The 261,746-nt window shown below is 42.1% G+C and overlaps 1 protein-coding gene, 5 long non-coding RNA genes and 3 pseudogenes across 8 annotated transcripts, besides 12 other annotated features; 5 read left to right on the top strand and 4 right to left on the bottom strand.

Annotated features, from left to right (window-relative positions):
- Nucleotides 1–7,525: 7,525 nt before the first annotated feature.
- KLRB1 (killer cell lectin like receptor B1) lies at nt 7,526–20,891 on the top strand. Its single transcript, NM_002258.3, has 6 exons — nt 7,526–7,687; nt 13,843–13,941; nt 15,601–15,675; nt 16,789–16,943; nt 17,281–17,396; nt 20,021–20,891. Exons 1-6 carry the CDS (start codon nt 7,603–7,605, stop codon nt 20,166–20,168), a joined length of 678 nt encoding a protein of 225 aa, NP_002249.1. The 5' UTR covers nt 7,526–7,602; the 3' UTR covers nt 20,169–20,891.
- Nucleotides 20,892–39,171: 18,280 nt separating this feature from the next.
- OVOS1P (ovostatin 1, pseudogene) lies at nt 39,172–167,155 on the bottom strand (annotated as a pseudogene). Its single transcript, NR_153413.2, has 46 exons — nt 166,564–167,155; nt 154,008–154,118; nt 134,730–134,886; nt 129,533–129,585; nt 124,569–124,589; nt 123,826–123,994; nt 123,066–123,150; nt 117,616–117,733; nt 114,683–114,741; nt 112,301–112,410; nt 103,600–103,758; nt 102,456–102,686; nt 101,808–101,882; nt 98,323–98,383; nt 97,624–97,769; nt 97,131–97,280; nt 96,244–96,414; nt 95,211–95,307; nt 83,683–83,851; nt 82,784–82,868; nt 79,125–79,242; nt 74,972–75,083; nt 73,599–73,757; nt 72,680–72,907; nt 71,150–71,204; nt 63,819–63,989; nt 62,859–63,003; nt 61,360–61,465; nt 60,693–60,921; nt 60,318–60,447; nt 58,625–58,743; nt 57,862–57,913; nt 56,990–57,073; nt 56,094–56,267; nt 55,251–55,332; nt 54,469–54,625; nt 52,466–52,497; nt 51,117–51,282; nt 50,139–50,350; nt 47,875–47,952; nt 46,240–46,384; nt 44,550–44,676; nt 43,869–43,981; nt 42,349–42,439; nt 41,908–41,976; nt 39,172–40,595 (listed from the first exon to the last, which is right to left on the bottom strand). The product of NR_153413.2 is annotated as an ovostatin 1, pseudogene (transcript).
- Nucleotides 45,760–46,583: an enhancer, noted in NCBI's record as "H3K27ac-H3K4me1 hESC enhancer chr12:9721455-9722278 (GRCh37/hg19 assembly coordinates)". NCBI's record gives its function as "activates a minimal SCP1, AML or CMV promoter by ChIP-STARR-seq in primed H9 embryonic stem cells {active_cell/tissue: H9 hESC(primed)}" and the evidence as "EXISTENCE:reporter gene assay evidence [ECO:0000049][PMID:30033119]".
- LOC100419520 (RAN binding protein 6 pseudogene) lies at nt 106,851–109,387 on the top strand (annotated as a pseudogene).
- Nucleotides 146,136–146,185: a silencer, noted in NCBI's record as "silent region_4228". NCBI's record gives its function as "represses an Ori minimal core promoter by ATAC-STARR-seq in GM12878 lymphoblastoid cells {active_cell/tissue: GM12878}" and the evidence as "EXISTENCE:reporter gene assay evidence [ECO:0000049][PMID:35858748]".
- Nucleotides 167,187–167,407: a silencer, noted in NCBI's record as "fragment chr12:9600631-9600851 (GRCh37/hg19 assembly coordinates)". NCBI's record gives its function as "represses an EF-1alpha promoter that drives an FKBP-Casp9 reporter gene in an ReSE screen in phorbol 12-myristate 13-acetate-treated (for megakaryocytic differentiation) K562 erythroleukemia cells {active_cell/tissue: K562(+PMA)}" and the evidence as "EXISTENCE:reporter gene assay evidence [ECO:0000049][PMID:32094911]".
- On the top strand, nt 167,270–197,751 carry DDX12P (DEAD/H-box helicase 12, pseudogene; annotated as a pseudogene). The gene is made up of 27 exons (NR_033399.1): nt 167,270–167,460; nt 171,760–171,907; nt 177,183–177,431; nt 177,953–178,039; nt 178,338–178,495; nt 181,302–181,347; nt 182,027–182,134; nt 182,386–182,473; nt 182,868–183,076; nt 184,702–184,854; nt 185,836–185,882; nt 186,231–186,310; nt 187,577–187,621; nt 187,742–187,809; nt 189,322–189,360; nt 189,618–189,726; nt 189,840–189,971; nt 190,802–190,914; nt 193,552–193,624; nt 193,951–194,054; nt 194,778–194,927; nt 195,187–195,269; nt 195,361–195,461; nt 195,869–195,953; nt 196,252–196,330; nt 196,513–196,667; nt 196,743–197,751. The product of NR_033399.1 is annotated as a DEAD/H-box helicase 12, pseudogene (transcript).
- Nucleotides 167,513–167,632: a silencer, noted in NCBI's record as "silent region_4227". NCBI's record gives its function as "represses an Ori minimal core promoter by ATAC-STARR-seq in GM12878 lymphoblastoid cells {active_cell/tissue: GM12878}" and the evidence as "EXISTENCE:reporter gene assay evidence [ECO:0000049][PMID:35858748]".
- Nucleotides 177,406–177,905: an enhancer, noted in NCBI's record as "H3K4me1 hESC enhancer chr12:9590133-9590632 (GRCh37/hg19 assembly coordinates)". NCBI's record gives its function as "activates a minimal SCP1, AML or CMV promoter by ChIP-STARR-seq in naive H9 embryonic stem cells {active_cell/tissue: H9 hESC(naive)}" and the evidence as "EXISTENCE:reporter gene assay evidence [ECO:0000049][PMID:30033119]".
- LOC124902873 (uncharacterized) lies at nt 184,109–189,051 on the bottom strand. The gene is made up of 2 exons (XR_007063206.1): nt 188,808–189,051; nt 184,109–187,862 (listed from the first exon to the last, which is right to left on the bottom strand). It is a non-coding gene; the product is annotated as an uncharacterized LOC124902873 (long non-coding RNA).
- Nucleotides 197,752–206,689: 8,938 nt separating the features above from the next.
- Nucleotides 206,690–207,100, bottom strand: LOC105369647 (uncharacterized). Its single transcript, XR_001748996.2, has 2 exons — nt 207,009–207,100; nt 206,690–206,929 (listed from the first exon to the last, which is right to left on the bottom strand). It is a non-coding gene; the product is annotated as an uncharacterized LOC105369647 (long non-coding RNA).
- Nucleotides 207,101–208,027: 927 nt separating this feature from the next.
- LOC728715 (ovostatin homolog 2) lies at nt 208,028–218,385 on the top strand. Its single transcript, NR_144634.1, has 9 exons — nt 208,028–208,134; nt 209,044–209,134; nt 212,889–213,015; nt 213,583–213,695; nt 215,116–215,206; nt 215,579–215,647; nt 217,000–217,060; nt 217,753–217,827; nt 218,228–218,385. It is a non-coding gene; the product is annotated as an ovostatin homolog 2 (long non-coding RNA).
- Nucleotides 211,883–212,524: an enhancer, noted in NCBI's record as "H3K27ac-H3K4me1 hESC enhancer chr12:9555514-9556155 (GRCh37/hg19 assembly coordinates)". NCBI's record gives its function as "activates a minimal SCP1, AML or CMV promoter by ChIP-STARR-seq in naive H9 embryonic stem cells {active_cell/tissue: H9 hESC(naive)}" and the evidence as "EXISTENCE:reporter gene assay evidence [ECO:0000049][PMID:30033119]".
- On the bottom strand, nt 217,825–247,978 carry LINC02367 (long intergenic non-protein coding RNA 2367). The gene is made up of 4 exons (NR_120479.1): nt 245,846–247,978; nt 239,356–239,584; nt 220,785–220,911; nt 217,825–219,723 (listed from the first exon to the last, which is right to left on the bottom strand). It is a non-coding gene; the product is annotated as a long intergenic non-protein coding RNA 2367 (long non-coding RNA).
- LOC101928030 (uncharacterized) lies at nt 234,020–243,660 on the top strand. The gene is made up of 2 exons (NR_120481.1): nt 234,020–234,090; nt 243,410–243,660. It is a non-coding gene; the product is annotated as an uncharacterized LOC101928030 (long non-coding RNA).
- Nucleotides 236,217–236,719: an enhancer, noted in NCBI's record as "H3K27ac-H3K4me1 hESC enhancer chr12:9531319-9531821 (GRCh37/hg19 assembly coordinates)". NCBI's record gives its function as "activates a minimal SCP1, AML or CMV promoter by ChIP-STARR-seq in primed H9 embryonic stem cells {active_cell/tissue: H9 hESC(primed)}" and the evidence as "EXISTENCE:reporter gene assay evidence [ECO:0000049][PMID:30033119]".
- Nucleotides 250,437–250,953: an enhancer, noted in NCBI's record as "NANOG-H3K27ac hESC enhancer chr12:9517085-9517601 (GRCh37/hg19 assembly coordinates)". NCBI's record gives its function as "activates a minimal SCP1, AML or CMV promoter by ChIP-STARR-seq in primed H9 embryonic stem cells {active_cell/tissue: H9 hESC(primed)}" and the evidence as "EXISTENCE:reporter gene assay evidence [ECO:0000049][PMID:30033119]".
- Nucleotides 250,726–250,835: a silencer, noted in NCBI's record as "silent region_4226". NCBI's record gives its function as "represses an Ori minimal core promoter by ATAC-STARR-seq in GM12878 lymphoblastoid cells {active_cell/tissue: GM12878}" and the evidence as "EXISTENCE:reporter gene assay evidence [ECO:0000049][PMID:35858748]".
- Nucleotides 250,966–251,025: a silencer, noted in NCBI's record as "silent region_4225". NCBI's record gives its function as "represses an Ori minimal core promoter by ATAC-STARR-seq in GM12878 lymphoblastoid cells {active_cell/tissue: GM12878}" and the evidence as "EXISTENCE:reporter gene assay evidence [ECO:0000049][PMID:35858748]".
- Nucleotides 252,143–252,252: an enhancer, noted in NCBI's record as "active region_5941". NCBI's record gives its function as "activates an Ori minimal core promoter by ATAC-STARR-seq in GM12878 lymphoblastoid cells {active_cell/tissue: GM12878}" and the evidence as "EXISTENCE:reporter gene assay evidence [ECO:0000049][PMID:35858748]".
- Nucleotides 253,105–253,354: an enhancer, noted in NCBI's record as "active region_5940". NCBI's record gives its function as "activates an Ori minimal core promoter by ATAC-STARR-seq in GM12878 lymphoblastoid cells {active_cell/tissue: GM12878}" and the evidence as "EXISTENCE:reporter gene assay evidence [ECO:0000049][PMID:35858748]".

The following is a 261,746-nucleotide window of genomic DNA, read 5'->3' as shown; positions in this document are numbered from 1 at the left end:
CTCTGAAGCAAATAACATTCTAAAACAAGTGGTCAAGGAGCTTGGATTTTGAATGCCATGAAAAGAAAAAAATTACATGAAATAGGTCTCATCTAGCAATAAATATTTATAATAAAAGCAGACAGAACATGCCTGCAAATACTCTGCACTAACTTCAGATTAGATGTTACCTCTGGTAAAAAGTAAAGGGAAAAATGCCATTAGTTGTGTCTGTAAATTTTATTTGTTCATTTTTTAACCTGATATGAAGAAAAGGTGGGCAAAAGTGATAGTAAAAACCACTTATTCATCCACAGCTTTGTTCTTTTGCCTTAGGACTGTCTTGGCAATGAGGGCTCTTTTTTGGTACCAGTACCATGTTATTTTGGTTACTGGAGTCTTGTAGTACAGTTTGAAGTCGGGTAGCGTGATGCCTCCAGCTTCATTCTTTTGGCTTAGGATTGACTTGGCAATGTGGGCTCTTTTTTGGTTCCATATGAACTTTAAAGTAGTTTTTTCCAATTTTGTGAAGAAAGTCATTGGTAGCTTGATGGGGATGGCACTGAATCTGTAAATTACCTTGGTCAGTATGGCCATTTTCACGATATTGATTATTCCTATCCATGAGCATGGAATGTTCTTCCATTTGTTTGTGTCCTCTTTTATTTCGTTGAGCAGTGGTTTGTAGTTCTCCTTGAAGAGGTCCTTCACATTCCTTGTAGGTTAGATTCCTAGGTATTTTATTCTCTTTGAAGTAATTGTGAATGGGAGTTCACTCATGATTTGGCTCTCTGTTTGTCTGTTATTGGTGTATAGGAATGCTTGTGATTTTTGCACATTGATTTTGTATGCTGAGACTTTGCTGAAGTTGCTTATCAGCTTAAGGAGATTTTGGGCTGAGACAATGGGCTTTTCTAAATATACAATCATGTCATCTGCAAACCAGTACAATTTGACTTCCTCTTTTCCTAATTGAATACCTTTTATTTCTTTCTCCTGCCTGATTGCCCTGGCCAGAACTTCCAACACTATGTTAAATAGGAGTGGTGAGAGAGGGCATCCCTGTCTTGTGCCAGTTTTCAAAGGGAATGCTTCCAGTTTTTGCCCATTCAGTATGATATTGGCTGTGGGTTTGTCATAGATAGCTCTTATTATTTTGAGGTACGTCCCATCAATACCTAGTTTATTGAGAGTTTTTAGCATGAAGGGCTGTTGAATTTTGTCAAAGGCCTTTTCTGCATCTATTGAGATAATCATGTGGTTTTTGTCTTTGGTTCTGTTTCTATGATGGATTACGTTTATCGATTTGTGTATGTTGGACCAGCCTTGCATCCCAGGGATGAGGCCAACTTGATCATGGTGGATAAGCTTTTTGATGTGCTGCTGGATTTGGTGTGCCAGTATTTTATAGAGAATTTTTGCATCGATGTTCATCAGGGATATTGGTCTAAAATTCTCTTTTTTTGTTGTGTCTCTGCCAGGCTTTGGTATCAGGATGATGCTGGCCTCCTGAAATGAGTTAGGGAGGATTCTCTCTTTTTCTATTGATTGGAATAGTTCCAGGAGGAATGGTACCAGCTCCTCTTTGTACCTCTGGTAGAATGTGACTGTGAATCTGTCTGGTCCTGGACTTTTTTCGGTTGGTAGGCTATTAATTATTGCCTCAATTTTAGAGCCTGTTATTGGTCTATTCATGGATTCAACTTCTTTCTGGTTTAGTCTTGGGAGGGTGTATGTGTCCAGGAATTTATCCATTTCTTCTAGATTTTCTAGTTTATTTGCATAGAGGTGTTTATAGTATTCTCTGATGGTAGTTTGTATTTCTGTGGGCTCAGTGGTGATATCCCCTTTATCATTTTTTATTGAGTCTATTTGATTCTTCTCTCTTTTCTTCTTTATTAGTCTTGCTAGCTGTCTATCAATTTTGTTGATCTTTTCAAAAAACCAGCTCCTGGATTCATTGATTTTTTGAAGGGTTTTGTTGTGTCTCTATCTCCTTCAGTTCTGCTCTGATCTTAGTTATTTCTTGCCTTCTGCTAGCTTTTGAATGTGTTTGCTCTTGCTTCTCTAGTTCTTCTAATTGTGATGTTAGGGTGTCGGTTTTAGATCTTTCCTGCTTTCTCTTGTGGGCATTTAGTGCTATAAATTTCCCTCTACACATTGCTTTAAATGTGTCCCAGAGATTCCGGTATGTTGTGTCTTTGTTCTCCTTGGTTTCAAAGAACATCTTTATTTCTGCCTTCATTTCGTTGTGTACCCAGTAGTCATTCAGGAGCAGGTCGTTCAGTTTCCATGTAGTTGAGCGAGTTTCTTAATCCTGAGTTCTAGTTTGCCCTGTGGTCTGAGAGACAGTTTGTTATAATTTCTGTTCTTTTACATTTGCTAAAGAGTGCTTTACTTCCAACTATGTGGTCAATTTTGGAATAAGTGCGATGTGGTGCTGAGAAGAATGTATATTCTGTTTATTTGAGGCGGAGAGTTCTGTAGATGTCTATTAGTTCTGCTTGGTGCAGAGCTGAGTTCAATTCCTGGATATCCTTGTTAACTTTCTGTCTCATTGATCTGTCTAATGTTGACAGTGGGGTGTTAAAGTCTCCCATTATTATTGTGTGGGAGTCTAAGTCTCTTTGTAGGTCTCTAAGGGCTTGCTTTATGAATCTGGGTGCTCCTGTTTTTGGGTGCATATATATTTATGATAGTTAGCTCTTCTTGTTGAATTGATCGCTTTACCATTATGTAATGGCCTTCTTTGTCTCTTTTGATCTTTGTTGGTTTAAAGTCTGTTTTATCAGAGACTAGGATTGCAACCCTTGCTTTTTTCTGTTTTCCATTTGATTGGTAGATCTTCCTCCATCCCTTTATTTTGAGCCTATGTGTGTCTCTGCAGGTAAATGGATCTCCTGAACACAGCACAATGATGGGTCTTGACTCTTTATCCAATTTGCCAGTCTGTGTCTTTTAATTGGAGCATTTAGCCCATTTACATTTAAGGTTAATACTGTTATGTGTGAATTTGATCCTGTCATTATGATGTTAGCTGGTTATTTTGCTCATTAGTTGATGCAGTTTCTTCCTAGCATTAACGGTCTTTACAACTTGGCATGTTTTTGCAGTGGCTGGTCCTGGTTGTTCCTTTCCATGTTTACGGCTTCCTTCAGGAGCTCTTGTAAGGCAGGCCTGGTGGTGACAAAATCTTTCAGCATTTGTTTGTCTGTAAAGGATTTTATTTCTCCTTCACTTATGAAGCTTAGTTTGGCTGGATATGAAATTCAGGGTTGATATGAAATTCTTTTCTTTAAGAATGTTGAATATTGGCCCCCACTCTCTTCTGGCTTGTAGAGTTTCTGCCGAGAGATCCGCTGTTAGTCTGATGGGCTTCCCTTTGTGGGTAACCTGACCTTTCTCTCTGGCTGCCCTTAACATTTTTTCCTTCATTTCAACTTTGATGAATCTGAAAATTATGTGTCTTAGAGTTGCTCTTCTTGACGATTATCTTTGTGGTATTCTCTGTATTTCCTGAATTTGAATGTTGGCCTGCCTTGCTATGTTGGGGAAGTTCTGGATAATATCCTGAAGAGTGTTTTCCAACTTGGTTCCATTCTTCCCATCACTTTCAGGTACACCAGTCAGACATAGATTTGGTCTTTTCACATAGTCCCACATTTCTTGGAGGCTTCATTCATTTCTTTTTACTCTTTTTTCTCTAAACTTCTCTTCTGGCTTCATTTCATTCATTTGATCTTCAATCCCTGACACCCTTTCTTCCACTTGATCAAATTGGCTACTGAATCTTGTGCATGCATCATGTAGTTCTCGTGCCATGGTTTTCAGCTCCATCAGGTCGTTTAAGGTCTTCTCTACACTGTTTATTCTAGTTAGCCATTTGTCTAATCTTTTTTCAAGGTTTTTAGCTTCTTTGCGATGGGTTCGAACTCCTCCTTTAGCTCGGAGAAGTTTGTTATTACCAATCGCCTGAAGCCATCTTCTCTCAACTCATCAAAGTCATTCTCCATGCAGCTTTGTTCTGTTGCTGGTGAGGAGCTGCATTCCTTTTGAGGAGAAGAGGCACTCTGATTTTTAGAATTTTTGGCTTTTCTGCTCTGGTTTCTCCCCATCTTTGTGATTTTATCTACCATTGGTCTTTGATGATGGTGACACACAGATGGTGTTTTGGTTTGGATGTCCTTTCTGTTTGTTCGTTTTCCTTCTTACAGTCAGGACCCTCAGCTGCAGGTCTGCTGGAGGCTGCTGGAGGTGCACTCCAGTCCCTGTTTGCCTGGGTATCACCAGTGGAGACTGCAGAACAGCAAATATTGCAGTACGGCAAATGTTGCTGCCTGATCCTTCCTCTGGAAGCTTCATCTCAGAGGGACACCTGGCTGTATGAGGTGTCAGTCAGCTCCTACTGGGAGGTGTCTCCCAGTTAGGCTACTCGGGCTCAGGGACCCACTAGAGGAGGCAGTCTGTCTGTTCTCAGATCTCAAACTCCATGCTCAGAGAACCACTACTCTCTCCCACGCTGTCAGACAGGGATGTTTAAGTCTGCAGAAGTTTCTTCTGCATTTTGTTCAGCTATGCCCTGCCCTCAGAGGTGGAGTCGACAGAGGCAGGCAGGCCTCCTTGAGCTGCAGTGGGCTCCACCCAGTTTGAGCTTCCTGGCAGCTTTGTTTACCTGCTCAAGCCTCAGCAATGGTGGATGCCCCTCCCGTAGCCTCGCTGCCACCTTGCAGTTTGATCTCAGACTGATGTGCTAGCAGTGAGCAAGGCTCTGTGGGCATGGGACCCTCCGAGCCAGGCATGGGATATAATCTCCTGGTGTGCCATTTGCTAAGACCATTGGAAAAGTGCAGTATTAGGGTGGGAGTGTCCTGATTTTCCAGGTACCGTCTGTCATAGCTTCCCTTGGCTAGGAAAGGGAATTCCCCAATCCCTTGCGCTTCCTTGGTGAGGCAATGCCCCACCCTGCACCATGGGCTGTCCCCACTGTCTGCCAAGCCCCAGTGAGATGAACCCAGTACCTCAGTTGGAAATGCAGAAATCACCAATCTTCTGTGTCGCTCACGCTGGGAGCTATAGACTGGAGCTGTTCCTATTTGGCCATCTTGGAACCCAATCCACCTAAGGTCTTGCTCTAAGGTTCTATGCCTGAAAATCTTTGAAAGAGGTGAAGGACCTCTTCAAGGAGAAATACAAACCACTGCTCAATGAAATAAAAGAGGACACAAATAAATGGAAGATCATTCTATGCTTACGGATAGGAAGAATCAGTATTGTGAATATGGCCATACTGCCCAAGGTAATTTATAGATTCAATGCCATCCCCATCAAGCTACCAATGACTTTCTTCACAGAATTGGAAAAAACTACTTTAAAGTTCATATGGAACCAAAAAAGGTCCCACATTGCCAAGACAAACCTAAGTCAAAAGAACAAAGCTGGAGGCATCACGCTACCTGACTTCAAACTATACTCCAAGGCAACAGCAACCAAAACAACATGGTACTGGTACCAAAACAGAGATATAGACCAATGGAACAGAACAGAGCCCCCGGAAATAATACCACATATCTACAACCATCTGATCTTTGACAAATCTGACAAAAACGAGAAATGGGGAAAGGATTCCCTATTTAATAAATGGTGCTGGGAAAACTGGCTAGCCATATATAGAAAGCTGAAACTGGATCCCTTCCTTACACCTTATAAAAAATTAATTCAAGATGGATTAAAAACTTAAATGTTAGATCTAAAACCATAAAAACCCTAGAAGAAAACCTAGGCAATACCATTCAGGCAACAGGCATGGGAAGGACTTCATGACTAAAACACCAATAACAATGGCAACAAAAGCCAAAATTGACCAATGGGATCTAACTAAATTAAAGAGCTTCTGCACAGCAAAAGAAACTACCATCAGAGTGAACAGACAACCTACAGAATGGGAGAAAATTTTTACAATCTACCCATCTGACAAACGGCTAATATCCAGAATCTACAAAGAACTTACATAAATTTACAAGAAAAAATCAACCAACCCCATCAAAAAATGGGCAAAGGATATGAACAGACACTTCTCAAAAGAAAACATTTATGCAGGCAACAGACACATGAAAAAATGCTCATCATCACTGGCCATCAGAGAAATGCAAATCTAAACCACAATGAGATACCATCTCACACCAGTTAGAATGACAGTCATTAAAAAGTCAGGAAAAAACAGGTGCTGGAGAGGATGTGGAGAAATAGGAACACTTTTACACTGTTGGTGGGACTCTAAACTAGTTCAACCATTGTGGAAGACAGTGTGGCGATTCCTCGAGGGACTAGAACTAGAATTTGACCCAGCCATCTCATTACTGGGTATATACCCAAAGGATTATAAATCACGCTGCTATAAAGACACATGCACACATATGTTTATTGTGGCACTATTCACAATAGCAAAGACTCGTGAACCATCCCAAATGTCTATCAATGATAGACTGGATTAAGAATATATGGCACATATGCACCATGGAATAGTATGCAGCCATAAAAAAGGATGAGTTCATGTCCTTTGTAGGGACATGGATGAAGCTGGAAACCATCATTCTGAGCAAACTATTGCAAGGACAGAAAACCAAACACCGCATGTTCTCACTCATAGGTTGGAATTGAACAATGAGAATATTTGGACACAGGGAGGGGAACACCACACACCGGGGCCTGTCGTGGGGTGGGGGGAGGGGGGAGGGATAGCATTAGGAGATATACCTAATGTAAATGACAAGTTAACGGGTGCAGCACACCAACATGGCACATGTATACATATGTAACAAACCTGTACATTGTGAACTTAAAGTATAATAATAATAAAAAAAGGTAAAAAAAAAAAAGTAGACACATACTATAATCACCTTGAAAAAAAAAGAAAGTCTTTCAAAGAGATAAAAAATTCCATATACTCCACTTCCTACAATTCTGGCAGTTTCCAAATACTTTTACTTATGTGAAAATGCTATCATATCCAAGAGTGCCTTTAGAGCTAAGCTAACAGTAGGCTACTGATCTTTAGCACATTGCTTTTTCTGTTGTGTTATTCAGGGGGCTTTCTCACATTTATGTTTCCATTTTTCACATTTCACAACTTTCTTTGGAGCACAGATATTTCAGGAAGATTTTAGAGCCTTTGAATAGCATTATGGACTTTTTTGCATTAATTTTTACTTTTACAAAATTGTGCTAAATATTATTTCTGTTAATTAGTGAGTTTTGTTGGGGGCCCCTTAAATTGGAACCCCAGGCTATGCCTCATTTGCTTCACTCTGGTCCTGGCCCTGAGAGAGGAACACAAAAGGGATGGTTAGAAAAACAAGAACAAATGAGCCTCCCAGAATTTTCTCAAACAACAGGCCAGTTAATTAAGGAAAGTAGATATTACATAGCTAGGTATAATGAACATGCAGTCAGTGGATTGTCTCAGTAATTTATGGAGATAACCACCAACAAAAAGTGTATGTGGGTGGGGACAAAAGAGAGACAACAAAGTACTGCAGGCAGAAAGCTTCCTTTTGCTGATTTTGCCTCACAGAATTGAGAGTTTGTTCTTACACACAAGTTTAATGCCACCTTCCTCTGTCTGCCATGGACCAACAAGCAATATATGCTGAGTTAAACTTACCCACAGACTCAGGCCCAGAAAGTTCTTCACCTTCATCTCTTCCTCGGGGTAAGTGGCTTTAATTTTCCTTTCGGCATTTGTATGTCTTCCAGAATTAGATCTTCCTGTTACATTTATGGCTTTAAATCATTGCTTTAAAGATGAGCAGTAGTTTTATATTAATGTTTAACGGGTGTTGCATGGCTTGCCTGTAGATAATCACAACTTTGGGAAAAAAAATTTAAACCTCATACATTTATTTTTTTCAATCAAGTTAGCATGAAAAGCAAACATCACTTGTCTTACTGAGCCTTGGTTAAAAGACTCTGAACACTTTAGGCTACCCTGGGCACACTGCCTATTGGTTACCCCTGCTCTACAGGGATGGAAAGAAGGAAGAAAGAAAGAAAGAAAGAAAAGAAAGAAAGAAAGAAAGAAAGAAAGAAAGAAAGAAAGAAAGAAAGAAAGGAAGAAAGAAAGAAAGAAAGGAAAGAAAGAGAAAGAAAAGAAGAAAGAAAGAAAGGAGAGAAAGAAAAAGAAAGAGAGAGAAAGGAAAGGAAAGAAAGAAAAAGAGAAGGAGGAAGGAAGGAAGGATGGAAGGAAGGAAGGAAAAATATTTTACATGTATGAACTAAGGAATATTTAAGACACATTGCAAACTTGCTGTAATAACAACCTACGTTATTCCAAATTCCTCTACAAAATATCAATACTATGATTAAGTCCCAGTGCATTTTCATCCATAATATTCCTTTCAGAATACAACGTGTAGGCCAGTTGCAGTGGCTCATGCCTGTAATCCCAACACTTTGGTAGGCTAAGGTGATTTGCTTGAGTCCAGGAGTTTAAGGCCAGCCTGGGCAATGTGGCAAAACCTCATCTCTACAAACAATACAAAAAAATAGCCAAGTGTGGGGCACGTGCCTGTGGTCCTAGCTACTCGGGAGGCTGAGGTGAGAGGATTGCTTGAGCCCAAGAGATCAAGGCTGCAGTGAGCTGTAATTGTGCCACTGTACTCCAGCCTGGGTGACACAGCAAGACTATCTCAAAAAAAAAAAAAAAATATATATATATATATATATATATATACTTTTTATACATATATTTTATATATTTTATATATATATATATACTTTTTATACATATATTTTATATATTTTATATATATATATATAAAGTGTAGGCTTAATGAGTAACATACTTCACTCTCTCAAGAGAGGGGAACACTTTCTGGAAAAAAAATCATATTCAAGATCAAAGATTTGAATATCATTACTACCTGATAGTTTCTAGTTTGAAAAGTATCACAGCTTAGAAAGAGACAAGCCACAAAAATACTCGAGCATATCAGTAACGAACCTACTTACCATTTGTTGAAACTGGCACTTTCCTGTGTCTCTGAAGAGTTAGCATTCTGAGTGAAAGAAGCGGGGAACACCAATGTGAGGTAACACATGATGGATAGCATGGCCTGTGGATGGATGGGAAGAAACTAGAAACTGAGGCAGAAAATCAGCATGAAATTATTATGACACATTATTATTTTCTGATATCTAACTGAATTTACTATCATTGATAATATTACAATTGTTTACCAATCTGATATTCATTCCATGTCATGCCAAGCATTTGACTTGTGCTGTTTTAAGACTGTTTAAGTTTTAAACTATTGAATTCTCAAAGTTTTAAGTCAAGAAGAAAGTCTTAGAGCCGTCAATTAAGTTTCAGTATAATTTTCACATAAGAGTAGAGGAAATCAGAGGGTTCTAATAACTATAGGGAGGATTTGGTTGAGTAACATTTTTTTTTAAAGAAAAGAGTAAGTCTTTCTTTTCCTCTATTCATATCTAGCAAAAGGTGGAAAGTGGGCTTTTGTCAGAAAATGAATATAGAGGTAGTGAGACTCTTCCCAAATGTTGCTATGATCCCAAACCAATGGATGCAGAAATTTTTTCTACTTGGATTGTAATAATTATCCTATAAAATGTCATTCTGAGAGTAAACCTGAAGAAAAAATAAGAGTAGAATAAAGCCAGAGCAAAATATGTGACTATAGAACACTGGTCTGATATTGAATGACAGTAAAACCACTATTGGTCTCTGGCTAAACTGCTGAGGCTGTGGTCACTCTGTAGCAAGCACGGTGATTGTGTCTAAGGCAGTCAACAAAACCAGAAGGAGAGATGTGAGTGATAACCGATCTTGCTTATGGCCAAATGGCCAAGGGTTTGGTCTGTTAGAAAAGTGGATAAGGTGTTTGCAAAAATGCCCCTAGAGTTTATTCATTCATTAAAAAATAAGCTCCTACTCTGCACCAGGCATGCTGTGAATACAGCAGTGAACAAAATAGAGAAAATTATTTTCCTTCATAGAGTTTATAGTAAAATAGAGGCACACTTGTGGAAGACAGTATGGCGATTCCTTAAGGATCTAGAGCTAGAAATACCATTTGACCCAGTGATCCCACTACTGGGTATATACTCAAAGGATAATAAATCATGCTGCTATAAAGACACATGCACACGTATGTTTATTGCGGCAGCATTCACAATAGCAAAGACTTGGAACCAACCCAAATGTCCATCATTGATAGACTGGATTGAGAAAATGTGGCACATATACACCATGGAATACTGTGCAGCCATAAAAAAGGATGATTTCATGTCCTTTGTAGGGACATGGATGAGGCTGGAAACCATCATTCTGAGCAAACTATCACAAGGACAGAAAGCCAAACACCGCATATTCTCACTCATAGTGGGAATTGAACAATGAGAACACATGGACACAGGGCAGGGAACATCACACACCAGGGCCTGTTGTGGGGTGGGGGTAGGGAGAAGGGATAGCACTAGGAGAAATACCTAATGTAAATGACGAGTTAACGGGTGCAACAAACCAACATGGCACATGTATACATATGTAACAAACCTGCACATTGTGCCCATGTACCCTAGAACTTAAAGTATAATAAAAAATAAAAATTAAAAAAATGGAGGCACACCATCAATAAAATAAACAAATAACTAAGTCAGTATAAAAGATGAGACGGTGTTAATGTTATTGAGAAAGATTTGAATATAGGATTTAACTTTCGGGGAGGGTAGCATATCAAACAGAATAATCAAGGAAGGCCTCCCTGAGAAGATGACATTGAGTCAAAACCTGACAGAAGTGAGGGACAAAGACATAAGCCCCTGAGAGAGAAGCCTTCTAGGAAGGTGACCAACAAGTGCAAACACATCGAAATGAAAACACGCCTGTGGTATTGTAGGAGGCATCTGCGTGGAGAGTGAGCGTATGGAGGCCAGATGGGGTGAGGGCAAAATGTGAAACCACTATTGGACTCTGGCTAAACTGTTGAGGCTATGGTCACTCTGTAGCATGGTGATTGTGTCTAAGGCAGTCAACAAAACCAGAGAGATGTGAGTGATAACATCCAACAGAAGTGGGCGCCAGCTTAAATAGGGACATATGAGCCATTCTACAGACTCAGATTTGCCTGATGAAAAGCCATTGGAAGGTTTAGAATAATGAAATGAGATGATTTCACATACTTTTTAAACTCAAATGGAGAACAGCCATAGGTAGGTATTTCCAGATAGCTAACGTCCGCCGGACCCCTGTAGTGATTCATTGTAACTTCATTAATTCTAATGTCACGTGGTGCCACAGAAACACAGTACAGGAGTACATTCCTCCCAGACACAGTACACTCCACTCAACTCCTTACATTTTAGCATGAATGAATAACGATTTTTAAAAGTCACCAAGTTGCCTTTTACCTATAGTTAAAAAAAAAAAACAACTTTTAGAAAAAAAGAACTGCTGTTCATTGAACAGTTACCATGTGCCAGACACTGTGCCCAGCATTTAGAAGAATTGTTTCATATAATCCTCTCCAAAATATTATGACATAGATAATATTCCACATTTCACAGATGAGGAAATCTGTGGGTTATGAAGGTTGAACGTATTTTCCAAAATAACATGTTCACATTCAGATTTGCTAGATCGGAAAGACTGTTCTTAATCAATGTTAGCCTTTAGTAATGAAAATTACTAAATTCATGTTAGTAATAGAATTAGGCTGGGTGCGGTGGCTCACGTATGTAATCCCAGCACTTTGGGAGGCTGAGGCGGGTGGATCACCTGAGGTTGGGAGTTCGAGACCAGCCTGACCAACATGGAGAAACCCGTCTCTACTAAAAAAAAAAAAAAAAAATACAAAATTAGCCGGGCATGGTGGCGCATGCCTGTAATCCCAGCTACTCGGGAGGTTGAGGCAAGAGAATTGCTTGAACCTGGGAGGCGGAGGTTGCGGTGAGCTGAGATTGCACCATGAGCCTGGGCAACAAGAGTGAAACTCCGTCTCAAAAATAAATAAATAAATAAATAGAATTAAGTTAACACTTAAAATAGTGACTATACAGAGCTTTCTCCACTAGACAAACAAACTTAGAGTTTCAAGGAAGAAAACGGTGGGGAAGAGAAGAGACAGAAAGGTGAAATAACGTACATATATAAAACTGGAAGGAAAGCCATGCCAGTGCTGTCTTGGGCTTATTGACTGCATGTAGACATTCTTGTATCACACCAGCTCTCATTAGAAGTTCTAGGCCAATATTACCAAGCTTGGTTTCCTCACATTCAGATATATCCCTGGGGCCTTGGAGTCTCCTCTAGGTATCTACTCCTCCCTGCCCCCCTCCACTGATACAGCATGTCCTAAATAGTACCAGACGATAATCCATATGTTACAACCCTGACCCCAGTGTATTATGGTTCCTCCCATAATCTTTGATCACATCTAACGCTACTAAATTCTATCTCCTCAGGGCCGTTTTAGAGAGAGCTGATTCACTTATATCAGTGTGAGCATCCTAATGTGAGAGATTATCAGGTCTGCAAACTGGACTGCACAACTTAATCCTCAAGGATACTGTACCATTAAAAGTAGAAATGGCTTCATGGCCGTTCTGAAACATATAAAGAGACTAAAGGATAATATTATAGTATATCTGATGCTAAATTTTTTAACATGTAACTCATAGCAAGTAATCACTTACATGGAATAATATTAGAAAAAATAAAAAGGAATAGACAATACAAATAAATCAATAGCTTCAGATAAATTAGAAAGCCTTTATTCATAAAAGCTCCTAGCTCTAATAATAGAATTTATAAAGTAATTTATAATTATAATATATCTAATATGTTAAAAACCAAATGAGAGCAGAGGGAGACTTACAATTAAATCAGAGATAGGGGAGCTATTTAGGCACAACTTCTAGCAGTGTAACTGAGCAATATACTACCAGAATAATTCCTTATCAGAGTTGATTTAATTTTGGAAGCTATATCCCAGTGTTTCTCCAAAATATTTTTATAAATCTCTCTTTATTTTTTTTCTATTAATTCATGTTTTCAAAGATACAGAGCAAAATACATTGATAAAGTTGCGATTAATTTATAACATTTCATCAATATAATCATAACTTTTGAAGAACATGGGAGATTCATTATATAGTAATTGATGTGATTACAGAGAAAAGCAGAGATATCTGACACTTGGTTTAGACTATGCGATGTTGTAGACATAAGCGCATGTTATGTTATACTAGTGATAATATTGAAAAAGGTATGCAGTCACAAAACCTTATCCCTTGATGGCTTGGGATCCCAAGTTGGCTTAGACCCAACTTGGAGATGATTGTTCTAGACAACAGCAAAGCAGAGGATTCCATGTCCAAGAATAGAATTTCTGTATACCACCAGCACCTAACATGGTACTTGGCACAAAATAGAGAGAGCCTCAAAAAATATCTTGACTAAATGAAGGTCTTCCTTCTTGGACAAAATGCTTTGACTTACTTCATACATTAAGACATGCACTTAATTTTTGTATAGCACTTGGCAATTTTCAAAACATCTTTCTATCTATCTCATTTGGTTCTTACACCAATCCTTTGTATACACACATGCATAAGCGTTCATATTTTATCAATGAGCAAACTCTGTTGGATCTGAGAACCCATCTTGCAGGACTCTACTTTTAGAATGATGGATAGAGGTTGTTCCCTGCCCCCATCCCCCAAGCTGAATCTAATTGTCCCTATGTTATCCCAAGTACATTTTTGTGCCAGATGTACTCCACTGAGTTAACCAAGGTTTTTTGTTTCGTTTGTTTGTTTGTTTTTGTGTTTTTCTTTTTAACTTTTCAGATGTCTGTCAGGGTTCACCTTGGCATCAATTTGCCCTGAAACTTAGCTGTGCTGGGATTATTCTCCTTGTCTTGGTTGTTACTGGGTTGAGTGTTTCAGGTAAGTGGGGCACCATCATCTGTTTCATAATACTTACTCTACTTCCATTACGTATCTTAGAGCATCTCTGTAGGGGTGGGTTGCCCCTACACACCTGTGGGTGTTTCTCGTAAGGTGGGACGAGAGATTTGGAAAAGAAAAAGACACAGAGACAAAGTATAGAGAAAGAAATAAGGGGACCCGGGGAACCAGCGTTCAGCATATGGAGGATCCCGCCAGCCTCTGAGTTCCCTTAGTATTTATTGATCATTTGTGGGTGTTTCTCGAGAGGGGGATGTGTCAGGGTCACAAGACAATTGTGGGGAGAGGGTCAGCAGACAAACACGTGAACAAAGGTCTTTGCATCATAGACAATGTAAAGGATTAAGTGCTGTGCTTTTAGATATGCATACACATAAACATCTCAATGCTTTACAAAGCAGTATTGCTGCCCGCAGGTCCTACCTCCAGCCCTAAGGCAGTTTTTCCCTATCTCAGTAGATGGAGCATACAATCGGGTTTTATACCGAGACATTCCATTGCCCAGGGACAGGCAGGAGACAGATGCCTTCCTCTTGTCTCAACTGAAAGAGGCATTCCTTCCTCTTTTACTAATCCTCCTCAGCACAGAACCTTTACGGGTGTCGGGCTGGGGGACGGTCAGGTCTTTCCCTTCCCACGAGGCCATATTTCAGACTATCACATGGGGAGAAACCTTGGACAATACCTGGCTTTCCTAGGCAGAGGTCCCTGCGGCCTTCCGCAGTTTTTGTGTCCCTGGGTACTTCAGATTAGGGAGTGGTGATGACTCTTAAGGAGCATGCTGCCTTCAAGCATCTGTTTAACAAAGCACATCTTGCACCGCCCTTAATCCATTCAACTCTTGAGTTGACACAGCACATGTTTCAGAGAGCAAGGGGTTGGGGGTAAGGTTATAGATTAACAGAATCTCAAGGCAGAAGAATTTTTCTTAGTACATAACAAAAAGGAGTCTCCTATGTCTACTTCTTTCTACACAGACACAGTAACAATCTGATCTCTCTTGCTTTTCCCCACAATCTCAACATAATTTGGCTACCCCAATCTTAGTGTAAAATCAATGAATAAAAAGTCATGAAACAATGTTTCTAACAGTCAGTCCATATCCACTTTGGATACCAGCCTTTCATATTTGTCTTCCTAACTGCCCTGAGAGTCATCACGGGGTATTATATATGTGGCCCAAGAACTTTTGAAAAAAATCACAATTGATGATAACAAAGAAAAGAAAAATTTCCAGTTATTTATGGTTTATAATGTACTTACTAAAATTCCAGATTGCAGTAGACAATCTCTCCCTTGGAACAGGCACAATTAGACTCATTTTGAAGATGATAAAGTTCAGGTGAGACTGTAGGCAATTTAAGAGCTTAAGTAATCCCCTTAGATTGACTTACCTAGTAGATACAGGCAACCTAATGGCTGTGTGAGTCCACCTGTTTTGTTTTTTCTTATTTGTTTCTGTATGCTTCCTGTAGGTGAGATCTTTTTTTTTTTTTTTTACCACTTCGCTAATACTTTTATTTTCTGTCCATATTCAAGCGTGTTGAGATTATCTAGTTTCCTAAAGTAACAAATATAATATATCCACTCCACCACACATTTCAGCATTTAATACTCTTGTTTTTCCTTATGTACTAGTGACATCCTTAATACAGAAATCATCAATAGAAAAATGCAGTGTGGACATTCAACAGAGCAGGAATAAAACAACAGGTAATTGTGTGGCTTCAATTTCCTAAGAATAACTGTTAATATTTGGTAGATTTCATGTGTTACCTTAGGCACAATTCATAACAATCCATATGTTAAGATATTCTTATCATTCTGCTTTTCTGGATTAGAAAATTGAGACATAAAAAGATTCAACAACTTGCTGAGGGTCACATAAGCACCAAGTGATGAGGCTGGGAATTATATGTAAGTGGTCTGACTTATGAGCCTAAGGTTTTAACCAGCAAGGCATGCTGCCTCATGAGGAGCCTCTGCTAGGATACTCCACTGTTGATAGGAAATATGTGAAATATCTGATTATTTTAGTGAGCTGTTAAGTTTGGTCTGAAGTTAATTGATAGAACTTAAACATAGAATGAATTCTTTACTATTTATTATATTTCCTCACCATGCAGCCACATTAGTCTTGTTCCAGTGTGTGTTAATAAAAAAAGGTGACTACTGTTGAGTGACTATAGTGGAATATGATCTGTGTGCACATTCTCACAGAATGGAAGTTTTAAGAAAACCTGAAAGTCCTTCTGGAAAATTCTATCCAATAGATCACATTAAGTAGGTAAATACATCGTTTAGCAATTGGAAATTTTCTTATAATTTTTTCTCCATGGTATTTCTTATTAATTTAGTGAAAATAATTATTTGCTATGCATTTTGTGCATCATTTAAAGTCAGTACTTTTTACATGAGTTTTATATTGTTGCCTGTGCAGTGAAACAGGCACTGGTGATGAATTTAAGGAAACTGAGAAGTAGTGGGAAATATTTCATCTGACTGGCTGGACTTAAGTTATTCTGTCTCTCACTGTCTTAAAATGTAAGATGTGGCAGTTTAAATTATTCTGATGGTGTTTTCCTATTTTAATATTTTATGATTCCATTTATGCTCAAGATAACTGGTCACTAATTCCCAATTCTTGGTACTAGAATGAACAGTAGGTCTCAAAAATCTCAACTTTATAACAAATTCATTGTTCTCACAGTGATAATCAAAAACTTTGAGCATTTATAATGACCTGTGTGTGTGTGATTGGTTGTGGTGTGTCAGGGATAGGTTAGAAATATAACATTTATTTCTTATTTCTGTTTTTTACTTTAGAGAGACCGGGTCTCTTAAACTGCCCAATATATTGGCAGCAACTCCGAGAGAAATGCTTGTTATTTTCTCACACTGTCAACCCTTGGAATAACAGTCTAGCTGATTGTTCCACCAAAGAATCCAGCCTGCTGCTTATTCGAGATAAGGATGAATTGGTAAATCATTAAATAAAATACCTTAATAAAACTTAACACTTTCTTTAAACCATATTAATGTCTGTGCATTAGCCCAGGGGTTTTATGCAATGGAAGTGATGACTTTGACTTCACAATTTGAATGACTACATGGATATGTAAACAAATAATTAAATATAAGGTGATGAATACAATAATAGAAATAAAAACATAGACAGAAATATCACAAAGAAGGAATAATTAATGCTGACGACGAGTTAGGAAAGACTTCAGAGATGAGGTGATGCTTGAACTAGGTTTTAGGGGATCAAACCAGGAATAGATAAGCAGATTCAATATTTTTCTGTTCCATTTATAGATACACACACAGAACCTGATACGTGACAAAGCAATTCTGTTTTGGATTGGATTAAATTTTTCATTATCAGAAAAGAACTGGAAGTGGATAAACGGCTCTTTTTTAAATTCTAATGAGTGAGTATTAGATGAGCTAACTTTAATATTCAATTTATATCAGGTTTACACTGCAAGGTAGTAACACTGAAGATTGAGTTTTGTAGTTTTAATTTGGTTTAAAAACTCAAGAAGTTCTGAATAGGCTAAGAACATGGATGATTTCAAAGTTGGTTGGAAAGTTCTATATATGAAAAGATATCAGCTCTTTATGAGAAAATATATTTTTATCTGCAATGGAGTTTTAGGGGACAGGAAATAGACTAACTTATTTGAAACGGGCACATTAAATTAAAAATAGTGATTATCTGGAGACCACTGGCACACAGAATGTCTTACGTTGTATTTTTCAAACTGTGGGAAAATATACATTAGTAGGTAAAGAGACCAATTTAGTGGGTCACAGCTGGCATTAAAAGAAAAGAAAAAATAGTAAATATCAGAGTGTGGAACCCAGACACCCACGTTGTGACAAAAATTGCAGTATATTTGAACCACTGGTGTGAAAGACAGAGGTACTTGAGACGATGTGATGAAAACATGTCTAACCCACAAAAGAGCTATTTGCTGTTTTCTCTTCAGTGTGACATGCTTTTGTCTTGTGTAAGATGGTCAAAATTACCATCAACGTACTATGAGGCATTTGCGACACAGGCAAATTTCATGTTTTAGCAGAATTCATGGATAATTTTGCAGAAAAAGGCAGGGTGTTTTCTTCCCTCACAAGCGAAAATGTATAGGCCTTCAACCACATTTCTGTAAAGAACTTTTAATGAGTTTTTCAAAAGAGATAATATAAACAGTTATATTTAATGAGTCTGTAAATGATTTAGTCAAATTGGCAGAATTTACATTTAAAATGTATTTTCCGTCACTCAAAAAACAAGAGGTTAAAATCTAAAACATAGGAGAATGTTTTAAGTTTGTCTACATTATCCTAAGATAATTTATTAAGTATGGAAAGTATTAAACACTGAAAGAAATGTTGGCTCAATCAGCAAAGTTTTGACATTATATGAGCCACATTCTAAAATATTTTATAAAGTGTAAGATTTTAAAATAAAGATGATTTAAAATAAGTGTTCTGGACTAGAATAAATTTATGAAAAGCCAAACATACACATTATGTTTAAAAACATCTCTCTTGATTTTTATATTGCTTTCTGGGGGTTATTTTCAATATTTTATTTACAAATAAATGAAAGTAGGTTTGCTATTAATTTATTTTTATCTTTCCACACATGGTATTGGTGAATTAGCATTTATTAAGTATAGTTTGTGTGTGTGTTTCTTAATGGGGTCATAATGCAAAATGTTTATTTTATTGTGGTTCACAGTAAAAAATAAAATTTGAAAACATTGAAATGTGAACATAAATATGTGTAAAGTGGATGGAGGAAATTCAGTTGAACTTTTCATTTTATTCTGAGGAGAAAGATGATGCTTTAAGATAATAGTGATCAGGTAAACCTGGAAGGTATCACGTTATAGTAGAAAAAGCACCAGTTAGACTCTGCTTTTATTTGCAAGGCAAGGAAAGAAAGGGAAGAATCATAATTTTTTTACAGGATTATTTTGGGGGCTACAGGAGACAATGTTCAAGAGCTAGCCAGATGTCTCATCAAGGAAGGCCTGTAAAACCACTGAGGGCCTTTTGGAAAAGGAATTGTTGACTTGGCCAGATTGGCATTTAAAAAAATTACCCTGATAATTGAAGAAACAATTAAAAGGGTGGAAGAGATAAAATATAGGGAACTTTTGCAATAGCCCAGTTGAAAGAAGTTCTTGGTTTGACTAGAAGGTTGGGCAGTAGGAAGAAATCAGACAAGCAGCCCCAAGAGGCTACATGAGAAAATGGAACAAAGGACTAAAGAAAAGCTGTGATGGAGCCCAGCATGCTGCCACCACCTCATCCGTTTGAGACAAATAGGAGAGTCTTGAACTCACACCGTCCTTGCAACTCAACCCCAATACAGCCTGTCCCTTTGTTTGAATTATATCATCACCTCCTACCTGCAGTGAGCCACAGGACTCATGTCTGTTTGAAACTAATATTATGTTTCTGCAGACACCTGTTCACCTCTGTTTGGAATGAGAATGAAAGGAACCTCTGACTACATAACCATGAACTGAGCCACTTTTTCTCACTGCTTCCAAATTCTATAGACCCTGAATATCCATCATGCCTCTAGATATTTATCATATTTACTCAGCACATATTTTTGAAGTATTGCCACATTTTCATATTTCATCTCCATGCCTCCCCTAAATATTAGGTGGCTATAGCCTAAATATTTAATAAAACTGTGGCTCAGTAAAGTTAGGAAACATTTTTAATGTGACCTGTTAGTAGAACAATAAGAAGACTGAATCCCCAGTTTCCAAAGTTTCTTTCTTTTTTTAATGTAATTGTGAAGTTTCTTGTTAGAGGGATTCTTTTCCAATGAAGATGAACTTGGAAGTTCCAGAGGTTTACATTAGCTCTATCTTAAAAGTTCATACCATTATATTTGTGACCGTGTGCCTTCTTTGTTTAATAGTTTATCATTCTACTGCTTCCTGAGAGTCCTAGGAAATAATGGCTAAGTGAGAATAGCTCTGAGAAAATCATAAATGCTAAGACAGACTTTTCTTTTGCTCCACAGCTTAGAAATTAGAGGTGATGCTAAAGAAAACAGCTGTATTTCCATCTCACAGACATCTGTGTATTCTGAGTACTGTAGTACAGAAATCAGATGGATCTGCCAAAAAGAACTAACACCTGTGAGAAATAAAGTGTATCCTGACTCTTGACTATGAATCCCATCTCAATTTATTTGCTTCCCATTACTGATCTCTGTACTTGTAGCTGCACATACTATTGGTACTACCTAATAGTGCCACATTTAGTGGCACAAAGTGAACAATTCTGAGAATTGACAACTGTTATGAATCTTACAGAAGTTCATGTTTATCATATTCATTCTATTAAATGAGGAAACAGAGACATAGAGAAAAACGTGCATCGTTTTAAAGAAACAGTGATATTCTATGGTGAAGGAGTGAAGGATGTCCCCGAATATGCCAGATTGGTATATGATTGTTTTGTGTTTAAAACAGTGGAGAAATTGTAGATTCAGAAAGGGAGAGCTGACCTGTCTCTTCCCGCACGCGGCAAGCCGTGAAGATTCCTCTGGGAGGGCTATCCGAGTCATACAAGGGCAAGAAAATAGCTCTTATCGCCAGAGACCTGGAATTGGATGCTGCAATGAACCTGAATAAAGATACTTAATAAACACCTATCTTTCACCTATTTTACAGCCCCCCGCAACCAATATATCTCCTAGTGACTCCTCTAGAAAATTTATTGCCCCTAGCCAGCTTTTCTTCATCCTGTCATTTCTTTTCAAATTTATCATTCTTGGTCTAAAAAGCATAAAAGCATCTTGCTTAGGCCACTTCTATGGATTTCACTCTCTTGCGAGTTCCTCATGTACATGCAAAACGAATAAAATGTGTATACTTTTATTTTGTTCATCTGCCCGGTGCCAGTTTAGTTTCTAGATCCAATAGAAGAGCCCACTACGAGCTAACAAGGGGCTTTGGAGGTGATCTGTGGCTCCCCTTCAATGGAAAGAACCCCAGACCTGCTGAAGAGAATTAGATTCTAATCCTGACGTGTATGTGTGGACTTCATTGATCCCTTCCATGTAATGGCTCATCTCCAGGAAAATTTTAGTAAATAATTGCTAAATCCCTGTGCATCCATCATAGTCTATCATTTTTTAAACCAGTACACAATTGAGTTGTGGCAGAACATTGATTAAAGTTCATTCTTTTAACTCTGACACCAGAATCCCATAATTAAAGGAGTTTGGGAAGGGACCTTAACTCTTCTTGCCATTCCATCATTCTTCCCATTTTAATTTTAATATTACATCATTTTCTTCCATATTGTCTTCTACCCACGGCTCACACACACAAGCTATAGAAAATATGTAATTAAATCTTTAGTTATTCTGATGGAAAATAAGTTATACCTTTTAACTGTGAAGTTAAAGTTAAAAAACAGAAGTATTTATTATCATAAATCTCTTGAATGTCCACCTTTCTTAAAAATATGCCAAATTATGCATGGAAATCAAATAAATGAAAATGGTGAATGTACCTGATAAGAAGACTTATCATAATAAAATTCTGAAAAATAGACATCTGCTTACCCTAATAATTCATCACCAAATTGAATTATATAAATTCAAGTGCATATGACATGGCTAAAATAATGGCTCAATTCCTATATCCCATACATGAGGAGTTATAATACTTGTTAAAACAATAACTTTTGAAGAGATCAAAAATCAAAGCAAAATTCATTTTGTGCCAATTACTTAGAAAATAGATTACTTAGGGAAACATTTTAGGCAAATGTGTCATTACAAAATAATACACAACGAAAGTGAGGTTTGGAAGTATTTGATACTTTCGGGGAAGGACACGTAATGACACCAGTAGAGTAGAAATCTGATGAAAATTGTCCCATGATGGAAAACGCACATTCCCACCTTTTTGGAATGATGTCGATAGCAGTCTTCTAAAGTGATTCAGGATAAGGCTATATCCACCCAGTTAGTCCAGAATTCACTCCAAACATTGACCTTTTCCTCCTTCTGTACTTGTTAGATCTGAAATCAAGCAGCCTTAAAGCACACATCCAAAAGAAAATTTTGCAGAAAACTTAACCCCGAGAAGTTAGGTTATCTGTCACCGTAATGTGCTATTGCAAAATCAGATAATTAAATAAATTTACTATGTATTGGATATTATAATTCTGAGGTTATCCCTGAATCTCAAACCATGAAGGCACATTTCCATGAGGAAGGCATGTCTAACATGCAGGTTCATGTTATTTCAGGCAGGTTAAAAAATATTAGGTTTGCGGGGAAATTTTTGGTTATAGTATTTGAGTCAATGTTTATGACATAAACTGCAACTCCAAGGCATGGTGAAAATATGATCCTTAGTAAGGCATTAAAGATCTACTGTCTACCTACTATCAAAAAGAGAAGAGATAGCAAGTGTTGGTGAGGGTGTGGAGAAAAGAAAAATCTTATATGCTGTTGGTGGAGACAAAAATTGGTATGGCCATTATGGAAAAAAATAAGGTTTCTCAAAAACTAAAAATAGAACATCATACAATCCAGCAGTGCCACTTCTGGGTACATATCCAAGGGAAATTAAATCAACACCTCATAGAAATATCTGCACCCCATGTTTATTACAGCACTATTCACAATAGCCAAGATATGGTATCATTCTGGGTGTCCATCAGTAGATGAATGAACAAAGAAAAGGTGGTACGCATTATATATATATATATAAAAATACAGTGTATGTATATAACATAATGAAATAATTTGCAGCTACAAAAAAAGAAGAAAATTCTGGCACTTACAGCAACATGAATAACTTAGAGGGCATTATGCTAAGTGAAATGAGCCAGATGCACAAATACTATATGATTTCACTTATATGTGGAATCTAAAAAAGTCCAACTCATAGAAGCAGAGCGTAGAAGAGGGGCTGCTAGGGGCTGGATGGTTGGGGAAATGGGGCATGTTAGTCAAAAGGTATGAAATTTCGGTCCTAAGATGAATAAATTCTGGAGATCTAATGTACAATGTGTTGAGTGTAGTTAATAATACTGTACTGTGTACTTGAAATTTGGTAAAAGAGCAGATTTTAAGAACATATCTCCTCACACTCACACACACATACACACACAAATGATATGGGTGGTGATGCATGTGTTGATAGTGCTAATCATCACATAATGTATATGTACATTAAATCATCACATTGTACACCTTAAATATATACAATTTTTGTCAATTAAGTCTTTTAAAGTTAAAAAGAAAAAAGATCTGCCATCTATGTTTCTGACGTTGCCTTCCACTACGTGCCTCTGTGAAGCCCTTGCTCCAGGCACACGGACCATTGTCCAAACAACACTGAAGTCCTTCGCTCTTTGCCTAGAAAAATCCTAGCAGTTGTCGAAGGCTCGAATTAAACGTTAATTCCTTTGATGAAATTTACCCCAAATCTTTTTGCTCTTCATAATTTGTCATCTATTTCTTCCCACTTTTCCAAAATCTGATTGAATTCTTTGCTGTGTTACAATTAGTTGCTTTTATGTTTATAAAGCTAGTTCCACTTTTCTCATGGCTGGAGTTGGACAATCACCAAGACAGAATAATTAAAGGGAAAAAAAAGATCATCTCTGACTTCATTTTAATATAGTGGCTTAGAAATTACTCTTGGCAGAGTAATCTGTTTATATTATGGTAGAAAGATCTCAAGGCAGGGCCAATGAGATTCCTTCTGTGTATTTTCTGTGCTACATGCTTGGATTTGAAGTCTATCTCTGCTTTACCTCCCTGCCCCACCCATTCCACAGACTTCTTCAATACACATGGCATGGGTTAAAAAGTAGGCATAGTAGAAAAACATTTCTGGTAGGAAAATTAAAAATTTAAATATTCTTAATGCATCCATCTAGTTTTTTTTGTTTGTTTGTTTAACCAGTCTTTCCAATCCACTTATGTTTAGGCAGCCACCAATCAATTCTTCCCTTCATAATGCAGAAATGGATAAGAAAAAGTAACTTTTGCCTTCTATATCAAGCAGCTTGGAAAAGGGAAAATTCAAAAAAACAAAAATTAAAAAAATTCTAAAAGTAATTTTGGATTTTAAACACCTATATAGTCATGAAGCAACTAACTTATCTTGGTCTGGTGGAGATAGACTTTAATCTACTCCTTGGCGGCAATTCAAGTTTACTTCTACAACTGTTTGTGATGAGCTTCACCTGCTACCTTAGAGGCTTATTGGTTCATTTTGTTTTGTTTTTGTTTTTGCCTTTGATGTGCTCTTGTTTCCTCCCAACTGAGCAAAACAGAACAAATAAAAAACAGTTCTGTACCAATCAGAACAAGTTTATCAACTTTTCCCCTTCAGAACATCTTACTTCTTACACAATAAATAAAACTGAATAAGTATTTATTTATTTTCTTATTTTGTTATTGTTGCTACTAGTACTACTATTATTAGGCCCTCTCCATGGGAATATGAGCCCAGGAGGGCAAGGACCTTCTTAGTATTGTGAATCAACAAACGGTTCTGTTACATAGTAGATGCTCAAAAATATTTCTTATGAACAAATAAATTATTATATAATCAATTTTCTGTAATACCTGGGCTCAGAAGGTGGTTTTTCCAAAAGTACTATTTTTCAAATAATAAAGCAAGCACACAGAATAATTTTTCAACATTTACAAGGTAACCCACTAATAGGGCTGGAACCCAAGTCTGATTTCCCAGGTCTGGGAAGCCAACTGCACTCTGTATCTCAACACAATCTACCAGGGCCCTTTCAAAATAAACATGGGGACACTGTAAAACTAGAGTTTACTTTTGATTTGTCCTTTGCACTTCATGAAAAATTTTCAGTATTCTACTTTAGGAAGCAAGTAACTGCTACACAAGTAAACATTTCCAGGCAAAAATAGTCGAACAGGCATAATCACTAAACGTAATTCCAATTTTGACTGAAATTGAACCCCAGATAGTTTGTTTTGCTCACAGGTTTATGTTCAGATATTTTTATTCATCAGTAGTGATTTTTAGGCTCAAGACACAAACAGTAATGTCCAATTATTACTACTTTATTTCAATTTTTTTTTTTTGGTGTTAAAATGAAGAGTACAGGATGACTTAAATTGTTGGTTAACTTATAGGTTAAGTGATTTTGCCTAAATGGCAATGGAGGACTGGATTCCTGTACAGAATGCAAGCACCTCAATAACAATTATTTTTGCCTGATTCTTCACTGTTGTATCCCAAGGACATAGAGAAATGCCTACCACATGGTAGGCACTCAGTGGCTATTGGATAAATGATGGTGTAAAAAAAAGTATAAATTTTCCAAGACAATTTAAACTCTCTAGGAAACTGTAGCCAGTTAATAGAACCATTTTTCAGGAGACATTATAAGGAGTGAGAATGCCTTTGTTCACGTTGTTCAGATTAAACACCCTTATTTTCTACTTTGCCTGTTGAAAACTATGAATATTTTTAAGACTCAAATTATGTTTGTCTCCTATGAGGTTGCACTGCAGTAAATACTATTTTCTATGAAATCTTATTGCAATTTCAATCTATGTCATACACTTTGTATTACACATATTTTCTTTTTTCTTTTTTGAGACGGAGTCTCTCTGTCACCCAGGATGGAGTACAGTGGCGCCATCTTGGCTCACTGCAATCTCTGCCTCCTGGGTTCAAGCAATTCTCCTGCCTCGGCCTCCCGAGTAGCTGGGGTTATAGGCGTGCATCACCATGCCTGGGTAACTTTTCTGTGTTTCTAGTGGAGATGGGATTTCACCATGTTGGCCAGGCTGGTCTCAACTCCTGACCTCAGGTGATCCGCCTGCCTCGGCCTCCCAAAGTGCTGGGATTACAGGCGTGAGCCACCGAGCCTGGCCTGTGTTACACATATTTTCAATTTTCTGTCTCAATTTTGTTATTATGCTAAGAAAAATGTAGGTCTTTAGGGCCGTTTTGGTTTTTTTTTACATTTATTTGAAAATTTTCACACTACTTAGCACTTGCTTAGCGCATAATTGAGCTGCTTCTGGTTTCTCAATATTCTTTCCTAAATTAGGATTCACTGCAGTTATCAGCTAAACACGGACAAAAACAACCCAAAGGAATACTTTCTAAGAAAAAAAAAATCTTTTAACCAATCAAATCAGAACAAATGAATTACTCGAAATCACTTCAAATATAATTAATGGAATTATATAATGCTAAAATAGGGTTCTAATAGAATAAATACATATAATTGTAGTTTGCTGCCTATGTCAGTTAGGATTTTCTTCATTACAAATTACTCCAAAGTTTAGTGGCTTAAAACAAAAGGCTTTAGTTTTGCTCTGGAGATTACAAGTTAGCTGGAACTTTCTATTGATCTGGTCTTTGCTCATCTGATTTGTTCTGGGCTTACTCATGCGTCTATGGGCAGCTGACTGGCCAGCTGAGGGCTGGCTGGTCTACGATGACCTCAGTTACATCTGGGACAGTTAGTTCACTGTCCACTTGGCTGCTAGATCCATGTGTTTCTAATTCTCCATCAGGTTATCCCAGGCTGTTCACATGGTGGCTGGGCAGAGTTCCAAAAGGTAGAGGGGCCTTCACTTGCAACTAAACACTATCACCCCCCACATCCTATTAGACAAATAAGTCAAAAGGCCAGCTCAGATTCAAGGGGTGGGATAAATAGACTTCTCATCCTGATGAGAGGAGGTGTGAAGTCACATTACACAGGGCGTAGGTGCAAGGGAGGTGTAGAGAAGCAGAACTCATGCTAATTTTTAACTCAAATGACATATAACCTTTAAAATTATTTCTTTTTATACCAGACTTCACAAAGTATCTGTGGAGAAGTTTCTGATATTAATTGGGGTGTTGGTACTAAATAGCCTTGAAGGTATTTTCCAACATTAGGATTCAACAATTCTGTGATTTCACCCACAAAAACTAGAAAGGATGAAGGAGGGAAATTTCAATCAATAAAATACATGGCTTGAAATTCTGTGAATCAGGAGATTTTCCAGAAAATGTTGTTTGAAGTTGGACTAGAGTTAATCCTTCCAGCTGCTTTTGTTACAAGATAAGTTGTTGAATCATGTAATGTGACAATGGCTGTGCAAACAGCAACTAAAATTTTGGATAGGATGTAAACAGCCAACCGCAACACGGACAAACTACCAGCACAATTGTTTTAGTCCTTGGAATAGACCACAAAGCCAGGGACCCAGAACTAAACCCAGACCATTAAAACATCCCAATGTATTGCTGGGTCTGTTTCAAAGAGCTGGATGGCTTTTTCTTTTAGCTTAGTCATGGTTATTTACTTGACTGTATTTATGAGGTGTAGAAAGAACCATTTTGCTATAGCATAAGCACTCGCTCGGGAATTCCTTAAAAGGAAATCAAGGATAATACCAAACTTGGCTGATGGATTTTAAATGGTTTGTTGAGTCTTTAAAGCAGAAGTGATGTTCACATAAGAAACAGTATCCTAGAAGAGCACAGCCCCATTGGTAATATAAGTAGCCTTCATTTTAACAGGAGTGAGTCAATCATTGGTACCTTAAGTTGGTCAGATTTTCTAAGTAGAGCGAAATAATTTCTGCAAAGCAGGCTGGAGTGTTTCTGAAAAAACAGAAGACAGACTACTATAGTAATGATAGTGTTGAAATTAGTACATGTGTCTGATGAGCTATGTCTAGCTGATAAGGATATAATGACCTCAGTGGAAGCATTTCATTGAGTAGGGTTAAGATCCACTTTTTACAAGATTAAAGGTTGGCGTTAATAATGTAAAGGTAATTTAAGTAGCTGATAAGACCTCTAAAAGAGAATTGACTTTCTGAAATATTTAAGTAATGTTTGTCAACTTTTTTCAATATTATTTTCTAAAGAGCCTTTTTAGACATTTTGTTTCTAATTGCCATACCCAAGAAATTTTAATACCATATAGATGCATACCTGTTCATGTACCACGTGTAGAACCATGATTATACATAAAAACGATAAGACATTTTTAATTCATAAGAACAGATTTTTGCCTCCGTGGGGGTGATACCACTCCTGCTGAGAATGCATGTTTTAAAGAGACAGCTGTTAAATCCATGACAGCAGGGTTGGATGGAGGATGACAGAGCCAATAATCAGTTAACTGAAAGTGGTAGAAATGGTCTGAAGAAAATGCACAAGAGAATTTTGTTTCTTTTTGAGCAACTGAAGACCATAGGTGCCAACAGTAGAAAGATGGAGAGGAAGCATGTTGAGAAATTGGTCTCTTGTCAATATGATATGCCACAGTACAGTAGTAGGCAAGGTTAAAGAAGAGCAAACAGAAAGGAATAGGATGAAGAAGAATCACAAAATTGATTTTGTTTGTTCGTGCTGGGTGGCAGTTTTCTACTCCCTAGAGCTTTCTGATTTTAGAATACAGTTAAGTATCCTCAGTTGAAAGTCTCCCAATTCAACGGACACTGAGCAATTAAAAGAAGATGATATGCAGTGGTCAAAAGAAAATGATGTCTGTCTTTTTAAGAAACATGAATCCAAGGATCAACTTCTTGGAATTTTACTGCTATGCTGGTTGTTACTGTACCTGCTAAGTTCCTTTCTGTAGAAGGGTAAGGGTGGATTTTTTTTAATGGGGTTTCTTTCAGAAGACTACACTTCCATGTTCAAGGTCATGAGTAGTTATTTTAGAAATGATTTTTGTACCTGTTTAATGATAAGACTGATGATATCTAGTCATATCCATTTACCATAGGGAAGTATCCTAAATTCATGAAGTGGCCTGGAATTAAGCCCTAAGAAAGAATCTATGTATGTCATCAAGGTTTATGGCAATATCTTAGGCCTTGGAAGTTATAAAGTCTGAGAGCATTGCCAATTTTTGGTTTTGAATTCCATTTGTTATCTCTATTTTTTACTAAAGATTGCAAATAGGAACAATGAAGTTTTTGAGTAGAAAGTAAAGCCTTACCAAGATATTTAATAACATTCTCAGTGAAACATAGTCCTCAAAATAAGCAATGACCAAGCATACTACAACGTGCCTATTATTTGTATAAATGTTGATATTTGTTTCTTTTTACCTGGGAGGCTCAGATGAGGACAATGAACTCAGTTATATGAACTGATACAAATTCCAGTAGAGTTTCATGTTCCAAGATTGAATTTGAATCTGTAATCGTCTAGCCTGTTTGATAATTTCAAGTTTTTGTTTTTAAATGCAAACCATTATAAAACAAAATTAAATCAGAATTACTCAAGGAAATCTACGTTAAGCCTATGTAAAGCCCAGAAAATATTTTCATACAGATTAAATCATTGAGAGGTTTTTTTTTTTCTTTAGTAGAGGAAGGAGTCCTGGAGTCAGCATGTTACAGTGGTGGATACTGATAGGTGAAGACGAGAGAAATAGTATGGGAACTTTAACTGCAAGTTTATTAATTTATTTCATAAGGTATAAGAAGAGTGCCCCGACCGGGCACAGTGGTTCACACCTGTAATCCTAGCACTTTGGGAGGCCAAGGCGGGTGGATCATCTGAGGTCAGGAGTTCAAGACCAGCCTGGCCAACATGGCGAAAACCCCATCTCTACTAAAAATACAAAAAAAAAAAAAAAAAAAAAATTAGCCGGGCATGGTGGCAGATGCCTGTAATCCCAGCTACTGGGGAGGCTGAGGGAGGAGAATCATTTGAACCCGGGAGGCGGAGGTTGCAGTGAGCCGAGATTGCACCATTGCACTCCAGCCTGGGTGACAGGAGTGACTCCGTCTCAAAAAAAAAAAAAAAAAAAAAAAAAAGAATGCCACTAATTGACAAGAGTTTATAAATCTAGGCTCTAAAAAGCAAAATATTTTTGTAAACAATTATACCAGTCTATGCTTAAATATGAGTATGCATCTTTTAATTTGAAAAGTATACAATCATTGAAACACATTTACATTGTATCTTTCAACATTTGTAATCAACCTAAGAAGACAGCACTTTCTTCTAGATTAACCAGTTTTTAAATTTTGACTTATACTTGTTAAACAAAAGTATTCTCACAGTGGCTGTAAAATGATCAAATTTTGAATACAAACAAAGTAGATTATTTTTATTATTCTTTCCTCATTTCTTTGAATAAAACAAAGGAAAAAATATGTTACTTGGGGGCCTTTCCAAGAAACCTGAAAACTTGATTGTACATAAAAAGACTTCACAACCATTCTATTCTTTCTAATTTGGGGCCTAAATTTCAGAAAGGCAAAATTGAGTATGGTCAAAAGAAACAAGATATAAACACAATACTGTGTTTTATAGATATACCACCACAAAGGCAAAGATTATCAGGAACTTTTAACATTCCCAAAGACAAGTTGTTTGTTAAAATACATCAAGAGCAAAGTTATCAGAATAGATTGCTAGAAAAAAATGGGTATCTGTTATCTGAACACAGAAAATTTGCTCATTTTACAGAAAAAAAGGACAAATCTAATTTTACTAATGTGTACTATTTATGTGAACATTTACAGTAAAGAATTTAACATGTTTCTATGCATGCGTTTTCACATATAAAGATATATATATGCAAATAGATGATAAATTTAACTAAAGCCTTAAAAATATAATAATTAACTGATAAGTATGTTAAATAGAGCAATGTCTATATGATATTGAATTTGTCATCCTAGTAAAGTATTAAGATGTCCTTAAATAACAGATACTAATTAGTATCTTGTATACATATTCATGTTTCTCTGTAAATAATGAACCAAAACTGTTCAATCATTTATATTAATTCCCAGGTTCAACCATGCTGATAATTCTTTATATAAATTTTCCTGTTAGATTGCTGGTATGATTTCTGTCTTCTAAATGGATCCTGACCAATACGAACACCAAATTAGTTTCATTACTCATTGAGCATGCCTGCATTTGGCAGTGCCAATATATTTTCTCAGGATTTGAATGGAAAGAATACACTGTATTACCGAGTTTACTCAATATTCAAAAATAATCAAAACCTACAAACCCCAAGCTTGTTTGAACAACAAATTAAATATACATGTCTTCAGGCTAAATTTTTCACTCCCACTTCAAACCAAGTATAAACTGAATTTTAACACAATACATAAGCAGGACATCTTCAACACCGCTTTGTTTAATTCTCCAGGGATTATCTAGATAACTATTATCAAGCTCTACAAAATATAATAATACTTAACCTAACCCCCTACAAACAATCTCCTGAATAGAGTCTAAAAATTTACCTACATAGATATGGTTTCTTACCTTTAAATTCTTGATAACACAAGCAGCAGTTTTCCTGGTGGGCACTGATGTGGGCAGACCTGTAACATCACAAAATAAATAGCCCTCATTCTTGACTCTCTCAAGACAGAGCTGTGGCTGTGATATCTTGGAAGAATCAGAAATCACAGAATGCAAGGTTATTTTTACGTCCTTTCTCACATTAGTATTAAGTGATTTTGGCCAAACAGCAAGTTTTCGTGAACTGATTAGTCCATCTATTTATTATCATCATGTTAATACTAAATATTTACAATCGAGAAGGTGCATTTTGGTCACTCAGTGGGTTGCAAGGTATGACCACAGTTAGGTACAACAATACATAACATAGTTCTTGCCCACTTACAATCTGTAATCTATTTCAATACAAATAGCTTATGAGAAAAAAAAGTTTAAATTACAGTTTTCTTTTCATACCCCAAAGAACCACTTTCTACTTGCAACCTGAGTTCAACCATGGGCATAGACTATTTTTTTCCTTTGCTTTTTTTTTTTAACTTTAATTTTAGGTTCAGGGGTGCATGTGCAGGTTTGTTATATAAGTAAACTCATGTCACAGGGGTTTATTGTACAGATTATTTCATCATCCAGATCTTAAGCCTGGTACTCAATAGCTGTTTTTTCTGTTCTTCTTCCTCCTCCCACACTCTACCCTTAAAGAGGCTCCAGTGTCTGTTGTTCCCTTTGTGTCCATGAGTTCTTATCATTTAGCTCCCACTTACAGGTGAGAACATGCTGTATTTGGTTTTCCGTTCCTGCGTTAGTTTCCTAAGGATAATGGCCTCCTACAAAAGACATGATCATGTTCCTACAAAAGACATGATCTCATTCTTTCTTATGGCTGCATTGTATTCCATGGTGTATATGTACCACATTTTATTTATCCCATCTGTCGTTAATGGAAATTTAGGTTAATTTCATGTCTCTGCTATTGTAAATAGTGCTGCAATGAACATTCGTGTGCATGTGTCTTTATGGTAGAATGATTTATATTCCTCTGGGAATATACCCAGTAATGAAATTGCTGGGTCGAATGGTAGCTCTGTTTTTAGCTACGTCATACTGCTTTCCACAATGGTTGAACTAATTTACATTCCTGCCAACAGTGCATAAGTGTTCCCTTTTCTCTGCAACCTCACCAGCATCTGTTAGTTTTTGACTTTTTAATAATAGACTCTTATGTTCACTAAATTCTAAGAAGCCAGAACTGGTAATGAACTCAGAGACTAATTTAACTTTTGGCAACTAACTCAACTAAGGAAAACAGGCTTGAGAGGTAAAGTAATATATAGAATCACAGAGGCATTGAAAATTTCGGAATTAGAATACAAATATTTGAATATTAGGGCAAGCCACATTACATATACAACCTAAGAAACCAACATTCTTACTGGTTAAGAAGTACAGTCCCTGAAGCCAGCCTGATGAGTTCTCATCCGGAATCTGCCACTTATTAGCTACCTGACCTTGAACAACTTAACTAATCCCTCTATGCTTCAGTTTCCTCATTTGTAAAATGGGTACAATAGCAATCATAATTACCACTTAGGACTGATAGTGAGCTTCAACTGAGGTTCACATGTAAAGCACTTAGAAGTGTCTAGAACATGGTAAGTGTCACTTTAATTATTACAGAATTTTGTTTTAGGAAACATCTTGAAAGACATCTTTCCCAACCTTTTACCACAGTCAGTAATTTTTTTTTTATTATACTTTAAGTTTTAGGGTACATGTGCACATTGTGCAGGTTAGTTACATATGTATATATCTGCCATGCTGGTGCACTGCACCCACTAACTCGTCATCTAGCATTAGGTATATCTCCCAATGCTATCCCTCCCCCCTCCCCCCACCCCACAACAGTCCCCAGAGTGTGATATTCCCCTTCCTGTGTCCATGTGATCTCATTGTTCAATTCCCACCTATGAGTGAGAATATGCGGTGTTTGGTTTTTTGTTCTTGCGATAGTTTACTGAGAATGATGTTTTCCAATTTCATCCATGTCCCTACAAAGGACATGAACTCATCATTTTTTATGGCTGCATAGTATTCCATGGTGTATATGTGCCACATTTTCTTAATCCAGTCTATCATTGTTGGACATTTGGGTTGGTTCCAAGTCTTTGCTATTGTGAATAATGCCGCAATAAACATACGTGTGCATGTGTCTTTATAGCAGCATGATTTATAGTCCTTTGGGCATATACCCAGTAATGGGATGGCTGGGTCAAACGGTATTTCCAGTTCTAGATCCCTGAGGAATTGCCACACTGACTTCCACAATGGTTGAACTAGTTTACAGTCCCAACAACAGTGTAAAAGTGTTCCTATTTCTCCACATCCTCTCCAGCACCTGTTGTTTCCTGACTTTTTAATGATTACCATTCTAACTGGTGTGAGATGGTATCTCATTGTGGTTTTGATTTGCATTTCTCTGATGGCCAGTGATGATGAGCATTTTTTCATGTGTTTTTTGGCTGCATAAATGTCTTCTTTTGAGAAGTGTCTGTTCATGTCCTTCGCCCACTTTTTGATGGGGTTGTTTTTTTCTTGTAAATTTGTTTGAGTTCATTGTAGATTCTGGATATTAGCCCTTTGTCAGATGAGTAGGTTGTGAAAATTTTCTCCCATTTTGTAGGTTGCCTGTTCACTCTGATGGTAGTTTCTTTTGCTGTGCAGAAGCTCTTTAGTTTAATTAGATCCCATTTGTCAATTTTGGCTTTTGTTGCCATTGCTTTTGGTGTTTTATACATGAAGTCCTTGCCCATGCCTATGTCCTGAATGGTAATGCCTAGGTTTTCTTCTAGGGTTTTTATGGTTTTAGGTCTAACGTTTAAGTCTTTAATCCATCTTGAATTGATTTTTGTATAAGGTGTAAGGAAGGGATCCAGTTTCAGCTTTCTACATATGGCTAGCCAGTTTTCCCAGCACCACTTATTAAATAGGGAATCCTTTCCCCATTGCTTGTTTTTCTCAGGTTTGTCAAAGATCAGATAGTTGTAGATATGCGGCGTTATTTCTGAGGGCTCTGTTCCATTGATCTATATGTCTGTTTTGGTAGCAGTACCATGCTGTTTTGGTTACTGTAGCCTTGTAGTATAGTTTGAAGTCAGGTAGTGTGATGCCTCCAGCTTTGTTCTTTTGGCTTAGGATTGACTTGGCGATGTGGGCTCTTTTTTGGTTCCATATGAACTTTAAAGTAGTTTTTTCCAATTCTGTGAAGAAAGTCATTGGTAGCTTGATGGGGATGGCATTGAATCTGTAAATTACCTTGGGCAGTATGGCCATTTTCACGATATTGATTCTTCCTACCCATGAGCATGGAATGTTCTTCCATTTGTTTGTATCCTCTTTTATTTCCTTGAGCAGTGGTTTGTAGTTCTCCTTGAAGAGGTCCTTCACATCCCTTGTAAGTTGGATTCCTAGGTATTTTATTCTCTTTGAAGCAATTGTGAATGGGAGTTCACTCATGATTTGGCTCTCTGTTTGTCTGTTGCTGGTGTATAAGAATGCTTGTGATTTTTGTACATTGATTTTGTATCCTGAGACTTTGTTGAAGTTGCTTATCAGCTTAAGGAGATTTTGGGCTGAGACAATGGGGTTTTCTAGATATACAATCATGTAGTCTGCAAACAGGGACAATTTGACTTCCTCTTTTCCTAATTGAATAACTTTTATTTCCTGCTCCTACCTAATTGCCCTGGCCAGAACTTCCAACACTATGTTGAATAGGAGTGGTGAGAGAGGGCATCCCTGTCTTGTGCCAGTTTTCAAAGGGAATGCTGCCAGTTTTTGCCCATTCAGTATGATATTGGCTGTGGGTTTGTCATAGATAGCTCTTATTATTATGAAATACGTCCCATCAATACCTAATTTATTGAGAGTTTTTAGCATGAAGGGTTGTTGAATTTTGTCAAAGGCTTTTTCTGCATCTATTGAGATAATCATGTGGTTTTTGTCTTTGGCTCTGTTTATATGCTGGATTACATTTATTGATTTGCGTATATTGAACCAGCCTTGCATCCCAGGGATGAAGCCCACTTGATCATGGTGGATAAGCTTTTTGATGTGCTGCTGGATTCGTTTTGCCAGTATTTTATAGAGGATTTTTGCATCAATGTTCATCAAGGATATTGGTCTAAAATTCTCTTTCTTTGTTGTGTCTCTGCCTGGCTTTGGTATCAGAATGATGCTGGCCTCATAAAATGAGTTAGGGAGGATTCCCTCTTTTTCTATTGATTGGAATAGTTTCAGAAGGAATGGTACCAGTTCCTCCTTGTACCTCTGGTAGAATTCAGCTGTGAATCCATCTGGTCCTGGACTCTTTTTGGTTGGTAAGCTATTGATTATTGCCACAATTTCAGATCCTGTTATTGGTCTATTCAGAGATTCAACTTCTTCCTGGTTTAGTCTTGGGAGAGTGTATGTGTCGAGGAATTTATCCATTTCTTCTAGATTTTTCTAGTTTATTTGCGTAGAGGTGTTTGTAGTATTCTATGATGGTAGTTTGTATTTCTCTGGGATCGGTGGTGATATCCCCTTTATCATTTTTTATTGCGCCTATTAGATTCTTCTTTTTTTCTTTATTAGTCTTGCTAGCGGTCTATCAATTTTGTTGATCCTTTCAAAAAACCAGCTCCTGGATTCATTAATTTTTTGAAGGGTTTTTTGTGTCTCTATTTCCTTCAGTTCTGCTCTGGTTTTAGAACTTTAAAATTGTGTAGCATCGCTTTTCTGACATCATTCTTTTTTCTACCTTTTAATCTTTGCATGTCTTTTAAAATCAGATTACCTGATATACAATATATCCTTTGGTGGGATTTCGATGGAGTTGTATTAAAAGTATAGATCAATTTGGGAAGAATTGAAGTCTTTATTAAGTATTTCTACCCATGGATCCATGTATTTCTTCATTGATTTAGGTCTTCTGTGATTTTGTTTACAGCATTTTGTACATTTTCAGAATACAGATCTTATATAGACTCAATCATTTCATTTTTTCAGAGATAGTACAAATGCAATTATTTTAAAATGTTGATTTTCTGTTAGTTATTGTTAGTATATACAAATTAAATTGAGTTTTGTATTTTGAACTTGTGCTACTTTTGGAATGTGTGTGTGTGTGTGTGTGTGTGTGCACGCATTTATGTGGTCCTTGGAATACACCATAACCAAGTGGGTTCTTCCTGGGAATGCAAGACTGCTTCAATACTTGAAGATCAGTCAATGTAATCTGCCACAGTAATAATCTAACAAGAAAATCAACATGATCACATCAATTGATATAGAAAAAAAATTTACAGAATTCAACATATTTTCCTATTACAGATTTTCTGCAAACTAGGAATAGAAGCAAGCTTCTTAACCTGATGTATGGCACCTTCAAAAAGCCTACAGCAAACATCTTACTTAGTGATGAAAAACTGATTGCCTTCCCCATAAGATTGAGAACCAGGCAAGGATGTTTACTCTCATCACTCCTATCCAACATGGTACTGGAAGTCCTAGCCAATACAATAAGGGAAGAAAATGACACAAAATAAAGGTAGTAAGATTAGAAAGAAAGAAATTGTCTCTATTCACAAACAAGGTGATTTCTTTTCCTTTTTCTTTTTTTTTTTTTTTTTAAGAGACAGGGTCCTTCTCTGTCACCCAGGCTTAAGTGCGATCATGGCTCATTGTATCCTCAAACTCCCGGGCACACACAAACAGTCCTCCTGCCTCAGCCTCTCAAGTAGCTAGGACTACCGGTGCATGCTGCCAAGCCCAGATAATTTTTTTTATTTTTTGGAGACACAGGTAGTCTCATTCTGGTTTCAGCTCTGGAAGGGGCAAAGAACAAGTCCCCAGAGCCCATCCTGTCCCTCGTGGATGACATACTGAGGGCTCAGGAAGACGCTCCCTCACAGCCTGCCCCAGTTTCCAGGCTGAGCCACCTGAGCAGCTGCTTCGGAAAGCCTCTTGTGCCATAGCCATGCTTAGGAAAAAGCATATCTTCCATTCAATTCACCAAGAAACACCAAAAAATAACTGGATACAAAGAATAAAAAATACTCTGCCACACTGGCAGGGCAGGAGGGTGAAAATTGTGCCCCCTGCAAAGGTAATGCCTATAAAAGGATAACTAAGGCCAGCGCCAAAGTCCACCTACAGAAGGCGGGTCTGTCTCAACCCCAGCTGTCAGTCACTGTGAACCTTTAGAACTGGGGCTGAAGCTTCTTCCAGTTGCTTGCTCAGATGTCAGTGAGACCGCTCCACAACAGATAAGGGGAGCTGTGTGTCAGGGAAGTCCCAGCCACTAGGACAAGCTGCACTCCAGGCAGCTGTTTCTGTTCTTGTGCAAAGAACAGCGCAATCCATTCAAGTTCACAGGGGCGGGTGGCACTTGAAAATGTCAGGGTCAACTTGCAGGGCAGAAGTTAGCAGGGAAGTCTTCCTGGGGGAGTGGGAGAGCCCAGCAGAGTTTAGGAGGAGGGAGGGGCGACATCGGGGCAATCCTCTGAGTCTCTCTTTCCTCCTCAGGAACTGTCCAGGAAGACCCTGCAGTCTCTCTGCAGGCTCATGGGAGCTCCCAGAACTGAGACAACACACGGATCCAGGCCTGCTTCGAAGTCAGTGGGATGAGGCCCTTGAAAGTCGATGTATTGGGTTCCTAGGGCTCTCGTGAAAACATGCCACACCTGGCTGGTTTTAAACAACAGGAGTTTATTCTGTCAGTTGAGAAGGCTACAAGTGCAAAATCAAGGTATTGATGGGATGAGTTCCAACTAGAGGCTGTGAGGCAGATCAACTCCATGGCTCTCTCCTGGCTTCTGCTGGTTTCTGGCAACCGTTCACTTCCCATGCCTGGTAGACACATCACTCTAACCTCTGCCTCCCGTTTTCACGGGCACATTCGCGTGTGTATGTTTGTGTGTGTGTGTGTGTGTGTGTGGATGTGTGTGTTAAGGACAGCAATCATTAGACTAGATGGGGCCCACTCTAATCCACTGTGAGCTTCTCTTACTTTGGTAACATCTGCAAAGACCCTATTTCCAAACAAGGTCACATTCCATGTTCTGGGACTGTCTTCTGAGAGATGTCTCCTCCAGGATCCTTCCAGGTGGAAGGATGCCCTTTGACTTGCAAAGCCAGGCAGAAAACCAGGATCAGGGCAGGACAAGAGGATGCTAGCCTGTGATGGCTCCCACTCAGGTGGGATGTGAGAAGTGCCTGTGGCCTGGGACACACCAACTTGCTCCCATTACCTCATCTGAGATGGATTGCACAGTGTATGTCCAGGGCCCATCCCGGCACACTGTGCCTTTGCAATGCTGTCTCTGCGCTTTGGAAATTCACTCAGCCCACTGCGTGGGGTGGTCTGAGGCGGGCCACAACCATTTCTCAACCATCCCTGAGTACCTGACCAGTATCCCTCGGGGGTGACGACCGGCTACATCTGGAGCATGAGGAGCGTGTTTACCTGGTGAGTAAGGATGCAAGCATAGGACGTCCTGGCCGATCCTCTGCACAAGCAATGCCTTTGCTCCAACGGGATGGGCAACGTTGGATTAGGCCTGAGGCAGATTTGATCTCGGAAGATACATTCGAGTCTATGTGTTTTGTGCCTTTATTTTTGTTTCCTTGAATTAACATGGAGTCCATTTCAACTTTCACTTAGTCTCCTTCTTTCTCTTCCCCCACTTCTTTCTCTCTCTCTCTTTCTTTGTATGTGGAAGAATTGTAACTCTGTGTTCCACAATGTCTAAATACTCAAATTTAGAGTTGACAGCCATACAGCAAATTATTCAAGTTGCTGTCAAAAAAAAATCCCTGTGTTTTCTAGGATTAAAACTGTGAAAAGAGTACTGGAAGAAAAAAAAGTCATAGACTCAGATGCAAAATGACAACATTTAATGGGATGATAAGGAAATAAGACTTGACAAGAAACCATAGCCCACTGCAAACTGTTCACGATGTCAGATGGTTCATGATTTTTTTCCAGGTTTGATACAGAAGAATCGGTTTGTTACAAGAAATGCTTTTCCACCTGGGATTTAAAACATCGTTTAAACAATAAACACGTTTGTATGTATATATAAATAGATATTTAGATATAAAATCATGCATATATAGGCACATAGACATGTACATACACACACATATGTACAAATATATATGCCTAAATTTTTACTGACCTGTCAACTTACAAAACAAAAATGAGAGATTTATAAAAGGTACATATATAGCTGTGAATTCTTTAAAGCTATTTTTAAAGAAATTAATATAATCTTAATGATTATCAGATTACTCATGCAGTACACAGCTACACAAGTCTAATGAAGTACCAGACACTTTTCTTTCTTCAACTACTGTCCTATCTTATTCAGGTTTTCATTTTCTTACTAGATGTGTTTTCAATGGTTTATGACGTAATAAAATTTCTTCACCTCTTCCAGTAATTGCTTTGTCTCACTGGGAAACTGAACTACTGTCGATGTTGTAAAAAGCTAGGGCATATTCTTCTGAAAAAATAAAGGGAACATGTATTTTTATTAAATAGATGATATAAGCACATTAGATCTAATCCTTCCAATAATTTTGAAATAGAGACAATTACTTTCCCATTTTATACATCCAGAAATATGCTAATAATATTTAAGACACTTGATGAAATATATTCTATTAGTAAATGATTGATAGAGACAGAATTCAAACACTCCACAAACTTCACACAGCATTCAACAAGAAATAAATAGTACCAACCTTCCAGGGAACAGTTGTGTGGTCTCTACAACATCTTTGTATATGTTTTAGAAATTAATCTATCAAATTTTTAAGTTAGCATTTCAGAATATTCCCCACTCCTCTTTTTAAGTCAAAGTCCACAGCAGTAGCTTGGAACAGTCAGTCTTAGCATGAACAACAATGACAATAACAAAAAGACCTGGAAGCTTAGTGTGGCTTGTATTTCAAGTTCAAGTGGAGCCCTGTCAGGTTATATTGCAAGGATTCTGGTGTTGAAAAACTCTGGTAACTGGAAAATGGGTTCAGTCAGAAGACACATCATGGGATAAAGAAACCAGTATACAAAGTAATGCCATCTATTGTTTACTCTGTGAAGACGGAGGTTGATTTTGGAAAGTTTAGTAGCTCAGGGAATGTTATATATAAATAACACATTCAATAACCTTAGGGCATGGCTGTTGCTTGCCTACCTTTTTCGTAATAATCGTAGACCATGGCTGGGGCTGGCTGAATGTTGAACACAAGGTTGCTCTGCTCAACAGAAAAAGGGAAACTGTCTGCTCGACCAAAACCCTATCATGACACAAATTATAATTACATTGTAGCAGGTCTGAGAAAAGATAATCACTGAGAAAATTATCCGCAGAAGTTTATGATCTACATAATTAAATAGATCTAGGGTATGATTAACTTACATATTGGCAAAGTAATGAGTTGTTAACCTTAAATCATATAAAATTTCAAGTTCCTTTGCTTACATTGAGGTGAGAGGAATTTAGCTGGAAGTCTTAGAGGAATGTAGGCATTTATGTGAGTGGTAACAATACACATAGAAAGGATGTCCCTAAAGCGCATGCCACAGTTTGGCGTTTCCTCAGTAAAATAAAAATAGAACTACCCTATGATCCAGCAATCCCATTTCTGGGTATGCATCCAAAGAAAATGAGATGAATATTTTGAAGAGACAGCTGCAGTCCCATGCTAATTCTTTCATTAATCACAATAGCCAACATAAGGAATCAACCTAAGTGTTCGAAACAGATGAATGGATAATGAAACTGAGGCATATCCACATACAAATTATTCGGCCTTCAAAAAAGAAAGAATTTCTGCCATTTGTAACAACACTGAAGAACTTGGAGGACATTATGTGGAATGAAACAAACCAGATACACACAAAAAACACTGCAGGATCTCACCTGTAAGTTAAATCTAAAGTTGAGTTCATAGATGCAGAGAGTAGAATGGCAGTTATCAGGGATGGGAAAATGGGGAGATGCTGGTCAAAGGATAGAAAGCTTCAGCTGTGCAGGATGAATACATTCTACAAATCTCGGGTACAGCGGTGGCCTACAGTTAACAATGCTGTACTGTATATGTAATATTCCCTAAGGGAGTAGATCTTAAGTGCTTTGTCACAAAAAAAGAAGAGGTAACTGTGTGAAGAGAGGGATGTGTTAGTCAGCTAATTCACATATAGTCACGCTAGATGATAACAGTCAGCTCACTATATATATCAAAACGTCACACCACATACCTTCAATACGCAATTGTAATTTCAAAAAATTATGGCAAACTTTGTAAGAGTTTAGTCAAATTATAAAATAATTACATATCTACTCTGTGACCAGACTGTGTTTGATAGGGAGATGATGTTTCTAAAATGGAAAGCTATCTAGTCACATAGCCAGGGCATATATGAAATAGCCTTGGAACTAGCAAGGAGAAGATGATCAGTGGGATAAAACACTGGTAATCCTTAACGTCCCTTATTTTTTCCTTTTACAAATCCTATCATACATATCTATAAGAAATTGAAGCATCCAATTATCCTTGGAAGGAAAAAAGAAAAACTTTAAAGAAAAAAAAATATGGCTAAACTTACATTTTCCAAGTAGAAAAGAACATGGTCATTCTTGACTTCAGTCTTCATCACTTGGCCCTTGTTTTCAAGCTTTGAAGAAATTGTTAGGGAAGGATAGAGAATAGATATTAGAAAAAATGACAGCGCCACTGCAGAACTCAATGTCCACTCTTTTCTACGTCACGTTCTGTTTTATGGAACATTCCTTGGTGCCGTGATGTTTTCATAAACACAGGTAGCAACTAAAGAAAAATATATGATGATCCATGGGAAATACTGACTGCTAATTGGTACAAATTAAGTAAACCAGCTCTCCAGTGTTAGCGCAAAAATACAAAGGTGAATGTTGAAGAAGAATTCTATAGTTTTGTTTTGCTAAACTATGGCTGAACAAGTATTTATTTTATCTTTATACTCTATGTAGCTGTCTTTGTGCTGAAAGATTAGGCTTCTATTATTTACCTCTTCAATGGATGACATGGTTGGAGTAAATCCTGATAGCATTTTTACATCTATAACCACCATACTGGATTTATTGCGAATTCCAGTGTATCTGAAAATTTTAAGAAAACACTTGTTTAGATATCAATTTTAAAAAGTGACTTATCTCATAATGAGGGTGCCAGGTGGATAAATACTAATTGGCTAGAAATCTGGAGGACAGGTAAAAGCTGAAGAGAGAACATCGGAAGAAAGTCATTTTCAAGCATCTGTGAATAGGCACGACCAGAATGATAATGAAAGAGATGATACATAGCAACAGAAATTGGAGTAAATAATGAATTATCTGGACATGAAATCTTCCCCAAACCCTGCTTTTAAGCTTACCTGCAGTCTCAAAGTTTGAACTGATAAACAGAGCTTCTAAATCTTTTACATATACTTAGGTTAGTGTTAGAGTTGCATAACACTTAGAGGACATCTTTGCTTAAAAGGTGGTATATGAGCATAATTATAGAGTAGATAGGTCCCCAGGAGAACTTCTAGCTCAGTTTCCTGCTTCTGGATAAGACTATTGGGGTGTTAAGAGTTCCATAGTTCATCAGGGCATGGTTGCTCACACCTGTAATCCCAGCACTTCTGGAGGCCAAAGTGGGTGGATCACTTGAGGGTCAGAGTTCAAGACCAGCCTGGCCAATATGGCAAAACTCTGACTCTACTAAAAATAGAAAAATTAGCCAGATGTGGTGGTGCACGCCTCTAATCCCAGCTACTCAGGAGGCTGAGCCATAAGAATCCCTTGAACCCAGGAGGTGGAAGTTGCAGTGAGCTGAGATTGTGCCACTGTGCCACTGTACTGCAGCCTGGGTGACAAAGTAAGACTCTGTCTCAAACAAAAAAAAAAAGAAAGAAAAAAAAAAAAGAAAAAGAGTTCCCCAATTCATTGAGTTCTTAGCCCTGGAGCTCAAGCGATTTTTATTTAGAAATTCTAAAAAATATCTCCCAAACTAATTTTACTCAATGTTTTCCACATATTAACTAAGGCTAAAAGCCTTTAGCATCTATAAATCATGCTTGAATTCAAGAGGATCATTTTGTTTTTCTATTCTGAAAAGTAAAAATCTAAAATGTTACTCTTTACAGTTACAAAAGAAACATTTGTGGGCTTGCTACTATATGACCATGCATGCTTGTCTTGAGAAAGAAATATAGAATCTCTGTTTTTCAAAACTAGGAGTACTTCCATACAACAGAATAAAAAGTATCATTGAAACATCAGTGCAGTGAAAGCTTTCAAATCCTGCTCACATAGACTGCATGTTTTCTTGCCTCATTTTAGCTCTGATTTAGCTGAAGATGTACTAAATTGTGGTGTCCGGACAGAGGGCTAAAAAGTGACTGTGCTGTAGAATTGTCACCACCAACATGAGAACTCATCATATTACCATGATTTATATTTTGTTATTTCACTACTGTTTGAACTTTTAAAATATTTTACCATCTTGTTCACATGGGAGTTACTGTCAAAATATGACACTTACTTGAGGGTCACTGTGAGGTCAAAAGCAGTCGAAGAGTAGTTCTTTACTATTTCCAAGGAAAGAGAAAATCCAGATGCCTTCTTAGGTAGGAGAACATTGTACTTAAGGGTGGCCTAGAAAGGATAGCAAATTATAAGAAAACTCATCCTGTATTAAGAATTATACAGTCTGACTAGAGTCAGTAGTAATGTGATTTTACATTTTAAAATAACCAAGAGTATACTTCGATCATTGGTAACACAATGGATAAATGCTTGAGGTGATGCATACCCCACTTGCCCTGATGTGATTCTTACACGTTGCATGCCTGTATCATGCACCCGGTAAATATTTACACCTACTATGTACCCACAAAAATTAAAACATTTTTAAAAAGAAAGAACCCATTGTTTATTTCTATTACTAATGCAGTTTACATCTTTATCATCAGGGAATCAGGTTAAATTCTTTAGTTTTCAGAATAATGTAATTTAATGAAGATAGAATACTTTCTAATAGCAATATTCCTCAAGAAACTTCTCTTAGACAGCTGAGTAGCTTTTCAAAAAGTAACTTGCAATTTTGGCTATTGATTATGTAAATACACAAAACGGTCAAATAACACTTCACGTAGAACTGAACAGACAGTCTGACTCTTTTACTGGCAAACACTCATCACCCTCTTAGGCAGATTTCTGTTACCTGGATAAATGTACAACCGTGTCCTTCCACATCTACTGTGTATTCTCCAGGTGCCTGTGTTACTTCTGAACGTTGGACCAGTAGGCGGTTATGACCGTTAACCTGGAAAATCTCACTGGATCCTTCACTGCTAAAGGTGACAGTGTTTTGATCCTTAGAGAAGAGCCCCTCTTCCCCCCGGGCTCTTAGGATCGCCATCGCAGGGCGGGGAGGCACCCACCGCGAGGCGGAGACTGAGAGCCAGTCCCTCCCACCCCCGGCTCTTAGGACCCCCATAGCAGGGTGGGGAGGCACCTCCCGCGAGGCGGGGACTGAGAGCCAGCCCCACTTCCACCCCTGGCTTTTAGGACCCCCGTCACAGGTGGGGGAGGCACCCCCAGCGAGGCGGGGACTGAGAGCCTGCCCCTCTTCCCCCCTCCAGGCTCTTCGGACCCCCATCGCAGGGTGGGGAGGCACCCCCCGCGAGGCAGGGACTGAAAGCCAGCCCCTCTTGCCCCCCAGGCTCTTGGGACCCCCACCATCGCAGGGGGGGGAAGGGACCCCCATCGCAGGGGGGGGAAGGGACCCTCATCGCAGGGGGGGGAAGGGACCCCCATCGCAGGGGGGGGAAGGGACCCCCATCGCAGGGGGGGGGAAGGCACCCCCATCGCAGGGGGGGGATGGCACCCCCCGCGAGGTGGGGACTGAGAGCCAGCCCCTCTTACTCCCCTGGCTCTTAGGTCCCCCATCGCGGGGGGCGGAAGCACTCCCCACGGGGCGGGGACTGAGAGCCAGCTCCTCCCACCCCCGGCTCTTAGGACTCCCATTGCAGGGAGGGAGGCAAACCCCGCGAGGTGGGGACGGAGGCAAACCCCGCGAGGTGGGGACTCAGCCAGCCCCTCTTCCCCCCCTGGCTCTTGGGACCCCCATCGCAAGGTGGGGAGGCACCCTCCGCGAGGCGGGGACTGACAGCCAGCCCCTCTTCCCCCCCGGCTCTAAGGACCCCCATCGCAGGGGGTGGAGGCACCCCACGCGATGCGGGGACTGAGAGCCAGCCCCTCTCCCCCACGCGGCTCTTCGGACCCGCATCGCAAGGCGGGGAGGGCATCGCAAGGCGGGGAGGCACCCCATGCAAGGCGGGGAGGCACCCCATGCGAGGCGGGGACTGAGCGCCAGCCTCTCTTCCTCCCCTGGCTCTTAGGACCCCCATCGCAGTGGGGGGATGCACCCCCCGCGAGGCAGAGACTGAGAGAAAGCCCCTCTTTCCCCCCTGGCTCTTAGGACCCCCATCGCAGGCGGGGTAGGCACCCCCCGTGAGGCGCGGACTGAGAGCCAGGCCCTCTTCTCCCCCTGGCTCTTGGGACCCCCATCGCAGGGCGGGGAGGCACACCTCACGAGGCGGGGACTGAGAGCCAGCCGCTCTACCCCCCCTGGCTCTTGGGAACCCCATCGAAGAGTGGGGAGGCACCGCCTGCGAGGCGGGGACTGAGAGCCAGCCACTCTTCCCCCTCTGGCTCTTGGGACCCCCATCACAGGGGGGGGCACACCTCGCGAGGCAGGGACTGAGAGCCAGCCCCTCTTCCCCCACTGGCTCTTGGGAACCCCATCGCAGTCGGGGAGGCACCACCCGTGAGGCGGGGACTGAGAGCCAGCCCCTCTTCCAGCCCTGGCTAGGACCCCCAACACGGATCCGAAGATCCTTAGGACCCACCTGGAGGACTGTGGGTATTAGGTGTCCAAGAAGAAAGCTCAGATCTGCCGACGGTAGGTACATTATTTGGAATTCACTATCCGACAGGGGTCCGAATGCAGCCCGGGATCACAAAGAAAGCATGTCCTTTGCAATCTACGGGAGCCTAAGGGCAGAAGGCAGGTGACAGAATTCTTAGGAGCTGTGGGGTTTTGGAGACTGTGGATTCCAAACTTTGCAGTATTAGCCAAGCCTTTGTATGAGGTCACAAAAGGGGCAGGGACCGGGAAGCTTTGGAAAGGGGATGCCAACAACAGCAAGGCTTTCATGAGTTAAAGGAAAAACTTCTGGCAGCCCCAGCCCTGGGGCTACCCGAACTGACAAAGCCTTTCCCATTGTATGTGTCAGAGGGAGAAAAGATGGCAGCTGGACTTTTAACCCAAACTGTGGGGACCTGGCTGAGGCCGGTGGCCTACGTCTCTAAACAACTAGACAGGGTTTCTAAGGGATGGCCCCCCTGTTTGAGGGCCTTGGCAGCATCTACCCTGCTAGTACTAGAAGCAAATAAGCTGACTCTTGGGCAAAACCTGAACATAAAGGCCCCCCATGCTGTGGTGACTGAGAGCCAGCCCCTCTTCCCCCCCTGGCTCTTAGGATCCACGGTGGACTCACAGCCTGTTTACCATATTGTGAGTAATATCATCTCCCCCTCTGGAGACCTCTGGAGATTATGAACTGTTTCACAGACGGGTGTACACCCTCAGTGTACAGAGGGCGTACACCCATCTGTATTGGGAGTAATATCATCCTCTTCCTCCCTGAATATTAAGAACAGTATCACAGGGGTGTTTCTACTCCCTGCGATATCGCGTGTCATATCCTCCTCTCCCACGTTGCAATTAGAAACAATATCAGTGGGGGCGTGTCCACCTTCTGTCATATTGAAAGTAATATCATTTTCTTCCCTCCAGGACCGTGGGAACAATATCTCAGGGGGGTTTCCACTTTCTGCCATATATGTAGTCACATCACCCACTCCGCCCTGGAATATTATTAAGGACCATCTAACACGAGGGTGTATACGTCCTGCGATATTACGAGTAATATCAACTTCTTGGCTTCTGAATATGAGGAAGAATATCACAGGGTGGGTGTACACCTCGTGCTCTATTATGCGGAGTCGTATCTGTCTATTATGGGGAGTAATATCATTCTCTCCCTTTCAGGATATTAATAATTTCACAGGCTGGGTGAACACAGCCGGCGATGCTGAAATTAGTATCATCCTCTCCCCCTCTTCCCCTCCTGGCTCTTAGGACCCCCATCGCAGGGGGATGAGGCACCCCCCCGCGAGGCGGGGACTGAGAGCCAGTCCCTCTTACCCCCCTGGCTCTTAGGACCCCCATCGCAGGGGGGGAGGCATCCCCCACGAGGCAGTGACTGAGAGCCAGCCCCTCTTCCCCCCCTGGCTCTTGGAACCCCCATCGCAGAGGGGGGAGGCACCCCCCGCGAGGCGGGGACTGAGAGCCAGCCCCTCTTCCCCCGCTGGTTATTACCCCCATCGCGGATCCTAAGACCCTTAGGACCCAAGTGGAGGACTGTGGGTTTTAGGTGTCCAAGAAGAAAGCTCAGATCTGCCGATGGCAGGTACCTTACTTGGGATTTACTGTCTGACAGGGGTCCGAATGCAGCCGGGATCACAAAGAAAGCAGGTCGTTTGCAATCTACCGGAGCCTAAGGGCAGAAGGCAGGTGAGAGAATTCTTAGGAGCTGTGGGGTTATGAAGACAGTGGATCCCAAACTTTCCAGTATTAGCCAAGCCTTTGTATGAGGTCACAAAGGGGGCGGGGACCGGGAAGCTTTCCAATGGGGATCCCAACAACAGCAAGGTTTTCATGAGTTAAAGGAAAAACTTCTGGCAGCCCCAGCACTGGGGCTACCCGATCTGACAAAACCTTTTCCATTGTATGAGTCAGAGAGAGAAAAGATGGCAGCTGGACTTTTAACCCAAACTGTGGGGACCTGGCTGAGGCCGGTGGCCTACGTCTCTAAACAACTAGACAGGGTTTCTAAGGGATGGCCCCCCTGTTTGAGGGCCTTGGCAGCATCTACCCTGCTAGTACTAGAAGCAAATAAGCTGACTCTTGGGCAAAACCTGAACATAAAGGCCCCCCATGCTGTGGTGACTGAGAGCCAGCCCCTCTTCCCCCGCTGGCTCTTAGGATCCACGGTGGACTCAGCCTGTTTACCATATTGTGAGTAATATCATCTCCCCCTCTGGAGACCTCTGGAGATTATGAACTGTTTCACAGACGGGTGTACACCCGTCTGTATTGGGAGTAATATCATCCTCTTCCTCCCTGAATATTAAGAACAGTAACACAGGGGTGTTTCTACTCCCTGCGATATCCCGTGTCACATCCTCCTCTCCCACGTTGCAATTAGAAACAATATCAGTGGGGGCGTGTCCACCTTCTGTCATATTGAAAGTAATATCATTTTCTTCCCTCAAGGATCGTGGGAACAATATCCCAGGGGGGTGTACCCTTTCTGCCATATATGTAGTCACATCACCCACTCCGCCTTGGAATATTATTAAGGACCATCTAACACGAGGGTGTATACGTCCTGTGATAGTGGGAGTAATATCAACTTCTCGGCCTCTGAATATGAGGAAGAATATCACAGGGTGGGTGTACACCTTGTGCTCTATTATGCGGAGTCGTATCTGTCTATTATGGGGAGTAATATCATTCTCTCCCTTTCAGGATATTAATAACAATTTCACAGGCTGGGTGAACACAGCCGGCGATGCTGAAATTAGTATCATCCTCTACCCCTCTTCCCCTCCTGGCTCTCAGTCCCCGCCTCACGGGTTATGTAGCGGGTTATGGCAAGAAGACAAACTGCAGTTTCCTGCACAGAACAGCACAAACAATGATCCAAGCTCAGTTACAACACAATATTGGTCATCATTTGACAATGGACTTCATATCAACCCTTAGAAATGTTCCTAAAACAGGTCAGCAAAACACCAAGAAGCAATATCCTGAATGGTAGGAAAATATCCTTGCTTGTGCAAATTGTTTCCACTTAAATTAATTTTTTTCAACAAATGTTAATTATATTTTTACTTTCTAAAAATTTTTAATAAAATATAGCCTCCTTGGTTAAAAATGGTGTCAAACCTTTTCTAAAAGTTAAGGCATTACATAATTCAGTGGCCCCTGTGGCTGCCATGGATAATTCTTTTTTTTCTGTTCATCTTCAAAGAAGGGAATTCAGAATCAGGAAAAGATCTTTGGAAATTCATTAGCATATGGTTTTACTCCGAAACTAAGACCAAACACAAAGAGAAATGAAGATTTTTCTTATGGAGATAAAACTGCTTTTTTGCATTTTCAATTTGTTTCCAAGTAAGGAAAAACATGTCATTGTTTCTCATACCCCCCATTTCTCCTGTTTTCCTTCTTTTCATTTGCTTTTCCCAGTGTATAGCCCACAGAACTAGAGCGAAAGCTTTCTTTTTGGCCCGTATATAATTTGAACAGAGTATCATCAGGTGTCTAATGTACCACCAAGAGTGGTGCTTACGACAAAAATGTCCTCTAGACTTATTCTATGTTTGCTGTGTGAATGAAGATACAAACGGTCATAAATTCCTGGAACAGGAGACCTCATTTCATTCATTTCTATTTAGAGGCTTCCTAGTAGAGTGCCTGATACACAATAACTGGCCAATAAATAATTGTTGAGGAAATAAAATAAGATTAATAAGATAATAAGAATCTTATTACCAAAGATTCTTCTTCTCAGAAAGGGTTTGTTGTGATAGCTTTACTATTAATATCTCACTCGTCACAGAGTTACAGCTTCTGCATTAAACATATTGCTATTAATATCAGGCCTACATTAATCACCTGGTTGGAAGAAAAGCCTCCATGGGAATTCATCCGTTGGGCAAGCCACTGCACAATCTTACTAGCATAGGTGAGGTCAGGAATTTTCCGGGAAATGACAGCCAACAGCACGTAGCAACTCTTCTCAGTCTGAGCAGAAGGTGCCCAGGGAATAAAGGATGGAAATTCTTCTGTCTTGGGTTTCCTTTCTCTTTCCCAGTAGATGACATTATCTGAGAAAAAGGAAGAATTTTCACATAGTCTGTATAAAAGTCATGGGTTACACATAAAGAAGGATGAAAATTCCATTCCCGACCTCTGTTTGTGCTGAATTGTTCCCCTAAAATTATATGTTGAAGCCCTAACACCAAGTACCTCAAAATGTGGCTGTATTTGGAGATAAGACTTTTTAAAGAGGTGATTAAGTTAAAATGAAGCTTATGGGCCACAATCCAATCTGACTGGTGACCTTATGAGAAGAAAAATTTTGGACACACAAAAGGGAGAGCAGGGCTGTGCACACACAAAAGATCTTGTGAAGACAAAGGAAGAATGTGGTCATCTGCAGGTGAAGAAACCACACTTTCAACACCTTGAACTTAGACTTCTAGCCTCCAGAAGCATGAGAAAATAAACTTTTGTTGCTGCAGTCATCCAGTATGTGGTATTTTATGACAGCTATAGCAAACTACTACAGCCTTAAATAGCAACTTTCTAAGTAGCAGGTGATTAAGCTTCCCCAGCAGTTTCGATAGCCTATGGCTTGGTCACCAGGCTTGATTCCCCTGACATCACTCATTTGAGAGGAAGCTAGCATAAAGCAAAAGAGGAAAGTCTAGAATATGTAGCGTTCTTGAAAGGTATAAAGGCCACTGATAAATTCCATAAGAGAAACAGAAACATACTCGTCAAGAGGGAGCTCCTATGTGACTGCTTAGAACGCTTCCTCACTGTGCTCCAAGATCACCTCCATTAGCAACAATGAATAATAACGCTTACTTAGTTTTGGGGCAGATTGATCCAGGGTTTGGAGTAAAGATTCCACTTGCTTCTCTTTTCCAGCTAAGGCAAAAGCATAAGCTAGAATTGCATGATTATAGCCATTAGTGACACCACTGTCCAATGCCGCTTCAAGGCAAAAGAGTGCGTTTCGTAGAGCAGGAAACTGTTGGTCAGGAAGAAGAATCATATATTGTAAACTGATACCCGAACATTCCATGAACTTGTTGAACATTTAAACTAATCATTGTTTATAATATATATAATATATCCTCAAAGTATATTTTACATACAAATCCATTTATATATACACATATATTTTATCCTTCAAAAATATCATTAAAATAAATTTATAATGTCATTATTAGTACCTAAGCAATAATTTTTTTTTGAGATAGGGTCTTGCTCTGTTACCCAGGCTGGAGTGCAGTGGCATGATCTCAGCTCACTGCAACCTCCACCTCCCAGGTTCAAGCGATTCTCCTGCCTCCATCTTCTGAGTAGCTGGGATCACAGGCATGCACCACCAAGCCCAGCTAATTTTTGTATCTTTAGTAGAGATAGGGTTTCACCATGTTGGCCAGGCTGGTCTTGAACTCCTGACCTCAGGTAATCCACCCACCTCAGCCTCCCAAAGTGCTTGGATTATAAACATGAACCACCATGCCAGGCCCAATGAAATTTAGTAAGAAAATGGCAGTTTTTATATTTGATCAGTGATATTTTAGTTATGAATGTCTTCTATGCGGCAAAGCATCCAAATTTATCATAGGCCTAAGAGTTTTTTTTTTTCTAGTGCCTAAAATAGAGGCTTACATTTGTGAAGATAATTTTCAGGGTATACTAATGACCCTGACAATTCCTAGCATCTTAGTTCAGGAATAGATTTTGGAAATCTAATCTATGGATTGGGAGGTGGCTAGGGTGAGCCACACTTAAGTTGAAAATGTTTACTCACTTATTGTTTAGAGAGAAACAGAATACTAGGCCACGGCTTTACTTAGAACAGTGGTTCTTAATCTGAAATTCATGGCTGAACTTCAGGAGAGATGTGAATGCCTGCAATTGTGTGAATAACTCTTTTTTGTGTGCATATGTGTATTCTCCCTAGGGAGAAACCCAATCCTGTTTTTCAAAGCTGTCTATGAATGAAAAACAGTTTGAACAGCATGAATTTAAAGGGTGGTAATAAACTAAATGTTATCTCGGGGTTTCATCCAGTCTTAGAATCTCAAGTGACTCTGACTCTACAGTCTATTGAATGTGCATTCAGCTGCCTGAAATCAGAAATGACGGGAATCCATACAGTGAAATTGAGCCCAGCTTCAAAGAACATCCCAACAACATACGCAGTGAGTGAAATGTCCTCTTCATCTCCACCCTGAAAACAAAGGAACAATGAGTCATTCGGGACAGCAGAGCACAAAATAGCAAGTATTCTTTTGAAGTAAAACTAGGTATGAAAAAAATACTGGAACAAATACCATTATTCATAAAAACACCCGAACATGTGTAGTTTTTAAATTAGATGGTTAATAATCATACTATCTAAGCAAGAATTCATTCAGACTCTATGCAATAATTAAATCATAATTATTAAGTTGTTATAACAATTAATTTCAATCGTATTTATGTGGCCTGGTGTTAAGCATGCATTCTAAGGAATTCACAGGACTCTATTTGTCTCCGCTTGGTATAAATCTGAAAAAAGCCAACAAAGAATTTCTAATGAGGTGAAGCAGAAAGTTGCCGTGAAGATTCCTGGAAATTCCTGGAAAAGCACCCTAGGAGATCACCAGAATCAAGTCTCAGATTCTTACAGTGTAAAATGAGAAACTCATTTATAAATCATGTGGTTTGCAAACTGACTGTGCATAAAAGTCCCCTGGGGTATTTAAATCAACCAGTGTCTACACAGAGATTCTGGTTCAAAAAACTTGGGAATACGACAGCGAAATGCATTTTAATGGGTGCTCTAGTGACTCTGATGCAAATAGCATTCAGAATGGCATCTGGGATCTACTGATCTTGTAGAAGCTTCCCATTTTATCTATTTAAGCAAAGGACAACTCCTGTCTTCTTCAGAAAAGAAATACTTCTGAGAAACCAAGTGTTTAAGATGGAAATAACAGCATATGGTAGACACTAACATGAGGTACGAGGACTGTCAGTACATCTAAATTACAGCAAGTAGGATCACCATTCCTCTGCAGTGTAAGCTTTGATTTTTCCCTTGCATTTTTATTTCTCTCAACTCAAAACACACACAGACACCCACCCACACAGATATTTAATTATAGAGAAAATACTAGGTAAGATCAGACAAACTGTAGCAGTAATCAGCAATGATTCACCAGTAATGAATCCAATAAGAAGAAAGATGTGAAGATGTTTTAGAAGAGAACGTGGGAAAGTTTTTGATTTTTCTATGAAGGAGTAAGAGCTCATCTCCATCAGGGTCCTCCTGTTGTAAGGAATAAGTTTGGAATACATTAAAAATACCACAAAGCAATTTGAATACAATTTGCATGCAAATTAAATATCAGAGTGTGTGGATTAGATATGCATTCTGGGTTTCAAGAACAGGAGTGATGATTATGAGGAAGGATGCTGAAGAAAAGCTCAGGGTATTTCAGGGGCCATCAGAGCATGCTAAAATGCCATGATAGGAGATTTTGAGCAACCACAGGGAAAAAAAGGAGGGGAAAGGAGATAGAAAATGGGCTGGAGATGGACAGGTATCTGCAAAGAAAGGAAGTTGGAAGGGAGGGATTTACGTAAATATGGACAGGAAAAGGGTTGGATTTTGCCAAGGATATACTTCACCTCATTTGTACTTTGGCCCCGGGGCAAGCTTGGCCTTTGAATTTTTCCTTGAGAGGGTCTTAGAAAAACTTGCTTCATTGAAACAATATGAATTACTAGATATTCTCCCCAGAACTTTCTTGCCATTCATGGACAGGAATAAACTTTCCTTCCTCATACACTCACAGCCCCCTCCCTTTATACATTGACTGTCTCCAAATTTATGAAAGTTTCTTTTCTAGGTTCCCTTTCTCTCCCCTCCCTTCTATTTCTAGTTTAATTTCTGAAGAGGACTGACTCGGGAAGGACTAGAGACTGAATAAGGCAGACAAGAGACTCAGAAGAAGTCACATCCAGGCTGTAGTTAAACATGCACAAAGCAGGAATGGTGCTGCTGACCAACCCACCACAGGCCCAGGACTGCAGTGCCTCAGAAGGTTTCATATGCACAGGAAGAATATTCATATTCCAGATCAGGAAAGCCAGAGGCAGGGCAAGGCAGGCAATGCCCAGGAACAAGGAAAGCCTGGTGCTTCTCCTCTCTCACCTCCCAGGCGTGGTTGAAAAGCTGGCCATCATTCTTAAAGCAGCCGCTTGTTTTCTGTTGGCTTGAAAGCCAGATTAAGGTCTGTTTTTGAACATTTTCATCAATGAATACATATTTTTTCATTCTCTCCAATGTCTTAAAAGTAAGAGCACTGAGTCTGTAATACAAATCACCAAAGCAAAATTAGATAAAGAGGAAGTGACAATGTCAGCAATTCCACAGGTTCATCACCACTGTTCCCTTTGAGTAAAGGATGCATTCAACTCATCTACTGTAAACCATCTTTATTGTTAGTGGCCCTTTCCTTTGGGTCAGGAAAATATTATGACTAGCAATAAGTGGAAATTAGAGTAGGTAATTTTCAGCATGTTTGCACCCAAAGGTCCTGTTGTATATAGCCCATTAGATTATCTGCACATGGAGAGAGAAATGATGTAATTAGGTATTTTGGGTCCTTCTAATTTCACTTTCCCGAATCTATATGGGACTCTGAGAAGCACAGAGTAAGACGTGCCCTCTTCGGTGGAGTTAACCAGCGGTGCATGTATAGGGGCTGTCATGAGGGATCAGACTGCTAAGCAAATCGTCATGAGACTGAAGGAACATTGTTGCATTAGAATTGGAATCACTAAATCTTTAGTTTTATCTATTTCTCTTCCGTAAATTGACTTTGAAACCCACTTTGCTTCTAAATCCCCACTGAACTCTATCCTCCTTCACCTCCTTGCAAGCCCTCCTCAGGTAATTCCTATATTATATAAAATAAAATTTTTATGTCTCACCATATGCTTCCTTTCTGACTCTGCTGCCAAAACACACTATAGGAACCATCAGAGTTTTTGAAAGATAATTGCCTTTGATAACCTAAAATAGAACATTGTAGGAAATTATTTTTTAACCTAAGAAAGTTAGAAGAGAAAGAATAGTGCAGTGCAAGCCCTAGGTATTGGTGTTAGACACAAATCACTAGGATGATCATTTCCATTTGAACTTCTGAAACTCAGGTTCTGTATTCATAAGGGAGAAAAAATAACTCTTACTTTATAGGATTTTGATCACAAGATAATACACATGGATATGTCTGGCTCAGTAATTGCCTCGTCATTGGTACCTACTAACTATTCAGTATATTTCCCCTAAGGTCATTTTATTTCAGTGTTATCTTTCTGAGAAGAAAAACCAAAGAAGATTATTTTATGCTCCTGGACTTGTCCTTAACCTCACATTTCACAACATTGGCCCTCTTTCTGTATACAAAGCCAATCACTTCACTGCAACAGACCACAGCTGAGCAAACAAATACAGACGCTGATAGATGAACCACTGACAACAACTCCTAACAAAAACAACAATAATAACAACAATAAACAAGGTAGCTTGCAAAATACCAGACATTAAAAAAAAATTAAGTGCATAGCTTGAAAACTTTGCAGCTGTAAATTATGAAGCTAGCTGACCACACAGATTTTGAAGTCAGACGGAAAACAGCGCTAGGACTGAGAGTTCCTCGGTTCAGGTTCACTTTTCTTTCACCAGACTACTGCATAAAAACAGCTTATGACGTCTTGGTATGAGTAACAATTGCTTTCAACAATTATGGGCAGAAATTACTTAATTCTTCTCACCATTAGATAAGAGAAAGAAAGCCTTAGATTGAACTTCCTCTGTCAGTTGCTCAGTAGATTTCAGATAGTCCAGAACATAAGTATCAGATGCTAGTAGGGCAGCATTCTGCTCTCCACTTCCATAGGGCATTTGGAGAACAACCAGATTCTGCAAGGCAAGTCCTAGAATATCCCCTAAAAACAGGAAAAGCAGAAAGCTGTATTGTTTATAGTTGCCATCTCAGCATTAATAACTATAGACAAAAGAGGCATAGTGGAATAGGTAACATTTAAAATTGAGTCTAAATGGTGGAAACAAAGAAAGTTTTATGAAGCAATTTGAAAGAAGAGACAGCCATGAAGGGTGAAGTTAAACTGCTATGAAAAATATTTCTGAAAATCTCATTACTAGAGAGAGGAGGAAGTTAGGAGAATGCATTTGTTTGCTTGTTTGCTAGTTTTTTTTTTAATCAATCAATCCTATGAATTACAAAGTGTAATCCATCCCTTCCAAGAGATGTTCATGTTAATAACAGACAAAGAAGTTTGCCTTTCGTATCAACAACAAACATTTCTCCTTTTATTGAGAAAACTCCCAACATCATTAACAGGCAACGTTAATTCGATTCTCCAAGAGGTGAATTTCATATTTCAGATTAATGATTATAAAGAACCTCTTGCTTTCTGAACACTAGTTACCATCTACCCAAGCTAAGGTTTCCTGGGAATACAGGTCCGGAAACGGTACTGTAATCCCTTTAGATCCCATCAGGAAACATAGAGGATGATCTGAACAATAATTCCCTCCAATTGATAGCTTAGGAAGATCTCTCCATTCTGTTATTTTAAGGATTTTTAAAGACCACCTCAACCAAGATTTTCAAATCATAGTGAAACACAAAATTTAATCAACTTACCCACAACAGTGAAAAAGCCTCTGGCTGACCCTTCTACTACATCGTTTGGCAAGTCCAAAACTCCCTGCTTGGAGGCTTTGGCACCTAGAATGAAAATACTGATTTAAAAAATGTGATGGCTTCTTTATATCAGCAGATTTGGGGGATAAACATATTGGAAATAAGATTCCATTACTTATTTTTATTTTACAAGTTGTTTATTAGAGGAGATGAATTTGGAGTTTTGACCCAGTTTAGGATAATAGTACATTCAGAAAATGGCATACAAATCTGTGTGTTAGATTGTGGCCCCCGTTCTTCACTGGTTTAGTGCCTGAACTATTTATGTATGAAAAAATGTAAAAACTACACTGACTGTAACACATAAAACAACACACACAAAAGGTAAAGCTTGAAGACTCTGATAAAGGAGTATAATCAGATCACCATCAACCAGGTAAAATAATACCCCTCATGGCCATAAAACCGGAGACTGAGGGGCAGGGGCAGTGAAGTATCTATGGGTTATTTTCTCCTAAGAGTACAAAAGCCAAGATTATATTATGTGCTATTGGGCCTCAATCCTAATATCTCATTGTCCAATATTGTGTGACAACCATATCATAAGAGGAGCTAAGAATACACATGATGGAAAAAAAAATAGATAGGAGCAGACCAGCCTCAGAAAGTGAACTAAAAACCACCTCCTGAATATTCTTTTTGATGGATAAACTTATACCATAAAGATAAAGCATGAAACACAAGAATCCTCCATGAGTTATTTAAAGTGAAATCACAGGGCACATGGACTCATGTGGAAGGAGAGGACATGAACTGATTCTTTTGGTGAATTTTATTTAGGACTAATTTGACTCCCTAAAAGATCCTCTTACCTTCTGTACAGATAAGGAAACTCTGGGTCCTTTCCTTTTCAATACCTTCAGGCTGTCAAAGAATAACACAAACAAGCACAGAAGAATGAGTCTAGATCCTCTGTCCATGAAGGAAAAGTGATTAAGCACCAGCTCACTTAAGCATGGCTGGTGCAAGTTTATCCCTGAGAGAAGATCCAACTCATGGTCCCCTTTTGTTCATATCTGGAAGGCACGGGACATCACTGGCACCCATTTTAGCCTCTGCGTTCTGTAGCTTGGACAGGCATTATCTTGATGTCACTGTGGGACACTCTCAGCTCCTCTGATCCTGTATAGCATCTCCAGTAAACAACTAAAATTGCTTTGTGGAGCAGGGATGTGCCAAGAGGCAAGTCAAGAGTGTTCCTCTGACAAGCGCTGATTCTTGTTGAGGATGACGGGAACTGCACGGGAGTGCAGGACAAGTAGATTTGTCTCTTGAATTTGAGAATCGGAAAAAGAGAAGGAAGAGAAATAGGTGTACAGGAAACATCTTGACTCAGAAACAAACAAAAAATTGTCAAGTCTGTTTCAAATGTTAAGTTTTACTATCCTGGGTGAGGTATTAATTAAAGAAAGGATGAACTTTATGCTGTTTTAATTCATTTAAAATGGCATGTCTTGTGTCAAAAGTAAATGTTGTCAACTAATTAAGTCTCTTCAATGAGAAGATCTTTTAGTACAAAACCTCTTAGATGTCTGTTTCTTTTCAGGAAAAGCTTGACTGTTTGCATATCCATACCTCTACTAAGAAGCTTTGGACCACAGTGTCTTTCCAGTTTAGCTTTTGCTGCTCCATTCCTTCATTTGGGCAAGCACTGCTTTGTTTGGACTCAGCAACTACAGTGATATTCACTTTACCTGGAAGACATTCCCAAATATAAATTAAATTGATCATTGGTCCCTTCTGTAATGAGAAATGACTAGAGTCTGTGAACCATGTCTTGAATTGGATTAACCAAATTCTATCATTAAGTTAATGCTTAGAACAAAATAACTTATTTCTTCTCCTTCCTAGGTATAATGTGGTATCTTCCATTTCACCTGTTCCATGATTTTCATGATTCCTTACATTAAATGATAAATTTACTTAATTAAAACTTAAGAAATTTTAGGAAAAGTAACATTTTACAAAGTTGTCTGAGTCAATTTCTTGATATTGATTGTTTATAAAGGTTACTTATGACAATATAGGCTAATAATGTCAGCGAACTAGGGCTCCTAACTTCCCAAAATCAAGCAAGCATAGTAAAATATGATATAGTAGATAGGCACTGGATTGAAATAATGTCCTAGCAAGGAATCCATTGTTTTTAAACTTCCTGATTTCACATTATGTAATTAGAACTGATCTCCAGTTTCCTTGCTTGTAAAAATTACAGGATTGAAAACAATCATTCTTTAAGGTTATTATTATTTACGTGACTATATACCAATATACATAACCAATATATTGTTCTTTTTGTTGTTGTTGTTGTTGTTGTGTTTTATTGTTTCTCTGTCTCAGGAAGCTTGCTATTTCACTCTTAAAACTGTGTCTTCGACTTAATGTCATAAAACTATACAAGTTGGTACAATATTCTGTCTCAATTGCCAAGGTAGGATTTTGAAGATCTTGTGCAGTAGAAATATTGAGAAACTTCAAATCTAATAGAAAAATAGTCTGAGAACAGCATCACAACTGAGCTAAAATAATCTCATAGATATATTATTTGCTGTTAAAATAATACAATGAATATAGTACATTAAAGAAAATTTGAATGACCATTTTTTAAAAGTAGTGATTAAAAGTGTCACGCACATTGTATCTAGCATTCCTTGTTTACTAGAGTTTTAAACTTTTTCCATTCCATGTATTTTCAATATTTCAATAGGAGACAAGTTTATTTTTCCATCTTGCAGATAGCATAGGCACTAAGACAATATTCTCAGTTTTTGATCTCAATCCAATCATTTAGTGATTTTGGTATCCCCATGGCACATCTAGTAAATTTACAAACCTGACAATTCCCTCATTGGTCATTGTGATGGAGCAGCAATTTTCGTGAAGGTGGCCTGGGTTCATGATGGTAGGTGAAGGACCCAGCGAGAAGTCAAATAATTAAGGTGGCATTAATGATAACATGGCCTTCGTTTGGGATATGGCATATGCCAAACATATAGTCCGTGATAGGTCATGCCAGTTAGCATTTATATTGTATTTTAATTACATTATGCTCTTGTAAAAATGAATGGTGGTTTTGATCTACACAGCATTAACAACCAGAAATTAGATTACTATAGATTAGAATTTCTAATGGAGAATTTACAATAAGAATTTTAAAAATGTGAGGGAGAAAATCACGTTTGTATAGACAATTTAAGGAAAGTAAATGGAGACAATAAATATGGGCTGGTTTTCCATGAGTGACTGGTGTAGACAGATAGCTGCTTACCCAATTTCTTAGGTATAATAGTCCAGACGTTTGTTTTCCTCCCTCCAGCTTGAATAACCTCACTGCCATTGATTTTCAAGGTATGAATATTTGCTTCATAATTCTGAGACTCCTCCACTTGAACAGAAATCTAAGAAAACAATCATGGCAATGAGGATAGCACTGGAACACACATCACTATGAAACACCATGCTCAATACACTGTTTAAACTGTCACTGTGAATGAAAGCAATTGTATTTGTTTGAGGAATACGGACCTAAGTCTTACACCTTTATAGTAGCATTTTGCATTTGAGGATAAAGAGAATATGGAAATATTAAGAAATATTTTAGCTTTGTTAGATTTTTGCCTCCAGATCAAACAGAACAACTCACCTCTACACATGTATTCCGGTAGCTGAAGACATTGACAATCAAATCAAATTGTTCATTTTGAACAACCGAAAAGGGTGAGGCAATCTCAATAAAGAAAGGTTGGGAGACTTCTAGAGTGGTTGTAGAGGAAATGCCAAATCCAACGTCACCATTCACACAAAAGCCACTTGCCTCCCATTGGGTTATCGTATCAGGAATGAGGAACGAAAGATTGGCAGAGCCTGAGGAACTGGAAGAAGAGGTTATCGGTAAAACACATTCTTTGTCTGAACCAAGAACTTAAAATTAAGTGCAGAGCAAGCAGAAAAGTATTGACTGAAGCTCAAAAGTGAGTTATATTGTTTGGATGGGGCGTTAGATAAAAATAGTGAGAGCTGGATTTTTATAAAATTTGAGTATGGAAAGGTCATTTTTCTTTAAACGCCACATTTTTTTTTAATTGGGGCAGGTTAAATCTGTCTGCATAAAATGAATAGAAGAGAAACTCTTGGTGAAGGGAAAACAATGCTAGAGAAAAAAATAAAATAAAATGTATGATAAGTACATGCAAATCAATGATACATATTTTACAAATATGGTACTGTTTTATATACCCAGGAATAAACATGAAGAAAGAAAAAGAAAATAGAAATAAAGACACACAGGAGAGAAAATGGTTAAAACTCACTCGACACTGACGAGGTCCCACATCCATGTCTCTGGGAAGTTTGTTCTTACTGTTTGAATTATAGCCTGTTCTACATAGTCAGCATTCTCCCCTCTGATTCCACTAGCTAAAAAAAAAAAAGGAAGAAGTACCTTATTTAGCCTTTGGACTCTGCAAATTATGGTCTATATATTATCAGGGTGTAAGGTCTCCATAAAACACCTCACTTTCCTGTATCACAGTCACTTACTATGACTGTTTTCCTGTATCACCATACATTGCCTGTTCCTCTACACAGTCAGGTACCACATAATGACATTGTGATCAATGACAGACCACTTAGACTACAGTGGTCCCATAAAGTTATAATGGAGCTGAAAAATTCCTACCACCTATTGACATCAAAGCCATCATAACGTTGTACTGCAATGCATTGGTCATGGGTTTGTGGTGATGCTGCTGTAAACAAACCTACTGCACTGCCAGTCCTATAAAAATATAGCAGACACAATTCTGTACAGTACACAATACTTGATAATGATGACTATGTTACCGGTTTTTGTGCTTACTATACTATACTGTTTACTGTTTAGAGTGTACTGTTCTTACTTATCAAAAAAATTAACTGCAAAACAGCTTCAGGCAGGTCCTTCAGGAGATGTTCCAGAAGAAGGTATTGCTGTCATAGATGATGACAGCTCCATGCGTGCTACTGCCCCTGAAGAACTTTCAGTGGTACAAGATGTGGAGGTAGAAGACAGTGATATTGATGATCCTGACCTTGTATAGGCCTAGACTAATGTGTGTGTTTGCATCTTCATTTTAAACAAAAAAGTATAAAAGTTAAAGAAAATTAAAAAATAGGAAAAAGCTTATAGAATAAGAATGTAAAGAAAGAAAATATATTTGTACCCTGACTCACTCAGAGTAACTTTTAACCTTGCAAGCTCCATTCAGGGAAGTGCCCTATTTAAAAGTATAACTTTTTTTATCTTGTATACCACATTTTCACTGTGCCTTTTCCATGTTTAGCAATGATTAGATACACAAATAGTTACCATTGTGGTACAACTGCCTACAGTATTCAGTATAGTCACATGCTGCGGAGGTTTGTAGCCTAGGAAAAATAGGCTGTACCACATAGCCTAGGTGTGTTGCAGGCTACAGCATCTAGGTTTGCGTAAGTACACTCTATGACGTTCGCACAACAATATCACCTAACAATGCATTTTTCAGAACAAATTCTCCATCACTAAGTGAAGCATGATTGTATTTCTGACATTGTATTTTATCAATAAAAATAAACTACATCTCACATCTGAAGCTAATTTCTTGTTATAGCCAAAAGCACGTCTAGTCTGTCTTATTCTGCTTTATCCAACTATAGGATGTCTAATTGTAGCCAAAAACATGGCATAATTCACACATAAAATTCCAAAATTGTATAGTTTATCCCAAATACACTAAATTCCACAAAGCGGTTTGGTCATCCCCCAACAAAAAAATGTAAGATTACCTACATGCAATTCTAGACGGAACACTACGCATTGGACCATAATTTTCTGTTTCCAGATAAAGCGGCTTAGGGAGTGGCAGCCTTCTCTCCATCACACATACTTCTGGTTTTCGGTAATGGAGATTGGTAAAGACTTTTAGACCCATGTTCTTTAAAGAAACAAACAACAAAAATATTGTTCATTCTTTTCATGCAAGAACTATAAAAGGCCTATTATTTATATTGCAAAGATAAATGGATCATAAGTATCCATATTTTCTGTGTTAACAAAGGTCTGAGAAGTTACAAGTCAACTTACCTCTATTTGACTTATGGAAAATCCCTAATTTAGAGAAAAAATTATAATCACTATGATTTATCTAGCACTTATTATGTGCTAGCATTTTTCTAAGTATTTTCCATTATTCTCCATTTCATCCTAAGTGGAAAATACTTATGAGATCAGCACTATCATTACCCTAATTAACATCAAACACACACACACACACACACACACACACACACACCCGGCACACTCAGTAAATTAAAGAACTGGAACCTGATAAAGTTTGTCTGATTCAATACCCCTTTTCTTACACACTTGTGATGTTAATTATAAAGATTATTTCATGGAAGGCTCAGCATGTCTCATTAATGGCCTAGGGATATCTGGAGTCCACACTCTCTTAGCCTCTTGATTTGACAATCTTTGCATAAGATTTATTGTATTAATTGGAGACTGTCTTATTTTTTTAAGTGAGGTTTTGTAATTATAGCTACATGATTTATTTTCAGCAGAAAATTTTAAAATCAACAAAATTAATATCTCCTTTTTATAAGACAATTTCTATGTACTCTATTGGCAGATTACAGACACGAATCTCAAAGTATAGGAAGAAAACTACATAATTAAGAAAACATTAATATGCATTATGAATACTAAAAATTGCGATGAAATATTTTCCAAAATCCTTAGTGATCTTACCCTGACAATATTATAGATATCTCCATCCCCATAGTTGCTTACAGGTGTGTAATATAAACCATTGTAGAACATATCCCTCTGAGGAATGCAAGGGTCTTCCTTGCCATCATCAAGATTGAGGCCATGGTAGAAATAACCATACGGCTCTATACTTGGAACCATGTTATACACCTATGAGAAAAAACATTTCCCAATAATTTTAAGCACTTCTTTTAAAATTACAAAATTGGCAAATTGTCTACTGTACCATTTATTTTTGTTCTTTTCTTTAAGAGGACGGCCATCATATTTAATCCAGTATTTTCACATAAGCTCTTCCTTTCGAAAGAGCAAACCAGTTTTGTTTTAGGCAACTGATGTCATGTTCACAGAATTTCTCAGCTTGGGCGCAGGATTTAAGAGAGAATGTAAGAAAGCAATGCCTGACTATTGATTAATCCAAGGCCCATTGTACAGACAATCAATTATAATGCTAGAATTTCTAAGTCTGGAGAATAATCTTAGCTGCCTGATTTTAAATCTTCTTACATAATCTTCTGAAGAAAACATAAAATCAACAAAGAGAACAAGTAAGGATACTCATGACTAATATCTCTAACATTACTACAATTCAGAGAATACCATGATCTTCAAATTATTTCTTAGTAGAGAAACAAACACCAAATGCCAAGAGAGCTTCTACTGCTATTGCAGAGGGAAGGCTTAAGAGACTGCAGAGAAAAACAGAGCAGAATGGCATGGAGAAATGAGAAGAAACACACACCAAGTCAACTCCAGGTAAGAGAAAGTCTAGCATTGTTAAAAATACAAATTATAGTTTTCGGACTCAACAGTTCCCAGTACAGCACACAGGGAAAGGGCTTGGAGTGAATGGGCCTGGAAGTGGAAGCTTCCAAAAAACATGGCTAAGGGGAAATAATCAGATCACAAGAAGAGGTATGCAGATCCTTGGATACAGGGAATTTAAAAAAGGAAAGGATGTCATAGGATAAAATAACTCCCTCCACCCTCATTTCCATCACCAACATTTTAAAAATAATGCATTTTACTAAAAAAAAAAAATAGAAAGGGCGCTCTTCACCTATGAACACCCTGCACAAAATATCAAGAACTAGAAAAAATCAACTCCATACAAAGCTGCTGTAAGAGAAAATAGGAAATGCAAGTCAAAACACTTCAGCTAATGAAACCTCTCCACTAAAGTCACTAAGTAAATAAATAAGTAAACAAAGAAAAGCCATGCCAAAATAATTTAACATGAGTGAAATATTCTCAAGCATGTATTTGAGGTATTTAAAAGGCACCATGAGTCAGAAATTCAATTAAGAAAATACAGAAATGGACAAAACCCAAGAAGAAATAAAATGAGGCTTTATTGAACTCAGGAAAACTAGACAAAATTATATCATAAATAAACTCTAAAGTACAAGGACATCAAGAGAAAATTGTTCAGAGAAAACTTTAAAAGCAGCATAGAGGAAAAACAAAAGAACAAAACTGAAAAAGAATGAATTAAAACAGGTCACAAAGTGATTGAATTGGAAAGCAGGCAAGGAAGATCCAACAAATGTACAGAGATTTTTTTAGAACAAAAAAAATGGAAAGACCAATATTTACAATTATAATTCAGGGGAACTATCTGAAAATAAAAGAAGATTTGAGTTTACATATTGCATGACTCCACTGTGTACCTGGCAAAACTTCTACAGAATAACACATTCTTACTGAAACTAAGTATAAAGGGGAAAAAACATTCAAGGCCTTCAGACATAGAGATAAAGTAGCCCATAATGGAAAATGAATTAAACTAATGTCAGCACTATTAAAAGGCATATTCAAAGCAAGTCAATAGTAAGGTAGCATTTCAAAAAATTTTAAAATGTATAAACCAAAGATTTAATATACAAATACCTGTCTTTCATTTATTAAGGCTTTAGAAAAAATAATTCTGAATATGAAAATGTCAGAGAATTCTATACTTATGTGATATCCTGAGGACTCTAGCAGAGAATGCACTTTTTAAAAATTTTTATTTATTTATTCCTGAGACAGGTTCTCATTCTCTTGCCCAGGCTGAAGCTCAGTGGTATGATAATGGCTCACAGCAGCCTCGATCTCCCAGGCTCAAGCAATCTTCCCGTCCCAGCCTCCTGGAGAATGAGCTTTATGTAACCAAAAGATGACTCAGGAAATTAGTAAGACTTGATGAATAGGAGAAACAATACAGAATGTAAACATTATATATTCTGACAAAAAAGGAAAAATGCAACAATAAAATGAGAGAAGAGGGAGAGAAAAGTGGAAACTAGAGATTACTGACTGTTGTGCAGGTAGCAGTTAAGACTCAAAGATTAAAAATAACTGACTAGATTTTTTTTTTTTTTTTTAAATGGAGTCTCGCTCTGTCGCCCAGGCTGGAGTGCAGTGGCGCGATCTCGGCTCACTGCAAGCTCTGCCTCCCAGGTTCACGCCATTCTCCTGCCTCAGTCTCCTGAGTAGCTGGGACTACAAGCACCTACCACCACGCCCGGCTAATTTTTTAATATTTTTAGTAGAGACGCGGTTTCACCGTGTTAGCGAGGATGGTCTCGATCTCCTGACCTCATGATCCACCCGCCTTGGCCTCCCAAAGTCCTGGGATTACAGGCGTGAGCCACCGCGCCCGGCCATAACTGACTAGATATTAAGGTTAAGCAAGAAAAAATGAGATTAGGATATTAGGATATTATAAAATATGTAAATATAAAAATAACCACTAAAATAAAAATTCAAGCTAGCCTGAATACTCAAAGAAGCTTTAAGCAAGATAGCAAAAAACAAACATAAAAGCTAAAGAAATAAAGTAGCTTTAAATACAATACAGAATCATAAGAAAAATAGTATGATAGAGCTGAGGCCTAACACATACATCATATCAATAGAGTGAATAGACTTTATTCTCCTTTAGAAGACAAAGATATGCATAGTTAAAACAAAACACAATGCTGTACTTCATACAAAAAACAAGTGAAGTGCATACTTCAAAAGGTGAAATCCAAAGGAAAAGTAAAGGAAAATAATAAGAATGCAAAGGCTGCAATCCTCCTGTTATCGGAAATCGTAGAAGTAAGGCCAAAAGACATCAAACAAGATAGAGAAGAATACTTACTGCTAAAAGCTGCAATTCATAATAAAGGCACAACAGTTATGATTATCTATGCAGAAACTACAGAAGATGCAAGAAGAAACAGAGCACTATTTGTAGGGTATTTTAACACATCACTCAGCAGAAGAAGGTTAAATAAATTTTACAAAATAAGTAAGAATACAAAGGATCAAAATAATCCAACCTCGTGGATAGAAAACAAACTGATAATAGAGACTATATCTTCTCAACACATGAGATATATTCGCAAAAACTCATTATATATTTGGGCACAAAAATATACTGGTGGAAATATTGCTGACCATGAAGATATAGAACTTGAAATTTAAAAGAAAACTCTAAAATAAATTCCTTTTTATATGAAAATTATAAAGTACTCCAGTAAGTAAATTTTCAGTGAAAGGGTTAATACAAACAGAAATTACAGAATTTCTGAAAAATAAAAATGGTGCAATTGCTATGTATCAGGATCTATGAGATACTTCAAAAGTACAAATCATGGAAAAACTTATAGGCTTAAAAACACCTAGCCCAATAAAATAAATTAATGAAAATGAAGTAAATTTCTAAGTGAAAAAGCTAAAAATAACAACAAAATACAGCACCAGTAAGGAAATAATGAAGATAGAAATAGAAATTAATGTGATGGAGTAGCAAAAAACCTCACATCATATTACATCACATTAATAAATTAAAATTATATGTTTTTGGAAAACTCGGCAAAATAGGTAAACCACTAACTAATCTAACAAGGAAGAAAAAGTAGCTATCTGCTTAGGAACAAAAGAAAAACAACTTCTTCCATGACTCAGTTTTCAGCCTCATTTTTTGTCCTTTTAGCATCGTGAATTGGGGTCCGGAGTTGTTTGTATTTTTCTTTCACAATAGACTGATGTATGTAACCTAGTCTCAAATGATTCAGAAAAAACTGAAATGCCATAAACTCTCTCTCTCTGTGTGTGTGTGTGTGTGTGTGTGTGTATGTATGTGTGTGTGTGTGTAGGGGTGGAGAGAGTGAGAAAGAGAAAACAAGTATGGCGAAATGTTCACAAACTGGTGAATCAGGCCAAGGGTACATGGGAGTTCTCTGTGTAATTCTTGCACTTTTAAAAATTATTTAAAACTAAAAACTAAGCTTACATAAGATAATACAAAAAATAACACAAACTTATAGAATATAAATTGGAATTCACTCATTTATAGAACTTCACTTGATTTATACTATTAATATAGCTATCAATAATAAACAAGGGCAATCTCTTTTGGCTCTGATATATTCTGAGACCCCTGAAAAATGCCTCTAGAATTTTTTTTTTGAGGTCCCTTGATGGTCTTTTCTTGAGGCAGTTTTCCTAAGATATTGCCACCTCCAACTGTAGAAAGAATGAGCAGAAGCTATTTACTCTGAATCCATGAAACTCTCAAGGGAAAAAAAAGGTGTGTGTGTGTGTGTGTGTGTGTATGTATATAAACATATATATGTACACACACACACACACATATATATACATATTCCTTTTTTTTCTTTGAGACAGGGTCTCGCTTTGTCACCCAGGATGGAGTGTAGTGGCACGATCTTGGTTCACTGCAACCTCTGCCCCAGCCAGGGCTCAAGTGATCCTCCCACGTCAATCTCCCAAGTTTCTGAGATCACAGGTGCACATCACTGTGCCCTGCTCATTTTTTATATTTTTGGGAGAGACAGAGTCTCATCATGTTGTGCAGGCTGGTCTCGACCTCGTGAGCACAAACGATCTGCCCGCCTTGGCCTCCCAAAGTGCTGGGATTACAGGCGTGAGCACAGCACATGGCCATATTCCATATTTATAGATAAATTTATCCTTTATTTGTTGATGCCCCCTCAGATTCTGAAAGCTTCTAACTAAAAGTATTTTTGCTCCCTGTAATAGAAAACTTAAATGTATTTATGTTTTGCATTGAGAAAAATATGTTTTATATAATGATCCATAGTTATTCAATATTATTACTGAATTCTATAATTTTATACTTAAAACTGGACTTACTATAGAATGTTGAAAGCAAAATACAAAACTATTTTTTGGTGAGATCTCAAGTTTGTAAAATATATATGCCTTCAGAAAAGAGACTTGAAAAATTACAGCAAAACTATAAAGATGCCTAAGTGTTAGGACTATAAATGACTTTAAAGATTTCCTTCTTTATGTCTTTGTATACTTCGCACATTTTCCAAATTATACAGGTATAATATTAATCAGAAAAAATTAAATTATTAAATTAGATTTAAATATGATCATAAATTTCAATAGTTATTTATATGTAATTGTGTTAGAAATAAACGGAAAATATCCAACAATTGTTAACCGAAATAAATTGGATGTGAACTTCTGGAATTCCAGGTCTGGAAATGTTTAAGAAAATACAATATCCATTTATAGATAACTTTACACTGAATCCAAGCATATCCTTGAACATAGAGATTTCATTTTATTCCAAGTTTCCACATCTGTGATTACACCTATGATTTTTAAAAATCACAGTTGTAAAATTCCTAAACTGTTATAATTATCTATCAAATTCTGTATTGTTATAAGCATGTTCTTAGGATAGCCAAGAAAAATAAGTATATAATCCATGAAGGAACAAAGGAAGAAAACATTCAATATTTTCAACATGTTCAAGACATCATCTGAAGGATAAGACTTCTGGTAGTCCAGAGAAACATGAAAAACGAGGAAGTCAGAGAGCTTACACTTTCAGCTGACAGCTGTTGTTCAGATTTCAGTAGAAGGACATTCCTATCCACAGCCCTGAGGGCACAGAATAAGACAGGCGCCGCTTGAAGACAGAGACTAGCATTGGAACCAGGTAAGCCCTGCTCGTTAGAGAACTTTATGTTAACCTAAAGTAGAGAAAAAAAAGAGATGAGAGTAGAGACCATTTTATGTAAAGATGATCTGAATACATTTAATCTCTCCTGAATAAATCCTTATAGATTTCTATACTGTATTTCCCTTGCCCACTCTCACCCTCAGCTTTCTTTGCAGGAGACCCCCTTCACCACCCTGCTGCCGTCTCAGGATTGGCACTGCTGCCAAGGATCATGCATTGTGTTTGGTGATTCTCACATCCCCTAATAATTCAATTATGCCAGCACTGAGTGTGAGTTTCCCACGTGAAGGTGATAGCAGTCAGGCGAGAAGACAGCAGGGAGCAAACTGTTCCCACTTCTCAGGCCAGAAATAGGAGAAACATCACCTTGTGTTTAAAGCACTTGTCAACCTGGAATCTGACACTGTCAGCCACAATTTCCCCACTGGGGTGAAGGGTATAGACAAACAGGACGGCTGCAGGAGCCAGATCAGCACTGATGCTGATTGGGAACGAGAAGTTTCCATTCCAGGCTGTGTAAATAGGAGACGAAGAGATACGATGCTGAAAGTTTCCTGAATCACTGGTACACTTAGATAAAAGAGAATAGCTCATGGACAGAAAGAGTAAATTGGGCCCTGTTTTCAAGACAAATAAATCAAATAATAGGAAGTACATATACAAATAAAGAAGACTGCATAATTTAGATAATAACAATACTGGGATTTTGTACACCACTTTTCTTTTTTTAATTTATTATTTATTATTATTCTTCTTCTTTAAGTTTTAGGGTACATGTGCACAATGTGCAGGTTAGTTACATATGTATACATGTGCCATGCTGGTACGCTGCACCCACTAACTCATCATCGAGCATTAGGTATATCTCCCAATGCTATCCCTCCCCCATCCCCCCACCCCACAACAGTCCCCAGAGTGTGATGTTCCCCTTCCTGTGTCCATGTGTTCTCACCATTCAATTCCCACCTATGAGTGAGAATATGCGGTTGTACACCTCTTTTCTAATGTACTCAATGATCTGACAATAAAAGAAACAGGTAGAACTCTCCTTCGTCAAGACATTTAGTAGCTTCCCTCAGGCTGTGCTAACTATTACCTTCATCCACAAATTGAAATAAGTGCTCGTTCTAACTTCTTTTCACTATATATATATATACACATACATATATACACACATATATATACACACACATATATGTTTGACTAAATATATTTTCTTAATATATATAATTCCCATATATATAATGTCTATATATCCTTAACAAGAAAAAATGAAGTTAGAGCACATATTTTAAAAAGAATACATTATGTATACCTTTGTTTCTGATTTCCTTTTGTCCACTGAGTAAGATAGCTCCTTTTACCATCATCTGTGTGGAACAAAGAAAACATAACATGCAATATATTATCTGATGTCATCATATTCTCATATTGCGATTAGGTAATTCATTACTTAATGGTAATTCTGTTCCATAAGATAGGGTAGCTTCCACAAGCAAATATTAATAGACTTTGCATAAGTTGGAAAAGAGCAGAGAAAGTGACTAAAACTGATTGAGATTCTATCATGTACTGGAAACTTTGTGAACTATGTGCAATGCACTGTGCAAAGTGGCACATAAAGCTCTGAAATTGTCAAGGCTGTCTGGTTTCAAATACGCCTTCATCTGCTCATTAACTTTGTGACTTAAAACATGATGTTTTACCTGTTTGCCTCTGTTCCATTATCTGTAAAACGGAGATATCTATAAGGCTAATTAAATGAGTTAACACATATACAATCCTTATAACAGTGCCTGACACAGAACACTTACCCTAAGAGGTAAGTCTTATAATCTCCAATTACACTGTACACCTGAGGAAGCCAAGGGTTAAAGAGTTCAAACAATCCGTCCAAGATGCACTAACTTGCATGCTAACTAGGAGAGGGTGGGGGATTCAAGTTAATGTCTTAATTTCCAGGTCTGTGTCTTATCACTCTTCAATAGCCCTTAGAGCAGAAGGCCCCAGTCCCCAGGCTGTGTACCGGCAGGTACCTGTCCATGGCCTGTCAGGTACTAGGCCACACAGCAGGAGGTGAGCAGTGCGGCGAGCAAGCATTACCACCTGAGCTCCTGTCAGATCAGCAGTGGTATTAGATTCTCATAGGAGCACAAGCCCTGCTGTGAACTGCACATGTGAGGGATCTAGGTTGTGCGCTCCTTATGAGAATCTAATGCCTAAAAATCTGTCACTGTCTCCCATCACCACCAGATAGGACCATCTAGCTGCAGGAAAACAAGCACAGGGTTCTTACTGATTCCACATTATGGTGAGTATGTAATAATAATAGAAATAAAGTGAACAATAAATGTAATATGCTTGAATCATCCTGAAGCCATCCCACCATCCCCACCCCATCTGTGGAAAAATTGTCTTCCATGAAGAAAGTCCCTGGTGCCACAAAGGTTGGGGGCTCCTCCTTAGAAAGACAAAATGGACAGAACCAAGAGAATAAAGTCCTTTTACTGCTTATCAAAATAAGCTTTCCACCTTACTTTCTGGCATCTGCCCAATATTTTACTATTACAGAGTGTCATAAATACTTGATATGAGTTACATTTGAATGCTTAAACAAGTGGACTCTGAACAGCAAGTTCTTCAACCTTAGGGAAACTTTAATTGCCTTAGATCGTTCTATGTGTTTGTTTGTTGTTAATGGATCGAACAGTATTCACCAGCAAAGTGAGAAGGCTGCCCTTACTCTGGTCACCGTGGCATGACTGATGCATGCTTTCTAAGCTGTGCTGGGCTAAGCAGACGTGCAATTGAACAGGATTCCAGGAACCCACTGACTGAGACTTACCAAATAGAAGAACTTTACATTGGAATCATCCTCATATGCTTCACTGTTTAGGGAGTAATGCACAGTAACAACCTTCTGTTGATTACATTCAAGCTGCTTTGGTTCTGGAACAATCTTCAGGAAGCTGTTGGTTCGGGAGTAAAAGCGTGAGACTAAGAAGTGAGCATCCAAGTACTGAGGCGTCAACCAGCTGGGAAGATAGCAGCTCTCAGGTCGAACATATGTGGCCTGAGATGACAAAAGAAAGTGAAGGGTCTTAGTATCATGACATCCGAAGACAGTTGTTACTGAGAATGGAGGCTTCTCAACTCTCCAGAGTAGGGAGGAATCTCAGCTTGTGGCTGACGTTTTAATGTTAAGTTATTGGAATCAAAATAATAATAGCACCTGCTCTTTGTATACAAAACGTGACCATGAAAGACTGTGTAAATATTTCATTAGACTGATGGTGAATTGTTATGTTTTTTACACTTTAATTGAAGCCACAGAATTGGGTTTCAGTTCTGTTTCTTTCAGCTACATGTGAACACTGACAAATTATTTAACTGCAAAATTCTGTTTAAGCAGCAGAAAATAAACAGAAAGTATAGGATCTCCCCTATCTATGCATGAAATGATCTGAGGAAGAAAGTCAAATCATCCTCATGAGCTACTTCTTGTTTCCTAAAGGAAAATATTAGTTGTTAGCAAATTTATAACAATCGTGATAGACTTTTAGCTTCCCATCCTCTTGAACAAGTATTCTCATGTATTATTTAGTGAACAAGCAAATTTATAAAATAAGTTACATTTTAAATTTTCTTTAAAATATATTCTGTATACAAGCTATCTTTTGAGATATTCCTAATGTTTAACATTTCTGATATCCAAATCCTCTGTGGGATGTCTAATGGTCTTCTTCTGTTCTTTGATGTCTTACTTTTAGGTTGAACTCTGGATCAAATATGTCTGAAGTGTCAATGGAAAATTGAGCTTCGCCATTCTCATCCGTAGTGTAATTTCCTATAAATTCATCATTGAGCTCCAGTTGCAACAACTTGTTCACCATAGGTACATTATTGGGATCCGAAAATTTAAGCTGTACGAGAAAAGAATAATTAACATGACTTAAAACACAAAATGTTTACATTTTTACAGAGAAATAGTTTTCTACTCATAAATGTGATCCCTAGTCATTTTCCTAAATTCCAACAGACAGAAAGATGCTCTATTAAATACATAGATATATAATATAAAGTATGGAAAAAACAATACTGTTATCTATTGCTTCTTTCAATCTAGGACACTTTCTAGCACCTCAGACATAGTAGTGCTTAAAATGTATTATAAAAGTAGGAAAAAAGTGACCAGAAATTTTCAAAGGGCAATCTATGATCCAAGAAAATGAAATGGAAGCATGTATTCTTTAGTCACACCCACAGTTCCAAAATAAGAAATCCCTCTTCTATAGAATGTATCCATGTTCTCAAAGTTTACAGTTCCAAGCAATTGAGTGATAAAAACTGAGGTCTTCTCGCTGATCTGCATAACTGTAAGGAATGATGAACACAGCAGAGTGAAAATGTCTAAGTTACCATCCACAGCAATATAAATGTGACCAGCTTGCCCAGAGTGAATAGCATCATGATATTGATCAAGTATGCTTATATAGAGCACTTTACAATGGCATCATCACAAACTCCTTTATAAATAACAAGAAATAATTAGTAGTTAAATCTGATTTTCCCACTCCAAATTAAATAATTAATCTCTTTCTCCCTTCTTTCTGGTTTTTTTTTTTTTTTTTTTTTTTGAGACTGAGTCTTGGTGTGTCACCCAGGCTGGAGGCTGGAGTGCAATAGTGCGATCTCAGCTCACTGCAACCTCCGCCTCCTGGGTTCAAGCGATTCTCCTGCCTCAGCCTCCCGAGTAGCTGGGATTACAGGCATTCACCATCATGCCCGGCTAATTTTTTGTATTTTTGTAGAGACAGGGTTTCACCATGCTGGCCAGGCTGATTTTGAACTCCTGACCTCAGGTGATCCACCTGCCTTGGCCTCCCAAAGTGCTGGGATTACAGGCGTGAGCCACCGTGCCCGGCCTCTTCTTTCATTCTTTTAACAAATACTTATTGAACACTCACTTTGTGCAATCTTGTAAATTTTTCAGTAATAATTTTTGCACTTGCAACTATTCCCAGTTGTATTAAATTAGAAATAATCTGAATTTTGTACTTAGTGCTAACTCAACAAGCTTCTCCCAGTAAGTTGCCATACATATATCCCCAGGTCGTCCAAAAAATACAGTAATTACCTGTCCCAGATTCTGTAACAATTACAGCGACATGAAATGTCATGAACAATCCCGAACGGTAGAGTTGGAAGACTTTTGTATTTACAATTTGAGAAACACAACCATTTTCCAACTGAAAAATAAAGAGAAGGTATAATTAAAATGTTAGCGATCCAAGAGGTTTTTTTAAGTGTCTTTTAAAATATGGTTTTTGCACAAATATATTAACATCCCCACCCCGTGCCACGGCTCTACCTCATAAACTTGTTGAAATGGCCAAAGAATTAAAGGAGGAGTAGGAGGAGGCGAATATTTACATCAGCATTTTAAATAAGGGAAGGAGGTAATCTGTATTTTACAGATTTCAAGGAAATTCTCCTGGAAACATTGTAGATGAGAAAAGATTAAAGGATGGAAATGAAGCTGAATGGTATTGTGAAAGGAAAGTAAATCTCAGGAGCCCAACATCCCTAAGCTAAAGGGAAAGGGCAAGCTGGGAACAGCTGGGCAAATCTGTCTCCCATTTTATTCCCAAATAAGGTAGCTACAAAGATAAAAACTACATACCTCCCTCACAATTTGCCCACAAGGAAATTCTTTGTGGGCCTGAAGAACTTTTCCTTAAAACAGTTCTTTGGAAATTCACCCTGGCAATATAAATTCATAGCTTATCTTTACAGGCGTGGGACAAAAGACAGACTCAGTCATCCCTCTGCTTACCTGAGACAAATATGTATCTGATTTATCTGATTGCTTCCTCTGCCTAATAGTTTATGTAAAAATGCAGATTTACTGAGCCACACTAAGGCATAAGTGACTATTCCTCTATCCTCCTCTCACATGTAATTTGTGTATTCAGTGAAAGGCTGATCAAAGACAAAGACTTATTCTTTTTTTTTTTTTTTGAGATAGAGTCTTGCTCTGTCACTCGGGCTGGGGTGAAATAGCCCAATCTTGACTCACTGCAACCTCCGCCTCCCAGGTTCAAGCGATTCTCCTGCAACAGTCTCTCGAGTAGCTGGGATTACAGACACCTGCCACCACGCCCGGCTAATTTTTGTATTTTTAGTAGAGATGGGGTTTCTCCATGTTGGTCAGGCTGGTCTCAATCTCCTGACCTCACGTGATCTGCCCACCTCGGCCTCCCAAAGTGCTGGGATTACAGCTGTGAATCACTGCACCCGGCCTCAAAGACTTCTTCTTTATGCAACTGTTTGTCTCTTATCTACCTATGACCTGGAAACCCCCTTAGTTTGGATTGTCCTGCCTTTCTGGACCGAACCAATGTACATCTTACACATATTTGTTGATGTCTCACATCTCCCTGAAATGTATAAAAGCAAGCTGTACCCCAACCACCTTGGGCACATGTTGGTAGGACCTCTGGAGGCTGTCATAGGTACATCCTTCACCTTGGCAACATAAGCTTTGCAAATTGATTGACATCTGTCTCAGATACTTTTGGTTCACAGTGTTTTAAGAGGAAGAAATTCTAATCATCTAGAAAGGCACTAAAACAGATGGAACAGAAGCGCTCAGCACATGTGTAACAACAAAACAAACACTTTTTAAGGTATATTGCTTATTTAAAATAACAAAAAAAATCTATAGTTAATCTATCATCAGTAATGTCAATAATCAGAGAAATATAAATTTAGTTATATTTTACAACACAGTGTTTATTCCAGATTTAAAATGTTATAAGGATATATCAGTTTATTTGATACTCAAAACTATTACATGAGCTAGGTACTGTTATTATCTTACTATATAGATGAAGAAACTAAAATAGGTCCATCATGTAGCCTGTCCAAGATCTCACAGCTAAGAGACGGTGGTGCTGAGGAGCTGCTCTGGCTGCAGAGTATGTGCTTCTCAATCTTAAATTAACAGCTATTACATCAACAACAAAAGCAATTTTACTTTGTCTAATGATAATATAGTCAAATTAAAATGAAATCATAGAAAGTGATCAGAAGAACCTTAATTATTTCGAAAATAAGAGAAAAGCCTTTTTTCAGGAATCCTTGAAACAAAGAGAATACATAAAGTAAACCAATAAGAATCCAGATATTAGAGTAATGAAAAAATGCTTTGCATCAAAGTCAACGGTTTTCAGCTGTAGTTAAGAAGAAATGTAAAACACTGAATGTGCTTATTACTAAAAGAAACAGCTAATATATTTTTTAAACCCCAACAAAATCAACTACAAATATTAGAAAAAAGAATTAATAAGATGAAAGAGAAAATAAATTATTTAGGAACACAAAATAATATAAGAAAGAAAATAGTAAAAATAAGAACCAATAACATAGACGAAACTTTCGTGGGCATGATTTAGGACAAAGAGTGAGAGAGAACAAAATTGTGAGATAGGTGCTAACACAACACAGCCCACATCTGGAAGAAAAATTCCCATTTTAGAACATCATTGGAAGTGAACTTTTTGTCTATTAGAAAATTGTAAACGATCTTAAGAGCATACTTAGATAGCCACATGTACAACACAGGGGCCAGTGAGATTTTTTTTCTAAGGCTGGAAACCCAGGAACATAAGGAAGGTGGGTATGTCAAAAATATGACAAAGTAAATGAGTTGCCTATTTAAATAATGGGCTTAAAAAAAAAATGCTTGGAGGATGGAAGGCAGTACTTACAATGAAAGTTTCCATTTCACATGAACAGAAAAACATGGGTAATTAAGAGTTCTCAAATCCAAATTGATAACAAAAATATGAAAAGTTGCTCAAACTAAATAGAAATTAGATAGCACAAGTTAAAACAAGCTAAATTTGTGTCTATCAAAATGACAAAAACTTTTAAAACTTCTAAATATATTGCTGAAAGTAATTTGGAAAATATAGTATTCTCATGTACTTCTGACAGGAATTTGAATGCCTAAAAACTTTTAGGAGAGCAATATGCTAATATTTATTAAAATTAAAATTATCTGTCTATGAACATTATCTATATTTCCTTTGACTCAGGAAACTCACTCTAAGAAATTTATTTCAAGTAAATAAAGCCTCTCATATATAAAGATAGTTCCACCGGACAGATTTTTTTTTTTTTTCTTTTTCTGAGGCAGGTCTTGCTCTGTTGCCCAGCCTTGAGTACAGTGGTGCGAACACAATTCACTGCAGCCTTGACCTCCTGGGCTCCAGTGATTCTCTTGCCTCAGCCTCCCTGTAGCTGGAACCACAGATGTGCACCACTGTGCCTGGCTAATTTTTGTAGAGAAGGGGCTCACTATGTTGCCCAGGCTGGTTTCGATCTCCTGGAGTCAAATGATCCTCCCGCCTCGGCCTTCCAACATGCTCAGATTAGAGGTGTGAGCCACTGCTCCTAGCCTCTACCAGATTGTTTATGGGTATTTTTTTCACATGGGGGAAAAAAATAAACCATTTGCTGAGGGAACACCCATCATTGTGTAAAACAGTTGACTGAACTCTATCAGAATGTACTGCTGACATGGAGAAATTCCACCCTAGTTTTCTTTGCCTGCATTTCCTATGTAAAGGTAGGATTCTGCTTGTCTTTGTCAATTATTGATATTTACCTAGAGGATGTTCACTAAATTTGATGAGTAACTTTAGGACAATTGGACTTAAAATATGAACTATGTGGCGTACACAAGCTTCACTTTGGGGAGTCAAAAGACAATTTCAAAGAGATAGGAAGAGTTGTTCACTTAAGGTTAGGATGCTGCAGATAGAGCAAATGATGACTTCACATATGAACTGCAAGTCTAAAGTAATATAGTGGGGGTACTCTGAATTGCAGTTGATTGCAAGTAAGCTGTTTCCACTAAAAAAAAATCCAGGTGGCATGGAGAGTAATATCACAGACTCATTTAAAGGATGATTAACGATTCTCCAAAGAAAAATCAGGAAGGCCACCTAGGCGATATACAAAACAACAAAGCCCACGATACCTTTCATATTCTAAAAATCCCATGAATCTATAGGTGGAGAACAATTTACATGGTCTATGGAATAAAAAACTGCTTTAAGCACTGTATTTTCTTCTCTTTCTTCACTTTATTTAGCTGCAAACTCCATTATCAATAAAATGAAAATAGTATTGTTAAGTTCCCCTTATAAATGAAATCAAAGAAAGAATAAGAATGAAAAATGAGTGAGAACTTTTTTTGGAGTAAAGATCATGGTCTGTACCTGTGCAATAAATTGCTCACATATTTCATTTTCATTTTTCTCACAATTGCTTGAAGAAAAATACTCTCTGCACACCCGGATTTGGGTTTCCCCTTGCACAGGTTGGCCAAAGTTGTACCTAATGGGGGAAGGTGTAGTTATAATTACAGATAAGCAATATCATAGCAATATTTTATGATCTTCTTCAGAAATTATATAGGAAGTCTCTAAACTGTGAGTAACCCAGTCTAAACAAATTGAATTAGGAATTCTCCCTATTGGTGAGGGTTTAGGTTCCCCACAGAATTCAGGTTAAACTGGGCATTTGATGTCAGGAGGATTTGGCTGCCTTTAAAAAATCGAATTCAGGGTAAGGCAGAATCTAAAATAATCTAAAATCTCATTGAATATGATTTAATGCTTAAATTGAGTTTTTTTAAATATATTTTAATCTGATAGAAACATCATAACATCGTAGCACTTTCCCTTTTATCAGAAAAATATATATGTATATAAAACTTGGATGATTCAGGATCTTGAAACATTTCCAGATCAACATTTTAAACACAAGTTTTTATTTACCACTCAATAAATATAAAGGCTATGGGGCTGGCATGAACTGGTTCTGCTTTGACCAAAAATATAATACCTTACAGGGTGGGTTTGAGTATCTCATTTTCTCCTAAAACACAAAACTACAACACAAGATTTGTAAAGGTTCAACCAAAGGCAAATCCAGTCAATTGGAGTTTTTTGTTTTGTTAATAGACAACAAATGTAAAACTAGCATATAATAAAAGTGAATATTATTTTCACAGATTATAATACTTTTTTCTAACTGTTGGACACTGATATATATCATTTATTTTTCCCAGTGACCCTGATTTGTAAAATGAGGTCAAGTAACTTCTCCACATTGTAATTGATGAAACTAAAATTCGAACTCAGATCTGCCTCACTCCATAGCCTGTGCCCTTTTCTTTCCACTCACCTTTTTCTCTTTCTATTTAAAAATTCCTAACACTTTTGAGATTCTGAGTCAATTCATACCAATAAAATCATGTGTCAGGTTTCATGATTATATAAAGGCCAGACTTAGATCTGGCCACACATATTATACCTGAACATTTCTTCTTATTTCTACTTAATGTTTTTTATTTATAAAATAAAAGTCTTATTGTATTATCTGTAAGCTAACATATGCCTATAAGACATGTAGCTTAAATTTTAAAAACAGGACAGAATAATCCCTTCGTGATTTGAAAAGCTTTCAGTGAATGCTAATGCAGTGTATTAAAATCTCTTCGTCTGTAGGTAAATTTTCTTCCCTCTTAAAAGCCTAAGTCATCTCTGACTTTGTTTGCTAAAATAATCCAATTTTTTTCTTGTTTTCTCTAGCCATTCCAAGCTAAATCCCAGAAAAGGCTAAAGAAACACAGACACAGTATCATACAATTTGAGACACAGTATACAACTGACGTGAACCTTCTAGAAACAGTGCTCTCACAATCTGCCCAGAAATAACTTTGTAGCAAGCACAGCTCCAGTCTAGCTGCCTGGCCTCCTGGCAGGATATTATTATTGCTGATACTGATTTACTCCTTAATATAACTCTATCCAAAATACAACATCAAAGAAATTTCAAGAAATCAGGATCATGGATTGTAACCTGACATACTGCTAAGGAACTACCAGTTCCATGTTAGCATGAGGTTTGCAAGTATTTTCCAAAGGCCATGTTTGAGAAACATTTTTGCTCTTCCAATGTGTTGTGGGTTTTTTTTTAGCACACTATTGTGCAGATAAATAAATGAGATGTTAATGCCACTGAAAGCTCTGGCTTTGCGTTTGGCTTTTCTAGTGAAACCTGTTTAGGATTCTGGATTTCTTCCAGCTTAAATTTATCACCTCATCATTTTTAACATCAGTGATCTACAGTCTCTCATCTATTACGTATATTAAATTCTGGTATTTTCAACTACTCTTCATTAAAACTTAGAAAAAAATTTATAATCATTTCCTAAAGTCAAAAGAAGATTTGAAATGCTACTGAAAAAAAAAAAAAAGAAGGCTGAAAACTGGTTTGCAAGATTCTCTGGGGCATCAAAGGCATCTTAAGAACCACCCTTGCACGTTCATTAGACAGCCCTTTAATCAATGTATCTTTAATAGACTGCTGGAAATACTCAAAGGCAAGTAATTTTCATGTCATAAATTAAACAAAGTGCTTAACAAATATGGCAAATATTAATATTGTTAACTGTTTTTATAAAGTATATGACAGTTATTGATTAGGAGAGTAGCTTTGAAGCTGAAAAACCTAGGTCTAAATCCTAGTTCTGCCATCAACAAGCTCCATTACTGTTGATAAGTTATTTTAATTCTCTGTGTCTTATTATCTTTCTTTATAAAATAGAGATGACAATAGCTCCTATCTCATAGCACTGTGGTAATGATATATGCAGAGCTTAACAAACTAGTTGACATTCAAAAAACATTTATTTTATTTTTTATTTTATTATTTTTTTTCTGAGACAGAGTTTCACTCAGTCGCCCAGGCTGGAGTGAGGTGGCATGATCTTGGCTCACTGCAACCTCCACTTCCTGGGTGCAAGCAGTTCTCCTGCCTCAGCCTCCCGAGTAGCTGAGATTACAGCTGCCTGCCACCATGCCCGTCTAATTTTTTGTATTTTTAGTAGAGACGGGGTTTCACTATGTTGGCCAGGCTGGTCTCGATCTCCTGACCTCGGATGATCCCCCCCACCTTGGCCTCCCAAAATGCTGGCATTACAGGTGTGAGCCACCGTGCCTGGCCAATTGTTTATAAATTATTATTAGAAATTTGAGAAAAGGCAGTAAAAAAGAAAAAAAAATTAAAAATAATTTTCCAAAAACAAAATACAAATTCTGAAATCGTGTAGATTTTTTTACATTAAGAGAATTCAAATAATTCAGATTAACTTGATAAGATGCTTTATCTTCACTTTGCCATTTCAATAGCTCATATTCTAATTTTAATGAAAATATGCCATGATAGTAAAGATTCAATGAGAATTTCACACCAGCTGCTAGAATTCTACACTGGCACAACATGTGTAGTGAGGAGTATGGCAATCAGAAGACTAAAAGAATGTTACATATTTTGTCTTGGTAATTCCTTGTCTGGAAATCTTTCTTAAGTAAATAATTTTTCATTCAAAAGCTACCTATTATATGTTATACACAAAGACATATACTGCAAAATTATTAATTACCAGGAAAACAAAATGAAACAGCCGACATATTATATAATAAAATAATTAAATTTGGTATAGTCACATAAAAATATGTGCAGCAGAAAATTGGAATTCATGAAAAGATTGGCATAATATGAAGGCATGTTTTCTTAATTATTATAAATAGAAAAGTATGATTGCAGTCATGGAAAATATTCATTAAAATTAGAGGAAACTTACAATGTTAGTGACATTACAATGTTAATGGCAGTTGGTCAAATTAATAATAGGTAATGTCTTGTGTTTTTCTCTATATTTTTCAAATTTTCTACAATGAGGATTCATTGCTTCTCTAATAACACTAATGTAAGCATATAAATAATTAAAGTTTTATGGTTAATCTCACTTCTCATTCTCTCTGAGCTTTGTGTTTTCTTGTGAAGGTAAATCTGAATAAATACTCACTTAGCACATACATCCACTTGGAATTCATCATCTGAAATAGTTACTGTTTGTGGTGCATTGACTGTAACTTCAAACTTGGGCAGCACTGGAAACGAAGAGAAATATATGTTAGCCTGCACAATCACAGGCAAGCAAACCTTATTGCAGTCGTATAGCTTACTATGATTCCTTGTACCCTCCATCTGTATTAGCTATGTATCATTTGCCCCAAATTGTGTGGCACCATTCTACATGGTGGTGTCTCACTAATGATTAATTCTTCCTCTTTCTTTTCTTTTCCCTATCTTCAGAATTTCACATTTTGTTTCTTTTTGTTTGTTTGTTTGAGACGGAGTTTCACTCTGTTGCCCAGGCTGGAGTGCAGTGGTGCAATCTTGGCTCACTGCAACCTCTGCCTACGGGGTTCAAGCCATTCTCCTGCCTCAGCCTCCCGAGTAGCTGGGATTACAGGCATGCACGACCACGCTGGGCTAATTTTTGTATTTTTAGTAGAGACTGGGTTTCACCATGTTGGTGAGGCTGGTCTCGAACTCCTGACCTCATGATCCACTCGCCTCAGTCTCTCAAAGTGCTGGGATTACAGGCGTGAGCCACCACACCTGGCCTCACATTTTCTTTCTATTGCAATCTCTTAGATCTCTCCTAGAAGACTGTGGGGATTCTAGAAAAAATGTATATTTTCTAGGGGAAAAAGAAGGCAGGAATCAGAATAAGGATACTGGGGAAGGAGAGAGGAGCAGCAAAGTGCTGATGACGAAGCCAACCAGGTCAAGGAAGGGAGACAAAGAAAACCAGTTCTAGCTTCACCTACTCCTGCCTAAGTCTAACATAAATGTTGTGTTGGTCCATCCTTTAAACTCTTCATCTACACAGGACAGCTACAAATAGCAACTGGTTACCATATCTTTTAACAGCAAATTGGTGTGTCACTGTCTCCCTTGAGTTTCTTTTCACAACAATCCAGTAATCTCCAAACATTGGTTCTGAAATCAGTTGGAACGAGAGTTGGGTAATATTTCGGAAAGAAGTCACATTTTGCCTTTGAAAAATCCGATTGTTTTGAGGATCCTAGAAAATAATGAAAAAAATATAAACAATCAGAATTTGTATGAGAGTATTACCCTTTGCTGCCATATTTCGGATAGTTTCGGATAGTTTCACAAGGGTTATTTTAGGCCAATATTTTCTCTTATGAAACAAACAAGTAGCTTTTGGTAGAGCCTGTGAGGGCTTAAGAACCCTAATGTCTATAAATCTTAGAGGATTATACACTATGCTTTGGTCATAAAAACTTGTACTGCCTTTATTCTTTTTTCTTTTTTTAAAGTATTGTAATTGTACATACTTAAAGGATACAATTGGCGGGGCACAGTGGCTCACACCTGTAATCCTAGCACTTTGGGATGCCAAGGTGGGCAGATCACTAGAGCCCAGGAGTTCAAGATCAGCTTGGGTAATATTGTGAAACCCCATCTCTACTAAAAATACAAAAATTAGTTGGGTATGGTGGCGTGTGCCTCTGTAATCCCAGCTACTTGGGAGGCTGAGGCAGGAGAATCGCTTCAACGTGGGAGGTGAAGGTTGCAGTGAACCGAGATCATACCACTGCACTCCAGCCTGGGTGACAGAGTGAGACTTTGTCTCAAAAATAAAAAAAAAAGTGGGGGGGTACAATTTGATGTTTCAATACACACACACACACACACACACACATAATCTATATATGTAGTATAATGATCATATTGGGGCAGTGTTACCAGTACTTCATCCATTTATCTTTTTTTTTTATGGTGAAGACATTCAAAAACCTCTCATCTAGCTATTTTGTAATTTGCTAAATCTTACTGTAAACTATTGTCAGCCTACTGTGCAATAGAACACCAGAACTCATTCCTTCTTCATTCTTTTCAAATTAAATAAAATTTTAAAACACTCGTAGAGTGTCAGATGTGTTCCAAGGACTGATCCAAATGCTCAAGGCACAAAAATGTATATGACATGTTCACAGCCCATATTAGCTTAAAATTTTAAGCCACTGTGCTCCTTGTTATTATAGTCATATAATTTTCTTGCATTATGGCTGCAATTCACATTCTGTAATCAGGGTATAGATGTCTAAGTAAAGTGTTGGCTTAATAATTGTTGTTCTAATCAAATTGAATTACACGTTAACAAAACTTACTTAAATTTTCCTTGTATATTTAATTCTATCTCTTCCCAGGCCAAGTCAAAAAAAATATGAACCTTTGGAACAATTACATCTAGAAGTGACCAGTCCTAGTCTAAATATTTAAATACATAACATGAGGAATTCAGGCCAAAAGTTTATTCTGATAGGTCTATTTTTTGATGTACTAATAAAACTGGCCATCTCTGCTATAGTTTTGCTAACTTGTTGCAGAAGTAATCTCAAGAAGAAAATAGCCCTATTAGATTATGTTTAGGATGGATAGTTCAATATATATTTTGCCAAAATGTTATATTGAGTTTACACAAATAAACACACACAAGCTGTCATAATAAGTTCATTTAGCAACTGTTTTAGGGTAGATTTTTATTCTGGAAGATCCATAATGAATTATATTTTATATGAAGACAGGGCTACCTTTTGCGTCAATATTTTGATAGTGAAGAGTGCTGGTACATCAATAAAGTACTTGTATAGTAAACAAATTAAAGATGTTTTGTGAACTAGCTAGGCCTTGAAGACTCACAGGGTTTGGTGTGTAATACTGTCATTCTTAGAGATAATTAGCTCCAGGTTGTTCTTTCTGCTGGAATTGTGAATTGCAAATCCATTCTTATCAGAGTGAAATCAGAACTTCAACCCTAATCAAAATTGATTGGATGAATTATTGAGTGTTACAAAAGTTATGCAATGAAGGGCCCTCATATTTTTGACATTCATTTTTATTAGATCCTTCTTATTTGGAGATTAGGTATGTGAGAAGCTCGGAGAAATAATCTTAGAAGAGCCAAGCAGAATTTTTATATCTAAATCCATGTTACTTACATAGAATATATTGTTCTTTAAATATAAAAATCTATAAATCTGTACAAGACCAATCGATACAAGCAAAAAAAAAAAAAGTCTGATCCTGCTTGAAATAAATTATCAAAGCCATCTACGTTGAGAGATGAAATGTATTAGGTCTCTCCTGTTAACTTGAGGAGTAAAGGAATATATTAAAAAGTTACTAGGATGTTTTTATTCCTTTTCTTTTTTTTTCTTGCAGTGAAGCCTGTAGATCCTTAAGATTCTTTACCAGTTGTGTGGTCTTAATTTCACAAATTGAGGAATCTGATCCATAGATGGTTCCACTTGAACGTGGTGGGAGAGTAACATTCTCCTTCCATGAAATGTAAAGACTGCATTGTGGGACATGGAGGGGCTCCATGAGATCCATTTAGTTGCATTCATCCTCCTGTCCCCAAAGTATATCAGTAAATGTATTGTTTCTTGACAGTTTGGCTGTGTTATCCCAGACGCCTGGATGTGGGAATCTCCAAATGGCCAGATAATACTCTCAGCTTCCAATTCAGTGAAACTATTCTTAAGCATGTTAATGAAAATATACTTCTTTCCTGGATCCTAAAAGGTCTAAATGAAAACAACTCCTATTCTTAAGGATGGAAAACAAGTATTCTGCAAAAGCCACTACCAATCCGTACCTTGGTTCCCAGACATATCTCTAGAAGAGACAGAAACAAGCCCTTTAATATAATTTCATTCCTCAACTTCCTTGGAATTAGTCCCTTAATGTGTCTTGTTCTAAATCCCTGATCATCTTGCCACACATTTGTTAAGGCTTATAAAAGAGTGTACATCTTTACCTCAGGCCATTTGTAGACTTGTCATATACTTTGGTAATTTCCCAACATATGCGTTTCACTTCCAGTAAAGAAGTTAGAAGACTCCATTCCCAGATTACCTTGAATCCAGGGGGCAGGTAAATGACAGGCTCGACCAGTGAGATGCTCTGTTCTGAGACTGGGAATCAGAAGGGAGTGAAATGGGGAGGCCATGGAAGAGTTTATTTTCAGGGAACTGTGAGTATAATGGCAACTTCTAGTTCATTGAGGATAAGATAGGCAGAACCTTTTCACATCCACTCCAATGTGTTTATTCCACACACAAGGAGCCACAGTGGGAATTCTGATCATTGCTAGACTTGTCAATTATACCTACACATTTGGAAAATGAATAAATAACCAGAAGATGGATCCGGTCTCTGTTAGACCTACAATGAAGACAATTTGGCCCCAAATTCTGGTTATTCCTGATAGTCATAATCTTTGCCTCTCATCTCAGATGTTATTAGTGAGGTAATATTCAGTATTTTATAGAATATTTAGATATTTATCTTTCCAGGAGCTCATGTGCTTTGGTAATGAGGCAGAATATCTTTGAGAAAGATAGAAGTGAGACCTTAGGGATGGGTGTCTGCCTAACTGAAGTGGACTCCAGTGAAAATTATATAAATATCAAGGCATGAAAATTCAGCACTCCCTATCATGCACTGGTGAAAAAGATAATCAAATAATCTCCTGTTCACCATTGACAAAGTGCCTATTGACAGCAAGCATTTGGGGACCACAAATTTCCACTGCTATAGAACGATACCAGGCTGATTACTTCTAAGAGTTCTGAGAAAATTAAAGAAAAGAAAAACAAGCTAGGAACTTTAAATTAGCCCTTATCATCCGGAGTTCTGTAACAGAATTATCTTTAAGTCTCCAATACAGCTACTGAATGTAATGAATTAACATTACATTTATTGATGCATAAATAGTACCATTCTCTCCTATATATCCTGAATGGTACTATTTATGCATCAAATGGTCTCTCGACACATTCTCTGTGGAGTTAAACAATTAAGCAATTTTCTTATATAACAGTTGAGAAAGGTTGCTCTAAATTTTTGGTTGAAGATATACATTGAAAAGTGAGTACTTTCAATTTTTATGTTAAAACTCTCATTTATTGCAGAGCAGTTCTGTAATCAAAATGCCTCATTATTGTATGTGCTTAGATAGAGGCTGATAATTTACCTGTGAGGGATTTTTAAAAAAATTGACTGTGGAGGGGAGGAGCCAAGATGGCCGAATAGGAACAGCTCCGGTCTACAGCTCCCAGCGTGAGCGACGCAGAAGACGGTGATTTCTGCATTTCCATCTGAGGTACCGGGTTCATCTCACTAGGGAGTGCAGGACAGTGGGCGCAGGTCAGTGGGTGCGCGCACCGTGTGCGAGCCGAAGCAGGGCGAGGCATTGCCTCACTTGGGAAGCGCAAGGGGTCAGGGAGTTCCCTTTCCGAGTCAAAGAAAGGGGTGACGGATGGCACCTGGAAAATCGGGTCACTCCCACCCAAATACTGCGCTTTTCCGACGGGCTTAAAAAACGGCGCACCACGAGATTATATCCCGCACCTGGCTTGGAAGGTCCTACCCCACGGAGTCTCGCTGGTTGCTAGCACAGCAGTCTGAGATCAAACTGCAAGGCGGCAGCGAGGCTGGGGGAGGGGCCCCCACCATTGCCCAGGCTTGCTTAGGTAAACAAAGCAGCCGGGAAGCTCGAACTGGGTGGAACCCACCACAGCTCAAGGAGGCCTGCCTGCCTCTGTAGGCTCCACCTCTGGGAGCAGGGCACAGACAAACAAAAAGACAGCAGTAACCTCTGCAGACTTAAATGTCCCTGTCTGACAGCTTTGAAGAGAGCAGTGGTTCTCCCAGCATGCAGCTGGAGATCTGAGAACAGGCAGACTGCCTCCTCAAGTGGGTCCCTGACCCCTGACCCTTGAGCAGCTTAACTGGGAGGCACCCCCCAGCAGGGGCACACTGACACCTCACACGTCCCAGTACTCCAACAGACCTGCAGCTGAGGGTCCTGTCTGTTAGAAGGAAAACTAACAAACAGAAAGGACATCCACACCAAAAACCCATCTGTACATCACCATCATCAAAGACCAAAAGTAGATAAAACCACAAAGATGGGGAAAAAAACAGAACAGAAAAACTGGAAACTCTAAAAAGCAGAGCGCCTCTCCTCCTCCAAAGGAACGCAGTTCCTCACCAGCAACGGAACAAAGCTGGATGGAGAATGACTCTGACGAACTGAGAGAAGAAGGCTTCAGACGATCAAATTACTCTGAGCTACAGGAGGACATTCAAACCAAAGGCAAAGAAGTTGAAAACTTTGAAGAAAATTTAGAAGAATGCATAACTAGAATAACCAATACAGAGAAGTGCTTAAAGGAGCTGATGGAGCTGAAAACCAAGGCTCGAGATCTATGTGAAGAACGCAGAAGCCTCAGGAGCCGATGCGATCAACTGGAAGACAGGGTATCAGAGATGGAAGATGAAATGAATGAAATGAAGCGAGAAGGGAAGTTTAGAGAAAAAAGAATAAAAAGAAATGAGCAAAGCCTCCAAGAAATATGGGACTACGTGAAAAGACCAAATCTACGTCTGATTGGTGTACCTGAAAGTGATGCGGAGAATGGAACCAAGTTGGAAAACACTCTGCAGGATATTATCCAGGAGAACTTCCCCAATCTAGCAAGGCAGGCCAATGTTCAGATTCAGGAAATACAGAGAATGCCACAAAGATACTCCTCAAGAAGAGCAACTCCAAGACACATAATTGTCAGATTCACCAAAGTTGAAATGAAGGAAAAAATGTTAAGGGCAGCCAGAGAGAAAGGTCGGGTTACCCTCAAAGGGAAGCCCAGCAGACTAACAGCGGATCTCTCGGCAGAAACCCTACAAGCCAGAAGAGAGTGGGGGCCAATATTCAACATTCTTAAAGACAAGAATATTCAACCCAGAATTTCATATCCAGCCAAACTAAGCTTCATAAGCAAAGGAGAAATAAAATACTTTACAGACAAGCAAATGCTGAGAGATTTTGTCACCACCAGGCCTGCCCTAAAAGAGCTCCTGAAGGAAGCGCTAAACATGGAAAGGAACAACTGGTACCAGCCGCTGCAAAATCATGCCAAAATGTACAGACCATCAAGACTAGGAAGAAACTGCATCAACTAACGAGTAAAATAACCAGCTAACATCATAATGACAGGATCAAATTCACACATAACAATATTAACTTTAAATGTAAATGGACTAAATGTTCCAATTAAAAGACACAGACTGGCAAATTGGATAAAGAGTCAAGACCCATCAGTGTGCTGTATTCAGGAAACCCATCTCACGTGCAGAGACACACATAGGCTCAAAATAAAAGGATGGAGGAAGATCTACCAAGCAAATGGAAAACAAAAAAAGGCAGGGGTTGCAATCCTAGTCTCTGATAAAACAGACTTTAAACCAACAAAGATCAAAAGAGACAAAGAAGGCCATTACATAATGGTAAAGGGATCAATTCAACAAGAGGAGCTAACTATCCTAAATATATATGCACCCAATACAGGAGCACCCAGATTCATAAAGCAAGTCCTGAGTGACCTACAAAGAGACTTAGACTCCCACACAATAATAATGGGAGACTTTAACACCCCACTGTCAACATTAGACAGATCAACGAGACAGAAAGTCAACAAGGATACCCAGGAATTGAACTCAGCTCTGCACGGACCTAATAGACATCTACAGAACTCTCCACCCCAAATCAACAGAATATACATTTTTTTCAGCACCACACCACACCTATTCCAAAATTGACCACATACTTGGAAGTAAAGCTCTCCTCAGCAAATGTAAAAGAACAGAAATTATAACAAACTATCTCTCAGACCACAGTGCAATCAAACTAGAACTCAGGATTAAGAACCTCACTCAAAACCGCTCAACTACATGGAAACTGAACAACCTGCTCCTGAATGACTACTGGGTACATAACGAAATGAAGGCAGAAATAAAGATGTTCTTTGAAACCAACGAGAACAAAGACACAACATACCAGAATCTCTGGGACACATTCAAAGCAGTGTGTAGAGGGAAATTTAAAGCACTAAATGCCCACAAGAGAAAGCAGGAAAGATCCAAAATTGATACCCTAACATCACAATTAAAAGAACTAGAAAAGCAAGAGCAAACACATTCAAAAGCTAGCAGAAAGCAAGAAATAACTAAAATCAGAGCAGCACTGAAGGAAATAGAGACACAAAAAACCCTTCAAAAAATTAACGAATCCAGGAGCTGGTTTTTTGAAAGGATCAACAAAATTGATAGACCGCTAGCAAGACTAATAAAGAAAAAAAGAGAGAAGAATCAAATAGACGCAATAAAAAATGATAAAGGGGATATCACCACCGATCCCACAGAAATACAAACTACCATCAGAGAATACTACAAACACCTCTACGCAAATAAACTAGAAAATCTAGAAGAAATGGATAAATTCCTTGACATATACACTCTCCCAAGACTAAACCAGGAAGAAGTTGAATCTCTGAATAGACCAATAACAGGAGCTGAAATTGTGGCAATAATCAATAGCTTACCAACGAAACAGAGTCCAGGACCAGATGGATTCACAGCCGAATTCTATCAGAGGTACAAGGAGGAACTGGTACCATTCCTTCTGAAACTATTCCAATCAACAGAAAAAGAGGGAATCCTCCCTAACTCATTTTATGAGGCCAGCATCATCCTGATACCAAAGCCGGGCAGAGACACAACCAAAAAAGAGAATTTTAGACCAACATCCTTGATGAACATTGATGCAAAAATCCTCGATAAAATACTGGCAAACCGAATCCAGCAGCACATCAAAAAGCTTATCCACCATGATCAAGTGGGCTTCATCCCTGGGATGCAAGGCTGGTTCAATATATGCAAATCAATAAATGTAATCCAGCATATAAACAGAACCAAAGACAAAAACCACATGATTATCTCAATAGATGCAGAAAAGGCCTTTGACAAAATTCAACAACCCTTCATGCTAAAAACTCTCAATAAATTAGGTATTGATGGGACGTATCTCAAAATAATAAGAGCTATCTATGACAAACCCACAGCCAATATCATACTGAATGGGCAAAAACTGGAAGCATTCCCTTTGAAAACTGGCACAAGACAGGGATGCCCTCTCTCACCACTCCTATTCAACATAGTGTTGGAAGTTCTGGCCAGGGCAATTAGGCAGGAGAAGGAAATAAAGGGTATTCAATTAGGAAAAGAGGAAGTCAAATTGTCCCTGTTTGCAGACTACATGATTGTATATCTAGAAAACCCCATTGTCTCAGCCCAAAATCTCCTTAAGCTGATAAGCAACTTCAGCAAAGTCTCAGGATACAAAATCAATGTACAAAAATCACAAGCATTCTTATACACCAACAACAGACAAACAGCCAAATCATGAGTGAACTCCCATTCACAATTGCTTCAAAGAGAATAAAATACCTAGGAATCCAACTTAGAAGGGATGTGAAGGACCTCTTCAAGGAGAACTACAAACCACTGCTCAAGGAAATAAAAGAGGATACAAACAAATGGAAGAACATTCCATGCTCATGGGTAGGAAGAATCAATATCGTGAAAATGGCCATACTGCCCAAGGTAATTTACAGATTCAATGACATCCCCATCAAGCTACCAATGCCTTTCTTCACAGAATTGGAAAAAACTACTTTAAAGTTCATATGGATCCAAAAAAGAGCCTGCATCACCAAGTCAATCCTGAGCCAAAAGAACAAAGCTGGAGGCATCACACTACCTGACTTCAAACTATACTACAAGGCTACAGTAACCAAAACAGCATGGTACTGGTACCAAAACAGAGATGTAGATCAATGGAACAGAACAGAGCCCTCAGAGATAACGCCGCATACCTACAACTATCTGATCTTTGACAAACCTGAGAAAAACAAGCAATGAGGAAAGGATTCCCTATTTAATAAATGGTGCTGGGAAAACTGGCTAGCCATATGTAGAAAGCTGAAACTGGATCCCTTCCTTACACCTTATACAAAAATTAATTCAAGATGGATTAAAGACTTAAACGTTAGACCTAAAACCATAAAAACCCTAGAAGAAAACCTAGGCATTACCATTCAGGACATAGGCATGGGCAAGGACTTCATGTCTAAAACACCAAAAGCAATAGCAACAAAAGCCAAAATTGACAAAGGGGACCTAATTAAACTAAAGAGCTTCTGCACAGCAAAAGAAGCTACCATCAGAGTGAACAGGCAACCTACAAAATGGGAGAAAATTATCACAACCTACTCATCTGACAAAGGGCTAATATCCAGAATCTACAATGAACTCAAACAAATTTACAAGAAAAAAACAAACAACCCAATCAAAAAGTGCGCAAAGGACATGAACAGACACTTCTCAAAAGAAGACATTTATGCAGCCAAAAAACACATGAAAAAATGCTCACCATCACTGGCCATCAGAGAAATGCAAATCAAAACCACAATGAGATACCATCTCACACCAGTTAGAATGGCAATCATTAAAAAGTCAGGAAACAACAGGTGCTGGAGAGGATGTGGAGAAATAGGAATACTTTTACACTGCTGGTGGGACTGTAAACTAGTTCAACCATTGTGGAAGTCAGTGTGGCAATTCCTCAGGGATCTAGAAGTAGAAATACCATTTGACCCAGCCATCCCATTACTGGGTATATACCCAAAGGACTATAAATCATGCTGCGATAAAGACACATGCACACGTATGTTTACTGCGGCATTATTCACAATAGCAAAGACTTGGAACCAACCCAAATGTCCAACAATGATAGACTGGATTAAGAAAATGTGGCACATATACACCATGGAATACTATGCAGCCATAAAAAATGATGAGTTTCTGTCCTTTGTAGGGACATGGATGAAATTGGAAATCATCATTCTCAGTAAACTATCGCAAGAACAAAACACCAAACACCGCATATTCTCATTCGTAGGTGGGAATTGAACAATGAGAACACATGGACACAGGAAGGGGAACATCACACTCTGGGGACTGTTGTGGGGTGGGGGGAGGGGGGAGGGATAGCATTGGGAGATATACCTAATGCTAGATGACGAGTTAGTGGGTGCAGTGCACCAGCATGGCACATGTATACATATGTAACTAACCTGCACGTTGTGCACATGTACCCTAAAACTTAAATTATAATAATAATAAAAAATAAATAAATAAAAATAAATAAAATAGCATCCTGATGTTCTGCTCTTTTCCTTTATCTTGTTTTATTTTCCTTACAGTAGTTCTTTGAGAGATAGTAACTCACGATAGAGAAACATGGTCTTTGGGATCAGAACGTCTGGATTATAATCCCATCTCTGTTACTTAGCATCTGTTGCATTGGACAAGTTACTTAACCTGCCTAAGCTTCATTTTTCTCATTGATAAATTGCAGATAATAGCTTCTAATCTATAGACTGTGATGAATAAATGGGTTGACATTTGTAAAATGCTTAGAATGTTGCTTGGTATGTAGCAATAATTCAGGAAAGATTAACTATCAGAGCACTTAATACCATCTGAAATTATGCCATTGATATAGTTTGAATATTTGTCCCCTCATATCTCAGGTTGAACTGTTATCCCCAGTGCTGGAGGTGGGGCTTGGCAGGAAGTGTTTGGGTCATGGGGGCAGACCCTTCATTGCTTGGTGCTGTTCTTGCAATGGTGAGTGACTTCTTGTGAGATCTGATTGTTTAAAAGTGTGTGACGCCTCTCCTCTTCTTGCTCCCATACTGGCCACGTGAGACACTTGCTCCCCCTTGTCTTTCACCATGACTGTAAGTTTTCTGAGGCCTCCCCAGAAACCGAGCAGATGCCAGCACCATGTTTGCTGTACAGCTGGCAAAACCGTGAGGCAATTTAACCTATTTTCTTCCTTTCTTTTTTTTTTTTTTGAAAAGGAGTTTCACTCTTGTTGCCCAAGCTGGAGTGCAATGGCACAATCTTGGCTCACTGCAACCTCTGCCTCCTGGGTTCAAGTGATTCTTCTGCCTCAGCCTCCCGAGTAGCTGGGATTAGAGGCGTGCGCCACCACACCTGGCTATTTTTTTGTATTTTTAGTAGAAACAGGGTTTCAACATGTTACCCGGGCTTGTCTCAAACTCCTGACCTCAGGTGATCTGCCTGCCTCAGCCTCCCAAAGTGCTGGGATTATAGGTGTGAGCCACCGCACTTAGCCCCTATTTTCTTTGTAAATTACCCAGCCTCAAATATTTCTTTACAGCAACACAAGAAATATACAAATGACAATATGCAGCCATTTGTATATTGTCTGCATCCCAAATTCAATGTAAACTTCATGAATATAAAGATTTACCTGCATTATTCTCACTGTATTTCTAGCATCTGACATGACAGGCACATTAAATGAATTAAAAGACAAAGCAAAAGAAAATAATCATCTCCCCTCTTTTCCCAATCAGTTTAAAAGCATTAAGAGATTATAACCTGTCACCTGCCCTTCGCATTATACTGTGACTTACCTAAGGGTATGTAATCAGTAGAGTCAAGATGGTTAGAATCCTTGCACAATACTGGTTTCCGGAGGTGAGAGTTGGTAAAAATCTTTAATCCTGTTGCCTTTCAAGATAAAATCAATTTTAGATCACATAACAACATAAGACTAGCAGTCTGGACTGGTTTTTTGTTCTATGTATATTTTCAATTTCCACTTATTTCTTTCTCCATCTCTGATTGTCATATATTTAGAGATACTTCACTGACGTTTCCTAAATTTCATGTCTTTGAGTTCCTTAGTTTCTCTAATTCTAATGGCTTTTGCTCTATTTTCCTAATTAAGAGCTGTTGATGAAAACCTTTAAATAAGAGAGGACAAAAAAAGACATCTCATATCATACCCCACTATACTTTCACTACTTTGAATTTGGCATTTTTGTTGAACTAGGGATAGTATCTCACTTATAAACACTTTAAATATAGTAGAATACTTTAAAATAGTAGAAATCAAATTCGAGGGTAGACGTAAGAGCAAAATGGGGATTTATATTAGACACCAGTATATAATGTACATAATATTATGTCAGGAAAGCTGATAATTCCCTCACATATTAGTTCTTTTCCTAATATTATAATATTATTAGTTATTTAAAATATTATTATAGTTTTATAATGAAGTTCTAATAACCTTATAACTTAACCTTATTATAACATTATAATAACCTTATAACTTTATAACTTTATAACTTTTAAATAAAATTATATTAATACAACTTTAAAAAATATATTATAACTTTATAATTTATTATAACTATATAGAATAACTATTATAGCTTTATAATATTATAACTATTATATAATTATAACTATAATATAATAAGAACTTTATTAAGTCTTTTTGCTATTACAACATTATTTGAGATATTATTTCTCAGACATTAGTACTAATTGTAAATTTGTACTCTAAGAATTCTGAGATTAAAAACCCACAGCATGAATATTTCTATTTATTTATATATTGTCACATATATTCACCATTTTAAGACTTAGTTGCCTTACCTTCACAAGGTCATAGCCATCTTTTCCAAAGTCAGCCCATGCAGGTGTGTAATAAATTCCATTGTAAAGGATATGTTCATCTTCAAGACACGGCACTTTAAGGCCATCTTCTAAGTTAAGTCCTCTGAAGTAATAGCCATGTAGTTCCCTGGAATATAGCTGACTATACACCTAGATGGTAGAAGAGAGTCAACTGTATTTTTTCATAGAAAACAATTCATTTTTCCCCACAAGCAGTATATAAATAACCTATATAATCCTATGAATATCCTATGTAGAACTGTCATCATACCTATACCAAATAAACACATATTGAGAAAGTATAGGATCTTAGATCTGTAAAAACTTTGAAATACTATTTAATCAGTTAAATAATTGCTGGCTAAATCACATTAAAACTAACAAAAAGTCCATGAGGCTCAACTGGATTTTAATACATTCCAGATAAAGGCACTGCTCAATACTCTTTGAGGACTCATTCAAGGACATTGTTAGAGAATGTTCTCGGTTAATTTACTAAATCTCCCTGAGCCTAAGATTAGACATTAATCAAAATGGGAATACTGCATTAGTTCTATAGGGTTTATTAATATGAGAATAAAATTAAATAATAGATACGGGAATACTCAGTAGAGCAAGTGTCAAATAGTAGACCTTTAGCAATTGTTATTTATTTTTAAAAGTGTTGGTCATTTTTTCCATAAGAGAATCAGTATAATTGGAGTAGAGTCATTTTACATGATTTCTAACCTAAAATATTTTTTATGCCTAGAACTCTGGACAATTTCTTTCTCCTCTAGTTTATTTAAGGTATCCTGTTTTTATCCAAAGGTAAAGACATAAAACTATACTGTTGGTGGTAAACAAAGATGGTTTTAATCACTCACAGTTTGTGCTGACAGCTGACCATAATTCCTTAGTAGCAATACACTCTGGTCTACAGCCCAAAGAGCACAAAGAGAGTTTGAAGCAGCCGAGACTTGAAGATCAATATTGGATCCTGGTAAACTTTTTTCTTTAGAAAAATTTAAGTTGACCTGAAAATGAAAATAAAAGGGCAAAAGGACGGCAAGCCATATGAGAAGAATCATCTTTTAGACTATTCTTAACTTTTTTAAAAACACACATAAGTTAAAAGGGCTTTCTGTGCTTTACCCACCTAATAATATTATTATTAGGAACAACCGGATTTGGAACAACATCCAAAGTGAATGCTATAATCCTGCTACTCTTCAATCATCCAACATATTAACTTCTCCATAGCTTTCTTTTATTTTTCATTTTGCAATTCTATGAAAAATTGGGAGTTTAAACCCAACAGTCTCTTAAGTTCTCCTTAGTTTTCCCCCAAATTAAAAAAGAATCATTTTTGGCACCTACCTGATTTTCGAAGCATTTCTCAATTCGGAATTGGGTGCTATCAGTGACCATTTCTCCTCCAGGATGCAAGCTATAGACAAGCATATCTACTGAGGGCGCTAATTCAGGGTTAATGTCTATAGAAATGGAAAATATGCCCTTCCTCCCTGTGAAAAGAAAATTTCAAACCGAAAAAGTGCTTTGGTGAGATAGCTGACTGTCATCTTGCAGAAACCCTCCACTGAGTTTCTAGCCATCCTACCCACTGCCAAAGAGACTGCCCCAACCCACCAAATTTAATTTATAAGGCATTTCTAGGAGGAGTTCATAACCTATTCCATAAATTATAAAAGAAAGAAATAGTTGAACATTTCTTATTACGTCAAACTTCAGTCTACTTTTGTTTCTTTTTAAAAATCCCTTCTTGTTTGAATGTAAAAATACTTACCTGTCTTTCTTGGAAAAGAAAGGGAAGGACAATGGCCCTTTCCCATTATAGTAGTGTTTGGAATATAATTAATGCACTATTAATTAAGTAATTATTTTTTCATTTGGCATTGTGCCTATTCACATGTCTTTACATGTTCCCCAAGGGTAGTTTAGGGGGCAGTAAACAGTCCTAAAATGGGAGGATTGTGACTTTTAAAGAAAAATGTAAAATATATCCCAATTAAAGCATTCTATTTGTATTAAATTATATGCTAAAATTAGAGGCCTCACCATTTTCGTTGATCTCAATTTTCTGTTGCCCATGAAGAATGATTACACCTTTTGAAATCACCTAGGAAAATGAAAATATAATCATAAAGTTTAGAGGATAGAAACTAAATTTCATTTAATTATAAACGAATGTGATTTACCTCCTTTTCTTGTCTGAGCAATACTATTGACATGTTTACTAGTAAACTCAGGTTACCAGTAAACAAGCATATGACTCTAATAGCTATATTCAAGAGAATTTAGGAGTCACAGATAAACTTGCTATAAAGCAATTTAATGTTCCACATTCCAAAACAGTTTTCTAAGACCAATAAACAACTTTTTATTCATATTTGCAAATGCTAAATTACATCTAAATTTATTTAGTTCAGTGAAACAAAGTTACACAAAGGCATTAAGAGTCTCCCAGTGCTTGTCTGGTTTTCTGAAAGGTGTGTTTGATATGCAAGGTATAAGCAAGGCCTGTTCATCCATCTCCACCCAAAATTTAAAGAAAAGAGAATAAAGTAGCAAGCTGGGGGTGCTCCAGAAAAAAGCTTCTCTCACTTCACCTTTATCAGCAACTGTGTGCAAATTTGCATCAGCAGACTTTTGTTATGATCTCTAAAGTGCAAACAAAGGCTGGAGACTTGAAATCTAGTACAAACTCCTTGAATTTTTAAATTACAGTTTTAGAATATTATTTTAAAAGATGCTGAGACTTGCAGAAAATTTAAAGCTTCCATAAGATCTTGCAGCTTGAAATTGCAGGAGCTGGTACTCCTAGTCCGTTTAATATTTCACTGAATATTAAAATTGCTTTAAATCTCTGAAGTGCCAAGTTTGGGTTATTAGTTCATAAAAAAAGAACTGAGCCTCAACTAGCTGGAAAATATTGTTTTGGGAACTAGAACATTTGCAAAAAGGCATAAAGCTCAAAGTTTAATGAGCCTGAGAGGTCTCAGCACTGTTGGCTATATTAGCTCACTGACTTCTCAAAACAGAAAGCCAGCTCTCGTAACAGATGAGTAAACTGAAGAGACACACAGAGGTACTGATATTTGTCAGGTCACACAATTAAGAAAAAAGCTTAAAAGACTGAGTATCAAATTACTTACTGAAAGCCTGAGAATCAAATTAATTCAGGCTCTATCCATTCATTCTAAAATATGATATTGAGGGTTCTCTCTGTGATGTGTACCCTGCTAGGCAGAATTAAAGTCCACCCAGCCTATTATGAAAGAATATGTAGAAGACTGGAATTGTCTAGGAGATTAGAAAGTTTCATTTAAGCCAAGAGATGAACGCTGAGGAGGAATCAGCTTGGAAAATCAGGTGCAGGCAGGTTGGGAACCGCGGTAGCAAATGGGAACGAAGATTATTATGGGCAGAAGGGAAAACCTGTGGGAGGCTTCGGAGCCAGAAAAGCACATGGCTTGTCCAAGAAAATGAAAGCCCTCTGTGTCTGCAATGAAGAAGGCTGAAGTGTAGAATGATGCAAAATGAAGCGGGCGAGCTTCACAGGTGCAGAGCAGATACAGAGTTGCAGGCAAAAGAAAGGAGTCTGGTATTTGTTTTAATAGAAATAGGCAGTCATTAACTGTATTTCAATTAGGGGACTGAAATAAATAATCCTAATTGCTTTTTAAAAAAATCACTCTAGATTTCCAGAATAAAGAAAGAAAGAAGAAAAGGAGGGAGGAAGGAAGTAGGGAGAGAGGAAGAAAAAGGCTATTAGCAGACTCATTTAAAATGGAAATGAGGTAAAGTAATTGTAAAGGCCTTATCAGATCAGAGGGGGGCAAACCTAAGCTATTTCAAGAGGGAAGCTGATGACAAGTAAATCAATTCACACCACAGACCTGCAAAATGGCTCAGCTCTGGATTGGGAAGTACTGGGTATTAAGTCGAGCAGAGGTGTGGCCAGAAAAGAAGGCAAAAGTCAGGAGCATGTGGGAGTGTCTTTATAAAAACTAGTTAAGAGGTTCAGCTTCCCTGTAATCCCAGTACTTTGGGAGGCCGAGGTGGGCAGATCACGAGGTCAGGAGATCGCGACCATCCTGGCTAACACGGTGAAACCCCGTCTGTACTAAAAAAATACAAAAAAATTAGCCGGGCGTGGTGGCGGGCGCCTGTAGTCCCAGCTACTCGGGAGGCCGAGGCAGGAGAATGCCGTGAACCCAGGACGCAGAGCTTTCAGTGAGCGGAGATCGAGCCCCTGCACTCCAGCCTGGGCGACTGAGCGAGGCTCTGTCTCAAAAAAAAAAAAAAAAAAAGAGGTTCAGCTTCTCACTCAAGGATGCTTGGTATTTCTCACACCCCAGTACGGCAGTATTATTGTTGACATGTTGAAGGATTTCTGTACCGGTTGGCAAAGAGCCACTTCCCTGAGCTCCCCAGAGTCCCCTCCCTGCTGCCCTAGAACCTCTCCTCCACAACCAGCTCCTCCCACTCCCACCACTTTGCCCCCAGTCTAAATGAGCCATGCTTGGCTTAGCTAAGGGCTTCAGTGGAATTATGACTCATACCTTTTCTGATGGTTTGGTGTCCATACCTTGCTGGTTTGAAATATTTTAATGTTTATGGAAATGATGAAGGAAAGAAAAAATGCAAGAGATAATATAATGAAAAAGTGATAGAAATTGGTGACGCAGTAAATAGCATGAAAAAAAGAAGTATCAAAAGACTATTCCAGAATTCTAAGTTTGCAAAATGTGAGAAATCATGTGGTACTACTTTCATTCTTCGCATAGATAGACTCAAACACCTTTAGTTCTCAGAATAATACACTTCAGACATCTTTGACCTCTTATATTATTTCCTAAAATAAGCTTAAATGTGTTTCTCATATCCTCTAATCATCCAGAAAACTCCTATTCATCCCACAAAACCCTATTTAGGCATATTCTCTTTATGTATTTTTTCCTTAAAAATATGTATATACATATAAATGTAAATATATACGCATATATCTTTTTCCTAAACTAGTGGTTGTCAAATTTTAATGTGCTTCGGAGGACAAGATTTCTAACTTATTCCTAGAATTTTTTTTTTTTTTTTTTTGAGACAGAGTCTTGCTCTGTCACCCAGGTTAGAGTGCAGTGGCACCATCTCCGCTCACTGCAAGCTCCGCCTCCTGGATTCATGCCATTCTCCTGCCTCAGCCTCCTGAGTAGCTGGGACTACAGGCGCCCGCCACCATGCCAGGCTGATTTCTTTTTGTATTTTTAGTGGAGACGCGGTTTCACCGTGTTAGCCAGGATGGTCTGGATCTCCTGACCTTGTGACCCGCCCATCTCGGCCCCCCAAAGTGCTGGGATTACAGGCGTGAGCCACTGCACCTGGCCACTTATTCCCAGAATTTCTAAATTATTCCCAGGTGATGCTGATACTGCTACTCTAGGAAATATACTCTGATAATCACTGTCCTAAACTCTAGCTAAAGTTAATCATTCATTTTTCTGTAACACCTCAGTGGCCATACATGTTTCATTTGTAACACTTACGTAATTCTAATATATGTTTTGTCCCCAGTTATACTTTTTCTATTTCTTCTATTGTGACAATTGCTAATACAGCACCTGGAATATGAAAAACATTCAATAAGTGTTGGCTGATTGAATTAATTCATGTTTCATTAATTTTATATCATCTTCATAAATCTCAATGAAGTATCATGCATCTATTTAGACAGTGTAAAATAATCCATAATAGCAATATATTAAAATCAAACTAATACTTAATATCTTCTGTGTGCCAGAAGTTGGGCAAAGGGCTTTATATGTATTATTAAATAATTATCTTGATGATTAGACAATATATTACAAAAAACTAAGATTCTCTAGGGTTTAAGTGGCTTTCAAAAAGTAACACAAAGCTAGTACATATCAGAACTCTGGTTTGATCCCAGCAATGTCCAAATAGAAATGGGTAACTCTGAAGAAAGGGTCTGAGAATGACAGAGTGCATATGGGTTGTGGTGGCATGGCCTTTTCCCTCCTTTCTTAAAAATAGATACCAGTTATATAAGTTTTATCATTTATGTTAACTTTGAGCTTCCTCGTGGCATATAGGTACAGGGATTTCATTAGGTTCAAAGAAGTTTTAAAGAAAAGAAACAATTTTGGTTGTGGAAGAATGTTTTCAGCTCATACCAAATAATTGAAGTCTGCTGTGTAGGTTTTGTCTTCAAAGTCTTCCATATTGAGAATGCAGTGCACTAGCACCCTCTTCTGCTGGTTGCATCTCAGTTCTTCCATCTCTTGGACAATCTTTAGGAAGCTATTCGTCTTGGAGTAAAATCGATATGCAAAGTACTCGGGCTGAGGGTATTGAGGCAACACCCAGCCATGAGCCTGGCAATTTTCATTGGCCTTGTAGGCTGCCTAGACAAAAAATCAAAATTACGGGTATTTTAGGATAAAGAGAAAGGATGAGTGAAAGAATATTTGATAAGATGGTTTATCATCATGCTGCTTTATCTCTGCAAGAAGATTTTATAGCCATTCTACATTAAATCTAACCCAATTCCCCATTTTCTAGTTATACTCTAGAGCGACCACTATGGTTTTTACAATTTAGTCTATTCAAGTCCTACTTCAATAATATTACATTAAATATTTTACTGTATTCTTTACTATAATTATTACTTTTGCTAGCATGTAGATTGCTATATCTCCCTCACTATAATACGAAGAACCCATGAGTGCAAACGTTTACCTTGCTACTGATAACATAATATGAAGTTTTGCTGAAAGATGGGAAAGTTTTTATGAAATACAGCAAGGAGTTTACTCTGACCATAGTAATTTACCATTATCAACACAAAAAGTCTGAGGAGTCCTTTAAAAATATCTAGGAAGGATTGATATTTAATTATTACAGATAGTAGTTCACTTCTCTCTTGAATATATCCAGAGAAATTCTTTACATTATTCCAAGGTAATAGATTACAGGGTTTCTCAAATATTTCCTTCTATAAAAACACAATTCTCTTTCTATTTCCTTAATAAAAGTGAAGCGTTGCTTATTTTCAGCTAATTCTCCTTTATACAATTTAGTATGTATGCTATCCTTCTGTCTTTTCCCGGGACTCTTAAAATAATTTTTAACCTACTTTTCATAGGGCCTATATTCTTAATATTTAACTATTTTTCAGTACTCTAGATTCACACCAAGGTGTAACTTTTCATTTCTGTTCCATAAATATAATTTCGCACAGACCTAAACCTTAGCGAGCCAGTGCAGTTTTTTGTTTGCTTGTTTGTTTTTATTTTACTTGCCTTTCGTTTAACTTACTTTCAAAGTGATATTTGGGTATGTAAACGTATATGTGTCCAAGAAAAACTGAGCGATGCCATTTACATCTGTGGTGTAGTTTCCCACGATTTTGTCCTTCAGATGCAACTGGACAACTTCATTTGGGATTGGAGAGTTGTCTGGATCAAGCAATTTAATCTGTACAAGAGGAAGAAAATACATTTCGGAAGCATGTAGTAAATTTGGGAATCCATTTTGATGGCATTTGCCAAGCTTCTATCATGGGGACCCCCGCTCTCCTTCGTACGTATGCACTTCCTGCGTGGTTTCATCTATTCCTGTTGAGTGTATGACATGTACCATTAATATACTAATGAGCCTAAACTCTGTTTCTCCTGCCCACGAAGATCTCTGAAAACTCAGGCCCATAGAATTAATCATCCTGAGTATTTTTTATAATAAAAATGCTACAGAAACCCTCAAATTGGAATGATTTATTACTGTGCCCAACCTTCCTTTTTTTTCTCTTTCTCTTATTTATCTCAGTGAATACCTCAACCATTCACTTAGTCACTGAAGTCAAATATCTAGAGACATCTTAGACTTTTTATTTTCCTTCTCCTATAATTTTCAATTGTTGATAAAATATTTTCAATTGTATCTTTTTAACATTTTCTGTTTCCAGCTTATCACATTTGTTCCTGTTGCTATTCCTTGTATCAATAGCTTATCTTTTTTCCCTCATACATCTTCTATTTTTTTCTATCCAGTCTCTCTCTCCTGTATTGCTTTTGCTTGTTCTTTCTCTATACTGGCATCAAAGCAAATTTTCTAAAATGCAAAATTTAGCATTATCCTCCCTAAAACATTGTAGTGACTGCTCTGATAGGCCATGGTTATTTGCTAGAAATCTCTTTCTCATTCTCTTACTAGTACAGGCAATGATTGCTTTAAAAAGTCCCTTCTGAAATTGTATGATTTGCAGTAGATACAATGCCTGCATCAGTATCTATGCCAGTTTGAAGCCTTTAAAGGCACCTTCTTAACAACATCTAAGGCCACAACAACCAGAAGAAGACTGTCTGAGACATCCTTTTTTTAGCTCAGTCAGTTTCTGCAAAACAACTTCTGCTTTGAGCCTTTCATCTTATTTCTGCCACTTATCATTTTCCTGCTGGTCCAGGCAAACACAATCCTTTTTTCTTGCTCAGCATCTGTAGACTGATGCCTTATTTGCACCATCTACGCAGATTTTGAACTTAGTTTCATCTCAAGGCTTGATCTTGTAAGAAAAATTCAACTTGTCTCAGCAGTCCACAGGCCACAGACACATGACACCATGCCTTTATGATCACACAGAGGTTTGCTCTAATTTTAGTACACCTAGACTAGAAAGATCCTTTGAGTCCCTTCCAGTCACAGAAAGATGAACAAGCCATGTGATTTCTGGGCACTTTCCTTTCTTTCTTTGTCCCCAAACCCAAATAGTGCCCCAAGTGATGACACCAGGCCCATTATCAACTGCCGGGGCCAGGCATGCAACACTTCATTAGCAGATGTTTCTTGTGGCAAAGGTATTTGTCGTATATCCTACAATTTTAAACAGTATCATTTCAGCCATCCACGGATGCTGCTACTGTCACTTATGAAGAAATACCCTTGTTAGCCCACCGCCTTGCCCAGCTTCCTATGTTCACATATGTTACTCTTGGAGTCATAGCTCTGAGGTCTTGAAATTTGTAGGGGACACTAAAAAAGCAGATAGTATCTTCATTCTGGAAATAAAGCTTACTCTTTAAAAGTGCTCCCTAGCAATACTGAGCCACGTGTTTGATGGCCTTATGACACAACACATGGCCAGATAAACCATTTTTAATTTCCAGTAATGCAGCTACTGTAGTGACTCACTATATCACAGAGAAACCAGTCCCTTTTCCAAAAGTAGAACAGGAATGACTTGTTTCTCCTGGCACATCTCCCGGAAGTGATCAGAGCATTCACCACTGTGAAATGGCCAAAAACCCAAAAGATACCACTTTATACAACCATGTTTTTGAACTAAAGCATTTTATTGTTTGAGACTCACATCTGTTTATAGCTGCCACTGGTCTCCCTAAAATGATCAAGGAAATAAGAGCTCTTATATATGAGTTTTCAGGAACTAATTCTTTCAAATGCTAATGAAGAGGGTGTGTCCAGGCAGGAAACTGTACTGTATTACAATATATTAATAACAGACTACTTTGTCCACGGATGCCTGATTCATGTAGGTACCACCTATCCCCTACCTCCCTGATAAACTATTACCAACCTCAGCTAGTTTTCCCAGCTCTCCTCTATAGGAAAAGGTGTCTTGGAGTTCCTGATTATAGGATAAGATAATACTATACCTTAAAGTGTCAAGAAGCTTTGAGAGGGAATGGGAAGGAGCTGGGCCTTAATGACTAGGCTAGGGCTTAAGTACACACATACACATACACATACACATACACACACACACACACACACACACACAACACACACACACACACCCCTCTCAACCATGTCTTATGCTAGAGAAGACAGAAATAAAACCCCTGAGTTAATCTGGAGCATGATTGACTGGCAGATTTCAGTGGATTATTGCTAATTTTTTAGAGGGGATAATAGGATTTAGGTAATCTTTTTAAAAATATCTCAAATCACCCTTCATTGAGAATCACTATTCTAAGAGTGGCAAAATTCTAATTTATCACTTTTTAACTTATTAGCCAATAAATTTTGCCATTTGGCAATGTCTGCAAACACTTTGGGCTATCACAAATAGGAAGGGGATGGTGCTACATCCCAGGTAGAGACCTGGGATGTTGCTAAACTCTTACCATGCACAGGGTAGCCCCCACAGCAAAGTATCATCTGGCCCAAAATTTCAGTTGTGCCAAGGCTAAGAAAGAATGGTTTAGAGAAACAATGCATCTAAGTAATTATTGTCAATGTCTGCTAACATCTCAGTAAGAGAGGAAGAGTGCTCTCTGTGAAAAGTACATGACACTACCTACATTATATTCTTGCCTACTGCACCCACCAAAAATGAACTTGAATCTGATCAAGCTTCTGAACCTCACTACTGGTTTATAGGAAACACAGTGGACTGAAAGTAGTTGCTTCTGGGGAAGTATTCACGAAATGAACGGATTAGAGGGGAGAGGTGCTCATTGTTCTTCATACTTTAATTTACAGTGTTATTTTTCTTGTTAATATATGTGTTGTCCGCAATTTAAAAATTACTTATTTTCCTTCCCAGTCATGGTAGCTTTGACAGAGCATAATGGCGGTGACCACGTCCACAGGGGTGCTGGCGAACTTGTCAGAAAAGCAAAGAGTTTTATCAGCTTCTGAAGAACCTGATCAATCCAAGCTGTATGGTGCGGAGGCAAGCAGAGGAAATCTGTGAAAATATCCCAGGATCCTCATCTAAGGGTAAGGGCTCCAGCCTGTACTACACTTGGACAGATGGCTACAGATTTTGCACCCAATTTCCAAAAGACATTTCATGAAACAGTGATTCCAGCTCTGTTACGTACCATGCAAAATCAAGGTAATCAGCGTGTGCAATCACATGCAGCTTCTGCTCTTACTGTTTTTATTGAAGACTGCCCCAAATCATTCCTAGTTCTATATTTGGATAGTATGGTGAAAAATCTACATTCTGTCTTGGTGATTAAGCTTGAAGAGTTGATTCGGAATGGAACTAAGTTGGCCCTGGAATAACTTGTGGCAACCATTGCATCGGTTGCAGATACAATAGAAGAAAAATTTGTCCCATATTATGATATATTCATGCCCTCACTAAAGCACATCATTGAGCTTGCTGTTCAGAAGGAACTCAAGCTTCTGAGAGGAAAAATTATTGCGTGCATTAGCCATATTGGTCTTGCTGTTGGGAAGAAAAAATTTATGTAAGATGCATCAAATGTGATGCAGCTCTTGTTGAAGACACAATCAGACTTAAATAATACGGAAGATAATGACCCCCAGACCTCTTACATGGTTTCAGCATGGGCTAGAAAGTGTAAAATTCTTGGAAAAGATTTTCAACAGTAGCTTTCCCTGGTTATCGAGCCTCTTATTAAGACTGCTTCAGCTAAACCTCATGCTGCTCTCTTAGACACACAGGATGTGGAGAATATGAATGATGATGATGGCTGGCAACATGTAAATCTTGGAGACCAACAGCGTTTTGGAATTAAAACTTCAGGACTTGAAGCAAAAGTAACTGCTTGCCAGATGTTGGTTTACTATGCTAAGGAGTTAAGGGAAGGGTTTGTGAACTATACAGAACAAGTTGTGAAGCTGATGGTTCCTTTACTGAAATTTTATTTCCAAGACAATGTTCGAGTGGCAGCAGCAGAGTCCATGCCTTTTCTCCTGGAATGTGCAAGAATTTGTGGCCCAGAGTATCTTGCACAGATGTGGCAATTCATACGTAACCCCTTAATCAAGGCTATTGGTACTGAACCAGATACAGATGTGCTCTCAGAAATAATGAATTCTTTTGCAAAGTTCACTGAAGTTATGGGAGATGATTGCCTTAATGATGAATACTTGGAAGAACTGGGAGGGACACTGAGAGCAAAACTTGAAGGGCACTTTAAAAACGAAGAATTGTGACAGGTTAAAAGTCAGGAAGAAAACTATGATCAAAAGGTTGAGATGTCTCTGCAAGATGAGGATGAATGTGATGTTTATATTCTGACCAAAGTATCAGATATTTTGCACACATTATTTAGTACTTATAAGGAAAAGATTTTACCATGATTTGAACAACTACTTCCATTAATTGTAAATCTAATTTGTTCAAGTAGGCCATGGCTAGGCAGACAGTGGGGACTGTGCATATTTGATGACATCGCAGAGCACTGCAATCCAACTTCATTTAAATATGTAGTCCAACTTCATTTAAATATGTAGACTATTTTTGGTGGCCAATGCTACTAAATGTGTGAGATAACAACCCTGAAGTCAGGCAAGCTGCTGCTTATGGCCTGGGTGTCATGGCACAGCTTAGTGGAGATGATTATCATTCTTTATGTTCAGAAGCTGTCCCACTGTGGTAAAAGTTATTAAGTGTGCAAATTCCAAAACAAAAAAAAAATGTCATTGCTACAGAGAACTGTATCTCAGCACTAGGGAAGATTTTGAAGTTTAAGCCTAACTGTGTAAATGTAGATGAAGTTCTTTCATACTGGCTATCATGGCTTCCACTGCATGAAGATAAAGAGGAAGCTATTCAGACTTTGAGTTTTCTCTGTGACCTAACTGAAAGTAACCACCCAGTTGTAATTGGTCCAAATAATTCCAATTTTCCCAAAATAATCAGAATAATTGCAGAAGAAAAAATTAATGGGACTATTAACTATGAAGATCCCTGTGCCAAACGCCTAGAAGATGTCGTGCCTCAAGTACAGACTCCTGAAGATTTATGGTTGGAATGTGTATCTCAACTTGATGATGAACAGCAGGAAGCCTTACAGGAGTTGCTAAATTTTGCTTGAAGCACTTTAATATAACTTGAATATTATCTACCATAAAAGTAACTACAAATAAGTGTTGTGAATGGATTTTATTAAAAATCAGTGAACTGTTTTCTCTCTGCTAAGCTGTTTATAGTTCTTCCTATGTTTCTCCAGAATTAGTCAATGTTAGTCCTCTGTTTATCTTGTATGTTTTATCTCCCAAACACAAACCTTGGTGATAACCTGTGCTTCAAGCTGTCTTACAATATTTGTCACCTTTCCCCTAGTTGATGTGAAGTATATAAATTGTTGCTATTTGTTTGAACTATTATCAATGCTAGCCAAGCAGTATACTTGATGTGAAGATGTCATGCTATCATGATATGCTAAGAGCTCATGAAAATAAGACAGAATTTCCAGGACAAACATCTTTGGAATTGTGAGTGAAGGATATAGTGGCAGGCTTGTCCCTCCTTGATTAATACTCTTGATATTTGTGGTGATGGGAGGATGCTGGAACTAGGAGAGAGTTTTGAGATACTGCAGAGGATGTGGGATGTATATAAACTTTTTCATGGTGTTCTCCTGGGAACTGGGTGGGACATATCCATATTCTAGTTCCCAAGGTGTCCAGCTGAGAGTTAGAGAACTTTAAATTTCTTTAGCCAGACTGGTCTCTATTTTTTTAAGTTATCCAGGACTCCAAGAACCATAGTTACTGAAAAGGGATTCCTGATTCATCTAACACTGGTAGCATGTAACAGTGTTCGACAAATAGTAAGTCATCAATATTCTTGGGAGTCAGTGTTGTGTGTTTCAGGAGAGTATTATTTTGTATATGTATGCCATTTCCCCCCTGCAAAGCAGTTCAACAAGAAGAGAAGCTCTGATTATAGGGCTTAAATTGATTTATATTTCAAAGAATTTCCTAATAGATTCTATAGTAGCACTGAAGAGTATTCTATTGTAAAACTCGGAGGAAAGCAAATGTAATTTTCTTTGGACATGAAAAAGAAAGCAACTTTGAGAGTAGTCATTTAGCAGTAGATGTGCATTATTATGAGAAAACAGTTCTATAAATTCAGGGTTAATTATATTAATTGGAATGTCGGTCTCTAATGTCTAGCTTATTATAGGGTAGAAAAGAGCTTTCTACTCAGCTAATCATTAATCATTGATCCAAAACTTAAATACATCTATCATTTCCTGGGGCTATTGTGAGTACTGTATATGTATTTAGCAAATATTTAAGACCTAGTAAGTGCTCAATAAATTGTAGCTGTTACTACAAAAGAAAAAATTACTTTTTAAAAAAATATACAACCATAATCACACATACTAGAGAAGAAAACTTAAAACTCTAAGTAATTCTTAGGTAAAAATAAAAATAAAAATAATGAAATCATCAGAAATGATTTTAATTGAACTTAAAAATTGTTAAGATGGTAAATTTGATATGTGCATTTTTTCATAATTTAAAAAATAAAAATAGTATAGAAAAACACCTGTGAGGAGGAAAGTAGTATTCAGGAAAAATTGTATAAATTTGAAAACATGGAAGTTTAACATAAGTATTTATAACAAGATGCTAGAAAAAAAAACCAAAAGAGGTAGAAGAAAAAATATAATAAAAATAAATGATGAAAGGAAAATCATTTAAAATAACATTAAAAATAAACATAATTAACAAATCCAAAAACTAATGGGAAAAAAACACAAACACAACTAGTAATAAAAAGGGGAAATAAATTATGATAGATTTATTTTTTCAAATCATAAGTGAACATATTTTTATGTCCTCTATTTTAAAACCTAAATTTAATAAGAAATATCTAGATACAGAAACTAACATATTATAGAAAATTCTTAGTGAACTAAAAAAGGAAAATTTTTTGACTTCATAAAGTATGTCTCACAAAATGCTACAGTTACTTAGTAGGTTTATGCATTACATTTTTAAAAGCATTCCCCAAAATATGCAAAATACAACCAGGAAGTCCACTATCATCTCTAATATTCAATTTGGAGATATTTGCCAATCGAATAAAACAAACTAATAACAAAAACCTCAGAAGATTAAGTTCAGAAAGGAAGCTAAAATATAACATTTTCACACAAAATGCTCTTTACACAGGAAACACTTTTAAATAGCACAGAAAAGATACAAGAGACAAATGGGAACCCAAGAAATCATCTTGGGTAACAACAACATAAGAGGGAGGAAATGGAGAATTCTCAAGTCTAGATAAAATTATTTTATATTCAGAAAAAATTTTATATTCTTTGAAGATATCTCTCAGTTTTATATATTTAGTAACAGAACATGGAAAGATATAAAGCAAAAATGTACAAAGTGAAGAGAAAGGTTAGAAAAAATTACATTAACATTATTCACCACTATTCAGTAAGTGAAATGAACATATATCAAATTTATCTATCTGCCAAAGCTGTATTTCAATCTAAATTTGTTCATTAAATGACTTTTACTGAAATTTGTTTCAGTAAGTCCTTTAGGTGATGCTGATGCCAGTTTGAGAACCACTGCTCTGTAAGATGTAAGCCAGGCTACCCACTTTTGTATTTCTTTTTTAGTGTTCTTGTGTCAACCTAAATATTACTTCCTCAGGGAAACTTTCCATGATCATTTAGTCCAGATTTTAGCAAACTTCTTTCGTAAAACACCATGGTCTCTCTCTCATATATTTTGTTATTTTTTAAATAATCTTTTAAAAATGTTAAAACCACTCATAGTTCACTGGCTGTATCAAGGCAGGCCTCTGTCTGATTTGCCTATGGGCTGTGGTTTGTCAGCTCCTGATGTAGAGTAGTTAAATGGTCAGTATTTCACTGACATAGCACCTATCACGACTACAATAATTCTTTGTAAAATTATCTGTTTAATGTTTATTATCTCTATTACACTATAAACTCCATAAAAGCAGTGATAAAAGTGCCTCTCTACATCACCATTTTATTCCTAATACTGATGTAGACTATATAATTTATTGTCCAAACTTGGACACTTTTAGAGTGAAGTGGTTGTAACTATTAACAGTTACAACTTGATAAAACATATACACCAGGACAGATCTATGAAAATCAACAGTGTAGGTCACCCTACAGTGCTTAGCACAGAGATTCCTACATAGTAATTTCTTAGGGAATAGCTGTTGGAAGATTAGTAGATAAATGAAAGAACAAATGAATGAATGAATAAGGTATGTAAAAAATGATTGCTTTCTTACCTGGCCAAAATAAGGGAGTCCCTGTTTGTAGGACATATCCATATTCTCAAAACTAATCTTCACCACTGATGAGTCTATGTATATGTACTTGGAGCCTGTAAGCTGCACACCTGCAGTCAATTAAGTATTATTGAGAAAATGTCACTTCCAAAAACAGACAAACAGAGCTTCTGAAAAAAACCACAAAAGCTCACCATTCCTTCTAATAGTTTCCCTTCCCTTTCCTAAGCAGTTTTAATATATAGGTACTTCAGATGTCTTTTATAAAGAAAGTTAATCAAGACGGCACAAAATGCTTGTGCCAACTGGTGTTGCTGCTTTTTATAAAATATCCAATTCACTTACCATTTCTTCATGATGGATTAGTAAACGTTGATTTCTCATTATTCCTAAGTGATTGTTTAACAACATTTCTTTTACTCTCTGCTTGCCTAAAACATATGCTTTAATTTATTAATAGTAAGAATTGTAATATATGTGTATTATTAAAAATGGAAATGCTTAAAAAAGAAAATACAAATTACCAAATATCAGATATCTCCAAGAGAATCAAAATTAGCATTTTAGGCTTTTTCCCACAAGTTCTATTTCTTTTTATATTTATCATTTATATTAATATGTTTGAGATTGTGTGTGTATATGTGTACATGCACACATACACTCAATATGTGCAAATGTGTATGTAGTTTTACATGTTTTTTATCATTATTTTATAAAGTTTTTGTAAAACCTTATAAAAACTTATATTTTTATTGCTACATTATTTCTCATATAAATATGGACATATGTTATCATGTAGCAAGCCCTTCCCTCCTTCCTTCCTTCCTGCCTTCCTTCCTTTCCTTCCTTCCTTTTCTTTCTTCCTTCCTTTCTTTCTCTTTCTCTCTCTTCCTTTCTTTCTCTCTCTTTCTCTCTCTCTTTCTCTTTTTTTTTCCTTGAGATAGGGTCTCATTCTGTTGCCCAGGCTGGAGTGCAGTGGTGCGATCATGGCTCACTGCAGCCCCAATCTCCTGGGCTCAAGTGATCCTCCCACCTTAGCCTCCTGAGTAGCTGGGACTACAGCTGCATGACACAACACCCAGCTAATTTTGTATTGTTTGTAGAGACGGGGTCTCACTATGTTGCCACCGAGGATGGTCTCAAACTCCTAGGCTCAAATAATTCTTCTGCCTCAGCCTCCCCAGGTGCTGGGGTTATAGGTGTGAGCCACTGTGCCTGGCTATTCTTTTATTATTTATTTAGTTCAGTATGACAAATATACCTAATTATCAATTAAATGTTTGTTTAATACTTGAATTTCCTCTGGATGTGACAGATACCTCTAAAACTTTGAAGACTGATATAAGTACATTAGTAATTTAATATTTCACGAACAGAAATTTTGCTGAAATATCAGTTACATATGCATAAGTTTAAAAGCACTATAGTAACACAAAGTGGTCAGCACAGAAAAAAGCATTTCAAGGATTAAGACTTACCATTTTGTGCTTTAGGAAGAAGGGGTATTAGGTCCAGGAGATACAAGAAATTAGTCATTAGAAATATTATTGGCCGGGCGAGGTGGCTCACGACTGTAATCCCCGCACTTTGGGAGGCCGAGGCGGGAGGATCACCTGAGGTTAGGAGTTTGAGACTAGCCTGGACAACATGATGAAACCCCGTCTCTCTACTAAAAATGCAAAAACCTAGTCGGGCCTGATGGCGGGCGCCTGTAATCCCAGCTACTCGGGAGGCTGAGGCGGAAGAATCGCTTGAACCTGGCGGGCGGAGGTCGCAGTGAGCTAAGATTACGCCACCGCACTCTAGCCTGGGCAACAAGAGCGAAACTCCGAAAAAGAAAAAGAAGGAAGGGAGGAAGGCAGGGAGACAGATTTTCCTGGATGAGATAAAGATTTTTCACTGGATTTATTTTCAGAGGCTCAGTAAAATATTCTCCCCAAACTATTTTACTTCCCATGTTCTAATTCTATGCTCACCAAAAAAATTTTATAATCGACAACTACATGTCTCAATTATATCTATCTGTGGAATGATTAAGGAAAAGGAATATGCTTATATCTAAAACCAGATACTCCCATTATAAATCAATAAATTGGCATTCTTACTTCTATTGTAGCCTTATTTGAATGTAATACTTGACCATCCATCAACATGTGTGTGAAAATTTTGGTTGATATATGAAACATTCAGAATTTGAATCAGATGAACCCAATGAAAAGCCCTCAGGGAAAAAATGATTGTATTAACATTGTATAGTTGGCAATCAGGTAACAATTCGAATGAGACAGTGATATCCATTGGGGTCTGGCTTCTTAGAGAGCATTACCTGTTCCGTTCTCTGTAACAAGAGCATGCACTTTGAGGAAACTCCAGTATCCTTACCGATTTAACTCAAAAGCACCTGTGTTAATGAACTTGGAGACACAGCCATCTTTCCCCAACTGAAAAGAACAATAAAAAAAAGTTATATTTTAAAGGAAGACTGTAAGAAATACCTATATAATATAATAGGGAAAATGTGTGACCTCACTGAAGCAACTTTAAGAATATTGTATTACCCAAGTTTTAGTTTTTTAAAATAATCCATTGTGTTTCTATAATTATATTTTCAGTTCATGTATTTACCTATAACTATTTATTTTTTAATAAATATTAACTCTTACAATATTGTGTTTTAAAAAACTCTTCATGGTGACATTATTTTGTTATTGTACAAGATAATAAACACATCCATCACTAGTCACAAGTATTCACACATGATATTTGCAATTTTGGTAATTTCAGCCATATTCTTTTACAGTTTTGAAACTGAGTTTTATACTATTTAGTTACCATGCCTTGGACATTTATGGGACTATTTACACAGCAGTTAGGAACACAGGCTTTACAGTCAAACACCAGAATTTGAACCCTGGCTTTACTACTTATTACTTCATACAAAATGAAATCTTAATAAAGAGCTTGTAGAATTGTATTACATTAGATAATAACTGGAAAGTGTTTATTTAGCACAGGGCCAGCACTTAGTAAACATTCAGTAGGTAGTAGATTTTTTAATTAGATTCCTTTACATTTCTCTCAGTGTCTAGTCAAGTGACAATGTCTCACTAAGTGAAATTTTTAAAGTGTCACAATTAGTAACCAAAATTTAAACAGGATGAATTGTCAAATATTTTTAAAACGTGGGATAAATTGTGCTCATAGGTTCCTGGACTATAATATTGGGGAAAAACTGTGTTCTTATTCTACTCCTTCATCTTATGATGATATGAGGAAATCTAGTCCTCAAGATGTGGTGAGATGTCAAAATCCTGTGCTACTTCAGGGGGTCCTTGAAACTATAAGAAGGTCTAGAACCATTTCCAGAAGCTTAAAGATCTAGAAAAATTTCCACTATACTAAAGGTGAATAATTAGATAAATTATTTAGTCCACACTCCTGCTTTACATGTGCATTTGATTATTTTAACTTTTATTTTAGGTTCAAGGGTACCTGTGCAGGTTTGTTATATAGGTAAATTGTGTGTCATGGGGGTTTGGTGTACAGATTATTTCACTATCCAGGTAATAAGCATAGTATCCAATAGGTAGTTTTTTTGATCCTCACCCCTTCCCACCCTACATGTACATTTTAAGTTTCCAGATCTCTCAAATCTCCTGAAGGGCATCTATATAATATAGCCGCCTTCGATAATGCATTCTGGGATCTACCTACCCTGTGCACTCGGCTTATATTGGTTTAGTCTCTTCTAGAGTGTGCATCTTTAAAGATTATGACTGCTTCATAAAGTGCAAAACCCATGAGGATAGTACCTGATCTGTCTTGCTCAACAATGAAGCTTCTAAATAAAATTATTCTTGCATATTAAAAGACCTCAATATTATCTGTTGAATGAATTTGTGGAGAAAATTTTTGTATCCCTGATATCCCTAAAGATACAGCCCCACTAGTTATTTAAATATTTATATGACTTGGTTGGGGTGCAGTGGCTCACGCCTGTAACCCCAGCACTTTGGGAGACCGAAGCGGGCAGATCACATGAGATGAGGAGTTCAAGACCAGGCTGGCCAACATGGTGAAACCCCGTCTCTACCAAAAATACAAAATTAGCTGGGCGTGGTGGTGCACGCCTGTAGTCCCAGCTTCTTGGGAGGTTGAGGCACGAGAATTGCTTGAACCCGGGAGGCAGAGGTTGCGGTAAGCCAATATCGCGCCACTGCATTCCAGCATGGGCGACACAGTGAGACTGTCTAAAAATATATATGTATTGACATGTATTTATGATCTAGTTTTGCTGCACCCATGACCTTGAGCAATGTATTTAACCTCTTTCTGCTTTAATCCACTCATCAGTAAGGGGGCGATAATAGTACCCCCTCATAGGGTACTATTTGTTTTGAGAATCAAATGCACATAAACTACTTAGCTCAGTGACTGACACACAATAAGCATCCATTAAATGTTAGCAATTATTATTATTATAATTGTTACTATTGTTAGCGTTTATTGTCCACATTTTTTTAATTTAAGAATTAGAAGGTTCTTCATTATTTCCAACCTAAAGTATTCTCTAAACGGGACAGGAATATGTGACACTGTGTGTGTGCACCTGTGTGTGTGTGCACACATGTGTGTGGATAAATGGTATCACACTATAGTATGGGGATTGCAGCTGGCAGTTGTATATTAGACAGTCAGATCTGGCATGATTATAGCTGAAAGCCTTGCTACATCCTAGACCAGCCTGTTTGTGTCCGTTTTCTGAATGTTGGTTCTCAAACCTTCCAAGTAGATCTTTTAGGAAATTCCTCCTTTGTCAGTTTGGAAAAGTTGATTCTTCTCTTTAGTGGTTAAGAACCTGACTGATAGGGTTCCCATCCGGAGCTCCTATATACACTTATTTCCAGTGAGAATAGGTTGAGAGGAAAATAATTATACATCTAATACTCTTGAATATGCAGAAACGTCACATCTCCCTGACTAAATTCACAAAGTATAAAATAAAGAACAGGACATATGTTCCCAGTAAATTGATAGGGTGTAGATTTTGATATGAAACCAAATGTATTTTTAATTAAGAATCGAAATTTACTACTCAGTTTCTGATACTATAATTTGCTTTTTGTCAGTCAATAGAAAATGAAACTTAGCATGACAAAAGAGGAATATAAAATTTACAAATAGGAATAGAAATATAGAATAAAAGTATATATTTTAACTGTAAAGAGGAAAACAAGAAGAAAGGAAGGTAAATGGAAGGTGAGGATAAAAAGTTAACGCAAACCTATTTATAATTTTGCTGATATACCTCTTACCTGAATGGTAAAATTTTTACAGAGTGAACTGATAAGATGAGCACATGAATGATAAGCCGTAGATTCTCTGCACACACTAAGTTGGACCTTCCCGTCCACAGGTTCACCATAGGTATATCTAATAGAAGAATATAACAATAACACAATTACAGAGGTCAAGGTCGTTTTTAATCTGTATAGGGTTTTGAAACCTTTATTTAGTAGCTGAAACCAGCACCGTAACAACATTTAAATAGCTAGTTAGCATAAATTTTATTTTCTGGAGGAAATCTAAAACAATGGTATGGACTAAAATTGAGTTGAATGCTTTAGGCAAAAATATATTTTAATTAAAAAGGTTGAAATAGGCATGTAGAAGTTATATATCTAAGTCACTAAAATACAATGTAAACAAAAAAACAAAAAAAATCAGTCATTATTTCATTAAAAATAATATTTTTTGCATACTGATAGCAATGGAGTATTGAAAAACAAAAAATAAAATAAAATAACATTTTGCTTCTTTTAGTTTTTTTGTTTTTAAACTGCTATTATGAGCATATTTTATGGTTTTTACTTTTAAAATGTAAATTATATTTATTTATTTATTTTTTATAAATGTCATTTTAAGCCATCAGATTTTGGGGTAATTTCTTTTTGTTTGTTTGTTTTGGAAAGAAGTAAAACTGTTCATTTTTTTTTATTATTATATTTTAAGTTCTGGGATATATGTGCAGAAGGTGCAGGTTTGTTACATAGGTATGCGTGTGTTATGGTGGTTTGCTGCACCCATCAACCCATCATCTACATTAAGTATTTCTCTTAATGCTATCCCTCCCCTTGCCCCCAACCCCCGACAGGCCCCGGTGTGTGATGTTCCCCTCCCTGTGCCCATATGTTCTCATTGTTCAACTCCTACTTCTGAGTGAGAACATGTGGTGTTTGGTTTTCTGTTCCTGTGATAGTTTGCAGATAATGATGGTTTCCAGTTTCATCCATGTCCCTGCAAAGGACATGAACTCATTCTTTTTTATGGCTGCATAGTATTCCATGGTGTGTATGTGCCCCATTTTCTTTACCCAGTCTAAAATTGATGGGCATTTGGGTTGGTTCCAAGTCTTTGTTATTGTGAATAGTGCTGCAATAAACGTACGTGTGCAGGTGTCTTTATAGTAGAATGATTTATAATCCTTTGGGTATATACCCAGTAATGCAATTGCTGGGTCAAATGGTATTTCTGGTTCTAGATCTTTGAGGAATGGCCACTGCGTCTTCCACAGTGGTTGAACTAATTTACACTCCCAACAACAGTGTAAAAGCGTTCCTATTTCTCCACATCCTCTCCAGCACCTGTTGTTTACTGACTTTTTAATGATCGCCATTTTAACTGGCATGAGATGGTATCTCACTGTGGTTTTGATTTGGATTTCTCTAATGACCAGTGATGATGAGCTTTTTTTCATATGTTTGTTGGCTGCATAAATGTCTTCTTTTAAGCAGTGTCTGTTCATATCCTTCGCCCTCTTTTTGATGGGGTTGTTTGCTTTTTCTTGTAAATTTATTTAAGTTCCTTATAGATTCTGGATATTAGCCCTTTCTCAGATGGATAGATTGCAAAATTTTTCTCCCATTCTGTATGTTGCCTGTTCACTCTGATTATAGTTTCTTTTGCTATGCAGAAGCTCTTTAGTTTAATTAGATCCCGTTTGTCAATATTGGCTTTTGTTGCAATTGCTTTTGGTGTTTTAGTCATAAAGTATTTGCCCATGCCTATGTCCTGAATGGTATTGCCTAGGTTTTGTTCCAGGGTTTTTATGGTTTTAGGTCTAACATTTAAATCTTTAATCCATCTTGAGTTAATTTTTGTATAAGGTGTAAAGAAGGGGTCCAGTTTCAGTTTTCTGCATTTGGCTAGCCAGTTTTCCCAACACCGTTTATTAAATAGGGAATCCTTTCCCCATTGCTTGTTTTCATCAGGTTTGTCAAAGGTCAAATGGTTGTAGATGTGTGGTGCTATTTCTGAGGCCACTGCTCTGTTCCATTGGTCTATATATCTGTTTTGGTACCAGTACCATGCTGTTTTGGTTACAATAGCCTTGTGGTATAGTTTGAAGTCACGAATCCAACTTCCAAGGGATGTGAAGGACCTCTTCAAGGAGAACTACAAACCACTGCTCAAGGAAATAAGAGAGGACACAAACAAATGGAAAGACAATCCATGCTCATGGATAGGAAGAATCAACATCGTGAAAGTGGCCATGCTGCCCAAAGTAACTTATAGATACAATGCTATTCCCATCAAGCTAACATTGACTTTCTTCACAGAATTGGAAAAAGCTACTTTAAAGTTCATATGGAACCAAAAAAGAGCCTGCATTGCCAAGACAATCCTAAGCCAAAAGAACAAAGCTGGAGGCATCACTCTACCTGATTCAAACTATACTACAAGGCTACAGTAACCAAAACAGCATGGTACTGCTACCAAAACAGACATATAGACCAATGGAACAGAACAGAGCCCTCAGAAATAACACCACACATCTACAACCATCTGATCTTTGACAAACCTGACAAAAACAAGAAATGGGGAAAGGATTCCCTATTTAATAAATGGTGCTGGGAAAACTGGCTAGCCATATGTAGAAAGCTGAAACTGGATCCCTTCCTTACACCTTATACAAAAATTAATTCAAGACAGATTATTAAAGACTTAAATGTTAGACCTAAAACCATAAAAACCCTAGAAGAAAACCTAGGCAATACCATTCAGGACATAGGCATGGGCAAGGACTTCATGTCTAAAACACCAAAAGCAATGGCAACAAAAGCCAAAATTGACAAGTGGGATCTAATTAAACTAAAGAGCTTCTGCACAGCAAAAGAAACTACCATCAGAGTGAACAGGCAACTGACAGAATGGGAGAAAATGTTTACAATCTACCCATCTCACAAAGGGCTAATATCCAGAATCTACAAAGAACTTAAACAAATTTACAAGAAAAAATCAAACAACCCCATCAGAAAGTGGGCGAAGGATATGAACAGACACTTCTCAAAAGAAAACATTTAAGCAGCCAACAGACACATGAAACAATGCTCATCATCATTGGCCATTAGAGAAATGAAAATCAAAACCACAGTGAGATACCATCTCACACCAGTTAGAATGGCAATCATTAAAAAGTCAGGAAACAACAGGTGCTGGAGAGGATGTGGAGAAATAGGAACATTTTTACACTGTTGGTGGGACTGTAAACTAGTTCAACCATTGTGGAAGACAGTGTGGTGACTCCTCAAGGATCTAGAACTAGAAATACCATTTGACCCAGCTATCCCATTACTGGGTATATACCCAAAGGATTATAAATCATGCTGCTATAAAGACACATGCACACTTATGTTTATTGCGGCACTATTCACAACAGCAAAGACTTGGAACCAACCCAAATGTCCATCAATGATAGATGGACATATACACCATGGAATACTATGCAGCCATGAAAATGGATGAGTTCATGTCCTTTGTAGGGACATGGATGAAGCTGGATACCATCATTCTGAGCAAACTATCTCAAGGACAGAAAACCGAACACCACATGTTCTCACTCATAGGTGGGAATTGAACAATGAGAACACTTGGACACCGGGTGGGGAACATCCCACACTGGGGCCTGTCGTGGGGTGGGGGCAGTGGGGAGGGATAGCATTAGGAGATATACCTAATGTAAATGACAAGTTAATGGGTGCAGCACAGCAACATGGCACATGTATACATTTGTAACAAACCTGCACGTTGTGCACATGTACCCTAGAACTTAAAGTATAATTTAAAAAATTTTAAATAGGTAGAAAGAGCAAAGAACAAAATTGCTTGTAAGGAATAACAGTAGATTCCTCTGGGCTACGTTTTAGGACAATTTCTCAATTTCATCTTCCAAATTACTAATTCTCTCTTAAGTATCATCGATCCTTCTAGTCAGCCTTTCTACACATATATTTTTAAATTAATAATATGCCTAATTCCAAGGTCTTTAATTATTTTTAAAGTTACACTATTGACTCATATCTGAGTATACACATTTTACTTATTTCTAAATCTTTTTCTGATTGATGTTCAACAGTTTTCTCAGGTATATATTGCTCTTTTTTTTGTTTATATTATACCTTGATTTCAAGTCATTAGAATCTTCAACCATTTAGTGATTCATGCTTATGTTTTGGGATTCCCAGCTGGCTTGTCCTAGAGTGCTTTATTTTGCTTATGCAATACTTCTCCAGTAAAAATGACACAGGAGCCAACACACAGCCACTGTGACAGGGAAGTACCTAGACATTTGGGCTTTGGGGATTTCTGTTACTCAGGGGATTTTCCAGCAATGCTGGCAATTCCCTGCCTCTATGACCCAACTACAATGAGACTTTTCAGTCTCTGCCTTTTCTGTATTCTTCCACCTCTGGAGGTGAAGCACAAGGTAGTGACATCAAAAAGTTAGCCATGCTTCTTCTTGACTCTTAAAGACTTCCAGCCTAAAGTAGACACAGGAAGGAGGGCAGGCAAAGCTTTCACCTTAAAGTTTGGCATGGAATTTTAGATTACTGTAATGAAGCTCTCCTAATAACTAGAAATTACCAGGTCACTTTTTATTTTTAATTATGCAAAATTAAAAGGAAAAGTAGTACACATGAGTCAGGGAAAAGTAGTACACATCAGGTCTGAGGAGACAAAGTTTTAATGTTTGTACCCTGGCTCTCTTTGCTGGTTATATAAACTCCGTGAATGTTGCTTACCTTAGTGACAAGAAGAGGGGAAAACAACCTGACCTGCTTCACTGCTACTCCTGCCACACGTTAATCCTCACTATTTGCCCCTAAGTCCCTGTCTGCCCTTAGTATCCTCCACACTGTGCCCCGCCATTACCCTAGAGCCACTTGTAACTCTTACAGCAGTTTTCTCTGTGATACATCTTGAGCTTCAGCTTTCTTTTATAATCATGTAATACATAAAGATTGAATTGAGAAATCGTCATAAACAGAAAATATTGTCCAATGGAAATTTCTGGGAGATGGAATGTTCTATGTTTTATGTCTATGCTCTCCAATTCAGTGGCCACTAGTCACATGTGACAGCTTGAAATGTGGCTAACGCAACTGAATATTTAGTTTTAATTAAAACTTAAATAACCACATGTGGTCATGGCTACTGTATTGGCTGGTGCAAAACAATATGTTATCTTATGATGTAAGAAAGACAGTAGTCAGTTGTCTTAAACTGTTACATAAAACCACGTGTCATAACATGCATTAAAAGAATTATAGATGCATGGAAGAATTCATAAAATCAGCAAAACAATTTCACACCTTCTTTTTCCCTTACCTTCTACACATTTATATTTTACTTCTTTTTAGCCATCTATCCCATTCTAGTATCTTTCTATGAATACATTATTCTATTGTGTACAATTTCAACTTACAAGGCACAGACATTCACTTTGAATTCAGAGTCCACAACTAAGATATTTTCTGGTGCATCCACAGTCATTTGAAATTTGGGTAACACTGCCAGTAAAAAAAAAATATATATATTATAATGTGTATATTATATATTATTAACATAAATACATATTAACATAAATACATTCATACAAAACAATTGTTTCTCCTTTACAAACCATCAACCTTTGCTTATGTTTGCCATTAATAAACAGTGTGAGGAGGACGCTGAAGTGCCTAAGACTGGATTTTGGAATTGGATAGAAAAATGCATATTTTGAATTCCAAATTCATCACTTTTCAGGTGTTGAACTTGGGAAAGTGTTTCTCAATATCTTCATCTTTAAAATAGTAATAAAGATACTACAATAGAAATTTTATGAAGATTTTAGGAGAAAATATGAAGGGACTAATGGCTAACATATGACTAATGTTAATTCCATTCTTCTCATAAGAAGTGCTTTACATCCCAGAAACTATCATATAAAATAGAATCCAGATACTACAAAAGGAAGATAGATAGCCTAGGTTAACAGAGAATTGCAGGAAGATTATGGGCTGAACTAGGAGATAAAAATCACAGTAGATGGAGAACCCTAAAATAGTAACAGAGGACAAGGAAAGAGGAAAGGAAGAGATACTCACTTGAAAATTCATTATTTAATAATCTTGCCCTTGCAAAATTGGAAAGATTTTATAATTTTTTTATTGATAGGTAATATTTTCATTGCTATTATTTACCATATTCTTCCACAGAGAAGGAGTGATATGTTTTCTTCTCATTGAGCATCTCCATGGTGATTTCATACCATCCGAGGATGGGCTCTGAGATTAACTGGAAGGAGAGTTGTAGAATCCCTCCCACAGACTCCTCATTCACCCACTGTTGTATTCGACTGCCTTCTGGATCCTGAGAATAAGAAAGCGTATTTTTGTATGCTGGATGTTTTTATTCATTATAAAGTTTCAGCAAGGTGTTTCCTACTTAGGTTTCCAACTTACTTAGGATTCAAAACATGAGTGCGTCCTCACATCACCCAAGGAGAATTGGTTACTCTCCTATCTGGGGTCACATAGATGCATATTACAGCACTTAGTATATTTTAGAGCTAGCTGTGATTTTTTTACATTTATTTTCTGTGTCAATCTCTGATTTCTTAAAGGCGAGCCATATTTTATCCCCAGTGCATAAACATTAAGTGTACATTTATATACATTCAACAACTAAACATTAAATTAAATACAATCATACTTGCCCGTTGTCTATATTATTATTGTCTGTATTAATGGGTGCATGCTAATATGAATCACATGGTGGTGGGGGTGGAAACCTATTTCTGTCCTCTTGGGGCTGTCTGCATGAAATTAATAATTCTGCAACAATTTAAATAGACAATCTTCCCTGTGAGCTGCCTTTTGATTTTGAGGTTTGGAGAGATGTTCAAAAAATGAGAAAACAATTCTTCAACTATTAGTTATCTTACCTGAAGGGTGATCACTGGATACTGAAATAAAAATAAAAATAATGTTAATATATGAACTCAAGGTTTTTTTTCTAGATGAGTGAAGAGGTTAATTATAAATCTATTATGAAGCAAAGAAACATAAACACATTTAGGACAACCCAAACAAATACTGATTTCTGACTGAAAGTTTGAATATCTATTGATTATATTGAAACTCATCTGCCTAGTTTTCAAGAATTTTCATTTACTTCTCTCTCTTTCACAACATACACCCTGCAGTCTCAGTAAGCAATCCTGCCCTTGGGTCTCTCCAACATAATAAAAATGCCCTCTTAGATGAATAATAACTTCCTTATCAACAAATTCGTGGTCAGTCTTCACTCTGACAGTTGCAATGTTTTACACTGCTGGTTGCCTCTTTTTGAAATGCTTCAATTTTGATTTCTGTATCTAGCACTAATTGTTTTTGTCTTAGATTATTGGCCATTCCTATACTCCACCATTTCCTTATCAGACAAGTAAATAAATGTAGACATTTGCCCAAGTTTCCCTTGCAGAGTTTCCTCTCCTTCTTCCTTCTCCTTCCACCTCTCTGTATCTCCTCTCAGTTCTCTCCATGTTTACCACTCTTGCCCCCTCTAAACCTATAGTCAACAGTTTGACTTTCATCTCTTAGTGTTTTCTCTCAGGACCTTAAAACTAACAAGTTGAAATTAAAGACTCCTAGGCCAGAAGCCCTCATGTGAATAGGCTGATGAGAATTTTAAAAATGAGTACATAGGGTCCTTTGCCCACTCCCCAAGTTGCTAAGTGCTCCTTCCCACTAATTGCAGCATTCATTCACTAATAAAACGTAATGTGTCTGGAGATAGGAACAGGATTCATAAACCTTGTCCAGAATTCTTGGAACTGAGAAATATAACAGTTGAATTAAGGGCCTACTTGTTATTCTAAATTCATGGAATTGAATCTTGATGAAATATTGAGATGGTATTGAAGAAAGCTACTGCTGCAACATTAACTCAAGCATTAAGAGAGGTAGAGCTTCTCATGAGATTTCCTCATAGGAAGAAAATGAATATATTACCCAAAGGTGCCATGGGAAGACGTTAACCATTTGGATGAGATTCTAATAATGAGAAATGAACCTAGAGTACTATCCCTTTTTGTTTGCTATTTGTAATACTTCCAATGCAGATGGCTTCAACTGTGTTCAACAAATTTAGTTTTTATTACTTAATTTGTCCTTTTTTTTAGATTTTTTTTTAACTCAGCTTGGTCTATTTCAAAAAACTAGTGAACAAGAACCTAGTAAAATCACATTTTCATTGTTCTAAGCTGCTTGATTTTTCTCTAAAAACAATTATTAAAATGAGGCTGATTCTGCTCTAGTCACTAATGACTGTCTGCACTAAATCTTGTATAAACCAGCCAAGAACCAATACAACAACTCCTTCATGTCCCCTTCTGGTTCATACTATCTCTCCCTGTCCATACACAGGGCCTCTTTTTAGAGGACTAGTAGTTCCAGGTCTTAAGATAAGTTTAAAGAAAGATCTGAAACTTCTTGATGCAAATGAAACTTTCTGGAAAAAGTATGTTTGAATATTCTACAAAACACTGACTTAAAGGAAAAGAAAGGCACCATCAGCAATGAAATTGCAGAAAATGAAAGAAAAGACCGATGTAGGATTTGGGCAGAAGAAACTAGGTATATGCTCCATATCTTGGCTCATTTGATAATGAGCCCAGTTGCATCATTACTATATTTTTATTATGTAGTCAAATTTATTATGAATACCCAAATCTCATAGGCCAGCCATGCATTGAATCTATTTATTTAAATGGAATACTGAACCGGACAATGTCCAGCAATTAGAAACACTGGCTTGCAAAGATAAAACCACATAATCTCTTAGCTGCCATCATTTTTGGAAATGCTACATCAATTTCCATCTCTATACATAAGCACATGCAGTTTGTTGTGCCATGGAAACTCCTTGCCATAAACATTTGGTACAAACGATCTTCTTATCTATGACCCATATTTGAGGGAACAGTCCATTAATCCTGTTCTTATGCAAATGTAGTTATTACTAAAGCAGGGAGTTGGGTAATCATATTTGGCCTAATTGACAATAATAAGTCAACATTCGGGGGGTGAGAACTAATAAGGGAGTTATGATAATGCTGCAGCTGCTTTGATTTTCAAGAAGCCCTTTACTTCCCCATGGTGCTTCCAATCAAGGATGATTGTCAAAGGATTGCAGTAGAAATTCTCACTGCTTTGGTTAAATAGAGGAGTTGCATTCTTAGAAATAGAAGCTTCAACCATGAACCAAGGAGAACAGGAACCACATGCTATCTTACAGAAGTGATTTCGGATTTAGATTACTACAAGGTCTTTGGAGCACTAAAAATTAGATTCCTGCTCTGGAAATTAAAATTAAGCAACAGTCTAGTGAATGTAGCATAACTATAGAAGATGGGGAAAGGAGGTGGATTAAAAGTGACGATGTCTTAAGGATGAAGTACAGTTTGGAGGGAGGAAAAGGCACTAACAGAGAAACCATCTGCACAGCTTCTGTAAGCTTCAGAAGCTTCTTCGTAACTGCGCTCAGTTGATAGATTGATCTGAGAGACCACAAAAGAATGCTTAGTTCTAACAGGTTTCTAAACTACATGAAATGAAATTTGTCAGGTATCCTGTTGTAAAGACTGAAGTCCAGGTCATGATTCGTTGTCTTTTGACAGTTTTCACTGTTGATCGCCTTGGTTCTCAGATTGTCGCTAGCTTGTAGTCTTCTGCTGAAATACTGTCTTAGACTACCATCACCATGTTCCCACCATGTATTTAGTTCCCTAACTGCACATCAGTATCTATGAAATAACTTCTCTGAATTTCCCATTAGGGAAAGTGAGGCAGTGTCGCTTTCCCTAATGGGTAGCAACACTTCCCCCTTTACCATCCCTGTGTAAATAAAGAACAATATCTGGAAAAATTGGAAGGGGTCCTGGAACACATCCCCAGTCAAGTTATTTCTCTGCTCTACACACAAACTGCTCCTCTATGACTAACTGTAATTCAAGTGCCTTCATAATATGGCACCAAGCCTCCTTTCCAAGTCGTTTTTCAACATGCCTTTTTTTTTCTTTTTTGAGATGGAGTCTCGCTCTGTCACCCAGGCTGGATGGAGTGCAATGGCGCAATCTTGGCTCACTGCAAGCTCCACCTCCCGGGTTCACGCCACTCTCCTGCCTCAGCCTCCCGAATAGCTGTGACTACAGGTGCCCGCCACCATGCCTGGCCAATTTTTTGTGTGTTTAGTAGAGATGGGGTTTCACCGTGTTAGCCAGGATGGTCTCGATCTCCTGACCTCGTGATCCATCCGCCTTGGCCTCCCCAAGTGCTGGGATTACAGGCGTGAGCCACTGCGCCCAGCCCTTCAACGTGACTTTCTATATTTGTTATAAGTTTCAGCAAAGCTGGGTTACGACTATTCCCTAAATCCTCTTGATTCTCTACCCACATGCCTTCACTAACATTTTTTCTCTGCCTACAGTATCTTCTAGGCCTAATTTATACATTTGGTCATCTCTGTTCCCTAAGGAATGTCTCGATTTCACCTACCCCGTGACATCTGTATCAGGCATGGCCAATGCTTCCCCCTTAGATCCCTTTTTCTGGTTCTTTCCAACCACCCCCAGCTCCATTGTGTTTTACTTCTAACAGCTTTCACCTGTGAACTTTTTGAGAGGCCTGTTTTGGAGCCTCCTGGCAAGTTCCTAGGGTTTTACTCCTATGTTGGGTGATGCCCAGAGCCAATAACTGCCTGATGCTGGAGTACAAAAGCCCAGCTTTGGTTCCTACTGTGGAACAAACTGTGAAGTGTAATTTATGCTCCGGAGCTTCCTGCCAGTCAGTCTGAAGACTTTGCCCAAAATCAGTTGATTGCACCCATGCTTGGCCTCCTCCCCTCCCCTGTCCTGCTTCTCTCCACTCTCTTATTGGTTTCCCCCGGCAGCACTTCCTTAATAATTCAGTTGTCCGTTTTTCCCTCTCTCAGAATCTGATTCTGGAGAAGTTGATCTAAGATAATACCTCTCCTGGTAACTCCAGATACAAAGCAGCCATAATGCTTTCATTCACTGGTTATGTAATTCACTCATTCAATCATTATAAAGTATTATTGTGGCTTGGCTCACTGGTTCATGCCTGTAATGTCAGCACTTTAGCAGGCCAAGGCAAGAGAATTGCTTGAGGTCAGGAGTTTGAGAAAAGCCTGGGCAACATAGCAAAACCCCATCTCCACAAAAAATAAAAAAATTAGCTGGGCATGATGGTGCTGCCAGTAGTCCAAGCTACTTGGGGGGCTGGGGCAAGAGGATCGCTTGAGCCCAGAAGTTAAGGCTGGTGAGTTATAATCGCACCACAGCACTCCAGTCTGGGCAACAGAGAAAGACTCCATCACTAAAATACATACATAAATAAAATATTCACTCTACATAACATTACTCATTCACTCAATACATAATTTAATAATGGTATAATATTACTAGCCTACTATCTGCCGTATCCTATTCTTCCAGATGTCAGGAATATAGTCATGCATGTTGCTTCATTTGTGTTCTTCTCCAACAACCTCTGCTCTAATGTAATCATTCTGGGGACAGAAAGAGTTTCTTCTGTATCTTTGGGTCTCGGCTTACCTAGCACAGTGCTTTTATAGGTGGTAAGGATTCAGTAAATTACAGACTTTTATTTGTAATTAGGAAATAGGTTTAATTGTGTTGACCAAAGAGAGAGGGAGAGAGAGAGTGAGGAAGAAGAAAAAAAGAAAAAGTTTGATGGTAAGGGAGGAATACATAGGCTAATAAGAATGTAAAACCAATAACTAAGACTGGCCTGCCTCATTTTCATGGATTAATTTTAAGAAGCAAAACCATGCACAAATACCTACCTATTTCTAGCTATAACTTACCATTTCATCAACTGGTTTCAAATGATCGTCCAGAGACACAACTCAAAACATCACTGAAAAAAGAAAGAACAATGATGTAAAGAAAGTATTTAACTTTTGTGTCCTCACAACTTTCCTCCTACATTGATTAACTTAGGTGAATCAAAAAGCACTAGGTTACTACCACCTGTGATGAGGAGTTACATGCACATCTTATGTAAGACATATTGGATCCTGGGGTTACCAGGTTGAGCTTATTAAGTTATACTGCCAAGAAAGGGTTCAGTACAAGAACTTCTTGTCTTCCTTTTGTACTTCCATCCCTTCTTTCTCTTTCTCCTCGTATGCATTCTCACAACATATGCTCAGGCTGCCTAATGACTTCATTAAAGAAACGAAAGACAGAGGAGGCAGGTCACTTAACTGTTAGTACAATTCCTCACAGAGATTGCATGCATGCTTATTCAGCATGTGCCTTTTCTGTGTATCCTTCATCAACCAATACCCTTATTCCCTTAACCCGCAGCGGAAGCACCTGCAATCAGCTATATTCTCCCACTCTCACATTCTTATCCATCTGTGTCCTATCCCCGAGTTGGTTCTCAGCCTGATGGACCTTGTCAAACTTATATTACTGTCCAGTCAGTAAAATTCATTCTCTTTTGAAGATGTTTCTCTCTGCCCCTATTTCTCTCACAAAACACTTGATTTCTTTTTTGCTCTGAGGTTGCCTCTCTCCCTCTAGGTCTCTATAGTGGAGACCTCTCATCTTCCACATGGCTTGAGAAGGGAAATAAGTAACTTCCTAATTCACAAATCCAACAAAACATTTTTTTTCTTGCATTTTAATTCAAAAGAGAGAAATTATTATTTTAGATGCCACTAGTTTCAGAAAATTTATTCCTGTTGATGTCATCTAATGACTTTCTGGTTGCTGTCACAGAATGTCACCTGGCTAATGGTCTTCCTTTCTACTGCTTAGCCTGTCATGGGAAATTTTGACATGCTTTAAGGGAAATGAAGATTCATGCCAAAATTGGTATTGGTCATCATATCAGAGCTATTGTATTTTGGAAAAAATGTCAATTGCTGATGACAAGAGTCTATGTTGTCATCTGTCTATACTTTCTGTCCCTTTGTGTTTTCAGGTTCATTTAGAGTTCAACTTTGTTAATCTCATTCTTCCAGATTATTGACCCTCTCCTGGCTTCAATTCATTTATTCACACATTAATTTTAAAAGCCTTTATTGATAACCTATTTCATAATTCTATTCATATGTATGTGCGAGTATGAGTGTCAAATGCTGAAAATTTTTTTTTAGAAAAAAGACTTGCTGTTTGGCTATCACAGGATTCATAAGATTGGCTGAGAAATGCTGATCCCATCATATCCCATCATGGTTTAAATGTGGTCTCTACATTGATGGTTCCTCAAATTCATATCTTCAGCCCTTTCTTTTTTTCTGTTTTCTTTTCTCTTTTCTTTTTTGAGACAGGGTCTCACTCTCATCACTCAGGTTGAAGTGCAGTGGCACAATCTTGGCTCACTGCAGCCTCAACTTTCCAAGCTCAGGTGATCCTCCCACCTCAGCCTTCCAAGTAGCTAGGACTACTTGCCCCACCACACCTGGCTAACTTTTTTGTATTTTTAGTAGAGATGGGTTTTCGCCATGTTGCCCAGGCTTATCTTGAACTCCTGGGCTCAAGTAATCTGCCTGCCTTGGCTTCCCAAAGTGCTGGGACTACAGGCGTGAGCAACTGCGCCTGGCCCTGCCCTTTCTTCTTACCTAAAGTTTCATAAATATACTGCTTCCTACTTGACATGTCTGCCTGAATATTTGAAAGATATCTCATCCTTAGTGTGCCCAAAAATGTAATCCTGATTTATTTCCTCTTGCCCTACACTTCCTTATTTTAGTAAATGACAATTCTGTCCAAGTGTTTAGGCTAGAAATTTCAGACTCATTCTTATTCCCTCATTCTTGTCATCCCCTCATTGTCGTTCCCTCTTTATATTACACTCTACATCAAAACATACCTTAAAGATATTATCTGCTATTTCTCTTGCCCAGAATGATTTTTCCCACCCATGGTAGACGTCCTCACTTCATTCAGGTCTCCGCTTAATTATCTTAAAACATTTTGCCCTCTAGTTCTAATCTGTTCACCTACTTTGTTAGCTCTGTCATTTAAAAATTGAATTCTGGCTAGGCGCAGTGGCTCATGCCTGTAATCCCAGCACTTTGGGAGGCTGAGGCGGGCAGATCACAAGGTCAGAAGTTCGAGACCAGCCTGGCCAATATGGTGAAACCCCATCTCTACTAACAAAATACAAAAAAATTAGATGGGCGTGGTGGTGCACACCTGTGATTCCAGCTACTCAGGAGGCTGAGGCAGGAGAATTGCTTGAACCCGGGAGGTGGAGGTTGCTGTGAGCCGAGATTGCCCCACTGCACTCCAGCCTGGGCGACAGAGTGAGACTCCGTTTCAAAAAAAAAAAAAAAAGATTTCTCTTTAACTCCAAAACTGTCCCTGTCTTTGTTCAAGATGTAATCATCTTTTATTTGGACTCTCACAACAGTCACTAACTGGATCACTGCCATTTGTGTTGCCATAACCTAGCTAATCTTTCTATGGTTATCAGAGCTACTTTCTGAAGACTAAATCTTATCTTGAATCTTCTCTGATGAAAACCTCACATTGCACAAAAGTCAGTGTCTTCATAACTTAATGTGTAGCAAGTCACACATTACTTTTTGTGAAGTTCTGACCTGGCCTTCTACCACAGCCTCCTTTCCAGCCATTCCCATCAAGCCCCCTAACCTGAAGCTATACAGTATCCCTTACCCGCAGTAATTTCATCATGAGTACTGACTTTACTTCTGTCATGGTTATTTCTATAATAGCCCTTTCTTTCTCACATAGAGGGGCTGCTTTCCCTTCTACTCTGACATTGGAAGCTTGAATAGCCCAATAGCTTGAATAGCTTAATTCTCCCAAACATAACTAGAATCTGTTTTGCTGAAGACTTTGTATATCAGTCAAGTACCTCATCCCTTCTTTCTCTAAATGCATTCATAAATATCATCTTTGATATACTTATTTTTTAATAACTGAAGAATTAGTCACTTTCTATTTTATCTGTTTACTATGCTTTTTCATATTTTGTTCATGCCACTATATAGTAGTTAATATACTGCATTATAAATATGAAGCAACAATAAACTGTGCAATGAGGTTTTAGCAATCATAGTTAATATCACACCATATTTTTATTCAAAAAGAAGCATGATGCTGAGTAGATTATGAATATTTGTAGCATTATAATCTCAGATTGTAATGATCAATTTTTTGAAAACTGAATATCTCTCAATTGCGTAAGACTCCTGGCTCAATTTCTTTGCTATGTTATAACCTTTCCTCTGTGCATTAGACTCTTTACTAGACTGTGGATGGATAAGAAATTTTAAAAAAGCAATTTTAAATTAAGGTTTAATGTTTCTGTGCTCTTTGAAGTAGCAGCCACCTTCCCCACCTCTGCCTTCTATAGCTCTCCTTAGCAAGAATCCTAGAAGCCTTCCTTGGACATCCTCTTGTGTCAAGCACATATACTCTTCCCCCTCATAAGCACCTCCCACGCCAGCATGCATGCTCTCGTAATGTTTGTTCCGCCGTTGTTGGTGCCAGCTCAAACTGTACAGCCATGCCCTGTCTTTCTTGTCTAGTCCTTCAGTCTTTCTCTGGTCCCTAAATACTGACCTGAATGCCCTCTTTTGTGAAGTGAGGGAGGGAGGCAAAGGGTCAGGGGAAGAGGAGTGGAAGGGTGGGGATAGCACAATGCATGCAGTGCATTCCTCCATCTCCAGCACACATCCCTCACCTCCCTCTGCTTGTGTTGTTCTGGGATCACAGTGTGTTGGTGCCTAAGCAGGCTCTGATTACTGTGATTCCCAGTTCATCCACGACTGCCTCCTCAAGCCATGATCCCCACATCTGTAGTGACTCCTCATGGGTGTTACTTAACTACATGAAAATGCCTCTTTAGTTCTATATTCAGGGATTTCCTTTAACTCTTCTCAATGCAGCTTCTTTTCCTTCCTTTTTTTTTCTTTTATTATATCACATTTTATTTTATTTTTAATTATTATACTTTAAGTTCTAGGGTACTTGTGCACAACGTGCAGGTTTGTTACATATGTATACATGTGCTATGTTGCTGTGCTGCACCCATTAACTCGTCATTTACATTAGGTATTTCTCCTAGTGCTATCCCTCCCCCTCTCCCCACTGCATGACAGGCCTTGTTGTGTGATGTTCCCCACCCTGTGTCCAAGTGTTCTCATTGTTCAATTCCCACCTATAAGTGAGAACATGTGGTGTTTGGTTTTCTGTCCTCACGATAGTTTTCTCAGAATGACGGTTTCCAGCTTCATCCATGTCCCTGCAAAGGACATGCACTCATCCTTTTTTATGGCTGCATAGTATTCCATGGTGTATATGTGCCACATTTTCTTCATTCAGTCTATTATTGATGGACATTTGGGTTTCTTTACTCTAAATAAGTCTATCTACTTCTCATTTTACGGCATGGTTTTTAAATTAATTCTACCTCAGTGCTTTTTTATGTACCATTCATCTCATCAGAAATGTCTTTCTTCTGACTGCTGTAATCTGTATTCATCAACTCCTTCTGTACCCAGGAGGAGAGAGGAGGCTTTTCAGCTTAATTCAACATCATGCTGATCATTCTATTACTTGGGCAATTCTCTAGTCACTAGGCGTATCTCATTACATGTTCATGACATACTTTGTTGCTGTTTTATTTCTATTTCAACCATAAGCTTGTAAGTTTGCATAAATTAAATTCAAAATCCCCAAATATGTGATTAGAATGTTATTAGAATAATATGGATATTATTAGAATATTATTAGAATAATATGGATCTTATTAGAATATTATTAGAATAATATGGATATTATTAGAATAGAATAAGGTGCTCTTTAAAAATGCACTTTCTGAGGCTCCCTCCCCCAGACTCATGGAAATGAAATCTCTAACATTTAGGCTATGTAATCTATATTTTTATTTTGTATTTTTAAGCAGGTTCTCTAATAAAATTTAATACAATAAAATTTCTGAGCTTGTATTGTGTACCATCAATTCAAATATCATATAAGTGACATTAGTTGAGGGTAACCTGATTTAGGTACACTCACCTTTCTGTCCAGGCTTGTAGGTGGGTTTATCAGTCTGTACGAAGACCACATTCTCTCTGGATCTGATTGCCACAGATCTCCTCTCTTCCAGGTTGAGAGTGGCTCCTTTAGCAGAAAATGTAATAAATGCCAGTGGGTCAGATCTGGCCTGAGGAACCTAGGGAACAAATAAATACTCCATGAAACTGATTTTTTGTTAAGAAATCTCTATCACTGTGTGTTGGTATCACTACAAGTTTTAATTCATAATTTGTCATATCTATTTCTTCAGTAACCAACCTTGTTTATTTCTCTTGCTTTGTCACTTCCTTATCTCACCATTTAAATGGATTCTTTTGCCTTTCTTAAAACTTCCCTTTTCTGCACAAGAGTCATTCTTTCTCTATGTCTTATTCCCTTCAACAGTTTTCTATCATAAAATCAAATATTTTGGCTCTTGCCCTTGTTACCATTTATGACTGTACTTAACATCATCTCATACTGAGGACTGTATAAAATACAGTTTGTATAAAATAACTTTATACAAACAGTCAAATAGCCTGATCTCTGTCCCTAAAAAGTCAGTTATGTGGGTGGTGTTCACGCACCTGTAATATTCTTTTCTACATTAAGCAGGAAGAAGATCTCTGTTCCATTTTTGGAATTTATTTGGATTTATTCTCTATGTTTCTTAATTTCTCTTTCATATTTCCCATTTCTTTGTCTACTTTGGAAGAATTTCTGGGTTGATTCACTTTTAACGAATTCACCCTTCAGTTGTGGTTATTCTGCTATTCAACCCACCTATTGAATTTTCATTTAACTTTTTGTTTTTCTAATGCAGAAGGTACTCTATATTTTTCTCTTCTGGATGATGTTGTGGTATCTTGATAGTTATTTCATTATTCTGTGGCGATATTGCCTGACCAGTGCCTGTATTGATTTACTTATTGATTTATATATAACTTCAAATTTTGAATTTCTAAGCACTTTAGGAACTGAACTCAATATCTTTTAAGAAAAAATTTCTGGGGATTCAATAGTACTTTCTCTAAAGTTTTGTTCAGATTTTATTATTAACTCCATCCTTGGATGTTGGGTTTTCTTTTGGTTTTGCTTGTTTGAAACAGGGTCTGGATCTGTCACCCAGGCTGGACTGCAGTGGCAGGATCATGACTCACGGTGGCCTTAACCTCCCAGGCTCGTGATCCTCCCACCTCAGCCTCCCAGCTGGTACTACAGGCACATGTCACCATGCCTGGCTAATTTTGCATTTTTTGGTAGAGATGGGGATCACCATGTTGCCCAGTCTGGTCTTGAACTCCTGGGCTCAAGCAATCCTGTGCCTCTGCCTCCAAAAGTGCTGGGATAATAGGTGTGAGCCACTGTGCCCGGCTGGATGCTGGGTGTTTTGTTTCTTGAATGTTTCCTTTCATCTGTAGTGCTGGCTTTCCTAAATGTGTATCGATCCTTGGTAGTGACTTCCGGCATTTTTATACTAGAATTTCTTGGCTGGCCCTCTGTGAAAGCAACACCCGTGACTGCAGATGAATCTTTAGGATTCACAGTCAAATGGGTGAACATCCACCAGATCCATGATGAGGATATGCAGCTGATATGGGATGGTGAGTCTGGGCCTTGCACCTGGGTTCTGGGTGACACTAGTGGGTGGGGTGAGAGAGAATGGGGGATGAAGACATTTCTTAACAACATGGTTCATCATTTTATTTTTACCATTATCAATGTCATATAGAAAAGTAGAAAATGGAGAAAAGTAGTTGGAACGAATAAATTATACATTGTCCCATTAGTGAGATAAAAAGACTGCTAATATTTTGGGGATCTCTCCTTCCAGTCCATGAACATTTATAATGTGCTATAGGTGCTTACAGTGCAATGGTGTTCAAGACAGACACATCCCTGCTCTTCATAAACTTGCAGTTTTTTGTTTTTTATTGCACTGAACTCTTCTAACATTAATTTATATTTACAGAAGAAAATGCACAAATACAGTGTCTTTACAAAAAAGTAGAAATGTGACCAACAAGGGTAAAGTTGCACTCACCCCACTCCACCTCGCTCCTCTGCCCTCCTCCCCTGCCTGTTTGCTGTAGAGTCCTGTGTTCTTTGTCTTTATATACATTCTATAAATACACATACACACATATAATTTTTATTTATTATTAGTATTTCAATAGTTTTGGGGGAACAGGCTGTTTGGTTAGATGGATACATTCTTTAGTGGTGATTTCTGAGATTTTGGTGCACTCATCACCCAAGCAGTGTACACTGCATTGAATGTATAGTCTTTTATCCCTCACCACCCTCCCACCCCTTCCCAAGTCTCCAGAGTTCAGTGTATCTTTCTTATGCCTTTGCATCCTCATAGCTTAGCTCCCACTTATAAGTGAGAACATATGATGTTTGGTTTTCCATTCCTGAGTTACTTCACTTAGAATAATGGTCTCCAACTGCATCCAGGTTGCTGCAAATGCCATTATTTTGTTACTTTTTTATGACTGAGTAGTATTTTATGTTGGCTGTGTGTGTATATATATATACACCACAATTCCTTTACTCACTCGTTGGTTGATGGACATTTAGGCTGGTTCCATATTTTTGCAATTGTGAATTGTGAGGCTACAAACACATGTGTGCAAGTGTCTTTTTCATATAATGACTTCTTTTGGGAAGGCAGATACCCAGTAGTGGGATTGCTGGGTCAAATGGTAATTCTACTTTTAGTTCTTTAAGGAACCTCCATAAGGTTTTCCAGCATGGTTGTACTAGTTTACATTTCCACCGGCAGTGTAAAAGTGTTTCCTTTTCACCACATCCACACCAACATCTATTGTTTTTTGATTTTTAAATTTTGGACATTCTTGCAGAAGTAAGGTGGTATCTGTGGTTTTGATTTGCATTTCCCTGATAGTGATATTGAGCATTTTCTCACATGTTTGATGGCCATTTGTATATCTTCTTTTAAGAATTGTCTATTCATGTCCTTAACCCTCTTTTTGATGGAATTGTTTTTTTCTTGCTGGTTTGAGTTCCTGGTAGATTCTACATATTAGTCCTTTGTTGGATGCGTAGTTTGCAAATATTTTCTTCCACTCTGTGGGTTGTTTACTCTGCTGATTATTTCTTTTTCTGTGCAGAAGCTTTTTTAGTTTAATTAAGTCTCATCTATTTATATTTGTTTTTGTTGTATTTGCTTTTAAGTTTTCGGTGATGAACCCTTTGCCTAGGCCAATGTCTGGAAGAATTTTTCTGTTAGCTTCTAGAATTTTTATGGTTTCAGGTCTTAGATATAAGTCTTTGATCCATCTTGAGTTGATTTTTGTGTAAGGTGAGAGATGAGGATCCAGTTTCATTCTTCTACATGTGGCTTGCCAATTATCTCAGCACCATTTATTGGTTAGGGTGTCCTTTCCCCACTTTATGTTGTTGTTTGCTTTGTTGAAGATCAGTTGGCTGTATTTGGCTTTATTTCTGGGTTTTATTCTGTTCCATTGGTCTATGCACCTGTTTTTATACTAGTATCATGCTTTTTTGGTAACTATAGCCTTATAGTATAGTTTGATGTTGGGTAATGTGATATTTCCAGATTTGTTGTTTTTGTTTAGTCTTGCTTTGACTATGCAGGCTCTTTTTTTGTTCCATGTGAACTTTAGGATTCTTTTCTCTAGTTCTGTGAAGAATGATGCTGGTATTTGGATGGAGAAAATAATTTGGATGGAGCATTGAATTTATAGATTGCTTTTGGAAGTATGGTCATTTTCACAATATTTATTCTACCTATGCATGAGCATGGGATGCGTTTCCATTTGTTTGTGTCATCTATGATTTTTTTCAGGGGTGTTTTGTAGTTTGCATTGCAGAGATCTTTCACCTCTTTGATTAGGTATATTCCTAAGTTGTTTTTTTTTAAGCTGCTGTAAAAGGGGTTGAGTTCTTGATTTGATTCTCAGCTTAGTCACTGTTGGTGTATAGCAGTGCTACTGATTTGTGTACATTGATCTTGTATTCTGAAACTTTACTGAATTCATTTATCAGATATAGGAGCTTTTTGGATGAGTCTTTAGCGTTTTCTAGGTATACGATCATATCATCAGCAAACAGCAACAGTTTGACTTCCTCTTTACCAATTGGGATGCCCTTTATTTCATTCTCTTGTCTCATTGCTCTGGCTAGGACTTCCAGTACTACGCTGAATAGAAGTGGTAAAAGTGGGCATCCTTATGTTGCTCCAGTTCTCAAAGGAAATGCTTTCCACTTTTCCCTGTTCAGTATAATGTTGGCTATGGGTCTGTCATAGATGGTTTCTATTACCTTAAGATTTGTGTCTTCCATGCTAATTTTGCTGAGGGTCTTAATAATAAAGAAATGCTGGATTTTTACCAAATGCTTTTTCTGTGTCTATTGAGATGATCACATGATTTTTGCTTTTACTTCTGTTTATGTGGTGTATCACATTTATTAACTCATATATTTTTCGGGGGTGGGGGACAGAGTCTTGCTCTGTCACCCAGTCTGGAGTATAATGGCATGATCTTGGCTCATTGCAACCTCCACCTCCCGGGTTCAAAGGATATTCATACCTCAGCCTCACAAGTAGCAGGGATTGCAGGTGTGTGTCACCATGCCCAACTAATTTATTTGTATTTTTTAGTAGAGTCAGGGTTTTGCCATGTTGGCCAGGCTGGTCTCAAACTCCTGGCCTTAAGTGATCCAACCGCCATGGCTTCCCAATGTGCTAGATTACAGGTGTGAGCCACTGTGCCCGGCCTGACTTGTGTATGTTAAACCAACCCTGAATCCCTGGTATGGAGCCCACTTGATCATGGTGTATTATCTTTTTGATATGCTGTTGAATTTGGTTAGCTAGTATTTTGTTGAGGATTTTTGCATTGATGTTCATAAGAGATATTTATAAATATGTGTATGAAAAGTTTCAGACACTTGTTTGTTTCCCACTGAAATGTTGGTTCCAACAGATCTACTGCATTCCCAGTAGTGTTCCGTGGTATTGATATTCTAGAGTTTAGAAATCATTTCCCATGTAGATGAACACTGAAGTTGTTCCCAGGATGTTACTATTCAAGCAATACTAGCATGAACTTTTTTTTATTGTTATATTAAATTCTGGGGCGCATGTGCAGGATGTGTAGGTTTGTTAAATAGGTAAATGTGTGCCATGGTGGTTTGCTGCACCTATCAACCCATCATCTAGGTATTAAGCCCAGCATGCATTAGTTATTTTTCCTGATGCTGTTCCTCCCACTGTCCCCAGAACGTTTTTAAATATGCCTCCTTATACACAATTGTGAAGGGTTCTCCGGGCTAGGTACCAAAAAGTAGACTTTTATCATGCATTCTAAACTTAACAGTGTGAAGTAAAACTACATTATAACCTTCTGTCCTGTCTTGACATTCATTCCAATCACTGTCCTTCCCAATTACAGGCTTTTGATGGCCATTATTTTAGTTCTATCTAGCCCAGAAATTACAGACTGTATTAGTTCGTTCTCACACGGCTATGAAGAGACTGGGTAATTTATTCAGGAAAGAGGTTTAATTGACTCACAGTTCTGCATGGCTGGGGAGGCAGGAAACTTACAATCATGATGGAAGGTGAAGAGGAAGCAAGGCGCCTTCTTCGCAAGGCAGCAGGTGGAAGAATTGCTAGCAAGAGCAGGGAAATCTCCCTTATAAAACCATGAGACCTCGTGAGAACTCACTATCATGAGGACGGCATGGAGGAAACCGCCCCCATGATCCAATTACCTCCACCTGATCTCTCCCTTGACACCTGGCATTAGGGGGATTACAATTCAAGATGAGATTTTGGGTGGGGACACAGCCAAACCATTATCAGAGGCTATGACTGCTATCATTTTATACAAACTGTTTAGACTTACATACATTCTTACATTTCTTTTTGCATGTCTGACCTTCCTTTGGGGCCCATCCACTTCTCTTCATTGCAGAGTCAGCTTTTAAAAGTTTCTTTAGTGCTCTTAAGTGAGCTCCCTTAGTTTTTGTTTGAAATGTTATTTACTGTCATTCTTGAAAGACCACTGTACTGGTGACTCAATTCTAGAGTGACAATTGTTTTCCCTTGGCACTTTGAAGATATTATATAGCATAGTTTTCTGGCTTTCTTTGTCGGTGTGAAGAAGCCTGGGGTCATTCTAATTTTTGTTCCTTTGTAGGTGATCTTTTTTCTCTAGGTGGTTTAAGATTTTCCTTTTTTTTCATTTATTTATTCCCTTTTATTTTAAGTTCATTGGTACATGTGCAAGCTTGTTATCTAGGTAAACATGTGTCATGGGGGTTGGTTGTACAGATTATTTCATCACCCAAGTACTAAGCCTATTACTCAATAGTTATTCTTCCTGGTCCTCTTTCTCCTTCCACCCTCCACCACTTGATAGGCCCCAGTGTGTGTTGTTCCCCTCTATGCGTCCATGTGTTCTCATCATTTAGCTCCCACTTATAAGTGAGATCAAGCAGTATTTGGTTTTCTGTTCCTGTGTTAGTTTGCTAAATATAATTGACACTAGCTCCATCCATGTCCCTGAAAAATACATGATCTTGTTTTTTTTTTATGGCTGCAAAGATTTTCAGTTGTGTTTTCAGTGCTCTACAAAAGTATAGAGAATGGTATCACAAACTCCCATGTGCCCATTCCCCAGCCACAGCAACTCATGCCACCCGTGTTTTTCTGTCTCCTTACTTACACTGTCTCCCTGTCAGGATTATTGTGAATCAGATCCCAGACTTCTTGTTGTTTCATCTATAACTATTTTGGTGCATATTTCTAAAATCATATTCTTTTAAAATTGAAACATTTTTAAAAATTGTAGTGGACAAATTATTGAGTAAAGTGCAAGCTAGGCATAAATTTCTAAGATAAAAGAGATCCCAAGATTGTGTAGAATAGAGAGGCCCTGAGCAATTCATCCAGACACCAGAGATTGCCAGCTCACTCTCATTTACCCATCCTGACATCCAACCCTACCCATTTCAGAGGCTAAGCCATTTGTCTGAGGTCACATAGAGAATGACTGGGAGAATCAGTAGAATTCCAACTCAGGGCTCTTCCTACAGCCCATGTTCCCTACATTGTTCTTGAATCTTCCCAAAGTCCTGAGAAAGAAAAGAGGTAGGGAGTGGGAGTTGTGGCTATGGAGAAAGAGGAGTTGATATTTCCAATGTATATCAGAAGCAAACTTGAACTCACCTTTCACAGCCTTCCTTAGCACCAACAGCCAAACACAAATACCTGTGTTTTATATAGAATGCACTTCTGCCAACTCCCACTCTTGCTGTTTACACAAATTTGTTTCTTAATTATTGAAAACCTCCTGTGTGCCAGGTGATTCTCTAAGCCCTGGGGATGCTGCACTGAATTAAGCTGATGTCCCTGGCTTCATGCAACTTACATTCTAGCCAAGGAGAGGAAGCAAGCCCTCAACAAGGGCGTACATGTCAGGGAAGCACCATGGAGAAGATAAAGCAAGGGGAGGGGCTGAGCAGTGTGGGAGGGGCTGAGCAGTGTATGAGGGTGAGGTGACAGAGATGTCCTCTCCAATAAGGAGGCATTTCACCAGAGACCCATGTTAAACTAAAGGATGCAAGGTGGTCAGAATTTACCTTAAACAGAGTTGATTTAAGCACAAACGTTGAGGACAGGCCTGTGTGGGAAGCCCAGATTCCACAGAATGGAAGTCTGTATTCCAAAGTGAAGTTTGGGATCCTTTATACAGAGGAAGCTTGGGAAAGCCTAGCAGAATTTCAACATCTTTCTATGTAAGGTTTAATGCATCATTTAAATGATCTAATTAGTCCAGGTGGTCTTTTTCTTTGTGGAAAGGTAGATTAAACATTCCTCACTGAAGATTTAACAGTCTAGGCATCTCGGGTGTCATCTGGTCTTAGCAAGGTACACGACAATAAAGGAGTCAGTTAAACTATAACAAAGATCTGGGTTCCATAGTGGGCAAGGCCTGGTTTCTGGTCTCTCCTACTCATTCACAGAAGAAGAACAATGGGAAAGAGAGTTCTCCTTTAATCTAAGAAGCAGAATTGGAAACCGGTGGTGCAACTCAGTCTTGGGTCTTAATATCCTTCTGGGTGTAATAAACTTGGAGGGTGCTGAAACAGTATTTTCTTTGACACCTTGAAGGAAGGGAGAAAGGGAGCTCTATGGCTCTCTAAGGGAAGAGTCCTTGGCATGTTCAAGGATCAAGAAGCCAGTATGATGATCATGGAGGGAGCAGAAGGAAGAGCAGAAGATGAGATGAGAGAAGAGTAGTGGGGCCAGAATCCTCTTGGGTCTTCTATGCACAGTCAAGATTGAGGGTTTTACTTTGAGTGGGATGGGAGCTCACTGAAGCACAGTTTTTAACTTCTCTAAGCAGGAAGAGAGGGGTGAACAGTGCTTGTGATAGGGTGTGAGGATAGTCAGTCCATTCTAGGAGCAAGCAGAAATGGGTTATAAATTATTTGTTCCTGTTTTCCATGTAACAATTTCCTTCCTTTGATGTGGAGACAAAACAGAAAGAATGTTTGCTTTGGTAGATCATCTTCAGAGTCCCTCTGTGCTTAAGGAGGTGTATGCACATTGGAATGTCCTGACATGAGTGTCCAGGGTGCTGTTGTTGCCTTTTTTGTTGCAAACTCTTGTCCTTGAGGTGTTTGCCTTCTGATTTGAACCTAATCAGGGTATTGAATACTGTGGCTGCTAAGAGATCATATTTTGCATAAGCTGCTTTTGAGAGAATGGTGAATGATTGACTCCTCAGAGAAAATGCCTAGCAGACCTCTGCAGATGGAGAATTCCTTATTTCCCGTATGTGTCATTCCCAGTTCTTTGTCTAGAGAGTCAAGTATTGAACTAAACGATATTTCAGGGTCTTCTCTCTCCTCCAAGTCAGTGGTGAAATGGAAAAGCAGGGGCTCCAGAACCAGCCTGATCAGTTTCCATACCAGCTCTATGAGTCAGGACCCTGCAGACTTGGGCACGTGACTTCATCTCTAGGCCTTTCTTCATCCGTGTCATGAGGGTAACAGCGCTGATCTTGAACACCATTGTCATTATTGAATAAAAATGCACAAAATGTGCTGAGCTTTGCTGGGCACATAGATGTCCCACAAGACAATTTCATTGCCTTGATTCGGGTGTCTAGGTGCGGGCGGGGGATGATATGGAGGGTGGCAGGTAGGGAGCGTCCTTATAGCTGTAGTCAGGGAAAACTGAAATAGTCAGTTGCTTCTCCGAGAGCAGCCGTGCCACCTCTGAAGCACCAGTAACTGGCAGGGCTGTCTGTCCCCTTTGGGCTGCAACCTGGCTTCAATTCCAACCCTGACATTGTGTGCTTCTGAAGCCTTCTCCTCTTGTTTTGACACCTGAAGTCCCCCTGTATATCCTAGACTTCTCAGTCTACCAGAGCATTCACCTTACTTTCTTCATCCCACCCTGCCTTTGATAATGATGCCTAAGTCCCCGAGACAGGAGGAAGTCTTCCCCAGAAAGGTACTATAGCAGCACTTATACCCATGTTTAATGTCCCAGAAACCTTGTGTTCAAGTAATGCTTTCTCAAGGGTCTTATGTCTTTTCTGTTAGAGCTTCAGCCCCGTTCTTGTGTTCTGTTCTAAGTGAATGAAACGAACATGACGCTGTAGACATTGATGGGTTTGAAGGCCTAAAACGAACAAGTTTTGTTGAACCAAGATTCTTTCTCGTCTTTGTCCTTTTCATGCTAAGGAATTTCCTGTCTCCATTTCTTCTGTTCCCACCCTACTCTACACCCTCATGATTCCCTAACAGGACCACTTTAACAGCCTCCCAACACCCTCTTCCTCTTCTCTATACGATTCTGCTCTTAGCAGCCAGATTCTCTTTAGAACACGCATGCTGGAACATGCCACTCCTTGCTTTAAACCCCTCAGCAGCTCCCTACTGCTCTTAGGGTCTCAGTCTGCTCCCATATTCTCACTCACCCAACTCAGAATGTCCTGACCTCTGAGGCCTCTCACCCTTAGCCTACACCACTTCCTGCCCCTCTGGGAACTGCAGTCACACTGGTACTTTCTATGACACAAAGAGACCCCCACACACACCATGTGGAAGTCTTCTGCCCTTGCCCTGTGTGTTCCTAGGCTGGCTCTCAACTTCGGGTCTGAGCTGGAGCATCACCTTCTCAGAGAAGCATCCCCTGATGGGCCTAAGGGCTCCTCCCCAGTCATTTGGTCTCAGAACTCCCCTCAACTTCCTCCCTTTTACTTAATTTGCATTTAACTGCTGATTTGTCTTTCCCCCACCAGAATGCTAACTTCTCAAGGGTGGTAATCTGTTTTTCTTGTCCTCCCCTGGATCCCCAGCCCCTAGCAGTGCCTGGTAATAGTAAGTCCTCAATATATAGTTGCTGAATGAATTTATGATTACTTTTTGTAACAGTGAAAGATTGCAAAGAATCTAATTATTCAGAAATAGGGTATTTACCAAAACAATTATGATAGAATTAGTCAGATGTGGTGGCTCACACCTATAGTCCCAATGACTCAGGAGGCTGAGGTAGGAGGATCACCTGAGCCCAGAAGGTTGAGGCTGCAGTGAGATATGATCACACCATTATACTTTAGCCTGGGCGACTGGTTGAGGCCCTGTTTTTTTTTAAAAAAAGTTATGGTAGAATCATGTGATTGCCTGTTATGCTGTATAGAGGAATATATTATGGAATGAAAAAAATTACTAGTCCTATTTTGTGAAAAAAAAATCTATCAACATTTGGTTGTTTTTTGTTGTTTGTTTGTTTGTTTGTTTGGTTGCTGTTTTAAAAAAAGACTGCAAGGACAGCTACCAAATATTAGCAGTGTTATCTCTGGGATGAGTGATTTTTCTTCTTTTCCTTAAAATAAATTGTGTATTAAGTATTTCCTACAGTGAAACAAGTATTGCTTTTATAGTGCAAACATGATTCTAAGCAGAGCTGTGCAATGCTGACCTGGCATGGGGTGGGAAGAAGGGGGTTAGGGAGGCGGTGCTTAGGGTCCAGAGTCTGAGTTGGCCTCATTCTGGTTTCAGCTCTGGAAGGAGTGAAGAATGAGTCCCCGGAGCCCATCCAGTCCCTCATGGATGACATACTGAGGGCTCAGGAAGATGCCCCCTTGCAACCTGCCTCAGCTTCCAGGCTGAGTCACCTAAGCAGCTTCTTTCAGAAAGCCTCTTGTGCCACAGGCACACTCAGGAAGAAGTACATCTTCAATTGAACAAGAAATAATATGAATAAAAAATGTAAAGAATAAAAAATGCACTGCCACACTGGTGGGGCAGGAGGGTGAAAGTCGTGCCCCTCACAATAGGTAATGTCTATAAAAGGACAACCGAGGCCAGCACCAAAGTTCACCTGCAGAAGGCGGGTCTGTCTCAACACCAGCTGCCAGTCACTGTGAACCTTTAGAATTGGGGCTGTAGCTTCTTCCAGTTGTTTGCCCAGATGTCAGTGAGACCACTCCATGGCAGACAGGGGGAGCTGTGTGTCAGGGAAGTCCCAGCCACTAGGACAAGCCGCACTCCAGGCAGACGTTTCTGCTCTTGTGCAAAGAACAGCGCAATCCATTCAAGTTCACAGGGGCAGGTGGCACTTGAAAATGTCAGGGTCAACTTGCAGGGCAGAAGTTAGCAGGGAAGTCTTCCTGGGGGAGTGGGAGAGCCCAGCAGAGTTTAGGAGGAGAGAAGGGCGACATCGGGGCAATCCTCTGAGTCTCTCTTTCCTCCTCAGGAACTGTTCAGGAAGACCCTGCAATCTCTCTGCAGGCTCATGGGAGCTCCCAGAACTGAAGCAACATACAGATCCAGGCCACTCTAAGCTCTGCCTGCATTTTCACAGGGCACATTCTTGTGTATATGTGTGTGTGTGTGTTTGGTGCGTGTGTGTCTGTGTGTGTGTTCTCTTCTTAATAAAACCAGCAATCACTGGACTAAGTAGGGCCCACTTTTATCCACTGAGCTCCCCTTACCTTGGTAACATCTGCAAAGACCCTATTTTCAAACAAGGTCGCATTCCGGGTTCTGAGTGGACATGAACTTTTTCAACCCAGTACATCTGGGAACAGAGCAGTCAAGGGTAGAAGAGATCAACCTGAGGATGAGGTTTGGATGCAGAGTTTTGAGAGAAGGGTGATCAGAGCTAGGGTCTAAGCAACATTGGTCTGCTCCCTTGGAGGAGAATTTTCCCTTTTTCCTTCTGCCCTTTAGCCAGTGCTGCGGCCACCTCCTCTCTCATAGCTGGCATTTAAAAGCCAAATGGATGCCACAACCTTCTAATGCATCTAGATATGCAGCAAAAATATTCAAAAAATTCCAGCAAGGTCAAAATAATCTCAGGCCTAGATTTGCCACCAGTGCCCTCTTCTGGGCAGCTTTATTTTATAGTAGTGTCACAAAACACTTGTTTGTCAATATATGTATTTGTGCACTAAGTGTCACCAGAAAATATATTTATGTCTGTTGGTTACAGCCTAAACAGTTTAAGAAACCATGTTTAGATGTTTTCCCAGTCAGGAAAGGCCAAACTAAAAAGGGGTGTGTGTGTGTGTGTGTGTGTGTGTGTGTGTGTGAAAAAGAGAGATGGGGGCCCCCATTCCACTAAGAAGAAGGCCAAACTAAAAAGGGCTGTGTGTGTGTGTGTGTGTGTGTGTGTGTGAAAAAGAGAGATGGGGGCCCCCATTCCACTAAGAAGATGACAGAGGCCGTGCAGGTTTTTTCTCTGTGATATCCCCTCCTCCTACAAATCATGCCCAGAGGAGGGATCTTGAGGACCTGCCCCTGCCTCCCCAGACCCATCTCCACACCCAGGCCATCCTGGGCAGAGGACAGCAGAGCTCACATCTCTGTGGAGAGCAGACTGGGCTCACTGCAGGCCTCTGTGTCATTGTTCATCTTCACTTCATAAGTCTCATTCTGAGACCTCTCCTGACACACCATGGCTATCTGGCTCTCCTGGGAAAAGCACTTACAACATTCAAGATAGAGAAAATCATCAGCAGCTGCCAACCCTCCTCCCCTTCCCTCAGCAAGTAAGGCATCACGCATGCACATATGCACACATGCACAAACACATGAACTTGTGTATATACACACACACAGGCACACACACACATGAACATGCATGCAATTTCTGTGGCCTCATTTTCTTGTGATGGCTGATGAAGGCATGACGCCATGGAAGTGTTAAGATTAGGGAGAGGGTTCCATGTGGGAGGATGTCTGGTGTGGATCCAAGGAGATCTGAGTCCTGACTCCAATTCACTTACCCTCTGGCCCAAGTCACTTAGCCCACCCCATGCCTCAGTTTCTCTTTCTATGAAATAGGAGTGACATATGCCCTGCCTGACTCAGAGGCCTGTTGTGAGTTACAAATAAAGCAACAGATAAGACGGCGCTTTGAGACTGGGAAAAGTCAGCTTTGACCTAACGGTCCTGGGCTGTGCCATAAAGGGCAGGGTGGGCCTGTGAGGAGGCCCACCTGTGAGGGCCTGCCCTCCCACCCCTACCTGCAACAGCTGAGCCTTTGGGCATTAGTTTGGCACAGCTGAGATGTCTGTGGTATCCTGTTTTGATGGTGCCCTTGATTCTGACACCAGCTCCCTGCAGTAAAGGCACAGAAAGGAAACCTCACCTAGGAGGGTTTGCTCTCCCAAGCAGAGGGCAGTGAGCCGGAGTCCCTACTGAGCCTGAATCCTTCCTGAACTCCTGACCTGCCTTTTACCAGAACATGTCTTTCCCTATGGGGACACAGTCCTCTGCTCACTGGGTCCTGTCTTCTTCAGCTCTGAGCCATGAGCTCTTCCTTTTCCTGTTTGTGCTCAGCTCAGTGCCTCTCTCCATCTTTATTCCCAGACCCCAGAAGGCATTAAGGGAAGATCCCAGTCCATCTTCTTGGAGCTGAGAGCTGGATCAGTGCCCCTGGCTTTGAGGCAGGGTAGGGGCAGTTCTCTCTCAGGGAGGCCTGCAGATCGCCACCTGCCCCACGGTGGGAAGGAAAGATGACAGGTGGGAGCTCCAGGTGGATTGGGAGGGGAGGGAGATGGAGTGGGCTTTGGCAAGGCATGGGGGGATAAGCTTGAGATGCAGAGTGGCAGCAGGCAGGCAACAGCATTTCTGGAGACCACCAGGCACAGGACGTGCTGGCCTGTCCTCAGGACAAGCAATGCCAGGGCCTGAGCTGCCCTTACCCTTCAAGACGAGGCCCGAGAACTGGAATGTGGGCTATGCTTTTCTTCACCAAACTGAAGCTTGGCACCCTGAGTGTTGTTTGTACCAACTGCAGTAGGCAGACAGGGAACCAACGCTTCCTGAGCACTGACTGTGTGCTGTGCACTGTACTGTGTGCTTTCTGTTTGTTTGTTTCATGGAGAGATGTATCTCTGGGGAGAGGGAAATCCCCTGAGAATCCCCCCTCTCTCCAAAGCCCCCGCCACCCCAGGTTCTCTAAAAATCCCTCTCCCCTTATGTCACAGAGAATAAAGCTTCACGGGAAAATGCCCTTAGAAAGGGGGATTTAATTCACTCTGAGATGCTAAAGATGGCCACGGAGACCTCCTTAAGCAGAGGCTTTCAGGAGACCAACAGAGAAGAAGGCAGTGCAGGGACCCAGCGTGTCCTCAGCCTTGGCTAAATAAACCTGTAATTGATTGAAACATGTCGCAGTCACTTTTTGGTTAACAAGGTCAACGGAGGCACAAGCACCAAAGTCCACCTGAAGAAGTTGGGTCTATCTACGAACCACTTGTGAGTCACTGTGAATATTTAGAACTGGGGGCTAAAGCTTATTCCAGTTGTCTGTCTGGATGTCAGTGAGGCCACTCCATAGTAGATTCTCCCACCTTTGGTTTAATGGGATGGACAACTTTGGATTAGGACTAAGGAGGTAGATTTGATCTTGGAAGATACCTTAGGCTTCTTGTCTCTTATCTCCCTAGGAAACTGTTGGCTGTCAGTATCTATACTAGGGGTAAGCCCAAGTGACAGAACAGTTCTGGAAGCATCTCCTTGAGTTTTCAGGAAAGGTTTCACTGACACAAGAAGAGAGTAGGGTGGCAGAGCAGCATCGGGTTTGGTTTTCAATTCCCTTTTCTATCTCCACACGTGTTGGGTGAAATTCACAGGGTTGCCACACTCCCGTGGGTATATTTGGATTACGGATGAGAGCATAAGAAGGTGGGCTGTGGGATACATACAGTGGAGTGCTGCTGACTACAGCCCCCGTCATGTAAGAAAGCACGTCAGATTGCCATAGAACAAGTTATGCTATTGTTGGAATAACTGAAGTTCATTCTAATTTAGTTTTTAAAATCATTCTGAAACTTTCTCCCCGCTACCGCATAGTAGTTGAAGGGTACTCCGTTTTCCCGTTTTCTGTCCTAACCAAGAAACAGAGAGTGCCTCAACTGTCCTGTGACCCCATCAGCTACACAATTTGCCCTGCAGGCTGGAACCCAAGGTTTCGCTTCGAACATTCCCAGACACCTACAAAGGTGTTTAGGTTGTTGCCCCAAACACTGAGAGGAACTGGCCAGGCCCTGAGCCAAATGCCTTAATCTCTCATCAACTCCATTCCCTGATCCTCGTGCTGCAGACCTCGCTAGGTAGAGCACCTCTTTCCCTAACTGCCTATCTGGAGGAAATGGTGAAACCCAGTTTCTACCTAAGTTCTCGTAATAAATTTGAACTGATCACCCTGGCATCTAGTGCTTCTTTCTTTGGGATTCCAACTGGTCCCATCTTGGGATGGCTTGCGGTACTCCCTTGTGGGAACTCCCCTGATGCCAGCAGTGGCACCCCAGATGCCACTGCTAGGGTGACTCCAGCTGTGAATTCACTGGAAAAGAACACAGGTATTCCTGACTAGTTCTTTATGCTCCTTCAAAGGTCAGAGCTCAATATCGTTGCACCTGATTTCTCATCCACAAAATGGTATTTATAACACCTCTGTGGAACTGTCCTCCAATACTCTTCTTCCTTTTTAAAAAACCATGCATTTGGCTGCCTGGAATGGAGAATATGTTTTCCACCCTCCCTTGCAGCTAGGTGTGGCCACGTAGCTAAGTTCTGACCAAGCAGTGGAAGGCAGAGTCCCATATGGCACTTTCAAGAAGTATTCTTAAAGAGCAAGGGCACATGCATTTCTATCCTGTCTGTCTTCTTCGTGACTAGAATGAAACACGATGCCTGGGGCTAAAGAGTGATCTTAAACCATCAGCAGGAAGTGATATATTAAAAGGCAGAAGAGCCAAAAGATAGAAAGAACCTAGATCACTTATGCTAGCAGAGGTATTCATCATTTTGCACAGTTTACCTTCAGACTTTGTTCATAAGGGGGCAAGGGAGTGTGAGTTTTCTATCACAGGCAAACCCAATCCTGAGGGATTGACTTAATCTATCAACGTTGCTGTGAGGATTTAAGGAGATAATATAAAATCCTTAGCAGTTTTTCTGGCATGAAGTCAGAGGGCAACTTTTTTTTTTTCTCAAAAGTAATGAAATATTAAGGCTATTGAAACTTGGTTCTGAGAACACTGAAAGATATGGAAAGACCATAGAACCTGTTTCCACATTGGCCAGAATGGACTGACATTACATCTTTAAAGTTGGTCATAATCAGAATGTTTTTCACTGCTTCTAAATTGTATGCACTATTGGATAAAACTGGAACAGTACATGGCCAGGTGCGGTGGCTCATGCCTGTAATCCCAGCACTCTGGGAGGCCGAGGCGGGCGGATCACGAGGTCAGGAGATCGAGACCATCCTGGCTAACACGGTGAAACCCCGTTTCTACTAAAAATACAAAAAAAAATGAGCCGGGTGTGGTGGCGGGTGCCTGTAGTCCCAGCTACTTGGGAGGCTGAGGCAAAAGAATGGCGTGAACCCAGGAGGCAGAGCTTGCAGTGAGCAGAAATCACGCCACTGCACTCCAGCCTGGGTGACAGAGAGAGACTCTGTCTCAAAAAAAAAAAAAAAAAACTGTAACAGTACTGACTCCATGTTAGAGAAGAGCTTGTTTGCTTGAATACAGTTATTGCTTTTCCTGAGACTGTAGATTATTCATTAAAAACAGCCTCAGAAATACAGGACCTTCAGCAGACATAAAAGAAAAAACACTGACAAACAACTCTGGGAATGGGCTGAGTGGCTTGATAAGAATAGCCTGATGGTACCTGCAGAAGGTCATACAACACTGACCAAGAAAACAGTGATTGCCTGCCTGCCTGTCTGAGACTTCACATGTTTCATAAGAATGCTCTGATCAGCCAGGTACAGTGGTTCAGACTGGTATTCCTAGCACTTCAGGAAGCTGAGGTAGGAGGATTGCTGGAGGCCAGGAGGATGAAACCAGCCTGTGCAAAAAAGCGAGACCCTGCCTATACACAAACAAAAATAATAATAATAATTAATAATAATATTGGCCGGGCGTGGTGGCTCACACCTGTAATCCCAGCACTTTGGGAGGCCGAGGTGGGCGGATCACGAGGTCAGGAGATTGAGACCATCCTGGCTAACATGGTGAAACCCCGTCTCTACTAAAAATACAAAAAATTAGCCGGGCGTGGTGGCGGGCGCCTGTAGTCCCAGCTACTCAGGAGGCTGAGGCAGGAGAATGGCGTGAACCCGGGAGGCGGAGCTTGCAGTGAGCGGAGATCACGTCACTGTACTCCAGCCTGGGCGACAGAGCGAGACTCTGTCTCAAAAAAAAAATAATAATAATAATAATAATAATATTAGCTAGGTATGGTGGTGCATGCCTGTCATCTTATCTACTCAGGAGGATCACTTGAGTCCAGGAGGTCAAGGCTGCACTGAGCCAAGATAACATCACTGCACTCCAGCCTGGGTGACAAAGTGAGACCCTGTATCTAAAAAGAGAGAGAGAAAAAAAGCTAAGGCTATTTTCAGGTTAGGTCAGGCTTAGTAACAAAAACTTTTTGTGAAATGCTTCGATCATTGTTTGCCCTGCTCCTAATTTCCCTTAAAACCTCCCAGATCAGAGAGGTGGTCTTTGAAGATGAGTTCACAGCCTCCCTCGAGTTTTTGGCTTCCTGAATGTAGCTAACTTTCCCTTTCACCAACATTCGTCTCTAGACTTTTGGCTTTCAAGCAACAAGTGACCTAGATCTGGGTTTGGTTACAAATTTTGGCAAGCCCAGCCAGAAGCCGTGTGCTCTGGGCTGTTTGCACCCTGTCAGCTCCCAACAGACAAAGCAATTGGTCACAGCTTCATACCAGGACTAACTCATCCATATTGTTGGGAGGACTTCTTGGTTCCCAAGAGGTGGAGCAATTGATGGCGGCAGCAGGTCAGGGCTAACTCACTCACATTACCAGAGGTTAGCGGCAAATGCTCCGTGGCACTGGCTACTCATGGCAGAAGGGAACTGCAGAGACAGCCCCAAAGTCTGCCAAAGAGAGGCTGCCAAAACTCTTTCTACTTCAGGGAAACTTCCTCCTTTCCCCCATTCAGTACTGACTGCCTACCTTTGCTTTTAGTTGGTGAGAGGAAACTAGCTTTATTTTTTTTATTTTTATTTTTTTTGAGATGGAGTCTCGCTCTGTCGCCCAGGCTGGTGTGCAGTGGCGCAATCTCGGCTCACTGCAAGCTCTGCCTCCTGGGTTCATCCCATTCTCCTGCCTCAGCATCCTAGGAGTAGCTGGGACTACAGGCGCCCGCCACCATGCCCGGCTAATTTTTGTATTTTTAGTAGAGATGGGGTTTCACCTTGTTAGCCAGGATGGTCTCCATCTCCTGACCTCGTGATCCGCCCGCCTTGGCCTCCCAAAGTGCTGGGAAACTAGCTTTTTGGATGAGCTGATGAGCTGTACAACCAGGTAAGTCTACTGGGGTGCAAAGTAGTAGTCCACTTTCTTTACCATTTGGGCCTTTGGACCATTTGTGGTACCACTGGTAGAAGAAATGACTCATAGTGACTCCATACCAGTCTCTTCCTTTGTGAAAGCCTGGGTTGGAAAAGTGCTTCATTTGTTTTGGTTGTGTTTTGTTTGTGTCCACCATGGGAAGTTTTTTTCATCAATCCCCTCTCAGAGCCCGCTGTGGTTCATATTGGCTGACTGGTAAGCCTACAGTGATAACCCTACGACAAAAAAGATAATCTACTGCAATAAGGTGTGGCCAATGTACGTGATACATGAGGAAGATAGGTGGCCATTACATGGTTCTTTGAATTTACAGCTTGAACATTTCAATCTGAGATCAGGAAATTGGGACTGCATACCTTATATTCAAGCTTCTATGTTGGTACATAATAAGCATGCTTCCCAGAAAGGTTGCTGGCTGACGGTGCAAACAGGACCATATCAGGTAAAATCTCCTCACTCTCCATTACCTGAGGAGGAAGAGAAGGAGATAGGATAATCTTATCAACTATAAACCCTCCACAGGCAAATGATGCTGAGGCTTTGCAGGTGCCTGTCCCATTGCAGCCTGCTCTGGTGCCTGTGCAAGTTCCCATGGAGGCCCCAGCTGCAGTACCAGCACAGTACCCTGAGTTGCCCCATCTCTGCCCCCTCCACCAGAGGATTATCCAGATAATACAGACTTACAGGGTGTGGTGGCCCCTCCTCATTTTAAAGGTAGCCAAGAAATAGGCTCCCCTTTTAAGACCTGACAAGGCAACTAAATTTGACCAGAGCGTACACCCTCATGTGGCAGAACAATTTCTGTTATGCAAATTCCCCGCTGGAGGATTAAACGCACAGGGCCATACTCCTGGGCTATTTTGGTTATTCACCATTTTCTATCTTTGACTAAGTAAATTGAAAAATATTCAAGTCCATCCTATAGGGATGATCCATAGGAGATGACTGAAATATTCACCAGTATTTTTTCTACTCATCATTCCACAATAGCAGGTGTACAAGCATTATTAAATTTTATGATGAAAGGGGGTTATTTTTAGACAAGACTAATGATGGAGCCAGAAGGCTATACCAGCAAGACCCTGCTGGGTCCTCCAACACCCCAGAGGCAATTTCCTTAGTGAAACTCAAGTGAAACCTTAATAATGAGGTTATATCTTGACTGTAGGATTACTCCTAAGAAAGGGAGTACCTAAGCAGCAAAGCCTCAATAAAAAACATCCATGACCTCTGGTAGGAGGCCAATGAAAACCCAGCCGCTTGGTTGGAACAAGTGTATCAGGCTTACAGAAAATATTCAGATATTGATCCAGAGGCTCTGGAACATGTTTGGGTCATAAATATAACTTTCATCAGCCAAAGTGCTTCTGACATTAACAGAAAATTAGAAAAGCAGGAAGGGACTGTTGGAATGAACCCTTCCCAGTTTACAGATATTGCTTACAAAGACTTCAATGCTAGAGAAACAAGAAAAGCTAGACAGGCAACCATTTTTGTGGAGACTATTCAAAAAGGTGGAAGAATGAGGGGTGAAATAGAAAGGAATCCCTAGACAAGGACCAGTGTGCCTACAGTGGGGAAATCTGGACATGAGAAGTATGCCCCCCAAACCTACAGAGAAAAGATGGTAATAAAAAAGACAAGGGAGAGGAAAAGGGAAATATACGCCAAAGAAGGAGATGGTGGAGCAGGATTGTGACTCTGATGAAGACTGATTGGGCACAGGGACTCCGCCTGATTTAACAGAGCAACAATAATTTCCCTACAGGAGCCCTGGGTACAAGCGACAGTGGGGAACAAAATGACTGGCTTATTGGTTGATACTGTCGCAATGTTTCCAGCCAAGGCTGGAGTCACTGGGAAGTTACAACAGAGACTCTTTCTTAAGCCCTAAGAATGTAAATTGAGGGATATAAGATTGAGGTATAGCTTTCTGTATATGCCACATTGCCCTATTCCATTGTTGGGCCAAGATTTGTTATGTAAATTAAATGCCCACGTCACTTTTGCTCCTGAGAAACAACATCTAAGAATCCAGGTATCACCCAAACATGTCCTATGCCTACAGGCACTGGTGATTCAGCCAGAGAAAAGAACTCAAGAACCATTCCTGCTGGAAGTCTACAACAGAGGGAGTAGCACTGTTTGGGAAGACAGGGAACCTGAACTAGCAGTCAAAGCTCAGCCTGTGCACGTTGAATTTAAAAAGGCATTAATTCCACATAAAAACAACACTGCTTAAAAGGTAAAGAATTAGAAGTCATACAGGGGGATTACACAGGTTTCTAAAGCACAGACTTATTCAATCATGACAGTCTCAATACAATACCACTATCTTGCCAGTGAAGAAACCAAACTCCAATTAGTATCAATTTGTGCAAATTTGAGAGCTATTAATGACATCGTTCAAGATACCCACCCAATCGTGGCTAACCCATATACCCCACTTACAGCTACCCCAGGGGATTATGGCTAGTTCTCAGCATAGGAATTAAAGGATGCTTTTGTTCAGTGTCTACTAATTGAGGAGAAAGCCCAGTTGTTTTTGCACTTGAATGGCAAGATCTGGAGACTAGGGCAAACTTCCAAAACTGCTAGACTGTACTGCCCAAATATTTAAGTATTCCTTTACCATTTTTGAAAAAAATCTTACTAAAAGATTTGAGAAGCTTGCAATTAAACAGGGGAATACTATTACAATGCATGGGTAATTTACTCATTGCTAGCCCCACTTATGAAGACTGTTTATACCAGTTTTTGTTTGATTGTTTTGAAACAAGGTCTCACTCTGCCACCCATGCTAGAGTGCAGTGGTGTGATCATGGGTCACTGCAGCCTTGCCCTCCTAGGCTCAAGCGAGCTTCCCACCTTAGCCTCCCAAGTAGCTGGGACTGCATATGTGTGCCACTGCACATGGCTAATTTTTAAAATGTATTTGTTGTAGAGATGGAGTCTCACAGTGTTGTCCAGGCTGGCCTTGAACTTTTATGCTTAAGCGATCCTTCAACTGTGGCCTCCCAAAGTGTCTGGATTACAGGCGTGAGCCACCGCACCCGGCCAATACTAGTTTTAAACAGCCTGGTGGAATTGGATCATAAAGTATCTCTTTGCAAATATGCAAAGAGCAGGTAGTCTATTCAGGGGTTTGCCTGCAATAAGGTAGGCAGAGTCTGATGCCTGACAGGTAACAAGCAATAGCCACTATCAAGGCTCTCAAAAATCAGATAACTAAAAGGAGTCTTAGGTATAGTTGGCTTTTGTCACCTTTGATCCCTAATTTTGGTCTCCTAGTAAAGCACTTATCTGAGGCATTTAAAATGTCAGAGTCGGAACCTTTATATTAGACAGTGGAATGCCAACAGTCATTCAATAACATTAAAGAAAAACTAAGGAAATTCTTTATGGGCCCCCAAGATATTTACCCTAAGATAGTTACGTTGAATTTCACCCTGACCATGTAAATTGATGGCTTATCTTCACAGGCATGGAACAAGACACATAAGTCATCCCTCTTCTCACCTGAGACAAATGCATATCTGATTGCTCCCCCTGCCTGTTTATCTTATGTAAAAATGCAGATTCATTGAACTAGATGAATGTTTAAGTGACTGTTCCCCTACCCTCTTACATGTGAAGGCTAATCAAAGACTCAAAAAGAATGCAACTGCTTGCCTCGTATCTACCCATACCCTTTTAAAAATGTATCTTCTTCTTTCAATACCTGGCCTTTTCCCTTTAAATATTGGGATCCCAAGACCCTCTTTGGAAAAAGCATGAAACACAATGTTTCCTGTGGATCTACGTTCTTTCCTGGGCATGTCCTCAACCTCAGCAAATAAACCTAAAATGATCAGGACTCACCTTGGTCATTTTTCTTTAGTTTACATTTCCTAAGCTACAGACCTGTGCAGCACATGACTATACTGAATACTGTGGGCAACTTCAACATGATGGTATCTGTGTCTCCAAATGTCTCAACAAAGAAAAGGTACAGTAAACATATGGTTTGAAAGATAAAAGTGGTATGCCTCTAAAGGGCACTATAGCATTATAGTATTTACATGTCTTTGCCCAGGGTTCCTGGCTCATAACTTCTATGGCCCTCATTATAGTCTTGTTACAGTGCTGGGACACTTTAGGCTCAGAAAACAGACTCTCTGTCTCTGACTTTCTCCTGCCCTCCTTTCACCTGCCCAAGGCAGGACTCTGCACATTATAAGATCCTCATTCCAGAGAGGGTCCTGCCCATCCTTAGGAGGTGAGAATGCTGCACAGAGAGGCCAAGAAGAATCTGGATAAGCCTTGGTGGGTTATCCTATCTCATACAACTAGTGTTAGATCATCCCTTCTGGTCCAGTTGTATTTGTACATGGTTGTCAATCATGTCTACCCAATGATGTCTCCATTGAAGGCTCAAGAGGACAGGGCTCAGGGAGCTTCTGGAAAGCTGAACACGTGGAGGCTGACAAAACTCTTCCCTATGCCAGGAGGGTGGCACACCCCAACTCCACAGAAGCTCCTGGGTTAGGGACCCCTCCAGACTCACCCTATGTATCTCTTCAACTGGCTGTTTATTTGTATCATGTAAAATACCCTTTGTAATAAACCAGTAAACATAAGTGTTTCCCTGAGTTGTGTGAGCACTCTAGCAAATTAATCAAACACAAAGAAGAGGTCATAGGAACCCCAACTTGAAGCTGGTGGGTCAGATGTTCTAGAGACCTGGACTTGCTATCTTGGGAAGGAGGGGACAGTCTTGGGAGACTGAGCCTACAACCTGTGGGATCTGATGCTATCTCCAGGTAGGCGGTGTCACAATTGAACTGGAGGACACCTAGCTGGTGTCCCCTCCAGAACTGCTTGCTTGCTTGGTGTGTGGGGAGAAATTCCCCTGTATGTGGTCATAGAAGTCTTCCATGTTGATGGTTGCTGTGGTGTGAGAGCAGAAGAAAAACACATTGGAGGTGGTTTTTCCACACACAGGCACTTACTATGAATGGAGCTTGCAGGACTGGAAGTTGCTCTGGGTGAGTCAGGGAGTGTGTGTTGCATGCAGGTGAAAGCCTAGGACATTACTGCACACTGTTGTGGACTTTATAAACAGTGGACACTTAGGCTACACTAAATTTGTTAAAATATTGTTCTTTCTTCAGTAAATTAACCTTAGGTTTCTGTATCTCTTTCACTTTATAAACCTTTTAATTTTTTAAACTTTTTGACTCTTGTAATAACGCTTAGTTTAAAACACAACTGTAAAGCTTTTCTTTATAAGCTTTTTTCTATTTAAAAAAAATTTTTTTTAGTTTTTAAACTTTTCTGTTAAAAATTAAGACACAAACACACACATTAGCTCAGGCCTAAACAGGGTCAGGATCATCAATATCACTGTCTTCCACGTGTTGTCCCACTGGAAGGTCTTCAGGGGCAGTAACACGTATGAAGCTGCCGCGTCTTATGATAACAATGCTTCCTTCTGGGATATTTCCTGAAGGATCTTGGCTGAATCTGCTTTTCAGTCAGCTTCGTTTTTGGAAAGCAGAGGCCGGGCATGGTGGCTCACACCTGTAATCCCCGTACTTTGGGAGGACAAGGTAGAAGGATCACATATAGCCAGGAGTTCAAGATCAGTTTAGACAACAGAGCAAGAACCTGTCTCTACAAAAAGTAAAGATAAAAAAAATTAGTTGGGTGTGATAGTGTGCATCTGTTGTCCAGCTACTTGGGGGACTGAAGTGAGAGGATGGCGTGAGCCCAGTTCAACACTTTAGTGAGCTATGATTATGCTGCTGCAGTCCAGCCTGGGCAACAGAGCAAGACTCTGTCTCAAAAACAAAACAAAACTAGAAAGAGTACACTCTAAAATAATAATAAAAGTATTGTAAACACATAAACCAGTAACAGTCATTTATGATCATTATCAAGTATTGTGTACCGTATGTAACTCTCCAAGCTATACTCTTATACACTGGCAACTCAGGTTTGCTTATACAAGGACCACCACAAACATGTGAGTCATGCGTTGTGCTACCATGTTATGATAGTTACTATGCCACTAGGTCACAGAAATTGCTCAGCTCTGTTATAATCTATGGAACCACCTTCCTGTATGCAGTCTGTTGTTGGCTGAAATATCGTTATGCAGCCCGTGACTGTGCATTGGCATTTGTCCACTTGGCCTTCAGCCTAGCTTTGTACTTTGTCTTTGACATTTTGGTTTCCACTGCAATTTACTTCAGGCTTGGACTCCTTGAGGATCTCTCCAAACCTGCCATGGTCTGTTTCTTGCCACCAGTCCCTAGCTGCACATTCTTAGGGCAGCTGCCCCAGCTTAGTCTGATTTATGGGGCCCCTTATCTCGTAACTTTTAGAATCTTGACCAAGTCAGGCTACCCGGCAGGAGGAAATGTCAAAGGCAGAGGCAAAAGTGGCCCTCTCACTTTATCTGTATCTCCAGGGTCTTCCTTTGCATGGTCTCCTTTCCTTCCACCCTCAAGTCCATTCCTCTCCTGTTTCTCTCCGCCCCTCCAGGTTTCCTCCTTTAACCACATCACCTAGAGTCATCTTCACCGTGCAAAGTGGTTTTGTTCAAACTAATGTATTAACACTCAACTCAGTGCAGTTGCCCTTTGAATGATCACACCCAGGAGACTTTTTTCTAATTAGTGTTCACCTTGACTGTACTATATTTCAGTGTTGATCATTTTGTCCTTTGGCTCAGATAGCTGTAAACTGCCTTCTATTTCACTGATTCATCATTCTCTCATCTTCCTTTCCCATCTTCAAATGTGGACATTTCTTAAAGGTCATTCTCTCTTCCTCATTTTTTTTCAAAAACTTTTAAGAAAATATACATAATAAAATGTACCTTAACCCTGTTCAAATGTACACTTCATTCATGTTGGACATACTCGCATTGTTGTGCGACCAGTCTCCAGAACTTTTCCTCTTGCAAAACTGAAATTCTTACACCCGTAAAACAACTCCCTATTTGCCCTTCCCCCAGCCCCTGACAATCACTCTTCTACTTTCTGTCTCTATGAATCTGACTACTCTAGCAACCTCATGTAAGTAGAATAATACAGTATTTGTCTTTTGACTGGCTTTTTCACTGAGTATAATGTGATGGTTAATTTTATGTGTCAACTTGGCTGAGCCACCGTACCCATACATTTGGCCAACATTATTCTGGGTGTTTCTGTGAAGGTGTTTTTTGGATGAGATTAACAATTAAATCAATGGACTCTAAGTAAAGCAGATTACCCTCCATAATGTGGGTGGACCTCATTCAATTAGGTGAAGACCTTACTAGAGCAAAGACTGACTTCCCCTGAACAAGGAGTTGTGCCAGCAGACTGCCTTTGGCCTTGAACCATAACTCTTCCCTAGGTCTCCAGCCTGCCAGTCAATACAATCAGATTTTCACTCACCAGTCCTCTACAACTGCATGAGCTAATTCTTTAAGCTTCTTTTTCGCTGTGTAGATAGACACACACACACACACCCACACACACACACACACACCCTGCTGGTTGTTTCTCTGGAGAACCCTAATACAAATAATAGCCTCAGGGCTCATCCATGTCATAGCATGTGTCAGAACTTCCTTCCAAGACTGAATCATATTCCATTGTATGTATATACCACACTTTATCCACTCATCTGTCAATAGACACTTGGGTTGCTTCTACCTTTTGGCTGTTGCGAATAATGCTGTTATAAACACAGGTGTGCAAAAATGTCTTCAAGACACTGCTTTTACTTCTGTTGTTTACAAACCCAGATGTGAAATTGTTGGATCATATGGTAATTCTATTTTTAATTTTTTTCCATAGCGGCTACACCATTTTACATTCCCACCAGCCATGTACAAATTTCTAATTTCTCTATATCCTTGCCATCATTTATTTTTTGTTTTGCTCCTTTTGGGTTGAGGTTTTTTCTTTCTTCTTTTTTTTTGAGACAGGGTCTTGCTCTGTCACCCAGGCTGGAGTGCAGTGGTGCAATTATAGCTCACTACAGCCTTGAACTCCTGGGCTCACACAATCCTCCTACCTCAGCCTCTTGGGTAGCTGGGACTACAGGTGTGTGCCACGATTACCCCCTAATATTTTTTTAAATTTTTTGCAGAGATCTGGTCTCACTATGTTACACAGGATGGTCTTGAACACCTGCCCTCAAGTTATCCTCTCGCTTCAGCTTCCCAAAGTGCTGGAATTGCAAGTATAAGCCACTGTGCCTGGCTGTGTGTGTGTGTGTGTGTGTGTGTGTGTGTGTGTGCAATAGTAGCCATCCCAGTGGATTGCAGTGGTACCTCATCGTGGCTTTGAGTTGCATTTTCCCAGTGACTGGGATGTCGAGCATCTTTTCATGTGCCTGTGGGCCATTTGCACATCTTTTTTTGGAGAAATATCTATTTAAGTATTTTGCCCATTTTTTTAATCAGATTGTTTTCATGTTGCTGAGATACAGAAGTTCTTTATATATTCTGGTTATTAACCCCTTATCAGATAGATGATTTACAAATACTTGCTCCCATTCTGTAGGCTGCCTTTTCACTCTGTTGATCCTGTCCTTCAATGCACAGAAGTTGTAACTTTTGTTGTTGTCCAATTCATCTATTTTTATGTTATTTTACAAATCCCTCAACTCATCATCAATTTTTTTGTTGCCTGTGCTTTTTGGTGTCATAGCCAAGGAATCATTGCCAAATGCAATGTCATAAAGCTTTTCCCCTCTGTTTTCTTCTACCAGTTTTATAGTTTTATAGCTTTTAACTTTAATTTTTAACTTCATTTTAACTTTAGAAAATCCATCTTAAGTTAATTTGGATATATTGTATAAGACAAGGATCCTACTTCATTCTTTTATATGTGGATACCTCCTTCTTTTTGGAAACTTTTCCTTTCAGTAATCTTACTACCTCCACAGCTTTAGTTTAGATGTTTTTTGTTGTTGTTGTTGTTTCCCAGGGGTGATCAAATCCATATATCCAGCTTTTACCACCTTCCTCAGTTCTAGTCCCCCCATTTTCAAACACCACTGAAAATTTAGTTTGACTAAGTACATCAACCTATTATGTGAAGAAACAACATGTCCCACCCCCACTACGGTGTGGCTTAATGAGCTAAAGTAACATATCAAGATAGACATAATAATCCAAGAAACTGGGGTTCAGAGAAGTAAATATTATTAGGGTGCATCTTGCGCTGTTCCACAGTGAGGCATATAGGGTTTTGGGGACAGAACAATCTAGTCTCTAATAATGTTTTCTCTTATAGCACAGGCACATTTCATGAGCCTTTCCCACTACCTAGGTGTTCCAGTTTGGATGTGGTTTGTTTGGCCTAAGTCTCATGTTGAAATCTGATTTCCAGTGTTGGAGGTGGCGTCTGGTGGGCAATGTTTGGACCATGGGGGTACATCCCTCATGAAAGGCTTGCTGCCCTTATGGCAGAAGTGACTCAGTTCTCACTCTTAGTTCCCGAGAGAATTGCTTGTTGAAAACAAACTTGTACCTCCTACATGCTCTCCTTCTAGAAGAGGATCTAAGGAAATTTATAATAAAAGCAGAGGAACGCTGAAACCAAACCCAATTCATATCAGTAATAGCTACCATTTGTTAAGCTTCCACAATGACATGTAAGATGTTAAGCCCTTTATGTTACCAGGATTATCTCACTTATCTCATAAGAATTCTAGAACATAGGTCCTATTATTATCTTTATTTTATTCGTGAGAAAAGCAGAGACTCAGAAGGCTTAAGTCATAGGCCAAGGTCATTCAGCCAGTTGAATGGTGGAGTGGGGAATATCTGGATCCAGGCAGTCAGACTTTTTTTTTTTTTTTTTTTTTTGAGACGGAGTCTCGCTCTGTCGCCCAGGCTGGAGTGCAGTGCCGTGATCTCGGCTCACTGCAAGCTCCGCCTCCCAGGTTCACGCCATTCTCCTGCCTCAGCCTCCCAAGTAGGTGAGACTACAGGCACCCACCACCACGCCCGGCTAATTTTTTTTTTTTTGTATTTTTAGTAGAGACGGGGTTTCACCGTGTTAGCCAGGATGGTCTCGATCTCCCGACCTCGTGATCTGCCCACCAGGCAGTCAGACTTTATTAGAAAATGCACTTAAAATTAGCAAGAAGGAATGAGAACAACAACAACAAAATTAAAAAATGCTTGCCGAAGAAAACTAAAACAATGTACAATATTTAGCCCTGAGATCACTAGCAGTGAAGGCAAAGAAGAATGCATAATGGGTTTCTATAGCTCTTACTGTCCGGTTATAGAAAATATTTCTACATTAGTACAAGCACTTTTCTTCCTAAGCCCTGAGTTTTGAGAGTTTATCAAGAAGGCCTCTGAGTTCATTCAATTAATGGCATCATCTAAGGCTGTTTAATAACAAATGCAGAGGTAGTCCACATAAGGAACTTTTGCCTTTACCTTTGAGACAAAGCCCAGGGCCTCACGTTAGGAGTACAGCTCTCTAAATATAAGCCTCCAGGGCAGAAGCGAGGGGAGGATGGAGGGACACAATGCAGATTTACAGCCTGGTGGGTACGGCCTTTGTCCTCTCCATGTCTATTGTCACTCTTGAGGTCTAAGCCTCTACTGCACTGCTTGGTTTACTGCACAACCCAACTTGGCTGCTTGCTTCTGGTCTCTCCAAACCATCCTTCACACTGCTTCCAGCTTACTATTTCCAAGACACTGCATTTGCAAATCCACTCCTCTGTTTAAAAATGTTTCAGTGACTTGCAACTTGTCTACAGTGTGAAGTATAAATTTATTAGCTTGTTGTTTAAAGCCTTCTACAACCAGACCCCGACCGACCTTCACGTCCTATTGAGAGGTGACAGCCTGCTGGCAGCCCTCGCAACCCTGGCTCGCTCTTGGCGCCTCCTCGGCCTTGGCACCCACTCTGGCCGCGCTTGAGGAGCCCCTCAGCCCGCAGCTGCACTGTAGGAGCCCCTTTCTGGGCTGGCCAAGGCCGGAGCCAGCTCCCTCAGCTTGCAGGGAGGTGTGGAGGGAGAGGCGCAGGCGGGAACCGGGGCTGCGCTCGGCGCTTGCGGGCCAGCGCGAGTTCCCGGTGGGCGTGGGCTCGGCGGGCCCCGCACTCGGAGCGGCCGGCCCGCCAGCCCGGGGCAGTGAGGGGTTTAGTACCTGGGCCAGCAGCTGCCGTGCTCCATTTCTCGCCGGGCCTTAGCTGCCTCCCCGCGGGGCAGGGCTCGGGACCTGCAGCCCACCATGACTGAGCAGCCCGCCATGACTGAGCCGCCCGCCGGCGCCCCAGCCATGGGCTCCTACGCGGCCGGAGCCTGCCCGACGAGCGCCGCCCCCTAATCCGCGGTGCCCAGTCCCATCAACCCCCAAAGGGCTGAGGAGTGCCGGTGCACAGCGCGGGATTGGCAGGCAGCTCCACCTGCTGCCCCCTGCCGCATCCACTTGGTGAAGCCAGCTGAGTTCCTAAGTCTAGTGGGGACCTGGAGAACCTTTATGTCTAGCTAAGGGATTGTAAATACACCAATCGGCACTCTGTATCTAGTTCAAGGTTTGCAAACACACCAATCAGCACCCTGTGTCTAGCTCAGGGTTTGTGAATGAACCAATTGGCACTCAGTATCTAGTTAATCTGGTGGGGACTTGGAGAACCTTTGTCTAGCTAAGGGATTGTGAATGCACCAATCGGCACTCTGTATCTAGCTCAAAGTTTGTAAATGCACCAATCAGCACTCTGTGTCTAGCTCACGGTTTGTAAATACACCAATCGACACTCTGTATCTAGCTAATCTAGCGGTGACCTGGAGAACTTTTGTGTCTAGCTCAGGGATTATAAACGCACCAATCAGCACCCCGTCAAAACGGATCAATCAGCACTCTGTAAAACAGACCAATCAGCTCTCTGTAAAATGGACCAATCAGCTCTCTGTAAAATGGACCAATCAGCAGGATGTGGGTTGGGCCAGAGAAGAGAATAAACACAGGCTGCCCTAAGCCAGCAACAGTAACTCACTGGGATTGTCTTACCAGAGTATAGAAGCTTTGTTCTTTTTGTTTTTTAGGTCTGCACTGCCTTTACGAGCTGTAACACTCACTGTAAATGTCTGCAGCTTCACTCCTGAAGCTAGTGAGAGCACGAACCCACCGGGGTGAACGAGCAACTCCAGTACACGCCGTCTTAAAAGCTGTAACACTCAGGCGAAGGTCTGCAGCTTCACTCCTGAGCCAGCAAGACCACAAACCCACCAGAAGGAAAAAACTCCGAACCTATTGGAACATCCGAGGGAACAAACTCCAGACACACCGCCTTTATAAAACTAACACCGTGAGGGTCTGTAGCTTCTGTCTTGCGTTAGTGAGACCAAGAACTCATCAATTCTGGACACACTATCAACTTTCTGTTTCTCCAAGGGTGCTTCTTAAACTGGATGATTCACACCCTAGGAGTGTGTGTGTAGAATGGGGTTTGAAGCAGTAGGGTAAAAAACCTAGCGTACCTTCTATTCCAGAGGTGTCAATTTACCAGACAACAGTTATTTTAAAAATTTTTTATGCAAAAACATGTTATAGGGTGGAATGCAACATTTTTATGAGTTTGTGGGCCATTTGTATACATCTTTGGAGAAATGGCTATTTAAATACTCTGCCCATTAATTCTAAACTTAAAACTACGACTCCAAAGACCCTCTAAGGATTTTGCTGGGCCACATCCCAAGACCCTGAAGGGTATTACTCGCCCTCTCCAAACTGCCGAAGTCGGAAGCAGGTGACAAAAAAGCTGACCCTGGAATCACCTTTCGCAAATTTCCCACCTCCAAGCTTTTCGATAGTTTGTAACACTGGCTCCTCTCCCCAAAAGCCTTCCCTTCAAGTCCCAGCGACTCTCCCTGACCCTGCTGGGAAGGCGCACCAATTACCTGTCATTCCAGGAAAGCTCATAGCATAAGATGATCCCATTGGTCATCTCCCAGAACCAGACTTTCTGAAAAGTCCTTAAGGACCAGCTAGTCCAATCCCTCACTGAATAAAGGAGAAGCAAAGTCTAGGGAGGTGAGGTGATTCGTTGTCCTCCTAATTAGCAGGTGAGCTCCTGGCAGGGCTGGGGTTTCATCTTCTGGGCTCTCTGCAAGGTCGTGCCCGGCACGGGCCAGGAACAATTTCATAAACTCGTCATCTAGACGGCCTTTGACTGACACCATCTCTCCGTGTGGAGGAGCCGCTGGGGTGCGCGGGGCAGGTGTCGTCCGTTTCAGAAGTAAAATAACCCAGCTGCAGATCTCCAGAGGCCGACTAGAGCCGGGGTCAGAAAACAGGTTTTCCCTCTCGGGGACAGTGCCCAGGGGACGGGCATTAGAACATCGGCTGATGTTTCATCTGGTCAGGGAACCATCCAGGGATTAGTACACCTGGCGCTAATCGGCGGGGATTAATCTCACACCCCGCAGCTGGCGGAAAGCAGCGGGAGGAGGCACCTAGCCCTGGGGTTGAGATCCAAGTTCCTGCGCGCGCAAACCACGCCCCTGTGGATTCTGGCTGCTGCGTGTTCGCGCGCGTCCCGGAGTGCGCATGCGCAGCGGCGGGGGTTGTTCCGGCAGCCTTTCACTGAGGGGACCCGCCAGTTTCAAATTCAGTGGCGTTTGCCCTGATTCCCGGGGCCTGGCTTTCAGCGTAGCAATTCTGCCGGCGAAGAAGGTGAGCGCAGTGCTGTGTGGCAGCAGAGGTCCTTAGGACGAGGAGCAGCGGGACGAGGAAGGGCAGACTGGTGAAATCGCAAACTGGGCGTCTGTTCCGGCGCCGGACCCCTGTTTGCAAAGGTGGGTGGCCCGTCCGGAGCGGGAAAACATTCCGGAGGTGGAGGGCTGGGCCAGCGTGATTGACAAGCGGGAACCCCTGTGTGGGGACGGGGCAGGCCTAGGAAGGTTGTGCCTGCGGTGGAACGGCGCGGTGCGCAGGAGTGGGCATTAACAGCAGCCGCGTGTCTGGGTCTTAGATTTGGCCTAGCTGTGTTGAGCTTTTCATGGATTATGTTACGTAGATAAGACACTGCAACAGTGAGTGAGCGCTTGTAACCCACCTGTCTCTTACAGAAACTGAGCCCCAGCGATACTAACTTTAGCAAGGATACAGCTGGGATCCTAAACTTGGCGATCAGAGCCCAGAGCCGATAAAGTTAGCTGCGTGAGTCTAGCTTCCCCCAGGGCGGGAATCGAGGCGGAGCAGGGTACAGTACGGAGGCCAGGGATGAGTGCAGTTGACCAGATTGTTGACGGAAGTGTCATAAAAGTGGACTTAAATGTTGATAAGCAGCTGGTTGGGTTCCACACAGGGTGCGAGCTCAGGATGCACGTTGGAGGGGACACAGGGCCAGAGCAAGGTGGGAATGCGGGTATTATGGGCCAGGCCATCCTCCAGCTGGTGGAGCACCGCAGCACTGCAGTATGTGGCCCTGGCTTAACAGCAGTGCGGAAAAGCTTTTCTCTTGGGGCTGTGGTGCTTTCCAGGTGTGTGAAGTTAAAACATTTTAGGGCCATACGGTAGGTAGCACCTGCCACATAGTTGTCTTGGTCAGCCCCGGCTGTCATGACAAAATACCATAAACTGGGTGGCTTAGACACAGAAATGTGTTTTCTCACAGTCCCAGAGGCTTGGGATGTCCAGGATCAATGTGGGGAGGACACAACTGAGCCCACAACAATAGTCTGTACTCGGTAATGAGTGATAATTGGGGACTGAAGAAAATGAACACGTTAAGAACTAATATGTTCCTGAAGTGCTTTCACAACTCTAACCTCGTTTTATGAGCATGAGCTTTGCTGTCCTGGTGTGTGCCTTGGCACTGGGAGGTGATGGTTGTCCTCCACACAGCCAACCTGAAGAGGGCTGAACAAGTCACTGCAAATGTTTTTAATAGGGCTTAGTGAATCCGTTATACTCAGATTTATCTAAACCTCTATGATTTAGCCTGTGCTGCTTCTGGAATAATGAGATCCATAATTACCACTGATGGGGAAGTGAGATAATACTTAACATTTCTTCTGTATTGTTTAGTGTTGTCATTCTAGAGTTTGGTCACCAAATCTGTCTTTTTTATCCCACTTACCCTGGTGGGAGGAAAAGTGAGGAGATAGAAAGTTTCAGGTGGCTTGGGGGTCTGGCAGATGTGGTTCAAATCCTGAGTTCAAGCACTTGCTGAGTGACCTTGGGCAAGTCATATAAGTTTACTGAGTCTCAGTTTCTTTCTCTATAAAATAGAGCTTATAAAAATACCACACAGGGTTTTTGTGGGGTTATCTGAAAACGGTTTGAAACCATTAAAGAACTGGCCATTTAACTAATAGGTATTCAAGTCATGGGACCTCCGTTACCCAGCCTCGGAAGAGAAACCTTTACTTACAGCCCCGATGTCTGGCTGGCTCCTCATTCATTCATCAGATTTTTGTTGAATGCCTATGAGGTGTTGAAGCACCTAGTTCTGAGTCCTGGAGCCAGAGAAGAGCAAGACAGACAAGGTTCCTCTATTTATGGAATGTATATTCCAGTGAGGAAGAATAAATAGGTTCAGATGGTGCTAAGAGCTATGAATAAATTAAATACAGAGTAATGTGATTTTTAAAAAGTGACTTAGAGCAAGCTAGGGGGTGAGGAGTGGGGGTGGTGTTTGACCACTGTCCAGCGGCCAGACAGCCGGAGAGGCTTCTCTGAGGAGGTGAGCCAAAGCCTGGATATTGAGGAGGACTCCTTCTCCAGGCCAAGGGGAGCAGCAAGTGCAAGGCCCGAGCTGAGTAGATGAGGCTGGGAGCCAGACCAGTCTCAGGCTGACCAGTGCTCTGTCTTGAGAGGAGCTGCTGGTCAGCTTTTTGTCTTGGGATTCAGAACGAGGAGACATGAAGACTTTTTACTTGGCAGTGGGAGCTGAAGCTGAAAGGTCCAGGGGCTGATGAGGCCACGTGTAAGCGAAAGTTTGGGATAAGCAGAAACCGAGTGCGCTGAGGGAGTGAGATTGTGGCTGTATCCGGCGCCTGGCTGAGCAGGAGAGTGAACCCCGTGGGTGTGTGTTTGCTGGTGACGTTCCTGGAGCTGTCTTGAAGTCCGAGCTGCCTTGCAGCTCTAGTCTGCTTCTGTTTTTGGCTTTCCCAGATAGTTTCAATTCTTACTCTCAGTTTGTGAACCTCCCTTCAGTGAACCTCCCTTTACTTATGCTGGATATCTCTTGCGACTGGATGAGCTTCACTAAAGCACAGTCATTTGGACCTGGATTCGAATCCCTGGTTTTCCACTTTTTAGCTGTGAGTTTGAGCAATTATTTAATTTCTGTAAGCATCAGTATCCAGTAGCTGTATCCTTATAGTGTTGTACAGATTAAATGAGATAATAAAAGCAAAAGACCACTGTAGAGTGTTTAACACATAGGAGGTACTCAAAAATTTGTTAGGTACCTTTCCTCCCCTTTCCTTCATGTGTTAAAGCTTTTTCAGTACATACCCCTCTCTCAGGATTGAATTGTAAGTCATATTTTTTAATTACCCTTCTTGTAATAATTCCTCTACCTCTGTAGTCATGTTTTTCTTTTTTCATTTTTTCTTGTCCCCAGAATGTCTAACAAAACAGCCAAATACACCTCTGTAAAGACAGAGGGTAAAATAATGCTAGTTCTGTGAGTTCTCTTCTTGTGCAAATCCATAAACTGCCACCAATCTGTAGTCATTTTAATTGCTCCTAAACCGAAGAGCATCATGGCAACTACCTTTCCCCTCGTAGAGTGACACTATCACTAGTCTTATTGAGGCCAAAGTTATAAAGATGGGCTCTCGATCTACTAATATTAGTAAAATGGGTTTGGGACTTACTAACATTTGTGCTTAGAAGAGACAGACCTGGCAAAGAGCTTGGAGAAGTGAGTTCCAAAGAGAGAGGTGTGGGAACCAGGATGGAAGAGTCAGGCCTCCAGATAGCGTTTACTTCTCCTTTCTTCCTTGAATCACTGTCTCACAGATAATTAGGTTCAGAAGAGGAGAAAAAAAAAGATGACGTCAACATGGAGCAGAGTTTTTCTTAGACCTTAGCCTAGCAAGGAAAGAGAAATGCCTGGTCTCAGTGCTGGGAAGCTGTTCCAGCCAGAGCCCCGTGGCTGTGAAGAGAGCTCTCCTGTCTGGAGCCAAACAGAAAGCTCATAGGTCTTGAGGCCAGAAAAGTTAGTAGGTGGCGGCTCTGGTCGGTGCTGGAAATGGAGGCCAGGATGAACTAAGAAGCAAACTAAAGATACTTGTAAGATAAGGACGTGTAGGCTGGGTGCGGTGGCTCACGCCTGTAATCCCAGCACTTCGGGAGGCCAAGGCGGGCGGATCACGAGGTCAGGAGATCGAGACCATCCTGGCTAACACGGTGAAACCCCGTCTCTACCAAAAAAAAAAAAAAAAATTAGCCGGCCGTGGTGGCGGGCGCCTGTAGTCCCAGCTACTTGGGAGGCTGAGGCAGGAGAATGGTGTGAACCCGGGAGGCGAGCTTGCAGTGAGCCGAGATCGCGCCACTGCACTCCAGCCTGGGTGACAGAGTGAGACTCTGTCTGGGAAAAAAAAAAAAAAAAAAAAAAGATAAGGACGTGTATGTTAACTTGCGCTATCCAAACAAGCTGTGCTTATGGTCCTCTGCCTGTGCGTCATGATTTTCCAGGACTTCACAACGGGATAAAGTGAAGTAGCTTCGGCTTGTGAATGTGCATTGCAGAGACGTGGGAGAAGAAAGCTGCAAAAGTCATTATGAGCAACACCCTTGATCTTAGGGGTGCTGGTCTTTGAGAAGAGAGCTCTAAGCCTTTTGTAGAGGCATTAGAAAGGTATCGGCGCCACGGTGAAATGCAGGGGAGATTGGGTTTAGGGGCTTTCCTGGTCTGCATTCTGCTACAGCCGTTAAATGCCGCTAGATGGAGTGCGTGATTCTGGTATGGCCTCATGTGGACCTGCGAAGGATGGAGAGAACATGGTCTCTGCTTCCCAGAAAAAAAGGAGAAATTTGGTAACAAGTGTGGAGACTGCTCTTAAATAATGCTCCAGATTTCAAGCCACTTCTTCCTGGACCATGAGAGAGCTCCCTAATGTTGTATTTATTTTTCCTAGGTCCATGGCTAATGAAACACAGAAGGTTGGTGCCATCCATTTTCCTTTTCCCTTCACACCCTATTCCATCCAGGAAGACTTCATGGCAGAGCTGTACCGGGTTTTGGAGGCTGGCAAGATTGGGATATTTGAGAGTCCAACTGGCACTGTGAGTATGAACAGTGAGAGATACTGAAAAGGACAACTTTACGGCAGCTGTGCTAGCTTTTCCTGTTTGCCCATCCAGAGATTTTCATAGTTTGAAGTTGGGCAGAGTAGTCTCTCTCAGTTTATCTTTCTGAGTAATACTCACTTCCTCTATTAAAGTCTTTTTTTTGCCCAGGCCGGAGTGCAGTGGGACGATCTCGGCTCACTGCAAGCTCCGCCTCCCGGGTTCACGTCATTCTCCTGCCTCAGCCTCCTGAGTTGCTGGGACTACAGGTGCCCGCCGCCACGCCCGGCTAATTTTTTGTAGTTTTAATAGAGACAGGGTTTCACCGTGTTAGCCAGGATGATCTCAGTCTCCTGACCTCGTGATCCGCCCATTTCGGCCTCCCAAAGTGCTAGGATTACAGGCATGAGCCACCGTGCCGGCCTAAAGTCTTAAACATAGCTCTGTGGTCTGAGAAAAATTAGGCTGAAGTCATTGGTGCCTACCTATTACGGTAGATGAGATGGCTTTCTTACCAACTCTTTTCCCTCCGGTTCCCCATCCTTCAAATATAATTCTAAGTTTTAGTCTCTGCTGAGTGAACCAGTGCGTTATGATTATGTTTTGAACATAATTTTGTCTTGAACAATATGTCTTAATATTCTGTTTTTTCTAGTTAATAATTGCCCTTTTAAAGTTAGTTTAGTTTTTAATATACCTATGCCAGTTCCTCCCACATCATCCAGTGGCCTCTCAATATGATTTTCCATACAGATAACTCCTGTCTTAGTCGGCCAGGACTGCCATAGTAAAATACCATAGACTGGGTGACTTAACAGGAATTTATTTTCTCACCATTCTGGAGGCTGGAAAGTTGAAGATCCAGATTCTGGCAGGGTTCTGGTTCTGGGGAGGGGGTCTCTTCCTGGCTTGCAGATGGCTGCGTTCTTATTGTGGAGCAAGAAAAGAGGAGGAGGAGAAAAACAAATCTTTGGTGTCTCTTTCTCTTTTATGAGGACAAGGGCTGCTCCCTTATGGCTGCTCCTTTATGACCTCCTTTACCCTTGAAGGCCAGATCTGTAGTACAGTCACATGGCAGGGTTAGGATTTCAACATATGTTTGTTTGTTAAGATGGGCAGTCTCACTGTGTGGCCCAGGCTGGTCTCAAACTCAAGCGATCCTCCCCTCTCAGCCTCCCAAGTACCTGGTGGCTGGCAAGATCCAAGATTACTGGTGCACACCACCATACACAGCTTCTTTTGTTTTGTTTTTGTTCTTTAAAAACATTTTTTTAACATGCATTTTGGTGGGGATACAATTCAGTCCACAGCAGTGACCAATTCCATTTTTACCTTGGAGCCCTCCTGGAATACTCCATCCTTTCCCTGTCATTTGAATTAGTTGCTCCTCAGACTGACTTGACAGATTTCAGCATGAGTGTTAGTGGGGACAGACGGCCGCACCCACACCACATCAGGGTATATGTCCGTTTGGAGGCTTTCCTCAAACGTCTGGCAGCCCTGGACTGCCTGTGTATGCTGAAGAAGAGGGCACAGAAAGGCTGAGTCTGCAGGGCAGGCTGGCTGTGGCTGCCAGGCTGGGCTCCTTTGTTGGGGGCCTCCAGTTGCCAGCACATCTGTGGGATTTTCCCTAGAGTCTTCGGTCTCTCCAGAGCAGGTGCCTCTGAGCTCTGGCCCAGCAGGTACAGACGCTGAAGCCCAATAGCCGGTCTTCCGGGAGGTGGTCTGGGGAAGGGGATCCAGGTGGAGAGTCCCCCTCAGTGCCTGCTTTCAGCCTGACCCTCCTCTCCCTCCCTCTTGCCTCCTCAATCTGCCAGTTGCCTCCAGGGTTCTCCTAGCTCAGCTTCCACTTAGAGCCCACTTCCTGTCTTCTGCAAGGAGCAGGAGCAGGGATTGCAACCTGGGAATCTAATTGTTCTTAAACAGAATTTCAACCCGTCCCTTTGTTTTCAGTGGCCTGCTGTGTTCCTACCACTTCCTGAGTCTTTCTGAGAATGAGTGGGGGAGATCTCTGGGGACACTTGGGCTTGAGTGTCTCTGCCGAATCACTTCCATGTCTCTGCCTTCTTTCCCTCTCTCCTAAAACATATTACTCCTTCCACTTTCTTTGTTTTTGTGGGTGTAAGCCTCCATATTACTTTGGTTAATTTTAGTGTGCTTTGGAACACAGATGAGTGCATGTTCATTCTGCCTTGTTTAATTTTAGAGACAGGGTGTCGCTCTGTTGCCCAGGGCCGAGTGCAGTGTTAAGATCATGGTTCACTGCAGCCTCGACCTTCTGGCATCAAGTGATCTTCCCACGTCAGCCTCCTGAGCAGCTGGGACTACAGGTGTGCGCCATCACACCTAGCTAATTTTTTAATTTGTAGAAATGAGATCTCACTATGCTGCTCAGGCTGGTGGTCTTAGACCCCTAGGCTCAAGCAATCCTCCCTCCTTGGCCTCCCATAGTGCTGAGATGACAGGCGTGAGCCACTGTACCTGACCCCTTTTACCTTGTTTAGCCTGACAACCCATCTTCTGCCTCTCAGGTCTTTCCATCTCAGTCTTCTGCACTCCAGGCTTCTGCATCTTCCTCCTATGCTCAGCCTTTAATTGTCGATGTTTCTGGTTCTATAGCTTCATCTTCTTGTGTGCACTCTCTGTGAATGTACCCTGTGGCTTTATTACCTTTGACATTCTTCTGTCTTCTAAATCATCTCCTGAATAGAGTGTTTTCTCCTGTCCTGGGTGTCCCCCAGCCCATAGGAGCAGCCATGCTGTGGGACACCCTGAGTGGGGTCTGTGTTACCTGTTGTGCCTACCATGCCCTTCCCCGCCTTGGATGCACAGGTGCCCCACCTTAGCTGCCCGAGATGCTGTTTATCCTTGATAGTCACCTTTTAAGCCTTATACAGGTCTATCAAGTTGAGTCACCATTACCACTTGGTGTGTGCTGTGCCTTGTGTAACACTGCAGTTCCGGGAGTCCTCCAACCTGGAATGCATGCTTTGCGGGGATCTATGATGCCCTCGAATTGTATGTTACATGTGAACTTGTGAGCATTTTCTAGGGGCTCTGCACCTTTGTGTTCTCAGCTCTGAGCCCCATGCTTGCTGCAACCAGCAGGTGTTCAGAGTGAATGAATTTGCTTATCTTGGCATAAATCATGTAACTGTTGATGATACCCCAGGAAGGTGAGCCTTTGGTTATAAATCCTTTTAACATTTTCCAGTCTAAAAGTTTTGTGGTCTTATTACAGGATGTAGAAAACAGTGGGCCTCAGTTATTCTTTTGCTGTTGTGCCGGAGTATACCACGGTTGTTTTTGAAAGATAACTTTGACCATACCCTTAGGAACTTCCTCAGCTCACTTTCAAATGGAGGGCACTGGCTTTCTAACCATTGTGTCTCCCAGCCCAGTGACAGCTGAAGCTGTCTGCTTCCGATATCACAGGCAGCACAGAAGAGCCGCCCTCCAGGTGCTGCTGGGAAATGCTGCCTGGAACTCTTTGCCATTTACTTTCTATCAAAAGCTGAGGGAAATGGTACATATGGGGCTTTCCTAAAAATATGGGATCCATCCATTTGTCAGCAATGTCATTCTATCCTATCCCAGGGCCTTTCAAGATTTTGGTGAAAACTAATAGATCCCATATTCCAGAATAATGCTATTAATAATTTTATTATTATTACTTAATGATAGCAAAAAGTTAGCTAACTCCAACCGCTCACTTGTTATTTGCCAGGTAATCCTCTAATCCAGAGGATTTGGCCTTTTGTGTGTGTTAATGTCCTGCTTGCACCAGCTCTATGAGGAAGGTGCTGCTGTTGTCATTTCCATTTCTGCACTCGTGGAAACAAGCGTAGTGAGGCCAGCCTGAGCCACAGAGCTGCAGGTAGGGGAGGCAGCTGGAACCCTGGCGCCTGGCTGTGGAGTTTGAGGCTCTGACTCCTGCGCCGCGCTGCTGCCCCAACCCTAGTCATACGAGGTGTTTCACCCCGCCCTGGATACTCTGAGATCCCCTCTGGGTTCAGCAGGCTCAGAGAGCTGACTGCCTGGAGCAGAAGGCATGGGGTCCTCCAGAGACTCCCCTGAGCTGAGTTCCCCTGTGGACACCAGGGCCGCCTCCTTGTGGCGCTCCCTGAAGGGTCCTCTCTGGAAGAACTGTATTGGTTCCCTGGGGCTGCTAGAGGAAAGCTTCACAAACTGGGGCTTAAACAACAGAAACTGACATCCCACAGCGCTGGAGGCTGGAGTCCGAGATCAAGGTGTCAGCATGCTTGGTCCCTTCTGAGGGTCGCGAGGGAAAGATCTCTTCAGGCCCCTTTCCTTGGCTTATAGGGGCGTGTTCTCCTTGGGTATCATGACATCGCCTGCCTTCTGTGCATGTCTGCATCCACGTGTCCCCTTTCCAATAAGGATATTAGCCCTTTAGGCTGGGTCCCGTCCTAGTAGTCTCATCTTAACTAATTACATTTGTGACAGTCCTATTTCCAGATAAGGCCACATTCTGAGATGCTGGGGGTTAGGATTTCAACACAGGAATTTGGAGGAATACAATTCAATCAGGCTTATGGACAATTCTGGTCTTAAGTCAAGAGTAGTCTTCTCCAGTCTGTATGTGGAGGCGCACACCTATGGTCCCAGCCACTTGGGAGGCTGAGGCCAGAGAATTGTGTGAGCCCAGGAGGAGTTCCATACCAGCCTGGGCAACATAGCAAGACCTCCTCTCAAAAACAGACAAAAAAAGTGGTGTTCCAGAGTGATTAGTTTGCTTTAAAAAAAAAAAAACAAAAAAACAAAAAAAAAAAAACACAAACCGTAAACACTGGCACTCGTGACTGATCATCCTGTATCCACGCACGAGCTGCACGAAGGCCGCGCGGTCACTGTGGCTCCCCGTTGGCGAGTACCTGGGATTTCTTGCTCAGCAGTTTGGGGCCTTAATTCTTTTAGGGGACTTTTTGTCTAATGTCTCCCCTTCTTCTAATTATGTGCGATATTTACATAGAATCTGATAAACTGCTTCAAATTTGTTTTCAGAACAGTGAGCTGGATAATTAAAGAAGCTTTTTCCTGCTTCTTGGGCCCAGTTTCCATTTCTTCCTTTTTTCTGTTTTTCCTGGCTATTCTAGTGCTAATTTCCTTCCTTTCCTTTCCTAGGCTGGCCTTAGAGCATCCTCTCCTATGTACAGCCAGACCTTCTTTCAAGCTTTTATTAAAATGGGGAAAGGTCATTTGGGAGGCTTTGTTGTTTTCCTGTTTCTAAAGATCATTTTTCTTCCTGCAGGGGAAGTCCTTAAGTCTTATTTGTGGGGCCCTCTCCTGGCTCCGTGACTTTGAACAGAAGAAGCGTGAAGAAGAGGCACGACTCCTTGAAACTGGAACTGGCCCCTTACATGATGAGAAAGATGAATCCCTGTGTCTGTCTTCCTCCTGCGAAGGGGCTGCAGGCACCCCGAGGCCTGCTGGAGAACCGGCCTGGGTTACTCAGTTTGTGCAGAAGAAAGAAGAGAGGGACCTGGTGAACCGACTGAAGGTGAGACCTGGGGTATCCGGAAGTGGGAGTGCTGGAGGAAACAGGGCTTCAGCGATTGTTGTGGGGCGATTCCGAGACTCAGGCAGTGCATGCTCCCCTGCCGTTGCTGTGCCTCTCAGCTCTTCCCTCAGCTCCTTGGGTCGATGGTGCTGCCGCTGTGCTGTCTCTTTTGAGCTGGAGGTCAGCAGGGCCTTCTCCACACAAGGAACTGTTGGTGCCCATTTATTACTCACCTGGGAAAGGACCTGATCGTTGCCATTGGCAGCATGGTTCAGTGGCTGCAAATGGATCTGATGGAGAGCGTGTGGCTTTGGGAGGAGTGTGCCGCCTTCCACAGTGAGCAGCGAGGCTGGGACCTGCAGGGATGAGGTCCCGGGAGGGGATGCGGCAGCCCTTGAGTGCTGGTTGGAGAAGGAGAGCTGCCCCCAGTGAGGAGGCGCCGAGCTGAGTGGCCCAGACTCCTTAGGAGAGGCCTGGTTTTGGGCTTCCTGGTGATTTTCCTTCATGTCTGCCTCCTGTAGGCGGAGCAGGCCAGGAGGAAGCAGCGAGAAGAACGCCTGCAGCAGCTGCAGCACAGGGTGCAGCTCAAGTATGCAGCCAAGCGCCTGGTGAGCCTCATTTCTTGGGGGGCAGGATTATGTCCAGGCAGGGTCGCCCTGCTTGGAGGCTCATGGGTGCGTGGCCAGGGTCTTGGTCTCCCCTCCATGACCCTCACTGGCTATGTGCTCCCGTACAGAAGCTGGGCTGTGAGTGGTTGAGGCGTGGATCCTAGGAGTCGACCTCTCTCCAGCCAGGCAGCCAGGCCTATGTGAATGGGCGTGGTGTGCTTTGTCTCTGGCACGTGGGGAGGTGGGTACTGGTGCTGAGACTTCTTCCTCCCTCCCCACCTCCACTGCCCCTGTCCAGAGGCAGGAAGAAGAAGAAAGAGAGAATCTCCTCCGCCTCAGCAGGGAGATGCTAGAGACAGGCCCGGAGGCTGAGCGGCCGGAGCAGCTGGAGTCTGGGGAGGAGGAGCTGGTCCTCGCCGAATACGAGAGTGATGAGGAGAAAAAGGTGGCGAGCGGGTGAGACAGAGGCGGTAGCACTACCCTGCCCCAGGCCAGGGGACACCCTTGAAGACAGCTCTTTCCCTCATGCCACAGATGCCATGAAGCACCTGGCAAGAGGCATGGTGGCCTCTGCCCTCTGCTCTAAGCCAGGTCCTTCCTAGGGTCCATGAGTGCCAGTGGCAGTGAGGACAGTCACCGGCCTGGCCTGTGTCCTCTCAGCTGTCCTCACAGCAGCTCAGGCAGGGCAGGAACATTTGTGTCTGCACCTTATACACAAGGAGGCTGCAGCCCCACAAGGAGAGACTCCTTGGCTGAGGCCACAAGCCTCGGCAGTGGAGAGCTGGGCTAGAACTCAGCCGGCCTGGCTCTAGATCTCAGGCTCTGAGGCAGCTGACTGCACTGGGTAACCTTTGAGGTGCCAACCGTCAAGGCGTCCTTAGCCTGAGCTTTCCTTCTCCCATAAAGCCTCTGTTGGTCCAGACTCAAGGTTTCCACTTGATGAGCCATGAGCTGCTGGGTGACTTAGCCCTGAGCAGGCCACCCAGGCCATTTCGGGCCCACAGGATCCCTGGTGACAGCCCCGTTTCCATTCACACTGGAACCTCACCACCATCCCTGAGTGTCTGCTCTGAGTATGGCACTGTCCAGATGCTGTGGACATAGAAGGGAAGAAGACATGGAGGGGACAGTTAATAGACATGAAAACAAATAGCACCTATGTGAAGTCAGCATGTTTGCCTACAAGGAAAACAAAATGGTGATGTGGATGGGGTGGGGGGCTGCACCTGATGATGAGTCCCGTGTGTCCTGTGACATCCTGGCCACCACATCTGTGGGAGGGTAACTGCAAGACCAGAGACCCTCCGTGGATATTCCTGAAGGTTCATCCCCGGCCTTCACGGTCTGTCTGCAGGGCGCCTTCTGACGCCACCTCCAGCCGCCATCCACCAGACGCCAGCTTCCCCGCTGCCCTGAACTTCCTCCAGCGCACCAGGCCTTCCTCTGTCCTGTCTGAGGATTTGCTCATGCAACGTGCTGTGGCCAAACACCCTGCCCTCCTCCCTTCGCAGATGTCTTCCTCTCCTTTAAGGCCTGGCTCAGGTGTCGTCTTGGTGGCTTCGGGTGTCAGCTGCTCTGTTTTGCTCACGCACCTGCTTGTGCTTCTGTTGTTGCCTCCTCTCCCTGGCTGGGCTCGAGCTGCTTCAGGGCAGGAACCACGTCTTTACAGTTTGATGTTCCCAGAGCTGACCCAGTGTTTGGCATAGGGGTGTGCTCAATACAATCGAGTTGACATGAATGAGCAGATGCTGCCTCGTTGCAGTCTGGTAGTATAATTCCAGGCTGCGCATGTGGACCTCGACTTCTGGCCCTGCCCGGGGCAGAGACCACCATGCTGCTTTATGCCTCGCTGGTGAGAGGGGGTCATAAACAGTTTGTGCTCCATGAACCGTTCCTGCCCACCTCCAAGGTCGTGTTTCTGCTCCCTCTCTTCTCCCTTAGAGCCCATGGGGACAAGGCAGAGAACTTGAGTGGAGATGAAGGTGGTGAATATTAGAGGAACAAAGTGCTCCTTCAGGTCTGGGCAAGAGCCGTGGATCCTGTAGGTCAGCTTCCGGGGCTTCCCATGCCCTCACGTTTCAGGAGATAATGTGAGCCTCAGAGGACCTGAGTTCTGAATAGAAAATTTTTGCTCTTCATTTCTTCACACACCCAGCCTCTCAGTGAGCTCCTGCTGGCTTTGTCCAGCATGCGACATAAGATTGAATCCAAGCCTTTTAAGATAGAGCCGCCTGCTCTTTAGTGACCATGAAGCCAAGCCTGTAATAATTACTCTTCTGATAGCCCAAGACAATTGTATTCTGCTTTGTTAGAAAGGAATTTCGAGGTGAACAAAAATGTTTTCTTTTTATGTGATGTTGCCATAGGTGGCGTGTGCCTGTCAGATGGTTTTGTGTTTTCTGAGGAGCATAGACTAGTAGAGCTAGCTCAGCTTCAGGCCATGGGATGCAGGGCTGGCTTCCCTGCCAACGCCTGGCGCTGATGGATTCTTCCCGCATTGCTGGAAAGGGCAGACTGAGGCGCTGACAAAAGAAGAGTTGCAGCTGGTCATAAGTGACAGCATCCTCTGTTCACTCGATTGGTCAGTTGTAGCTTCATCCAGGAGATGGTCATGGGGTTCCTGCTGCATACCAAGCTCTAGGTGAGGCCATGGGGACTCAGCAGAAACAAGGCCGACCTGGGTCCTCCCTTGTGGACATGACAGTCTGGGGAGATAGACCGAGAGGAAGCAATTTTGAATGAGATGGGTGTGAAGGGGCCATGAATCTGTGTCAGAGCAGCCAGACCTACCAGGGAAGGTCAAAGAAGGCTTCCTGGAGGAGGTGATGTTTCTGCTGCTATCTCAGAGTTGACTGGGAGCTGGTGAGGGGAGACAACATTCCAGGCACAGAACATCCGAAGGCCTGAGATGATGAAGAGCAAATATCCCCCCTGGGGCCTCAGAGGGGTCCAGCTTGCTGGAGGGAGGGCAGAGAGGAGAGCAGCCTGCCATGAGTCCCGAGGCTTCCAACTCAAGACTTGGGTTTGGGGTGCTGAGCTCATGTCTCCTTTTTACATTTCCCTACCCACAGACCTGAGCGGCCACGGGAGGTTGGGGTTGGCATTTGCCTGGGGGAGTTTCTGAGCAAGCAGCACCTGCTACCTTGGTGGAACCCATTGCTGGGAATGGCCAGGGCTCAGCACCAGCGCTCAGCAGATGCTCAGTGCGTTTTGCTGAGTTTGCTGAGGGAAGACTGTTTTCTGTTCTCTCTCACACACACAGAGTGGATGAGGATGAGGATGACCTGGAGGAAGAACACATAACTAAGGTAACACGAGTGTCCTCAGCTGGTGCTGTGCTGGGGGCTATGGGCTGGGCTGTGCACCCTTGGGGAAGAGGCTGGAGTCACTCGGCTACTTCTCACCCTCCTCTCCACAAAGGAGGAGCTTCCAGCACTTGGACTCTGTTGCTTCTTGCACGCAACCCTGGTCCTGAGTTGCTCCCTTGGCCAGCTGCAGTGGACCTTGGAGTCCTCTCCTGGGGTCAGGGCCTGGGGAGTCCTCTCCTGGGGAGACCTTTCCTGGGAGCAGGGACCTGAGGAGACCTCTCTTGAGTTTGGGGCCTGGGGAGACATCTCCTGGGTTCGGGGCCTGGGGAGACCTCTCCTGGGGGCAGGGCCATGCTTGCCACCCCAGGGCATAGAGGAACAGCTGTTCTGGGCTGAAGTCTGGGTGTTTTCTGTCCCTGCTGGGTGGTGCTGGATATGACTCGTGGAAGGAGCTGCCTGTGGGGCATTCCCTTGAACTTCTGGAGCTGTGGGTGACTTGGGAATCCCTGGGTCCCTCGATAGATGCCTGACATGGGACATTGCTGTCCTGCCTCGGCTTTGTGCATTGGGAGCCACTCCCTTTCCCTCAGCCTCTCAGGCCCTGGCGTGCCTTGATGTTAGAGAATGCTGTGGGATGTTTTGGTTCCCTCTTTGAAGTGCCTTTCTTTCTCTCTGCTAGATTTATCACTGTAGTCGGACACACTCCCAGCTGGCCCAGTTTGTGCATGAGGTGAAGAAGAGCCCCTTTGGCAAGGATGTTCGGCTGGTCTCCCTCGGCTCCCGGCAGGTAAACAGTAGCCAGTATTTCCACCAGGGGCCATCCTGCTCCTTTCCCCACAACTTTGTCCTGCTCGTCCAGGCCTGGGAGACGCTGGGTCTGTGACAGGCTGAACCGTGTGAGGAGCAGCCCCCTCCCTGGCCTGGCCGGCCCATCACTGGAAGGCAAAGGAGAGGTGGCGGGGGCAGGTCCACGTGTGTTGGTAGGATGTCATTTAGCTGGCACCATCTCTTTGCCTCTTTCTTTCTCCTTTGTTGCAGAACCTTTGTGTAAATGAAGACGTGAGAAGCCTAGGTTCTGTGCAGCTTATCAACAACCGCTGCGTGGACATGCAGAGAAGCAGGCACGGTAGCCACCAGGACCATGGTGTAGCCGCAGGTGGTCTGGAGAGAGTGAGGCAGGGGTGGCAGTGACTGAAGACCATTCAGTGTCTTTCATAGAAAGAATGGCAGAGGAGACCCCAGTTCCTCCCTGAGTCCCCTCTCCTTGGGAAAAAGTGTTCCTACTCTCTGGGTGAGCGTCTGGTCCGAATCGTTGGCTTGGAGATGATTTTACGGGCTCTTTCTGGAGAACAAAAGTAAAACGTTACAGTGTTCCGATGAGACACAGTAGGCAGTACTTGGGAGGGTCTTATAGACCCCACCCTGTGGAAGTGGGTCTCAACATTACACAACCCCCTCTCGGGCCCGTGGACAGTTGCTGTCCTCTCTGTTTTCTCTCTTTGTGCCTGTGCCCCCCTCAGAGAAGAAGAAAGGAGCTGAGGAGGAGAAGCCAAAGAGGAGGAGGCAGGAGAAGCAGGCAGCCTGCCCCTTCTACAACCACGAGCAGATGGGCCTTCTCCGGGATGAGGCCCTGGCAGAGGTGAAGGACATGGAGCAGCTGCTGGCCCTTGGGAAGGAGGCCCGGGCCTGTCCCTATTACGGGAGCCGCCTTGCCATCCCTGCAGCCCAGGTGAGGGCCCTGCAGGGCCAGAAAGCCGCTCTTGGCTCTCACTGTGGTCTAGGCCATGAGGGGGGTCCTCATCACACTGTAGTTTGGGGGATGCCCCCCACCGTGGTCAGGTTGATGGCACCTTAACCCATTCTCTCCTGAGGCGTGAGTTGGAGGAGGCGCGTGGGATCCCTTGGGGTCTCCAGGCAGCAGGGCCAGTTGGCATTACTGGGGATGGTATTTAGGAGCCAGGAAAGCCGGTGCATTCCTAGTGAAACCACAGGGAGAGGGGGGATGCCAGGAGCTGAGAAGAGTGTGCTGCATACATCTATTTACAAATGGCTTTCCAAGTGATGCTCCCAACTTCCATGCCTATGATGTGATGGAGGATGTCAGTGATAGAACCATTCAGTTTTCCAGTTTTTCCTTTTTGTAATATCAGTACTCTTAACTGGAAAGCTTTCCCTAACTTACACCTACCTGCAGCACGTGAGAATACTGTCTTCTCTGCCACAACTTCTCTTGATTTTTAAACAGAAGGAAGAACTGCTAATGTAGCAGATGAAAAGTAGTATCTCACTGTTACTTGGTGGGTGCAGTTTCACTATTTCCTTGCTACTTCTTTAACTTGAGTGACTTTGGAAACGGGATATCACTAGTGGAAAATTCTGTATAATCCAGAAAAAAATGTAAGGTTTTAAAAGATTCAGGGAACTAAGTAACCGTTTGCACAGCAGCTAAATGCTCACCAGCATACCTGCTGAGCTGTGTGGGCGCTGGCAGAGAAACTGAGGAAAGCTGCCAGGCCCCATGGTGTCCCAGGCCTTCCCTCCGGTCTGTTTGCCTTTAGAGCAAGATTAGTGCTATAGGCATTTATACACAAATACCATAATATGGCCCAAAATCTTTACGATTTTTGAATTTGTAAAGTACTTTGACCATATTTTGCTTTTATGTTAATAGTATTCCAGTGAAATTCCGTGCATGGGGACGCTGGAGCCCAGAAAAGTTAAGTGACTCATATTTTCTCACCAAGCGTGGGTGATGGAGCCATTCAGTTTTCCGATATTTTATTTCTTATATGAGTATTCCTTTAACTGGAAACTTTCCTAACAACAAACACCTAAAGACCTGCAGAGTTGCTTTTATTTTTGTTACCCCAGCTCCACGCCTTAACCCTCACTTTGAAATAGGATGTGTCAACCCTATTTTGCAGATGAGGAAAGCAAGGGTCAGAGAGGTTAGACAACTCTTCCAGAGTCACACAGCTGGGAAGTAGCAGCTCCAGGAGCAGAAGCTGGGGCCGCTTCCTGGTGCACCGATGGTCTTCAGGTGTTTTGTGGAAACTCGGGGGCCTCCGGGGCGACCTTGAGGACATGGACAAGGCTAAGCAGGGGTTCCCTTCACCCAGCCCTGCCCTTGGTTTACTCAGGAGTCAGACCAGCCCTAGTTTCCTGTGTTTCATGTATTGGCTTTTCATGTGAAACTCGAGGAGAGCTTGTCCGTTGCTACAAGCTGTTTTTTGAATGTCTCTACACAGTCCAGGCAGGAAGTAGAAGCACTCACATCAGGAGCTCAGTGTCAGGCAGGCAAGCCTCCTGCAGGGGAGCCCCGCCCTGCTCAGGTGGCCTCATCTCCCCTCCCAGCTGGTGGTGCTGCCCTATCAGATGCTGCTGCATGCGGCCACTCGGCAGGCTGCGGGCATCCGGCTGCAGGACCAGGTGGTGATCATCGACGAGGCGCACAACCTGATCGACACCACCACGAGCATGCACAGCGTGGAGGTCAGCGGCTCCCAGGTGCGTGGGCCTCCCCTCCCCGGGCCAGGGCCTGCCGTGAGGTAAAGGGACTTGGATGGTTCCTCCAGACACCTGGGCCAAGAATTCCTCCGGAGGTGGGGCTTGCTACAGGGTGCACGAGTCAAGGTGGTGACCTCATCGGAGGCTGACCATGGCTTTCCAGTGCATCCCAGAACTCTGGGGACCCCGCTATGACAGAGTGCCTCATTTCCCTGCACCTCACCTGCCCCCATGCTCCTGAGTCCCTCCAGCCCTGGATGCCAGCAGCCAGTTCTGCAAGCCAGGGAGATGGCATGTGTGAGGCAGAAGTCCCCTCAGGATTGGATTTTGTCATTACTGAAGTTGTCTGGAGGGGACTGAATTGAGGAATGCTCAAGATCAGTGCAGGCTCCTCCTGCTGCCCTATCATGCGCCATGCATGGCACCAGGTGTCTCTGGTCTTCACGCTGACTCTGCCATGGGGGTGGTGTTCCTGTTTTACATTGGAAACGTGGAGATTCAGAGATGGTCAAGCTCTGTCCTGAGGTCATGCAGCTCATGAGTGTGGAGCTGGGGTGTGCCCACTGGTTTCTGACTGTGAAACCCCCACGACATCCCACCAGCTCTACTGACCTGTGCCTGGGCTGAATTGAGGCTGGGATGTGATGGTGACCTTGAACCATCACTCTTTGTAGACTCTAGGTCTTTTCCCAACCCGGTGGAAACTAGCAGGGAGATTCCATACTTGAGGAATTCAGCCTCTTGCTTTTTCTCTGACCCACAGTGGACACTGGAGGAAACCTTCCCTTCCTTCCCTTTTCTCTTAGCTCCCACCAGCCTAAGGGCTGTGGAAACCAGTACCTTTTGTCTGCACCCAGCCCCCTCTCCTCCCTTTGGTGGCTTCCTGTGTGTCCAGGGCTAGCGTCTTCTAGGTGAATCTAAGATGTCAGTACCTTAGCCCTCGGCTGCTTGCTCAGAGCCTGGTTTGTGTTCTTTCCCCAGCTCTGCCAGGCCCATTCCCAGCTGCTGCAGTACATGGAGCGATACGGGTGAGATGTGACTCTCTGAGGTAGTGGGACAGTCCCTTGGTGGCCCCCTGCATGGGCCTCTGAGAGGCAGCACTTTGGTTCCCACCTCTGGCCCGGGCTGTGGCGGGGTGGAGCTGCATGCCATTCATGTCCTAGGCACATCATGGTGTGTGCTGCACACAGACCTGGAAGGCTGGGGACTGACCGCTGGCTCTGAGGCCTGGGGCCGTGGCCAGCCTGCTCTCTGGGAAAGGATTTGTAGCTTGTGACCCAGTTTGAGAGGCACCGGGCAGCAAGGCTTCCACTGGGGTGGGCGGGGCGAGTCGCCATCAGGGCACCACCACTTAATGTCCGTTGGCTTCTTCTCAGGAAGCGTTTGAAGGCCAAGAACCTGATGTACCTGAAGCAGATCCTGTATTTGCTGGAGAAATTCGTGGCTGTGCTAGGGGGTGAGAGCCTCGTCCCCCCGGCTGACCCCCGGCCTGCAAAACCCGCCGGGCTGCTTTTTCCTTGGATGCCCATCAGGACGCCTCAGTTCTCTGTGTTTTTAAGAAGGGTCGGCCAGGTGTGGTGGCTCACGCCTGTAATCCCAGCCCTTGGGAGGCCGAGGCAGGTGGTTCACCTGAGGTCAGGAGTTTTGAGACCAGCCTGGTCAACATGATGAAATCCCATCTCTACTAAAAATACAAAAAAATTAGCTGGGAGTGTTGCCGTGGCCTGTAGTCCCAGCTGCTCCAGAAGCTGAGACAAGAGAATTGCTTGCTCAAACCCGGGAGGCAGAGGTTGCAGTGAGCCGAGATTGTGCCACTGCAGTCCAGTCTGGGCGACAGAGTAAGAGTCAGTCTCAAAAAAAAAAAAAAAAAAAAGAAGGGTCTTGGTCATTGATTTAGAAAATTCTTGTTCTTTGTAGCTTAGTTGAGTTGTCTGACTTGAGCTTTTTTTAGACCCATGGGTTCTTTGCCCATGTTCTGAGGACTTTTTATTTCAGGCGCTGCTCTGGGGGGATATTAAGGATACAGCATCACATGGACACACGGTGTTTCCGTGATAGGCATAGTTCTGTGGGTTGTTCGAAGCACTTGCATATGCGGTTTTGTGTGCCCTGTGAGAACGCAGTGCTGGTATTTGAATCCTTGTTGATAGACGCATAAACTAGAGCTCGGAGCAAGGGCTGCTCCCAGCACGGGAGCCTGGGATCTTCTGACTCCAGCTCCCACGCCTCTTTGCATGACCCTGTCACATCCCCTTCTTTTATGATGGGGCACCCCCTTGTTGGAAAGTGTCTGTGGAAGTGGAAGCTGCAGAAAGCCTGTGGGAGCTCCTGGCGGGAGCTGGTCTCGTGTTGCTGCTCTGAGCCGCCAGCTCTGCTTTGCCTCAGGCTCACCAGTGGCCTGGGCAGCTCCTCTGTGCTCCGGTGCCCTGCATACCTTGGTCTGGCTGCTGTGTCCCGGCCTCCTGGAGAAGGGGTGAAAAACATAAACTTTACAGGGCTTTGGGTTCCACGTGCAAGCACGTGAGTCAGACGTGGGAGGCTCCTGGACCCACCTGCCCTCTAAGTGGGTCCGTTGCATACTATAAACAGTGAAAAGCAAAACAAAGCCGTTCAAATACAGATGCTCTTCTTACTTGATGTGCAGTGTGGAGGGAGAGAAGATAGGGAAGGGTTGGGGGGCCTGAGAACCACCATTGTGACCTATTTCCATTCTCTTTTTTAGGGAACATTAAGCAAAATCCCAATACACAGAGTCTGTCACAGACAGGTAAGAGAGTTGCCCTCAGAGGGCCCAGAGCTGATCTGAGCCACTTCCGAGCTTAACCCTGGGACTGAAACCTGAGGCTTAGGGTGAAGCTCCCAAGGCCCTTCATGTGTTTGTTCTCAGGGATGGAGCTGAAGACTATCAACGACTTTCTCTTCCAGAGCCAGATCGACAACATCAACCTGTTCAAGGTAGAGGTTTCCACCTTTCCACATTCCACATCCAATTTCCTTCCTGTCACCACCTGTGGGTAGAGTACTATGTTAAGACTATAGAAGGAAGAAAAAGCAAAACAGATGTGTAATTACTTAACCCTTAACGCAACACGCCTGTGAGACAAAAGTCATCTTCTTTTAGAGTGAAGGCCACAGGGATGAGGGATGGGTGAGAAAGGGACCTTTCTTGGTGCCCCATAGAACAGATAGAGACTCCAGGTCCTTGCTGTGTCACTCCATCTTCTGGCACAGTCTCCCTCAGGCTTATGGACAGGAATAGGATGTTGATTTGTTCTGTGCAACCCCTGTCACGTCTTCCCACTTGGGCCTTGGGTCTGGTTGCAGCCTCAGACCTCTGCTCGCTCCAGGTCTGTGTACCCAGCGCTCCCCAGATGAAACACGGCCACTGCCGCCTGAACCCCCAGCTCGTAACTCAAATCAGCAACAGTGACTGCCCCTGGGTACAGGGTTCTGCCTCTGTTCTAGGCGCCATGCCACGTGCTGTGCTCTGAGCTAGGATATCCTTTTGCCCCGGCAAGGAAAGCAAACAGGCCCATGGAGGTGACTTCAGGAGGGTGGCGAGCATAGGCTTCCCACAAGTGAGCCAATAGCAAGTGGCAGAGACAGCGTCCAAACCTGGCTGCACTGACTTGGGGCCCCACATTCTTCCCATCCTGCCTGCCTTTTTTTTCTTAAAACCAGCTTTTCCCCTGAATTACACATTTGGGTCACTGTCACTGCCACCATCCCTGCCAGACAGGCTGGATCCAGGTCATCCTTGATGCCTTTCTCCCCTTGTCTCCCACATGCCTGTGACAGCCGCCAGGCCTGACAGCCTCAGACAGTCCTGCCGTCCCCGCGCTTCTCCCACAGCTGGGACATGGGTGCAGGCACTCCTTCTCTCGCCTTCCCTTTGCCCTCCTTGCTTTCCTTCTCCCCTCTTCTTCCCATGGGTCTCGGGTCTCATCACTCACCATTGAGGGAATCCTCATCGAAGGACATCGCTCTTTTTAGAAACCGGTTTAAAGGCTCCAAACTCCTCATCTCTGCATCCCAAGCTAAGATCTGGCACCAAACCACACACATTGGATGCTCCGACTGAGTGGCACTGCCCCAGCCCCTGAGCAGGTCCCAGCCATCATCTCCTCTGTGGCTTTGCTCATAGAAGTTCCTTTGTTTTAACTCTGTCACCTGGAAGGAAAGCCAAGGGGACCTAGATTGTACTGAGCACTCTTAGACTTGAGAGAGACATTTGGAAAGAGGGTCTCCCCCCTGAGGAGGACACTGCGTTGTGGGCAGGGGCAGTAGAGGAGGGGGTGGCCTCGGAGAGGGGATGACAAGGTTGGTGGCAAGGAGGCTCCAGGTGCCTCAGAAGGTAGCACTGCGTTGTGCTGCCTGGGTGGTAGAAGTGGTGTTTTTTGTTTTGTGTTTAAGATTACAGCTTGCTCAGTTTGCACACATGCCTACAGCTGGGCTTGGTTTTTGCAGGTGCAGCGATACTGTGAGAAGAGCATGATCAGCAGAAAGGTAACTGCTCCCATCTTGTGGTCCTGAACAAGACCCAGCTGTGCCCCAACCCCCTGCCGTTGCCATGCTTTCCTCCCCTGCCCTCAGGAAACTCCAGAGTCCCCTTCATCTCCACCCTCCTTGGTGCAGTGGGCCTTGCTGAGGTGGTGGGATGCGTGCTGCAGGTGTCTTGGGCCTGGCAGAGCCTCCGATCCACCCAGCCTCTCTCTCATGGCTGTTCCTCGTTCCTCTCCACTGCTCTCTCTCATCCCACCCAGCTCTTTGGCTTCACTGAACGGTACGGAGCAGTGTTCTCATCCCGGGAGCAGCCCAAACTGGCTGGGTTTCAGCAATTCCTGCAGAGCCTGCAGCCCAGGACGACTGAAGGTGAGGCAGGAGGGTGAGCAGGCAGAGCCGGCTGCACGCATGGGCAAGGACTTCTGTTCCTCATGTGTGGACCTGACAAGAGGGAGGCCTCCTCCCCATTCTGCTCTGTGCAGCTCTTGCAGCCCCTGCAGACGAGAGTCAGGCCAGCGTCCCGCAACCAGCTTCCCCACTGATGCACATCGAAGGCTTCCTGGCAGCTCTCACTACGGCCAACCAGGACGGCAGGGTCATCCTGAGCCGCCAAGGTAATCAGGTGGTTCTTGGCCAGGTTCAGTTCCCAGGAAGGAGCCAAGCTGAGCCCGGGAGCCGCAGCATGAAAGGATTCTTTCCTTCCATCCTGGGAACTCCCTGGGTTAGGAGGAAGCAGTGCAGTGGGCACTGGCCTGCTGTGACCTGGGCAAGCAGTGGAGGTGGACGGGAGGAGATCGAGGGGCTGGGATGGAGGTCCTCTAGGGCAGGGGTCCTAGGGAAACTTGTATTGTGGGGTAGGTGGGCTTTGGTTTGGGTCATGATTTTGTCATCTATGAGCCTTGTGATTTGGACTATTTTCTTTCTCAACTTCAGTTTCCTCATATGAAAATGGAGAGGATAGGCCGGGCGCGGTGGCTCACGCCTGTAATCCCAGCACGTTGGGAGGCTGAGGGGGGCGGATCGTGAGGTCAGGAGATCGAGACCATCCTGGCTAACACAGTGAAACCCCGTCTCTACTAAAAATACAAAAAATTAGCAGGGTGTGGTGGTGGGTGCCTGTAGTCCCAGCTACTCGGGAGGCTGAGGCAGGAAAATTGCTTGAACCCAGGAGGTGGAGGTTGCAGGGAGCCGAGATTGAGCCACTGCACTCCAGCCTGGGCAACAGATCGAGACTCCATCTCAAAAAAAAAAAAAAAAAGATGGAGAGGACAGTATGGTCCACCTCTGTGGGCTGGTTGTCCTAGAGATTAAATGGTGTTTAATTTAAAGAGAAAGCACTAGCACTTGTGCCTCAGACCTGGACTCAACTGTGGACCCCCTTTGCTGGGACGATAGAAGTGTCTGTTGGGCTTGCACTCATCTCCCCACCAATCTGTTTTTCCAGGCAGTCTCAGTCAGAGCACCCTGAAGTTTTTGCTCCTGAATCCAGCTGTGCACTTTGCCCAAGTGGTGAAGGAATGCCGGGCAGTGGTCATTGCCGGGGGGACCATGCAGCCGGTAAGGACACCTTTCCCAGCCCCTCGTTCCCCAGGTGTTGGGATGAGATGGGAGCTTGGGAGAGATGCGTTATCAGTCCTGTTCTCTCCTGGGGCCGCAAGCCAGAAAGGGTCAGCTCGAGCAGGCCCAGTGGTGTCCACTGGGTGACACTGCTATTCTCTCACTGCTGTGCCTTTTAGGCTGCAGGAGCAGTGGAGACTCCTCTGCTGCTCCATTCTGTAGCCCCAGGATCACATGTCTCCCAGAGAAAGCTGTTCTGTGGTTTCAAACTCAAGGAAAAAAATCATGATTCCACTTTTAAAAGGTTCGTTTTGATGTATATGAATATAATAGTCTTTGTAGGCATAATTTTTACTTATGTGCATAGCTGTTTTAAAAACAAAAGTTTTTAAAACATGTGCTGTCACTGGAACTTGCTCTTTTCACTCAGCAGCCAGAGGGTCATAAACCCTGTCTCCTTGTCAGCAAGTATGCATGTATTTCAGTATCCCAGCTGTGCTGGATTCCAGTTACACAGATATATAGCATTTCATGTAGCTGCTTCTCTCTTGTTAGGTGTGCAAGCTATTTGCAGTTTTCTGTTTTGAGCATGACTGTGATGAATATAACCGCATTTCTGCACAGTGGTGACTCTTACCTAGCAAAGGGCCTCCTGGACAAAAAGCTGCTGGGAATCCTGAAGCAGTGCTTCCCAGCCCCAGCTGCCTTAGCTTTTGATTTTTATATTTTTGTATGGATAGATTCATAGTTTTATTCATTCGGCATATTAAAGTTGTTTACAGTCATTATTGTTTCTGACATTCACATGGTGAGAGCCCCTTCCTGCTAGCTCAGGTCCTCCCCGTGGCCCGGTCAGTCTCGCCTCCAGCACAGCAGAATGTCATGGGATCACCATGGGTGTCCTTGCCGCACACTGGATTGATTCATTTCTCCAAGCCGCTCTGGTTTCTTGTAATGGGGAATGACATTTGGAAGTCAAGCTGTGGGTGCTAGGGTGTTTGTCATGCTCCTGGGGCATTTTAGTAGACAGATCTAGGAAATGTTTTCAGAATGAATCCATACTGGTATTTCTTTCTTTCTTTCTTTCTTTTTTTTTTTTTTTTTTTTTGAGACAGAGTCTCGCTCTGTCTCCCAGGCTGGAGCGCAGTGAACCCGATCACGGCTCTCTGCAACCTCTGCCTCCGGGGTTCAAGCGATTCTCATGCCTCAACCTCCTGAGTAGCTGTGATTACAGGCATGTGCCACCACACCCAGCTAATTTTTGTATTTTAGTAGAGATGGGGTTTTACCATGTTGGCCAGGCTGGTCTTGAACTCAGGTGATCCGCCAGCCTTGGCATCCCAAAGAGCTGGGATTACAGGCATGAGCCACCACGCCTGGCCCATATTGGTGTTTCTAAGTAAAAATGAAAGGATTTGTTTACTTGACCTTTTATTGTATCTCTTTTTCTCTTAAGCCTGAACATGTGTGCTACATTAACTTACTTATCTGCTCTATCCTATAATATACTTAAAAGTTTTGAAATCATAGTACCAATATTAATTCTAACAATAGATCTGATTGAAATTGCCTTTCCTCTTTGCCCTTAGAGTGTAACCCACTAAGGATGCCTGGTCACTAGGCTCTAAAGTCACGTGGAACCAGGCTTCTCTCCGTGTGCTTCTGTTGTCAGTTTCATAGATAGCTAGGCTGTTTTTGTTTCATTTTCTTTTCAATTTTAGAATTTGCTTTCTTCTTTTCTGACTTGTAGTTTTTAAATATGTAAATATTTGTATGGCTCAAAAGTCAAAGCAATATAAAAAGATCTATTCAGGAAAGCCTCACTCTCATCCCTTTCCAGCCCATTCCCCACCCCCATAGGGAATCCGTTTTACTAGCTTATCCTTTCAGTCTTTTTTTCCCCTAAATAAGCAAAAACGTGTCTTCATTTTTCCCTTCCCTGTTTTATTTACACAGAAGGCATCTTAGTCAGTTGTCTGACCATCGCTCCTCTAGTGGGCTGCGTGGTTCTCTGTTGGACAGATGTAGGGAGCTTATCCAACCAGTACCCTCTGGATAGGCAGGCTCATGATTACAGGGAAAGGTCTGGGGGCACATGCTGTTTGGTATTTGTGGGCTGTATCTTCTCACTGGACTCCTAAATATGGGATTCCTGGGTTAAAAAGTATAACTATGTTTAATTTGTTAACTACTGTGAAATTTCATGAGAATTGTACCATTCTGTATCCCACCAGTACTGTCTAGGAATGCCTGTTTCTCCAGAGTGGTTACATTTGGATTTTTGCCAGTCTAGCAGGTGAAAGCTTGGAGATTGTTATTCAGTAGTTTGGGCTGGGGCCTGGCCACGTGTTATTTTTGAAAATTTTCGCTGGTGATTTTGCTGCATGGCCAGGGTTGATAATGACTGTGCCAGATTTGCTGGATTTCCTTTGCTGTTCCTGCACATAGTTTAAACGAGACTGCCAGCACTGGGTATCAGTCACCATTTTTCTTTTTGTTAGTTTGCCGTCAGCCTTTTCTTTGACCTCTTCTTTCAGTTTGTGTGTACTTGCTGTCTCTTAGGCCAGACTTCTCGCTTCCTTTCTGCTGGGCCTCTGAGGGGTCATGGGGCCATGACGCTGTGGCCTTGGTCTACAGGTGTCTAACTTCCGGCAGCAGCTGCTGGCCTGTGCCGGGGTGGAAGCTGAGCGCGTGGTGGAGTTTTCCTGTGGTGAGAAGCTGTGCCCAGGGTGGGGCAGGCTAGAGGTCAGGTTCTGGCCCCCGTTTTCTGTGGGTAATAACTCATACTGCGACCAGGCACAGAGGCGGAGGAGACCCCGGGATGGGAGACTCACCCTTCGTGCGCTCACCCAGGCTCTCCTGCTTTGCTCCCTGCTGCCTGCTGCGTGCTGCCCAGTGTGACTGGCGATGGTGGGTGGGTGAGCGCTGTCAGTCGCTGTTCCTGTGCTGGATGATGGGGCAGGTAAATGCCCTCTCTGCAGTGTCTTACAGCACACCTGCATCTTCAGTTTTCGGCCCCTCCCTGGCTCTTACCAGGTCACGTGATCCCTCCAGACAACATCCTGCCCCTTGTCATCTGCAGCGGGGTCTCCAACCAGCCGCTAGAATTCACGTTCCAGAAGAGAGACCTGCCTCAGATGGTCAGTCCCAGCCAGCTCGCTGCACCACAGCCTGGCCTCCGGCAGCAAAGGGTTTTCTGGGGCAGGGGCGCTCTGGCCCACCCTGAGTGTTTTCAGGTGTTGGGGAAATTGCACAGGGACACCCACTTAGAGCCACACAGAATGAGCGGCGTCGATCTAGATGCTTATGGAGGAAGGTCTGAGCTTCCCCGCCCCTCACGCCTTAGGCTGCGAAATATGTATTCATAAAACCTCCAGGCATCCTCTGAGGACGCCTCACTCAGCAGAAAGCTGCTAGTTCCCTTTGGCTCTCTTGCCCTTTGGTTATATCTGCCCCTGCCGGGGGCAGGGATGTGGGGCTTGGGGGCATCTCCTGTGGTGTGCCTGGGGTGTGCAGCCCCTGATTGTCATTGTGGTGCCCATCAGGACCCTGGACAGAAGAAGGGACGACTCAGTGCCAGGGCAATAGGGAGGCCCCCCAGGGACGCTAGTGCTGTGACATGTGTCGGAAAGGCGCAGTCAGCAGCAGTGGCTGGGTGTGTTTGGTGGGAGGTGGCACCTACCACCCCGTGGTTCCCACCCAGGGGAGCCAAGTCCTCTTCTTTGGCTGTAGTCCTGCCGAGGGTCTCTCCTCAGTTTTGAGTCTCAAGGTGAAGACGCGGTTTGCGGGTGGCTGAGGGGTTGCTCCATGGGGGCTCCCTCCCTCCCTCCCTTCCTTCCTTCCTTCCTTCCTTCCTTCCTTAGATGGACGAGGTGGGTCGCATCCTCTGTAACCTGTGCGGTGTGGTTTCTGGAGGGGTGGTCTGTTTCTTCCCCTCCTACGAGTACCTGCGCCAGGTCCATGCCCACTGGGAGAAGGGTGGCCTGCTGGGCCGTCTGGCTGCCAGGAAGAAGGTGAGTGGCCTGTCGGCAGCCTTCCCACTTGTGAGGACAGTGCCACTGAGTCCTCCTGGGAGCTCTTGTGCTCATCGGGTCAGGACAGGCTTCTGGCTCCTCATCCCCACCACTCCCAGTCCCTGACTACAGAGGATTTCCCCAAAGTCCCTGGCTGTGAGGTTCTCCAGTCCCCTGGCCAGAAAACACAAGGCCACGAGCAGACCCGAGACCTGGCACCCTGAACCTGTCTCTGGGAAATGTCCTCTGTCTTTCTCAGATATTCCAGGAACCTAAGAGCGCACACCAGGTGGAGCAGGTGCTGCTGGCGTATTCCAGGTGCGGGCGTCATGCTGAGCTTGGGTATGAGACCATGTGGGGGTGGCAGCTGGAAACGTTGTGGGTGTCATCCAAGTTTTGGCTCAGCAACTCAGCGTCTGGGTTTCTCCTACAGGCCTGTGGCCAGGAGAGAGGCCCCGTGACAGGGGCCCTGCTCCTCTCTGTGGTTGGAGGAAAGATGAGTGAAGGGATCAACTTCTCTGACAACCTAGGCCGGTAAGTAGTGGTTCTGCTCATCTCCTGGGCCGTGATACATGGCCGACCCTCATTCCCAGCAGCTGGGCCCCTGCCTGCTGTCTGCTGCCATTAGAGCCCACAGCTGGGCTGCGACTGCTCAGACCAGCCAGCTGGAGGGAGGGGCTCAGCAGCTCTGGGTTTGGCCCTGGGAGAGCAGTTGGATTTTAGGCTGGCCATTGCTGTATCAGGACCCAATCAATTGGCCTAGACGGGATCTCTCAGCCTTACAAGCCCTCTCCAGGTGGTAGGTACAGAGTGGAGAGAGGCTGAGTTTTGATCACAGTCGGAGAGGGCTGACGGAAGGGGTAGAATGGAGCAGCTGGTGACATGGGTGATGACCCGGGAGGTCCTGACGTCCACCCGCTGGGCTCTTGTCTCCCCCCCAGGTGTGTGGTGATGGTGGGCATGCCCTTCCCCAACATCAGGTCTGCAGAGCTGCAGGAGAAGATGGCCTACTTGGATCAAACCCTCGTGAGTGACCCCAGTGTCACAGAGGGGGTGACAGGAGAGTAGGCAGTGGGTGGGAGTGGCATCACCCCCAGGGCTGATACAGCCAGGCCTTCCCCACTGCGCTGGTGTCTCCTGCCCCCTCCGGAAGCTTGGATGCCCCTCCACACCCTCTTGATCTTCCCTGTGATGTCACCTGGACCCCTGCTGCTGGCATTGGCCACGAAGCCTCCTGGTCTGGCTCCAAAGCCTGGCAGCGTCTTTTCCCCGGGGGAGCTGCAGGCAGGGAACAGTCCTGATGGGTCATCCCCTTCACTCCCAGCCCAGAGCCCCCGGCCAGGCACACCCAGGGAAGGCTCTGGTGGAGAACCTGTGCATGAAGGCCGTCAACCAGTCCATAGGTGAGCCTGGCTGCCTCCAGCTGGGTGGACAGATGGGAGCTGGAGAAGGGGAGAACAGGAAAGAGGGGTTGCCTGCCCTGTTTCCTATATAAGTCTGAGGAAGGTGAGGGGGGGTCGCCATGGGAATGTGCTGTAGGGGGAGGCAGGTGTTGCTCGGAGCGCCAGCCTCTGTTCCTATGCAGGCAGGGCCATCAGGCACCAGAAGGATTTTGCCAGCATAGTGCTCCTGGACCAGCGATACGCCCGGCCCCCTGTCCTGGCCAAGCTGCCGGCCTGGATCCGAGCCCGCGTGGAGGTCAAAGCTACCTTTGGCCCCGCCATTGCTGCTGTGCAGAAGGTCAGTCCTACCTTTTTCTTTCTGAGAGCCTCCCAACCCCGAGATCACATTTCTCACTGCCTTCTGTCTGCCCAGTTTCACCGGGAGAAGTCGGCCTCTTCCTGATGGGCAACCACACCACCGCCCGGCGCCGTGCCCTTCCTTTGTCCTGCCCTCTGGAGACAGTGTTTGTCGTGGGCGTGGTCTGCAGGGATCCTGTTACAAAGGTGAAACCCAGGAGGAGAGTGTGGAGTCCAGAGCGCTGCCAGGACCCAGGCACAGGCGTTAGCTCCCGTAGGAGAAAATGCGGGAATCCTGAATGAACAGTGGGTCCTGGCTGTCCTTGGGGCGTTCCAGGGCAGCTCCCCTCCTGGAATAGAATCTTTCTTTCCATCCTGCATGGCTGAGAGCCAGGCCTCCCGCTTGGTCTCCACAGGAGGCTGTGGCAGCTGTGGCATCCACTGTGGCATCTCCGTCCTGCCCACCTTCTTAAGAGGCGAGATGGAGCAGGCCCATCTGCCTCTGCCCTTTCTAGCCAAGGTTATAGCTGCCCTGGACTGCTCACTCTCTGGTCTTAATTTAAAATGATCCCATGGCCACAGGGCTCCTGCCCAGGGGCTTGTCACCTTCCCCTCCTCCTTCCTGAGTCACTCCTTCAGTAGAAGGCCCTGCTCTCTATCCTGCCCCATAGCCCTGCCTGGATTTGTATCCTTGGCTTCGTGCCAGTTCCTCCAAGTCTATGGCACCTCCCTCCCTCTCAACCACTTGAGCAAACTCCAAGACACCTTCTACCCCGACACCAGCAATTATGCCAAGGGCCATTAGGCTCTCAACATGACTATAGAGACCCCGTATCATCATGGAGACCTTTGTTCCTGTGGGAAAATATCCCTCCCACCTGCAACAGCTGCCCCTGCTGACTGCGCCTGTCTTCTCCCTCTGACCCCAGAGAAAGGGGCCGTGGTCAGCTGGGATCTTCTGCCACCATCAGGGACAAACCGGGGGCAGGAGGAAAGTCACTGATGCCCAGCTGTTTGCATCCTGCACAGCTACAGGTCCTTAATTAAAAGTGTACTGTTGGTTTCTGCTGAGTTTTTCATTGATATGTGCTGCTGTTTTCTCTGGAAGCCTCTTTAGGGAATCGAGGAGCGCACTGGTGCAGGGGCTGGGTGGAGCCATCCTCCGATGGAGCACAGGCAGACGGAAGCCCCCACCCCAGCTGCGTGGCCTGAAGCCAGCCTCCCGCTCCCCGAAGGTGGTCTCCACACAGACCTGGGACAGTTCCATCCCCGCCCCTTCCTCCAGGGCAGCAGGGCTGAGGATCCCATTCTGGCTGTGTCCACGTCCGGGCCATGGCTGGAGTCTGGGTTTAGGGGAGGAAGGCATGGCGGCGCCCGCTAGGATTTCCAGTTGTCCTCTTCTTCCTCTGCCTGTGGCTGCTGGGGGTTAGCAGACACGGTTTGTTGTCTGACATACGGGCTCTCTCCTCCCGGCCCCTCACCAGCCCCAGAGGTGAAAAGGCTGGAGGGCAAAGGCTGAGTGAGGGAGGTCTGTGGGGAGCACTGGTTTCCCCAGGCCCCAGAGACTTAAACACAGGAAGAAAAAGGCAAGAGAGAATTAACGATGCCACAGCCCATGGCAGACAGCGGCCCTGCCTCCTACGCTTGCGTCTCAGGACCAGCTTGTTGAAGAGATCCCACATCAATTCCCTGCCTTGGCTTACGGCTCTCACTGCAATAGGAAAGCCACGGAGTGGGGTGTGGGGTTCAGTCACATTTGACCCCCGGCTCCGTGTTCCTGTCCCCTGTAGTGTTTTTGTTATTAGACCCTTTTTTCTCCTTGGTTTAGGAATGGGGGCCCCAGGGCCACCCTTGTCCAGGCTCCCTCTACCGTAGAGGTGAGAATTCCAGGGCGCTACAGTTTGAAAACCACTATTTTATGAGCCAAGTAGAACAAGAAATGACAACTATTAAAAAAAATAAGGGATTTCTGACCAGCTAACAACCCCACAGAAAATCTGCCAGGGATCCAGAAATGAGACTGAGGTGGCCTCAGAGAGCGGCTCCCTCCTGAAGGGGATGCTGCTGCTGTCATCCTGCCCGGCACCTTGGACTGCAGTGGGCGGGGCCTGGGGTGGGGATGAGGGTGCACTGACCAGCACCGCAGCAGCTTGGGGAGGTTGGGGTGCTGTTAACATGCCATCGTATAGGTCGGAAGTGGAAATGGGAGAAAGTGTGGGGTGCCTAGGGAAGGAGGTGACTGAGTAGGGAGCCTGGCTGCCATCCTAACACCCAGCTCACTGGGCTTGAGAGACTTGAGCCTGGTGCCAGGGCAGAGTGGGTGATGCTGGGGCCCAGGCTGGCACCATACTTGAGGTCTGCCAGGCAGGTCAGGTAGGATGGCACATCGACCTTGGGGACTTGGCCCAGGTCTGGCGTGTAGAAGTAGTTCTCCGGGACACACGGGATTAGGTAGGGACATGTGAGAGGTGACAGGGACCTGCAGGAGCAGCTAGCGAGACCTCATGTGCACCCTGCACAGCTGTGGTGGCATAAGGGGTTCAATAGAGCCTCTCCTAGAGAGGAGCCTGGCAAGGCCCCCAGCCCCTGCCCCTGCCCCTGCCCCTGCCCCTCCCCCTCCCTGTCCACCTGCTGCTCCAGCTGCTCTCTCATTGATGGACAAGGGGCACTGAACAGTTTCTTCTCTGTCTCTGCCCCCAGCATCACATGGCTCTTTGTTACAGCACCAACCAGTTGGTCCGGGAAGACAGACTTCTTGTATCTACAGAGGCAATGTGGAGGTCAGGCAAGCCAGCACCTGCTGTCCTGGGACCATGTTCCTGACCTACCTCTCCCATGTCATCAGGGACACTGCACTGAGGGGTCCCAGGCCACCGAGCCAAGCCACCCTGGTCACCTTCTGGCTCCCGCCTCTGTGCTGCACCTGAGTGTGATGCCCTGGGACCCCATTAAGTCAGGCTGAGTCTTGCACCCACACCCTGCGACTCCATTTTCTGCTACAAAGGATCTCTCTGATGTTGACGAGCAGCATGGAGACTTGGGGAGACCCCCCAAGCGCCTCCTCCATGTCATCCTTGGGCTCCAGCTTGGCGCTCACACACACAGGAAAGGACTTCAGCTTCTCCTGGGAGGGCTGGGTGGCTGAGGGGTGGTGGATTTCGGAGTTGGACCAGCAGCTGGCCTAGAGGCTACTGGGGAGGAGGGAGCAGGGAGCACCCACTGCTGATCCAGATTCACTCCTTCCCTCGCCTCTGTCATGACCCCAAAGAAGCAGATCCTGAACCTGGGCTCTTGTCTTCACCTTTGTTCTCTTCCACTCTGGGGTAATTAAGAATGATTTGCTGGCCAGGCGCGGTGGCTCATGCCTGTAATCCCAGCACTTTGGGAGGCTGAGGCAGGTGGATCACAAGGTCAGGAGATCAAAACCATCCTGGCTAACACGGTGAAACCCTGTCTCTACTAAAAATACAAAAAAATTAGCCGGTCGTGGTGACGCGCATCTGTAGTCTCAGCTACTCGGGAGGCTGAGGCAGGAGGATGGCGTGAACCTGGGAGGCGGAGTTTGCAGTGAGTGGAGATTGCGCCACTGCACTCCAGCCTGGGCGACAGAGTGAGACTCCGTCTCAAAAAAGAAAAAAAGAATGATTTGCTAATTATGCAGGCAGCTGATCCAGTGCTGTGTAACCTTGGGGGCCACCAGATGCCAATCAGTAGAATGGGAGAGAAGGAAGGATGGAGGAAGTGAGGACAAGGGGCAAGGAGGAAGGTCTGTCCACCTGTCTCTTTTGTGCAGGAGGTGTCCAAGCAGGAGGAGCACGTCACATCCCCACTGAAAAAGCCCACAGAAAATGAAAAGCCCACATGCTTGTCCATTGCTGCAGGATGGGGGCAAGTGGAGAGGGAGAGGTGTCAATGCTCCCACCTTACTCCCAGTCATGGCTGACTCCTCCCTTTCCTTCGTTCTTGTTCCTAATCTGTCACCATGTCCTGTCGTTTTCTTTGTCTCACCCAACCCTCTGTGCCTGCAAATCCCCTGACTGCAGCCTCATCCCTGTCACCTCCTGACTGTAGTTGGTGACAGAAGAGGAGGCTGCACCAGTGAAGGAGCAGGGACTCCAGGTCTGGCAACAACCAGGGATGGGGCCGGGTGGGGGTGACTTGGACCTGGAGAGGGGCCTGAGTCAGGCAGTCACATACTTCATGCTGGGGTCCCCCAAGTGAGGCACAGCCCGGGGTCCCGGGAAGAAGACCAAGCCTCATTTCAGGTTGCTTGTGGCCAAAGACAGGACCTGTGTACCCAACAACCCCTGGGACTTTTGCAGGAAACAGCAAACGCCATTCGCTCACTCGAGTTAGATAAACACTGAGTGAAAAGTCACTGGAGCCCAAGGACTGCGGGGTCAGCACTGCCGATACAAGAACCGCAGCCCTCCAGCTCGGCTCCCTCAACGGCCTGCGCTGCAGCCACACTGGCCTCCTTTCAGGTCCTCCACCTCAGGGCTGTAGCTCATGTGCTTACTTCTTTCTGGAATGTTCTCCCTGACCTACCCACTCACCCTCAGGTTTTACCACAAATGCTATTTCCTCACATCCGTCTTCCCTGACCCCTGAGACCAAGCCAGGCCCCCCATGATGAGCCTCGCAGCACCTCATCTCCCCTCCGCAGAGGCGGTGATAACCCACAGAACCCAGGGCCACGATCCCTGGCTTTGAACCCTGGCTTTGGCACTCGGCCAGATCTCTGTCTTTCTGTGCCTCAGTTTCCTCATCTATAAAATGGATAACAGCAGCGCCTGCTCATAAAATGTGGCAAGGATTAAATGAGTTAACACACTCAGATCAATGGTGGAGCAAGCTCCATGATACATGAAGATTAGTGATTACAAAATACTATAAATAGGCCTTATCACAACTGTAATTAAATAACTGATCATTAATTGGTTATTTAGGTCTGTCTCTCCTGCCAGAGTGTATACACCAGTTGGACAAGGACGCTGCCTTATTCATCACTGGATCTATAGTGATTTGCTCAGTGCCTTGCACACAGGCACTGTTGGGTAAATATTTTCCGGCTGCAGGAAACAGTGAAGGACTAACCTCCCCCATCCCCGCCCCCCACCCCCCGCCCCCCGCCCCCCGCCCCTCTCTGCCTCGTGGGAGGAAGAGCATGAATTGGGAGAGCAGAGCCACCACAGGAAACCAGGAGGCTAGGTGGGGTGGAAGGGAGTGAGCTCTCCGGCTCTCAGGAGCGAAAGCTTCCAAGTTGGGCTCTCCCCTTGGCCCCTTCCACCCAGGGAAGACAGCTGGGTCCTCCAGGACCAAGAATCCCCAAAGGGGCTGCTCCCAGAGGTTGTGTTGCAGGGACTGGAGAGAGGACTTCCCAGTACAGGGGCTGGCCCTCTGATCAGGTGGGGGTAGGTGGCAGCAGAGCATTTGGTAGGAGGTCAGGAGCTCATAGGAGATGGGATTCTGCCGATGCCTGCTGAATGAATGAGGGAGGGAGACGGCAGGACCAGGGACTGGGGAATTGGTACTAAGGTGCTGGGTACCTGCCGAGCACCCTGTCCATACATGATCTCAGTTCAGCTCTCCACCTTGGAAACACAAGAAAGGATCCCTGGCTGAAGAGGGAAACAGAGGCTGGAAACAGGTACATGGGCAGGGTGGTGGTGGTGAGAGAATTGCCCGAATCAACTGCCAAATGGTGCCCAGGTTGGAAAAGCAAATGTGCACACGTGGGTTCTTCCCACTCTAACCCTGAGGAATTCGAGGCCTGCGTCCTAGACAGACTGGGCAGTGGCTAGTGACTCTAGGTATAGGAGTGTCCAGGCCCTGCTCACCCAGGCTAGAGCTTAGGGAGCCAGAAGGAAGGAGGTGCATGTTGGGGTGCAGGACAGGAGGGAAAAATACTCGAATTGCAAGGTGAGGGCACAGTCTGTTTATATTGGGTTGAATTAACTCTTCTCCCGATGCCACTAAAGCAGGAATCACACTGCAGATGGCACTGATTTGATTGGCAAGAGACATGCCAGGAAGAATATTAAGGGACCAGGCCCCTATAATTAGGCCTAATCATAGCCTGTTGTTTGAAAAGGGCATGAGGGACATTCATCCGGCCTGGCACTGTGCCCTAGACCTGCTCTCCTGGGTAGTGGGGCCCTCCATTGCAACAGAGGTGTGGGTGGGCCTGGGTGAGTGTGGCAAGAAATGCCTCGGAGGCTGTACTTGGCCTTAAAGGGCTGTGTGACCTTGGGTAAACTGCCTTCTCTGAATCTCTGGTCCTTTCCATTTCCCATTCTCCAGGCTGAGAACTGCACTCTGATACACGGTTATTCCCAATAATAATAATGTGTGTATCACACATAATGCACTGCACCTCTTCACCATGCTGGCACCTACTCCTCTGCTCCCCCTGCCAGCTTCCTCAGCCCCTTCTTCTACCCTGATGGTTCTCTCCTTGCCTCCTCAGGCCAGCACTTCCCATGATCTGAGATGTCTCTTTCCTTTTCACCTTTTTCTCCAGCAGTGAGTTCCTCCTCCTAACTCAGGCTTCCAGGAAGGATATCCTCTGCTTCTCAGACCTGAACCTGCCTCGAATACTCATGAGGACCCAGGAGCTACTCCTCACCTCCCACTTCTCCTCTGTCCTGTCACATAACCAAGGCACGGCCAACTGATCTCCAACCATCTGAGGAACCAATCGTGTGAGACCACCCACACCTTTCAAAAATGTTCCTCCCCTCTCCTTCTTTGTATTTATACTCATGCAAATTTGCTGGCCATCTTAACTCAATCCTGTGCCTCAGTTCTCCCACCTGTAAGATCAGGAGGAGGATAAAGATGTAAAACTTTCTGTACACATTTTAAGATGAATTCCTTGTTACCACATCTGAGGGTGTCTGTGTTTACTGTACTATCCACATGAGAGGATTGTACAGACACGAATCTAAACAAGGAAGTAGCAAGTCCATTCAAGCACTAAGAGGCTGATTAGTGGTTTATTCATTCTGTCTACAAACATCTACTGATCATCTATTCAGTGCAGACCATTATCACGACAAAGACGAATAAGACACTATGCAACAGCCAGGAAAACAGCGTCAAAAACAGTTAAACTCTAATCCAGCCATGAGTACAATGCTAAGGAGGAACAAAGCCCTTCTAGGGTTAGGGAAGTCAGGAAAAACCTCTCAGCAGAATGTGTGCCTCTCTACCAGGCCCAGGGAGAAGGTGCAGAGACAGCATTCCAGGTGGGGAGCAGTGGCTCACACCTATAATCCCAGAAGTTTGGGTGGCCGTGGTGGAAGAATCAAGCCTGGTCAACATAGACTCCTGTCTCTACCAACAAATATATATATTTTAAATTAGCTGGGTGTGGTGGTGCAGGCCTGTAGTCCCAGCTGCTAGGGAGGGCTGAGGTGGGAGGATCATCTGAGCTCCAGGTGGTCAGTGGAGGCTGCAGTGAGCCATGATCATGTCACTGTACTCCAGCCTGGGCAACACAGTGAGACCCTGTCTCAAAAAAACAAAACGAGAGCATCCCAGGTAAAAGGAACAGCTTGAACAAAGGTATGTGGTGAAACAGCAGGTGGTCTTGAGTGGTGGGGACACAGTCATCCTTGAGGAAGTACCAGGAAAAAGAATGATAAAGAGAGGCCAGTTTGTGAAAAACACCCAAAACCAAGGCTAGGAGTCTGGTTTTGAACCAGGAATGAAATCCTTAGACCTGTGCTGTCCAGTGTGGTAGCCACCAGGTACATGCAGCCACTCAGCACTGGAAATGTGGCTAGTCTAAATTGAGATGTGCTGTCAGTGTAAATACACACCGAATTTCAGACTTAGGAAAAAAGAACATAGACTATCTCATTAAAATCTATATTGATTACATGCTAAAATGACCATAATTTGGATACATTGGAGTAAATGAAATATATCGCTAATTTCTTCTTTTTTTTTTTTTTCCAACTGAGTCTTGCTCTGTTGCCCAGGCTGGAGTGCAGTGGCACAATTTTGGCTCACTGCAACCTCCACCTCTGGGGTTTGAGCAATTCTCCTGCCTCAGCCTCCTGTGTAGCTGGGATTACAGGCACCTGCCACCACGCCCGGCTAATTTTTGTACTTTTAGTAGAGACGGGGTTTCACCATGTTGGCCAGGCTGGTCTCAAACTCCTGACCTCAGGTGATCCGCCTGCCTTGGCCTCCCAAGGTGCTGGGATTACAGGCATGAGCCACCATGCTCAGCCTCTCCTGTTTCTTTCTATGTTAAAATCACATATGTGATTTCCATATTTTTCTTTTGTTTTCTTTTTGCCACACTCAGTGTCCCATGATTCCAAAGAAATGAATCCCAGTTCTTTTCAGGCAGGAGCTATCCTAGAATGGATTCTGGCGTAAGCATCAAAATCATTCATAACATTATCATTTTATGGCCCCTTCATTCTGTATCTGGTAGCTCTTAAACTATTATCATGAAGATAATCATTATTGTGCCTCTCTCAGCAGATGGTATTTCCTTATGCTACAATGGTACTACAAATATTAGCTCATAACACCTATGTATGTTAGAACCATTCTAACACCTTCTTAAGAATAATCTCATTTAACACTTAATAACAGTGAATTTATTATCTCCAATGTTAGGAAAGGAAATGAAGTTGGAAAGACCACATGACATTTTTTTCAGCATTGAAACCCTAGTTGAGATCAAGCCCAAACTTGGACCTATGTTGTCTGACTATAGAACTTTTGTTATTTATCAGTATGTTTTATTATTTTTATACATTAAAATTGAAGATCTTGGAGTTTAAACATTTTTTTAGTACTACCAATTGTAAGACCCCTTTTCATGATACTTTGTCTTTATGTAAACCTAAACTAACTATCTATCTATATATATATATATATATATATATATATATATATATATATATATATATATATATGTATAGACAGAAAAACAGAGAGTCTTAACACTAACCACCCCCTCCTGTATGGTCAACATTTTTGTTACTTTAGGATACACCACCCCAATTAACTTCACAACAAACTTTGGAGTCATGTAGTACTATTTTTAGGAATGAGAAAATCCAGGTACAAAGGGTAATTGGCAATTATCTTTTGCAAAGTCTGTGGTGCTCATCTGAAAAGATGACGATCACTTCTTGTTTAGTGGAAAGACAATAAATAGTTGATAAGTAATAGTCTTCCATCAGAGAGTTTTGTAATGAGAAACCCTGACTCCTCAGTTCCCCAGTGGATGACTGCAGTTCACTCTCGGTCTTTGCTATTGTGTTACCTGCTTATCCATTTTGTTACCTTTTAATGCATTACATAAATGCATAAATATTCTTTAATAATGGTGCTTTCCTCACATCTATGCCATCCGTGTTCATCAAGATCTTCTTTCAGTTTCTTTGACAACTAAAACTGTACATATGTATTGTGTATGGCGTAATATTTCTACTGCACAGCATAGCTTTACACAATGTGGTAAAAACTATGGACTCTCCCAGGAAAATGCACACACACCGTACCCCTGTCTCATAAGGCAGTTTATAATTTCAAAGTGCATGGAGCCCGTCCTGCACACCATTCTCCCACACCCCGCTCCAGCGCCTCTCCCCGAGTTACAGACCTCACTGTGGGCCCCCGGGAACCAGCGCAGAGGTTTAAGCGGTGTGGGGTCAACTCCAAGGGTCAGGAGTTGGCAACTGGTTGGTTCCCCATATAATTGATGCCCCCAACACAGCATCTCCCCGAACCAATAATAGAAGCTTCTGACTCCTTCGCCCACCCTTCTGACTTCTTGCTTCTCCCATGGAAGCAGGTGTGGGAACCGCTGAGCAGAACACCCTCCCCCAGCGGGAAATCCGGGACACGCAGGAGCCTCAGTGAATCCGACCATTGTCTCATCTCACCAGGCAGGTGCCTCCTCCATCCTATGTGCGATCAACTTTATTACTACAATTATTAATATAAAGCTGTTGTAACCAAGCGGGTAATAGAGGAACGCCACACTTTGAGACTAATTCAGGAGTTCTTTATTAGCCAGCGATCGAGAGACGGCTAGCGCTCAAAATTCTCTCAGCCCTGACGAAGGGGCTAGGGAAGAGGGGCTGGCACTCAGTCCCCGCCTCGCGGGGGGTGCCTCAGCCCCCTGCGATGGGGGTCCTAAGAGCCAGGAGGGGAAGATGGGGAGAGGATGATAATAATTTCAGCATTGCCGGCTGTGTTCACCCAGCCTGTGAAATTGTTATTAATATCCTGAAAGGGAGAGAATGATATTACTCCCCATAATAGACAGATATGACTCCGCATAATAGAGCACGAGGTGTACACCCACCCTGTGATATTCTTCCTCATATTCAGAGGCCAAGAAGTTGATATTACTCGTAGTATTGCAGGACGTATACACCCTCGTGTTAGATGGTCCTTAATAATATTCCAAAGCAGAGTGGGTGATGTGACTACATATATGGCAGAAAGTGGAAATCCCCCTGGCATATTGTTCCCACGGTCCTGGAGGGAAGAAAATGATATTACTTTCAATATGACAGAAGGTGGACACGCCCCCACTGATATTGTTTCTAATTGCAAGGTGGGAGAGGAGGATATGACACGCGATATCGCAGGGAGTAGAAACACCCCTGTGATACTGTTCTTAATATTCAGGGAGGAAGAGGATGATATTACTCCCAATACAGATGGGTGTACGCCCTCTGTACACTGAGGGTGTACACCCGTCTGTGAAACAGTTCATAATCTCCGGAGGTCTCCAGAGGGGGAGATGATATTACTCACAATATGGTAAACAGGCTGTGAGTCCACCGTGGATCCTAAGAGCCAGGGGGGGAAGAGGGGCTGGCTCTCAGTCACCACAGCATGGGGGGCCTTTATGTTCAGGTTTTGCCCAAGAGTCAGCTTATTTGCTTCTAGTACTAGCAGGGTAGTTGCTGCCAAGGCCCTCCAACAGGGGGGCCATCTTTTAGAAACCCTGTCTAGTTGTTTAGAGACGTAGGCCACTGGCCTCAGCCAGGTCCCCACAGTTTGGGTTAAAAGTCCAGCTGCCATCTTTTCTCTCTGTGAAGCATACAATGGAAAAGGCTTTGTCACATCGGGTAGCCCCAGGGCTGGGGCTGCCAGAAGTTTTTCCTTTAACTCATGAAAGCCTTCCTGTTGTTGGGATCCCCATTGGAAAGCTTTCCGGTCCCCACCCCCTTTGTGACCTCATACAAAGGCTTGGCTAATACTGCAAAGTTTGGAATCCACAGTCTACAAAACCCCACAGCTCCTAAGAATTCTCTAACCTGCCTTCTGCCCTTAGGCTCCGGTAGATTGCAAACGACCTGCTTTCTTTCTGATCCCGGGCTGCGTTCGGACCCCTGTCGTATAGAAAATCCCAAGTAAGGTACCTGCCGTCGGCAGATCTGAGCTTTCTTCTTGGACACCTAATACCCACAGTCCTCCAGGTGGGTCCTAAGGATCTTAGGATCCGCAATGGGGGTCTTAGCCAGTGGGGGAAGAGGGGCTGGCTCTCAGTCCGTGCCTCACGGGGGGTGCCTCCCCCGCCTGCGATGGGGGTCCTAAGAGCCAGGGGGGAAAGAGGGGCTTTCTCTCAGTCTCTGCCTCGCGGGGGGTGCATCCCCCCACTGCGATGGGGGTCCTAAGAGTCAGGGGGCGAAGACGGGCTGGCTCTCAGTCCCCGCCTCGCGGGGGGGGGGCCTCCCCCCCGGGATGGGTGTCCCAAAAGCCAGTGGGGGAAGAGGGGCTGACTCTCCGTCCCCGCCTCGTGGTGTGTACCTCCCCCCACTGCGATGGTGGTCCCAAGAGCCAGGGGGGAAGTGGGGCTGGCTCTCAGTCCCCGCCTCGCATGGGGTGCCTCCTCCTCCCTGCGATGGGGGCCGAAGAGCGAGAGGTGAAGAGGGGCTGGCTCTCAGTCCCTGCCTCACGGGGGGTACCTCCCCCGCTGCGATGGCTGTCCTAAGACACGGGGGGGAAGAGGAGCTGGCTCTCAGTACCTGCCTCGCGTGGGGTGCCAAGCGCCTGCGATGGGGGTCCTAAGAGCCACGGGGGGAAGAGGGGCAGGCTCTCCGTCCCTGCCTCGCGGGGGGTGCCTCTCCCCGCTGTGATGGGGGTCCTAATAGCCAGGGGGCGCAGAGGGGCTGGCTCTCAGTCCCCGCCTCGTGTGGGGTGCCTCCCCCCCCCGCAATGGGGGTCCTAAGAGCCAGGGGAGGAAGAGAGGCTGGCTCTCAGTCCCTGCCTCGCGGGGGGTGCCTCCCTCACCAGCAATGGGGCTCCTAAGAGCCAGGGGGGAAGAGGGGCTGGCTCCGGTACATTGCAAATGACCTGCTTTTTTTCTGATCCCGAGCTGCGTTCAGACCCCTGTCGGATAGTAAATCCCAAGTAAGGTACCTTCTGCTGGAAGATCTGAGCTTTCTTCTTGGACACCTAAAACCCACAGTCCTCCAGGTGGGTGCTAAGGATCTTAGAATCCGCGGTGGGGGTCCTAAGCCAGAGGGGGAAGAGGGGCTGGCTCTCAGTCCCCGCCTCGTGGGGGATGCCTCCCCTCCTGCCATGGGGGTCCTAAGAGCCAGGTTGAAAGAGGGGCTGGCTCTCAGTCCCAGCCTCGTAGGGGGTGCCTCACCCCCTGCGATGGGTGTCTTAATAGCCAGCGAGGGGAGAGGGGCTGGCTCTCAGTCCCGGCCTCCTGGGGTGTGTCTCCCCCTCCTGCGATGGGGGGTCCTAATAGCCCGGGGGGGAAAGGCGCTGGCTCTCAGTCCCCGCCCCGTGGGGGGTGCTTCCCTCCCCCCCGCGTTAGGGGACCTAAGAGCCGGAGGGGGAAGAGGGGCTGTCTCTCAGTCCCCGCCTCGCGGGGGGTGCCTCCCCCCCTGCGATGGGGGTCCCAAGAGCCTGGGGGGGAAGAGGGGCTGGCTCGCAGTCCCCGACTCGTGGGGGATGCCTCCCCCCCTTGCCATGGGGGATGCCTCCCCGCCTTGCCATGGGGGGATGCCTCCCCGCCTTGCCATGGGGGGATGCCTCCCCGCCTTGCCATGGGGGGATGCCTCCCCGCCTTGCCATGGGGGGATGCCTCCCCGCCTTGCCATGGGGGGATGCCTCCCCGCCTTGCCATGGGGGGATGCCTCCCCGCCTTGCCATGGGGGGATGCCTCCCCGCCTTGCCATGGGGGGATGCCTCCCCGCCTTGCCATGGGGGGATGCCTCCCCGCCTTGCCATGGGGGGATGCCTCCCCGCCTTGCCATGGGGGGATGCCTCCCCGCCTTGCCATGGGGGGATGCCTCCCCGCCTTGCCATGGGGGGATGCCTCCCCGCCTTGCCATGGGGGGATGCCTCCCCGCCTTGCCATGGGGGGATGCCTCCCCGCCTTGCCATGGGGGGATGCCTCCCCGCCTTGCCATGGGGGGATGCCTCCCCGCCTTGCCATGGGGGGATGCCTCCCCGCCTTGCCATGGGGGGATGCCTCCCCGCCTTGCCATGGGGGGATGCCTCCCCGCCTTGCCATGGGGGGATGCCTCCCCGCCTTGCCAAGAGCCAGGTTGAAAGAGGGGCTGGCTCTCAGTCCCAGCCTTGTAGGGGGTGCCTCACCCCCTGCGTTGGGTGTCTTAATAGCCAGCGGGGGGAGAGGGGCTGGCTCTCAGTCCCAGCCTCCTGGGGTGTGTCTCACCCTCCTGCGATGGGGGTCCTAATAGCCCCGGGGGGAAAGGCGCTGGCTCTCAGTCCCCGCCCCGTGGGGGGTGCTTCCCCCCCGCGATGGGGGACCTAAGAGCCAGGTGGGGAAGAGGGGCTGCCTCTCAGTCCCCGCCTCGCGGGGGGTGCCTCCCCCGCCTGCGATGGGGGTCCCAAGAGCCAGGGGGAAAGAGGGGCTTTCTCTCAGTCTCTGCCTCGCGGGGGGTGCATCCCTCCACTGCGATGGGGGTTCTAAGAGCCAGAGGGGAAGAGGGGCTGGCTCTCAGAACCTGGCTCGCGGGGGGTGCCTCCCGCCCCTGCGATGGGGGTCCCAAGAGCCCGGGGCAGAAGAGTTGCTGGCTGTCAGTCCCCGCCTCGCTGGGGGTGCCTCCCCCCATCGCGATGGGGGTCCCAAAAGCCAGTGGGGGAAGAGGGGCTGACACTCTGTCCCCGCCTCGCGGTGTGTACCTGCCCCCCCCCCCCGCCTCGCGGTGTGTACCTGCCCCCACTGCGATGGTGGTCCCAAGAGTCAGGGGGGAAGTGGGGCTGGCTCTCAATCCCCGCCTCGCATGGGGTGCCTCCCCCCCCGCGATGGGGGCCTAAGAGCGAGAGGTGAAGAGGGGCTGACTCTCAGTCCCCGCCTTGCATGGGGTACCTCTACCCCCCTGCGATGGCAGTCCTAAGAGACCCGGGGTGAAGAGGAGCTGGCTCTCAGTACCCGCCTCGCGTGGGGTGCCAAGCGCCTGCGATGGGGGTCCTATGAGCCACGGGGGGAAGAGCGGCAGGCTCTCCGTCCCTGCCTCGCGGGGGGTCCCTCTCCCCCGTGCGATGGGGGGTCCCTCCCCCCTGTGCGACGGGGGTCCTAATAGCCAGGAGGGGCAGAGGGGCTGTCTCTCAGTCCCCGCCTCATGTGGGGTGCCTCCCCCCTGTGATGGGGATCCCAAGAGCTGGGGGGAAGTGGGTCTGGCTCTCAGTTCATGCCTCACAGCGGGTGCCTCCCCCCTCTGCGTTGGTTGTTCTAAGAGCCAGGGGGGGAAAAGGGGCTTGCTCTCAGTCCCCGCCTCGCGGGGGGTGCTTCCCTCACCCGCGATCGGGCTCCTAAGAGCCACGGGGGGTAGAGGGGCTGGTTCTCAGTCCCCGCCTCGCATGGGGTGCCTCCCCCCCTTGCGATGCCTCCCCCCCTTGCGATGCCTCCCCCCCTTGCGATGCCTCCCCCCCTTGCGATGCCTCCCCCCCTTGCGATGCCTCCCCCCCTTGCGATGCCTCCCCCCCTTGCGATGCCTCCCCCCCTTGCGATGCCTCCCCCCCTTGCGATGCCTCCCCCCCTTGCGATGCCTCCCCCCCTTGCGATGCCTCCCCCCCTTGCGATGCCTCCCCCCCTTGCGATGCCTCCCCCCCTTGCGATGCCTCCCCCCCTTGCGATGCCTCCCCCCCTTGCGATGCCTCCCCCCCTTGCGATGCCTCCCCCCCTTGCGATGCCTCCCCCCCTTGCGATGCCTCCCCCCCTTGCGATGGGGGTCCGAAGAGCCGCGTGGGGGAGAGGGGCTGGCTCTCAGTCCCCACCTCGCGGGGGGTGCCTCCTCCCCCCTGCGATGGGGGTCCCAAGAGCCTGGGGGGCAAGAGGGGCTGGCTCTCAGTCCCCGCCTCGCGGGGGGTGTGTTCCCCCCTGCAATGGGGGTCTTAAGAGCCAGGGGGAAAGAGCGGCTGGCTCTCAGTCCCCGCCTCACAGGGGGTGCCTCCCCACACTGCGACGGCGGTCCGAAGAGCCTGGAGGGGGGAAGAGGGGCAGGCTCTCAGTCCCCGCCTCGCTGGGGGTGCCTCCCCCACCTGTGACGGGGGTCCTAAAAGCCAGGGGTGGAAGTGGGGCTGGCTCTCAGTCCCCGCCTCGCGAGGTGTGCCTCCCCCACCTGCGATGGGGGTCCCAAGAGCCCGGGGCGGAAGAGTTGCTGGCTGTCAGTCCCTGCCTCGCTGGGGGTGCCTCCCCCCACTGCGATGGCTGTCCTAAGAGCCAGGGGGTGAAGAGGGGCTGGCTCTCAGTTCCCGCCTGGCGGGAGTGCCTCCCCCCCCCGCGATGGGGGTCCTAACATCCTGAGGGGGAAGAGGAGCTCTCTCTCAGTCCCCGCCTCGCTGCGGGTGCCTCCGCCCCTGCGATGGGGGTCCTAAGAACCAGGGAGGAAGAGGGGCTGGCTGTCAGTCCCCGTCTCCCGCGGCGTGCCTCCCACCCCTGCGATGGTTGTCCCAAGAGCCACGGGGGAAAGAGGGACAGACTCTCAGTCCCCGCCTCGCTTGGGGTGCCTCCCTCCCTTGCGATGGGGGTCCTAAGAGCCAGGGGGGCAACAGGGGCTGGCTCTCAGTCCCCGCCTCGCGGGAGGTGCCTCCCCACCCTGCTATGGGGGTCCTAAGAGCCGGGGGTGGGAGGGACTGGCTCTCAGTCTCCGCCTCGCGGTGGGTGCCTCCCCGCCCTGCGATGGGGATCCTAAGAGCCAGGGGGGGAAGAGGGGCTTTTCTCTAAGGATCAAAACACTGTCACCTTTAGCAGTGAAGGATCCAGTGAGATTTTCCAGGTTAACGGTCATAATCGCCTACTGGTCCAACGTTCAGAAGTAACACAGGCACCTGGACAATACACAGTAGATGTGGAAGGACACGGTTGTACATTTATCCAGGTAACAGAAATCTGCCTAAGAGGGTGATGAGTGTTTGCCAGTAAAAGAGTCAGACTGTCTGTTCAGTTCTACGTGAAGTGTTATTTGACCGTTTTGTGTATTTACATAATCAATAGCCAAAATTGCAAGTTACTTTTTGAAAAGCTACTCAGCTGTCTAAGAGAAGTTTCTTGAGGAATATTGCTATTAGAAAGTATTCTATCTTCATTAAATTACATTATTCTGAAAACTAAAGAATTTAACCTGATTCCCTGATGATAAAGATGTAAACTGCGTTAGTAATAGAAATAAACAATAGGCTCTTTCTTTTTAAAAATGTTTTAATTTTTGTGGGTACATAGTAGGTGTAAATATTTACCGGGTGCATGATACAGGCATGCAACGTGTAAGAATCACATCAGGGCAAGTGGGGTATGCTCACCTCAAGCATTTATCCATTGTGTTACCAATGATCGAAGTATACTCTTGGTTATTTTAAAATGTAAAATCACATTACTACTGACTCTAGTCAGACTGTATAATTCTTAATACAGGATGGGTTTTCTTATAATTTGCTATCCTTTCTAGGCCACCCTTAAGTACAATGTTCTCCTACCTAAGAAGGCATCTGGATTTTCTCTTTCCTTGGAAATAGTAAAGAACTACTCTTCGACTGCTTTTGACCTCACAGTGACCCTCAAGTAAGTGTCATATTTTGACAGTAACTCCCATGTGAACAAGATGGTAAAATATTTTAAAAGTTCAAACAGTAGTGAAATAACAAAATATAAATCATGGTAATATGATGAGTTCTCATGTTGGTGGTGACAATTCTACAGCACAGTCACTTTTTAGCCCTCTGTCCGGACACCACAATTTAGTACATCTTCAGCTAAATCAGAGCTAAAATGAGGCAAGAAAACATGCAGTCTATGTGAGCAGGATTTGAAAGCTTTCACTGCACTGATGTTTCAATGATACTTTTTATTCTGTTGTATGGAAGTACTCCTAGTTTTGAAAAACAGAGATTCTATATTTCTTTCTCAAGACAAGCATGCATGGTCATATAGTAGCAAGCCCACAAATGTTTCTTTTGTAACTGTAAAGAGTAACATTTTAGATTTTTACTTTTCAGAATAGAAAAACAAAATGATCCTCTTGAATTCAAGCATGATTTATAGATGCTAAAGGCTTTTAGCCTTAGTTAATATGTGGAAAACATTGAGTAAAATTAGTTTGGGAGATATTTTTTAGAATTTCTAAATAAAAATCGCTTGAGCTCCAGGGCTAAGAACTCAGTGAATTGGGGAACTCTTTTTCTTTTTTGGGTTTGTTTTTGAGACAGAGTCTTACTTTGTCACCCAGGCTGCAGTACAGTGGCACAGTGGCACAATCTCAGCTCACTGCAACTTCCACCTCCTGGGTTCAAGGGATTCTTATGGCTCAGCCTCCTGAGTAGCTGGGATTAGAGGCGTGCACCACCACACCTGGCTAATTTTTCTATTTTTAGTAGAGTCAGAGTTTTGCCATATTGGCCAGGCTGGTCTTGAACTCTGACCCTCAAGTGATCCACCCACCTTGGCCTCCAGAAGTGCTGGGATTACAGGTGTGAGCAACCATGCCCTGATGAACTATGGAACTCTCAACTTCACACCCCCATAGTCTTATCCAGAAGCAGGAAACTGAGCTAGAAGTTCTCCTGGGGACACATCTACTCTCTAATTATGCTCATATACCACCTTTTAAGCAAAGATGTCCTCTAAGTGTTATGCAACTCTAACACTAACCTAAGTATATGTAAAAGATTTAGAAGCTCTGTTTATCAGTTCAAACTTTGAGACTGCAGGTAAGCTTAAAAGCAGGGTTTGGGGAAGATTTCATGTCCAGATAATTCATTATTTGCTCCAATTTCTGTTGCTATGTATCATCTCTTTCATTATCATTCTGGTCGTGCCTATTCACAGATGCTTGAAAATGACTTTCTTCCGATGTTTTCTCTTCAGCTTTTACCTGTCCTCCAGATTTCTAGCCAATTAGTATTTATCCACCTGGCACTCTCATTATGAGATAAGTCACTTTTTAAAATTGATATCTAAACGAGTGTTTTCTTAAAATTTTCAGATACACTGGAATTCGCAATAAATCCAGTATGGTGGTTATAGATGTAAAAATGCTATCAGGATTTACTCCAACCATGTCATCCATTGAAGAGGTAAATAATAGAAGCCTAATCTTTCAGCACAAAGACAGCTACATAGAGTATAAAGATAAAATAAATACTTGTTCAGCCATAGTTTAGCAAAACAAAACTATAGAGTTCTTCTTCAACATTCACCTTTGTATTTTTGCGCTAACACTGGAGAGCTGGTTTACTTAATTTGTACCAATTAGCAGTCAGTATTTCCCATGGTTCATCATATATTTTTCTTTAGTTGCTACCTGTGTTTATGAAAACATCACGGCACCAAGGAATGTTCCATAAAACAGAACGTGACGTAGAAAAGAGTGGACATTGAGTTCTGCAGTGGCGCTGTCATTTGTTCTAAAATCTATTCTCTATCCTTCCCTAACAATTTCTTCAAAGCTTGAAAACAAGGGCCAAGTGATGAAGACTGAAGTCAAGAATGACCATGTTCTTTTCTACTTGGAAAATGTAAGTTTAGCCATATTTTTTTTTCTTTAAAGTTTTTCTTTTTTCCTTCCAAGGATAATTGGATGCTTCAATTTCTTATAGATATGTATGATAGGATCTGTAAAAGGAAAAAATAAGGGACGTTAAGGATTACCAGTGTTTTATCCCACTGATCATCTTCTCCTTGCTAGTTCCAAGGCTATTTCATATATGCCCTGGCTATGTGACTAGATAGCTTTCCATTTTAGAAACATCATCTCCCTATCAAACACAGTCTGGTCACAGAGTAGATATGTAATTATTTTATAATTTGACTAAACTCTTACAATGTTTGCCATAATTTTTTGAAATTACAATTGCGTACTGAAGGTATGTGGTGTGACGTTTTGATATATATAGTGAGCTGATTGTTATCATCTAGCGTGACTATATGTGAATTAGCTGACTAACACATCCCTCTCTTCACACAGTTACCTCTTCTTTTTTTGTGACAAAGCACTTAAGATCTACTCCCTTAGGGAATATTACATATACAGTACAGCATTGTTAACTGTAGGCCACCGCTGTACCCGAGATTTGTAGAATGTATTCATCCTGCACAGCTGAAGCTTTCTATCCTTTGACCAGCATCTCCCCATTTTCCCATCCCTGATAACTGCCATTCTACTCTCTGCATCTATGAACTCAACTTTAGATTTAACTTACAGGTGAGATCCTGCAGTGTTTTTTGTGTGTATCTGGTTTGTTTCATTCCACATAATGTCCTCCAAGTTCTTCAGTGTTGTTACAAATGGCAGAAATTCTTTTTTTTTAAGGCCGAATAATTTGTATGTGGATATGCCTCAGTTTCATTATCCATTCATCTGTTTCGAACACTTAGGTTGACTCCTTATGTTGGCTATTGTGATTAATGAAAGAATTAGCATGGGACTGCAGCTGTCTCTTCAAAATATTCATCTCATTTTCTTTGGATGCATACCCAGAAATGGGATTGCTGGATCATAGGGTAGTTCTATTTTTATTCTACTGAGGAAACGCCAAACTGTGGCATGCGCTTTAGGGACATCCTTTCTATGTGTATTGTTACCACTCACATAAATGCCTACATTCCTCTAAGACTTCCAGCTAAATTCCTCTCACCTCAGTGTAAGCAAAGGAACTTGAAATTTTATATGATTTAAGGTTAACAACTCATTATTTTGCCAATGTGTAAGTTAATCATACCCTAGATCTATTTAATTATGTAGATCATAAACTTCTGCGGACAATTTTCTCAGTGATTATCTTTTCTCAGACCTGCTACAATGTAATTATAATTTGTGTCATGATAGGGTTTTGGTCGAGCAGACAGTTTCCCTTTTTCTGTTGAGCAGAGCAACCTTGTGTTCAACATTCAGCCAGCCCCAGCCATGGTCTACGATTACTATGAAAAAGGTAGGCAAGCAACAGCCATGCCCTAAGGTTATTGAATGTGGTATTTATATCTAATATTCCCTGAGCTACTAAATTTCCAAAATCAACCTCCGTCTTCACAGAGTAAACAATAGATGGCATTACTTTGTATACTGGTTTCTTTATCCCATGATGTGTCTTCTGACTGAACCCATTTTCCAGTTACCAGAGTTTTTCAACACCAGAATCCTTGCAATATAACCTGACAGGGCTCCACTTGAACTTGAAATACAAGCCACACTAAGCTTCCAGGTCTTTTTGTTATTGTCATTGTTGTTCATGCTAAGACTGACTGTTCCAAGCTACTTCTGTGGACTTTGACTTAAAGAGAGGAGTGGGGAATATTCTGAAATGCTAACTAACTTAAAAATTTGATAGATTAATTTCTAAAACATATACAAAGATGTTGTAGAGACCATACAACTGTTCCCTGGAAGGTTGGTACTATTTATTTCTTGTTGAATGCTGTGTGAAGTTTGTGGAGTGTTTGAATTCTGTCTCTATCATTTACTAATAGAATATATTTCATCAAGTGTCTTAAATATTATTAGCATATTTCTGGATGTATAAAATGGGAAAGTAATTGTCTCTATTTCAAAATTATTGGAAGGATTAGATCTAATGTGCTTATATCATCTATTTAATAAAAATACATGTTCCCTTTATTTTTTCAGAAGAATATGCCCTAGCTTTTTACAACATCGACAGTAGTTCAGTTTCCGAGTGAGACAAAGCAATTACTAGAAGAGGTAAAGAAATTTTATTACGTCATAAACCATTGAAAACACATCTAGTAAGAAAATGAAAACCTGAATAAGATAGGACAATAGTTGAAGAAAGAAAAGTGTCTGGTACTTCATTAGACTTGTGTAGCTGTGTACTGCATGAGTAATCTGATAATCATTAAGATTATATTAATTTCTTTAAAAATAGCTTTAAAGAATTCACAGCTATATATGTACCTTTTATAAATCTCTCATTTTTGTTTTGTAAGTTGACAGGTCAGTAAAAATTTAGGCATATATATTTGTACATATGTGTGTGTATGTACATGTCTATGTGCCTATATATGCATGTTTTTATATCTAAATATCTATTTATATATACATACAAACGTGTTTATTGTTTAAATGATGTTTTAAATCCCAGTTGGAGAAGCATTTCTTGTAACAAACTGATTCTTCTGTATCAAACCTGGAAAAAAATCATGAACCATCTGACATCGTGAACAGTCTGCAGTGGGCTATGGTTTCTTGTCAAGTCTTATTTCCTTATCATCCCATTAAATGTTGTCATTTTGCATCTGAGTCTATGACTTTTTTTTCTTCCAGTACTCTATTCACAGTTTTAATCCTAGAAAACGCAGGGATTTTTTTTTTTTGACAGCAACTTGAATAATTTGCTGTATGGCTGTCAACTCTAAATTTGAGTATTTAGACATTATGGAACACAGAGTTAAAATTCTTCCACATACAAAGAAAGAGAGAGAGAGAAAGAAGTGGGGGAAGAGAAAGGAGACTAAGTGAAAGTTGAAATGGACTCCATGTTAATTCAAGGAAACAAAAATAAATGCACAAAACACATAGACTCGAATGTATCTTCCGAGATCAAATCTGCCTCAGGCCTAATCCAACGTTGCCCATCCCGTTGGAGCAAAGGCATTGCTTGTGCAGAGGATCGGCCAGGACGTCCTATGCTTGCATCCTTACTCACCAGGTAAACACGCTCCTCATGCTCCAGATGTAGGCGGTCGTCGTCACCCCCGAGGGATACTGGTCAGGTACTCAGGGATGGTTGAGAAATGGTTGTGGCCCGCCTCAGACCACCCCACGCAGTGGGCTGAGTGAATTTCCAAAGCACAGAGACAGCATTGCAAAGGCACAGTGTACCGGGTTGGGCCCTGGACATACACTGTGCAGTCCATCTCAGATGAGGTAACGGGAGCAAGTTGGTGTGTCCCAGGCCACAGGCACTTCTCACATCCCACCTGAGTGGGAGCCATCACAGGCTAGCATCCTCTTGTCCTGCCCTGATCCTGGTTTTCTGCCTGGCTTTGCAGGTCAAAGGGCATCCTTCCACCTGGAAGGATCCTGGGGGAGACATCTCTCAGAAGACAGTCCCAGAACATGGAATGTGACCTTGTTTGGAAATAGGGTCTTTGCAGATGTTACCAAAGTAAGAGAAGCTCACAGTGGATTAGAGTGGGCCCCATCTAGTCTAATGATTGCTGTCCTTAACACACACATCCACACACACACACACACAGGCGCGAATGTGCCCATGAAAAAGGGAGGCAGAGGTTAGAGTGATGTGTCTACCAGGCATGGGAAGTGAACGGTTGCCAGAAACCAGCAGAAGCCAGGAGAGAGCCATGGAGTTGATCTGCCTCACAGCCTCTAGTTGGAACTCATCCCGTCAATACCTTGATTTTGCACTTGTAGCCTTCTCAACTGACAGAATAAACTCCTGTTGTTTAAAACCAGCCAGGTGTGGCATGTTTTCACGAGAGCCCTAGGAACCCAATACATCGACTTTCAAGGGCCGCATCCCACTGACTTCGAAGCAGGCCTGGATCCGTGTGTTGTCTCAGTTCTGGGAGCTCCCATGAGCCTGCAGAGAGACTGCAGGGTCTTCCTGGACAGTTCCTGAGGAGGAAAGAGAGACTCAGAGGATTGCCCCGATGTCGCCCCTCCCTCCTCCTAAACTCTGCTGGGCTCTCCCACTCCCCCAGGAAGACTTCCCTGCTAACTTCTGCCCTGCAAGTTGACCCTGACATTTTCAAGTGCCACCCGCCCCTGTGAACTTGAATGGATTGCGCTGTTCTTTGCACAAGAACAGAAACAGCTGCCTGGAGTGCAGCTTGTCCTAGTGGCTGGGACTTCCCTGACACACAGCTCCCCTTATCTGTTGTGGAGCGGTCTCACTGACATCTGAGCAAGCAACTGGAAGAAGCTTCAGCCCCAGTTCTAAAGGTTCACAGTGACTGACAGCTGGGGTTGAGACAGACCCGCCTTCTGTAGGTGGACTTTGGCGCTGGCCTTAGTTATCCTTTTATAGACATTACCTTTGGAGGGGGCACAATTTTCACCCTCCTGCCCTGCCACACCAGAGTATTTTTTATTCTTTGTATCCAGTTATTTCTTGGTGTTTCTTGGTGAATTGAATGGAAGATATGCTTTTTCCTAAGCATGGCTATGGCACAAGAGGCTTTCCGAAGCAGCTGCTCAGGTGGCTCAGCCTGGAAACTGGGGCAGGCTGTGAGGGAGCGTCTTCCTGAGCCCTCAGTATGTCATCCACGAGGGACAGGATGGGCTCTGGGGACTTGTTCTTCGCCCCTTCCAGAGCTGAAACCAGAATGAGACTACCTGTGTCTCCAAAAAATAAAAAAAATTATCTGGGCTTGGCAGCATGCACCGGTAGTCCTAGCTACTTGGGAGGCTGAGGCAGGAGGACTGTTTGTGTGTGCCCAGGAGTTTGAGGATACAATGAGCCATGATCGCACTTAAGCCTGGGTGACAGAGAAGGAACCTGTCTCTTAAAAAAAAAAAGAAGAAAAAGGAAAAGAAATCACCTTGTTTGTGAATAGAGACAATTTCTTTCTTTCTAATCTTACTACCTTTATTTTGTGTCATTTTCTTCCCTTATTGTATTGGCTAGGACTTCCAGTACCATGTTGGATAGGAGTGATGAGAGTAAACATCCTTGCCTGGTTCTCAATCTTATGGGGAAGGCAATCAGTTTTTCATCACTAAGTAAGATGTTTGCTGTAGGCTTTTTGAAGGTGCGATACATCAGGTTAAGAAGCTTGCTTCTATTCCTAGTTTGCAGAAAATCTGTAATAGGAAAATATGTTGAATTCTGTAAATTTTTTTTCTATATCAATTGATGTGATCATGTTGATTTTCTTGTTAGATTATTACTATGGCAGATTACATTGACTGATCTTCAAGTATTGAAGCAGTCTTGCATTCCCAGGAAGAACCCACTTGGTTATGGTATATTCCAAGGACTACATAAACACGTGCACAAACACACACACACACACACACACACACATTCCAGAAGTAGCACAAGTTCAAAATACAAAACTCATTTAATTTGTATATACTAACAATAACTAACAGAAAATCAACATTTTAAAATAATTGCATTTGTACTATCTCTGAAAAAATGAAATGATTGAGTCTATATAAGATCTGTATGCTGAAAATGTACAAAATGCTGTAAACAAAATCACAGAAGACCTAAATCAATGAAGAAATACATGGATCCATGGGTAGAAATACTTAATAAAGACTTCAATTCTTCCCAAATTGATCTATACTTTTAATACAACTCCATCGAAATCCCACCATAGGATATGTTGTATATCAGGTAATCTGATTTTAAAAGACATGTAAAGATTAAAAGGTAGAAAAAAGAATGATGTCAGAAAAGCGATGCTACACAATTTTAAAGTTCTGCTCCAATGCTGAAGTAATCAAGACAGTGTGATTCCAGCAAAGGGATAGACACAGAGATCAATGGGACAGACTGTATCCAGGAATAGATCCACACTGACATGGAAAATTGATTTCTAACAAAGCTGCAAAGACAACTCAATAGAGAAAGGAGAATCTTTCAACAAATGCTACTGAAACAATTGAACTTTCATAAGCAAAAAATTGAACCTCAACCTAAAGCTCCTACCTTTATATAAACATTAATTCAAACGGAGCACAGATTTAAATAAAAAATGTAACACTATGAAACTTTTAGAAGAAACCATAGGAGAAATATTCAAGACTAAGTTGTTAGACATGACACCAATATAACAATTTGTAGAAGAAAATACTGACAAAATGAACTTCCTCAATATGTAGGACTTTTGCTCTGTGAAGGATCTTATTAAGAGGATGAAAAGACATGCTACAGGCTGAGTGAAAACACCTGCAAACCATATAGCTGACAAAGGACTTGTATGTAGAATCTATGAAGAACCTTCAAAATTCAACACATTTTTTTTAAAAAAACAATCCGGTGTAAAAGTGGGCAAAAGACATGAAAAGACATTTTGTCAAAGAAAGAACATGAACAGCAAATAAGCACAAGTGAATATGATCAGCATCAGTAACCATTAGAGAAATGCAAATTAAAACAATGAAGTATCGCTATGTCTGTTAGAAAGGATAAGCTCAATGATGACACCAAATCCTGGCAAGATTGCTTAGAAACCAGACAACTCACACATCACTGGCATCACTTGAACAAGGTATAGCCACTCTGGAAAAGAGTTTGGCAGTTTCTTATAAAACCAAAGGTACATGTCCTATGTGACTCAGCAATTTCACTCTTCAGGATTTAACCTGAAGAATGAAAGCAGGTTCACAAAAACCTGTACATCAATGTTCTTAAAAGTTTTATTCAAAATAGCCTCAAACTGGAAACCACCCAAATATCTTTCAATGGTGAAAGACTCAACAAATTCTACCATATCCATATAAGAGACTACTACCCAGGAATAAAAAGCAAGAAATTATTGATACAGGCAAAAACTTGGAGGTTTTGTTAGAGCGTGAAACTTGGTGAAAAAAGCCAATCTTTTGTTGAAGATTGGCTTTTGGCTTTTGTTGACGAAAGAAAAAACTTCCTCTTATGAAAAAAGCCAATCTTCTAAAAGGTTTTACACTTACAAGCTTCCATGTATAAAACATTCTCCTGTTGTGGGATAATTTAGGAATCAGAGAGACCGAGGGGTTGAGGAGGATTTATTATTATTATTTAGGTGCATTGGCCCAGTCAGATTAACATCCAAAGGACTGAGCCCCGAACAAAGAGTCAAGTTACCTTTTAAGCATTTCATGGGTGGGGGAAGATTTGTGCAGGGGGAAGCATATTACAGAAGCGAGAAACAAAGACAGTTATTCAATTGAGACTTGCATTACATTATTTCTTACTTTTCAAGGAAAAACATATTTTACAACTTGAGTTTATCTGTCTAGTGACCTTGGAGCTGCACAGCTAGAGAAACAGGGTCTTCATAATGCCTGGGAAAGGGAGAGATAAGGCTCACTAGCCACAGAAAAACAGGCAGTTAATTTTTAAAGGACTCCAGCTCTTTCTCTTCCTCAGGGGGAATTGGGTTTTCTTACATACAACTGAGTTTTTGCTTACACATTCTTTAATTTCTTTTAATTCCTGTTCCACTCCAACTAACAAAACTATAGAGATGGAGGACAGATTGGTGGTTGCCAGGAGACAGGGACAAGGTACGAGGATGTGACTAAAAAGAGGTAGCACAAGTGAATTCCTCTCAGTGATGAAACAGTTCTTTGGCAAGGACAGTTGGTGCAAGTGGTTACAGGATACTACACATGAGATCACCTTGCATAGAACACACACACACAAAGGAGTGCATGCAAACACTGTGAAAACTGCATAAGGTCTGTAGTCTAACAATAGTCAGACAATGCCCATGCCCTGGTTTTGATGGTGTCCTGCTGTTCTGTAAGATAGCTGTTCTGTTAGGGAAAGCCGGGTAAAGCATCCAAGGGACTCTGTCTACTACTTTTGTGACTCTCTGTGAATCTACAATCATTTCAAAATAAAAACTTTAAAGAAAATCAACCAAGTGATTTTTATATAATAAACGTCAGGTTAATCCTCACCTTGGGAGGGAATAGAGACTAGGGAGCATCGCAATGGTGGATTCTGGAGTGCTGGCAGTGTCCTTTTTTGTTTTTCTAACCTAGATGATGATGACATAGATACTCCTTTGTGACAAGTCATTGAGGTGTACGTATTGTTTCATAAACTTATGTGTGTTAAACTATCGAAAAGAATTAAGTTAAAAGAAGAACTTTAAGGTAAATACAGCATTTTACATAAAAGAAACATGGAGCTGTATTTTTGTTAATGGGTCCAAAACAGAAAAACAGAGATTGATTTAAACAACTCTCTAGATAGGTTTCACAGCAGACTAGGCACAGCTGAAGAGTGAATGAGTGAATTGGAAGACAGAGTGACCAATTTACAGCACAGATATGTAGAAAGATGAGCAAAGTAAAATAGAGTTTTACTCCAATATGTGCTTAAGGGGAATTAAAAAAAAATTGAGTAGTTGGGCAAGAGGTAATCATTGAAGTGACAATGGCTGAGAATTTTTCAGAATTAAAAAAGATAACCCTTGGGTTGAAAAGGCACATCAAGTCTTTTACAGGATTAAAAATACATATTTATTTATTAGATAGTAGATAAACCCCTAGACACATTGGGATAAAAGAAAAAATTTAAAAAATGAGGAAACACCAAAAGGTTAAAAGAAAAAAGAAAGATTTGCTGCAAAGAAAAGATTGCCAAGCCAACAGCAGACATCTCATCAGCAACAGTAGATGAGACAATGGAATAATAACTTCCACGTTTTGAGGGAAAATAACAATGAGCCTAAATCATCAGCAGCAGTAGATGAGACAATGGAATAATAACTTCCACGTTTTGAGGGACAATAACAATGAGCCTAAAAATTTATCCCCAGCTACCCCAGTATTCACGAGTGAGGTTATTTAAAATAATTTTATAAAATGTGGCTATTTTATAAATGCAGTTATTTAAAATAATTTTATAAAATGATATTTGATGATGGGGAAATGCTCACACTACATTAAGTTAAAAAAGACAAGGAAATGGATAATGGGTATAAAAATACAGTTAGAAGGATTATGACCTAGTGTTCAGTAGCACAATAGGGTGATTGTACTTAATAATTTATTGTATATTTCAAAATAACTGAAAGAGTGGAATTGGAATGTTCCTAATACAAAGAAATGATCAATGCTTCAGGTGATGGGCATCCCAAGTACTCTGGTTTGATTATTACATTTTGTATGCTTGCATCAAAATATCACATGTACCCAATAAATAGGTACAACTGATATGTATCCACAATAATTAACAACAAAAAAAGACAGGTTACAAAAAGTATCTATACTATTGTTGTAGACATAGCCAATGATATGGATAACGGAGTTGGATATATCCAGATTATACACTTATGTGTATACTACATATATACATACAACTATACACATATGTATGTGTACATACACTCACATATGAATGCACAGATAAAACTGAAAGGAAATACATCAAAATGGTAACATATCTGTTAGTTTTTGAAGGGAAGGCGAAGGTTAAAAAAAGACACAGGAAGAGCTGGCAGCTCGACAGCAACACAAGTTTATTGCCAGAGCGACCTGCTGAGGTGGGGGACCAGCTTAACGCCAGAGCCCACCACCGCTTACAGGCTAGGGTACTTATAGGTATGGGCGGGCAGGGTCTGGGTGGCGTGGTTTGCTGCTTGACAAAGATGTTCCTTCAGTTGGGCCTTTGCTCGGCAGGGTATGATAAGGACATTCCTGTGCCTTGTGGTCAGGTGGTGGGGCAGGACATTTCTCACGGTGGAACCCCCATGGAATGTTTTGCTCTGCCAAGGTCTGTGAAACGGCAGGGGGCTTACAAAACAGTGCAGTTTGGACTAACAGTACCCAGATTGTACATTTAAAAATCATTTTTCTGTTCTTCGAAGGGCTTTTCAATATGTTCTGTATAGTCTAAAATAAGCATATGTTACATTGTCACATTTAAAATGTTATTTTTTTAAGTATGTTCTCTTCAAAATGCATTTAAACTGTCTGACAAATTAGAAAATTGTTTATTAAAAGCAAAGAGGCTTATAGACAAATCCTAATTCAGGTGGATTCAACAAATATTCTTTAGGCATTTTCTATATGCTGGCAATTATGAGAGTATTTAAGATAAGTCTAGTATAAATCTAGAGAAAAACATGACAAATACTTATAACATAGGATAACATATGTGATATTATAGGCATACACAATGTTCTGAAATAATACAGAGGAGGGCATAATTATGCACCAGCTAGGAGGAGGTTCAAAGAAGAGGGCCTACTGAGTAGGGCTTTTCAGGATGTAAAGGAATAGAGGGAATGGCATGGGAGGAGAAAGAACTTTTCAAAAAAAGACAACAGGGCCAGGAGTGGTGGCTTGTGCCTGTAAGCTCACCACTTTGGGAGGTCGAGCTGAGGGGAACACTTGAGCCCAGGAGTTCGAGACCAACCTGGGCAACATAGTGAGACCCCTGTCTCTATTGAAATAAGTTTAATATTTTAAAAAGACAACAGAGTACACAAGAAGCATTGACACAGAGAAAACACGACATGCAGAAGAAAGCAGAGTCAAGTGGGTAACATTGTTTCTGGTTAACACTGTTTCTAACATCAAATGATGAAAGCAGCATGAGGCTATTAAAATTGGCATCAGAAAGTGCATTCAGTGACTTCAATCTTTAGTGGAAGTTCCTAGTGTATGAAATGAACAGATGAGGAAAGGCCTTAATTGCTGTGCTATGGGAATAGGGAACCACTAAAGGGCTAAGGATGAGAGGATCTGTAATTCAGAGAAATTGCTCTGTTGGTAAAGTGGAGGGTGAATTTGAGGGGAATGAGACTGGAGGCAGGAGCAAGGCAATAATGAAACGGCCTCATTGTCTGGAGTATCACCTGAAGTTTGTGGTCTCACAGCCATGGAGAACAAGGATGCGGACTCACAAAGAGTGAGGTTAAGAGTGGAAGTTCAACAGGCAGAAGAAAAGCTCTCTGCTGCAGAGAGGGGTCACAGAGAAATGGATTGCCAGTCCACGGCCAAATGCAGAGGGTTTTATAGATGAGCTGGTGAGGAGGTGGTGTCTGATTTACATAGGACATGAAAGACTAGTCAGACCAAGCATGCCATTTGCACAGGGCATGAAAAACTGCTTAGACCAGGTGTGTCGTTTGCATAGGGTGAGAAATTCTAGTCGCCCCCTCCCTAATCTTGTATTATGCAGGTGGGTTCTCTGCCTGAGCCGCGCCATGTTGCCCATTTCTCTATTACTGCACACGTGGTGACAGAAAAGGGAAGATGGGCCCTCTATGTTGGACATGCCCGGCCCCCAGGTAGCCCTTTTCTATTGGCACAGCTGCCAGCATTCCCCCGTGCAAGCTTCCAGCTTGCTTATCTATGTTTGCAGCTCAATTTTTCAGGCTGCTCTTTGTTAGAAAAAAAATTTGTTGGGCTGCTTTTTGTTAGAAGGGAAGCTCTGCCAAGGACTCTGTTCCCCTCACTATCTGCCTAAATAATTTCTTTACCTCCTGTATCAGTAGCAGTGGAGGTGAGGAGAAAAAATATGTCAGACTTGGCCACTGATTAGAAAAGGTGAGAGGAGGGGTCAAGGAAAGGGAAAAGTGCTGGATCACGCCCAGGTTTCAGGCTGGAACAGGACAAATGGCAGAAGCATACAATGTTGAAAATAGAGGCAGAGAAGACCACTTGAGTGGAGAGGGATAACGGGGCATTCTAGGACAGGATGGGTTTGAGATTTCCTGACTGTATCCAAGTGGAAAAGTCTTGGGAGCATGAGGATTCACCGGAGCTCAGAGCAGAAGACAGGGAATGTGGAGTCATCAGCTTGCAGGTGATGGCTGAATCCATTCTCCCACTTCAGCAGAGAAGCACCCAAGCAAAGTGCTGAGAATCCTGGAGAACACCAACATTCCCCAGTGAGCTCAAAGAGAATTTAGAGGAGGCGCAGAGGAAAAATTAAATGGAAGAGAGTGCTGTAGAGAGCACCATAATCCAGGGCTTGGTCTGGAGGCAGGCTGCTTGAATAACCATTTCCTTTTCTGTAAATGAGAGTAAAATTATCTACCCACGCATGGAAAAAAAAAATTCTCAACAAACTAGAAACAGGAAGGAACTTCATCAACATAATACAAAGCATCTGTGAAAACCTTACAGTTAACACATTTAATGGTGCAAGGCTGAATGCTTTCCCCCTAAGATTGGGAATAAGACAAGGATGGCCATGTTCAGCAGGTCTATTCAGTTTTGTAATGAGGTTTTGGCCCAGGCAATTAGGCGATCCATATACAACAGAATCCAGACTAGAAAAGAAGTAAAACTGTCTTACTCACAAGTGACATGATCTTGTATACAGAAAATCCTAAGGAATCCCCTAAAAAAAAAACCCTAGAACTAGTTCAGCAAGTTCACAAAATTGGCATAGAAAAATCAATTGTATTTCTATACACTAGCAATGAACAGTCCAAGAATGAAATTAAGAAAATTATTCCATTCACAATAGCATCCAAAAGAATAAAATACTTAGAAATAAATTTAACAACAGGAAAACTTGTACACTAAGAACTTCAAAACATTGTTGAAAGAAATTAAAGAAGACCTAAAGAAATGAAAGATGTTACTTGTTCATAGATCTGAAAACTAAATGTTACTAAGATATCAACACTCTCAAAATTGGTCTACAGGTTCAACCCAATTCCTGCCAAAATCCCAGCTGCCTTTTCTGCAGAAATTGGCAAATGAATCCTAAAATTCACATGGAAATGCAAAGGACACGGAATAAGCAAAACAATCCTGACAAAGAACAAGGTGGGAGGACTTACCATCCTAACTTCAAAACTTACAAAGTAATCAAGAGTATGGTACCAGCATAAGGACAGATGTATAGGTCGATGGAATGTAATTGAAAGCTCAGGCAAGTACTCTCACCTGTAATCTCAGCACTTTGGGAGACCGAGACAAGGGGATCCCTTGAGGCCTGGAGCTCAAGACTAGCCTAGGCAACACAGTGAGACCTGTGTCTACATACAAAACATTTTTTTGTATCAATGTACCAAAATCAATTTAAAAATTTTGCTTTTCATTAGCCAGGCATGGCGGTGCACACCTGTAATCCTAGCTACTCAGGAAGTTGAGATGGTAGGATCACCTGAGCCTAGGAATTTTAGCCTTCAGTGAGCTATGATTGGCTACCACACTCCAGGTCAGGCAACAGAGAGAGAGATCGTGTGAGTAAAGAAAAAAAATAAGTAAATAAAAAGCCAAGGATGGTGGCTAACACCTCATATCCCAATACTTTGGGGGGCCAATGAGGGAGAATCCCTTGGAGCCAGGAGTTGAGATCAGCCTGGGCAACATAACAAGACCCTATGTCTACAAAAATAAAACTAAAAATTAGCTGGGCATGGTGGCACACACCTGTAGTCCCAGCTACTTGGGAGGCTGAGAGGGGAGGATGACTTGAGCTCAGGAGTTCAAAACCAGTCTGGGCAACATAGTAAGACACTGCCTCCAAAAAATTAATTAACTAATTTAAAAAATTGATAGCCCAGAAATAAACCCTTACATTTACAATCAATTGATTTGACAAAGGTACCAAGAAAAATCATTTGGAAAGAAATAGTCTTTTCTTTTTCTTCCTTTATTTTTTGGTTTTTAAGAGATGAGTATCTCACTATGTAGCCCAGGCTGGTCTCAAACTCCTGGACTCAAGTGATCCTCCTACCTCAGCTTCCGAAATACTGGGATTACGGGTGTGAGCCACTACACCCAGCCAGGAATAGTTGTTTCAACAAATGGTGGTGGGACAACGGGATATCCATGTGCAAAAACATTGAGTCCCTAACTACCACCACACACAAAAATTAACTTAAAATGAGTCATATACCTAAATGCAAGGACTAAAACTATAAAACTCTTAGAAGAAAACATAGAAGTAAATCTTTGTGATCTTGTGTTAGGCAATTGATGCCTTAGATACAACACCAAAACCACAAGTGAGAAAAGGAAAAAATGGCAAATTGGACATCAGCCAAATTTAAAACCCTGGCACATCAAAAGACACAAGAAAGGTTTCTCCCAACCCACAGAATGGGAGAAAATATTTATAAATCATATCTCTAGTAAGTGACATATCCAGAACTCTTACAACTCAGTATTAAAACATAATCCAGGCCAGGCGTGGTGGCTCATGCCTGTAATCCCAGCACTTCGGGAGGCCAAGGTGGGCAGATCACTTGAGGACAGGAGTTCGAGACCAGCCTGGCCAACATGGCGACACCCCATCTCTACTAAAAATACAAAAAATTAGCCAGGTGTGGTGGTGCATGCCTGTAATCCCAGCTACTTGGGTGGCTGAGGCATGAGAATCGCTTGAACCCAGGAGGCGGAGGTTGCAGTGAGCTGAGATCGTGCCATTGCATTCTATCCTGAGTGACAGAGAGAGACTCTGTCTCCAAGAAAAAAGAGAGAGAGAATCCTATTTAAAATGGGCAAAGAACCATCCAAAAAAGATGTATTAAAGTCCAAAAAGCACATTAAAAACTGCTCAATGTCATTAATTGCTAAGAAAATGCAATTCAATTCACAATGAGAAGTCACTTCACACCTGCTAGAAGGACTATAACCAATCAGAAAAATAATATCAAGTGCTGGAGAGGATGTGGAAAAATCAAAACCCACATAGATTGCTGGTGGGAATGTAAAATAGTGCAGCTATTTTTTGGGAAAACAGTATGACAGTTTCTCAAAATGTTAGATGAATTGCCTTAAACCCAGCAACTTCACTTCTGTGTACCTGTCCAGGGAAAATGAAAGTCTATGCCCACACACTGACTTGTATGTGAATGTTCATGGCAGCACCATTCACAAGAACCAAAAGGCAGAGACAACACAAATGCCCATCATCCGGTGAAGAGATTTAAAAAAAAAAAAGTGTGGTATATAACGGAATACTATTCGGCAATAAAAGGAAAATTCTGATGCACGCTACCACATTGATTAACCTCAACAACACAATGCTTTGTGAAAGAAGCCAGATGCAGAATAACACACACTGACTGATTCAATTTATATGAAATGTCCAGAATTGCCTGATATAGATTAGTGGTTGCCTAGGACTGGGGATGAGAATGAAGAGTGACTCTGATAGGCACAACTTTTCTTTCTGGGATGATGGAATGTTTCAAAAGTAGATTTTAGTGATGGTTGCACAATTCTGTAAATAGACTAAATATATTAAAAATCACTGAATTGTACACTTAAAAGGGGTGAATTTTAGTAGGTAAATTCTACCTCAATTAAAGCTGTCAATTAAAAAAAAAACTTTTAAAACTGTAACATCGACCCTTAGCACCAAGATTGTGGTCCTCAAATACCCTTACCCACTAAAGGAAACCAAGGCTTCTTAGAGAAATTGATGATTCCAGGTCTGGGCTAGAAATGCTTAAGACAAGACTGGAACATATTGTCACTCTAGATAGCAAGGAATCTATCAAAGATCATTAGGATGATATCAATATGCTTCAAGAGCCAATCTGAAGGAACTCCTTCTGACCAAAGATAGAACATTTTGTATATCAATAAGTATAATAATTGCAATGGACTAAACTACATCAAATATGTTTAAATCTCTGCATTCATAATGATTCTTTATTAAAAATAAGAGTGAGCCAGGCAGGGTGGCTCAGGACTGTAATCTCAGCACTTTGGAAAGCAGAGACAGAAAGATCACTTGAGCATAGGAGTTCGAGACCAGCCTGGGCAACATAGGGAGACCCCCGTCTCTAAAAAACATTTTTAAAATGAGCCATGCCTGATGCTGTGTGTCTGTGGTCCCAGCTACTTGGGAGGCAAAGGTGGGAGGACCCCTTGAGCCAGGAAGGTTGAGGGTGTGGTTAGCTGTGATTGCGTCACTGCACACCAACGTGGGTGACAGAGTGAGAGAGACCCTATCTAAACAAATAAATAAAGCAACTACCTGGCCTTTTCTATATAAATTGTACAACTGAGTAACACAATAATTTATAAAGAGAAGTATCTCTTTTTATATTTACTTTTTCATTTTATTTTTTTCTTCTACAAGGCTGTTCTCAGGGTAGCAGTATCTCTTTATAGAAGTATGACAGCACAAAAATGAGCAGGAATGATATCACAATACCACCATTGTTCAATCCATAATCAATCAGTGGCTGGCAACATCACCAAAAAAAAAAAAAAAAAAAAAAAAAAAAAAAAAATATATATATATATATATATATATATATATATATATATATATATATATATATATATGCCGGACAGTACACACCTCCTGATGGAAGAACCTAGCAAAGTATTTTTACCCTGCCCCACAAATCCAACCTGCCTCTGACCAAGTTTTTAGATCGTACCACTAATTTATAGTAAATAGAGAGAACAAAGTGAAGACCAAGTTAAACACCACAAGGATACAATTAGCAAAATCCAAACTATGAGAAACGCCATAATGAGGATACATTTAGCAAGATCTGAAATACAGGGAAACAGTCTTGTTTCTTCAATAAATAAATTGCAAAGGAGAAACAATTGATGAAAGGAGAAACCTATAGATCCAGAAATACTAACAGGCAAATCAAACAATCATAAGGAGAGACTTTATTTGGATTTTGATTCAAACAAACTAACAAAAAAATGAAATTACTGGAAATTTGGAGACAGTAGGGTAGTTGGTAGTATTAAAGAATAGTAGTGTGCGATGGTTGGTATGATAATGGTATTGCAATTTTGTTTTTTTTTTAAAAGAGTTCTTGGCTGGGCACGGTGGCTCATGCCTGTAATCCCAGCACTTTGGGATGCTAAGGCGGGAGGCTCATTCGAGGCCAGGAGTTCATGACCAGCCTAGCCAACATGGCAAAACCCCATTTCTACTAAAAAAAAAAAAAATACAAAAAAATTAGCCAGATGTGGTGGCACATACCTGTAATCCCAGCTACTCGTGCAGCTGAAGCAGGAGAATCACTTGAACCCAGGAGGCGGACGTTGCAGTGAACTGAGATTCCGCCACTGCATTCCAGCATGGATGACAGAGCAAGACTCTGTCTCAAAAATAAATAAATAAATAATAAGTTCTTATCACTGGGTATGGTGTCTCATGCCTATAATCCCAGCACATTGGGAGGCCAGGGCAGGAAGATCACTTGAGATCAAGAGTTCTAGACTAGCCCAGGCAACATAGAAAGGCCCTATCTCTACAAAAATAGAAATAAAAAAATTATCTGGGCCTGGTGATGTGCATCTGCAATCCCAACTATTCAGGAGGCTAAGGTGGGAGGATTTCTTGAGCCCAGGAGGTTGAGGCTGTAGTGAACCATGATCACACCACAGCACTCCAGCCTGGGCAACAGAGACCCTGTTTCAAAAACAACAAAAAATTAGTCCCTTTCTTTTACAGATACATACTAAGATATTCACAGATGAAATTACATAATGTCCGGGATTTGCTTTAAAACAACAAGAGAGGGGGATAAGTGGGTGGGAGTATACAGGAAACAAGATGGGCCATGAGTTAACAAATATTTAAATCTGCTGATAAGGAGGTGAAAGCTCATTACACTATCCTCTTGTTTAAAATGCTCCAAATGGAAAGTTTTTCTAAAAATCTGCTTCATGGGTTTGTAGTGAGCATTGAATAAGGTCATGTATACAGAGTGCTTCATCACCATGGCTGACAGGAAGTCAGCATTCAAACATTGTTTTTAGTTTTGTATAGTCCCTGTCCATTAACCACACCCAAAAGAGGTGGGTTATTTACACCAAGAACCCTGGCCCATGGACCTTTGCCCACTTGGAGGTAATTCATTAAAATTTGAGGTTTAGGATGAGGAAGTGCCAGCCTTCAGAGTCCCAGGCCTATTGTGCAACAGCAGAGCCAACAGCGCCAAATGCCTCCCTAGCATGTCTGGTGAATAGGATCACTTTCCTCTCGCCTTGTAGACATACTTGAGATCATTCACTACTTTTCATTCATTTCTTATGTGCCAGGCATTGGGTGCTGGAGATCCATAATACAGTGGATCCTTAACTGACTGGAAGCATCACTTTCAGAGCATCATTTCAGGATGAGTGTTTGAGTGCCAAGTGAATTCAAGCTACAGGGCTAAGGATCCATGGCCTCAGTCACCATGAAGACCCTCCCAAGAGCCAGTCCTACGAGGCACATAGAAACGAGTGGAGACAGAACTCACTCCTGCAAAGCCTAGAACCTGATAGAGCACACGAGACAGGAGCCCAAATAACCAAGAACCGGGAGCTGAATGTGAGAGGTGGGCTCCAAAGGATTCGGCCACCAAGGTGGAGAAGGTATGTGTGCAGAATGGGAAGTAGTCAGGTTTGGCTGACACATTTAGCAGGCATTTGGGGAGACATGGAAACTGAGGCTGGAATGATCCACTAGGGCCACGTGTGTAGAAGGTCAGGTTCAGGCATCTGAATCTCAGTCGGTATCAACAGAGTTGCTTCTTGGTGCCGAGCAAAGGCTCACAGGCTTAGGACCAGGATTCAGGAAGTGGTCTCTTGCAGCAAGGGGCTGAGTCCACCCTGGGAAGGCCCATCCCAGCCTGACGGTGCACCTCAAGCTCACATCACATGACCACATGCGTCAAACAAACCACATGCATGTTCTCACATGACCATATCTATGTTCCCACAACCATATGCATGTTCACACATAACCACGTGCATGTTCACACACAACTATATGTATGTTCACAGGACCATATGTATATTCACACAGCCATATGCATGTTCACATGACCATGTGCATCTTACATGCCACCATATGCACATTCACATGTGACCACATGCATGTTAATATACGACCATATGTGTGCTCAGGTGACCACATGCATATTCACACATGACCACATGTATGTTCACACACTTAATGATTCACAGCTTTATAAGACCTGAGACAGATGTGCGTTTTGGGAGATCCAGCTTCACGGTATGGGCTCATCTTGTCCACACATGGAGACTAGGCCTGAACTATCTCTGAGAAAGTTGCCTGCCAGTTTAGAGCAGGGCTTGGGAAACCTTTTCCATAAAAAGCCAGTTAGGAAATGTTTGAAGCTTTGCAGGCCATGTGATCTCTGTTGCAACCACTCAACTCACTAAAGCAACCATGGACAATACATACATGAAGGAGAATATAAAGGTGCATTCTGATAAAACAGGAGCTGGCCATAGTTTGCCCAGCCTAGTCTAGAGTTTGTAGCCTCTTTCCAGAGCCCAAGTGCCCCCTCCAGACACAGACCCACTCCAACTCCAGCCAGAGACCCAGGCCTCATTCGTCAGAGACTGGGAATGCTCCTTCAGAAGGACACCCCTCCAGGCCTGAGGATCTGTCCACTGTGGGAGGCCTGGAGCTACTCGTTCTCCACCCAACTTGGTGCAAGCTGACCCCGTCAGGCCCTGCCACCGTTAGTTATCCTTGCTGACCACCCTCGGCATCCTCTCAAGCAGAGGCTGCCCACTTCTCACGTTCTATGCCACAGGGTCGGGCACTGCACTGGCTCCTTCCAGCCCCAGAGAAGCCCCTCTCCACAGCCTGTCACTCAGGAGCCCTTGCACATCCAGCTGAGCCCAGACAATTTCTTTAGGAAACCACCTCAACACTGAAGTCCAGATCGCAGGCCTGTCCTGGAATGTTCTCCTTGCAGCCTGTTCTTCACTTATGAGACCACACTGCATATTGGACTACAACCATCAGCCTCACCATCTATCTCTTCCTTCACCTTCTCCCCCTGTACCAGGCCATGAGCTGTATGGGAGAAGGAACTCATCACAGTGCCTGGCCCGGGAAGGCTATTCATAAACATGCAGTGAAAGAATACACAGGCTCTTCCAACAAGAAGAGAGACTGGACCTTACAAGACCCAACAGGAAGGCACTGTCTCAAAACCAGTGAAAAATACCAAGGATCTAGATAAGAGGGTGCAGTGGGAAATGAAATAGTGGGGTCTGGGGAGACGCCCCATATTTGTCAATGACTCATAATCTTTCTCCCGAGATCGCTCCTCCACCCTTGTGTTCAGCTCCACCAACACTTACACCAGCCACTGAAGCCAGAAACCTGGGAGACTTCTGCCCTCATCCGGCCCCATCTAGCCAAAGACCAGAACCTGTCATTTCAACCTCATGTTCACCTCACTGCCCTTCCCACTGCTCCTGCCTTAGTTCAGACAACTGCCCTCGCTCCCTCCACCTAGTTCAAGCCCAGCTGACTGGGCCAGCGGCCCTCAGGCCTGCCCTTCTCCATCCTGCCACGTCTGTCCTCCACAGGCAGAACAGGGAGCTGTCATTTTAAAGTGCAGGTCTGCTCTGGTTGTTCTCCTAATGAAACCCTTTGGGGGCTTATCGGATCCTTCCAGGCCCTGGTCCAGACTCCTTAGCATGGGCATGCAGGACAGCCCTCCATGATCGTCCCCTCCCTGAGACCCCTCCTGCCCTCAGCACCCTGTGTTCAAGCCCCAGCTCGCCCTGTGGTGTCACACTCAGCCCAGCTCCCCTGCCTGGGGTGCCCTGCCTGGTGTGCCCTGCCTGGCCTAGGAACCAGGAAAACCTGCCGGCTTCCAAGACTCAGCTCAAGCACCTCTTCCTGCTGGGTGTTTTCTGAGACCCCTCCTCTCCCCACTTTCCGGGGATCCCACAGTCCCCTGAAGAGCCTTCTGCCCCAGCGTTTGACCTCACTGTTTGGCCCTGTATCTGTTTCCACGGCTGCCTCACCCTTTTAGACCACCAGCTCCTGCAGAGCAGAGCCCCATATCTCAGTTGGCTTTGCATTCCCAGTGCCTAGCACAGAGCCTGGCTCCCATGAACCAGGTAATTTTCAATAACCCTCGAAAATTCACTGGAATCCTGGACAGTGCAGAGGAGGCACCTGGGATGGGAGAATGTCTGCTGCCCTCTCCTGGGGCAATGTGAGACATTGTCGTAAGCCCAGACACCTCCCTCCCGGCCTTACAAAAACAAGGGCAGGAAGGGGAAGCTGGAAAAGGAGCTGATGGAGAATGGGGGAGATGGATGTTGTCTAAGGAGACAAACTAGATTGAGAGGTTGCTGAGACTCTGCCAGCTCCCACACTATTCCCACGTCCATGGGCGCAGGGGCCAGGTCAGTGCTTCCAAAGGAGGCTGCATCCTTAGTGGCTGTGGCTCCCTCCAACAAACCCTAAATGAGATCTTCCTTCTCAATGTCACCTGTTGTCGTGTTGTTGTAACTATCACTGCAGCTTTTATTCACTTCATTGGGTAATCACTGAGTTTTTCCTCCATTGCTGTAGAACATGTGGCTTGCTCTTGTGTGTAAAAAGACTGAATTTAACCGCTGGCTTTTCCTGATTTTAACTCAGCTTCCTACTGTTAGGAGGTTATTTCTAACATTCTGGGTTTCTCAGCTTTCTGTCAAAACCCAAATACCGTCGTTCCTTAGTAATTATTGGGGATTGGTTTCAGGATCCTCCCTTAAAGATACCAACAGCGCAGGTGCTCAAGCCCCTGATATAAAATGGTGCGGCATTTGCAGACAACCTATGCACACCCTGCATGCACTTTCAATAAGCTCTAGATTACTTGTGATACCTAATTCAATGTAAATACTATGTCAATAGTTGTTTAGGGAATTATGATAAAAAGAAAAGCTTGTACATGTTCAGCACATATGCAATGTTTTTTGAATAGTTTTACCAAACATGGTTGAATCTATGGATGCAGAGCCTACAGATACAAGACACGCAGGTGGGGAGGGCTAGCTACTCTGGTTAGGATCCCCCAAACCCCACTCTGTCCACTGCTTCAACAGGTCAGGTGATGTCATGTGCCCCTCCTCGAAAGGAGTAGCATTATCTCAGCTCCTCTGGGGGCTGCAGGTCTAATTGTCTGCATCTTGACACCTGGAAAGTTTGCCCAACACCTAACACAGGACGTGGATTAGGGGAAGGAGCTTGGGACTGTAGATGGATATTTGTGAGGGACCGTAGATGGATATTTGTGAGTGATGTGCATAGAGACAGCCCCCTGCAGAGAAAGATCATCTGTTGTTCACCTTTGAATCCTCAATCTCTGTTGCACAGGGCATTCAGTAAACATCAGATGTCTGTGGAACAAATGCATGGATTGTACATAAAAGAAGCAAAAGGGACTACCTTCTCATGGTGTAGAAATTTAGAGCTGCATGACACATTTAGCCCTAAATTTAGGAATCCACCCCTCTAGGCAAGAAATACCTTTTCCAATGAACTAATGATCTCTCCACTCCTTTCCCTGAAGAGTTTACTGAACAATGATCAGGAGGGCACCATAAACCTTATTTTCATGTCAAACAGTACCTGTCCTCCAATGGTTTATCTATTTGGTGAGACATGATACAAATGAAGAAAGATTGCTCCCCATCCTCAGAAAGTCTGTAACCTCACCAGACGAGGCATCCGTCTCACACTTGCTTCTCCAGAAGGACTAGAGAACCACAGGAGACCATGTGTACTGAAAGGTTGAATGCACAATCACTTAGCACTGAAAATATGCAGCACAGAAAATAAGTGTTTGTAGTTGGGTGGCACTATCAGGGCAGGCTTCCTGAAAGAAGCTGGCTTTGAACTGCCCTAGGCTGGGAAGAAGTTGAAAAGAGAACAGAAAATTCATTGGTCTGTGGTCTGGAGGCACCCTGGGTCCTCGGACCCTGAGTCTCAGCCAGAGATCCTGGTGGGGAGACAGAGGTGTGAAGCCATCGACCACCCTGCCCATGTTCTCACTCTTCAGAGTGTGGCACCAGGGCAGAAGCAGCAAAGATGACCACTGCATACATTCCAGCTCCCAGACAGAGGTGCACTTGGCTTCTGATGCACAAGGCCCCGTTCAACAAAATCCATGCCTTTTCAGGGTGCAGGATAATAGAGTGAAGTGCGTGTGGACCGGAGAGAAGTGCTGCCCAGGTTAATGGCACCAGCTCAGAGCATCCTCAGGGAAGCCAGCACGTTTGGAGAAGATTGAGGGACGAGGCCATCTAATGAGCCAGAAGGTCCCTGAGAGATGAGGCGGCCTTGGCCTCTGGGATTCCCTACCCCTCATTCACAGAAGCAGCTTGGTCCGTGGAGTTAAGCAGCACTGTTCTGAAATAATAATGAACAGCACGCCTGGCATGCCTCCTGTCAGAGCCCAGTGAGGTGGGCAGGCCAGTGCTGTCTCCCCAGCACCTGCTCCTACCCCAGCCAGCAGCCCTGACCCTTCTGACAAACCCCAAAATGCTCCAACCACTATGTGGTTTCTCACCATCTCCAGCCCAAACTCTCTGCTTCCAAAGCCTAGTGGATCCACCCAATGGACCTCACCTCCCGCAGTCCCAGCACACGCTGCTTAATCTGAGAGGAGCCTGCTCCCTGCGCGGCAGCGTGCATGTTGACCTGGGGGCTTTCTCGCACTGTTCCCACCACCTGAGATACCTGCTCCCTTCTACCCCGAACAATGGTAGGAAAAAATCAACATGGACTTAGAATCAGAAGAGCCAGCTTCAAGTCCTCCACTGAAGAGAGAGTGCATATTCCCAAAAAAGAACATAAACTTAGGATCTTACAGTGACAGAGGTCCGATGTCCACAGTCAGTCTCCGAGGGCTGAAGTCACGGTGTCATCAGGGCTGGCTCACTCTGGAGCTCCAGGGAGACGTTGCTCCCTTGCCTTTCCCAGTTCCCAGAGGCGGCGTGGGTTCCTTGGCTCATGGCCCCGCAGCACATGGACCTCTGCTTCTACGGCCACATCTCCGTCTCTGACTTTGGTCTTTCTGCTTCCCTCTAATGAGGACTCCTGTGATTACATCAGACCCAGCCAGGTAACCCAGGAGAATCTCCCCATCTCAACATCCTTAGTTGAATCACATCTGCAAAGTCCCTTTTGCCAGGTAAGGTAAGAAACTCACAGTTTTTACAGATTAGGTTGCGAACATCTTTGGGAGGCCATCATTCAGCCTAGCACAGTGAGATATATATGTATCTTTACTTTCTGTTTATTTTTAGTGACAGGGTCTCACCATGTCGCCCAGGCTGACCTCAGACACGTGGGCTCAAGTGATCATCCTGCTTTGGGCTTCCAAGTAGTTAAGACTACAGGCAGATGCAACTATGCCTAGCTTCTATCTTATAAATCAATAAGAAAACAGTTTGATTTTTTAAATGGGTAAAAGGCTTGACCAGGCACTTCACCAGAGAAGTATACAAAATGGCAAAAAAAAAAAAAAAAAAAAAAAAAAAGTGCCTGAAAAGATTCAGAACATCATTATTCATTAGGGAAATGCAACTTGAAACCACAACGGTATCCACACTAGAACAGGTGAAATCAAAAGACACATCTGCGTTGGCAAGCCTGCAGAGCAGGGGAACTCTCACACGGTGCTGACGGACATACAAGATGGCACAGCTGCTGTGGAAAACAGTTCAGCAGTTCCTTATAAAGTCAAACATAAGACCCAGCGATCCTTCCCCTTAAGTGTTTATCCAGGACAAATAAAAGCAGATTTCCACACAACAATCTGTACAAGAATGTTCCAGCAGCTTCCCTCTGCTCCCCACAAACCGAGAGCAGCCCAAGTGGCCTTCAGCTGATAAATGGATAAACAAACTGTGGTACATCCATAGAGCGGAATATATTCAGTAATAAAACAGGGCAACTTACCGATACACATCTAACACGGATACCTCTCAAGAGCTTTACACTAAGTGAAAGCAGCCAGACACAAAAGATACCTACTGTAGGATTCTTTTACCTGAAATTCTAGAAAAGGCAAAATGACAATGCGAGAAAGCAGGTCTATGGATACTGAAGGCCAGGAGGCAGGCTGCTGGGGAGGAGCCTTAAAGGGCACACGGGAACTCTGAAGGATGCTGGAAATGGTCCATGTCTTCACTGTGATGACCACGTGGCTGCATGCATTTATCAGAACTCACTGAGCTGCACACCTAAAGCTAGCAAATTTTAACATATGTCGACCATAGCTCAACAAAGCTGATATTAAAAATCAATTGAACTGTTGCACAACAACGTGAGTATTCTTAATGCCACTGTACTCTACAATTAAAAATGGTTTAAATGGTCAATTTTATATTATATATATCATATCACAATTAAAATAAATAACCCCCCTAAATCAATTGCATTCCATATACTGGCAGTAAACAATTGGAAAATACACTTTTGAAAGGAGCATTTACCAAAACCAAAAAATACCTAGGCATAAAACTAAGGCAGGCAAGACCTTTACACTGAAAAATATGAAACACAAAACATTGCTAAGAAAAAAATTAAAGAAATACCTAATTAATGGAGGATTATATCATGTTCATGTATTGGAAGACTCAATATTTCCAGATGCCAAATCTCTCTAATTTGATGTACAGATTCAGTGGAATGCCAATCAAAATCCCAGCATTTTTTTTTTTTGGTATACATTGAAGATGATTCTGCAGTATATATGGAAAATCAAAGAATCAAGAACAGCCAATGCAGCCCTTAAACAGAACAAAGCTGGAGGACTGAACTGCCAGACAGCAACACTTCTTTTAAAGCTACAATAACTAAGATGCTGAAGTGCTGGCACAAAAATATATTCTAGGACCAATGGCGCAAACAAGAGTGCACGGAAGTGAAAAATGCGGTAACACCTGATAGATGACACGGGAGACAGCACAGTTAAGTGGGGAGAGGGTGGTCTTTCAATAAATGGCCCTGGGTTAGCCACACATCCATATAGAAAAATAGAAACCGTGACTCTCCACCTCAGTCCTGATGTAAATAAATCTGAGATGGATCCTAGACCAAAACATGAAGGGTAAAAAAAGTCAATCTGTGTTAAGCATGGTGTATTGAAGAAAAAAAAGGTCTAGATTTTTTTTTTTTAAATAAGTTTATCTTTATAACAAAGGGATAGGCAAATATTTTTTATACAAGACACACATAAAAAACCACTAACTATAAAAATAAGTAAATAAACAAAAATAATAAATAATATATTGACAAGGTTGTTAAAAATAAAATATAGTAAAAGTAGATTAATTGAACTTTATTAAAATAAAAAATATATGGTTCATCAAAAAATACCTTTATGTGAGTGAAAAGACATGCCACAGAGCAGAAGATTATTACAATATATGTCTTTCAAAGCAAATCTTATCTAGAATATATCAAGAAATCCCACAGATTTCTTGTGGGAATTTCTTGTGCTCACGCCTGTAATCCCAGCACTTTGGGAGGCCGAGGTGGGCAGATCAGGAGGTCAGGAGATCGACACCATCCTGGCTAACACGGTGAAACCCCGTCTACTAAAAATACAAAAAATTAGCCAGGCGTGGTGGCGGGTGCCTGTAGTCCCAGCTACTCGGGAGGCTTAGGCAGGAGAATGGCGCGAACCCGGGAGGCGGAGCTTGCAGCGAGCCAAGATTGAGCCACTGCACTCCAGCCTGGGCTACAGAGTGAGATTCCGTCTCAAAAAAAAAAAAAAGAAAAGAAAAAGAAACCCCACAGATTAATAACAAATGACAATAAAAATCTTTATAAATGGGTCAAATAAGTATTTCACAAAAGAGGCCATTCACACAGCCAATAAGTATATGAAAACCTGTTCAACTTCATTAACTATCAAGAAAATACAAATTAAGCTGACCATGGTGTGCATGCCTGTGGTCCCAGCTACTCCAGAAGCTAAGGAGGGACAATTCCTTGAGCCCATGAGGTGGAGGCTGCAGCGAGCTATGATCACACCATTGTACTCCAGCCTTAGCAACAGAGTAAAACCACGTCTCAACAACAACAACAACAAAAAAAAAAAAAAGAAAGAAAAAAAGGAAAGAAAATGCAGGTTATATAGCACTGCATTCCCCAGATGCACTAGAATGAAAAGAACTAACAATACCACGTGTTGGCAAGAGTGTGGAGCTACTAGTGCTTTTGTCTGCACTTGGTGGGCGTGTAACTTGAACCACAACTATAAGAAACTTTCTGTATCTGCTAAAGCTACATGTAAGAAAAAACCATGACCTAGCAATTCAATTTCTTAGGTATCTACCAAACTGAAATGAGCATTTATGTTCACCAAAAGTCATATACAAACACATTCAGAGATGATGAATGTTCATTCATCATCATCAAAAAGTGGAAGGAATAGAATGGATACAGTGTGGGGTGCTCCGGCCATGGAAGATTACAAGACAGTGAAAGGCAGTGAGCTCCTCCTGTCTGCCACAAGAGGGATGAATTTCACAGACATAATGTGGAAACAAGGAAGCCAGTCACAAAACAGTCCATACTGTATGATTCCTCTCATTCCCACTGATTTCAGAAACAGTGTTTGGAGGTTACTCAATTGTCGTGAAAAGAAAATCAGGAAAGACACTGACACACCAATTTACTATCAAGGGTAGGGTAACCAATTGCTATTTGTAGTTGTCCTGTGTAGATAAAGGATTCAAAGCATGGAACAAAACACCTTTGGTGTTAGACGTAGGCAGGAGTAGGTGAAGCTTGATCTGGTTTTTCTCATCTCCCTTCCTTGGCCTGGTCAGCTTCATCATCAGCATTTTCCTCCTCCTCACTCCTCCCCCAGTATCGTTATTCTAATTTCTGTCGTTTTTTTTCCCCTAGGAAATATACATTTTCTAGAGCCCAATCTGCCAGGAGAGATCTAAGAGATTACAAAGGAAAAAACTTGAAATTCTGAGGACAGAGAAAAGAAAAAGGAAGAGTTAATGACTAGTGAGACACCATCATGTAGACTGGTGCCACATGGAATCTGGGGCAACAGAACATGATCTATCCAGATGGACATACAGGGAAAGCTGGTGCTGGGAAGCACCTTAAGCTACATGATTGCAATAAATTTTGCTCACCAGTGATTGTGGGGGCTGAAGTATATTTCTCTTTGTTTCCAGTGTTGCCCAAGTTTGAAGTTAAAGTCAATGCACCATGAACAGTAACTATTTCAGATGATGGATTCCAAGTGGATGCGCGTGCTAAGTAAGCATTTATTCAGGAGATTTGCCTTCACAAGGAGACACAAAGCTTAGAGATAATAAGTGAGATTAACCAGGGAACTTAAATTATTTATATGCTTGCATTAATATTATTAGAGAAGCAATGTATTCTCATTGTAGAATATTTGAAAAATATAAAGAAAAAGATTAGAAATTACGTAAAATTAATTCTACCAACAGCCATTAACATTGTGATTTATTGTTCTACCATAAAGAAATACATACACACATGTTCATTGCAGCACCATTCACAATAGCAAAGACATGGAATCAACCTAAATGTCCATCCACGGCAGACTGGATTTAAAAAAAAATGTGGTACATGTGCACCATGGACTACTCTGCAGTCACATAAAAGAACTAGATCATGTCCTTTGCAGGGACATGGATAGAGCTGGAGGCCATTATCCTTAGCAAACTTACAAAGGAAAAGAAAGCCAAATACCGAATGTTCACATTTATAAGTGGGAGCTAAATAATGAGAACACACGGAGACAATAAGGGGAATAACAGACATTGAGGCCCACTTGAGAGTAGAAGGTCGAAGGATAGAGAGGACCAGGAAGAATAACTATTGGGTAGTAGGTTTAGTGCCTGGAAGACAAAATAATATGTACAACAAACCCATGTGACATGAGTTTACCCATCTAACCTACATGCACTTGTGCCCCTGAACCTAAAATAAAAATTAAAGAGAGAGACAGATACACAAGCTCAAAACCAAGGACTGAGAACAAGCTTCTGCCTGGAGCAGGAATGGATGACATGGTTCACCAATCCTGAAAAGGACATGGAAGTGATAGATATACCAGTAAATCCAGATATGCTCATGGAAAACAGATGTAGAGGGAGAAGTTGTATTTAGCTTAAGGGAATGTATTCTGGAAATAAGGAAAATAGAATGCATGAGAAAAGTGGTTAATGGTCACTGATGTCTACTGGTTGTTGTGGAAAACAGTCAACAGTCTTAACTAAAAAAGAGATGAACAGACTTTTAGGGGAGGGTCACAGAGTCTAAACTTCAGTTATAAAACAGAATCTCAAAATTAGCTAGCTAGCTAGATAGATAGACATATTTATTTTCCTCTAATTTTTAATGAATATTTTTCATGACTGCCATCATATTTTTCTGTTCATGATAACTAAGAAAACTTGTCTCTATATTATGCCAATCTTTTCATAAATTCCAATTTTCTGCTGCATAAACATATCTTTATGTGACTACACGAAATTTATTTAGTTATGCTTTTATTATATAACATATAGATTATTTCATTTTGTTTTCCTAGTAATTAATAATTTTGTAGCATATGTCTTTGTGTATAACTATATAGTAAGTAGCTTTTGAATTAGGAATTGTTCACTTAAGAAAGATTTCCAGAAGAGGAATTACCAAGACAAAATATGCAACATTCTTTTAGTCTTCTGATTGCCATATTGCTCACCAAATATGTTGTGTCAACGTAGAATTCCAGCAGCTAGTATGGAAGTGCCTGTCTCACTGAATCTTCACCATCATTACATATTTTCATTAAAATAAGAAAACAAGCTATTGGAATGTCATTGTGAAGATAAGGCATCATCCATTTAATTTGAATTAATTGGAATCTTCTTAATGTTACAAAATAAGTCCTATATGATTTGAGAAATTTTTATTTTCTTTTGGGGGAATTATTTTCAATGCCTTTTATCCTTTTTTAGTGTGATTCTTTTTCTCAAATTTCTAATAATAATTTTTTAAGAGCTAATATTTTTGAATGTCAATTAGTGTGATAAGCTCTGCATATATGATTGCTACAGTGCTATTAGGTAGGAGCAATCATCACCTCTATAAGGAAAGATACTAAGACACCGATAATTCAAATAACTTATCAACAGTAATGGAGCTTGTTGATGAAAGAACCGGGATTTAGACCTAGGCTGTTCGGCTTCAGAGCTACTCTCCTAATCAATAACTCTCTTGCACTTTACATAAACAGTTAAAAATATTAATATTTGCCATATTTGTTAAACATTTTGTTTAGTTGATTACATGAAAATTACTTGCCTTTGAGTATTTTCAGCAGACTATTAGAGATACATTGGGTAAAGGGCCGTCTAATGAACATGCAAGGGGAGTTCTTAAGGATGCCCCAGAGATTCTTGGAAACCAGTTTTCAGCCTTTTTTTTTTTTTGGTAGTATTTAACATCTTCTTTGGATTCCAGCAAAGTGATCCTAAAATTTTTCTCAGTTTCAATGAAGAGCAGTTGAACTTGTGCCAGAATTCAATTTATGTAATAGATGAAAGATTGTAGATTATCCATGTTAAAAATGATGGGATAATCAGAACAGCTTGGACAAATCCAGGATCCTAAACAGGCTTCACTAGAAAACTCTACACAAAGCCAGAACTTGCAATGGCATTAATATCTCATTTATTTATCTGCACAGTAGTATGCTAAAAAAAACTACAACACATTGTTTGGGAGAGCAAAACTGTTTCTCAAGCATGGCCTTTGAAAAAGACTTGCTAACCAAATGCTTACATGGAACTGATGGTTCCTTAGCACTACGTCAGGTTATAATCCATGATCCTGATTTCTTGAAACTTCTTTAATATATTCTGGGTAGACTTACATTAAAAAGTAAATTAGTATCAGTAATAATAATATCCTGCCAGGCTGCCAGGCAGCTAGACTGGAACTATGCTTGCTACAAAGTTATTTCCAGACAGACTGTGAGCACACTGTGCCTAGAAGTTCACATCAATTTTATAATACTGTGTCTCAAATTGTATGATACTGTGTCTGTGCATTGCTTCTTTAGTACTTCCTGGGATTTAGCTTGGAATGGCTAGAGAAAATGAGCAAATTAGATTATTTTAGTAAACAAACTCAGAGATGAATTAGGCTTTTAAGAGAGGAAAAACACTTACAGGTGAAGGTATTTTAACAAATCGCTTTAGCATCCATGGAAAGCTTTCAAATCACAAACAAAGGGAGAATACTTATCCTATCCCATAGAGATTTAAGCTACATGTCTCATGGGCATATATTAGCCTGCCAATAATACTAGGGTGCGAGTTTGATTGTATACATGAGAAACATTAAAAAGAAATAATAAGAAATGTTTAGGCATAACATTTGTGGCTGAATCTTAGTCTGGCTTCTATATGATCATCAGACGTGACAGATGATTTCAGTGATATGAGTTGAGACAGAATCTCAAATGTGTTATGAAATTTTTAATAGAAAGAGAAAAAGATGAGTGGGAAGGAAAAAGCACAGACTGTGGAGTGAGGCAGATCTGAGTCTGAATTTTAGTTTCATCAATTACAATGTGGAAAAGTGAGTTGCTTGACCTTGAACATTTTACAGATTGAGAAATTGAGGTTTAGAGATTAATTTGCCCAAAGTCTCATAGCTAGCGAGTAAGAAGCTAGAGGTTTCAAACTGGGGACTTTCTGATGTCAGAGCTCAAGCTTGTCACCACCGTGCTCCTGGGGAAACGGTCAGGAGAAAGCCAAGTTTCCAGGAAACTGGAATGGCCGCAGTGAAGAATGACCCTCTTATATCCTGCTGATTAGATGACCAGACTTGGTCATCACAGACTTTGAGCATCACAGTGGAAGAGGGGCCAGAAGAGGAGGGCAGTTTCCTGTGTTGCTCCGGAGTTGCCTCATGTTGCCCACATTTTTCTGGGGCTGACATATATTTTTCCAGTAGGTGTGACCTGAGGGTGTTGGGGCTTTACTTTTGTGCTGGTGCAGGCAGTTTTCAGGCTCATATAAACACTCACTCGGCTGTTTATTTATTCATTCAACAAGCATTTCTTAGACACCTCCTCTTCTAATTCTTGGGCCAGTAAATAAGTATGGTCCCTGACCCAACAAATCTAGCTCAGGTTCAGAGATGCACAACCTCATTCCAGCAAAGCTTTCTGTAGATTATCGGGGGCAGCTCTTACTACCCTTGATCTTTCCCACTTCTCAGCTATTCCTGTACCAACAGAAAGCTCTCCCATGGAGGAATGGCAAAGAGATGGAAAAATGCGGCTGTGAATTGGGCTGAAGTTTTGGGGAAGGATGTGGAAGCCAGAGACTAACAAGAAGTTTTGATAGTGGGTGTGATGTCCCTCCCCCTCCCTGCTGTTCCATTTCCTTGGGCACTTAGGCTGGTCTCATGATCTAAGGGCCAACTGCTCATGTGAAAATCCATCCCAGCATCCTCAGCTCAAATAACTGCTGCTTGCCACACGCCTGCCCCAACGGAATTAACGGAAGCTGCTGATAGCCCTGCTGACCTCATTGGATGGAACCGTGTCCTCAGCAGACAGGAGCTCCTTCCTCTTCTGAGTGAGACTCCCTCCTATCTTGGAGCAGGAAGTCCTCTCAGGAGAAGTCCAAGCTTCAGACAGAGAAGGAGCAGGTGCCATTCATTTACTCCCCTCAGTGTTGACCCAAAAGGCAGAGGCTGAGACGCAAAGCATAATTTAAAGAGTTTACTTGAGCCAAAGTGAGGACAGCTGCCTGGAAGACTCAGACCCAAGTACTCTTGGCTGTGAGCTTCCTAGAGCCTTTGTTCCAAGCAGGTTTTTAAAAACAAAAGACTGGGACCGAGAGAGTGGGCTGGTACAAAGTTGTTGATCAGGAACTCTCTTTGGATTACAGAAACAAAATTGATGAGCAATTGGTTATTGTTAAGTTATAGGATGTGGTTTATGCTTCTGGTGAGACACTATAATAATCCTAAATTAAAATTAATTCATAGCTACTTGTGGCAATAGCAAGCAGTTTTAAGAGATGAATACATAGCTCAAAGCGGGGAGTAGGGTGTGATTGCTCTCATTTTAACGTCTCTCCAGGCCTCATAGTTTAAAAAGGATTCACCTTCCTCAGATGAAAGCTCTTTAGGTTTTGCATCAGGAACCTCCTTTTCTGCTTTCTTGGAGGGTCAGGATGGGTCCCATGAAGAGCTGCTGGTGGGGACAGACAGAAGCCAAGGAGAGGCCGGGCAAGGAAGCTGAAGTGCTTGGCAGGGGGCAACAGTCCCCTGCCTGCAACCAACGTTAAAAAACACTGTCACTTCAGGCCGAAAGTGGTAGAAACCAGTTTGTTAAATCACACGAATGTATATATTAGGCATGCCTGGCTAGTCCTTTGCCAAGAGATCTTGTAGCATAACTGCAGGCAAATAGAAAAGACATGAAAATCGTTAATCACTGCACAAGCTTAGGGATCAGTTCTTTTTGGAGGGTGGTGAGTGGTGGAGGTACTGGAAAATGTGTACAGAAAGAGTGAAATAAGTGGAAGAAAGGCCCTAGGACTCAGGGTTTGCTTACAGTGGGATCAGAGACACCTGGAAGGATGAAGACAAAAATCCAGATTATAATTGGCCCTGGGAGTGAGACTTCATGACAATTGTGTTACCTTGAGAATTTCTTTTTAGTTCCTGGCTTCAGATTTAAGGTTATGGTTGATGGATGAATATACTTTTGGAATCTACTTTTGGAAGACCTTCTCTGGGCTGAAGTTGATAGCTAGGTTAAAATATCAAGGACTTCGGTAAATCTCTAGCAGAGCTTCACTACAGCAGAGAGGGAAAAACACCAGATTTAACATTTCATTCTTGGTGCTGCTGAGCTGTGTGCTCTAGGACAAGACATTTAACTTTTTCAGCTGCGTCCTAGAAGGATTCACACCTATCTCCCAAGACTTTGGCAATGATTAGGAGGGAGAATAACTAGGAAAAAGATAAGTGAACTGTGAAGAGCTGTGACCTTACAATGGTGACGGTGACGGTGATGATCTTTATACTCTTGGGAGGGTTGGTGCAGATTCTTGCCTGCAGCAATCATAAGCAGAGGCTAATGCTTCCATCTTTAAGATTCTCATAGTAAGGTTAAAAGATACTGATATTACCTAATGTTTAACATAACTGGACCCACTACCTACTGCTTCATGCACAGAAGTTACAGGGCTGAGGGACCCTCCATTAGCCACACTGAGGATCTGGGTTATAAATGAGTGGAATGTGTAAGGGGAGAAGAGATCTTTAGCGATCTTTGAGAGCAATATTAGCAGTGAAATGAATGCAAACCACATCTTGCCTCTTTGAAGTAATAAAGGAAGGGAAAAAAGTTATGCAAGCAAAGAAGTGCTTTTGTTTCCCCAGCCATGAATCCTGGTTAAAAATTGCACACAAACCACAAGGACAGTCAATACCATCATCTCAACTCCTAATGTGCTGTGTTTCAGGAAAAAAAAAAAAAAAAAACTAAACTAAAATTAAAGCAGTATCACACTGTCTTTGACTTGCTAGCTTTATATTCTTTTGTGAAAATCTCAAGACGTTACCCATCTTCAGAGGTAGCTCATTCCTCCCAGGCATGGAGCCGGGGAGGGTAAATGAAATGTCTCATACAACTCAGTCATTCATTTGCTCAGTGTTTATTAAGACCTAACATGTGCCAGGCTCTCTCCTAGGTGGGGCTAACTAAAGTAAGCCCAAGAGGTACTGTCCTTAAGGGGAGGAAAGACACGTACTCCAGTATCTGTATTTGGGTAAAGAAAGTGATTTGTCAAGAGAGAACAGGATTGGGATTGTTTAAAGTATGTTCACAGCCCACAGACCAAATGGACTCCCTATGACTCACTGAGGTACTCATATTTAAAACAGAAACCCAGTGGCTACAGCCGGGTGTGGGAGCGATCACATACTCTGTGTTCTCAGAAAGATATAAGAGCATCACAGGACCCCTCTTTTCACAATCAAGCCAAACCAGCGCCTGCTGTTGCTCCCAGGACAAACTGCTGCTGGGCCCCTCCCACCACCAGCCAGCCACAGTCTGACAGAGACTCCCAGTTTAGGGCTTGGAAACCAATCAATCAGAGCTCATCTGCTCGGTTAATCAGGGCTCAGCTGCATCAGAGGAAAGCAAATGCAAATGAATCTGGGTTCATATGCAAATGAACCTGATGGGGAACCTGGGCAGCAAATTTTGCTATAAAGCCCGACTCCTCTCTGTTCTCTGAACGCACATTCATTTTACACTGAACTCTGGTCTCTCAGTGTTAGTCCAAACTGCACCATGTCATAAGCTCTCCCTGCTATTTTGCAGACCTTAGTCAAAGTGAAACAGGGGTTCGGGTGTGAGAAACGTCCTGCCTAACCACCTGACCACAAGGCAGACAAAGGCCTAACCAAAGACACATCTCTATCATATCATGCTGGACAAAGATCCGAGGAACACCACAACGAAATCCCACTGGAACAAGGGCCAGAACCATCTCATCACGGGAACATCTTATCAATATCCTGCCAGGCAGCAAGCCATACTGCCCGGACCCCTTTGGCCCATAAATTGCCCCAGCCTGTAAGCAGCAGTGGGCTCTGGCATTATGCTGGTTCCTGACTTCTGTAGGTTTTATGCTGGACATAAAGCCTGCATTTGCTATTAAGCCACCCTCTTACGTATGTCTTTCTTTAACCCTCGCCTTCCCTTCAAAACCTAACACCCAGTTTTGTCCACTGGAATAAAGTCTCTTTCCTCCAAATACCTTTTCAGAAAACATTTGTTCATGGGGTTTAGAAGGAGGAGTAGTTATTTCTAGGAAATCTAATCAGCTGGAGGTAGACTGAGTTGAGTGCTTGGAAAGGAAACAGTGGGCAATACTACTAGAAATAGATTTTGACCAGATCACAGGTGGCCTTGAATGATGAGATAGGAATCTGTGACTTTAATTTCAAGGAATAGGGGTCACCGAAGCTTTTTGAGCAGGGGAGTATTATGATCATCTGGCTGTAAATAAACCCTGAAATGTAGAATCTCATTTTTGAGAATGAACTTAGAAGATAATTACATGGGTAGGTTTGAGGATGACTTGAGGACATTTAAAAAGGGCCTAGCAGTTTTGGCTTGCCCTCCTGCTAATAGCATTTGCTGCTTTTCATTTACACTTTATCGTGCACGGAGAACTCTGCATACATACAAAGCAGAGTCTAATTTTTCCTAATTCATCTCTGTAGCCAAAGTAGACTCGGACACTTAAGAATATAGACAACACTCCTACCTAAAATGCCCAGAGAGAAATTTTACATGGCTAAAAGTGGGAGCTAGCTACCCCAGCCCAGAGGTGTTTCTTTCTAAGAGGAAGGGCACTGACACAGAAAACTGTACTATGCTGCAGTGACCAGAAGAATGGACCCTCCCTGCACCTGCTGTGGAGGAGGAGGGTGGGACGTGGCAGTGCACCAGACTCTGCTCATCTCAGTTCAAGTCTAGGCATTGCCACTAATCTGTGCGACCTTGAATGAGTCACTTTTCCTCTCTGGGCCTGAGTCTCCACATCTGTTAATCGAGAGGTGAGATTGGATGGTTTTAAGAACAGGTTCTTGTGCTGACGTCCTGTGGGCTTGTGGGACTGAGTAAGACTGCTATGAGCTCTGGCGTGGCTGGTCTGATGATCCCCAAGTTTCTCTCCTTTCTCCTCGGTGCTGAGGGAAGCAACACAATGAGATACGCTTTTGTTCCAAACGCTGGCCGCATCTCACGGTCTGAGTTGAGTCCTGGCCCTGCTGTAGGTTAGCAGTGTGAACTTGGGCAAGTCACTTAACCTCTCTGAGCCTCTGTTTTCTTTTCTGAAAAATAATGAGTCAATGTCGTCTAACCCAAGAAAAATGGAGGGATAGAAACAAAAAATTAGAGGCTGGATGGTGTGGCTCACGTCTGTAATTCTAAGTTTGGAGGCTGAGGTGGGCAGATTGCTTGAGCCCAAGCAATTTGAGACCAGCCTGGGAAACATAGCAAAACCTCATCTCTACAAAAAATACAAAACTTAGCTGGGTGTGGTGGTTGGGCACCTGTAGTACTAGCTACTCAAAAGGCAGAGGTGGAAGGATCACCTGAGCCTGGGAAGTCCAGGCTGTGGTGAGCTGTGATTGTGCCACTACACTGCAGTCTGGGTGACAGAATAATATCCTGTCTCAAATAAATAAATAAATAAATAAATACATAAATAAATATTAAAACAAGAAATGTAAGCTTGTTTTAAATAAAAAAGTAGAGGGAACTGGCTTCCAGTAAGTATGAAATTATGACTATCAGGCTAATTAGGTTATTTTGCAAAAAAAAAGAAAAGTTAGAAAAACATATTTTTGACAAATACTCTCAAAGCTAGTGAAATTATCCTGTTTTGGACAACAGCTTGGCCTTCGACAGTTTTATCAATCTGTACAACAAAACCCCAGCACTTATTAATCCCTGAAGTATGGAAACAAATGAGGAAGGGACTGTGTCTCCTGCATTAAACACATCGATGTCTCTGTCCCACAAGAGAAGCTCTTCACGGGGCTCCTTCCATGTTTGCTGTACAGAACCTCTCAAACGAACAACCTCATTCATGTGAAAATTCCCCAGAGCGGCCACTGCAGTTTCAAATGGTGTCTCAAGAAATTGTGTCAGAGGCATAAGATGAGTTCACACGACAGTGAGGAAATCTGAAAGCAGCAGGCGTTTGGCCTGGGGAAGAGCCACGTCCGATGAAGAAGGTCGCACGGGCACCCGAGCAGTCCGAGAAGAGACTTCGTGCCTCCAGAGCTTGGTCAGAGGCCACAGGCTGATTGTCCCCAATCCTCCTGATTCCAGGCAGAGGGAACTTTAAAGTGAGCAGTTCTCAGGAACCACACAGAGACAAAGTTGAGGGGAAAATCCACCCTTAGGTATGAAAACAGTGACCTGGGGCAAAGCTCATTCCAATGAATGCTAGTCTGAGGGGAACTCCTGAGCACTGTGACCTCCAAGACCAGCTTGAGGACAGACTTCCCGGGCCCCTATCAACTACTGAATTTTCCACTTAGAGACAACGCTTAGAACATTCGACCACCAGATAGACATAGGAGCATTTCTCAGAAGGCTAGACAGCAGTTTCACCGTGGAGCGGGGCAAATCTGATCAGATCACCAGGAAAAGTCGCACAGCACCTCATTCCCAGAACAGAGCACACCTGAAGCGGAGGGGCCTCAAGGAAATATCAGCCTCCATGGGGCCTCAAGGAAATATCAGCCTCCATTCAGCCCGAGCTGCCTTCCAGCTGTGGGCCACCCGGCACCTCAGACAGAGGGAGACACCCTGTATGTCTCAGCTGTGTCCACCCTAACTGAGGCGGGGGTTCTTGTCCAAGGGGGAGGGCTTCAGCTGACTCAGGGAACCTCTATTTCTGCCAATCCTCCTAAGCTAAAAAACCACCAAGAACTCACCTGTAGCTGAACCAAAATGGGTTTATTGACTTGTTGCACAAAGGAAGAATGTCCAGCAGTAAAGAGGGCCTTCAAAAGAACTTGCTATAGATGCGGGCTCGTGGCTGGTGAGTCTCAGGAGGGCTTAGGAAGCAAGGCCTTTCTCTGGGTTGGATATCGTGCATAAAGGGACCACATGGCACAGGATTCCATTCTATGCAAAAGTGCAGAACAGGCAAATCCAGAGAGACAGAAGGTAGGTTTGTGGTTGCTGGGGGCTAGGGGAAAGAAGTGTGGAGACTGACCATGCGTATGAGGTTTCTTTGTGGAGGTGATGAAAATGTTTAGAATTAGATAGTAGTGATGGACGCACAATTTTGTGAATATATATGAAAACCACTTTAAAAGGGTGATTTTTATGTTAGGTGAATGATATCTCAATTTTTAAAAAGTGAAAATAAAAAGAGGGGCCTCAAGATTTGGTGAGCTGATAGACTGATAGCAAGAGAGGATACTAAGGAAAGACACTAAGGAACACATATTCACAAAGCAGAACCGCCCAGAGCAGCAGGCTGTCAGCCTTTATGCCAGAGCCTCTGTTGGCTTCTGTCAGTGCAACCCCGCAGACACACACAGCATCGCCATGGGCTGGCCGAGGTGCCGAGGAGCACACAGAGGACTGAGACATGGTCCCTGCACTCTGGGGGAAATGACATCTCAACACAATAATGGTGTTCATCATCAGGACCCCAAGTCATGATGAAAAGGTTAAATTATTCTCAAAATGCTCAATTGTAAGAAAGCAGAGGAGTGGATCGTAAGGAATAAATGTATGAAAAAAATTTCAAAATTGCCAACCTTTTCAAGAAATATTGAAACCTCTGGTGCAGGAAGGTAATCTGTGTGGAGTGGCAGCCAGGGAATGGGATGCTGTGTGTGTGTGGAGAGGCAAACATCCCCATAGTCTTCAGGATCCCCCGAGAGGGGCCGAGTCAGAGGCCGTCAAAGCCTCCAGTCCCCTGGGCATCCAGGGCCTCATGGCAACTGTACCAGTTGTTCTCACTTTTGTTATTCTTCCATAGAACTCAACGTGCCTCTCACGCAGGGACTCAGGATGGTGCTGAGTCCAGGTGGAGGGAAGGGGTCGGATGGGGGGCTGGGTGGGGGACATGGTGGGGGCTCTGTTGGAACCTGCCACCCTTCTGGCTCTCTACCGTGTTTTTCTTAGTTAGTGGGAGGTCTGTGAGCTCCATACCTCCAGGGCCTAGCTGTGAAGCTGTTGCTGGTGTGGATCTGTCCAATGGAGTTTGCTGGGTGGGGGAAGGTGTGAGGGAACCTCCATCTTGGAACGGCATCTCCAGAATGCAGGAGTGAGGCTGGCACACAGCACGGCCTCTGTGGACAGGGGGTCCAGGGAGGTTGGGGAGGGGCCTCAGGGATGGAGGGACAGAACTGGGGCCTCCCATTCTATCCACATCAGCCTGGTGAGTTCAGATCATCTCTTTAGCACCTTATCACCACTTCCACACTCAGGTGATTTCAAGGAACCTTAGGTCCCCAATTGCCACAAGCTTTGGGGCACAGCTCCTGCCTTGTAAAATAAATATTTTGGAGATTTTAAAGATGTAAATTCAAACTGGCTTTTGGAAAAGACAGGTTTTAAGGGATGGTTCCCATTCTAATGTCGGGGCTTTCCATCAGGCCACCCTGGGCAGAACCCGGGGGCGAAAAGAGAGAAATGAACAAAGCCTCCAAAAAATATGGGACTATGTGAAAAGACCAAATCTACAATTGACTGGTGTACCTGAAAGTGACAAGGAGAGTGGAACCAAGCTAGAAAACACTCTTCAGGATATTATCCAGGAGAATTTCCCCAACCTAGCAAGGCAGGCCAACATTCAAATTAAGGAAATACAGAGACCACCACAAAGATACTCCTCGAGAAGAGCAACCCCAAGACACATAATTGTCAGACTCACCAGGGTTCAAATAAAGGAAAAAATGGTAAGGGCAGCCAGAGAGAAAGGTTGGGTTACCCACAAAGGGGAGCCCATCAGACTAACAGCAGATCTCTCAGCAGAAACTCTACAGGCCAGAAGAGAGTAGGGGCCAATATTCAACATTCTTAAAGAAAAGAATTTTCAATCCAAAATTTCATATCCAGCCAAACTAAGCTTCATAAGTGAAGGAGAAATAAAATCCTTTATAGACAAGCAAATGCTGAGAGATTTTGTCACCATGAGGCCTGCCTTACAAGAGCTCCTGAAGGAAGCACTAAACATGGAAAGGGACAACCTGTATCAACCACTTCAAAAACATGCCAAATTGTAAAGACCATCGATGCTATGAAGAAACAGCATCAATTAATGGGCAAAATAACCAGCTAACATTGTAATGACGGGATCAAATTCACACACAAGTATATTAATGTTAAACGTAAATGGGCTAAATGCCCCTAATAAAAGACACAGACTGGCAAATTGGATAAGGAGTCAAGACCCATTAGTGTGCTATATTCAGGAGACCCATCTCAAGTGCAGGACACACATAGGCTCAAAATAAATGGATGGAGGAAGATCTGCCAAGCAAATGGAGAGAAAAAAAAAGCAGGGGTTGCAATCCTAGTCTTTGATACAGCAGACGTTAAACCAGTGAAGATCTAAAGAGACAAAGAAGGCCATTACATAATGGTAAAGGGATCAATTCAACAAGAAGAGCTAATTGTCCTAAACATATATGCACCCAATACAGGAGCACTCGGATTCATGAAGCAAGTCCTTAGAGACCTAGAAAGAGACCTAGACTCCCACACAGTAATAATGGGAGACTTCAACACCCCACTGTCCATATTAGACAGATCAATGAGACAGAAGGTTAACAAGGATATCCAGGACTTGAACTCAACTCTGCACCAAGTGGATCTAATAGACATCTACAGAACTCTCCACCCCAAATCAACAGAATATATATTCTTCTCAGCACCACATCACATTTATTATAAAATTGACCACATAATTGGAAGTAAAGCACTCCTCAGCAAATGTAAAAGAACAGAAATCACAACAAACTGTCTTTCATACCACAGTGCAATCAAATTAGAAATCAGGATTAAGAAACTCACTCAAAACCATACAACTACATGGAAACTGAACAAGCTGCTCCTGAATGACTACTGGGTAAATAATGAAATGAAGGCAGAAATAAAGATGTTCTTTGAAATCAATGAGAACAAAGACACAACGTACCAGAATCTCTGGGACACATTTAAAGCAGTTTGTAGAGGGAAATGTATAGCACTAAATGCTCACAAGAGAAAGCAGGAAAGATCTAAAATCAACACCCTAACATCATAATTAAAAGAACTAGAGAAGCAAGAGCAAACAAATTCAAAAGCTAGCAGAAGGTAAGAAATAAGATCAGAGCAGAATTGAAGGAGATAAAGACACTTCAAAAATCAATGACAAAAAAACCCTTCAAAAAATCAATGAATCCAGGAGCTGGTTTTTTGAAAAGATCAACAAAATTAGTCGACCACTAGCAAGACTAATAAAGAAGAGAGAAGAATCAGATACACACAATAAAGTGATAAAGAGGATATCACCACCAATCCCACAGAAATATAAACTACCATCAGAGAATACTATAAACACCTCTACACAAATAAACTAGAAAATCTAGACCAATAAAAGGCTCTGAAATTGAGGCAGTAATTAATAGCCTACCAACCAAAAAATATCCAGGACCAGATGGATTCACAGCCACATTCTACCAGAGGTACAAAGAGGAGCTGGTACCATTCCTTCTGAAACTATTCCAATCAACAGAAAAAGAGGGAATCCTCCCTAACTCATTTTATGAGGCCAGCATCATCCTGATACCAAAGCCTGGCAGAGGCACAACACAAAAAGAGAATTTTAAACCAATATCCCTGATGAACATTGATGGAAAAATCCTCAATAAAATACTGGCAAATCAAATCCAGCAGCACATCAAAAAGCTTATTCACCAACATCAAGTCAGCTTCATCCCTGGGATGCAAGGCTGGTTCAACATATGCAAATCAATAAACATAATCCATCACATAAACAGAACCAATGACAAAAACCACATGATTATCTCAATAGATGCAGAAAAGGCCTTTGACAAAATTCAACAGCCCTTCATGCTAAAAACTCTCAATAAACTAGGTATTTATGGAACGTATCTCAAAATAATAAGAGCTATTTATGACAAACCCACAGCCAATATCATACTGAATGGGCAAAAACTGGAAGCATTCCCTTTGAAAACTGGCAGAAGACACAGATGCCCTCTCTCACCACTCCATTTAACATAGTGTTGGAAGTTCTGGCCAGGGCAATCAGGCAAGAGAAATAAAGGGTATTCAATTAGGAAAAGAGGGAGTAAAATGGTCCCTGTTAGCAGATGACATGACTGCATATTTAGAAAACCCCATTGCCTCAGGCCAAAATCTCCTTAAGCTGATAAGCAACTTCAGCAAAGTCTCAGGATACAAAATCAATGTGCAAAAATCACAAGCATTCCTATACACCGATAACAAACAGAGAGCCAAGTCAGGAGTGAACTCCCATTCACAACTGCTACTAAAAGAATAAAATACCTAGGAATCCGACCTACAAGGGATGTGAAAGACCTCTTCAAGGAGAACTACAAACCACTGTTCAACGAAATAAAAGAGGACACAAACAAATGGAAGAACATTCCATCCTCATGGATAGGAAAAATCAATATTTGTGAAAATGGCCATACTGCCCAAGGTAATTTATAGATTCAGTGCCATCCCCATCAAGCTACAAAAGACTTTCTTCACAGAATTGGAGAAAACTAAAGTTCATATGGAACCAAAAAAGAGCCCGCATTGCCAAGACAATCCTAATCAAAAAGAACAAAGCTGGAGGCATCATGCTACCTGACTTCAAACTATACTACAAGACTACAGTAACCAAAACAGCATAGTACTGGTACCAAAACAGATTTATAGACCAATGGAATAGAACGGAGATCTCAGAAATAAAACCCACATCTACAACCATCTGATCTTTGACAAACCTGACAAAAACAAGAAATGGGGAAAGGATTCCCTGTTTAATAAATAGTGCTGAGAAGACTGGCTAGCCATACATAGAAAGCTGAAACTGGATCACTTCCTTACATCTTAAACAAAAGTTAATTCAAAATGGATTAAAGACTTAAATGTTAGACCTAAAACCATAAAAACCCTAGAAGAAAACCTAGACAATACCATTCAGGACACAGGCATGGGCAAGGACTTCATGACTACAACACCAAAAGCAATGGCAACAAAAGCCAAAATAGACAAATGGGATCTAACTAAACCAAAGAGCTTCTGCACAGCAAAAGAAACTACCATCTGTGAGAAAATTTTTGCAATCTACCCATCTGACAAAGGGCTAATATCCAGAATCTACAAAGAACTTAAACAAATTTACAAGAATAAAGCAAACAACCCCATCAAAAAGTGGGCAAAGGATATGAACAGACACTTCTCAAAAGAAGACATTTATGCAGCCAACAGATGGATGAAAAAATGCTCATGATCACTGGTCATCAGAGAAATGCAAATTAAAACCACAATGAGATACCATGTCATGCCAGTTAGAATGCTGATCATTAAAAAGTCAGGAAACGGCCAGGTGCGGTATCTCACGCCTGTAATCCCAGCACTTTGGGAGGCCGAGGCAGGTGGATCATGAGTTCAGGAGATTGAGACCATCCTGGCTAACACAGTGAAACCCCGTCTCTACTAAAAATACAAAGAAATTAGCTGGGCTTGGTGGCGGGCCCCTGTAGTCCCAGCTACTCGGGAGGCTGTGGCAGGAGAATGACATGAACCCGGGAGGTGGAGCTTGCAGTGAGGCAAGATCGCGCCACTGCACTCCAGCCTGGGTGACAGAGCGAGACTCCGTCTCAGAAAAAAAAAAAAAAAAAGTCAGGAAACAACAGATGCTGGAGAGGATGTGGAGAAATAGGAACGCCTTTACACTGTTGGTGGGAGTGTAAATTAGTTCAACCATTGTGGAAGACAGTGTGGCAATTCCTCAAGGATCTGACCCGGCCATCCCATTACTGGGTATATGCCCAAAGGATTACAAATCATACTACTATAAAGACACATGCACACGTATGTTTATTGTGACACTATTCACAATAGCAAAGAACCAACCCAAATGTCCATCAATGATAGACTGGATTAAGAAAATGTGGCACATATACACCATGGAATACTATGTAGCCATAAAAAAGGATGAGTTCATGTCCCTTGCAGGGACATTGATGAAGCTGGAAACCATCATCCTCAGCAAACTATCACAAGGACAGAAAACCAAACACCGCATGTTCTCACTTATAAATGGGAATTGAACAATGAGAACACTTGGACACAAGGCAGGGAACATCACACACTGGGGCCTGTCAGGGAGTGGGGGGCTGGGGAAGGGATAGCATTAGGAGAAATGCCTAATGTAAATGATGAATTGATGGGTGCAGCAAACCAACATGGCACATGTATACCTATGTAACAAAACTGCATGTTGTGCACATGTACCCTTGAACTTGAAGTACAATAAAAAGAAAAAGAAATAAAGTTATCAGAAACTTGAAAAAAAATTCAAGAGGGGGAAAATTGTTAAGTACAATGAGTTCTGAGTTCCTCTTCAAAGAACCAACATGTCAGTATGTTCAGCTTCCCTGTTGTTTGTTCTCCACTTTAAAGTTTAACTTTGTTCTTTACGTCTCTTTGCCCCTAGTTTTGGTAAACAACCCCCTCCCAGCCTCTATCACCTGCTCTGTCCTTAGTCATCCTTAGTCACCTGCTGTGTTCTTAGTCATCCTTAGTCACCTGCTGTGTTCTTAGTCATCCTTAGTCACCTGCTCTGTAACCATCCTTCCCACCAAAACTACTCACCCCGCCTCTCTGGCTCATACCCCTGCTCTCTTTAAAATAGCCAGTTGGAATTAGCTTAGACTGTGCAGTCCAACCCCAGCCAATAGGGGAAAGACACAGCAGTAGGGACTAGCTGCATTAGGAATAAGAACCCCTTCCCCTCCCTTGTCCAGTGTGCTCTTGCCATTGCTCCATCCGTGAGATGCACCCTTCTGTAGAAGTAAATTGCCTTGCTGAGAAAACTTTTGCCTGAGTGCTATTTTCACTTGGCAGCACCGAGCATTTACTTCCAACACTCAAGAGGTACCAGACCCTCCTGGAGACACTTCAAGGCTGCCACTGTCAGCTGGGATCAACTTTCCACCCACAAAACTGCAGGGACAGCTGGCATTGCAGGAGGGGCAGCAAGGCTCTGGCCTGGCCCTCACATCCCTAACACATGGTCTCTGGGAAGCCCACTACAGGGCAATGCCTCCCAGATGCCCTCAGGGTATTCTTCCATTTCTAGTAGCTACACCAGGCAAGTCACCTAAATTAGTGAAGGCCAGGTGTGTCAAGAGACTCAGAAAGAGAAGGAGGAAGGTTGTGAGAGAGTCCAGGTTGTTCTAAGTGACCCCATTTTAAAGTTCTTTCAGCGAAGTGGGAAATGTAGATTTGTAAGCAGATTTTTCCCATTTTAACATGTCAACCTAAAAAGGAAAAGCATTCCAAGGCCACCGTCACTCCACCAGCTTGTTGGTTTGCAGTCACAGTCTAAGCCCCCAGCTGTCTCAGGAAAGCTGCATGAATGAACCCACAAGGCTTCCC

The sequence above is a fragment of the Homo sapiens genome, chromosome 12 (assembly GCF_000001405.40).
Source record: "Homo sapiens chromosome 12, GRCh38.p14 Primary Assembly".
Taxonomy (NCBI): Eukaryota; Metazoa; Chordata; class Mammalia; order Primates; family Hominidae; genus Homo; species Homo sapiens.
This window is presented reverse-complemented; position numbering and strand designations above follow the sequence as displayed.

Coding starts and splice junctions, on each gene's coding strand:
- KLRB1 (NM_002258.3), top strand. CDS start 7,603: ATGGACCAACAAGCAATATATGCTGAGTTAAACTTACCCACAGACTCA. Junction 15,676..16,788: donor GAGCAGGAATAAAACAACAG/GTAATTGTGTGG, acceptor TTTTTACTTTAG/AGAGACCGGGTCTCTTAAAC. Junction 17,397..20,020: donor TCTTTTTTAAATTCTAATGA/GTGAGTATTAGA, acceptor TTTGCTCCACAG/CTTAGAAATTAGAGGTGATG.